We start from the raw sequence: 286481 nt of genomic DNA on the forward strand, positions 1-286481 counted from the left end.
CGATTGCCTTTTCATCATCTACTTATAATAATTTGTTTTATCCTCCTTTGATGTAACTTTTTAATGTCGATAGATTTCTTTTTTTATTTTATTGAAGTATAGTTGATTTACAATGTGTTAATTTCTGCTGTACGATGAAGTGATTCAGTTATACATACATATATATATATACACACACACACACACATTCTTTTTTAAATATTCTTTTCCATTATGGTTTATCACAGGATAGTGAATATAGTTCCCTGTGTTCTACAGTAGGACCTTGTTGTTTATCCATCCTGTACATAATGGTTTGCATCTACTAATCCCAAACTCTTAATCCATCCTTCCCCTCCCCCCCCCTTGGCAACCACAGGTCTGTTCTCTATGTCTGTGATAATTTCTTAATATCGATCATTCTTGAATTTCTGGAATACGTTGGTTGTAGGATTTATGTGGTGCACTTCTGCATCGTCTTTGTTAATTTTTGTGTCTTTATGAGGGGGATGGATCAGTTGTTTTCTGGTTTTATATTACCATGATCAGGTTTTGGTGCCAGGATTTGGGAACAGACTGCCTGGGTTTGGGCCCCATTGTCCCCACTCGCTGGCTGTGTGTCCATGGAATATTTATTCTTTCCCTTTTCGTGGCCTCATCTGTAAAGTGAGAATACAGGTAATACTTCTCTGGATTGCCATGAGGATTAAATGAGTTACTACACGTAAAACGCTTAGAAGAGGGTTGACATACACTGTGCTCTTAAATGTCAGGAAAAAGTTGTTCTGTCTTCTGTTTAAAAAAATTTATTGAGGTATAGTTGATTTATAATGTTGTGTTAATTTCTGCTGTACAGCGAAGTGACTCAGTTATACACATACATTCTTTTTCATGTTCTTTTCCGTTACGGTTTATCACAGGATGTTGAATATTGTTCCCTGTGTGCGCTGTCTTCTTAAAATGAAATGAGAATTCTTTATTATTTTCTCTAGTCTGGAATTATATAAGGAATTTGTCTACTGACTTCAACCTTGTACCTAAGGCCCTAAATGTCAAGCAGTCTTGAAATGATAAGGGTGCCTGATGTCGGAAGATCTGAACTGAAAGTGTTTTTAGAGAACATAGGTCATCAGTGTGGTCTTTGTGGTATCTGACCTTTTTGATGCAGATAGAAAAATCCCTCAAATACTGAAGTTTAGGAGGGGGGCACAATAAGTCTGTGTCCCCCTCACGGAAAAGGCCAGAAAGAAGGAACGGGAGGTGTCATCTCCTCGGTGCACAGCAGCACTGTCTCTGAAACGCTCAGCTTCTCTGCTAAAACGTTTGACACTCTCTCTCTCATCTCTTAAGAGCCCATGGTCAAGTTGGACCTCTGTCTTATAGGTCATTAAATAGCAATATATTCCAGGAAGATGGGAGTTTCTCTTTCTGCTTTATTTAAATAGAGTTATTCTCCAACTTGGGAGCAGATTTATGTTTCTAAAGCGAAGACTCACACTCACCCAACTTTAAATATCAGGTTGTGTGTCATAGGGGAGTGAGAAGTAGTGAGAGTTAAGTTCCTAGGTTAGTCCAGGAACGTCTTACTTTACCAGGTGGTAGAGTTATTTATTTTTATTTTTATTTTTTATATCTTTATTGGAGTATAATTGCTTTACAATGGTGTGTTAGTTTCTGCTTTATAACAAAGTGAATCAGTTATACATATACATATGTTCCCATATCTCTTCCCTCTTGTGTCTCCCTCCCACCCTCCATATCCCACCCCTCTAGGTGGTCACAGAGCACCGAGCTGATCTCCCTGTGCTATGCGGCTGCTTCCCGCTAGCGATCTATTTTACGTTTGGTAGTGTATATATGTCCATGCCGCTCTCTCACTTTGTCACAGCTTACCCTTCCCCCTCCCCATATCCTCAAGTCCGTTCTCCAGTAGGTCTGTGTCTTTAGTCCTGTCTTACCCCTAGGTTCTTCATGACATTTTTTTCCTTAAATTCCATATATATGTGTTAGCATACGGTATTTGTCTTTCTCTTTCTGACTGACTTCACTCTGTATGACAGACTCTAGGTCTATCCACCTCATTACAGATAGCTCAATTTCGTTTCTTTTTATGGATGAGTAATATTCCATTGTATTATTTTTGAAAGAGGGCAAACCATGGGACTTAGTCACTCCTGGTGACGTCTGATGTCTCCGAGAATAAAATATAAAGCCTTATCTTGATTCTTCAGTTTATCGGCAATGACTGTCCCCATCGCTCCAGGCACATCATTATTCCGTCTGTCCCATGAATACGTCACGCTCATGCCCTTCTTTTCCATCCCGTTTGCCTGAAAGGTTTTTACATGGCTGGCTCTGCACAAGTGCACCGCCTGACCACCGTTTCCCAGCCTTGTCACAGGTTCCATGTGAGTTCTTCTGTCTTCCTGAGGGCTCTATCCCTAGCGTCAGGACCATGGGGGATACATAAATAAACTCGCTCACAGGATGGCTAGCCTGTACCAGCCAGTGTTCTCCCTCCTGGGAGCGGCAGACCAGTCAGCTCACTGCAAAGTTTTGAAAACAATATTTTGTTGCACGGCATGAAATCACTGATAGTTTACCTGGTTTTTTGGTTGGTGGTAGTGTTGGCTGCACCGCACGGCATCTCAGCTCCGGACCGGGGGTCGAACCCACGGCCCCTGCATTGGAAGCGCGGAGTCCTAACCGCTGGACCGCCGGGGGAGTCCGACAGTTTCCCTTTTGACCTACAAAATGGCAGGTTCATATGATCAAGCCTAATGATTGGACACCTTTCGGGCTCTTCATTTAAATATTTCTCCCCAGTATCCTCGAACAGAACAAAAGTCTCCCTTCTTCCCCCCCAGATGTATTTTTCTCCCGAAGCTTTGCTCTATCTCCTCTCCAAATTTCAGACCATTTCTCGCCTCGTTCCCCAACCCCCCCCCCCCAAACTAAAATTTTCATTGTCAGTCTGGCTAATCTCAGCCAGCTATTAGATGGGAAGCAGTCAGAAACAATTTGCATTCAATGAGAAAGAGTTGATAGCTCTTTGCTCTTACTGGAAGTACTGACATTTAAAAAAAGATTGTTAGTAAACCGGGTGAATCTTCAACTGACGTAATTGAAGACACTTTAACAAAGTAAAATGAAACAGTTCAACATGGTGGTCGTCTTTGTCAGGGTTTTTTTGTCTTTCTTTCTTTCTATTGCACATGACAGAACATCTAAAAGTGGCTTCAAGAGTATTTATTTTCCTGTAATGAGAAGTCTCAACTTCTGCTTCTACCCCAAAGGGAGTGATAGAGACTGGATTTCCCTCCCTCCCCTCTACACAAACACCCAAAACAAGTGAAAAGTTGGGCAAAATAGATACAACAGTGGTTTTTAAGACTTGGAACTTCAAGCAGTGAAAAACAGTGAGCTCAGAGAGATGGAGAACATGTGAGATGAGCTCCTCAAATATACCAGAAGCAACTAGAGTGTGAGGGCGGAGCCCTGACACATCCAAGGCAGGGAGAGAACCACCCAGTTCTCTGAGAGAGAACAAGTGTCAGAGCACACGCAAGGCTGGGAAGAGTTCCTGTCCCACCAGCTTCTAGGAAAGGAAAGGAAAACTGCATAGTTTCTGGGCATGAGGTAACGTACTCAAAAGAATTTGCTTCAGAAATGGTACAAAGTTGGACTTAGACCTAAAAGCTGCTCTAATTTTGCCTAAAAACTTGAAATCGAGACCCAGAGGGGTTAAGTTTTTCCAGATAACTGAATACATCCCAGAACACAGCTTGAGAATATTTATAGGATACAAAAACATCGAACCATCAACAACGTAAAGTTTACAGTGCTTGGCGACCGATAAAAAACGACAAGACATGCCAAGAAGTGGGAGAAATGTGACCCGTAATAAGGAGAACATTGATCGCAATCCAGAAAATGACACAGACAGAATTTATAGAAAATGATGTGAAAATACTTATTGTAGCCACATTTCATTTGTTCACGATGGTATCTATACCTCATGCAATCATCCCAATAGAATCCTGGTGAGCGTTTGACAAAATCCAGTAGCCATTCCTGATTGAAACTGCCAGCCAACTGGTACTAGAAGGAAATTCCCTGGGCTGGGCACATATGCCTTGATCGTGTCAAGGTACGTTCTCTCTATATCCATGTTGAGAATTTTCTCATGAAAGGAAGCTGGATTTTGTCAAACATTTTTTGGCTACTGAGATCATCTACTGAGATGATCATATGCTCTTTATCATTCCTTTCGTTAATGTGGTGTATCACCTTGATTGATTTGTAGATGTTGAAACATCCTTGCATCCCTGGAATAAATCCCACTTGATCATCGTCCCTTGAAGGTACTGTTGAATTCGATTTGCTAACATTTTATTGAGGATCTTTGCGTCTGTGTTCATCAGGGATGTGGGCCTTATACAGTTGACCCTTGACCAACACAGGTTTGAACGGCACGGGTCCACTTATATGCAGAATTTTTTCTTTTTTTTTTTTTTTTTTTTTGCGGTACGCGGGCCTCTCACTGCCGTGGCCTCTCCTGTTGTGGAGCACAGGCTCCGGACGCGCAGGCTCAGCGGCCATGGCTCACGGGCCCAGCCGCTCCGCGGCACGTGGGATCTTCCCGGACCGGGGCACGAACCCGCGTCCCTTGCATCGGCAGGCGGACTCTCAACCACTGCGCCACCAGGGAAGCCCTTCCTTCCAGTTTTATTGAGATATAATTGACATACAGCACTCCATAAGTTTCAAGTGTACGGCAGAATGATTTGACGTACATACATCATGAAAAGATGATCACAGTAAGTTTGGTGAATCTCATATAGGTACACAATTAAAGAAACAGGAAAAACTTTTCCTTGTGATGAGAACTCTTAGGATTCACTCACTTTACTTTCATATAGGACGTACAGCAGCACTAATTACATTTATGGTGTTGCACATTACATCACTAGTACTTATTTACCTTATACCTGGGAGTCTGTACCTTTGACCACCTTCATCCAGGTCCCCCGCCTCCCACCCCTTGCCTCTGGTAACCACAAAACCGATCTCTTGTTCTCTGAGTTTTTTTATTTGTTGGTTTTTGAAGCATAATTGACCTACTACACTATGTCGTTTTCTGTTACACGCGTAGTAATTTGATATTTCTATGCCTTTCAAAATGATCACCATGATGTCTAGTTACAAATATGTTGCCGCACAAAGCTATTGCATAGCCGTTGACCACACTCTCCACACTGTACGTTGCATTCCTGTGACTCACTGTGCAGCTGGAAGTTGGTACCTCCTAATCTCCCCCGCCTATTTCTTCCCTCTCCCCATGCGCCCCCCCCGCCCGGCAAGCACCTGTTTGTTCTCTGTATCTATAACTGTTTGTTTTGCTATATTTGTTTATTTGGTTTGTTTTTTAGATTCCGCATGTAAGTAAAATCATAGAGCATTTGTCTTTCTCTGTCTGACTTGTGTCACTTGGCATAATGCCCTCTGGGTCTATCCATGTTGTCGCAAATGGCAAGATTTCATTCTTTTCTTTTTTGGCCATACCTTGCGGCTAGGGATTGAACCAGGGCCCTCAGCAGTGAAAGCGCAGAGTCCTAGCCACTGCACCGCCAGGGAATTCCCAAGATTTCATTCTTTTATGGCTGAGTAATATTCAATTATATTGCGTTGGCCGAAAGTTTCGTTCAGGTTTTCCATAAGATGGCACAGAAAAACCTGAATGAACTTTTTGGTCCAATATATATATATATCTATATATCTCCCACATCTTCTTTATCCATTCATCTGGTGATGGGCACTTAGGTTGCTTCCGTATTCTGACTCTTGTAAATAATGCTGCAGTGAATATATAGAGGTGCATATATCCTTTCTGATTAGTGCTTTTGTTTTCTTTGGCTATATATCCAGGAGTGGAATTGTGAAATCATATAGTAGTTCTGTGTTTAATTTTTTGAGGACTCTCCATTCTGTTCTGCATAGTTTATATTGCAGTTTACGGTCCCACCAACAGTGCCTGAGGCTTCCCTTTTCTCCGCACCCTTGCCAACACATCTTTCTTAGCTTTTAGAAAACAGCCATTCTGACGGGCATGAGGTGTTTTGCTTGGCGTGGCCGGCCCGTGGGCTGGTTGGTTGTCAGGCCCTGCCTTGTGTGGAGGCTGCAGACGCGGGGGGGTCCTGGGGCTAGCGCTAGCCCACGGATGGGCAGAGCCGAGCTCGGGTGTGGGTGCTTGCAGAGCTGGGGGCCCCAGATCTAGTGTCAGCCTGCTGGTGGGCAGGGATGCTTCCTGACGTGGCTGGCCGAGGGGTCCAAGGAGTCCCACAGCTCGTCTGGGCCTGCTGGGGGGCGGGGCCAGGGCCCAGGGTCTCTGGCTGCAGGGCACTGGGGTCCTGGAGTGGGTGTCGGCGGGCTGATGTGTGAGACCGGCCCTCGACACGGCTAGGGCGACAGGGTCCAGAGCTGATGGGGGGGGGCGTCTGGATCCCGAGGTGGCTGGCTGAGGGACCCGAGGGGTCCTGGGGCTGGTGCCCACCCACCGGGGGGCGAGGCCAGGTCTGGAGCTAGTGCTGGCCTGCTGGCGGGTGGTGCTGGGTCTTGACGGCTGGCTGTGGGACCCTGGGGTTCCCCCCGGGCTTGTGCCATTGACCTGGTGTGCTGTGCCGGGTCCTGGGCCCTCTGGTGGGCCGAGCTGGGTCTCAGTGTGGCTGTGAGCTCAAGGGGTCTTAAGGCAGCCAGCCAGCTGGTGGGGGAGGGGCTGTATCAGTGCCCAGTTAGATGCTTGGCCTGAGGCGTCCCAGTTCTGCTGCGGGTTAGGTCCTGGAGCTAAGGTAGGACGACTACCAATGCCACTCGCAGCACCACTGTCCGCTCAGTAGGGTGCGCATCCCCCCAGATGGCTGTGCCAGTGTCTGTGTCCCCAGGGGGAGCGCCCATGGCCTCCTGCCTTTCAGGGAGACCCTCTAAGATCAGCAGGTGGGGCTGACCCAGGCTCCTTTCAAACTCCCCCTTCTGCCCCGGGTCGTGGAATGAGTGAGGCTCTGTGTGTGCCCTTTAAGGGTGGGTCTCCTGAAGGAAAAAGCCCCGCTGGCCTTCACAGCCAGAGGCTCTGGGGGCTCGTCTTCTTCGTGCGGGAACCCAATGCGGAGCTCGGACCCCTTGTTCCTTGGGAAGACCCTCTGCAGTTGTAGTTATTTTCCCGTGTGTGGGGTGAGGGACGGGGGGATCGACTGCAGCGTGTCTCCACCCCTCGCCCCCGTCTGGCTGTGGTTCCTTCTCTCTGTGTCTTTAGTTGTAGCAGAGCTTTTCCGCTGCGATCCAGTCTAGCTTGTCGATAGCTGCTCTGTAATTTGTTGTGATGTCGGTGCCCGTGAGAGGCGTTGAGCGCAGGCTCTTTCCTACTCCACCATCCTGGCCAATCCCTCTCCGAATTTTTTTCAATAAATATATTGGAATTTTTTTTTGAGATTCGCGACAATTGGAGAAAACTTGCTGATAAACCCTGTAGCCTAGAAATATCAAAAAAAGAAAAACTCAGGCATGTCGTGAATGCATAAAACATATGTAGACGGTAGTCATCCTTACTTAAACTGAGTGGTGTCTGATATAAAATTACTAACGTGCTAGTTTCCTACTGCTTTAAGACTTTGCGTCTGCAGCACGACCTTCCCTCTCATAACTGGAGAAACTGCACGTCAGCCTATCATCTGGGTAAGAGGTTTTTGAAAAACATAACAATGTTTCTAGTACTGTGTTATGAATATGACTGTAAGGCTGTAGGCTGTAAAAATTTTATAATGACTCATTCGTTAGTGTGTAGGCGGGGCCACCATGAGGCAATCACGCTGATCTCCCTAGGTGACCATAAGGCACATGACAGCTTCTCCATTATCAAGGCCTGAACGGTTACATCTGTACATAAGTGTGGATTTCTTTTTCACGTTATCTTTCCACTTTTTTAAATACACTTTTAAAAAATTAATTAATTTATTTTTGGCCGTGTTGGGTCTTCATTGCTGCGCGCAGGCTTTCTCTACTTGCGGCGAGCGGGGGCTACTCTTCGTTGCGGTGCGCGGACTTCTCATTGCGGTGGCTTCTCTTGTTGCAGAGCACGGGCTCTAGGCGCGTGGGCTTCAGTAGTTGTGGCTCGCGGGCTCAGTAGTTGTGGCACACGGGCTTAGTTGCTCTGCAGCGTGTGGGATCTTCCCGGACCAGGATTCGAACCCAAGTCCCCTGCATTGCCAGGTGGATTCTTAACCACTGGACCACCAGGGAAGTCCTACCTTTTCACTTTTGATGTCAAGTGTTAGTAACACATAACATCTATAGTGTTTTGTATCATGTAAGGCAACATTGATGTAAGTACTGGCAGACAGATGGACATTCATCTCATAGATGATGTAAACTTACCATGTTAGCACAGTCAGTATTGTAAATGCATTTTCTCTTGCTTATGATTTTCTTAGTAGCATTTTCTTTTCTCTAGCTTATTTTAGGAATACAGTATATAATACACATAACATGCACAGTACATGTGAATCAACTTTGTGTTTTCAGTAAGGCTTCCACTCGACAGTAGGCCATTAGTAGCTAAGTTTCTGAGAAGTCAAACGTTATATGTGGATTTTCCACTGGACAGGGTGCAGGGGGTGGAGTTGGCAGCCCTGACGGGGGTCAGCTGTGACTTCTTTTCCTGTAACGTCCTTGTCTGGCTTTGATATCAGGGTAACGCTGGCCTTGTAAAATGAGTTCGGAAGTGTTCCCTCCTTTTCTATTTTTCAGAAGAGTTTGAGAAAAATGGGTGTTAATTCTTCTTTAAGTGGTTGTAGAATTCACCAGGGAAGCCCTCTGGTTCTGGGCTTTTCTTTGTTGGGAGGCTTTTGATTACCGATTCAGTTAAGAACCTTTGTCATGATTGGTGTGTTCAGATTTTCCATTTCTAAAACACCTGGGGTATAGTTGAATGTAGAAATTCCCAGACTCCACCCCATACTTAGTGAGTCAGAATCTTCAGAGGATGGGTCTGGGTATCTGTCCTTTTAAAAAGTCCACTAGGGCTACCCTGGCGGTGCAGTGGTTAAGAATCTGCCTGCCAATGCAGGGGACACGGGTTCGAGCCCTGGTCAGGGAAGATCCCACATGCCGCGGAGCAACTAAGCCCGTGCGCCACAGCTACTGAGCCTGTGCTCTAGAGCCCGCGAACCACAACTACTGAGCCCACGTGCCACAACTACTGAAGCCCACGTGCCTAGAGCCCGTGCTCTGCAACAAGAGAAGCCACCGCAATGAGAAGCCCGCGCATAGCAACAAAGAGTAGACCCCGCTCGCCGCAACTAGAGAAAGCCTGTGCACAGCAACAAAGACCCAACGCAGCCAAAAATAAATAAAATTTTTAAATGTCAGCTTAAAAAAAAAAGTCCCCTAGAATTACCTTACCATCAGTCAAGTTTGGAAAATCACTAAGATGGTTCTCTTCTATCCAGAGTGATGAAGTGCTTATGTCATCAGACAGTTTGCCAGTGGCTGTGTGCACCACCGGGCCTGTGCATGGTGTCCTCGTGTGATGAACGTGTGCAGGGCTGTAGCTCCGCCTCTTTCATAAGCAGATTCGATCCACCATGTCTCCCGAGGCCAAGAAACGAAATTCTGTTAAATAAAAGGAAAACCTTGCGAGTGATCTCTTTAAAGTTTAAAGGATCTATGTAAGTGCACTACGCAAAGCCCCCTGAGACTGAAACCCAGCCTTCCCGCGGTCAGCCCTGCAGGGACCCCGACTTGGCCGGTGCTATCCTCCTGGACTCTCTTCCTCTCCGGCCTGTTCCCTGGTCCTCAGATGCACCAGCCTCCTGGACCCCGGGGGCCTTTGCTCTGCTGCTTTTCTCTGCCTGGTCTATGTTTCCCTGTAATCTCTCTCTCTCTCTCTCTCTTTAGTGGCTTAAGATAACTTTAGTCTCTTACAGTTCCGGAGGTCAGAGTCAAAAGTCAAAGGGTTGGCAGGTCTGCAATCCTTCTGGAGGCTTCAGGAGGAAAGGTTTTCTTGCCTTTTTCAGCTTCAAGAGGTCCAACCCCTTGGTTTGTGGCTGCCCCCTCAAAGCCCTCCGACCTCTGCTTCTGTCCTCACATCTCTTACTCTGACCCTCCCCCTCCCTCTCACAAGGACCCTGTGATGACACTGGGGCACCAGGATGGTCCAGGACCCTCTCCCATCCCGAGCTCCTAGCTCAGCCACACCTGCACTGGCCTTTCACCCTGGTGAATTCCACAGGTTCCATTAGGATGAGAGCGCAGACCTCCTTAGGGGCACAGTGAGCACCTCCACGGCTTGTGTGGTACCCCGCTCCCGCAGGGAGCTTCCAGCCCCATAAGGGCTTCACGCTGGGCTCCTTCTCGGGATCCCAGTGTCAGACCATGCTGCATCTCAGAGGGGCGCCTCCGTGACTCTGGTCCCCTCTCCCCGGTCACCCTCTGCCGTAGCAGCTTTCACCGCGGTCCCTCCTGGTCTTGTATTTTCATGTATCCATTTAATGCCGTGTATTGAGCACCCGTGTCAGCCCCTGTTGCAGACACTCAGGACCATCGGCGAGCAAAGCAGAAGTGCCCGTCCTGGGGGCCTGGGCTGGACTGTCAGGCGTCCATCTACTTCTTCCAAGTACCTGGTGTCCCATCCCGCGGGTGCAGAGCCCTCTATCCTGTTCAGTTAGGAGACGCTCAGGCAGTTACTGGATGAATTCCCCTAAGAGCCACCAGGAGGCACTCACGCTCCACGCTTGTGGACACACACAGTGCGAATCTGTTCAACAAAACAAAACAAAACAAAACAAAACTGTCCACGATAATCACCCCTCCAGTTTACCGTCTGGAAAGGGGACATGAGTGAATCTCCTGTTCTGAGTGACCGCAAAACGGGTTTGTAAGCTATTAGGGAAAAGAGGCCACCCGGGTGTGTACCAGGGGACCAGTGCCTCTGGCTGCCTGGGCTGGACCAGAGGACCACGTGCCTTTTGGTGTCAGTTTCCTTAGCTCTTGCCTAGGTTGTTTGTTCACCCCTGGGACCATTGTCAGTGCTCCAGAGCACTGGGACTCGGGGCGGGCTGGGTGGGACAGGCTGATGTGTCTCCTGAAATGCCAGGCAGAGGCACGGGTGGCTAGAAATGCTTTACCCTGGGCTGCTTGAGCTGAGGACCTCCAGGGAGGGAGGGGGTGAAGCCCGGGGCTCGGCACGCAAGGCTGGAGCCGTACTCAAGCCAAGGCTGGTCCCCCGATGCTCACAGTCACACACACCACATTGCAGGGAGGTTTTTAGGGAGACGATCATGCACTTTGGACCTGCGTCCTGACGTCATTGAATGTTCTAAGCCTAAATGAGATTGTGTCTCTGGCAGACTAAGAGCTGAAAATAAAGTCAGTCCAGCGAGCCAGACTTTGCAGCAGGGCTTAGGGGAGCGCGTTAGCGGTCGAAGCACCGGGCGAATGTCTGAAGCTGGAAAGTCCTCGGAGGAGTCGGGTGCTTTGTAGCGCAGCACAGCTCTCTCTGCCAAAGGCTGCCGCTCTGGGGATTCCTAAGACCTTAGAGGTTGTTAGATTCTTGGAAAGAAGAAAGGGGCAGGATTTTAGCAGAGAGACTCGGAGAGAAAAGCTGTAGCTTCTTCCTTGCTTACGTGCGTTTTCTAAGGAGCGCGGGAGTCACCTGGGAGCCCGTCTAGCAGCAGCCTCTGACTCAGCAGGTCGGGGGGGGGGGGGGGGGGGCGTGGCCTGAGGGTCTGCGTTTCTGACCAGCTCCCGGCAGATTCTGAGTCTGTGTTTCTCGGACCACACTTAGCGTTGAGGTACAGCGAGGTGGGCATCCTGGGGAGATGACTTCTACAAGGACGTAGCCTGTCTCACACCACCTACCCTTTTCATCCGCTTCCATCATTCAAGAGCACTGAGCTCCCACCACATGTCCGAGTGGCTGGAGGGGAATGGCTAGTAAACTTGAACTTGACCCCTGTCCTGTTAGGGTTATTATTTTCGTTTGGGAGACACAAAATCACAGAGATGGGCGATTCCTAGCTTTCAGTGCCACAAGCGACGAAGCACGGCAGAGAGCCTCGGACACACGTAAGAGCCTGTGAGCTGTTTCAGAAGTCAGGATGGAGCCCGAGGGCTGTGGTCTGCGGGGCGAGGGGGGATCGGCTGGGGGTCTCTTAGGTGGTGGTGCTGGGGGAGCACAAGGGAGCCACGTGTGCAAGGCCCCGGGCAGGAGGGCCCCGGGTCTCTGTGAAGAGCTGGAAGGTCCACGTGGTTGGGACACAGTGAGAGGGGGATAGCTGGAGCCTCGGCTGGAGGGGACGGCAGGGACCTGGCGGGATGCTCTTCCTGCTGGAGCGCTGGGTGGTCCTGCCCAGGGGGTCAACGTAAGGCTACCGCGTACTAAGGGGAAGTGGGGTCTCAGGCGCCCAGCCTTTACAGTAAGTGCAGCCTGTCTCCATGGGACAGACTTATCTTTGCAAAATGTGAGTACGTCACGGGGCCCAGGGAGCCGGGAGGCGTGCAGGCATCTCCACGTGGGGGCAGCAGACCAGCGGGCTTGTGGCTCCCAGGACTGAAACTGTGTTGCCATCGAATCCTGACGCTGAGATTCCAGATACCTTGGCAGAAACCTTCGCAAACAGCCCACATACACTGTATCCCGCTTGTCTGGCTTCAGTCCTTGTCGGTTTCCAGGTGACAATGACAGACGGAGAGGGTGAAGGGCACCTGCCTGCCTCATCTCGCCTGTCTCATCCGGAGTGTGTGGCTGACACCTCCCAGCACTACTGTGGATGTTAATTCCCACCCGGATATGTTGCAGGGGTCCTGGCAGACACACAGACGCTTTGCCAGATGGTAAAAGTAATTAAATCCTGAATTAGATCTGAGGGAGAGCAGGAAGAAGCCGTCCACTGGAGCGCTGTGGGTGGTTTGGGGACAGGTGGCCAGAGAGGTTCCATCCCATCTCAGAGGCATCAGGCTGCCCATCCTTTCCACCTTCAGAGGAAGGAGCAGCTGGCAAACAGCCCTCCGGAGAGGAGGGAGGAAACGGCCTTCAGGTGGCGACTTTCCTGCCAGTGTCAAGGTCAGAGCTGTGAAGGGCTCTCTTTGAACCAGTGCGTGAGGATAGCTGTTTCCTGTCTTACATTTTCTTCTGTTTCTTTAGGTGGAGACAATGAGCTTCCGATCTCCCCATAATCTCAGGGCAGAGGGGCTCAGCCAGCTTCCGAAAGGGTGCGATCCTTCAGGGTGGACACCAGCGCGCGAGCATCCCTGCGGCTCCCCCTCCAGCACCGGAAAAAAAACTCGTCTATTTCCCTGCACTGAAATCAGAGCCGTCAGCTGGAGTCACGCGTCGCTCGTCCTGTCCTGGACTTGGCTCCGCGGGGTGGACAGGTGGCCTCGGATGTGCCGGTCCCGTCAGACACATGCTGCTCAGAGCAGGTGGTGGGAGAGTGGCTCATCCAGCCTGGGGGTCCGTGCGGGGGTCCCATCTTTCCTTTCTTGGTGGGCACCGGGTTGATGTCTTGGCTCCCGGGGCAGGTAGGTGTGGCTGGTGGAAGTGAGCAGACTGGATGCGACGCTTCCAGGCCTGACGTGGAAATCGTTCCACACTGGCAGCCGTTTCCTCGAGGTCCTGTCCACTGGCCTGAGGGAGGTCAGTGGGTCCCTGGGTCCCTGGTCACCTCACGGAGGGAAGCTGCCTGCTGAGGAGGACTGCCATTTGGGGTCTATGCCAGCAAGAAGTGAATACTGTGCGTGGGCACTGGTGATTTTGGACTTGCTTGTTCCCGGAGTTGGCACTGTCTTACCTCACAGAGAGCTAGGCTGTCTTTCGGATTCGGGGGCTGAGGGGGCATAAGGAGAACCAGCTGGTGGCGCGGGGATTCTCCAAACTGCCTCTGGACGCGTGTTGGTGACACCGTGGAACAAAACAGCGTCGAGGGTTCACCGAGGTTCCAGGGGTGCCGTCTTCAGGGGGAGGCGTGAGCTCCCCTGACCTTTCTCCTAGTGGAATCGGGTTCTATCGCTTAGGCTCAGAAATCACACACTGCTTGTGGAATTCAGCACCACCTTCACCGGCCCTTCTCTGCCAGTGTGCGCTTCATGGCCAAACAATGACCAGGCCTGGCCGTCGGGACTGTCGTAAATTCGCAAGACATGTTCCTGCAGACTTGCCAAGGGCGTGCCGCTTGGCCGTCGCATCCCATCTAGTTGTGGGGAGGAGGGGTGGCCGGCTTGACTGAGAACAGACTAAGTGTGTGTAAACATTTTTTCCCTGCTGATATCAAGCGTATTAGTCAGGGAACTTGGTTGCAAGCCACGGACCGACCCTGGCTGTCTTGTGCAAAAGGGAAAGTTTTGAAAGGATGTGGAGGGTTCAGAGCCGTCGTGGGGCTGGAGGGTCGGGCTTGGAAAATAGAACCAACAGAGGGGCCTTGGGAAGGCTGGGCTGTGGGAAGCACGGCGAGGTTGCAGCGTGAGCACGCATCGGCCACTGCTCCCTGGGACGCAGAGGCCCGGGTGGAGGACCACACTCGCAGATCCCAGGTCACGCACGGGCTTCCCTGACCCTGCCGAGGTGGGGAAATGGAGGGTCTTGTCCCCTTCATCCTCCAGGGTGGGGATAAATGTCGCCTCCTGCTGCACCCATGTACAATGGCAAATTCCTCCAAAACAATTAAGATGACAAAAATTTCTTTCTTTCCCATGGGAAAGTCTAGATACATGTTCCTCATTGGTGGTGCTCTGCCATGCAGATTCAGGGGTGCAGGCCCTTCCAACCTGGGCCTCAGTGCCCTCTGCCTTCAAGCAGAGAGATGGGGGAGCTGCCCCAAGTACCTCTTAAAGGCCTGACCTGCATGGGAACAGGGGAGACAGGTGACACGCGCCCCTTCTGCTCACATTCCCAGAACTGGTGACGAGACCAATGTCACTTCAAGGGATGCCGGGAAACAGAAGCAAAAGAATACAGGTGAACACTGTCACGCCCTGCTAGAGGGCGCTCTCAGGGAGAGGATGCCTGGCTCCGGCACAGATAAAAAGGAACCGGTATCAGCTCCTGGGGTTGGACGTGAGTGTGTGGCGTCCTGGGAATCTGAGGAGACAGGGTGGGTACCGGCATTTGTTGAGGGACTATTAGATGTTAGGCACTTGGCTAATATAATCTCATTTCATCCTCAGCACAACCCTTTGGAGTAAATGTCACTCTTGGCACTTTACGCGTGAGAACACTCACTTAACAGGCTGCAGAGGGGTTCCGTCAGCCGGCAAGAATCAGAGCTAGGACTCACACCCAGGTTGTCTACCCCAAAGCCCGGCTGCCTTTTTCCATCACGACCCAATTTAAGGATTGCTGGGCTCTGGCCTTCACTTGGAATATACTCTCCTTTTCATTGGGAGGGTTTGGAATGAAAGTCTAGATTTGAATCAAGATAAGCCATAGGTAGTAAAAAGAAGCAGCAGGGGTGAGAGGTTGGATTTCCCAGGGAGACACAATTTGGGGAAAAGCTGGAAGGGGTGGAGGGAGGAAGGGAAGAGGGAGAGCCTGGCTCAAGTGCGGGCGGTTATCATCAAATATTTCCCTAATTACCAGAAAAATGAAGGGCCCGAGGGACGCCAAGCAAATAAAGTACAAGTGTACTAGGCGTTGGCTCTCTTGGCCAAGAAAATTTGTCTGAGGTCACTTTCAACAGATATAAAAGGAATAGCCTCACACAATGTGATCACTTCAGCCTGGCTTTTATCTGTTTCTTCAGAAACGTTGCATCTGAAGGAAGCGCCTTAGCTGAAGACGGTGGATTTGTCTGTTGATTACTTTCTATTTGAAATCGAAGCAATGTTTAACTCCACGGGGCACGAGAAATGATCAAGAAAGCAAAACGTAGGGATGGTCTTTTTCGGAGTTGACGGTTCTGTTTTCCTAGAATCAATGTTTTAATGTTCACAGAACACCGTTTTGCATCACTCGGGGCGATTATGGGAGCAGAGATTAGGAAGCTCCAAGAATCTCGGGTGCTTGACAGGTCCTGGAAGAAGCATCCGAGGCTGGTCACTGCTTGGCAAGGTCGTGCTCATCGATACGCAGCTCTAAGAAAAAATATTTGATCCTGAGCCTGGAATGGGGGAGGGGAGATGTCACCATGCATCTCCTTGCATTTAAACGTCTGTGAGGGCCTTTGACCCAAGCGGTATTATTTTCTTTGTCAAATCCCTTTTTTAAATTGATCAGGGACTTCCCTGGTGGTGCAGTGGTTAAGAGTCCGCCTGCCAATGCAGGGGACATGGGTTGCAGCCCTGGTCCGGGAAGATCCCACATGCCACAGAGTAACTAAGCCCGTGCGCCACAACTACTGAGCCTGCGCTCTAGAGCCCGCGAGCCACAACTACTGAGCCCACGCGCCACAACTACTGAAGCCCGCGCACCTAGAGCCTGTGCTCCACAACAAGAGAAGCCACCACAGTGAGAAGCCACCACAGTGAGAAGCCCGCGCACCGCAACGAAGAGCAGCCCCCGCTCGCCACAACTAGAGAAAGCCTGTGCGCAGCAGCGAAGACCCAACGCAGCCAAAAATAAATAACTAAAAAATTTTAAAAAATTGGTCAGTATCCTCTTTTATGGAGACTGAAAACTGGTAGCCCTTGGGCCTATTGGGCCTGCATACATCTTTTCAGGATATTCGAATTAGTTGCCAATGTTGAAAAATCAAAGCGTTTTACACAAAATTTAGAATTTCCAGCTTCTCCAAAAACCCCACAGAAATCAGAAGGTCCTGAAACCTGAGCCCGCACGTCTACCTGGCAGGAACTACCGTGTCCCCAGGACCCCCAGGAAAAGCTGCGGAGCCTCCAGGGCAGGTGCTCATTGCTTCTGCTGCCCAGAAGCCAACCAGTGTCCTTTCCTCCCTCATTCTAGCAGACGCGGTCCGTCCTCGCCAGCGTCCCTTAGCTCATGCTCCCAGCAGTGTGCGAGAGTTCAGACTCCGCCACGACCTTGCCAACAGTTGGGGTAGCCCGTCTTTGTGATTTTCGCCGTGCTGGAGTGTGTACGGTGGGCGATCATGGTGGTCTCAGTTTGCATCTTCCTAATGTGGTTGAGCACCTATGTGTTCACGTGCTTATTGGCCCTTTGCATCTCTTCTTTTTTGAAGGGCCAGACGCGGCTCTCTACCCCGAGCTTTCCAGCTTCTCTCTGCCCTCCCAGGAGCACCTCGTCACGTGCTTGCAGGGACACCAGCCCCAGCTGGGCAGCCCCTCTGCGTGAAGGGTGGGCTCCAGCTCCTTGGGGACCCAACCGAAGCCAGATGCAGGACAGACACGCTCCGTTGCCACCATCTTTGCCGGTCTGCCACATTTCACACACAGCCCAGGGGAAAACACAGCGAGACTCGAAGCCTTAGTTTGCTTTTCCATCAGGTGACTCAAGCCTGTGTGTCTGGCCTGGAGGCAGAGTGACTTGGAGAGGTCGTGGCGCAGGTGGACAACCATGCGGGAGGTGGGGGAAGACGGGGGAACGGAGAGAACCCACCAACGAGTACCAGAAATGTTATCCTACCTAGTACTGGCGCCCGCTGACCCGGTGAAATCCTCTGCTGACCTCTCAACTGTCAGGCAGATGAGGTACCCTTTGCCTGCCACCACTGCCACCACGTCATCTTCCTCCCACAGAGGCTGCGTGCGAGTAGAGACGCCCTCACGTTACGGGGTCCAAGCTCGCTCTGCTGGCCGCAGGACAGGACAGGAAATCGGGAGATGAGGTGTTGAGGCAATGAACACGACTGTATTCGGAAAAGCTGGCAGACCGAGAAGATGGCAGACTAGTGTCTCCAGAAAACCACCTTCTGGGGTCTGGATGACAGTTTCTTTTATAGGATCAGAGAGGGAAGTAAAGTAAACAGGCAGAACAGAGAGGGAGAGGTGGGGGGGACGTAGAGTAAAAGGGCTCTCAGTCTTTCTTCTTTGTTGCAGCCATCCACTGGCGGGTGGGCTTCCCCGAGGCAGGCCACGATGTGTGATTATAAGAACAAAAGCAGGGCTTCCCTGGTGGCGCAGTGGTTGAGAGTCCGCTTGCCGATGCAGGGGACACGGGTTCGTACCCCGGTCCGGGAAGATCCCACATGCCGCGGAGCGGCTGGGCCCGTGAGCCATGGCCGCTGAGCCTGCGCGTCCGGAGCCTGCGCGTCCGGAGCCTGTGCTCCTGCGGAGGAGAGGCCACAACAGTGAGAGGCCCGCGTACCATAAAAAAAAAAAAAAAAAAAAGAACAAAAGCAACGAACAGCAAAAGCTAAAATCAAAGGAACAGATCCAACAAGAAGTCAAAATCGGCTCCTCCCTGTTACATTTAGGTTGACGGCTGCCCATCACACACCACTTCCGTGGTCCTTACTCTCGCTCGTGTGGGTCCACTTGGTCTTTCCAGCAGGACTGTGAATTCTTTGGGTCAGGAGTCATCTGTTGTATTAATCTGTGTTCCTTCCAGCACTCAACAATGAGCCACGTACCATCCTCGTTTCTGACAGATGGCTGATTCCAACACGTCCAACCAGGCAGTAGAAAGTAGGGACTGTGGTTTTCCAAACACAGACCAGTTTCTTCCTAAAGAAGGCGGACACTGCAACAGGGCCGCCGACGTTGCCCGAACGAACAGTTTGTCATCTGAAGACGCTTGAGCTGAATATAGAAGTAAATAGAGGTCAGAAGCTTTGATAACATAGGACATTCTTTATTTTCTGCTTCTGAGCGGAAGTAAGGGATACATTTAGTTTATGTGGTTTGGGGGGAGGGGCGTTCCTCTGCTGTTGACTGATCTCACTCAAGTTCTTGAACCTCCTATGGGTGAATTACACGTTATTTGCGAAAATAAAAGATGAGTGAAGAATTGAATCTATAATGAAAAACAGTGCAACAAGCTGGTTTTTAAAAAACGTATTTTATTGAAGTATAGTTGATTTACAGTGTTCTGTTTCTGGTGCACAGCAAAATGATTCAGTTACATATATGTGTATATGTATATATATGTATTTGTATACATATATATATATATTTTTTTTCATATTCTTTTCCATTACGGTTTATCACAGGTTAGTGAATACAGTTCCCTATGCTACACAGTAGGACCATTCTCTATATAATAGTTTGCATCTGCTAACCCCAAACTCCCAATCATTACCTTCCCCAGTACCCTCCCCCTTGGCAACCACAAGTCTGTTCTCTATATCTGAGTCTGTTTCTGTTTCATAGATAATTTCATGTTTGCCATATTTTAGATTCCACATATAAATGATATCATATGATACTTTGTCTTACTTCACTTAGTATGATCATCTCTATTTGCATGCATGTTGCTACAAATGGCATTATTTCGTTCTTTTTTGTGGCTGAGTAATATTCCATTGTATACATGTACCACAACTTCTTTATCCATTCCTCTGTCAGTGGACATTTAGGTTGCTTCCTTGTCCTGGCTATTGTGAACAGTGCTGCTATGAACACAGGGGTGCGTGTATCTGTTTGAATTAGAGTTTTGTCCAGATGTGTGCCCAGGAGTAGGATTGCTGGATCCTATGGCCACTCTATTTTTAGTTTTTTAAGGAGCCTCCAAACTGTTCTCCACAGTCAAGCTGGTTTCTTAAAATGAGAAGTCCTCCTGTATGCTCTAAACTTTCAGGAGACAGGATTTAGTCGTCATGTGCTGTAGCCATTCTTCTTGTGAAGACCTGAAATGTTCCATATAAGACTAGACCTCTTTGCCTGCTGGCCCCTCTCTCTGTTTCCAGAGGTACATTCTTCTCTGAGCTTGCTGCCTATGCTTCCAGAACTTTCCCTGTGCCTTTACACACATTTATATGTTCTGTGGGAGAAGAATGTCACCTGCCACTTCAGTAAACAAAGGATGTTGCAGCCATAAAGCGTCATCCACAGCAGCTTCCCTGAGGGGATTCAGGATGGAGAAAAGCAGGACACTGGCCCTAGACAGCTAAGGTGCACATCAAGGGAAGCATTTCGATGAGCCCAGACGCTCGCATCTTCCCATACATAGAAAAACACCCATATCATTAACTTGAGATGTCTGTTTTTTTGTGAGGCAGTAATATTTTTTTGATGATCGACTCCATGTGTTTTTCCAGCAAAACTCCTCTACATCCTGGCTCCTCCCCGACCTCTGTGGAGTGGTCCCTCCGAGCTCTCAGAGAGGCTGCCATCCCGGGCTATAGTAAGGCCACCAAACAAAACATGATTCTCAGCTTTTAGATGGTGCATTGTTTCTCAGTTGACAGGATCCAGAGAAAAATAATGGTATGTGTGTCTGTGCGTGTACTTTACATAAATGGTGTCCCTTATATCAGTGGTTCAGTAACTTGTTTCTTTCATGCAGTATTTCTTGGACATCTTACTACATTGGTACCTGTAGACCTTATTCATTCTTTTAGCAGCTACACAACACCACAAAACAAAACATGAACGTACATCTGTTTATTTAGCCATTTCTAAAGCATTTGGGGAATTCTGGGGCCTCTAAAATTCATATAATTTGACTTGCTTCCATTACCAGGGAATGCGTAACATTTTTTTTTCTTTTTTTTCTTTTTTGGCTGCATTGGGTCTTCGTTGCTGCACATGGGCTTTCTCTAGTTGTGGCGAGCGGGGGCTACTCTTTGTTGCGGTGCGCAGCCCTCTCATTACAGTGGCTTCTTTTGTTGTGGAGACACATGGACTTCAGCAGTTGCAGCACGCAGGCTCAGTAGTTGCAGTGTGCGGGCGCTTCAGTAGTTGTGGTGCACGGGCTTAGTTGCTCCGCGGCATGTGGGATCTTCCCGGACCAGGGATCGAACCCGTGTCCCCTGCATTGGCAGGTGGGTTCTTAACCACTGTGCCACCAGGGAAGTCTGCCTCGGATATTTTTAAGCTTCCTAAAATCCCAGTCATTTTGAGGTTTCCCCCTTAAGTATCGGCAGCAAGTCAGGGCTCATTTTTGGAAAAACGGGAGTGTTCTTATTTCTTAACCCAGGTTTGACTGCTTGCTGCTTGAAAGCCAATACTCGAGAGACAAGTGTTGGTTGGAAAGGAAAGTTTGCTTTATTCAGGAGGCCGGCAACCTGGGGAGAAGGCAGACAGGTGTCCAAGAAACCAACTCCAAAGATTCTGCTCGACCATGAAAGTTTTTAAAAGGAGAATCATCTGGGGAGGGGTCAGAGCCTTTGTTATCTTCTGCTGTGTGCAGACTTTCTTCTGATTGGTTGGTGGTGAGGTAACAGGGCGGAATCTTGCCCTCGGCCTGAAGTTGCCATTTTCCACGTGGGTGGGGGACTTGTTCTGCAGAAGAACGCAAAGATATTATTACATATATTCCTTGAGGGGGAGCCAGGATGCTGCCCCATCCTGTACTGTGGTGTCTTGACTGCTCCTCCTTTGTTTCTGCATCCCCTCCCTTCCCTGGTTAGCAGCTGTTTGAATCTCCCCTTTGGAACTTAGGGAAGGTCAAGGAGGCTGAAAGAAGCCTATTTCCTATAAACAAGAAATGGGGGACACAGAAAGGATTTGTTCCTTGGAGGGTCCCACAGGGTCCTGTTCCATTTCATTCTCTGCTGTGAGACCCCCTTGTCCTCCCGTATGCTCATTTGCCTAAATTAATTGGTCACTATGCCCTCTCCCATTTCTTGCTAACTGAGATTTCAACTGTCATGCTTTTTCTATGATTTTGGTCCGAAACTGGTCTGAAAACGTAATCACAGTGAGTCAGAGAGGGAACCCAGGCCTGGAGCTGCTAGCATCCTCCCACATCTCTTTACCACAAGGACAGGGTCTGGGAATACAGCTGACATTGGGAGGGCAAAGCTGCATGACAGGAGGTCATTCAAGCTCCTGGATTCGGCTGTGTCCGCAGCCAGAAAGCCCCACTGGCCTTTCCCTCCGGTGGACCAGTGGTACATTTTCCTTTTGCCTCTATCAGATGGGTTGGCAACAGATGCGACGCTCACTGGCAGAGGTTCCATGGCAGATTTTTTCCGCTCTCTTGCTACGTTTCTTTCTGGCTGCAGCACCCTCCAAGGCGCCCTTCCTTCACTATTTCTTTCAACCTTGCAAAAGACCAAAAAGGTCAACAGTCTGTATACAGCTTAGATCATGACTTATGTGACGGCACGATGGTCACTGTGGGTACTGCGTATTAGTTCATATTTGGCTTAGGTAACATGGCAAAAAATAACCAAGCCCTCCAAATCTAGCACGGATTCTTTTCTCTGCAACTATAGCATAACCTAGTTGGCAACACGTTTTACTGGGAAAGTGGCATATGGAGAAGATTTGCTGCCTCCTCGTTACAGCGATGTTTTCTTGTATTCATCATTCTTGAGATCCTGCCAAAAGTTTACATCTAATGGCCTATACATCCCATTTTCCCCCATCAAATAGAAAAAAACTGTGTGCCTTATGAATTGTTATAAACACTTTCACTGCACATTGATTCTGTTTTCTTATTCCACACGGACTCACAAATTTAAAATTCTTCCTAAGGTGCCTCAGACTTTATTTCAGGCAAAGCAAAGTGTGAGTGGTACTATTTTTTCCTTACTGAGAATATCGCTGGACATATTGGCCAGCTATTTCCATGCCTTATTATGGTGGCAAATGGGAAGGGACTATTGTTAAAAGGCTCAAGCAGAGATGGAATATGAAGGGTTTTTTTGTTTTTTTTTTTTTAATAGGAAAAGAAAGAAGCATTCTCTTGAGAGGTAGATGCTATGAGACTGGGAAGATTTCCATTTCCAAAGTCTTTGAATCGTTGCACATGAAACCAGTGTAAAAAACTTAATTCCTTCAGTGGCACGTGTGAATGTGAGACTGTGTGTATGTTTGAAAAAAAAACGAAATTGAGGCAACCATAAGTTGTGTGTGTGCTGGTGATAACTACGTATTTGTGCACTAATGGAATATAATATCAAGGTAGTAGTAACCTTGAAAAACGTACACTTCTGGGACTTCCCTTGTGGTACAGTGGTTAAGAATCCACTTGCCGATGCAGGGGACACGGGTTCGAGGCCTGGTCCAGGAAGATCCCGCATGCCGCGGAGCAACTAAGCCCGTGCGCCACAACTACTGAGCCCGTGCTCTAGAGCCGGCAAGACACAACAACTGAAGCCCACGCGCCTAGAGCCCGTGCTCCGCAACAAGAGAAGCCACCGCAATGAGAAGCCCGCGCACTGCAACGTCTTCACTGCAGTAGCCCCCGCTCGCTGCAACTAGAGAAAGCCTGCATGCAGCAACGAAGATCCAACGCAGCCATAAATAAATATGTAAATGAATTTATATATATCTATAAACGTACACTTCTTTCTTATGAAACATTTTTCTTTTGGAATATTTAGGACATAGAGAGGCTGTACAGTGTAGTGGTGAAGGATGTGGATCTAGAGCAAGACTCCCTGATCCTTATCTCCCTACTCAAAACTGTTTGATCTTAGGCATCTTACTTCACTTCTTTGGGCTTCAGTTTCCTCATCTGCAAAGCAGGGATTAAAAATAGTGTGTATCTCTAGCATCCCACTCCTGGGCTTATATCCAGAAAAGATGAAAACTCTAATTCAAAAAGATACATGCACCCCAATGTTCACTGCAGCACTATTTACAGTAGCCAGGACATGGAATCAACCTAAGTGTCCATCAACAGAGGAATGGATAAAGAAGATGTGGCACATATATACAATGGAGTATTACTCAGCCATAAAAAAGAATGAAATAATGCCATTTTTAGCAACATGGATAGACCTAGAGAATATTATACTTAGTAAAGTAAGTCAGACAAAAACAAATACTATAAGATACCACTTACATGTGGAATCTAAAAATACAAATGAATCGATATACAAAATAGAAAAAGACTCCCAGACATAGAAAACAAACTTATGGTTATTAAAGGGGAAATGGAGGGGAGGAAGAATAAATTAGGAGTATGGGATTAACAGTTGCAAACTACTATACATAAAATAGAAAAGCGACAAGAATTTACTATATAGCACAGGGAATTATATTTGATATCTTATAATAAACTATAATGGAAGATAATCTGGAAAAAAAAACACTGAATCTCTTTTCTGTACACCTGAAACTAACACAATATTGTAAATCAACTATACTTCAATTAAAAATATTAGCATATATCTCATTAGGGTTGTTGTAAGAATTCAATGAATTATCATAGGTAGGTACTTAGAGAACAAGGTCTGCACAGGGTTATTGCTCCATAGCTGTCTGCTCTGAGGATGATGATGAAGATGATGATGTTGTCTATGGTGATGAAGATGATGTCATCTACGGTGTTGAAGATTATGATGATGTCTATGGTGATGAAGGTGATGATGAGGATGATGATGTCGTCTATGGTGATGAGGATGACGTCGTCTACGGTGATGAGGATGATGATGTTGCCTACAATGGTGATGAGGATGATGGTATCTATGATGGTGATGAAGAAGATGATGATGTCTATGGTGATGAGGATGATGTCGTCTATGGTGATGAGGATGATGTCGTCTATGGTGATGAGGATGATGTTGTCTATGGTGATGAGGATGATGTCTATGGTGATGAGGATGATGTTGTTGCCTACAATGGTGATGAGGATGATGATGTCTATGATGATGATGAAGAAGAAGATGATGATCATGATGATGATGATGAAGATGGTGACAGAAAGGGGTGTGATCTAATCTACTTCTACCAAGACTTCGCAGTATCTAGTAGTTGGCCTGACTGAGGAGCTCCTCATGAGTGCAGAGACAAAATGTTAAAGAAAACTAAAAACATGCTTGTTAAAATCTCAGAAGGTCATGGTTTCAGATATATTTTCTCATTTTCCAAAGTGAATGAAAGCTTCACTGTGCCACTGCCTCTGCTTTGGCTCTTAAAGGTCTTAGATTCTGGACTCCTCTGGATGTCCAGTTCAGCAGTGGCACAGATTCAAGGAAAACAAGACTGGTTATAGAAACAGTCATGCTTTTGGAGCAGGGCTACATGCAAGGGTTTTTTTTCTCCCACTTATATAATGGCCATTCCTGTAGGTCTAAATAAGGTATGTGACAGTCTGCACAGTTAAGGTTAATCTGTCTTGCTGTTTTATAAGCAATGGTTTGTTCTTTTCCTACACAACGGCCTTCATGGTGCTTTGTACTCCTTGGAAGTACTTCATTCTGAACTTGCAAATGATTTTGAGAAGATTTTCCTGACATTGTCCGTGTACAGATTGGGAGCCTTTTGCCCTAGGACATACTCCAGTTTTCAAACAGATTTTGGCCAGTCCACCATCCCCCACTACAGGATATGATTTCGAACCTAAACCAACTGCTCTCAGAAGAACATACTGGGCTTCCCTGGTGGCGCAGTGGTTAAGAATCCTCCTGCCAATGCAGAGGACACGGGTTCGAGCCCTGGTCCGGGAAGATCCCACATGCCGCAGAGCAACTAAGCCCATGTGCCACAACTACTGAGCCTGTGCTCTAGAGCCCGCGAGCCACAACTACTGAGCCCATGTGCCTAGAGCCTGTGCTCCACAACAAGAGAAGCCACCACAATGAGAAGCCCACGCACCGCAATGAAGAGTAGACCCTGCTCACTGCAACTAGAGAGAGCCTGGGTGCAGCAACGAAGACCTAATGCAGCCAAAAATAAATAAATAAATAAATAAAAAGAATATACTGTTGAGTAGTTTAATATCATTAATCTAAATTGATTAAAAACAGTATTATTTTCTACATTTATAATTAGTATATGTCATGCTCTTTGTCTGATAAGCTCTGAGCACAAATACAAGGGAAATAAAGAAAAGGATCATTCCTGCCATTATAGGAATAATTTGATAGAGACAGAAGAGGAATGAGGTGCATAAATGATGCCCATGCAACCTGCATATTAACATTAATAACAGGAATTAACTAGTTTAAAGTAGCCTGTAAGAGATTAGGTTCAGGATTCAGGAAGTAGGATCTTTAATGACTGCAGAAAGAACATATTTTTCTTCAACGTTGTGGAACCATTTGCAATTGTTAAATGTGAGAGAAACAGATGAGCTTAGGGCATAAAAACTTTGTAATTTCAAAAATTCTTCACATTCTGAGACAATTTCTTAGGTGTGGTTTAGAGACATCCGAAATTTTGGGTCACGGAAATAAAATCATTCAGACTGAGACACATGAACTGTTTAGGTATCTGAGTTCCATGACCTGGATTACTCTGTGGCAAACGTGACAAAATCCAGCAATTAACATCAGTGATCACTGGACAGGTGTTTTCGACTGTCCCTGACCCCCTGAGGCTGGGGGTTGAACACTATTTCAAAAGGACAATTTGAGCATTGGCATACTTTTGTTGTCATTTTATTTTATTTATTGATTTTTAATCTTTATTTATTTTTGGCTGCGTTGGGTCTTCGTTGCTGCACGTGGGCTTTTCTCTAGTTGCGGCGAGCAGGGGCTACTCTTCGTTGCAGTGCACAGGCTTCTCATGGCGGTGGCTGCTCTTGTTGCAGAGCATGAGCCCTAGGCACATGGGCTTCAGTAGTTGTGGCATGCGGGCTCAGTAGTTGTGGCTCGTGGGCTCAGTAGTTGTGGCTCACGGGCTTAGTTGCTCTGTGGCATGTGGGATCTTCCTGGACCAGGACTCGAACCCGTGTCCCCTGCATTGGCAGGTGGACTCCCAACCACTGCGCCACCAGGGAAGTCCAGCATCGGCATACTTACACTCTTCTTCCCCCACCCATCTCCCCTGTACCCCAAATCTATAAATGCACTGTGGCTTTTGGTCCTCGAAACCATTCCCCCATCAGCAAAATCATTCCACTAACAGCATCTGTTTTTATTCCGTTTCTCATGAGAGAAGTGTCAGACCCCTATAAGCAGTCAATGGCAGTCATCACTTTACTTTAGAAACAGTGCTATGTGAGGCAACCTGTCTTCTCTGGAATTTTTAGTGGGTTGTAAGTCTTTACGGGAAATGAGGTTGACCAGGGATGAAACGGAACAGCTGGAAGTTTGTTCAACTCTTTCCTCGCAGGATTTATGAAAGATTTTAAGACCAGCGATATGTAGGGGTCTCTTAGCTATATTATCAACTAAATTCCAAGTGAATCTGTCTTTTTGCTTTTTAAAAGTGAAACTATATATTATCTTCTTTGGGACAAAGTGAGATTACAAAAAAACCCGAAGGCAAAGAAACATACAAACCAAAAAACCCAATGAACGAAAAACAAAACACTGATGAGATTTCTGTCAGCCAGAAAGGGAGAGTTTGAATAAGTTCGCTCCCCTCCCTGCTTTGACATACCTACTAGCCAAAATCACATCTAATCTATTGAATTCCAAGTGATTTCATTAAACGACAGAGGTTGGTTGGGGTTTGAGGACTCTGAGATTGACATTGGGTCTAATCGTGCTCTAGGGTCTCAGAAGAAAAGATCAAAGGAAGGGACCTTATATTCTGGAAAGATCTGTGATAGCGGAGAAGGAATAGAAACAGAGGGGGTGCTTTGTTCTTGTTTTTTCCAAAGTTACTTTTAAGGAATTGACTGTAGTGTCAGCTGCATCCTTTCCTGTTCTGTTCCAGCTCAGTTGGCAAGAGAGGTACATTCCACGGACACTTAGCAAAACACCACATTGAAAACAAATAAATATGGGTGAGCCCCCTAGAAGGATCCTAGGGAGAGGTCTATGGGGCCGTGAATGGCTCTTTTGTTAACAACTCCAGCCGCTGGGACCCAGGGATGGACACGGCGGGACCACTCCACTGAAGTGGAGATAAACACACTTCAGAAAGCAAACTGAGTAGCGGGTGTTTCCACCCCTTAAAATTACAAACCAAAAAGTCAAGAAGGACGTTTTTAGTTATGCAGGCGGTTTCTGAAGTGGTTCTTGTGGGCAATGTGTGAATTCTCAAGAGCTCCACCAGCCCATGCTGTGGAGTAGACCAAGGAGCTGTGATGTATGATACAACCTTGAGATGTGGGGACTCCAGGAGCCCTCAGGGGCCCCCGTGTCCCTTCTTCTGCCTCATAGCAGATCTGTACTTGGATCCCAAGTGGGAAGCTTTCACATTTTTTGATGTTCTCACAAGTCCCCTGAGTCTCCCAGTGTCCAGGCCACTCCTTGAGGGCCCCCAACACGGCAGCAGGGTGAGGATGTGCTCCAGCAATCTGCCTTCATGCCAGGACTCACAGCTCACACTGGTCACCATCTGAGGCCATGTGGGCCCTGGCAGAGGGGGTGGGGAATCCCTTGGAATCTGTTTAATTCTCTATTTCCAGTGGGTTCAGTACCTCCTCCCCCTGGATTCCAGTTTCCTGCTGCCACCAGCCAGTTCCTATTCAGCTCCTTTCTTCTTCTTAAATTGCAGAACCACTGATGCTGAGAATTTGGTCTCTGTGCACAGGTGCCGAGTCGGATCTCAGAGACAGAGTGAAGTAGAAAAAAACAGCTTTATCGCTTTGCCAGGCAAAGGGGAACACAGCCGGCTCATGGCCCTGAAAAATTGTGAGTCCCAAACTGGGAGGACTTACTGAGGAGTTTTACGGCAACGGTTCAAGGATGGGGTTGCTGATAAGGATTAGGGCCTGCATTCCTTTAATCTGGCCTCAGGAGATCTCCTGATGACCTTCTCCCTGGAATGAAGAATGCTTCATCAGGTAGTTAACATCTTCCATTTGTTGGGGGTTTAGTTCTTCAGAAGAGCTCAAAGATACTGTTCTGTGCATCCCTTGAGGCAGAACCAGGACCTGCCCCAAGGCTGCACTCTTGTCTCCTGACTGCCCCTCCCTTGTCTCTGCGTCCCCTCCCTCCCCTGATTAGCAACTGTTTGAACCTGCCCTTTGGATCTCAGGGGGGCTCATGGAGGCTGAAGCCTATTCCCTACAGATAAGAAATGGGGGGCACAGAAAGGCTTCCGTGCCCAGGAGCCCCACAGGGTCCTGCTCGGTTTCACCATCTACCTGGCTGCTCAAACCAATAGCCCAGGAGACAGTGTAGACTTGTCAGGGTCTCTCCTTGGCCTCATCCAATCCGTTATCAAGTCCCACCAGCTTTATTTCCAAAGTACCTCTTCATCCCCACAGCCACCACCCTGTCCAAGCCACCATTCCCTCCTGGTTTGATGTCCCCCAAAGTTTCTAAACTGGATTTCCTATCTATGGTGCCCAACCTCATGTAAACCAGATGTCCTGCATGCAGTGGTGCCCTGCCCTCCAATGATCTACTCTCTATCCATACGGCCACTGGAGCAGTCTTTTAAAAATATCAAGTAGCTCACGTTCTCTCCTCTTCAAAACCTTCCAGTGGTTGCCCATTCTACGTTGAATCCATGGTCTGCAGAGCTGTTCACGGTCTGGTCCCTGCATCCTCCACCTTCTTTTTGGACCTCTCTGCCTTTGCTTACTGTGTTCTAGCCACATCAGCTTTTCGAATTCTTGCAGACACCGGGCTCACTTTTGCCTTAGGAAATTTAATCTTTCTGTATCTGGCATGGTCCTTCCTCAGTTTTGCATGTTTGGTTCCATTAAATCACTCAGGACTCAGCTCAAGTATCACCTGTTCAGCAAGGAAGGCCCTCCCAGACCATCACCTAGAGTCACACTTCCATTCTCTCCGTCCAGTCACGAACACCAGTGTTTTATTTTATTTAAAACACTTATCACAATTCTCAGTTTTTTTGTTTACTCATGTCTTGTGTGTTTCTCTTACAGAAATATACATTCCTGGAGGGCAGACAGCTGTTTTCCCTGTTCACTGCTCCATTCCCAGAAGAAGAATAGCTGGTATGGAAGAGTAGCTGGTATGTAGTAGATGCTCAATAAATGTTTAATAATAAACAAATCCTCTGAAAAGAGAGTGGCAGCGGGACTGCAGACAGTGAGGTGTTTTGTCCAGGGTCTTCTAAGATGATGGTTTATGGGCGTACGTGAAGCTTATCCACAGATCACTTCCAGCTGAAGCTTCCGTGACGGTGTGGATGCGTTAAAAACAGTATTTTGGGGGGAAGGTAGTAGTGGGTGCAAGAAAAAAGGCCACAGCTGGGCACTATTTCGTGACTTCTTAGCTTCCATAATCATATGAGACAATTTCTTGTAGTAGATTAATCTCTCTCTCCATACCTCGGTGTCTCTATACATCTATCTATCTATCTATATATTTATATTTATTTACTTGATATATATTTACTTGTTCAGTTTATCTGGAGAGCCCTGACCAATACATCTTCCCTCCCTCCCTCCATCCCACAAATTTGTATTAAGCCTGAATTCAATTTAATAGAAAGTCGATATGACCTGGCCTTTGTGCTCTAGGAATTAATATTCTAATAAGAGAGTTAAGGACACAAAAACTCAGAATTCAAGGCAGGATTTAATAGGGGACACAAGTTAGGTGTAGACATGATATTTTGAGGGTCCAGAGGAGGGAGGCAGACCTTAAAGTGGTTGGGAGGGTTAATTCAGGAGCCAGGCTGTCTGAGTTCAATTACCTGTTCCCCTTTTTATTACCTGTGTGATCTTTGGCAAGTTATTTAATGGTCTGTGCCTCACTTTCTTTACTTATAAAATATAGCAAAGATTACTATCTACCTCATAGAATTATCAGAAATACTAGGCAAAATAATGCATATTAAGACACTTAAGACAGCACCTTGATATTAAGTCTTCAATATGCTGGACTGAGGACGGAGACACTTTATCCTGATATTGGGTAGGATTTAAACTTGATGTGGAAATGGGCAAGGAAGTTCCAAGTGGAGTCATGTGAACAAAAGGGGCAGGAAGGGGTGAATGACGGTAGTTGAAATATCCAGTTTCGTTGGAAAACTGGAAGGGGAAGATGATGATATTGGGTAATCGTGTGGCACCGTAACAGAGAGGGACATATTAGTAGCCAGTCTCTTCTTGGTGAGTAATTATATATCACTGAAGATTTCTAAGCTGAGAAATTGTCTAGATGCCTTAATTTCTGCAACAATCTACTGGCTCAGAAATCTTTGGTGACCCATAATGTCTTAGCAAACACTTCTTTCCTTCTGTTTGATTTGAGTTTATTTTACTCTTTCTGTTCTAGTCTTAACATGAAACCTTAGTTTATTGATTTGGGATCTTCTCTTCTTTTAATACACTCATTCCATGCTATAAATTTCCCTTTAAGCACTAGGCTAGCTGTCATCCATAAATTTTTATATGCTGCCTTTTCCTTTCCGCTGCATTAAAATTTTTTTCTAATTTCCCTTGAGTGTTCCTTGTTTACCTACGGATTAGTTGGGAGTCTGCTGTTTAATTTCCAAGTGATTGGAAATTTACCTGTTCCTTTTCTGTTATTGATTTCTAGTTCAATTTCATTATGTCCGGAGAGCATACTTTGTATGATTTCACTTGTGTAAATTGGTTAAGATTTGTTTTATGGCCTAGGATTTGGTCCATCTTGGTGAATCTTCATGTGTAGCTGTGTGTTCTGCTGTTGTTGGGTGGAGTGTTCCATAAATGCCAATTAGATCCAGATGGTTGATCATTTCTTCTGAATCCCTTCTAACTTTCTGTCTCCTAGTTCTATCTGTTACTGAGAGAGGAGTATTGAAGTCTCCGAATCTTTTTTTTTTTTCCGGTACGTGGGCCTCTCCCGTTGCAGAGCACAGGCTCCGGACGCGCAGGCCTGGTGGCCATGGCTCACGGACCCAGCCGCTCTGTGGTATGTGGGATCCTCCCGGACCGGGGCACGAACCCGTGTCCCCTGCATCGGCAGGCGGACTCTCAACCACTGTGCCACCAGGGAAGCCCCAAAAGTCTCCAAATCTTATTGTGGGTTTGTCTCTTTCTCCTCTCAATTCTGTCATTTTTTTTTTCATGCGTTTTGAAGCTCTGTAGTTAGGTGCATACACGTTTAGTATTGGTATACTTTCTTGATGAGTTGACTTTTTTATATGTGTTATTCCTCTTTATCTTCAGTATTTCTCTTTGTTCTGAAGTCTATATTGTCTGATATGAATATAACCAGTTCAGCTTTTTTTGGGAGGGGGTTAGTATTTGCATAGTATATCTTTTTCCATTCTCTTGCTTTTAACTTATCTATATCACTATGTGTGAGTGAGTTTCTTGTGGCCAGCATATATACTTAGGTCATCATATAAAATCTAATCTGACAGTTTCTGTCTTAAAATTGGTGTGTTGTAATATAATTTACCATTTTATTATTTTTTGGTTAGTTTTTTATTTCTCTATTTCCTCTTTCCTGATTTCTTTTGGTTTATTGGACTGTATCTAAGCATTTTATTTTATTTATTATTTTCATTTTGACTCTGTCTCTCTGCGTAAGTTTTTAGTGGTTTCTCTAGAGATTACAAAAATGCATTCTCGACTTTTCACAGCCTATTTGGAATATTACTACTTCAGTCTGAACATAGGTATCCTGTCCCTCTATAGTTTCCTTTACCCCCTTCTCTTTGTGCGTGGTCGTCTTACATATTACATTCACATACATTAATGACTCCATTGGTCAATGTTGTTGTTATTATTATTATAATATGATTTTGCTTTCAGCTGTCAACATGTTTAAAAGAACTTTGGGGGGGGGAAGTGTAGTATATTATACTTAACCATATATCCACTCTTCCTGTTATTCTTTCTCCATTCCTAGAGAATTGAGGCAACGGAAAGTAAGTAGAGACTGACAAAGAGAGAAAAACTAAATTTCTGATGACCTTGACTGTGTTCCGAATATGGCTGTATTATCCTCTGGACTTTTTGTAACTTTTTCCCCTTTTGTTTAAGCCTGTTTTGAGTTTAATTTTCTGTCCTTTCCAACGGAAAGCACCCTGGTTGACACAGTCTTAAAGGAGGCGATTTTGGGGAAGGGTACTATCATCATTTTTTGTTATGGTTTAAGTTATAATAGGCTAATAAATGACAAAAGTGTGGCGAAATTCAACTGGATTTCAAGTCCAGATATCTTTTAAAAAATTTCTAGTTTAATTCCATCTGTAGGGTCGTTATGGAAGTCAGGATAGAATATTTGTTGATGTGGAGGCACTCCTGGAATCAAGCCCTTGAAACGCAGCTCTGTCTTTGAAGGTTTTTAATGGAGCTTGACATTGTTATTCACTGAGACAGACAGTAAAGTATTAGCTAATTACTAGCTTTGCTGCAGTGGTCCAGCATGATTTTCTAAGAGGGGCACGAGGAGTGTCTTTTCCTCTGCAGCTGATTTCACTTCTAAATGGCAAGCCCAATTGTTTGCTGGAGGGTATGTTAATTGCTTATATGATGATGGTGGTGATAATGACACACGATGATTATTTAGTCCCTCACTGGCGCTGCTCCCATTTCTTAATATCTTAATATCTAGAGTTGTTTATTTCTCCGTTGCAGGCAGATGAAAATGAACACGGACTTGTAGGTAGGTACCCATGACTGCTTAAGTGGCCGAGTTCAGACACAAAGTGGACTGAGAAATCGCCTAAGATGAGTAATCATGAGGATGTCCAAATCAGCGTGGCATCCTGTATCAGCTGGAGATTATTTTTGAGTACACTTAACTGAAACTAGCCTCCAGTGGCTTCGCTAAATAGAGGGACAGGTATGGTAGTTCCATGACGTCATTAAAGACCCAAAGCTCCTTCTCACCGTTGGCTCTGCCATTATTAGCATACATGACTTCGGGGGCAGGTTTATATATATAATTCATATGTACAGAAAAATCACCCTTTTAGAGTCTAGTTCTATGAGTTTTGACAAACACATAGAGTCGTGTAACCACCACCATACCAAGATATAGAACAAACTCAACACCTCCCTAACTTTCCCTTGTGCCCCTTTATAACTAACATCTCCTTTCACCCCCACGCAGACAACCACTGCTCTCTTTCCTGTCTCCACTGTTTTGTCTGTATAAGAAGTAACTCATAGGAATGAACTCCCTCTTTCACTTGGGATAAGGAATGTGAGACTTATGCTGCTGTGTGTATCAATATTTCTCCTTTTTAGAAAAACTGAGAAGCACTCTTCTGCGGATATCCCTTTTATGGGTACGGTTTGTCGATCCATTCACTGGTTGGAGGACATTTGGGTTGCTTCTAGTCTTTGGAGATTATGAGTAAACCTGCTAGGAACATCTGCATCTAGGCTTTTGTGTGGACATGTTTCATTTCTCTTCAGTACGCACCTAGTAGTGGGATTGTGGGGTCATCTGATGGGGATACGTTCAGGTTTACACAGAACTGCACACTTGTATTTCAAATGGCTGGACCATGGCTGGACCATTCTTAACAGTAATGTCTGAGAGTTCCAGCCGATTTGTCTCCTCACCAGCACTTGGTCTTATAGTTTCTTCTCAGTCTAATACGGGTGTAATCCTCATGGTTTTAATGTGCATTGGCATCATGGCCAGAGCTGTTGGACATCTTTACATGTGCTAATTTTCCATCAATATATCTTCTTTGGTGAACTGTCTCCTCAAGATCCTTATCCATTTTGTACTGAGTTGTTTGTTTTGAGATTTGAGCGTCTTTTATCAAGATACACATTTTGCAGATATTTTCTTCCAGTCTATTGTCTTCATTTTCTAACTACTGTCTTTCCAAGAGCTTAGGTTTAAAATTTTGTTTAACTGGATGAAGTCCAATTCCTCACTTTTTCTTTCATGGTTTGTACTTTTTGTGTCTTTTCAAATAAGTCTTTGCCCTACTCAAGGTCACAAGTATTCCCCCCCCACATGTTTTCTTCTAGAAGTTTTATAGTTTTAGATTTTATGTTTAGAACTATGATTCAAGTTGAGTTAATTTTTGCTGTGTGGTGAGGTATGGGTTGAGAGTCCTACTTTTTAGCTTGTGACTGTCCAATAGTTCCGGCCCCATATACTGAAAAAAACTTACCCTTTCTCCGTTGTGTTCCCTCTGTTGAAAATCAATTAACAGTATAGGTTAAGTTTACTTCTGCCTTCTCTTTTTTATTTCATCCGCATGAATGTGTAACATTTTGCTAATACCACACTCTATTGACGACTGCAGCTTTATAGTAAGTCCTGAAACCAGGTATTAAAGTTCTCCAACTTCATACATATTTTCCAAAATAGTTTTGGCTATTCCAGTTTCATTACACATTCATTTTAGAATCAGCATGTTGATTTCTACCAAAAAACCCTGGCGGGATTTTGATTGGGGTTGTAGAATTGAGATTTGAGTGGGATCATCTGGGGCAGAATATGGACATTTTGACAGTATTCAATTATCTACTCCATTTATTTAGGTGCTCTTTGTACATATTTAGATTTATACCTATTTCATTTTGGGGCACTATTATAAATGACGTTTAGATTTTGATTTCTAATTATTCATTGCTAGCATATAAAAATACAGTAAATTTTTTTATGTTGACTTTGTTTCATGTGACTGTGATAAACTCACTTGGTAGTTCTGGTCATTTATGTACTATAAAGTTCATTCATTTAAAGTGTACAATATTTTTAGTGTATTGACAGAGTCATGTAAGCATCACCGTAATCTAATTTTAGAACATTTTAATCACCTCAAATACAGATACCTTTCTTTCATTTGGATTTCTAGTCTAATTCCATTGATTAGAGAACATACCTTACATGATTTCAATATTTTATATTTGTTGAGGTTTTTTTTATGATCATCCTTGGTTAATGTTTTATGTGTACTTGAATGTGATCTATTTTGGTTACTGTTTTATGTGCACTTAAAAGGATATCATTTCTCAGTTGTCGAGTGGAGTGTTTTATAAATGTCATTATACATGTCAGCAATGTGCGTTGCTAGTGTTGGTCAGCTCTGTATCCTTAGTGATTTTCTGCCTACTTATTTTATTGATTCCTGAGGGAGAAGTCTCTAGATATAACTGTAGGTCTGCCTATTTCTCCTTTCACTTATACCAGTTTTTGTATCATGTACTTTGTGGTTCTTTTGTCCGTTGCACACATGTTTAGGACTGTTACGTGTTGTTGCTGAATTCATCCCTTTGTAATGTAATGACTCTCTTTATCCCTGATAATATCTCCTGTTCTGAAGTCTACTTTGTCTGATAACATAGCCGCTTCCGTGTTCTTTTGTTTAGTGTTTGCAAGATATACCTCTTCTGGTCTACTTTAAGGTTTAACCTTGCTGTGTATTTATATTTAAAAAGTGTTTCTTGTAGACAGTATACGGTTTGGTCTTTTCTATTTTATCCAGTCTGGGAGTCTCTGTCTTTTATTTGATGTGTTCAGATCATCTAGATTCAATGCAATGACTGAGTAAATCTATTCTCCTTGCTAGTTATTTTCTTTACTTTTTTTTTTGCCAGTTATTTTCTATTTCTTCCGTTGGTCCTTCCTTCTCCCCTTAGCCCTTGTTTTTGGTCTGCTTTTGGATTAATTCAGAATTTGCTATGATTCCATTTTATGTATTATTATTAGCTTACTATTTATACCTCTATAACATTTTTTTCCAGTGGCTGTCCTAAGGTGTACTATACTTTTCTCCAGTGGTTATCTTAAGATATCTTTCTTTAATAGGTCACATGCTACCTTCCAATCATATTACACCTCTAAGTGTAGTGCAGACCCCTCACAGCTGTGTGCTCCCACTTTTCCCCTCCCTTCTTCTGTGGTATTTTTCATACATTATACTTTCACATATGCTATCAACCTACAGCATATTCTACTCCTTTTCTGGACAATTTAGTTTTTATAGCAATTAAAAATAAGGGGCTTCCCTGGTGGCGCAGTGGTTGAGAGTCCGCCTGCCGATGCAGGGGACACGGGTTCGTGCCCTGGTCCGGGAGGATCCCACGTGCCGCGGAGCGGCTGGGCCCGTGAGCCGTGGCCGCTGGGCCTGCGCGTCCGGAGCCTGTGCTCCGCAACGGGAGAGGCCACAGCAGTGAGAGGCCTGCGTACCGCAAAAACAAAAAACAAAAAAAACCTCAATTGTAACCATTTCTGGAGAGATTCATTTCCTTGTGTAGATCCCGTTTCTGTCTAGTGGCATACTGTTCTGTTACATTCCTAGCAGTGCTTGTCTGCTGGCAATGAAATCTTCCAATTCGTGTTTGTCTGAAAAAGTGTTTATTTCTCTTTCATTTTTAAAACTGAAGTATAGCTGACTTACAATATCATTAGTTTCAGGTGTACAACATGGTGATTTGGTATTTGTATAGATTATACTCCACATAAGGATATTTTAAAATACTGGCTACATTCACTGTGCTGTACATTACATCCTTGTATCTTATTTATTTTATACACAGTAGCTTATACCTCTTGATCCCCTTCCTCCGCTGCCATCCCCACTTGTAATCACTAGTTTGTTTTCTGTATTTATGAGTCTGTTTCTGTTTTGTTATGTTTGCTCATTTGTTTTATTTTTTAGATTCCACATATAAGTAAAAAAATACAGTATTTGTCTTTCTCTGTCTGACATTTCACTGAGCACAACACCCTCTAGGTCCCTCCAACTCACTTTTTTAAAGTGCAAAATTCAGTGGCTTTTAGTGTATTCGCAAGGTTGCGCAACCCCCTGCTGTCTAATTTCAGGACATTTTCATCGTCGTCCCCCGCCCCAAAGAAACTCTATACCCAGGACCAGTCTCTCCTCACTCCCCTATTCTCAGCCTTTTCTTTCATTTTGAAAAATACCATTTACTAGATGTAGAGTTCTGGGTTGCAGGATTCCTCCTCCCCCACCCCAAATGCCAGACATTTCACTACATTGTCTTTTGACTTCCATAGTTTCTGATAGGAAGTGCACCGCGATTCTTGTCTTTGCTCCTCTGTATGTAACGTGGATTTTCCTCGTGCTGCCTTTGTGATTTCTCTTTTGATGTCATGTGTCTAGGGGTGCGCAGTGTGTTTATGTGGTGTGTGCGGTGTGTGTGTGCGTGTGGTGTTTGTGTGTATGTGCATGTGTGGTGTGTGTGCATGTGTGTGTATGTATGATGTGATGCGTATGCACATGTTTGTGGTGTGTGTACACCTGTGTGGTGTGTTTGGGATTTATCTTTCTTAGGATTTTCTGAGCTTATTGGGTCTGTGGTTGAATGTGTTCCATTATTTTCAAATATTCTTGGCCGTTAGCTCTTCAAACATGTTTTTCTGCCTCATTTTCTCACTTCTACTTCTGGGATTTCCACCATACATGTGTTAGAATAGACACATATCAGAATATTGGGACACTGCTCCTTCATGCTCTGGTTTTTAAAAAAAGTTCCTTTTTTTCACTTTGTGCTTCAGCTTGGATAATTTTAATCGACCTATCACAGGGTTCCCTGATTTCTTCCCTGCCTGTGTGGAGTCTACTGACGAGCTCGTGGCAGGAGTGCTTGGTGTGTCATATGTTTTACTGACGAGCTCGTGGCAGGAGTGTTTGGTGTGTCATATGTGTTACTGACGAGCTCGTGGCAGGAGTGCTTGGTGTGTTATATGTTTTACTTTTAGCAGCAGCGTTTCCATTTGACTACTTCATATAATTTCCATCTTTCTGCAGAACTTTCCCTTTGTCCATATATGCTGTCACACTTTCCCACTAAAGCATTTAACATATTAGTCAGGGTTATTATTTGTAACTTTCTGACATAGTTTTGATTGTTTTGTCTCTAGGCAGTGTGTTGCTTTTTCTTGCTATTTTTGTGTGTCATACTTTTAGAATAAATGCTGGGCATCAGGTGTAAAACAGTAGAGACTGAGGTCAACAGTATTCGTGCCAGGAAAGGGGTACAGCTCTTTTCTGCTAGGCCATTAGTGTGTGTGTGTGTGTGTGTGTGTGTGTGTGCGCGCGCACTAGTGCACACGTGTGCTTGTGCATGTGTGGAAAGGCATGTATGTGCAAGTATGCATGTGTGCATGCATGTATAAACATGTATTTCAATGCACGAGTATGCACTGTGTCTATGCATGTTATGCGTGTGTGCATATGCCTTGTGTGCATGTGAGCACGTTTGCTTGTGCATGTGTGTGCGCGCGTGAATGCACACCTGTGCATGCATGTGTGCACATGCGCATGTATGCATTGCACACGTGTGTGAATGCACACACGTGTGCATTGTGTGCACGTGTACGCCTTGTGTGTGCATGGGTGAGCATATGCTTGCTCGTGCCTGTGCATGTGTGTGAATGCACGTGCATGCACGTGTATGTGCGCATGTGTGCAATACACGTGTGTATATGTACATGTGTGTGTATGCAAGTATGTGTATGCCTGTGTGCATGTGTATGCATGTTCAGTCAGTCTGGTTGGGAGTAGAGCTGGCTTGGGTTCTGTCGCCATGGTTACCATCAGTGCTGCACAGGCCTCAGACTCCGCTGGCATAGCCCTGCACTTGCGGTGGGGTTGGCTCGGCAGAGGGAGCCCCTCAGTGTTCTGGCCCCACTTTCAGCTCCAGGCCTTTCTCGTCAGCCAGAACAGCTCCCCATGCTCTCGCCTCTCCCGTTACCAGGGTGCCGAGTGCTGCCAGCCTGGAAGTGGGACGGTGGGAATTCTGTTTCCCTGGTTGGCCTCAGGCTCAGGTGGCCTGAGTTCCTGCATCTCGGGTGGATGTCCCCAGTGGCTCTGCCGCTCTCCCAGTACAAAGGGATCTCTCTGCCCCTCTCTGGGGACAGAGGGTGGAGTCTCCCCTTCCTCTAGCTGCACAGGTTCTCCCCAGTGCCCTGGGGTGCAGTGTTGGCTGTCCTTCTACAGCAACTTCAGGACTTTGGTGCCTGGGGGAGAAGGTCCAGGCAGGCGTCATGCCTTCTCAGTGGTGGCCACTCACTTCCCTGGTGAGCCCTGTTGAGAGGTTGCCTCCAGGCTCCCACCTGCCACCCTCTTCCTCTGAGTACCTGCTGGGTCATGGAGAAGGGCCTGGGATGGGGTGTGAACTCCCCTGTGTCTGCAGTGGCCGAGGGCTGTGTGCTCTCACCTAGCCCACATTGGCCTTTCCAAATTCATTGCAATTCTTTTGCTGAACTCTCCTTACTGGCTTGGCCCCATTTCCCCCATGCCCTGCCCCGTGTGAGCCAACACTCACGCCCTCCTCTCCTTAGAGGGGTCTGTCTTTTCAGACCACATTTCAGGCTGGGTAGTTTCCCTGACCTCTGTTTGCTAGTGGACTCACGAAAAGTCATGATGTTGTAGACGGAGGCTGCTCTTGCTGTGAAGGGGGTAATGCTCTTTCCAGCCTTCCATGTCCTCAGAGAAAAAGCTTGGGTTTCCAGTCCCACGACTGCAGGAGAGCTGCTCCACTTGTTCTTATCACTTCTATGCTCCAGCCAGATAAAAGGTCAAGGTCAGCAGGCTTCCGGAAGAGCAGAGATCAAAAGCGTTTTCTGGGAAGCCTGTGCCACCGACGTCTGCCTCGATCTCGCTGTGTGTAGCGCCCTGGCCACCCCAGCTGAAAAGGAAGCGGCCGTTTTTAACTGAGATTACGGGCGCGCAAATGCGCCCGGGATACTGCCTGGGGAGAAGGGGGAGCGAGCCGCGTCTGCCAGGCACAGTCTTCCTCAAACCTCCCTCCGCAGCTCAGCGGCTTCTTAAGCTTTTGCCTTCACTCCTCTTCGGAGGTCGAGGAAAGCTATGGATACTCTCCGCGCAGAAGTTCACGTGTGTGTGTTCAAAAGAGCTGTGCATGCGACTGCAGGGCACTCCGTGACTCCATGGAGCTTGCCTGAATGCCGGGACCCATGGAACCGTCACCCGCGATGGTCGGTCTTAGCCTTGGTTCTCCAGAAGCAGAGCCTGGGGTTGACGTGTGTGTAGTTTTCTTGGGAGCCGATTCTAGGGGCAGCAGTGTTTACAGGGGGGAGTACAACAGGCAGGTGGGAGAGTCAGTTCAAGGAGCTGTCACTCCGCTGCTGCTCCTGGAGTGGCGGAGGAGGAAGGGTGTTTAGCCACTGAGTTCCGAGCCTCGCTGGTCAGGGCTGCTCCCTGTCAGCGAGGCCCCTGTTTCTGGGTGCTGGTGCATGCGGCTGCTGCATGGGGCCCCCAGGCATCCCACCTGCCTCCGAGTGCGAGAGGCCCCAGGCAGAGACACACCGTGGGGAGGGAAGCGCGGAGGCTGGTGTGGGGCCGAGCATCCCAGCGCGTCCGGGATGAGAAGCGAGGCTGCCCGACGCCGGGCAGTGGTGACGGGAGGGTCTGGTACACACCGGCCAAGCGCCGCCTCTCTCTGCCTGTGCTGCCTCCTGTGCCTACACAGGCGCTGAATGACAAACGACTGCAGCTTCTCAAATTCATCCCATTCACCAGACCTCCGATGGCAAGGGACAGAAACTAAAATCAGACTCACTCCGGGGAAACAGGAGTTGATTGATGGGTGCCTCTCCGCGAAAACTGCCGCTGTATCTCAGGTCCGGGAGCTCAGCAGACACCATCGAATCTCTTAGCTCAATTGTCCGCTCTTTCTACTCTTTGTAGAGGCAAAGTGGCCATGAGCAGCCTTAAGTTAAGGTCCTTGGGGGTCAGCAGCGCCATGGGGGGAGGGGAGCCTCCTCTCTTCCAGGGCGGGTATATTAGCCCCGGGAAGACGCTGACTGGAGCCGAGGAGGACGCATGACCTCTCTGGTCAATTGCAGGCCCGGGGCGCGCCGAGGTGCTGCAGGGGTCCCGCCCGCCCCGTGACCATCTGCCCACCGGACGGAAGCACGTGGCTGGTGTAGGAAACACCCTGCAGAGGAAACCCCCACGCTTGTGTCCACAGCAGGGGCAAGCGGGGGTCTGCGCCGATGGTTGGTTGAGGGATGTGTGGCACCTGGGGAGGTGTAGCTCTGGGCGAGATGAGAATCGGGCGCTAAGAACTCAGCGTCCTCACAGCCTGGCCGGCGCTCCGAGCACCTGGGAGGCTCTACCGCGCTCTTCCTGAGGTCCAGGCTGTCCTGCTCGGCCGCAGGACACGTATCCAGTTGCGGGTGAATAATCCACTTATGCCCCCGTCTTCAGCTGGCTTCACACTTTGCTTCATCCCTGTAAAACTTTATTGAATAGAGCCTAATTGGAATTTAAGGGTCCTTTTATTTTTATTTTTTTCAGCTTTATCACGGTATAACTGACAAAATTGTAATATATTTAAGGTGTGCGACGTGATGATTTGATATACACATATGTACACTGTGAAAGGATTCCCACAGCAGAGCTAATTAACACATCCGTCACCTCTCACCTCACATATTTATCTTTTTTTTTTTTTTTGGTGAGAACACAAATTCAACTCTGTTACTCTGTTGAAATTGCGAATTTCAAGTACACAGTGCAGTATTACCCATTATAGTCACTATGTTATACATAGATCCTCGGACCTGTTCATCTTTTCACTTCATTTTATTTATTTTTTGTTTTTTAAAAAAGATTTATTTTTATTTATTTATTTAGGCTACACTGGGTCTTAGTTGCAGCACATGGGATTTTCGTCACGGCATGCATGTGGGATCTAGTTGCCCGACCAGGGATCGAACCCAGGCCCCCTGCCTTGGGAGCATGGAGTCTTACCAACTGGACCACCAAGGAAGTCTCTTCATCTTTTTTTTTTTTAATTTATTTATTTGGTTGCCCTGGGTCTTAGTTGCAGCAGGCGGGCTCCTTAGTTGTAGCATGCGAAGTCTTAGTTGCGGCATGCATGTGGGATTTAGTTCCCTGACTAGGGATCAGACCCAGGCCTCCTACATTGGGAGCATGGAGTCTTATCCACTGTACCACCAGGGAAGTCCCCCCTTCATCTTTTGAAAAAAAAATTTTTAATTATAGTTGATTGGGCTTCCCTGGTGGCGCAGTGGTTGAGAGTCCGCCTGCCGATGCAGGGGACGCGGGTTCGTGCCCCGGTCCGGGAAGATCCCACATGCCGCGGAGCGGCTGGGCCCGTGAGCCATGGCCACTGAGCCTGCGCGTCCGGAGCCTGTGCTCCGCAACGGGAGAGGCCACAACTGTGAGAGGCCCGCGTACCAAAAAAAAAAAAAAAAAAAAAAAAATTATAGTTGATTTACAATGTTGTATTAGTTTCTGCTGTACAACAAAGTGAATCACTTATACATACACATATATCCACTCTTTTTAGATTCTTTTCCCATGTAGGCCGTTTCAGGGTATTGAGTAGGGTTTCCTGTGCTGTACAGTAGGTCCTTATTAGTTGTCTATTTTATACATAGTAGTGTGTATGTGTCAATCCCAATCCCCCAGTTTATCCCTCCCCACTTCCCCCTTGGTAATCATGTTTGTTTCTTCCATCTGTGGTTCTGGCTCAGTTTTGTAAATAAGCTCATTTGTGCCATTTGTTTAGATTCCGCACATAAGTGGTATCATGTGGCATTCGTCCTTCTCAGACCTACTCATCTTATAACTGAAAGTCTGCACCCTTTTATCAGCCTCTCCCCATTTCCCCCTCCCCCTCCCCCTGGCAACCACCATTCTACTCTCTGAGTACGAGAGTATTTTTATTTTTTTTAGATTCCACATATAAGTGATATTAAGGTCCCATTTAAAATACTTAATTAACATCTACCTCAGTACAAACCTGATACACTTTTACCAAACCATAACATTTTTTTGCATCCCTTGTTAAACACACATACACTCATTAAAATAATTGTTGGATAATTGAATACTGAATATCTACTAAGTACTAAGCCCTGTTCCAGGAGGTGAGGATGCAGAGAGAACAAGACAGAAAACTTTACGTGCTCTTATGGGGCTTACGTTTTGGTGGGGAGAGATCGATGAATGAAATAAATATTTAAGATGCAGGGGGTGTCAGATAGTGGTAAATGACATTGAGAAAAACATAACAGGAAAGAAAGGGCTTTAGGAAGGGGACGTTTCAGTGTCAAGCTGGTATTCGGGATGGCCTGAAGGAGGTGATGAGAGGAGGCCCGCAGAGGGATCCACAGCAATGGGTTCCCAGACCCACACCCCATCAGCACCATTTCCAAAACGTCCCCACGGTGGGAAAGGCTGCCTTACACGGAGGTGGGCTCATCTCAACACCTGAACGGGATGTGAGAAAGGTAAATGACGTGAGTCAGCACAGACCTGCCGCCTGGCATGGAGAGCAAAAGTAAGTCCATGGTGAGTGAGGGCAGGTTCTGCTGAATTTGATGTCTATCCCTTTGTTTTTCTTAAAATCTTTATTTATTTATTTTATATATTTGGTTGCACCGGGTCTTAGTTGCAGCACGTGGCCTCCTTAGTTGCAGCATGCGGGCTCCTTAGTAATGGCACGTGAACTCTTGGTTGTGGAATGCATCTAGTTCCCTGACCAGGGATCGAACCCGGGCCCCCTGCACTGGGAGCGCTGAGTCTTACCCATTGCGCTACCAGGGAAGTCCCTCTGCCCACTTTTTATTACTGTTATTGTATTGGGATGCCTCCCGTTATCTGATGGTGATTTTTTAAAAAAATTTTTATTGGCTTATAGTTGATTTACAATGTTGTGTTAGCTTCTGCTGTCCAGCAAAGTGAATCAGTTATGCATATACATCTATCAGCTCTTTTTTAGATTCTTTTCCCATATAGGCCATTACAGAGTACCGAGTAGAGTTCCCTGTGCTGTGCAGTAGGTCCCTATTAGTTATCTATGTTATATGTAGTAGTGTGTGTGTGTCAGTCCCAATCTCTCAATCTATCCCTCCCCCCCACCTTTCCCCCCGGTAACCATGACTGTTTCTGTTTTGTAAATAAGTTCATTTATACCCTCTTTTTAGATTCTGCATATAAGCGAGATCATATATTTGTGTCTCTCTGTCTGACTTACTTCACTCAGTATGACAATCTCTAGGTTGATGGTGACTTTTATGGCTAAAAAAGGAACAAACCAGCGTGGTTCGGTCTCGGTGATGGGAGAGGTCCATTTAATTAGCAATCTGTCTAATTCTCGGTAAATTAAGACCTGGACTAAGAAAAATCTGCGTCTGCTGTCCCTCCTCATGCATCTTTTTCCTCTGGAGGCAGGCAACAGGAGGGACAGAAAACTGGTGAAATGCAGTGATAAAAGTTGTAAATTACTTTTCCCCTTAGGCGATCAGCCCAGGCGGCAGGATAAAGGTGGCAATTACCACAGTGGAATTCACCATTTTTTCAAGTGCAAAGAGATAGAGAAACGTGCACATGAATTTCTGGAGCCCTGCTGAAGCTGTGCAGCCTGGTTCAGCCTATCAGATCATCTGGGAGGCTGTGGGCTGCAGGCACAAACTAAAAGTAATCACTTCACGGTTTTGACATCACATTTTTTTCTCCCCCATGGGGACTGGAGGGCATTTTCTTATCCTCTTTAGGAAGTACTTGGACTCAGGGCTCTGTTCCCACTTAGCGTCAGGACAAAGGAGCTAGTAATATAAGCTAACATTTAGTGGGTGTTATTTTCTACTTTATAATAATAATAATCACAGCTAACATTTATTGAGTGACATTTTTTCTTTGCAAAAAATAGCTAGCATTTATGGAGTGCTACGTATTTTCCAAGCACTGCTTTGAGAGCCCTGTATGTATCATCTCATTTCTTGTTACAACTCTATGGAGCGGAAACTATTACCTCCATTTCACAGATGAGGAATATGAAACAGAGAGGTTCAGTAACTTGCCTAAGAGCACACAGCCAGTAAGCACCGGAGATGGTACAGTGAGGTAAGTGTTATCTAAATCACATAGCACATTATAGCAGTGATTATAATCGTGCGTGCATGTGTGTGTGTGTGTGTGTGTGTGTGTGTGTGTGGACATGTATGCAGTATAAAGTTTTGGTCTCTAGTAAAGTGGGCTGAGGCTGGCTAAGGGCCTGACACTTTGCTATCACCTTGGGCAGCGGTCCCCAACCTTTTTGGCGCCAGGGACCGGTTTCGTGGAAGACAATTTTTCCACAGACCGGGGGAGGTGGGATGGGGGGCTAGGGGTGAGGTGGAGAGGGTGGGGGGAATGTTCAGGCGATAATGCGAGCCATGGGGGGCGGCAGATGAAGCCTCGCTCGCCCGCCGCTCCCCTCCTGCTGTGCGGCCTGGCTCCTAACAGGCCACGGACCAGGACCCATCCACGGCCCGGGAGCTGGGGACCCGTGACCTTGAGAACACTACCCTGGATGCTGTGGTGGGCTGTGGGGAATGGTGTGATCGCTCAGGGCACCTTGTAAATAGTTTCATCCGTCTCTGAAAGGGTTAAAGAGAAAACGTGGCCGGCATCTCTCGGAGGGCACGAGGGTGCGGTGTATTTTCTTCTTCCATCCCTAAATCACCTTCCTTCTCTCTCTGGGCAAGCGAGGCTCCGCTCTAAACCGAGTTTACGGTGTGTTGTACGTCTTGTACTTATGCATATTTACGCTGCCTCTGAGGCGCTGGCGGAAGGTAGCTGACGTATGTATGTGCCCCGTGCCTGTCTGCTCTGCTTCTGAACCTCAGATCCTGAAGGCAATTCCCAGTGGTGCATAACAGGCTGGTGTTAGGACCCAGGAAGGACGCAGCAGCCGCGGGACATAAATAGAGAAGCCGAACAGAACAAAGTTTGAGGAGAGAGCCTTACATCCCTCACTCTCTCCACCCCAAGCGCTGGGGGACAGACAGACGGACGAGGTGCAAGCCTGAGTCACACCAGAAGGAGTTGGGCAGCAACGCACCAGCCCAGGAGCCTGAGGGAGCTCCAGACACAATTCCTCCCACTTCCAGGAAAAAGAAAGTTCCAACTCCGAACCTGGGTGGATACCACTGGAGACTCTTGACAGAAACAGAAAACCGCGAGGGACCCACGATCACCCCCGAGCCTCGGCACTGCAGCCGCAGCCCTGGGTTGCTGCTCGGGAGCTGTGATCGGAAGCTGCCTGTCTCCTGCCTGCGTCCCCCAGCCGGTCTGATCGTTCCCGTGTGTTTATTGATCACCGAAGACCCTTGAGTCCGGAGACGAAGACGAAACACCCGTTAACTCTCACGACCCTCTGCCTTAACTCTCTGCAGTTCACAAACTCGAGGGAAACAGAAGGTTTTCTTCTTTCTGGAACCTGTGAAAATGTCCCTTTCCCAAGGGAGCGAAAGTTAAACGCGCCACTTTGTCCCAGACGCTCAGGAACTCTGCTTGGCTCACGTTTTTGCCTCCGCAAAAAACATGAGGAAACTGCTGCCTCTCTGCTGCTGGCATTCCTGCCTGCTGTTATCTTACTGTGATTTTCAGGTAATGTCCCCAGGTGCTGCTCGCCGAGACGGGACTCGCGGGAGGTTCCCTACATGTCTTACAATGCGGTGTTTTGTGTGCAGGTGCACGGAGCCGACACCAGGTCACAAGCCCATCCAGGTAAGTGAGGCAGCTTCCCTCCTGGTCTGCTCACTACCTGCTCTCCCTGCCCAGCCCGGGGTCTGGAAGCAGTTCGCTTGTTTGTCTCTGAGGCTGTGGGCGAGAGGCCCTCTTGGGCTCCTCTGGCCCCACCAGCTGTCCTGGCACCTTGTCCCGTGGGTCACTCGTCATCCTGCACCTCCCTCTCGGGGAAGCAGGTCTCTCCGCGCCGGGATGCTTCTGGTTCTGAGGCATTCAGGACACGGGGGTGTTCACCGGTGAAGCACCTTCTGTCTCTTACTTACATCATGTTTCTCCAGCACAGATTCACTTGAGCTGACTTAGAGCATCCCCCCCTTCCCCACACCACCCCGTCCTGTCCCCATCCCTCCGATGGGAGCTTGATTCCTCCATTTCCTCTGAGGAAACCCCTCGCCCATCCGTCTGGGTCCGCTTTTCCTTTGCCCCCCTGAGTCCTCAGTCTGGAAGCACCACCCTGAGGCTTTCCTCGGGGAGGATAGAGGAGACATGAAAACTTCCCTTGCCCCTTCGCAGAGGGGGCGGCCTGCGTGACAGTGACGGGAATTCGCTTTGCCGGCCCTTGTTCCCGTTTGCTGCCTGGTTGGCATGCGCGTGGTAGAGGGGACCCTACACTAACGTCCCCAAGTCCTTGCTTGGGAGCCCGGAGGACAACGCCGGCCTGGGGGTGAGCATGCCTCCGGCCACGATTATCGTCACGGGCAGCCCTGCCAACTCCATGACCCACCGGAGATGGCGGGTGCAGCATCCCCGACCCCACCCAGGTGGGAAGCCAGTTCCCAGGAGAAGGCTCCGGTCTCGTGGGAGCACCAGAGCCGTGCGGGGTGAAGGTAGACGAGGGGTGGGACTCTGCCCCCTTTGGAGTGACGCGGCCGTCGCGGTGGGTGCTGGAGCACCCCGCCGTCACTGCCACCTCCGCTGCCGTCTCAGTGGTACAGGGGCTGCCGTGTCTTTTTCATCCTCATGTTTGAGTTCAATCTTTTGTTGAAAAGGGTGTGAGGGCGGTGAATTTCCACAGGCTCCCCTTTCCTTAGCCAAAACGCTGAAAGAAGGATTTGGGGATAAATAGGTCATCTAACATCGCACCAAACGGAGGCTGTTCGTGCCCTGTCGCTAACTCACAGCCCAGCTCACGCTGGTTTCCCAGGAGAGACGTGTGTGTGGCCAGGAAGGCGACAAGGCAGCCCTAGGACCCCGGCCGCAGTCAGGGTGGGAAGGGAAGCTGTAGGGTGTTTGCCGTGTGGTCCCTTGGCCACATTGCGGCCCCCCGGTTCCACCCACGTCCACTGGCATCCTTGACCCTTAGCTTCAAGGAGTGGCTTGAACTCAGTCTTGGTTCCATAGAGAAAGTGCTGCTCTTACATCCTACTTTAGGGTAGAAAAAACATTTCTTGGTCAACTAACTACTCAGAGAAATGATAATAAAACTGACGATCATAGAAATGTTACTACAAAGGAGCGATGTGCCCCGAGGCCTGGGCGGACAGCTGGAGTGCAGGGAGTTTGGGGTCTTAAGCTGCCTTGTCAGCAGCGCTCCGTAGCTGCGAGAGATTCCTCCGCTTCGAAGCCGCCCGTCTCTAGCAATCTCTCTTTCTTCTTGTTCTCCCCACCCCACTTTTTAATTTTATTTTACTTAAAACAATGTTTACTACTTTTTATTGGAATCGAGGTGCTTTGCAACGTTGTGTTAGTTTCTCCGGCGCAGCAAAGTGAATCAGCTCTACTGTACCCATAGCCCCTCCGTTTTGGATCTCCTTCCCATGTAGGTCCCCGCAGAGCACTGAGTAGCGTTCCCTGTGCTCTACAGTAGGTGCTCATTAGTTACCTATTTTATACATCGTATCAGTAGTGTGTATATGTCAATCCCCATCTCCCAGTTCATCCCACCCCCCTCCCCCCTTGGTCACCCCACATTTTTAAACCTTTATTTCCTTTTCTTCCTCCCGCCTTCCTTCCTTCTAAGAATAAAAATGAAGGCTGATATTTATTGAACATCTAGGTGTTTTTCTGTATTTTTTTATACCCTATGGACGAAACCCTATTGCTTCCTCTCCTTCCCCCCTCCCTCCTTCCTTCCTGTTTCCCGCCTTCCCTCCCTCTCTCTCCTTTTCTTTCCTGTCATCCTTTCTCCCTTATTTTCTTCTGACCCCTGAAGCCTGCGGCATCCTGAGGGGGGCCCCAGTGGAGGAAACCTGATTCCCAGGACTTCCACCCAAGGGCATCCGCCTAGGCACACAGTGAACATGCAGAGACCCTGTTCCCAATGGGAAGAAATTTGGAAACACCCTGCATACCCATCCGTGTGGGAAAGGCTACATCAATTGTAGCCTTGTATTCTAAGGAGCAGATGGCGGTAAATAAAAACGCCAGCATGATGGCGTACCGGGTGCTTTTGCGTAGCGCCCATGCAGTCCCCCCTGTGCCCTGAGGCGGCTTTGCCAGCCTCCAGGTGAGGAAGCGTTTCTGCCCAAGAGTAAGTGCTCTGCCCGAGGTCCCAGCGCTAATAAGACATAGTGGTAACGAAGGTCACAAATTTGGAGGGAGCTGGGGGTGGTCAGACTCATACAGAGGTTGTTGAAGATGAGAACAGCGTGGTCAGCCCAGTGGGGGAGGTATGCCCGGGATGCTCGGTGAGCCAGGGTCCCCAGTAGAGGCTGGACCCCGAGTGTCCTGAAGGGCAACCACACCAAAGCTTCCTTTCTAAGGTTCTAGGAGGACTAGTAAGCGTTTCCTGTTTTCTCGGTATGGTACCCAGCCCTGTGCCTTACAGATACTAGGTGCTCGGTGAATACCTGTTGGCTGGATGACGCACTGTCCGTTGAAGGTGTGCTGGTTGTCTGGTGAGCTGAGTCCCTGATGACAGCCTGTGTGATTTTAACACCCAGCTGGGGTTTTGGCTTCATTTTCTGCCTTGCCTCTCTATACTAGCCCAGGGAACTCGATATTTTCCTGGTCTTTATCTCTACCGCATAGATAGGTATTTAGTTTCATCAGTAATTGAAAAAGAACTTCGAATCATTTCAAGCATTCGTGTGTTTTGTGACTGTGACTGTCATTTTGTGCCAAGCTATAGCATGCTGTTGGAAGGACCACCAGGGGCTATTCTAGCCCACCTCCCCATTCGAGAGTTGATGGAGGTGAGGCCCAGAGAGGGGAAACTGGGGACTCCATCCCACACCTGGATCCTTTTCTCTGGCCCCAGGCTGCCCGATTTCTTGCTCTGGCCCCGAGGACAGCGCTAGGAAGCTGTGATGGTGGATAAATCGAAATCCATAAATGGCAAAGGCCAAGAAATTGCACATCACTTGAAAAAAGTTTATAAACCTGCCTTTTACAGATAACTTTTGTAATGAGGGGACTTAATAAACCATGTCATTATCCAGAAGTTTCCTGGCCCTGGGGTACACAGAGCGGCTGGTTCTATTTCCAGGAGATGGGGGCAGCTCACCTCACTGGCCCCATTTAGATGGCAAGGAGGCTAACACAGGTGATTATAGTAATTATAATTCCCGTAGTTATGTAGTGGGTTTTTTCCCTGTGTGAATCAATTGTTTGTTCCCTTTATTTATTTTTATTTTTTAATTAAGATATAACTGGCATGTAAACTTAATAATGAGTTTCAGGTGTACAACATCATGATTTGGTATTTGTATATATCGTGCAACGTTCAGCACAGTAAGTGTAGTTAACATCCGTCACCAACATCGTGTTGTATCGTCTATAAAGGGCCCTCAGAGTCACTAGGTCATGGTAGGAACTTCATTCTTCATCGTCCTAGTGCAAACACAAAAGTGTTTATGATATAATTTTTAAAAATAATGTTTATACACTATTGAACAAATGGAAATTTGGCATTTAGAAATTGGGGGGCATCAGAATTACATAGTCTTTCTAGGTTTATTCTTTTATTTATTCATTATTGCAATTTCATCATTCATTCCACCTATATAGTTTTTTTAAGAATTAATTGCTAACATTAAAATTTGGGGGAGAGTTCAAATGCAAAAACCTAGATTTCTGACACACACATACACATGTGCATGCACACACACGCACATGCACACACGCACATGCACACACACACACACACACCAGGCTGTGTTTTAGACACGGGGCTAAGGTGCAAATAGAACAAATTCTCCGCACTCAAGTCGCTAAGAGTCTGGTATAGGAGACAGACAACAAACAAATATACTAACAAGCAAAACCTTTCAAATTATAGTGTAAGCCCTACGGGAAGACAAAACAAAGCACTGGGAGAAAGAGTGGTTGGTGGTGGTGATGAGGGGTGATCAGGGCAGGCCTCTTGGAGGGGGTGTCCTGAGGGCAGAGGCTTGAATGACAGAGTTGGTTATGCACAGCGAGGGAAGAGCAGGGGGGACAGCAGGCGAGTCCCACTGTGGAATGAACTTGGTGTGTCATGGGCCAGACAGGAGGGGTCCGAGATCTGCCCAAATTGGCAGGGACCAATTTTCCTCTGTGTGGTGTAGATTTCCATTGAATAAAATCGGTGGACACGTATTGCCCTACACAGATTCAAGGGGTGAGGGCTTCCCTTTACTGACACACAGAGTAAGTGACAGGGAAGGGATGGAATGGGGAAATCTGGAATAAAAGCTGAAAAGGAAAAATTAAAGGTTTTATTAGCTTTTCTTTTTGAATATTGATACCCCTCCCTCCCTCCCCCTCTCTCTCACCAAACTGGATCAACAAAACATTAAGTATGGATGAGAAATTCTTGCTGAAGAACTGATTTTGAAAAAAATTATTTTATTGAAGTAGAGTTGATTTACAGTGTGTGTTAGTTTCTGCTGTACAGCAAAGTGATTCAGTTATACATATATAATCTTTTACATATTCTTTTCTATTACGGTTTATCACAGGATATTGAATAGAGTTCTCTGTGCCGTACAATAGGACCTTGTTGTTTATCCATTCTATGTATAATAGTTTGCATCTGCTAATCCCAAACTCCCAATCCATCCCTCCCCCACTCCCCCTCCCCCTTGGCAACTACAAGTCTGTTCTCTCTGTCTGTGATTCTGTTTGTGTTTCATAGATAAGTTCATTTGTGTCATTTTTTTAGATTCCACATATAAGTAATATCGTACAATATTTGTCTTTCTCTTTCTGACTTACTTCACTTAGTAGGATAATCTCTAGGTCCATCCATGTTGCTGCAAATGACATTATTTCATTCTTTTTTAGGGCTGAGTAGTATTCCATTGTGTGTGTGTGTGTGTGTGTGTGTGTGTGTGTGTGTGTGTGTGTGTGTGTATCACATCTTCTTTATCCATTCATCTGTTGATGGACACCCAGGTTGCTTCCATGTCCTGGCCATTGTAAATAGTCCTGCAATGAACATTGGGGTGCATGTATGTTTTCAAATTACAGTTTTCTCCAGATATATGGCCAGGAGTGGGATCGCTGGATCATTTGGTAAATCTATTTTTAGATTTTTAAGGAACCTCCATACTGTTCTCCATAGTAGCTGCACCAATTTACATTCCCACCAGCAGTGTAGACGGTTCCCTTTTCTCCACACCCTCTCCAGCATTTATTTTTTGTAGGCTTTTTGATGATGGCCATTCTGACCGGTACAAGGTGGTACCTCATTGTAGTTTTGATTGACATTTCTCTAATAATTAGCAAAGTTGAGCATCTTCAGTAGATATTTTTATGATTTTGGGGTTTTTAAAATCAAGAATAGGTTAAGTCCTTCATTTCTTCAAGGGTTCTTTTATATCCGTTAGCATGATTTTATTGTTTTCTTCATGAGAATGTTGTATAGTTCTTATTCTTTTGTTCTTAAATGTCTTGGCTGCATTTATAAATGAGAACCTTTCTTCTGTTTGTTAGAGTTATTATTTGAATACAGGAGAGCTATTGACATTTGCATATTTAATTTATATCAGCCTCCTTACTAAATTCTTTTATTGTTTGAAACAGGTTTTCACTTACCAAATTCTTTTCTTATTTGTAATAGTTTTTCATTTTCACTATCAGGCATATATCATTTGAAAATAATGATTATATTATCTCCTCTTAAAAAACATCTTTGGGCTTCCCTGGTGGCGCAGTGGTTGAGAGTCCGCCTGCCAATGCAGGGGACGCGGGTTCGTGCCCCGGTCCGGGAAGATCCCACATGCCGCGGAGCGGCTGGGCCCGTGAGCCATGGCCGCTGAGCCTGCGCGTCCGGAGCCTGTGCTCCGCGACGGGAGAGGCCACAACGGTGAGAGACCCGCATACCGCAAAAAAAAAAAAAAAAAAAACAAAACACGTCTTTTACAATGAACAACACAAAGATTACTTTATTAATTTTATCTTTTTGGTAATCTGGCAGACATTCAAGGCAGTTGATTATTATTTAGTCATCTGGGCCATTATTTCCACTTCTGGGAACTGTTCACAGAGAAATAATCCAAAAGAAGATTCAAGTTAGCGGAACAATTCAGTGTGTGATGGTGCAGCCTCTCCAGGGACCATTACCCAAACTCGATTATGAGAGTTAGAGAGAAAAAAATAAATCAGATAATCTGTATGGTATTAAGTGAGAAGAGCAGAATAAAAAAGAACATATCTGCATAAAATGATGTCTACGCAAAGTACAAGGAACATAAAGGTAATTTTGGAAGGATTCATTTTTGGTATGGTGGAAGCAGAGGGATACTAGAAAGATCAGGACCAATGCAGGAGACGTGTATGGAGGACACCAGTCGGCTGGGTGACTCCTGAGGGGGCATTTTATTCCTTGTCGTAACAGATAGGCTAAGAGTACAGTTATCTTATAGATTATCATTAGAATGAAATGAGGAAGTATTTGTAAAGAACCTTACACAACGTCTGCACAATATCGGTGTTGGTTTCCTCCTCTTTTTCAACCTCATTTTTTTTTTTTTGCGGTACACAGGCCCCTCACCGCTGTGGCCTCTCCCGTTGCGGAGCACAGGCTCCGGACGCGCAGGCTCAGCGGCCATGGCTCACGGGCCCAGCCGCTCCGCGGCATGTGGGATCTTCCCGGACCGGGGCACGAACCCGCGTCCCCTGCATCGGCAGGCGGACTCTTAACCACTGCGCCACCAGGGAAGCCCTTCAACCTCATCTTTTTCTCTTGTCTGACTGTATCAGCTATGTCTTCTAAAACGCAGGAAATAATACTGGGGTAATGGACATTCTTGTCTTTTTTTCTGACACGCATGGGTGTGCTTCTTGTGTTGCACCATTAGGCATGGTGGCTTTTATTTTCTTTGGTTAAAAGGTATCTCTCTATTCCTATTTATTACGTTTTATTCTGTAAAAACACTCATTTAATTACTGAGTGTTTTGAACACTGGACGTGTGTATTGAATCTATTCAAATGCCTTTTGAATACGTCCCACAGTCACTCTGACACTTTTATCCTTTCCCCAGTTCCTGATGGAGGTGGTAAGTGGTTCCGTATGTCCAGCTCTTTCTTTCCTAATGGTGATGTAACATTTTTATTCTTTTCTCCCCCAAGGGTTTGACGTCTTGGCTTCTGCTTCCCATTACTGGCCGTTGGAAAGTGTGGATGGGATCCACGAACTTCAGGAGACAACTGGAGGTAGACGGGGTGGGGACAGTAACCAGGGCCCCAGGAATGCACTTCCCCTAGGGAATCAGGGGCCGTTGGGAGGGACAAGGGAACAAACAGCATCCTCTCTGAAGTCAGCCTCGATGACGGAGATGAATAAACATTTGTGTAGCTTCTCCCTAATCATTGTTATGGCAAAGGATTTTACTAGGACTTTTATATGTTTTTATGGTGGAAGGACAGAATTTATGCTTCAAAACATTAAGATGTGCATTTCGTCCAACAACCTTTAAACAAATGCAGTTGTTTTCAGCTTTAAGCGGTATATGGTGGATCAGTCTCTGGACAAGTCCTGATGTACGTTTTCTAGGTAGGCACAAACGGGGTAATCTACATGCCTGCCAGGGCGGGGGCCCATTGGAACCTAGGGCCAAACGTCATGCCAATGAAGACTGACCCCCTTGTTTGCGGGGTCATGACTTCACTTAGCAAAGGTACCCCCCCTGACCTACCTGTCAGCTCCTCTACACGTCACTGGAAGCCCTCCTGTGAAAAGATCCAACATCCCCTAAGGTGCTTCCAAGGGTCCCCAGTTCCATGGAAGATAAAGTTTCTATCTGAAGCAATTCAGACATTCTGAGAAGGAGAAACCCCAGGCAGCCCTGAGCACTTTTTGCATTCCAATAATAAGCTTTTTTGCAGTCTGAGTTTTGAGTGATTTGGGATGCTTTGACATTTTAATTTTTATTTCCTTATTCCACTTGATCATGTCCAACGACTGATGTGTATAACGGGAGAGCTATGTACGGCCATCCTGGCACGCGCTCAGATTGTCTATACGGGTTCTTTGTAATGGATTAAACGCCCCCCCGCCCCATTGCTGATTACTGTGCTTTCCACACCAGCACACTGGTGTTTTCCTTATTCCTGGGACTTCATGTGCTGCCGTAAATTGCCAACTCAGATTCTAAAACCTTTTTTTTTTTTTTTTTAAATTTGCAAATTGAGAAGCATTACAGCTGAAGTCTGCTGGCATCCTTAGAGGAGCTCAGTCAAGGAGCAGGGCCCCTGAATGGTGCTGTCCTCCTGTGTAGGGCCACCGGAGGCCCTGCCTTATTCTGCGTTGCCTCTTGCTTGTCTGCGTATCAGGCAGCAGTGGCGGCCACAGGAAAACCTGGACGGGGCCACTGGGGCTCCATATTTTCTCGAAATAGTCTGTACCATAGGGATGGAAGGTCCCTCTGATAGTTATTTTATGACTACCTCAGGTTAAAAGACATGGTTTCCCCTTGTTATAATCTAATTTTCTTTTCTCAGGGCCTTTACTTTAAAGCCTTTGAAATGAGATCATTCCAAGTGGAAATTGCATTGTCAAAAGAGCTCCTTGTTTAGGACCCAGGCGCTATTTTAGGAATTACTTCAAACAGAGCTCCAATAAAGATCCGTATGTCTCTCCTCACCCCCTCATTTCATCGCCATAGATTATCAGATAGAATTACACCGTGGTTGAAGTTTGTTCACCCAAAGTGTTATTTTCCCGTAAGTCTCGAGCTCTATGGGTGTTTGTCCCGAGACACTTTTAAGATGCAGGTTTCACTGCACTGCTCTGTTGGGTCCATTCTTCACGGGACCGTGCTTTACCGGCATATTTCAATTTTACTCCCGGGGGCAGTCGAATGGTGTTGGGAGTCATTGCATGGACACACTGCTTTGTCATTTGTCGCTGAATTCTCTGTTGTTTTGTCCATTCGTCATAATAACATGCAGGTGTTTTCATGCCGTGTTGCTGTTTCATCAGTTCTTGTGACATCACAACCGTTCATCCTTTCGTTAAGGCTATTTTGTGGCCGAGTTCAATTTCATATCTCTCAACTAAGGATCTGGATGGGAACGGGAGCCAGCAAACCGCAACCGAACACAGCGGCGATCACGCCCTAGGTTTGGGACTGAACGGGGCCGCTGGAGTTGCCCTGATGTCCCCTGAAAACATAAGAGGGAGGTGGGCTCGGAAGAGAAAATCCAAGCCGTTTGCGGGATGAAAGGCGCACTTGTCGATGCGTGTTGAGTTGAGAGATATGTCGGTTCCATCTGTTTTTTGTGTCACTCACTCATTGTGCTTTTCTCTTTTGTTGTTTCACCCAGCATTACGAACCCACAACCTCACTGTGCTTCCTCCCCATAATTCTACCTTTGTATATACCAATGACTCTGCCTACTCAAATTTCTCTGCAACCGTAGGTGAGCACACGTTTCTTCTGTGTTCTGTCGAGTTTGGATCTGCAATGAATTGAAAGGCCATTCCAAGTTGGTTCTATATGAGTTCGCTATATCTTGACTAGCAAACAAGCGAATAACCAGAAAAAGGGCCAAAGATCCAGGGTATTGAACATAACAACTTCGAATTAGGTCTAAAGGAGTTACCACGGATTGCAGTATATTAGGGGGTGTCTATGCGCTTTCAAGCGACCAGGGTCTTCCAGACCAGCTGCTTGTTTTCAGAACAATACAGACGTAAGATGAGTAGTTTCTACAAATAGAACTTGTTTGGATTTTTAAATGGATTCTTTGGAGGAGAAAAAACATGCCCTTTGAATGGAAAATTAAAGTCGATTTTAAAATACCTCATCAAAAATTTGATCTCTTACAAACATGAAAATCGGCATTTCTTCTGTAGCTGGAATTTTTTTTTTTTAATCATGAGACGCTGTTTTCTAAGACGCACCCACAAGAGTCATGGCTAAATGACTATCTTATTTAATACCCTCCAGCGCCCGTATGTTTCAGATTTTGCTTATGCAGCACAGAGCAGAATGGATAGTAGCAATTGGGCAGCTCTCTGGTCAGTGGGGAGGGTCAGCTCAGGTAATTTAGGTCTCACTCCTGATCTTTTTACAATATATCACCTGATTGCTCTTTCAACTATGGGGTGTTTCGCTTCCAAAATTAATTTTGCCAAGCAAACAGTCTTGTTAGGGGTTTATACAGCCTCATTCAATCATGAACTGTGAGTTGCCCATGTAACTTTGTAATATGTAGATCGTCTCCAGCAATAAACGAGATAGATTAAAAAAAAATAAGTTTAGGGCTTCCCTGGTGGCGCAGTGGTGGAGAGTCCACCTGCGGATGCAGGGGACGCGGGTTCGTGCCCCGGTCCGGGAGGATCCCACGTGCCGCGGAGCGGCTGGGCCCGTGAGCCATGGCCGCTGAGCCTGCGCGTCCGGAGCCTGTGCTCCGCAACGGGAGAGGCCACAACAGTGAGAGGCCCGCGTACCGCAAAAAAAAAAAAAAAAAAAAAAAGTTTAAACACGATAAGGAAAAACTTGAAGCCCTTTGAGTTGGTATCCACATGCCAATGGTTGTCAGAAAATCTGAGCTGGGGTAGCAGTCGGTCAAAGAGCCTCCAGTGCTATGTACGTCTCCATCTGGCTCAACGGCTCCAAAGGCAGAGGGTGTGCCACAGGGCAGAGGGTCATCTGGGCGACTCTGACCCCAGTCAACAATACGTGACTCATCACCCTTGGCTTCAATTCTGTAAACCACTGACATCGCACTGACACCATCAGAGAGGTTTGCTGTGGGAATGGGACAAACAAAAAGAAGGCGGAGCTGGCGTCTCTGCCAGGACCGCTGGCCCTGCGATCTTGTCGTTGGCGGGCTCTTCTGGGACGACTCGAAGTGTAGCTCTGCACGTCCTTCCTAGAGTTTGAAAATGAATTCTCTGAAAATCATGGGCTCCCATGTCTAGGATTGGGGGCTCTCAATGAGAACTCAAAAGGAGAGCGAGTTCACATGTAGTTTTACGTTCAAACTTGAATCTCAGTGTTTCACTTGGAAAGTCTAGTGTGAAGGTGGCAGTGAGAACTCATGAAGAGGTGGATGGAATGAAAGTTTAGGACAGTAGGAGAGTCTAATCACATGGCTTCTGGTAACTCAACTGTCGGCCGACGTAGCAATTATAATAGTGTTATATTACAGTATATAGTATACACTTGGATGATATTAATGTGATACAATATTAATAGGATAGAATACTTAATATTGACACGAATGTATATTATTTGTGATTTATTTCTTAATTATGAAACGTTAACTACTGTTGATATTATATAATAATATATAATGTTCAAAATATTTAATTATAAATATAAATTAACACAGTCTACTTAGATGTAAGTTGTTTGTAAGCCTGACACATCTCTGGATGTTGCATCTCACGCGATCATTAACCTACAGTGTTGCCATTCTTCTCACTTAGATATTGTAGAAGGAAAGGTCAACAAAGGCATTTACCTCAAGGAGGAAAAAGGAGTCACATTTCTCTATTACGGAAGGTACAAAACTTCTTGCATCAGTAATCCAGCACAGTGCGGCCCTGAGGGTGAGTGACGAGCTCCATTCTTTTTCTTTTTCTTCTTCTTCTTTTTTTTTAAGTTCATTTCATTGCCAGGTACCATCTGTTGCTCTGGGCCATGGCAGATGTGAAGGCGAAGTTCAGCGGCAGGATGCGTGCAAATGTCACATACGGCTTTGAGGGGAGGGGAGGGGAGGGATAGGGAAGCAGACACCTAGAATTCTAATGAGAGACTGGTCCTGGAGATGGAATCAAAACACCGTCCCGTGTCTCATGAAGGCGTGAGAGCAAAATATTTAATCTTGTAAAGCAAAATCAAACACACAACAACAACCAAAAAACCCAAGAAACAAACAAAAAAGAACCCTCCATAAAAAGCAGGCACCGTGACGTCACACTGGAGTGTGGATGGGGCTGTGGAGTTTGCGGGAAGTAAATTGATGGTGTGGTCACAGAACGTTATTTCTGGCTCCAGGATGTTGGCGATGGATCTGGGCGGGGCGAGCCTTTTAAGGCTTGTCCCATGGGTTTGCTCCTTTTATATCCATCAAGATTGGAGGGGGCAGTGGAGAGAGATGTCCCAGCAAGAGGTTGCAGGTCTGTGGTTAAAATAATGCACATGGACGAAACACATAGATGCAAAAGAGAAGTTAGGAACCTATTCCTTCTTTTTTTTTTTTTTTTTCTTCTATGAAAAGTCAACTGCTCTCCAGCGTCTGAGCTTCAGACAATGGACGTCTGAGCCACATTTCAAAACTTTCTGGGAAATTGTTCTCTGCCATCCAAATCAGCTCCCAGTTTCCAAGTTCCATTATCCTAAGGAAATAAAACATTTTCTTTCTAGGAAAGAAGAAAGTTTAATGCAAGCCAATTTGAAAGCCCTAAGGCTTTTTGGACATCGATGGCCTTATCAAAACCGCCCTGTGATGAATTCATTGTTCTTGACTCTGGGCCATAATGGGTTACATTCCAGTAAAAGTAAACAAAAGCTTAACAAGGTGATAACATGTGGAAGGAAACATTTTGGACTTCGCAGAACCCAGAGTTTTGAGAAAGGGTTTCGAGGTCCCAAACCATGCCAGGTTTACAAATCCACAGTTCAAGTTGTTCCTGAATTCAAAGAACCCCATAAACACAGCAGCCTTGTTTATTCCTCTAAATTTAAAACAGCCCCGCCTCAGCTACAAGGGCTCAGAGAAGCAAGAAGGCAGGCGCGCCTGCCTCAGCCCTGCCCTGCCTCGGTCAGGAAGGCGGCGAGCGGGGGGTCTCTGCCTGGTCTCTCTCTGGGTCTGTAGGGAACGGCCTCTCCCGGAGGACAGGTGTCTCTACAGCCTCCGCTACCAACTGGAATTGACCCGTGTGGGATGGAAGGTCCCGGGAATTCCAGTGGCTGGGACGATCACAGATGACCAGCCTTTGAAGGGTGACTATGATGGGACCAGCGGGGCAGCCCAGCTATTGCAAATCAGAACTATTGGGAGGTTTCACCTGAACGCTGCGGTCATAAATTAAGAGGCTTCCGAGCTGACGCTGGCCTGTGGCTGCATTTCGTTTTGCAAAATCACGGAGTTAGAAACTTTTAATTAGTTGCCCATGTTGAAAAATAGGAAGATTTCACATAAAAATATGAATTTCCAATTTCTCTTGAGAAATCCAGCCCTCCCAGCCGCCGGCCCATTCTGACTGGGTGGGGCTGAATGGAACGGCCCCCTTTGTGATGGACATTGCCCTTTGGTTCATCACAGACGTCTGACCCTTTGATCATTGGGCCGGTTGGGCACAGAGCACGGTAACGGCATGGGCTCTGAGGCCAGGTGGCCTGGGTTCCAGTTCCTGTTCTAATGCTTTCTGCGGTGACCTTGGGTAACCATCTAACCTCTCAGTCCAAGTTCCTTATCTGTAAAACGGGTCAATCAAAGTACCTTGCTCATGGGGTTGCTCTGAAGACTGGCACGTGGTTGGTCCAGCATTGAGAGGCCCTTGGGGTCAGGTTTGGGTGGCTCCAAACTTCCCTCCTGTCACCAGGATCTTGGAACTCACCCAATCTGCTCGCTGGTATGTGACCCTATGACAAGGGCTGACATGGCTGGACTGACCATAACAGTGACCCACAATTGCTAATCATTTACGTCGTGCCAGTCAGTGTTCTAATCCCATTACATGTATTAGTTCATTTCATCCTCAAAAAAAAAACGAGACAGACGAGAGCTCAGGTGGTAGAGAGAGCTGTGAACTTTGGCTTCACCTCCCACCCTGTAGACAACTTTTCCTGTGTCATGTTAACTGGAGCCTTTTAAGGTGTTTTTCGGGTGGCCACTTTCTCTAGAGGATGGCAGATATCCAGGGAAGCCAGGGAGCCTCAAGTCAGCCTCGGCCCCCAGAGACCGTGCTGCTGGGGGGCTTAATGTGAATGCAGAGGGAGGTTGGGTGTTCCTCCATCCACCTCCCTTGGTGTGGTCTTCAGACAGGGCCACCGAGCATGGGTACCATCCTAAGGACCACTGCATGCATCTCCATCTCCCCATTTTACTGAGCATATCCTTTGCTCTGGTGGGTTTCCCTGGGGCCTCAAATAGCTTGTATTTCTGGGTTTAAGGAGAACAGCGAAGGTCTGTCCAGCATTTTCCAAATCAAAGTCCACGTAGCATGTGAAGTAGGTGAGATGATTTCAGGGGCACTTGGAGCGATTAAACAATTAATGGTTATGTTTTTATTTTAAGATAGCTCGTCAGAAGCTTAAGATAGCTTTCATAGATATTCTTTAGGATGAGACTTCAGTAAGTAGTAAGCTTTGAGTGGGTTGACTTCAAGAACAGTGTTTGATAATAATAATCTAGGTGCTGTTCAGATAAGATGAAAATGTGAGTGATTAAAACGTAGGCAACATTAGATCAGCCTTTTCAGATACATTGATCTAGCGTCCTCCACATGTTTTTTTGGAGGTGATGGTGGGCACAAATATATGTCCCATTATTCTTATAACGAAACTTGTATATAGATAAGGTTGTTATAATAATAATGGGTTTTATATATATATATATATATATATATATATATATATATATATATATATATATATATATTGGCCTCACTGCACAGCTGTGGGGTCTTAGTTCCCTGACCAGGGATCGAACCCGGGCCCCAGCAGCCAAAGTGCCGAGTCATAACCACTGGACCGCCAGAGAATTCCCCCAACATTTAAATAAAGAGAGAAACGTTCCCCATGCCCAGTCCAGCAGGTCAACTGTTTTCATATTTGTGATTTCCCAAATCTCTTGTGGCCTCTGTTCATAGTTTTGGCTGACTTTTTTTAAAGAATGTTTTAGGAGACAGGATTGAGGTTTAGAGCTTTTCAAAAAAGGATAAAACATCTGAGCAGTTTAGCCGTCCCTCTCCAAGTTCTCAGGTAGAACGTGAATCGTCTTCCTCTGCCAGGCTGCTCACTCCAAGCTCTTGAACCCACACCCTGCTCACCCTAGGGCTTCTCTCCACCCGCTCAGCCAGCTTCCCTTGTTTCTCTGCGCTGAACGTGAGGCCTGCCTTTTGGCAAATGGTGTCTCCTGGGCAAGTTTTCTCATGGGTGCTGGGTGCAAATGCAGGAGGAACTTTTAAGAGAAAAAGGCTATTTGAACATTAACCGAAGGAAACACAGTCTATGTTCCTTAAATACCGAGGTGTCTCACTGCCAGCTCCCACGAACGGCAAACACACAAGCGGGGAAACTCAACGTGGGAAGGGACTCTTCCTGAAATGTTCCAGCATCTTGTTTCATTCCCCTGTAGACCCTGAGAGCTCGGCTCGAGTGTTACTTTTGCAGGGATGCGTCCCAGACCAGCTGCGCTCCTCCGTCTGCGTTCTCACATCTCCCTGAATGTTTTCCCTCCAGCCCGTGCACCGGTGGGGATGACCTGCTCCTTGTCTGTCCTCCTTCTTTGGCCTTTAGCTCTGTGAAGGCAGGGGCTCTATCTCAGTCACTGCTGTGTTTTCAGGGATGAGTATCAACGTCGTAGATGTTTGATCCATGTTGCTTGAACAGATACGTCTAGTCTAACTGTCTTTTTGGTGTTAAATTCCTTTGAATGCTTCCCCAGCAAATGTCTGATGGGCTGTCATTTGAATATCACCCTCGATGGGTCCTTCTCCATTCCTGAAGGGGCCTGTCCCATTTTTGCACTCCTTGGACCTTTAGAAACTTATTTCTGTTATTGGATTAAATTCCATCTTGAGTAATTATCTCTAATTTGAGTTCAACTCTAAATCACCTTGGAAAGACATTCTCTCTGCTTTGCTCATTAGCTCTACCTTTCCTCCCTCTGGAAATGCGCCCTTTGCTTTTCCTCTTGTGCATTAGCGCTTCCCCTGCTTATAAACACCAGGAAGCCTGCTACAGCTCCGCAGCAGCAGCTGGGAAATCTCACCATCCACATTCCCTTCTTCTCAACTTCGATAGGACGTTTTTGCCCTTTGCATTAGGTTACTAAATTTAAAAAGCTGTCAACAAAATGCTAAAATATTTGCAGAATTGAGTTTCAGGACGGTAATTTCCAGAATGGTCTGCTGGATACAGGCTGGGCATGGATCCAACTTCTGTCTCCCTCAGATGACTGGGGCTTATGGGGCTGTTGGAAAGCCTGATGGAGCCTCAGAGAGAAGTATTCATTCAGTATGCCCATTTCACAGAGGGGGAAACCGAGGCCCAGAGGGGGCACAAGAGGGGGCACATGGCGATTTAGTGCAGAGTATCTCAAAGTGTTGTTTCCAGACCATCAGCAGAAGAGTCTATTGCAGAGATCGTTAAAAATGGAAGTTCTCAGGCTCCAGCCCAGAACCCACTGAATCCAAATCTCCTTGGATGAGGCCTGGGAATCTGTATTCTTAGCCAGGACCTCCAGGCGATTCTCATGGACCGAATCACAGAACTGGCCAAGGCTGACTCCGTCCCACAGATGTGTTTTGTTTGCTGGCGTTATGTCGATTCTCACATATTTTATATTTTAATCAGCTTTCTAAATTGTTCTCGACAGGATGGGTGGGTCCAAATAGCCTGGCTCACTGTTTGCAGAAACAGAGCCTCTCTCACGGTGCTTTAAATGTTTTTTTTTTAAAAATTAATATCTAATTCCTATATAAGAGAAAATTTCATTAAAAAATCTATACTTCTGACTTCTCTTAAAAAAATCAGAAAATCCGACAGTGTTCCCTGCCCACCGGGCAGTGGTTGGTTACTGACTGTTTCCTTTGGAATGGCCCAGTGGTCTCCAGATTTCCTGAGTCCCCAGCGTTCTCAGTTCCCTGCTTGCTGAGACTGAAGGGCAGCTGCCACTCACCTGTTGGTCTCATAATAATGAGAAGAGAAATGGTTAGTGTGGAAGAGAGTCCTACAGCACCAGGCATTTCTAGAAGAAATTAAACAGAGCCTTCTTGGGGGGCAAGAAGGGTAGACATGAGTAGTATTTGATATGCAGTGTTTGATCTGAGAAAGTGTGTCTGCATGTTGAAAGATACAGTCTGAGCTGCCTTCGAGAAACACGCTGGCTGTCTTACAGAGTCAATCCTCCTGGCAAGATGGGCTTTTGAGTTTACGGCCTCTGTTGTGTACACTAAAGTCTGAGAAACACTGCCCCTTTGGGTCTCTATCATCTTATCTCTGCATTTCGTATCTCACATGTTCTCCTACCACTGCAAACTCAACTATGGCCGAAGATGGAACTCCTTATCTTTCACCCGGTGTCTCTTCTGTTATCCAGATTCCCCGCCACTATGACCTTCAGCTCTTTTTCTCTCAAAAGTTTGCTCTTTGCTGTATCATTTCTCCCACCTTATTTGATTGTTACTTCCTTATCTTGTAATCATGGAGTTGGGAAAAAAAATCTAAGGATACAGTGTGGAAGCTTCACCATCGTCACAGCTTCTCTTTGTCAAGTAAAACTCAGATATTATTAGGGAAGACAACACTGGTCCATGGAGTTGATACCTTGTAATGTTTCTACTTTAAGAGTAAGGTCTCTTGTGTTCACTGGACCATATATAGCCTCACACTTGGCTCCTCAATTGTTCTGTGTGTCTAGGATGAATAAGAGAATCTTGTGAGCCATTCTCTTTGTGTTTTTTGCCAGCTGGGTCTCCACAATATTGAGAATGGATGAGAGTAGATCCCTTGAAATTTGTACCGAGGAAACTTACACAGCCAGATGTAACTCTATTCTCATGGTCCTAAAGTGGACCAAAAAAAATGGCATGTCATCCCCTTAACTCAACTTTTGTAACGTCGACCATGCAGGCAGTGAGGCAGGATGTGTTTATGCCAAAGAAGAAGGCCAAGAGCGCGTTATTTACTTTAGTAGGTTGAGGTTGAATGATGTAATTATCTAAATTTCCAGTCATGCTAGAATGTTTTTAAGACTAGTGATTCTTAAATTTCATTCACTTTTAAATTGTTTTCATGATTTTTTTAAGCCATATACACATAGCACCTGAACTATAATACTTACACCTTTTCTTTAAATTTTACTTACTTTGATTCAATTGAAAAGGAAACTTTATATCACCCTCAAGAACTGAAAACCAACCTTGGTTCCCATAAGTAGAAGACACCTATACTGTTGAATTCTACATAGGTACCATGGCCCACCAGAGGCTCTAAATCTGAGATGTGGCATTTCTGTGTTAAAATGGGGATTAGCAATTGTTACTTACATACGAATGGACTTTCTCCTTGTCACAATCAGAAGAACTGGAAGACCATCGAGAAGGGACTCACGTGATTCATGTTATGTTAAAGCATGCCTATATGCTAAGATTTTCTTGGAGAAAGTGTCCGACACCAGAGGGGGTGGAATTGTCAACTCTTAGAAAGATGTAGGTGAAAATCCTCATATCAACCTGTACTCTGCTGAAATGCAGAGGTAGGGATCACAGCTTAGGGTCTTACAAAATCAGAGTTAGGCATCTACGGCAGGAACTGCTGGTGGACCGCTACCTAGGTGTCTGGGTCTTTTCTCAGCTTAGCCAGGAAGCCCAATCTCCCCATCCCTCTCTCCCAGCCTGTGCTCTTTTGGAAGCACTCGGCAGGTGGTCACTCCGTAGAGATGCTCTGCCACCAGAACCCTGCACACTTGCTTCTTTCCTCCTCTTTCTTGGCCACACCGCACAGAAAATGCACTTAGAATCCTACAGTTGGTAGATTCCCTTGACGTCCTCTATTCTTTATAAAGAAACCACAGCCCCAGTTCTGGAGCCTCTACTGACCAAAACCTGGGAGAACATCCAACTTCCATGCCTGAGATACGCTGTAATAAAATTGGATGTTGAACCAGCCAGATCAGATTAAAGGCCTTCCCAACCGAGCAGAATCGCTTTTCTTTTCTTTTTTTTTATTTTTATGAAATCCTTTTTATTTTGAGATAATTGTCAATGAACACGCAGTCAGTTGTAAAAAATAATACAAAGCGACCCAACGTACCCTTAACCCATTTAGCAGTGGGTGAAGCTGAGTGATTACGTCCAGCAACTTGAGGTGGGGGATGTCCTGATCTCCTCTGTGGGCCCAGAGTCATCACAGGCGTCCTTACAAAGGGAAGGGGCAGAGGGGCAGAGTCAAAGAGAGATGTGAGGATGGCTTTGAAGTTGGGGGAGGGGCCAGGAGCCCAGGAACGTGGGCGCCTCTAGAAGCTGGAAGAGGGCGGGAGCAGATTCTCCTCCGCAGCTTCCCAAGGGGACGCAGCCCTGCTCACCTGATTTTAGCTCAAGTGGGACTTCTACCTCCAGAGCCCTGGGAGTGAATCGTGTTGTTATCAGGCATAGAACTGTGCGGTGATTTGTAGGAAACTAACACAGAGGTACCGTCTCAGATTTCCCTCCTAACCGCAGCTCTCAGACCCAAGTCTCTCCTGGCCACATCTGCCTCACCAGCCTCACCTGCTTCCCTCTTACCCTCCTGGCCACATCTTGTCGCAAGACTGATATGAGGTCTCTGCTCCTTAAACGTTCCACGGTCTTTCGTCCTGTGCCTTCCCTTGTCCGAGTCACACCCGTTCCCTTCAGACCTTCAGGAAGCCTCTCCCAGCCTCCAGGGTAGATGGCGCCCTGCCCCGATGCCTGTCGTTCTTGTCTCTCCTCCCTGAGCTCATCACACCCGTCACTGGGGGGACTGCCGCGTGACTATTCACGTCGGTCTCTCCCTGCCCACACGGTAGTAAGTCCAGGAGCCCAGGGACCCCGGCGTCTGCTCATTTTTCTGCCTCCAGACCCTCCCTCATAGTGTCTGATGTATATCAGCCACTGATTAAATGTTCGTTGAATGAATGAGGGTGCTGTTATGAACTGAATGTGTGCTCCCCAAATGCATGCGTTGAAATCTTATCCCTATGATAGTATTTGGAGGTGGGCCTCTGGGAGGTGGTTAGGATTCAATGAGGTCACGAGGGTGAGGGGTTAAGGCCCTTATAAGCAGAGGAGGAAACACGGGCTCTCTCTGTGTGCACGTACCAAGGGAGGCCACGTAAGGATAAAATCAGCAGGAGGGCTTTGCTGGCAACATGATCACAGCCTTCTGGCTTCCAGAAATGTCAGAAATAGCTGTCGTTTAAGCCGCCCAGTCTGTGAGGTTCCGTTACAGCATCCCGAGCTTACCGCGTCAGGTGTTATCTAAGGTGAAACCACAGCCCGAGAGGGAAATTGATGGCCTTGTTTTTTTTTTTTTAAGTTTTATTGGCTTTAATATCAAAAAATTTTTGATTGAAGTATAGTTGGTTTACAATGTTGTGCTAATTTCTGCTGTACAGCAAAGTGATTCAGGTATACATATGTGTACCTTCTTTTTGGTATTCTTTTCCATGATGGTTTATCACAGGATATTGAATATAGCTCCCTGTGCCATACAGTAGGACCTTGTTGTTTATCCATCCTATATATAACAGTTTGCATCTGCTAATCCCAAACTCCCACTACATCCCTCCGCCACCCACCCTTCCCTTTGGCGACCACACGTCTGTTCTCTAGGTCTGTGAGTCTGTTTCTGTTTCATAGATAGGTTCATTTGTGTCATAGTTTAGATTCCACATATAAGTGGTATCATATGGTCTTTCTCTTTCTGACTTCCTTCACTTAGTATGATAATCTCTAGTTGCATCCATATTGCTGCAAATGGCATTATTTCATTCTTTTTTATGGCTGAGTAATATTCCATTGTGTACATGTGCCACATCTTCTTTATCCATTCATCTGTTGATGGACATTTAGGTTGTTTCCATATCTTGGCTATTGTAAATAATGCTGCTATGAACATTGGGGTACATGTATCTTTTTTTAAAATTTATTTTATTTTATTTATTTTTGGTTGCGTTAGGTCTTTGTCGCTGCCCGCGGGCTTTCTCTAGTTGTGGTGAGAGACTCTTCGTGTGGTGCGCAGGCTTCTCATTGCGGTGGCTTCTCTTGTTGCAGAGCACGGGCTCTAGGCACGTGGGCTTCAGTAGTTGTGGCTCGCGGGCTCTAGAACGCAGGCTCAGTAGTTGTGGTGCACGGGCTTAGTTGCTCCGCAGCATGTGGGATCTTCCCGGACCTGGGCTGGAACCCGTGTCCCCTGCATTGGCAGGCGGATTCTTAACCACTGCACCACCAGGGAAGCCCACATGTATCTTTTTGAATTAGAGTTTTCTCTGGATATATGCCCAGGAGTGGGATGGCTGGGTCGTATGACACTAGTTTTTAGTTTTTTGAGGGACCTCCATACTGTTCTCCACAATGACTGCACCAATTTACATTCCCACCAACAGTGTGGGAGGGTTCCCTTCTCGCCACACTCTCTCCAGCATTTGTTATTTGTAGACTTTTTAATGGTGGCCATTCTGACCAGTGTGAGGTGATACCTCATTGGTAGTTTTGATTTGCATTTCTCTGATGATTAGCGATGTTGAGCATCTTTTCATGTGCCTGTTGGGATGGCGTTGGTTTTGATGCTCTCAGCATCACTCCACCACTCCAGAACATTCTTGAGCCTGCTCTGCTGGCTCTGGGCGGTTCTCATGGAAACTTGCTTTCAGCTGGTTGTCACAGTCGACATGTGTGGATAAGCTCATGTCCTCTCATGCCGTTGCACTGTAGGTGGACGTGTGTCTCACACAGGCCTGGGGCCGCCTCTGTCTTGAACCAAGTCCTCTTGGAAACGGGAAAGGATGGAGAGTCGCCTTGCTCCCCCTCTCACCCTGCAGCCGCTTCTCCAGCACCCTCCCCCAAATCAGCCACCCACAGTAGTGTCAGGAAGGAAGGAGGGAGCCATGTGCACATCCTTGCGGTGGCCTTTGGTGGGACTTTGGGGTCGGGAAGGGGACTCCTCTGTGGATCGTCAAACGTCAGCTGAAATGTTGTAAGCAACAGAAAAGCAACTCAGCTAGGCTTCGGGGGTTTATTGAGTGGATCCAGGTAAAGCCCGTGTTCTGGTTATCGACTGCTGCGTAACAAGCACTCCCAGACTTAGCACGTGCAACACAATTGAGCATCCCCTCTCATGGTTCTGGGGGTTGCCAGGGCTCTCCCGCAGCTGCAGCCGTGGCGGCCAGGACTGGGTCCTCTGAAAGTGCCCCTGAGGTGGATAGCCAAGACCACTTTCTTTTTTTTTTTTTCCAAGACCACTTTCTTCACTCACATCTCTGGCACCTCCAGCTCCTCTATGTGGTTTCTTTCTCCACCAGCAGAGTCTGGACTTGTTCCATGTTGGCTTTGAGCTCCAAGGGCAGAAAGCTGAAGCTCCCAGGCAGTTAACAGCTGCACCTGGAACTTGGCCATGGCCACTTCCGTTGACTCCGCTTGGTCAAATCAGCCAGAGGGCAGGTGGAGAAATTGGCCTGAGTCTTGGTGGAGAGCGGGAAGGTCACATGGCATGAAAGCAGATGGGATGGGAGACGGTGTGGCTTCTTTGGGAGATGGAGCATGCCACAAGCTGGGTCCAGGTGCTTAGATAACATCACCAAAAGTTTGTGTTCCTTCATCGCTCTGGCTCTGTTCCAAGAAGGCTTTCCAGGTGTGATAGCAATGTCCGCCCAGAGTCTCCAGGACTCCCTTTTATTGGCTGAAGCCTGTCCATCTCTGAGCCAGTGCCTGTGATTCCGACTGGTCCAGCCCATGGGAACCTGGGGCTGTGTGGTCAGCCCCACCTGATCTAGAGGAAGTAGGAGTGGGGAGGATGGTCCCCCCACCAAGAACGTGGAGGTGCTGTGCTGGGCGAGGGAGGATGGATGCCGGGCTGCTGCATCACCTGCGGGACACCTTGCCCTCCCTGCTCCCTGCTGCTTTGGTCCACTTTGAGTTACCAACATGCAGGGCACGGTGCTGAGTTCATGGGTCTGGGAAGAGCTGCTCCTCTACCTGGAGAGATTCCCTACCCACCCCTGCCTGCCGCCTCTGCCCCGCCCACAGCAGACACCGAGAGGATAGCGCGCAAGAAGACTTCCTCGCCTAGCCCAGGTCTGTAGTGTGCATTTTTCTCCTCCATGGAATGCCTTCGAATCTTTTTGTCTAATTCAGTGAGTGAGTTCTCTCCCAAACAACACTGTCTCTAAGGGAAGACAGAGAGATGACAGGTGCAGACTCCAGAGCCAGACTGCTTGGTTGAAATCCTGACTCTGTCGCTGGCTGTGTGGCCTTAGACAAGTAACTTTACCTCTCTTGGCTTCAATCCTCTCACTTGTAAAATGGGGACCGTACTAACACCTAGCTCATAACCCTAACTGTAACCCTAACCCTAACCCTGGTCAGGAGGAATAAAAGAATTAATACATGAAAATTCTTGAGATATCCTGTCTTGCTCAAAGTAAGTTCTCTTTAAGCAGTAGTGATCCTACTTTTCTTTATAAAGTGTTCTTTGTATAGTAAGGAAATTCATTTCTTGTTTGTTCAGTGTTTTACAAATAATTTTTTCCTGGGTTGTCATTTGTCTTTTGACTTTGTCATGGTAAATATTTTGCCTTGCAAAATCTTATAGTATTTATGCACTCAAACGTATCCACCTTTTCTTGGGACAGCTGGAGTTTTTTTCTTTTCTTTTTTTTTTTTTTTGGTCTTATTGAGAAAGAACTTTCCTCACGTTATTTTTTTCGGACGGTTGAGGATTCAATGCTCATAAGAAGAAAAGTATTGAGTCAATTTGTCAATATTGCACTTCTGTTTTTTCAGATTTTTTCTCCTTTGTATTGACAGTTCCAAGTGCAAGAAACAAAGTTCCTGAAAGTGCTAATATCCGAGGGCTCCTTGTGAATCTTTTAAGACTCTGTGAAGACGTAAATTGATATTTAAACACAAGCTGTCCCTCAGATAGAATTGCTTATTTTGTAGGCTGAATGAACAAAAATGAAAAGCTTGGCTGATAGTAACCATTGTTTGCTTCAATCTTCCCTTACCTAATGCCAAATTGAATGTTTTATTTTTATTTTTCTTCCTGGACAGAAAGATATTTGGCCAAGACAGGAGTGAAAGGAATTTTTAAATGCAGCTAAGTGTTTGGAAAAAATGGACTTTTGTGAATCCCGCTGGGACTTCGTTTCATAACAAAAGTTTCACAATGTGCCGTGTTCGTGTCCATGTGAAGTTGGTTGTTTCTGAGTGGAGAGGCATGGCAGGAAGGCTTGGGGCTTTGTTTCTGGACTCTGCGCCACTGCAGTGCAAGGCAGACAGAAGTACTGGGATGCCCCGGGCCTGGGAGTCCCCTCCACCTGCTGAGTGGGGCAGTGTCTGGGGCAGCCCAGCCGCCCTCTGAGCAAACTGCCCAAGTCCCATCCTTTCGTTGGCGTGACCTGTGTCCCAGGGCACTTTTGGGGACTTTCCTTTTTCCTCAATAGCCCTGAGAACATGCTGCTTATGACTCTGAGCTCTACCCTGGAGTCTATCTGAGCCTCATCTGTTATTTTGAGGTTCCGCTTTACATTAAAAAAAAAATTAGAGAAATTCCAAACCAGGGAATTATATATTGATTATATATTATTATGGATTACATATATAATTATAATATATAATTATATATTAATAATTAAATATTCCCATGATTATTATATAATCATGCCATGTTTTACATGTTTATATTCATCGTATTAAGGCTTTCGACCTACAAAGGTATAATGTAATGTAATTGTCACAATTATATTGTCACAAGACATTTGAACAACTTGTGACAAATATGTTGATTCATAAAGCATTACAGCCAGGATGGGTGGTGATGCGACAGAAGCTTATACTTGATGACAAATGTCTTCTTGTAATTCAGACTCTCTTGGACTGTGCCCATCATCTCACTTGAAGATAAGATACAAAGTCTAAAATTGGTACCATTTATATAAATAAGGCCCAGGGCCAATGGCCACCCCCGCTCCCCTCCCAGCCCCATCCTGGGCCTGTTTTGATCAAGTCTGGGCACCTCCTCTCTCAGCATCAATGAAGCCTTCCCACCACAGAGCCTGGGCCAGCTTGGGAGGGCTGAGGCCGCCTGAGTTATTTCCGGCTTTCACCACCGAGTCCAGGCAGGCTGCATGCATTCTCACACACACACACACACACACACACACACACACACACACACACACACACACACGTTTACTTATGGGCAAAGAAAGGGTAAATGTTGCTGGATTCAGAGAAGCAGAGTGGAGGTAATCAGGGATCCAAAGGGCCATTCCAGGAGCCTCCGGCCAGGAGTGGCCACTGTCGCCCCTCGCCCGGGAGCCTGCCCCTGGACTGCACAGTGATCGCGGGTCAGGGTCTTCACCATCAAGGGCTGACCTTGTTCCTTACACTCCCCCTGCTTCCAGTGATGGAGACACACCCACCAATGGGCCAGCTTGTTCATACCATTTAGTCCACGTGGAGCCTGGGGACCGGGCTCAGGACTTAGGAGTCTGCGGACTGGCCGTCTCGGCTGCCAGGGCCTTCGTGTGCCCCACTTTGATGGGAATGAACAGTTGTAGGTTTCAAAACCTTTCAAAGTGGCTTCCTCTTTGACTAGAAATGCCCTACTGGGAATTTATCCTAAAGGCATCTAATCTGAGAGGTGCAGAAAGGTTTAGCTTCCAGTTCTGTTTGGGAAATTAAAAGTCGAAGGAGACTTTAAGACCCAGCCATGGGGGAAGGGGTTTGCTGTTTTTTTTTTTCTTTAAAAAAAATTACAGTTCCTGTTTATTTTATTTTTTGGCCATGCCACGCGGCTTTCGGGATCTTAATTCCCCGACCAGGGATTGAACCCGTGCCCTCGGTGGTGAGCGCACAGAGTCCTAACCACTGGACCGCCAGGGAATTCCCTAGAGTTCCTGTTTAGAATGTCATGAGGTGCAGATACAAACAATGATGGCATAGAGGTGTATTTATGGCCATTGGAGGGGGTCTATGATGTAGTAAGTTCTCAAAACATGTGGCTTATAAACCGGTCTGTGTGAGTTGGTTCCTTTCTCTGTAAAATATGTTTACGGAGACGCTTTGGAAGGAGCTACCTTAACTGCCGACGTCTGTAGGTCAGACTGAGTTTGGGTCTAATCTGAGTCAGTCTCTAGTTCAGGGACCTTGGGCAAACCGGACTCAAGTTTCTTCATCTGCCTGACGGGGTGAGCCGATGAATGATAATCAGGTTTTGTCGTATTTATGAGGAGAGGATTCATTTAAAACCCTTAGTGAAGTGTCTGGTACTTAGTGAGCTGCCTGTTTTTGTGGTTTGTATTTTCTGGATTGAGCGTACACTGTCTCTGGAATGAGAAAAAAGAAAACTGCCTTTTAAATGAAAAACAAAGAGCAGCGAGAACGACCTGCTTCGGTGAGGTTAAGTCCCGTCCGTTTTTCATTAAAAATAACCCCACGCCTTTTCTGTCCTCAGGGGTCACGTTCTCTTTTTTCTGGAAGACGCAAGCAGAACATTCCAGAACAACCCCTTTCGCGTTCGGGGGACAGGTCATTTCCAACGGGTTCAAAGTCTGCTCCAGCGGTGGCAAGGGCTCCGTGGAGCTGTACACGCGTGAGAACTCCATGACGTGGGAGGCCACCTTCAGCCCCCCAGGTAAGGGCGCCGCTGGCCCGGAGGGATGCTCAGGGAGGCGTATGGAGGCCAGACGCTCCGATGTCGGTCCCCTGGCCTGCGGGCGGTTGAGCCCCGCCCTCTCAGGGGCTGCTTGGGAGGACTTGCTGGAAAGGGTGAGATGACATCCTCCGCGGAGATGTCTGCACGGCGGATGAGGGGCGGGGTCCTTCGGGCGGACGCCTGTGCTCCCCCTGACCACGGGATGACTGGGTCACCGCACCATGTTACTTAGTGCCCCGAGCCTCAGTTTCCCTAGTGAAGGCATTGATGATACTTACCTCACAGCTTGGGGGAAATTAAACGGAATATTGCATGTGGAGTGCTCAGCACAGTGGTTATTGTTTCTCCTTCTTTTCCTGTCCTTCCCCTTCCTCCTTCTACCCCTCCTTCTTTTTAGTGCTGTAGACTTGCAGATGTTTAGACTTTGCCGTGAAAAAGGTTTTGGAAAAGAGGGGCTGACAATTAGGGGAAAGAAAGCTGGCGGAGGGGAGGCGTGTGGGCACCAGGCCAGCGAGGGCCTGGGATTCAGGAGGGATGGTCTGGGCCAGTGTGGGGACTGGGTGTGTGCAGATGTGGCTGAGTGCGTAGGTGGGTGTCGGGAGGCCACGTGGTCCAGTCCTCTCTGACGAGTCCTGTTTCCTCCGGGGCTCAGTGTGATCCGTCGCTGGCCGGGCATGAGGTCAGAGGTGTGGGCCAGGAAGCTGGGGGAGGCCGGAGGTCTGGAGTGGGAACTGAGATGGGGAGAGGTGATGCGGGACTCAGAATGTCTCGAGGTAGCGTGGACGGGCTGCCCAGTCCAGACTGGAGACTAAGAAGGGAATCGCGGAGGGGGAGGGCAAAGTGAGAGTCTAGAACGATCTCCTTCAGGAGGAAATGACATCTCTGACACAGGCAAGGAGAATTCATTTTCGGACCATTTAAAGGAGGCTGCGTGTCTCAGTTGTTAAAAATCCATGGACCCTGGAGCCACGCAGCCTGGGTCAATCCCGCTCTGCACCCCTCTCGGGCAGAGAGGGCGCCTTACCCGCCTGCTCTGTGCCTCAGTGCGGTCGTCGGTAACGTGAGCACAACAGCAGTATTGGGTCATAGGGTGACTGTGAGAGGAGTGAGCTCACACACAAGGAGCCCACGGGAGAGGGGCCCCGTGGGCACCGGGTGCATCTGCTTGACTCTGCCGCTGCTGTGAGCCGGGACCAAGCTCATACCTCCACCCCCGGAAAAGGGGCGGATTCGGTGCACACGGAGTTAGAGAGAATCTTGCGTGTTTGCCCTCTCCGATCCCCGAGGCCAGAGCTTGTCTCTGCGTCCTCTACCTGTTCAGACCTGCCTGTCCTGCCCCTGTTCATGGCTCTTATCACCTTCCACCTGCTATCAGTCTCTTCCGTAAGAGCCTGGTCTCCGTGCCCCTTGGGGCTGACACAGTATCAGGCACCCAGTCGTTTTTCTTGAACATGTTTTAAGGTCAGATCTGCTGAATCCTGACTGTTTCCCCACCCAGAGGAATGGGGAGAAGTGCAAACATTTCCGCCCGGCAGTGTGCTCTTTATTTGTTCATTGAAGGGGTTTTCACACTCCAGGGCAGGGATACTTCGGCCCTGTCTCAGATCCAAGAGCTCTCTGGAGACTCGGGGTTAGAAAGTCGCACAACCCCGAGCGAGAACCCCGGGGTAACTGCTGGGTGATTTAAGATGACGGCCCAGCTCGGGTCATAGGCTCCCTATCAGGGGCGTCTTCCAGCAGCAAGTCCCTGAGGGCGTCCGAGCACACACCTGCACACGAGGTGTGGCCCTTTGTGGGGCAAGCTACCATCAGAGTCCAGTGAACTTTCTTCCTGTTGGTGACCGTGGTTCTCATGACAGAGAGACGAGTCATCACCAAGGCTCCTGATAGAGGATCCTGACGGAGCCGGGAGTGGTCTGTTCTCCCTCGGTGCTGCCATATTGGTTGCTATCACGGGCTTGAGGTCAGGGCAGAGGTGGGTATCAGTGGCCTTTGGGCTGAATCAGGTCCTCAGATAGGTCTCATTGACCTGCCCTGTGCTGGCCTAGGCTGGATTAACAAATATTTTTGAACAAGTTATGACCATTAGTTATTACTTCACTTAATTTAAAATGGCAAAGGGTCCCTTTGAACGGCGTCTGGGGTTTGTGGGGGGGTACCTTCTTTGCTGTGCTCCTAAGGACTCAGGGAAGTGAGATGTGGATTATGACCTATATGAGGACTCAGCCAGCGGTAGCACTGACCCATCATCACAAGAAAGAGAAATGTGCTTAAAGCTAGAATGACCACTGCATGGAGAGCTCGACCCACACCGTGAGAAAGTTGTCTCTGCTCTCTCCCAGGCCCCTACTGGACTCACGTCCTATTTACATGGAAGTCCAAGGAGGGCCTCAAAGTCTACGTCAACGGGACGCTGACCACCTCAGACCCAAGTGGAAAAGTGTCTCATGCCTACGGGGAGCCCAATGTCAACCTCGTGATAGGGTCTGACGAGCGCCAGCCCAAGCGCTACGAGAACGGCGCTTTTGACGAGTTCATCATCTGGGAACGGGCCCTGACGCCGGACGAGATCGCCATGTACTTCACAGCTGCCATTGGTCAGTGAGAGGGGAGGGGCTGCGGGCCGGCTGTGACGTCAGCTCCCGGGGAGGGGGCGGGCTTCGGAGCCACCTCCCCTTCCCAGCGTTTTTCTTCTCCTCCCTCTCCTGATGCGGCCGTCAGCGCTGCAGGCTGAGATGTGTCCTGATCGGCCTCACAAATACGGTGGGTTTTCTAGAGCCCCTGCTCTCTGAGATGGAGGAATCCACAATTTACCAGAAACACGCGGAGATGAATGTCTCCTGCCGTCACCAGGGAGTTTTCCAGGTGTTTGTGACAGATGCTTATGGAAAGCTTTGGGAATCAAGTGTTCCAGGTCCATTAGTGCATTTGATCCACAAATGTTTACCACGTGCCTCCCGCGTGCCAGACTCACCCACCACGGGCCCTCGGAGCGCCCCCAGGACGCCCCCTTCCTGCTTAGCACAGAGCGGTGGTTCAGATCAGGAACCCGGGGGACAGTTGGACCTGGTCCTCAGTCAACCACGATGAACTGTGGGACTTGGAAAGTCACTAATTTAAAAAATGGAGGTAAAATTCATAAAACTTGAATGTCACCATTTTACAGTGTACAGTTCAGTGGTACTTACTATGTCCACATGTTGTGCAACCATCACCCCCAAAGGAACCCAGCACCAGTGCGCAGTCAGTCCCCCGTCCTCCTTCCCCGGCTCCCGGCAGCCACTGATCTACTTTCTGTCTCTATAGATTTACCTATTCTGGACGTCCCGTATAAATGGAACCATATGTGACCTTTCGTGTCTCATATGACGTCACTAGGAATCTCTGTTTTGGACTCTGCCTTCCTTTGCATAAAGATCTGTCTGCACAGGAAGCCATGAGCTAGGGCTGCAGGTACCCAAAGGGGGCGTTTCCCTGGGTGACCTGTCTGGAGGGGCCCCTCCTCTAACCTGTTAGCTAGAGCCGTACCATCTCCTGGTGGGTCGGTCCAGCCGAGGTGGCCTCTTCTCTTCCAACTCACACAAAGGCAGGGTGTTGATCAGCTCTCGCCTGCTCAGGTGTCCCCCCAGCCCTGCGATGGTTGGCCGTTCCTTCTGTAGAGAAGCCAAGGAAGCAGAAGGCTTTGTTCAGAGTCCCACGGTTTGAAAGTGTGTTTCTTTGACACTAGAAACACACTCTGCACAATCAGATGCTCTTATAACAAGAGCCAGGTGGGAACCGAGACTGACTTAGGACGCGGCCGACTCTCGTTTCTCATCCTAGTCTCACGGGGTCATCAGTTATGAGGATGGACAGGGCCGCTGGGATGAGTTTTATCGTCCTTCACTTTCTCTTATGGCCTCACATGAGTTAAATGTGAATTTGATGGGACTCCTTGGTATCCAAGGAGTGGATGTCACTCCGACTTGGAGAACAGAGTGTTTGGGGCTCTGATCCCCAGAGCAGGGTCACACCTTACCCTCTCGCCAGCTACCCACCTCCACCCACGGGGTCATTTACTCCTGGAACCAGGGATGGGTGATGAGCTTATTCCCTCAGGCCACCCAAAGCAACTTGAGGGATTTCCAGAAATGAAGTAGAGTATCTAGTGAAGTCTGTGTTTTCATTGGGGAATACTAAAATTAGAAGGAGTTGGATGTCTTCATTATTATAATCATTCATAATGGACCAAAAGGGGTCTTGAATAGAATCCTCGGGATGGGAGGGGCTCAGGAAGATGGTCTCCCCACCACTTGATGGGGTCCACGCCAGTGTCACCTCACTGGGAGGGGAGGTGGCGAGGCCTCTGTTTGTCCCAGCCCAGTGATTCACAACCCTCTGTGTTTTATCTCTAAGTAGTCCAGATGCAATGGAAATCCATTTCTTTTGCGTCTTTATGTATTTGAAATCAGTAAAAGCATGTATAAAGTCATCTTTTTATATGATGACTTGCCTAAAGACGATTCCCAAGCAATTTAGACTATAAATGGAAAAATAATTTGACCTGGGAAAATCCATACAATCTACCCATTTGGCTGATTTATTAGGCCTTTATCTTTCCAGCGACACTGCTACTCAAAACATTCTCAGACTCTTCTTAGTTTGTCCCTGAAGCTGGGAGAGTTTTGAATAAGGACAGGCCTTCCTGAGGGTGAACGTGGTGACCATGGCTTAGCCCTTAATGAAGCATGATTGATTTTTTTCCAGGAAAGCATGTTTTGTTGTCCTCAACGCCACCCAGCTTCCTCACGACAGCCACAGCAAACACCATGGTGAGCAGATGCATTTAATGTTGTCCCCACCTCCCCATCTTGGTGATGTCTTTTTGCTTGGACTATATGCCAGGAGAGCGGGAATCCCATTTCACAGTCTGGTCCTGTCTTACTGGCAGTATATGAATGTCTGGGAGGAAATAATAAATGTAGGGGAAGCCAACACTGGCACTAAATCTCAACGCTCGGAGTGACTAAATGGAAGACCTGCTTCCTGTGTGGCCTGTAGCCTCCGGTGCCTACACGGAGTCACCAAGACTTCCCAGGGACCCCCCCCACCCCGACCCGGGACTGTTTTCTGGTGCACTTGGCACCATGAGCTGAGAACAGAGAGGAGCCGGCCTTGACACCTGGCTTCTCTCTGCGCCATTTTCTTCTGATGTTTGAGGAAAGGATCGATACGTTTAGAAAGTGTTCCCCTCTGGAATTAATTAGTGATCAATCAGCTTCCCTTCCATGGGAACTTTAATGTAATAGCGAGTGAACAGACTCTAGAACCATCTGCTTGGGTTCAAATCCCAGTTCTCGTACTTATTTCTGCATAAGCCTCTCCACGCTTAGTATCATCTATCAAATGTGTGCGTATTTCATGAGGCCAATGAAAGGATAAAATGTTAATGCTATTCGTGAAGTAGTCACAGGAGTGCCTGCCTGGTAGCTAGTAGGTGCTACTACCATGATTACTATGGTGTGAGAAGCATGAGGCCCGGAGGACACGCTGAACTTCTGTACAAATCTTGGCTTTAGTTCTTAAAGGAACTCACGTCGCTGATTTCTTTTAGGTGCCCATTGACGCCTACCATCCCATCATAACCAACTTGACAGAGGAGAGAAGAAACTTCCAGAGTCCTGGAATTGTTCTGAATTACCTTCAGAATATGTCCCTCAGCTTACCCAATAAATCCCTCTCAGAGGAAACAGCATTAAATCTCACCAAGGTAAAGCTATTTGATTTTTGTGGGCCAGACCACGGCCCACAGCTGTGCCTTGTTTGACCTACGCAGGGCTGAAAAAATCAGAAACTTTACTATAAAAGTCTGGATTTCAACCAGGCGGCATGGCTACTCCAGCCAGCTCTGCACAGCTCAGTGGAGTCTCCTGAAGATGAGACTCGACTCTTCGTCTTGTTTTCCCAGTGCCCAGCCAGCCTGGCCCCTCCCTCCACCCACCTGGCCCCTGTAGGCATGTGGGTTTGCAACTCCCGTTCTAAACTCTGCCACCTCCCTTGGCAACACGTAGAAGGTGGAGTTGGGTCTTTGGCAGGTTTAACCGTGGGGCCATAGTGTGACCCCAACACTGTGACTTGTATCTCAGTGGGAATTCCCAAAGTTACGTAAAGCACTTAGGGAATGCACCACGTATGGCATTGGAACCAAGGTGTTTTCTCTTTTCATTCTCAAAATCTTTCTAGGTCAAGGTAGGGGAGGATGCTGGGCTCTTGGGGGCTTGATAACTTCGATCTCAGCACAGGACTCCTGGTTGCTGTGCAGACAGAAGGGATGCTTGAGACCGTTTCACTTCAAAAGTGCAGCATAAGTGTTAAGAGCAGGATGTATACGGTCTGACTGCTGGGTTGAATGTCTGCCGGTTACTTACCGTGCACTCTTGGTCGCGTTATGTAACATCTCTCTGCCTCACTTTGCTCGTCTGAGATATGGGGAGATAACAGGACTCACCTCACTGGGGACTAAAAGGGTTCCTATTGCATAGTATGTGTCTGGCACTTGGCGAGTGCTTTTTAAGAGTTCTTAATTCTTACTGGTTTCCTTGCTGAAGACAGATCCAGAGAAGTACCTGAAAGCATGTGTTCTGTAAACAAAGACATCCTGAAACGCAGGGTGGGTCCTGAACGCCATAGCCTTCCTGCCCAGGCGACAGAAGCAAGAGTTAGACGTCTCAGGTTTCGTTCATTCATTCATAGAACATGCTAGGTTCTGAGGATCTGGGACGACCAAGAACCTCTTCCTGCTTCCGAGAGGCTCAGGGCTGAGAGGGTGAAGATGCACCATGGAGTCTGGAAAGTGCTGTGAGGGGATGTCCCGAGCTGCAGGAGCGCAGGGACACTGGAGTCAGGCCAGCCTGGGCTTGACCCCCAGCTCTATGTCCTTGGGCAACTTTTTAACTTCTTCAAGCCTCAGTTTCCCAGTCTGTGTTATGGGGATAATTTGATGACCCAAGTCTCTCTCCTAGAATGGTTCTGGCTGCAAATAAACAGTCATATTACTATTTTAAAAACAATAGGGGCATCTAATTGCTTCACTCCAGGTTTGACTACTTCAGTCTTCATTCACAGCAGGGATGTGGGTAGCAGCAGGACAATTCTCTTGGCGTTCTGCTCTATTTCCAAGGGGCTGGAACGGCTCCAAACACCACACCTCACTTAACAACCACCAGCAGGGAAAGCAAGGTCAGGGGGCTCCTCCTTCTTTATAGGGGACGAAATTCTTTCCCATGGTTCCCCCTGCAAAGATCCATCACATGACTGCACCTAGGCCAATCACTAGCCGAGGGGAGCAGGCCTGGCTTGGTAGCTCAGCCAATCATATGGCAGTATGGGCGGGGCCAAGGCAGCACTCTGAGCACTTCCGGGCTCCCCGCAGGAAGCACTTCCGGGCTCTGCACGTGAGCTCTAGGGGTGGGGGTGAGAATACCCAGAGGGAGCAGACTGCCCAGAGCGGTGAACGGGAGGGTCCGGGCACTCCATAGTCTCGAAGAGATGTCTACGTGGGAACAGAATTCAAGGCAGGTCTACATAGCAAACAGTTTCTTTTGAAGTTTGGTGGGTTCCTCTTTCCTTTCGACTCCCCTTTTCCCCTCAGATATACTGGACACTGTCAGAGGTCCCAAACTCAAATGCATGCAGGGGCCAGACAAATAAAGTAAATGGATGATTGGGTCAGATAGACGATAGGGAGGAGTAGAGACCGTGGCAAACTGGAAGGTGCCCACCCACAGGGAGTGGCATCGAGCTGCTCGAGTCCCCTGACTTTCACCTTGAGGGTAACCTCTTCTGATTTTGCAAGCAAAACTCCGTACCTGATTTTGAAGTGGAAAATCATCCAATTAAAAAAAAAAAGTGGACAGCTAACTGAAATTTAAAAGCAATTGTGTACGAACCAAATAAAAGACATTCATGAGGCAGATTCAGCCTGTGGGCCATCAGCTTGAGACCTCTGATGGGGGCCCGTGTTGAGATACCTGACTCTGGGTGTCCTGGAGAGGAATCCTGGAGATTTACCCCACACTCCACCCATCTCTGATTGGATGAGAAATAAACATCTTTGGCATCCGTGTCCAATTTTCCATAATGCCCTGGCTTCTCACCACGAACAGTTGAACGGGAAAGCGACAAGAAGTCAGTTCTTGTGCTGGGTAATAAGGAGACCATTAGCCACACATGGCCCTTGAGCAGTTGAACTGTGATCAGCTCAAATCAAGATCTAAAATACACACTGATCTCTAAAATTTAGTATAACAGAAGAATGTAAATTATCAAATTGATGATTTTTATATTGATTGCATGTTGAAGTGATATTTTAGGTATATTGGGCTAAGTCAAATGTATTATTAAAAAGTAATTTCACCTGTTTTCTTTTCACTTTTTAAAATATGGGTATTAGAAATTTTAAAATAAAAAATTTTAAAATAAAATACAATAAAAAATTTTAAAATAAAATTTTAAAATAAAATTATAAAATTTTAAAATAAAATTATAAAATAAAACTGGATTGCATTATATTTCTTTTCAGCTGAACTGCTCTAGATCAGGACTCAGCAAACTATAGCCCTTGGGCCAAATCTAGCCCACTGCCTGTTTTTGTAAATAAAGTTTTATTGTAACACACTCGTTTAGTTATGGATTGTCTGTCACTAATTTTGCACTACCGGGGCAGAACTGAGTGTTTGTGACAGAACTGTATGGCGTGTAAAGCCTAAAATTTTTACTAGGTGATCCTCTTAAAGAAAAGTGCTGACCCCTGCTCTAGATTATAAACTCTGCCCCCTAGGCCTCAAGCCCAACGAGGGCAGGCATCATGATTGTGTTTTTCATGTTTAGTTTTTAAATTTCATCTTTAAATTTTAAGGCATTGCACTTTAGGGTCTTATAAGTATTTATCAAATAAAGATAAATGAAAGATGAGGAGTTTTGATGATGTGTTCTCTAAATATTTAGCGTCTAAAAGTGTGAGGAAGGATGTGGCATTTTGGAGAAGGCAGTTTTGTGGAAATATAGGAGGTTTAGATCAGGCTCTAAGTTTGCTTCTGGTGTCTGTAGTAGGAGACGCACTGTTAAGAACCTACATGAGTAATGTAAATGAGTGAAACAGATTAGGTGGAAGGCAATAGGGAGTGGTGAGGACTGGGGTGAGCTGGAGAATGCACAACTACCTAAGGGGTCAGCTGCTGTTCTGTTTTGGTCAATGGTGGCCATGTGGGACTATGGGATAAGAATTGTCCAAGCTTCTGCTTTTTTCACAAGAAGGAGGAAATTCACATAGTTTCATTTAAATCTCCCGACTTGAAGATGTTACAAGCTACTTTCATTTTTTTAGAACAATAGTGAGACAAACCAAACATGGTTTTGAGGTGATTTGTCCAAGGGACCCCGAGTAACTTCTGCTTATGGAGGGGTCATTTCCAATTAAACAAGTGGGTTTTTATGTCAGCTTGGCTTCTCATGCCAAGAAAAACACACGGAGCAGGCCATGATTTGTTCATTCATTCATTCGTTTGTTCAACAGGCTTTTACCGAGGGCCGGTTATATCTTCCAGGTACTGTACTTAGGGCTGCTGCCGTAACTAAGCTGTGAACACACATCTAACATCTAAATGTTTGTCACTGACTAAAGGATTGTCACCAGGAGCAAATAAGATAACATCTATAACATCTATAAAAGGGCTTTGTACAACGTAACCAGATCCACTAACGGGAGGTATTTTGGTTTACTACTGTGTACATGCAAAACCCAGCCCGTGGTTGACAGAGATGGGAAAATCAAAGGCCTTATAATTTTGAGGCTTAAGGATACATGCTGAGCAGTGTCATCTTGTCTTCCTTTAGACCTTCTTAAAGACCGTGGGAGAGGTTCTCTTTTTGCCCAGTTGGACTGCTGTGTCAGAGGTAAGAGAAAAGAACATTGAGATCTTCAAAAGGGGCACCTTTTTGTCTTTCTGGAAGTGGCATAAGTATGGCCCAGTTCACATCTGTAAGAGAAATGACGCATCTCTGGGATATTAGAGCTAATTTTGACTGGATATACGACTGATTTGCAATGCTCTGCCTTCTCTGTGGATCAGTTCTATGAGCATCAGTACCACGGTCCTGTTGTCAACACTGAACAGGAAAACAGTTGGATTTCTGCATGCTTGTTTATCATTTTAAAAACCTATTTTTTACCATCACACTGTTCTTGTATGATAATAAAACACGTTTGATGTTTAAAGATCACTAGATTAAATGAAAAAAGTAGACCATGTGACAATATACTCTTCACGATTATAAGAGTAAATATCACAGCAGCCTCTCCTTTCCTCTGTACACTAAAGAACTAGGAGAATGGAAGACCTTTTCTTTTCTTTTTGAAAGTAGCTTTCTTGATTTTACTTATTTAAGAAATTAAACAAGTGAATATGTTGTAGAGAGTTAGAAAATGCAGATCATAAAGATATATATAAAATAAGAATCACCTGAAATCCTCAGGCTGAGAGAGAATGATTAACACTCTTGTATATATCCCTTCAGATCTAGTTTTCAATTCTCTTATGTGCATATATAGTCTACACATATGCTATATATCTGAATTTACCTGTTTTTCTTTAATTATGGCAAGGACATTTCCCAATAATATTAAGTATCTTCTGCGATGCTCTATCAGTCAGGCTAGGCTAGGCTATGCTGCAGTAACAAATAGGCCCTACATCTCAGTGGCTCAGCACAGTGGACATTTACTTCTCACTCATGTCAAGTCTGACGTGGGTCAGCTCTTCTCCACCCAGTGACCTGGGGATCCTGGCTCTGTCCATTTTCTGATGCTGCTGTCTGAAAAATGTGACCTCCAGGTTGCCCGGCAGGGGTGGAGAAGGGGGAGGAAGGCTCCTAACTGCCTTGCCTGGAAGGGCTGGGGCCACACTGTTACTTAAAGCGCTCCCTCTCCTGAACGCCTGTAAAGTTTAAAACATGTTTGCCAGTTTGAAGCAGAACGACATCACCTTCTCTCGTTATGAATGAGGTGGCTCCAGGGTTTACATTTGATGAACTTTTTATCTGAACAGTTTCAGATGGAACGAGATCGGGCTTCCCATTGGCAAAGGGAGAGAAAGACGGTCATGAACTTAAGACTGACATAGTCTTACCTAGAAACACATTCTGTTTTAAAAGGCACAGCACTCCAGAGCTCATGATTTCCCGGGGGACGATGTGTGCAGGGCTGCTGCCTGGGAAACACCCAGAGGATGGCCAGTGGAGGGCCTGAGCAGATGTATTTTCTGCATCATCTTAAATGAGCCTTTTCTTAGTTTTCATAGTTTCTGCCACAAACTATGAATAATCATGAAACTATTCAGACTCAGGCCGGCTCTACTGTGCATTAAAGGGAAGGTAGGAATCAGCCACTACCCAAGAGCTCTACATGCCAGAAACACAGATTTTCATGTGCTTAACTGTGCTTGGCCGATTGAAATCAGGCCACAGGCCTGAAAGAAAATGTCTAAAATTGGCCTCAGTGTTCTATTTCCAGCTCGTTAGACGCTCATGGAGCATGTGTTTTTGAGAGAACGCCTGGGACGCTTAGCAACAGACGGATGCTTTTTCAGAAAGGCGGGAAGGAGAGAAGGGGTGTGATGGCAGGGAGTCACACACCGCGTTCCCAGGGAACTGAGACGCCCCTGCCCTGCTAGACGTGTGTCTGAGGATGAGAGATAGTCAGCCTGATCCGAGCTGGCTGCAGAGATATGGGGCCACCACCAGGGACTCTTGCCTTCTTGGGGATCCACTGGGGTCATCTCTGCCCTGGGGACTCAGAGTGGAGAGAGAGGCCCTTGGAGGGGAAGGAACACCCCAGGCACGTCGGAGAGGCCAGGGCCGGCTTGAGGTGCTGGCATCTCCGAAGCCTCCTCCCCTTCACAGAGACTAGGACACAAGAGCTGGTGTCTTCATCCTGGAGGGTACTTGGGAGCAGTGACCCCCCTCCTCGTGAAACAGAAGGGGATGGAGTTGGTGGTCAGAGACCTGTCAAGGGCCCCAGTGAGTTCAGAGTGGAGCGGGGACCAGGTCTGGTCAGTCTGTGTCTGAGCGTGGAAGCCTTGGAGCTGACGGTCTGGGTGACCAGGGTCAACCTCAGCTGGTGTCCACATTCTGCGAGCTCAGCTGGGCGGGGTGACCTCAGTGGTCCCCTCCGCGCCTGTGAAACGGAGTAGCGGCATGACTGTCTCTCCTCTCTGTCTGGTCATTGTGAGGGCAGAGCCTGGCCCGCCATGTTGCTCAGCAGACGCTGGGCGACCTCCTTTGCAGGAATGTTGACGGTGAGCATGAACTTGATCTTGCGTGTTGGTGCATTTGCTGCCTCCGTCGCGTGCACGTGCTGAGCGAGCCCCGTATTGACGTCTCCTTCCTTTGTGTCGTGCTGTTTGCAGGACGATGCCGTGGTGCTGGGCTTGATCGACACCGTGGACACCGTCATGGGCCACATATCCTTCAACCTGCAGGCCAGCGAGCCCCCGGTTGCCATCACGGGTTCCTCATCCGTGGCAGGTAGCTCGGCAGCGTGGGTGCGGGTGGGGACCGGCTGTGCGGCGGGAGGGGAGCGGGGTGCAGGGGATGCCACCCGCCTGTTGAATTCCACTCCACTCCTGTGTTTTCTTGCACGCGCCCAGGGACGCATAAACCTCACACACCATCACTGGAGATTCACCTCTCCGCTGTCCTGAACTACGCTGTCTGATGCACAATGATATGTTGGGGGAAGACAGAGTTAGGTCGGGGCGGCCGTGCTCAGCTGGGATGTGCACACGGGACCACGGGAGCCTTGCATGCTGACTTGGGGGCCAGATTCATCTCGGGTGACAACTGTCTCAGTTCAGAACAGGAGGCGAGCAGCGGCAGCCCCTGGAGTGTCCGTGGGGTAGCAGGTTTCCCGGGGCCAGCTGGAGGCTTTTCCAAGACAACAGGCACGGGGTCCCTTACAGGCCGATGTCGCAACCCTTCTGTTTTCAGGGTCTGTGTCTAGGGAGCGTGGTGCCCTAATACTTTACCGCCAGAGCCACTCTCTGGAAAGTAAGCTTAATTCACCCACTTGGGTTCGTTTTAATGGGAGTTTGTCGGCCAAGACAGGTCCCTGCATGGGATGATGAGGTTGCCTCATGTAGATTAGTGTCTCATTTTCCTGCGTCTCGCGGGGTCCCCGGCGTGGAGGAGGGGCCCTCAGCACAGGCGTCTCCCTGCAGGACGGGACGCAGTCAGTACCCGAGGCGTCGTGAGCTGAGGGGCTGCACTGAGGGCACAGGGGTCACCGCAGGCTGGGAGAAGCCCCACCAGCGGTGGTAGCTGGGTGGGTCGGCCACGTGGCCGCAGTTACTGCCCTGGACACTCTTGTTTTTTAGGTTCTTGTTTCCTAAAGGTAATTACACTCCCCAAGGGAGCTCGTTCTGTTAAAAAACAAAACAAAACAACAGAAGGTGGGTTTTACGCCCAGTTTCCTGCCCTGGAGTTGACTGACTGCAGCTTCCTCTCTCTGGCTTGTTCTAGACTTTTCCATGGCCAAACTGCTCCCCAAGACCATGAATTCCTCCCACTACCGCTTCCCGGCCCAGGGGCAGAACTACATCGAGATCCCCCATGAGGCTTTCCACAGCCAAGGTGAGCACAGCTGGGGGGACCTGCACCCCAGCACCCTCAGGGAGGGACTCAGCCCTGTGGCTGTCAGCTGGCAGAGGGGCTGCCCCAGGCCTCCTCTGTGTGCCTGTGGGAACACAGTGTGTCATCAGACGCTCTTGAGATGTTGTCACAGCGCCGACTCGACTCCGGGTCTGCTGCAGCCTGATGCACTGGGAGGGGGAGGAGGGGCTGGGAATCTGCATTCCACTGATGCACTGGGAGGGGGAGGAGGGGCTGGGAATCTGCATTCCACACGGACTCGCTAGGCGATTCTCAGCGGAATGTGAACTGATGTGGCCACCTCCCCTTCCTGCTGGGGGGCCCGGTGCCCTCCCCCTGGGTGGGTCCAGGTCAAGGCCCGTGAGGAACCAGCCCCGAGGGGACCCTGATTACTCTCTCTGGCCCTGGAGCACCGTCGGCGGCCCGGGTGGCTCTGTCCATTTTTGCTGCCATGACTGTGCCGTCTGCCCCTTGAAAAGGGACTGTGCCTCTGTAGGCGCGTCCCTCCGTCCCAGGGGCCTCGGGCGGTCTGGGGAGTCGTGGATTCTCAGTTCCTGACAATCTGGCCGGAGGCCATGCACTTCCCGGGTTCTGGCTACAGGACTGGGGGCCGAGCTGCGGGGTGCAGGGCCATGGTGTCCCGTCCCCAGCACGGGGTCCTCACTTCCCAGCCCTTGGGAGCCAACCTCTGCTCCCTGTACCCTCTAGTTTTCCTGTGTGAAAGGTGCTCAGGGATGTTGGGGTGTCCTGCTCTCAGGGGACTGTCCCCCCGCACTCAGGGTGAACTACAGAAATTGGGGGGTCCAGGGACAATGCCAAGGCCAACCGACTGCACGTGGGATCTTTTCATCTCACACGGCCGCACGATCTGTTAGAAATCCTCAGTGTCTCAGAGTTGGCAGGACCGCAGCCTCACGGTCTGTACGTCCGGAAGCTTCTCACACTTGGCGGTACAGCTTGTTCATCACAAGCACCGACTCTGTGGATGGAACTCCTGGGCTTGAATCCTGGGTCAGCCACCTACTTACTGGGCAAGTTATTGAACCTGCCCGGCCTCAGTTCCCTCATCTGTGATAGGGGACAGTCTTAGTGCCTCCCGCAGTATGTTGTGGTGAGAATTGAAAGAGTAAACCTTATACCAGTACCTGGCACACGGTAAGCGTTGCGTGAATTACTAGCCACGCCGCTGAAATCTTGGCGCACTCAACCAACATCCCGAAGAGCTCGGAGGTCGGCTTGCAGCTGCCCCTCCTGGCCTCCTGTTAAGCTCGTGCCCGGAGGTAACAGAATGGATGATTCTTGTTTCCAAGTTGGAATATCACAGAGGGGGGGGACCCAGCCGAAGGCCTGACAGACGTCTGGGTGACTGTAAATCCTGCCTCTCTCGAGCGCTGGCGTTGCTGCAAATACTCCAGACGCAGACAGCCGCTGAGATGCGCTCACGAGTGCAGCACTGTCGCCCGGCGCTGCCGTCCACAGCTCGATGGGGGCTCTGCCTTCAGAAGCTCATGGTGTCTGGCTCCCCGGGAGCTGCAGCGTCCGTGTGTCCAGAGCTGAGTCCCCCGGGCAGCGTAGGGAGCGATTGCTGTGGTTGGATTCACAGTTGAAGAGTGGAGGGGAGTCTCTCCTCAAATTCTGTCCTTGTGGCCAGTTCTGCCCCTGAGTGTCCCTCCCCTCGCCCCCCGAGGAGCTGCCGGGTTCCTGGGTGTGAGGTCTGCGCTGTGTGTTGCTGGGCGAGTGGGCTTGGCGGGGAGCTCTGTGTCTCTCCTGCTTGTCACCTGGGATGCTGACAGGTGTCTGGCCATCTGCTCTTTCCCCAGCCTGGACCACCGTCGTGGGCCTGCTCTACCGCTCGGTGCACTATTACCTGAGCAACATCCAGCCGGCCAGCACCAAGTGAGTCTCTGGGGGCCACACAGCACGGAGCGGGAAAGGGGGTGCTTGTTTGCTGGGTGGCTGGCGGCTGTGACACCCGCACCTCCTCACCATCACCAACACACGCAGTATTGTATCAGAGGACTTGTGGCGCTAATTCCTGGTGCTTCACTGTTAGGGCAAAGGAGGAAGACGCAGGGACTCCTACAGTGGGGGTTCAGCAAGCCCTGGGGTCTAGGCTGACAGTGCAGCGGTCAGGAGCATAGGCTGAGTGACCATATCGGTTCCACCGGGAACTGTGTGACCTTGGACAAGTCAAGTGACCTCTCAGCCTCAGTTTCCATTTCTGTAGAATGGGAAGCCCGTAGCACATGCCTGTATCCGTCAAGACTGTGTTGGATACGTCAGCTTAGGCAGAAGGTCAGGGAACTGAGGGCTCAAGCGACTAAGAAGGGCAGGAGTCAGTCGGGTTTAGGCACGGCTGGACCCAGGGACCCAGAGTTTGCTTCTTTGACCTTGTCTCTGTGTCTCCTGCCTCTGCTCTCCTCCGCGTCAGCTCATTTCCAGGCAGACTCCTCCACAGAGGCATGGCTGGCTCCGGGTAGCTTCAGGCCCACGTGGGTTGGGGTCCTGAGGTCTCAAGAAGGAAAGCGAGTGTCTTTCAGCAATGAAAAGTCCGTTTCATTCAAAATCCAGAGAGGGCTGTGATTGGCCCACTTGGGTCACATGACCATCCGGGCCCCCAGCCCCTGCCCTCTCGTTGGCCAGGTCTGCTCACATGACCCACTGGGGCTTGGGAGGGTGGGTCAGCCCTACTCCGACCACGGGGAGGGGCTGGTTCCCTTAGGAGGGGTTAGGGCCGGGGTCCACTCCTGCCTTTCATGGGGTCCCTGGGAGCGGGCAGGGAGGCGGAGCCCAGGACCGGTGCCGAGAGAGGGCCAACGGGGTATGAGCCCAAGGGGCCCCGCCCTGCAGTTAGTGTTTGGAAGGTGAAGCCAGTGTTGCTGGGCACAGATCCGGCCCAGACAGGGGCTCGCGGAGGACAGCAGGCAGGGGCTGGTCCATCTCTGTTCCCGCACGTCTGGCGCGGTGCCGGGCCCGAGCGGGGGAGCGGGGGGCTCTGAAAAGGTGCTGGAGAGAGAGCCGTGCATCTCAGAGGGAGCCGCACAGGGCCTTCACCCCTGGCCCCGGGGCCCCGCTGCCCTCCCCCGCCGGGACAGAGCCTGGGAAAGCTGATGGTATGAGGACAGGCATTCCTGCAAGTTCGCTGTCTCTGCTGATGGGAAGGCGTTGCGGGGGCAGGTTTCAGACACTGGCTCTGCTGCCGGGTGTTTGGAGGCGTGTGTGATGGAAAAGTAGGCAGTTATTTTTACCGCCTACAGATAAACAAGAAATGATAAATACCTTCTAATGATGCAGATACCTGAGCCCTGATATCATGTGTCTCTCAGACAGGCTCCTCTCCCGCCTGATGTGAGGGACCAGCTCATTGTACAAAACCCTGGAGGAGGGCGGGGGAGGGGGGCAAACAGTCGTGGTTTAGCTGCAGACCTGGAAGAAAGCCCGGTTCTGGGCCTGGTTGCCTGGGGGAGCCTTCTAACTACAGAAAGGGGACCTGGGCCTCCGGGTGTGCTTTCCAGAGTTCTTCAGGAAAGTCACAAGGGAAGATGCCACACACTTTCCTCGGAAACAGGCCTTCTTGAATATTTGGGGGAAATTTCCCCAAACCTGAGATTATGAGTGAATAGCGGATCCATCCTTGGCCCCAATTTATCAACACTTATTTACAGCTCTCACTGCTGGAGGTTCCGACTGAAACGGACTTTTCAGTGAAATCCATGAACGTGTATTTCTGGGGATGGCTGAGCCCTGCCGCGGGCCGGAGTAGGGGCGTGGGGAGGACGGCGTCTGTACCACGTTCTCGGTACCCCTCATCCTCAGGAAAGGGAAGGAAGGCAGGATCGAGGGTTGCAGACGGCAGCAGGCACTTTGATTAATGTGACCGGAACCATCGCCCTATCTGGCTGTTGGCAAGCTTTTGCATAAAGGGCCAGGTGGTTAATATTTTCGGCTTTACCTGCCCTAGTGTCTCTGTTGCAGCAGAGCTGTGGGAAGGCAGCCCCAGACAATACATAAAGACATGGAGTGGTGTGTGCTGATAAAACTTTATTTATAAGACTAGGCAGTGCCTGTGGTTTGCACAGCCCCGGTGGACAGTTGCATCAGTGCTGGCAGCAGTGGACGGGGCTGGGGCTGACTTTGAGCTGCTGTGGAGAGTCGAAGTGTGAGCTTGAAGCTTGGCCGCTGGCTGTGGTTCCCTCCGTCCTAAGGGCTCCAGCCTTCCCTGCCCTCCACCGTCCTCACTGCCCAGGGGTACCCAGCAGGACTCCTGGGAACCTCAGGACCCGGGGCGCTGTGATCAACTCTTATACCCCCTGCAAATCGTGGGCTTGGAGACCCGCACAGGCAGAGAATGCCCCCTCCGCGCAGCCCTCCACCCATTGGCCTTAACACCACTGGCCTCTGAGCTCTGGCAGCAGAGACTGTAAGTGCCCATTTCCCTCAAGTCAGAGACAGAATGATTTTGCAGTGATGACGGTGTATTTCTCAGGTGTTGAACCTTTAGCTCTAAAGCCGACACTTGATGCAAAGATGTCTTACTGTCAACATTAACCTCAAAGAAAAAAAAATCACCCCAGAAGCTCTCCAAGTGTGGTCTCTGTTGTGCTTGTTCCCGTAGCGCACGGCAGCACAGACGTGACGCTGAACAGTCGTGCTGTGGTTCACTCTTGGATTTGGGAGCCAGGCTCCCGGCTCTCTTCTTGCCGCCGGCTGCCCTCACCAGCTGGTGGTCTCTTTGCTCTCATGCTCCTTTCTAAGAGGGAGGCCGGCCATCCCGATTTCTGAGGGTCTCCGTGGCACTGAGTTAATGGTTTAAGTAAAGCCCTGGAACATGACGTGTAAGCACTTCCCTTATCACTTCATGAGGTGGTTGGATGTTCTCCCATTCTCCGCCTCTGAGATGATTATCAAATTCCACACAGGATTGGAGGCAGATTTGTGCAATGGCGCTGTTAGCGTTCTAGTGTCCCCACTCGCCCGCATGGCTGACTTCGTTCCGTTGTCGCGCTGTTAGCGTTCCAGTGTCCCCGCTCGCCCGCGCGGCTGACTTCATTCCGTTGTCGCACCGTTAGCGTTCCGGTGTCCCTACTCGCCCGCACGGCCGACTTCATTCCGTTTTAGTTTTGTGCATCATCATCTACAACATGTACGGTTTTCTGTGAGATCGAAAGGATGCAGTGGAATCCTAATGTCCTTTAAACCCCCTGGGGAGTGGAGTCAGCACGTGAGTTTAAAGCACGAGGAGGGGGTCGGGGCAGGATGGGCTCTCCATCCCCCCCGCCCTGGGTAGACCGCTCGGGCCCATGTGCTGGCTGCCCAAGGCAACGCCTAACCGTCCACAGGTCCTGGGTGGGGGCTTTGCTGGCCTCTGCAGGCGCCGGACTCGGGGGCTCCTCCGTGGCCCACGGCCCCTGGCCCTGTAGTGATGAGGAGTGTTGGGTTCCTGCTGATTCTCAGCTGCCAGGCCAGCAGCTGGGACCGCCGTTTCCTTCCAAAGAGCCGTCGGAGCTGAGCAGGGAGCAGAGTCACCTGCTTCTCCTCCACAGACAGAGCCGGGACCCAGAGGGTACGGCGCTCCACGGCTGCAGCAGCAGCGGCAGGGCTGGGACTCGTGCCTCTGGGTTTCAGCATCTCAGTGGTGGACTCACACGTGCTTCAGAAGGACACGTTCTATGGGGCTTGACTTGGCTTAAATGTCTGCACTTCTCCTTTGTAGAGTAACGCGGAGCAATCCAGGCAGAAGGACCGGCAGGGTCACGATCGCCATGTGGCAGCCCTCGGTGTAGCCATCGATCGGGCAAACCTCCTCGGGGCAGACACCAGCGGGTGAAGGGTTGTGAGGGCCCAGGGTTATTCCCCGTCACCCCTCAGGGGACCCGTTAATCACCTCGTGAGGAGGTCCCCAAGAGCGGAGACACTGTCAGCACCACTTCAGCCAACGGGTCACGCTCGGTGTCACCGACATCGGGACAGGCTGACGTCCTGCGTCCCCTGATGTGAGGCAGTGGGAAGGGTCATCCTGCCCCCAGACGCTTGGTCCGACGCTCCCCACGAGGAAAGTCAAGGGACATTTTGCAAAACTTTGGTCTGGACTGTGAAACATGCATGCAGTAAAAGCAGTAACAAGAGCGGGGACTGTTCCGGATCAGAGGGGACTGAGGGGATATGGTGACTAAATGGATGCCGTCCTTTCCTTGACGGGAAAGACGCCTCACTCTGAAGGACACCGTGGGGACGCTGGGGACATTGGACAGTGGACCAGGCCCCAGGGGATGATTGAAGCCATGTCAGATTTCTGATCGTGATGATGGGATGGTGATGATGTAGGAGGCGGTCTTTGTTTTTAGAAGGTCCCTGTTAAAGAATTTGGAGGTGGAGTGTCGTGATGTACTTTCCGATGGTTCAGCAACAAGGCGTGTGTGTGTGTGTGTTTGTGTGTGTCTAGAGTGTGAGATGCCCGTTAAAGCAAACGTGGCAGAACGGTAGGAGGTGGAATCTAGGTGCACTGTTTCTAGCAATTTCCTGTGGGCGTGACCCTTGCAATGCGGAGTTTGGAGAGGAGGGTCCCGGTTTAGGGAAATTCCGGTTCTTGCCGTTCTCTCTTGAGAGACCCCGCTGAACTACTTCTGGACACGGAGAACTCGGCTACTCAGCTACCTGAGTACCACGGAGCTCACGTCCACCACCCTGGTGGGCGCTCTCCTCTTTGGTTGTCCGTTGGCCAGAGGCCTCACGTCCACTCGAGAATTCTCCCAAGTCCCTCCGGCGCTCTCACCCCTGTCACCAAGGGCAGCATCTTTCATGAGGTTCAGGTTTCCTTTGCTTGGTGTTTTCAGTGTCTCATTGCTGCTCCCCTGATGGTCAGCGAGGACACAGCTCTGACGGGATGGATGAGGATAGACCCCAGAGCGAGCAGGGCACCGTATTTGAGTGGGAACTCATTAGAAAAGTAGTTCATTTACTAGGGAATATTTGCAGTTAAAGTTTTTTGTTTTAATTTCCCTATACAACTTGGTTTAACTGTGGGCCCCTTGTACTCGGAGTGGTTCTTCCTGAGGCCCCTTTTCTTCTCCCATGTGTGCTAACTTCTCTTGCTTGAGGACCAGAGCTCATCTCTCCACACGCTTGGGTGTTTTGCTTGAAGATTTCAGAGTTCCCAGATCTGCCCCTGAGATCCTGGAATCTTCCATCCTCTCTAGGCTTAATTGAAGGCAGAGATGACCCACAGAAGGGTTGTGGCTCAAATGTGCCGAAATAGGTGAGGCTGCAGGGCTGGACTTTGGGCTGTGTCAGTTGGGTCCCCCATAGGGGCCAGATGTGTGACTTGGGGGAAGTTAAATGGAGGGGCCGTTTGCAAGGCCATGGTCGGGGTGGGCTCCCCACTAAAAAGGATAGAGTACAGTAACAGGAAAGTTCTCGGAACAAGGAGATGGGGCGTGCTGCTACGGCCCTGGGCTGAAGGCGGCAGGAGAACACGGTTCCCTGTGCAAAGATGGAGGGGTGCGTGCGGGGACCAGACGGGTACCGGGCCCTTCGGTGGGCTGGGGCCGAGTTGGGGTGGCCCCACGGGGACAGCCCTGTGTGGGCCTCACTCTCCTCTCTGACACCTCTGACTTCCTACTGGTGGTCCCGTTGGTTGAACGCACCCAAAGCAGAGGGCATGGGGCCTGGATGAGGCAGCGTGGGGCAGGGCTCTGTGCAGAGGAGGGAATGGCCGTAACGCTGCGGCCTCCGCCCCCTGGCTGTCTCCTTTGCCCCGTTCCCTCCTTGCATCTAGAATGAGCTGGTTTTCCAACCAGGAAAGACCCCCAAGCCCTGGTATGATCAGCTCCAAAGTGACAGATAACCCAGCCTCCAAGCATTACTGCTCCCTGGAAAATAGGTTAAAAACAAAAAAATCAAACCTGGGTCAGATTTATGAAACCAAAGCAAAACTCTTAGTACAGTTGGAGGTACCAGAGAGATTAAATGAAGTGGTTAAAAAACAAAAACAAGAACAACCCTCTTTTTATTATGAACAATTTTGAACATCTGTAAAAACAGAGAGACGGTCATCACCGGGTTATGACCAGGACAGCCCACGGCCGTTTGGGCTTCCTCCGTCCACCCGGCCTCACCAGTTATTTGGAGGCAATCTCTGACATCATGTAGTTTCATCTGTAAATATTTAGTCTCTATTTTTAAAAGATAAAGACTCTTTAAAAACTACAGAGTAAACTCCCGCCGTTATCGCATCTCAAAAGTAAACAGTAATTTCTTAGTTCTTCTGGTGTCTCGTCATTGTCGACTTGGGTGGGTCGTGTTGAAGCGGTGGGCTCCTCCTGGCCCGGCGACCCCGGACCCCCAGCGGGGCCTCTCCACAGGGCGAACCCAGCCAGGAGGCAGGGCCTCCCTGGCTGCATGAGAAGTGACTCACTGGAGAGCATCCGTGTAAACCCGTCCATATTGGGAAATCGCACTTTTCCGGATGAAAAATGCTCCTGAGGCTGCAGTGTAGACCGTCAGCCTTCCCGTGACTTGGTGAGTCTGGTATCAATTCCTGCCCTCAAAGGCGGTGTTTCCCAGACTACATCTGGCTGAGTCCACGTGTTCCCGGGGTGGAATCCAGGAATCCGCTCTGGATTTGCGTTCTGTCTGTCGAGAGAAGGTTCTCCATGTGTTTCATATTTTTTCCAATATGTTCCATATTGTCTGCCTGTGAGAAGATTCATTCATTCAACACATGTTAATTGAAAACGTACCGTGTGCCAGGCATGGTTCTGGGAGCTGGGAGAGCAATGAACAGAATGGGCAAGAATGCGGCCCCGAGGGACCCTACCTCCCAGTGGGAGAGGACAGCTGACTGGATGAACTATTAGAAAACGTACACGGAGGGGGAGGAGGGGTGTGTGACAAATGATGCTGTACTTTTAGAGTTTTATGCCCAGGGTTGTGATTTTATTGTTGGCTAATATTGGAGTCCTAATTTTTGCTAGAAGAATGACTTCTAGCTTGCTTGCTGGAATTACGTACGTGATGAGTGCACGGAGTCCTGCGGAGGGAAGCGTGGGCTGTGAGATCTTGGCAAGGGTGAGCGCAGAACATCTCAGCTCCCCGGAATCATGGGCAGAGAGGTCGTCCACCTGGGCAGCCCCATCGTTCTGCGAGCGAGCTGGCCTCTATGTCACCGGGGACCACATCCTTCTGTCTTTGGGTCTGGTTTGGTCCCTGGTGACATCAAGCCAGTCTTAGGTTTCCACGGCAGGGGCTGAACCCCATGCATTTTCAGTGGGGGTGATATCACCTCTGTGGGGTGAAGATTGGTTTTGGGGACAAGGAGTCTGAGCTATGACAGTGGTTGTGACTCTGCAGAGTTGTATAGAGCGTGTTTTATGTACGTAAGCAGATTTACTGTATCTCTGTGGCACTAAAATCTCACGGGATGGGCGGGGTGTTGGTGGGTTAATGGCAGGGTGTTAGGAAAAAAATGTCTAATAAGACTCTTGAGGGGGTGATGAGGAAAACAGTGGTTGAGAAACGCTGAAGTAGCGTGCTCCTTTCTTTTCAGTGTCTTTTGTGTTTTTTTTTAATGTGTGTGACTTATTCTGTGTGTGTCTTCTCGTCCTGGGCTTGCACCAGTGACATTTTCCCAGAGAAGAGCAGTCAGACAGAAAATCAGCCATGTTCTCTGAGCCTCCAGCAGCCGCGCCAGATTCCAACCTCGGTGATATTCAGACACGAGGAAACCATGCCTCTGCTTTGCTACAGACCCGGGTCCTTGGTGACCTTCTGTTGGAAAGACCCTCTTGCAGGGTCTTTCCATGAAGACAGGGCTGGGGCTTTAAATCTTTACAGCGATATTTCTTTAAACATCTCGTATTGACAATTCCAGGAACAGTTCTGTGTGCTCCCGGGGACCTGCTCTTTTTTAGGGGCACGTATAAGGACCCTGTGTGCAGAGCCGGGTGCGGTGTGTGAAGGGGGGCGGTTGCAGGAGCTGCGTGGGTCCCGCGGGCTGCAGTCCAGGTCAACAGCTCTGAGGCTAGTTAGCAGGCGCAAGCAGCTGAGGGAGGAGGAGGAGGACGGCGCCCCGGCTCCCAGGGCTCGGCTCGATGTTCCGAAGACAGTCCTGTGGGCAGAAACGCGCATGCGGGCAGAATCCCCGGTCGAGCTTTGGAGACTGAACAGGAGACACGCAGAGTCCAGGTTGGGCAAGAGACCCGCGGGCGGCTGGGTGGCCCGAGCGCGGGCCGGGTGACTCCACGCCCAAAGCATCCTAGTGTCGCTGAGTCTGAAATTCAGATTCAGGCAACAGACATCTGCTGGTCACCTACCACACGCCGGGCGGGGCGAGGGCTCGAGCAGACACCGAGGACACAACATCAGGTCGGTGTGCGTTCTGGGAGTCATTCAGGCACTGCAAGGGGCAGGCCCTGAACGTGAACACCTTCTTAGATCTTGCACCCCAGGTTCCTTGCTTGCCTAGCCCTAGTGCTGGCCCTGAATATCATTTCAGCCCCATAACTCCATGAGACAAGTACTGTGTATACCAGTCAGGATTCTTTTGACTGGGTTGTAAGTGACAGAAACCCCAGCATTAGCTGTATTTTTTAATTTTCTTTTTAATTTATTTATTTTATTATTTTATTTTATTTATTTAGTGTGTCTGGCTGCGTTGGGTCTCTGTTGTTGCGCATGGGCTTTCTCTAGTTGCGGCCAACGGGGGTTCTCTTTGTTGCGGTGCGCGGGCTTCTCATTGCGGTGGCTTCTCTTGTTGTGGAGCACGGGCTCTAGGCATGCAGGCTTCGGTAGTTGTGGCATGCGGGCTCAGTAGTTGTGGCTCGTGGGCTCTAGAGCACAGGCTCAGTAGTTGTGGCGCACGGGCTTAGTTGCTCCGCGGCATGTGGGATCTTCCCGGACCAGGGCTCGAACCCGTGTCCCCTGCGTTGGCAGGCGGATTCTTAACCACTGCGCCACCAGGGAAGCCCCGTAAACTGTTTTAAGCAAAAGAGGAGTTCGTTGGATCACATGAGCTGAAAGGTGCACGGCTGCTCGATCCAGCATCCAGTCGATGTCACTCAACTCCATCTCTCAGCTCTCAGGGGGTGGATCCCCTTCCCAGTCAGTCTCTCTGCTCGTGATTGTAAGCCACTTCTGGGACCTCATGCTTCAGGGCTAATGTCCAGCAGAGAGAAGTGAGAATCCAGCATTTCCTTCTGCATCTTGTTACTTCTCCTCGGATCTTCTTGGACCATGTGCTCACGTCTGAACAGTCAGCATGGTCTGAGGAATGCAGTGCACTGGTGCATTCAGGTCAGGATGGCAGGCTTTACTCTTAGTCAAGGATGGAGTTCCCTCCAAAGCATGTGGGCTGCAAGTGGGGAAGGGGTATCACCTGGAGGGAAGCTCAGGTGCCTTTATCAGGACAAGGGTGAAGGGCTACTGGGTGACGAGACAACAGCTATCTATCACACTACTACTTACCACACGGGTTTATAGTGAGGGCAAACAGAGTTCCAATAGGTAAGTCACTCGTCCAAGGTCAAGTAATGGATGGCTGGGATTCAGGCTCATTGTTTTGACCCTTCTGTTCTTCCCCACATCCTGGGCCAACCCCCTTCTTCTACTAGATTATAGACTCTGTGAGGTCAAGGGCTCCCTCTCACCTTTCGGCACCAGCATCAAGCCCTAGAGAGAGCAGCTCTTTGATAGAAATCAAAGCTCCCTCCAAAAACGATTTCAAAAAATCTCAGACTTAACATTAAATTTTAAACCCAAGGGTTTTTTTCTTTTTCTGTGTGTTTTGTAATGATTTTTCATTTCTTTCCAAGGATTGCTGAGGCAGCAAATTACAAGCACTGCTTGCTGTCTGTGAGCAGCTACCTGATTTCCCTGGAGGTCTTCCCGACGCCAAAGCTCTCCCAGAATTTATCGGGCTCCCCTCTCATCACCGTCCACCTCTGGCACCATTTGGTGAGTTCGAGTGAATTGGTCCTCATTTCTGTTCTTTGATTTTGTTTTGCAGCGAGGACTATTCGTGTGTATGATTGTATAAAGAATCTTAGATGGATTGGTGCTGGCCAGGACTAGCATCTCCCTCTTCCTAGCATTCGTTTTCTTGGGATTGTTTGTGAACAGCGGTGGAAAATCCCCCGGATGGCACTGGGGTTGGACACACAGTATTGACTTTGGGTAAAAAGGCTTCTAAGAGCAGATGTCACCTTCGTAGATGTGTGCGCGACAATCATGGGTATTTCTGATTTACAATAAGTGTCGTTTTTGGAGGAGGGGGATATACGGACTGATTCTCCCTTATCTTGATAATAGCCATTAGTAAGTTGGAGAGCTTGGTTCTCTCTGGGAAACAGTTTAGTGTTTTGAAGAGACTTTTCTTATGCTTTCGGTTTTGAGTGATGAGCTGTTCGTTTTGCCCCATTGTAACCGTAATTCTCTCTGCCTTCAGTTTATCTTTGTCGGTGATAAGAGCGACAAATGTACTGGGGACACAGATGTGCACCTGTCCTTTAAAAAGTACGATTTTCCCTGTGTCAGGATCGTGTGCTGTGATACAGTGTTGATTCGACACTTGACGGTGTGATTTTTCAAGGAGTTTATTAGAAAATGCAATATCTATATCTATATCTATATCTATATATATAATTTAGTTTATTGAAGTGTAGTTGATTTACAATGTTTTGTTAATTTCTGCTGTGATTCAGCTGTACATATAAAATATGTATAGGTATAGATACACACATTCTTTTTCGTATTCTTTTCCATGATGGTTTATCATGGGCTACTGAATGTAGTTCCCTGTGCTCTACGGTAGGACCTTGTTTATCCATTCTGTATGTACAGTAATAAGAACTAAATATATGTTTGATTGCTTGAAGTCACACAAAGACGTTTCCTGCCAGGATTTTCTATTTTGTTCCGTTTTATACTGTTCCATCCCATTCCACCAACATTACCTGAAGCCCTACTATGTGCCAGCCTCCGGGTCTGTCCACCTGTGTTTTCGTCCCCTTCTCAGTGAGACGGCCATCGAGGGAAGCCAGTGAGTCAGGACATAGTCGCTCTCACTGCAGCTCCCGTCTCACCCTGCCCCCCGACCCTCATTCCCCACGAAGGTCAGGCCCCGTCTTGGTTCCCTCAGAACCCAGCTCCGCCCAGCCGTCCACACTTTCTGGCCAGTGTTCGTCTGTATTTGTGCTCTCGCAGGCTGATGGCATCACCCGACAGCCGTTGCTCTGTTCTCTCTTTCATCCTGACGGTTTCGCCGGTTTCTCACGTCCCTCTGGTCATCATTCCCTCCTTCCTCAGGGAAGGACGTTTTCCTTCTCTTGCTCGGGAACCTTCCCTCCCTTCCTCCGCCCCCGCTGTCTGCCTGCTCCATCCCTCTCTCTCGCGCCCTTTCCATCCACAGGCGAACTGTCCTGACCTGAGAATGCCCCTCTCACCCTGCCTACCTCTCTCCCTCTCTTTCTCAAGATCACAAAACACTTTAAACTGTGGCAAAATACACATAACACAAAGTTGACCTTCTGAGCCGTTTTCAATCCTGCAGTTCAGCGACGGGAGTAAAGTACGTTTCACGTTGTTGTGCAGCCGTCACCACCCTCCATCTCCAGGACTCTCTTGATCTCGAAAAACTGAAACTCTGTCCCCATTAAACACGAGCTCCCGCTCCCGTCTTCAGCCCCGCGCCCCCGGCACCCCCCCTTCTCCCTTCTGTCTTTATGACTTTGGCTACTCCGGGAGCCTCGTGTAAATAGAGTCATAGAGGGTTTGTCCTTTTGTGTCTGGTTTGTTCCACTGAGCATGAAGCCCTCAAGGTCCATCCGTGTTGTAGCAAATGTCAGAAAGTCCTCCTTTTTTGTGGGGGGGGTGGGCAGTGCCATGCGGCATGTGGGATCTTAGTTCCCCGACTACGGACTGAACCTGCGCACCCTGCAGAGGAAGCGCAGAGTCTCAACCACTGGACCGCCTGGGAAGTCCCAGAATGTCCTCCTTTTTAAGGCTGAATCATATTCTCTGGTGTGGATGGACGACATACATTTTGTTTATCCAGGCATCCGTCAATGGGCACTTGGGTTGCTCCCACCTTTAGGCTATTGTGAATAATGCTGCCATGAATGTGGGTGTGCAAGCGTCTCTCCAAGACCCTGCTTTTGGTCCTTTTAGGTGTGTGCGTGCAGAAGTGGCATCGCTGGTTCCCAAGTTCCAGAGATCTTATGTGACGTCCACCTCCCTTCCCTTCTTCAAACTATTTAAAGTCGATTTTTACTATCTCCACTTTCCATACACATTTTCGAACTGCAAAAATGGTCTCACACGTCTCCAGAGACCCCTGCTCACCTGGGCTCCGTCAAGGCCCGTGCCCCGCCGCAGCCCCTGACGCCCCAGCCCCGGGCTGGCAGTCCATGCCCTGCAGGTGCCGCCCTTTCCCTGGTGTCAGCCCCACCTCTGCGGCACCACCTGCTGTAACTCCCTAACACAGGTGTTCCTTCAGCCCCTCTGCATGAACGTGTACTTCTCTGAATTCACGGGGATGCCGTGATTTCAGCCATCACCTCCGGGCAGGTGTTCCCGATGACACAAAACCCACCTCTTCCCTCGGCCTCGTTCCTGTTTCCGGGCAGGTTTCTCGGCTCCAGGTGTGCAGGTGGGCACGTTACCCCCGAGCCCGCACGTCCTCTGTGTCTGTCCTCTGTCACCACATCGCCTTCTCTCCGCTCTGAGCCTGGCACCCTGGCGCCCTCCTGGGTCCTGGTCCCTGCTCAGGACCAGCTGTGACCCTATTTTCAGAGCATCCCTCGCACCTGCTCTGCCCCGCCATCCCTCCCCTGGTTCTGCCTGAGCTAGAAGCTTCCTGACTGTTCTCCCTGCTTCATTCTCCCCGAGTTCCAGGCTTATCTTCCAGAAACACATGCCAGATGGCCTTACTCACCTATTTAAAATCTTTCGGTGACTAAGGTTTCCCTGAAGACACATTTCAACTCCAGGCCTCACGGTCGGTCTCTAGCAGACCTTTCCAGTCTGACTTTCTGCTTGAGTGTCTGTCTGGAGGAATGGAAACGCTCGCTCTCCCCTGAAGTCCAGGCCTGGTGGGCCTCCACCCTTGCATGTGCCCCTCCCTTTGTCTGGAAGGCCTTCTTTCCACGTCTCTGAGGTCAGTCCCACCTCCGCCATGAAGCCCTCTCTGATGTCCCCAGGGAAGGGCCACGTTTCCCTCCAGGCCGTCTTTGCACTGCGTCCGTACCACCTCCGAGGACCGTATGTTATTGTTTATGCAAATCGATCACCTCTTAAGCCAGCCTGTGCGTTTCTGGAGGAGCTGCCCTGGACCCTGTTTGGGGTCGCTGGTTCCTTCGCCACGATGCCCGGCACCGAGCGTTGGCTCACGGCAGCGGCTCAGTAGACGGCTGCTGAGGAAGTGCCGAGCTCAGAGGCCGCGGCACCGTGGAGCAGCCTCGTCAGGCGCTGTGCTGTTACTCGCGTATGTTTGTGTGGCTCCCCTTTCTGTGGAGAGATGCTCGTCCCCGGGCAGGGGCCCTTCCCTTGCTGCCATGGCGCGGACGCAGCTAACTCGGCAGGAGTGAGCTCGGCGGGCTCAGCCTGTGTTGGAAATTTGGTCCTGGCGGGAAGCAGCGGCATTTTAGTGCTTCCAGTGTTGGGGGTTTTATAACGTGGCATCGAGATGTGCAAGTCTGTAACCCAAGTGTGTAGAAGCAGAGAAGCCTTGCTCTGGACGACTCCGGAAGCGATGTGTGCTTGAGGCTGAAGTGGCCCTGGGGAAGGGGGCTGTGAGTCACGGTGGTCGCTGGGGACCAGGCTGTGCTGCGGCTGTGGGCTGTGCTGGGGGAGCGGGGGGCTTGGGACCAGGGCCTGCAGCTGAGGCGCGAGGCTGAGCGGGCAGCGGAGGGAGGGGCGCGTGGCCTGAGTGCAGGGCTTCCCGGCGTCCAGACCCTCAGTGAGTTCACAGGGCAGGGACGTGTCCGTGCACGCACACACACACACCCAGGAGGACATGCGCTGACACACAAATACACACACATGCAGACCTAGCACACACACAGACACACACACACCCAGGACACACACACTCAGGACATGCACTGACACACAAATACACGCACACATGCAGACCTAGCACACACACAGACACACACACCCAGGACACACATAGACACGACACACACACACAGACACACACAGACACACACCCAGGACACACATAGACCCGGCACACACACACAGACACACAGACACACACACCCAGGACACGCATAGACCCGACACACACACACAGCCACACACATGCCCACACCCGCCCTCCTTGCTGGATCAGGCTGGTGTGAACCTGGAGCTTGAAGAGCAGGGCTGATTTTGTTTTGTTTATCGGGGTTCCCTCCCTCCCCCCAAGCCCCTTTCTGAGTAGGGCCGTCTCCAGGGGCCCCTACCCTCAGGACCTCACCACCAGCCAATGTCTTCTGGGATGTTCTGCCATAAAGATCCTTACATTAAAAAAAATGTTCTCAGTATTTTCTTAGGAAACCAACGGGCCGGTTACTGGTACAATGAAATAAACAAGCCAGAGCCCACTGCCCTGATCTCCAGGGGCTTTGCTTTGAGTCCCTGGCGCTCATTACGGCTCTGTGCTGTCTGTGGGTGGGACCCGGCTGACAGACGGTGCTGGCCCGTGTAGCCGGGGCTTCTGCTCCATGTCGTCTCCGGAATCTCTGTGTCGGGCATGCCTGGGGCCCAGCGTGTGTGTCCTCAGAGCCTGTGTTCAAACCCATCACAGTGTTTTGCTTCGTTTATGTCCCTTGCTTCCCAAACCATCAGACTGTCCAGATTCCGACCCTGTCCTTTGGCTGCGCCCAGTCGTGCTGACTTGCAGGTGGTCTCTGCTGCTCTGCTGAGCGTCCTGGCCGGCGCGGGGAGCCTGCTGGGCTGCAGCCTTTCCCAGCTCAGGGCCCTTGGCCGGGCAGCTGGCAGTGATGTAGAGGCTGTTGCAATAGACCGTCCAGCTGAGATGGATGGAAACGGGGAGCAGATGCACAGCCCCCTCTAGAAGTTACTCAGGGCACAACGCTGCCGTGGTTAACTGGTCCCTGTAGCAAGTGACAAAGTCCCCTGCCTAAAAGATGGGTCAGAAATGGCCGTGTTCTGGCCAGTTAGAATGCTCACAGCCTCTAATCAGAACCTTGATTTGTAAATCAAGATTGAATGGTCACCTTTCCCTGGTCAACGAAGATGAGACCTTTCTACCCCCAGAAGGAAGCAAAGCCTGAGAGAAGCAGATTCTTCGGAAACTCTGAGAATTAGAAAACCAAAAGCCAGTCTCTTGAAGAGCTAAGTCCAGTTTCAATGGCTATTGTCTAAAAATTACTCATCAATCAGGCTTCAGTGCTCTCTGTCAGTCCCAAAGACAGGCCGTCCATCCATCAGATTGTCATAAAGTTCGGAAGGGATTGAGTCCAATGACAGTGATGTCCTAGCATCAGTGATGTTTGGCCCGGGAAGTGGCCAAAATGGAAGGTCCGCCCCTCTGCGCGTCTGACACCCCCTCCCGGAGGACCAGCGATGGGGCTGTGGTCAGAGCACAGGCCGTGCTGCCTGCCCAGCTCTGACCCGTGACGGCCGTGCACCTCTCGCGGTGAGTCCGTGGGAGGCTCGGCGGCCGCCACACAGGAGGAAGCCCAGGCAGGCTGCGGATCACGGTGACCAGCTCAGAGGCTGGGGCAGCCTGGCTGCCATAGCCGTTCACAGTGTGAGCCTCGTGGGGAGGGGTGGAATCGCCCGTCTGGAGTCGTTTCATAGTGAGAGAGGCGAGTAACCTAGAGGGTAGTAAGAAAGTCTGCGTCACGAAACACTCACAAGTGACACGAGGGCATCATTTGTCCTCCGAGATGTTTATTCATTGGCTCATACGTTGACTCAACAAAAGCCAGCTGTGATCTCGAGTGGGGTGTTAGCCTCCCTGCCTCCATTTTGTCATTCGTAAGCCGGGACGGGGGTTAGTTAGCGCTTGTTCAGTTCATAGTCGGCGGTGCAGGAACAGACTCCAGCCTCGGAGGAGCTGTAGCAAAGAGGGTGTTTTCCAGGACATCTTGCAGCTCACAGGGCTGGAGGGAGCTCCACCCAGGGGTGGTCAGGGCCAGACAGGGGCCCTGCGCTGGTGCTGGGTGAGGGCCACCTCTGTGTCTGTGCGTGTGTCCCCTCCTCACAATTCAAAGCCCCAGGAGGGAGCAGGAGGGAGGATGCCTGTTGGTGTGTCAGGGTTGTATGCCCGTCACGGGCCAGAGGGTGGCGGGGAAGTGGGTGTCGTCCTCCCAGTATCACCTGTGTGGGGTTCGTGCACCTTGACAGCTGTAGCATCTAGATGCTGGGGTGGGCCGTGTGCACAGAAGTCCTGACGAGTTCCAGCCCCAGGACTTCCCTCTGAGTCTCGAGACGCACACGTGCTTGGGGACAAGCTCTGAGGGAAGCCCTGGGCTCTCCCTGGGGGGGGCTGGGCCCTGTGCCCTCAGGGTTGTACCTTCTCAGGCCATCTGGATGCGGGGAGCGGCGTCAGGACACAGGGGGCTTTGGTCCTGCAGGTGGGGCGGGCGACGTGGCTTGCTCAGAGGTAGCGCCACAACTTCTGATTTTTGAAGGGAAGCCACACGCCTGGATTTGAAATTGTATCTCTGGAGTTGTATTGTTGGCGGCGAATTCAAATTCGCTGTTAACATTTTCAACCAAAACTCATCTGTGGGTTGAGTTGGGCTAGTCGGTCACCAGTTTACAACCTCTATGGTTTTTTTAAGATTTTTATTTGAAATGATTTTAAACTTAAGGAAAAACTGCAAAATAGGACAGAGTTCCCATACCCCCAGCTCACCCTAATGTTAATAGTTTAAAGTACAGTTCTTGAAACCAGGAAATTCACAGTGATATTAACTAGTCAACAGACGTGCTTTGGAGCTTGTCAGTTTTCCTGCTTAGGGCTTTTCCATACAGGACCTCACCTGTCCCCTCACCTCCCAGCCTGTCCTGGTTCTTCAGCTCCTTGGTCTTGCAGCACCTCAACGCTTGAATTGTCCAGGACGCTCGCTTCGGAGAACATCTCTCAGTGTGGGATTATCTGACGTTTTCTCACGACGAGGTTGAGCTTATGCATCTTTGACAAGAGCACCACAGAAGTGAAATTGTGCCTTTCTTATCGGATCACACCGGACTGTGTGAGTTTCCTGTGGCTACTGGAACAAAATAACACAGACGAGGGGGTTAGACAACAGACCTTTATGGTCTCGCATCCTGGAGGCTGGAAGGTGGAGATGAAGGTGTCGTCAGGGTTGGTTCCTCCTAACGCCTCTTACCTTGGTGTGTAGACCCTGCCTTCTCGCTGTGTCCTCATGTGACCTCTGTCCTCTTCTTATAAGGACACCAGTCATATGGGATTAGGGAACAACCCTATGGCCTTATTTACCTTAATTACCCCTTAAAGGCCCCGTTTCCACACACAGTCACATCCTGAGGTCCTGGGGACTAGGTCTCCAACAGATGGATTTGGGGACACAATTCAGACCAGATGCAGGCAGTAAAGGATGGCATTTATCATCATCAGTGATGCCCACTTTGCTTGCTTGGTTGAGGGGGTGTTTTCCAGCGTTATCCATTGTAAAGTTATCGTTTTTCCCTTTGCAAATTATAATCTCTTGTGAGGGAGATGCCATGAAACCACACAGCTGTCATACCTCTCATGATACTTTCTCCAAAAATTTTAGTGTCTATCAATGGTTATTACCTGCAAAAATTATTACTGTAGTGTTTGCCTAATGTTGATTTTCTATTTCCATCATTCTTCCTACATTTGTTAGTTGGAACTTTAATATAAGGACAAATTACTCATTTATTCATATCAATATGATTCTTGGACATTTTGTTCTGTAGGCTTTCATCCAATACTGTCATTATTTATTTTGTTGTTCACGTTGTCCCAGCTTTGACCATTGGGAGCTTTTTCCCAGTGGGCTTCTGTGTCCTTTCGATAAGCTTTCCTCGTTTTTGAGTCTTTCCTTACTTTCTAGCATTAAAGATATTCTAGGCTCATGGACTCCACCATTTCTCCAAGGAGCCCTGGTTCATTTTATTGGCTAGTGGTGTTTAGAAACCAGGATCTGGGTGCAAAGCGTGCTCACTTCTACTGGGGTGTCATTGCTTCTGAAATGTATGTATGTACTTAAACAAGCAAACACATGCATTTATATATTTATCTTTATTTATCCATCTGTACGTATATGTTAAAAAGTGTAAGTTCATTCTGATAATGCTTTGCAATCAAAGACCACAGGATACATTCGAGGCTTTTTTTTTTGTGTGTGTGGTACGCGGACCTCTCACTGTTGTGGCCTCTCCCGTAGCGGAGCACAGGCTCCGGACGCGCAGGCTCAGCGGCCATGGCTCACGGGCCCAGCCGCTCCGCAGCATGTGGGATCTTCCCGGACCGGGGCACGAACCTGTGTCCCCTGCATCGGCAGGCGGACTCTCAACCACTGCGCCACCAGGGAAGCCCCGAGGCTTTTTTTATATCTTTCCTTCTCCAAAGCTGGCTCTCATGATTCTCAGTATTTTTACTTATTGGTAAAATAAAATATATTACACGTACAGAGTCGTTCAGGATTGCTAACCCATACCCCCGTGGGAAACAAATGTACTAACTAGAGGACAGTATTTGTTCACGTTCTCTTTGCCATTAGCTTACACTATACAGTGGAAATTCTGTTTCACAAAGTTACCTGGGTTGGTTCCTTTCTTCTCCCTTCCCTTCAGAGCGGGTTAATCATTTGTGATACAGTTAGATTCGTCTGTGGTTGTGTGTATTCAGTGACGGCTGTGCCCCGTTCTGGCCAATTTTAGTTATTGATGTATTTGGGGTGGGGGTATGTGAAATGTAACCACAGTCCTAAGGGTCAGATCTACACAAGCAGGTGCACTCAGAGGCGTGGCACCCCACCCTGTCCTGCTCCGTCCTCTGTTCTTTGCACTCCATCCCCAGCCATGCCCTCTAGGTAAGCAGTTCTCTTAGTTTCTGGTTTATCCTTTCTGTGTTTTGTTTGCATTGAACAAATAGGTGCATGTACATTTTCTTATATCTCCTTTCTTCCATGAAGGGTAGAGTGCTATAAAACCCCTTTTGTGGGCTTCCCTGGTAGTGCAGGAGTCCTGAGAGTCTGCCTGCCGATGCAGGGGACGCAGGTTCGTGCCCCGGTCCGGGAAGATCCCACATGCCGCGGAGCGGCTGGGCCCGTGAGCCATGGCCACTGAGCCTGCGCGTCCGGAGCCTGTGCTCCGCAGCGGGAGAGGCCACAACAGTGAGAGGCCCGCGTACCGCAAAAAAACCCAAAAAAACTCCACCCTTTTGAACTTTGCAGTTGTTCACTCCACAGTCTTCCCTGGAAATCACTCTAAAGCAGTTCATAGAGATCGTCCACATCCTTTCTTTCTTTTACAGCTGCATAGCACTCTGCTGTGCGGATTTATTCAACCGTCATGTGGTTGTCAACTCCCCTCCTGCATATGGGCACTTGAGTTGGTTCCAGTATTTTGCCAGCAATTTGTTGGAGTGAATGACATTGTTTGCCTGTATTTTCCCGTTGTGAGAGGTGTAGCCTCTCTTCTATGCTCTTGGAAAAGTGTGTGTCTACTTGCAAATGGACCCCTCTCCCCAGGCTGCTCTCTCGCGCCTCTAGCGGTTCAGGGAGGAATGGAGTGACAAATAGCAGAGAGAACAGGAAGAGCTCCGTCTCTGCACATGAGGTCACTGTGCGAATGGGTGCCGCCAGCCAGATTCCTTCCCCTCTGCTGCTCTTGTGAGCTGTGTGTGTGTGGTTAATTAATTTCTGAAGATGCAGCATTATGAGCTGTCAACCACAGACGATAATAATCGTCCAGATGACCCAGAAGAATAGCAGCAGTACATGGGGAGAAGCATTCCCGGAACCCGCTGCCCCCAGTGACAGTGTGTTCTTGGGCCCCAGCACAGGGGCCCGGGAAGGCGTGGGCAGGAAGCAGGTGCAGACGTCTCCTCCTGAGCTGTGCTATGTGACCTGGGTCACGGCTGGAGGGAGGCGGGGGATGGCTTCGAGTGCTGTTGAAAGCCACTGGGCTTCAGGGGTGGCTGGAGAAGCAGCAGCAGATGAAACTGCGCGTTGCTATGCGTTTTGAAAACACAGTTCTTTTTTCTTTAAGCACACCACCCTTCCAGACTCCAACAGCGAAGGAGGGATGTTAGGATAAGCATCCCTTTGTTCTGGAAGGCTCTGGGCAGGGGCTCCCTGGGGCACTGTCTTTCACTGGTCCTTGACACCTTCTTGTCACTGGAGTAGTTCAGAAGATGGTGTGGGCTAGGGGTGGGGGGTGGTGGGAGTGGGGCGGGGGCGGCAGGGGGGTCAGTCCTTCGCAAATCCTTCTCACTTTCCTGCTGTAGCTTGAATTCCGGCTTGGGCTGGCCTCGAGGCAGCTGCTGGACGTTTTGTAGAAGTTTACATTTTTTCCTTCTCTGAAGTCAGGAAGGTGCCAGTTTGGAAACCAGAGAAAAAGAAAGGGTGGATTAGAATGCAATCTCTGTTCTAATGGTGGGTTACTGTAGTTATTTTTAAAAAAGAAAGTCTTTGAGTGAAGGCTTGTCGCCCTGAGGAGAGGCGGAGAGGAAATTTTATCAAACCAACCGAGGACAGTAATTGCGGCTTGTCTCAGCCGGGCGTTCTCTAGGGTTTTGGGGGTTTTTCTTCTGAAGGTTGCTTTTGCATTTCTGAGGACGTTTTTGGAGGCATGCTCTTTTGAGTTAAAATGATTTGTGCGATGGGAAACTGTTTTTGCGGAAGCCCGCGCCGGTGGGCGGGGGCGGGGCGAGAGGGGCTCAGAGGACACGTGGGGATGGTCCCGTCATCGTCGAGGGATGCGTGGCTTGGAGCCGCTGCGCTCTAGCCCGGCAGCGGGGCCCGGGCTGACGTGGCGTCTTTTCCTGGCACAGAGTGGGGACTCCCTGGGGTTTCTGAGGGACAGTGGCCACACGCCGGTCCCCAGGCCTGTCCTGGGGGTCCTGGGGGGACACTTAGTTAAACCCAAGCATGAGGGTGGCCCACCAGAGGCGCTGGGCTTGCGTTTCTGGGACACCACGTGGTCATGTCATCAGTCCATTTCCGAGGACATCGGGTCCCATCAGTTAGTCCAGACGGTCAGGCTGCAGAGGGCAAGTTGGATCTGGACTTTCGTGAGCCCAGCCTGTCCTCTGACCCTGGGCACCGTGAGATGACAGAGGGGGCCATGCTGAGGGGCCCGGGGTGGATGGGGGGACCCGTCTGGGGCCCAGTCACACCCTGGGGCCTGTCCCCATCCCCCCTGCCCCCAAGCTTCCCTGAGCTTTGCCTTCCGAGCCGGACAGATTTCTTCTCCCAAAAAGCCTGTTTAATGTCTCGGGGGCACCTTGGTCCCTGAGTCAGCACGCACGTTTCACCAGCCAAGGTGTTTGAATAGAGAACCGTCGGGGTGGACTCCAGGTGGCTCCTGAGTGACCCCGAGCCTCTGGCCTTAACGTCCCCACTGGACAGAACTGCGGCTCAGACACATGCGGGCACTCGGCCTTTGAAGTTTCTTTTCCTTTGGGCACTTGACCTCCCGACTGAGATGCTCCCGGCTTCCTCTGCTCCACGTTACCTCGAGGAGATTCATCTCGGGCAGGGCTTCTTACCTGCAGCACTATTTATATGCTTGTTGACCATCCTGCTATGCCTTTTCGCGTACGCTACTCGGGTCTTTTGCCTACATTTGTATTGGGATGTCTGCTTTCTTTTTCTCACGGATTGTTTTAGGGGTACTTTATATAGTTTGGGTATGAGTCACTTGTTGGATATATGCATTGCAAATGTCCTTCAGATGGGGTCTTGCCTGTTTACTCTTGGGCTGCCTCCTGGAGTTTTAAGTTTCAGCGTGGTGGACTTCGTCAAGCTGCCCGTCTATGCTTCGGGCCTTTGTGTCCTGGTCCAGGAATGCTGCCTCACCCAAGCCCATGGAGCTAGTCCCCCGAGCTCCCTGAAAGCTTTGTTGTCTTCTCCCTCACCTTTGGGTCGAGTCCTTCTATAATTCTTTCTGTGTGTGCTATGAGGGGAGGTCAAGATTCATTTATTTTTCCCAGGTGAATAGCTAATTTACCTCGCTCTGTTTGTTGAAAAGATAACATCCCCTCCCCCTCCCTTTACACTGCAGTGTCACTTTTGTCATAAATCAGTTCACTGTTTACATGCGATTCTGTTTCTGGACTCTGCTCCTATCTGTTTATTCTGGTGCCAATTCCTGGCTCTCCAAACTGCTGCAGATCTCTAATAGGTCCTGAGAGGGGCTCAGACCCCCCCAGCTTGGTTCTCCCAGGCTGCCTTGGCTACTTTGGGTGAGATACACATTTTAACGTTTGATACACATTGACACACACTTTGATACGCATAGTGCCCTTCAGAAAGCTTGTACGAGTTTACATTGTCCCCAAGTGGCCCCGATTTCCCCACATCCTTGCAAACTCTGGTGGCAAGACGTCTCCTGGTAATGTTGTTGTTGTGCTTTTATTTGCATTTCTTTGATTATGAGTGAGGCTAGACACTTTTTCCTATTGAATTGGCCATTTGCATTTTTATTGCTTATATCCTTTGACTTCTAAGGGCCATGTGCCTGTCACAGCATTAACTCATTGTCTGTTATGTTTCATTTTGACCGTTTTGGGCATGTGCAAGTTGAATGTTTTTATATTATCCAACGTAGCCACCTTCTCTCCAGAAGAAGGTTGTGTTAGCTTCCTGTCGCTGTTGTAACAAATCACCACAAACGGGATGGTTTAAAGCGACACGGCTTCATCATCTTCATGCTCTGGAGGCCACGTCTCCAGCCTCCGTCTCCCTGGGCAGGAGTCAAGGTGCCAGCGGCTCTGCATTCCTTCTGGAGGCTCCAAGGAGCTCTGTGTCCTTGCATCTTCCAAAGACCCTGCCACTCCTTGGCTTTTCTGTCCCGCTGCCTGCATGGCCTCTTCACACCTCTCTCTCTGGCCTCTGCTTCTGAGGTCACCTCTCCTCTGCCTCTGCCCCTCCTGCCTCCCTCTCACAAGAACTCTGGTTGGTCACACTGGGTCCTTGCGGAACAGCCAGGATAATCTCCCCATCTTGGGAGCTTTAACTTAACCCCACCTGCAAAGCCCCTTTCCCTCGTAAAGTAACACTCACAGGTTCCGGGGATTGGGATGGGATCTCTCTGGGCGAGGGGGTGTCGTTTTGTCTACCGCAGAGGGTAGCGTAGGAGTCTATAGGAAGCCCCTTCCAGGTCAGTAGGGCTACTGAGACCCTCGGGGAGGGTGGCCAGGTTTCTGAGTGAGACAGCCACCACTGCGGGGTGGCAGATTTCCCCTCTAAGGCGTGAGATTTCTGTGCCCAGACCTTTCTCTCTGACTGATGTGATGGAACACGGAGGCAGATACATGGTTGCTGCGCCCCATCGCCCCTCCACAGAGGAGCCTGCTCGGCTGTGTGTCAGGGCCGGCGTGGAGGACGTCAGCCTGAATCCTAGAAACAGTGGTCTTTCCGCTTCCGGGGAACAGCGAAAGTGCTCTCCACCGCTTTTATAGCCAAACATGGATGCCGGATAATTCAGTGCGTAGCAACTGCCGTCTTTCCCAAGTACACTGAAAAGAAACAGGAGACCAGTAATCTGATACTTGTGTAAAAGCCCGTCACTTAACTAGCCAGTTTGCCAAACACAGAGCACCTACTGTGTGCAAGGGAAGCCTGTCCAGCCGACATGTGGTCCTGGGCGTGACTGTGGGTACCAGGTGCCTCTCGTCACTCAGCATGTCTTAACACACAGCATCCTCCCGTGGGGCATTCCAGGTGCACCCGGGCAAGGAGATACCGCTTCTCATCCTCCCGTGGGGCGTTCCAGGTGCACCTGGGCAGAGGAGATACCGCTTCTCATCCTCCCGTGGGGTGTTCCAGGTGCACCCGGGCAGAGGAGATACCGCTTCTCACTCTGTGTTTTTGAAATCGCCACGCGGACACCGTGGGAATGAGGGTCGGGCAAAGCCTTGGTCCCATCGTCTGTAGCTCCAGTTAAACGCGGATGGAGAGGGCCCCAGGCTGCCCAGACGGCCTGCTTGAACTCCCCACCTTAGCTTACGGCTGCTCCTGGAGATCACTGCTGAGGTGCAGTGTCTCGGGCTGGTTTGTGTCTTTCCAGCCCTCTCTCCTGGGCCGGCCCACGTCCCTTCCTGAAGACGCGCTGGGCTGAGGACCCTGAGAGCGGAACCAGCTCTGGTGGTGGAGGCGAGAGGGCAGCTGATGGCCCGGCTCAGCTGAGACTCTGGGCTGTCCTCCTGTTCCCTCCCTTCAGGCCTGGCTGACTTTCTTCCAGGATCTGAGTCTATGGGTCCTGGTGGATTTTGTGGGATTGATGGAAACTCTGGGACTTAGCTGGACTGTACCTACCTTTTGACCCATTATTGGGATGACTAGGTCCACACCTCGAGACCCCATATGGTCACCTCACACATCTGTGCTTTTCACTTAATCACCCCACCCCGTCCGCGCCCGCGACACCAGCTTCCATGCTGCCAGTGCACAGATTCATTCTCGTGCTTATCTTTTCCAAAAGGTTGGGTCTTAGCAAACACTAGCCCTCCACCCTTAATTCAGTCCCTGTCTTAAATGAGGTCATTGGTTTCAGGGGACCCATTTCCTTTCTCTGCCATTGGCCTTTACTGGACCACCCAGGTCCGCCACACAGAGCTCCGAGACTCTGCAGCTCGTGATGGGGTGCACGGGTGCCAGCCACCTGTCTCCCCAGAGACCTCGGGCTCCTTAGGCAAGATGACCTACCTTCCCTCCGGGGACCAGCTCCGCGTGCCAAACACTGGGTGGCTTTTGTTGCAGCTCAAAAACACCCCCAAGATGCCGTCAGCCCCACCTCCCAAATCTGGGGTGTCTACCTGCTGTTCAAGTGACTCCTCTGTGAATTGCCACTTGGGTAGCATGCCTTTGAAATGACTCCAGGCTGGCCTCCTTCCTCATGCAGATTCCTACCCGCCCCATTTTCTTTTGGCCGCGCTGTGGCACGCGGGCTCTTAGCTCCCCGACCAGGGATCGAACCCGCACCCCCTGCATTGGGAGCGCGGAGTCTTAACCCACTGGACCGGCAGGGGAGTCCCATGATTCCGACCCCTTTGACCCTCAGAGAGAAGAGGTGATGTTTCCATGCAGACGCGGCCCTTAGCCCTGCAGACACAAGCCACGAGAGCTTTCCCCGAGGAGTCAGCACAGGCTCACAGCCTCTTGCCCGAAGGGTGCGTATCAGCCCCAGCCTTGCCCCTGCCCCTGGGCTGCTTCTCCTGTACTGGCTGGAGCAGCCCTTCTGCCTGGGGTCCCCTACTGGCTGGAGCAGCCCTTCCGCCTGGGGTCCTGGTCGAGCTCACGAGCTGCCTCTCTGCAAAGACAATCTCGCACATCCACCCTTTATTGTTCAGCTTGTAGCTCCTCTTACTCTCCCCATGGATGAGTCACCTAATGGATTCTGACACTGAAAATTCAGCTCTGTGGTAGGTTTCACAACTCAGTTTGGTTTCCTGAAAGTATATGCGTTGTGTCGGTTGAAGCCTCCAGTCATCATTCTGTGACCTTTGTGATGAAGAGTGGCGGCGGGCAGCTTATTAGGGGCGCGTGGGAGGTCCGACCGTGCATCTGCCGGTGCCCCTGGAAGGTGGCAGCCAGCAGAGTGGTGACCCTGCAGCTCCAGTCACAGCTTGTCGGGTGTCCACTAGTGAGCTCCCTCCTTCGTCCCCCTGTCCCAAGAGGGTTCTGTTTATCGGAGAAACGCTGAGACTGTCCCAGCAGCCACTCCGTTAGTCTGGTTCCTCTTCTCCCCCGTGGAATAAAACTGTCATTAACACCCGTTCCCGAAGCTCTTGATGATTCTGTGGTTTGCGCAGAGCTGCCTGCATTTTCCACTCTCGGCCACGCAGCAGCCGAGCTGGCGATGCCAAGTTTTCTGTTTTGTGCGAGCGGGCTGTTGGGTGGGGCCCCTGTGAGCCCATCCAGATGGGGCTGGGCTGTGGTTTCGAGCAGCGCCGAGGCAGGGGTTGGGGGGCAGGGTGGCGGGGAGGAGTCTGAGGAGGCAGAGGTCTCCCAAGCTGGCCATGGCCAGGGCTGCTTTCATCCTGGTAGGGAATCCTGCAAACGGTGACGCAGACCTTCATTCATTCATCCGGCAGACATTGATTCAGCCCCACGCCCGTGCTCTGCACCGTTGTGGACTCTGGGGACGCCGATGAGCAGGACAGACTTGTCCGCACGTGGCGTTCTCTCCCCCGCTGGGAGGGTGGGCGTGCAGTATTGGTTTATCGATCCCTTCTCCTCTGAGGTCAGCCCGGATGCGTGCACTTGTTATTTGCGGCTGGGCTAGGCTGGGAGAGTGTGTGCGTCGATGAGGGCGTCTAGACAGGCACCTCTTTGATGGGAAAGTGAGCGTTCACCCGTCTGGTCTAGCTAGCGGGAGTTGAGGTGATGGAGGCTTGGGCTGCCTCTCTGCCTGCTGGAGGGAGGACAGCCTGTGGGGTGTGGGTGACCGCGGGAGGGGGAAGGGGCGTGGTCCTAGCCAGGAGCTGGCCCAGCCGCATGGTGCCCTGTGACTGCTTCCACGGCCGCTGCATCTGCTGGGGGCGGGAACGGCTGAGTCATGCTGGGGCCTCGGTGAGGTGGGTGAGGACTGGGGACACACACGGTGTCACATGATGCTGAAGAAGATTCTGGGCATGTTGATGACCTGGGGCATTAGCGGCAGAGCACTTGCGTCGTGCACTTGGCAGGACGGAACCTGCCCTCTGCTGCCCCCTGCTGGCCCCGATGGCACCCAGCAGGAGAAAACGAGACCAGCCTGCTGGCTGGGTTCCCAGCTCCCGTCCCCAATCATTCCTGCCCCGTCTCCACTCACCGTCCTTGCCCAAGACTGTCATCGCCCCTCTGAGCCACCGTGATGGTCTCTCACCTGTTCTGCCGCTGCCAGGCTTGCCCCGCTACACACAGCGTCCAGAGGAATACAGTCAGCCCTCTGCACCCACGGGTTCCACCAATCTCAGATCAAAAACATTAGAAAAACAAATTCCAGAAAGTTCCCAAAGGCAAAACCTGAGTTTGTTGCGTGCTGGCAACAGTTTGCACAGCATTTACATTGAATTTACAATTACATAGCATTTATATTGTATTAGGTATTATAAGTAATCTAAACATGATTTAAGGTATATGGGAGCGTGTGCGTAGCTTACATGCAAATACTACACCATTTTGTGTAAGTGCCTTGAGCGTCTTCAGATTTTGGTGTCCGAGGGGGGTCCTAGAGCCAATCCCTCTCAGATACCGAGGGGTGACTATTCGAAATGTCCATTGAATTGTGCGACTCTCGTGCTTAAAACCCTCGACAGCCTTCTGTGCATTTCGAGTACCATCTAAGTCTACAAAGCCTTGTCTTTTTTTCAGCCTTGTTCTGTGCCACCCTCCTGTTCCCTCTCTGCCTCAGCCACAGGACCTTTGCACGTGCCGCATCTGCCTGCAGCTTAGATCAGCTGTGTTGCCACTCTCTGAGGGGCCTTCCCTGACCCACCTGGACACTACTGTGTCCCATTCCCTGGTGGTACTTACACTCATCACGTGGTCATTGGATGAATGCTTGTCTTTTCCCCTAAACTGTACCTTTCCTGCATTTTTGCCTATCGTGTTGTGTATAGCATGTGGTGCATAGTGGGGTTTTCTGATGATGAGGATGCTGACCTTGGAAAAGTGAAACGACCTCCTCCACATTTCCTGGTTGGGGAGCGCTGGCTGCAGGTACTGAGTCCAGGTCTGCGAACCACCAAAGCTGTGCCTTAAAATGCAGCCTGTCCTCCCTGGGAAATAAATGCAGACTTCAGTCAGCGCCTTCGAACTTGTTCTATGCTTTATGCTGCGAACAAGAAACATACGCTGCTCAGGGTTTAGCTCTTGTGCATTTAGTTGTTGCTGTGATGTTGATAGCCGGTCCCCAAACATGATGTTGAGTTGATTGCTTTAAGATTTGAAAACAGAAACACTGCAATGGTCCATCACTTAACAGGTGTGATACTGTTATTATTTTTTTAAGGAACCAGATCATAACAGTGTTAATGGAAGTCAAAATAAAAGAAGAAAAATGCGCCTATCTTCCTAGATGTAGACCTATTAATGCCTTACGCTCATGCATGCATTTTATACAGCGGGAATCAGTTTAATAATAAAGAGTTTTTATTCTCTCAGTTAATTGTTTTCAATACATCCATAAAAGACAAGATGATTGCTTGGAGATTCATCCACATCAAAACCAATAGAGAGAAAAATTATGCCACTAGTAAGTGCTCTTATTCTTCTCCTTGTTTATCTACTTAAACCAACAAATAAGCAAAGCTCTAAAAACAAACCAGTGTCGGGGAAGCATGAACCTGCTCCAGTCTCCAGCCTGCTCACGTGGGTGCTTGTTTGCACGCGCTCACCATCCGTACGTACGTTCCCGCGGCCGCTGAGGGCTCAGTGACCCGGCACCTGGGCCGACCCTCCCTCCCCGCAGGCCACGCAGGTCGGGGGCTCAGCCCAGGCAGCATCTTTGCTGTTTTGTTTGGTATCTCAGAGTGGGGGCTGTGCTTGATGGAGAGAGAGGGCATCAAACACAACCCCCCCTGCATTTTCTAAACTAGACTTGACCAAGCTTCCAGTTTCTTAAGAGAATCTAGAGTTTTTAATATGAAAATTTCCAAAAATTTGGAGCACCGTTCAGGGCACATAAAATACGCCTGGAGACAGGGATGGGCCAGCTGCACGACTGCAGTCCCCTCGTGTTGCTCCCAGATGGTTTGCTCTGGAACCATGGAAACACAGCCAGGAGGGGGCTTTCGGGCGAACATGGGAGATGGGGCTCCGTGGGCTCGGACCTCGTCGGGGATGTAGACAAGGAGGTCCTGAGCAGGTGAGGAACCGGGGTGGGGGGGGGTGCTCTGCAGGGGCGGTGACTCCTTTCTGTCCTGAGGGGGATTGAAGGATGCTCAGATGACAGTGAGTCAGATGGAGGTGGAAGGGGAACAGGTCAGCTCAGGCCCCGCCAGGGGTGAGCCTGGTTTCCCAGGACGGTGGACGTCACCTCTGTGTAGCCCCCGTGTGCCCGCCCTCTCCACTGTGATGATGGTGCAAACAGCAGCTCCCATCTCCTGAGCATTGCCCGGCCTGGCGCTGGCTGGAGCACCTCCCTGACGGCGTGAGCCCACCCAGGCTGTCCAGCTGGGAGCACATCCTCTCTCCTCCCCTACTGAGGCCAGACAACGGGGGGCTGGTACTAGAATCTGGGGGCAGGTGTGACAAACTAACGCCCCGGGGAGCCATCCCGGAAGCAGCCCAGGGGTGAGACCCCTGTCCACTCATCCTCTCCCACCCGTGGGACCTGCTCCTGCCTGCTTAGGGTCAGAGGGGACGGAGGGGCCCACTTTCCTCTAACTCTGTGACAAGAGCGTGGCCCCGGCAACAGTGCCTGGGACTGACCCTTGACCTCGGAGTCAGGAGAAACCTGGACGTGAGTGGGGACCCCTCACCCCACTGATGGGGCCGCGGGAGGGGATGCACATCCTGTCTCCCTGGCCTACTGCATTTTCTCAGAGAAGTGGCTTTTGCAAGAAATCTGACTTTTCACGACGTACAACGCTCAAGAAGAAAGAACAGGTGTGGGCTGAGCGTGCGAGGCAGGTGGGCGCGCCTCTGGCCCTCTTGGGGAGGAAGGGCAGGGAGAACCCCAGTCCTCTGGCAGCAGGCGTTGCTGACTTCTCCTCAAAAGGGTGCACGAGTGAGGAAGAGGTGTCCTTCAGAGCTTGTGTCTGGGGCTGGACAGAACAGGTTTCCCCGGGGGGGCCCCAAGGAGGGGCTGCTGGCCGGGAATCCCCTGCCTTCTCCTTTGCCGGGACAGAGGGCAGAGGTGGCGGCGGTCGGTGGAAGACTCAGCTCTTCCGGGGCCTTGCCTCAGCCCCCATCCCAGCAGGATCCTCACAGCAAACACAACTGCTCTGCTCCAGGGCCAGGGAAATGGGGGGAGGGGGGACCCAGCCCAGCCTGAGCTGGGGTTTCCATAAAGACAGGTGTCCCGGTGGGGACTGTGTGGGCGTCATCTGGAAGGACTGCGACACGCACTGCTCGGGGCCCATGGTGGCCGTTTGGAGACAATGGAAAAGAAAGGAAGCGGGGAGGAGACAAAGCAGTGTTGGCCCTGCAGAGATGCCCGGGAGGGACGGCTGGGCACGTCGGCCTCGGGAGGCTGACTTTGTGTCTATCAGGAGGGCGTCGCTTTCCTCCCCAGGCACGTCCCCACTTAGAACAAGGTGGCAACACACACCTTGTGAGGGGAAGAGCGTCACCTGGCGAAGGTCAGCTCTGCCCGGGGCCTGGGGAGGGCCTCCTGCTTTAAAACAGTGCATTGGCTGCAAACACCTTAAGGCTGGGAGATTTCCCAGGAAAATCTGCATTTTTGTCCGTTTTCTCCCTTGGAAAATAAAGGATCAGAGATGGGGGCCCCAATGCACATCTGGGCCACCGTCCCCTGGACTCTGGGTCCCCGCAGAGGCCCATCCCCTGCCGGCGGGACAGGGCTGCTATGGCTCCAGGGGTGCGTCACCCCCTGGGCGGGCCGGGCAGGAACGCTTGTGTGCGACCAGTGGAGTGGCTCTTCCTCCCCAGGGGGGTCTCTTGTAGCTCCGTTGCTTTCCCAGGCTCTGGAAGAGATGAACGGGATTTGTTGTGAGGCGTTTGTCACGAGACGTGTGCAGCCAGTGTGGAGAAGCGCCTTGTCACTTCCTGGGCCTCCCCTCCCCCTCCCCCCCCTCTCATTCAGAAGAAACTGAACACACTCATTAAAAGCAACATGCTTGTGAATCACGGTCTTGATGTGTGGTTCTATATTTTTATACTCAGTAAAATAAATTTATATTACTTCTTAAGAGGAGGGTAAAGTCTTAAGCAATAACACACATAACCTTTTTAAAATAAACTTATTTATTTGTATTTATTTATTTATTTGGCTGCATCGGGTCTTCGTTGCGGCGTGTGGGATCTTCGTTGCAGCGTGCGGGCTTCTCTCTGGTTGTGGTGCACTGGCTCTCTAGTTGTGGCACGCGGGCTCCAGAGCACACAGGCTTAGTTGACCCGTGGCGTGTGGGATCTTAGTTCCCCGACCAGGGATAGAACCTGCGTCCTCGCCATTAGAAGGCACATTCTTAACCACTGGACCACCAGGGAAGTCCCCATAACATCTGTGTTTGGCGTACGTTTTTCAAATATACCTGCAAAGAGATGCATCACTATTAAGTAGAAAGTGCTTCTATTTCTCTTCCTTGTGGACCTAAACTCGTCTTGCAGCACCCGTGGTAGACTGCTGGCCCCTCAAGAAACTCTGAGCTAACAGGGGGCTTGGGGTCACACAGCTCTGGACAAGCCCCGGATGTATCGCCGCATTTTGGGTAGACTGTGATTTGGGGTAAGCTGTCCACCTGCCGAGGCTTGTCCGTAATGCAGGGATCACAGTAGTAACGTCTGCTGCAGCCTTGCGGGGCAGTGGGGAGGACCGATCACAGGTGAACGTCATCACAAAGCTGCAAAGTCCTGTTCGCCCTTGGCTCTGAGCTTGCACAGTGGCCCTCGTACCACCTTCAGCCCACGGATGACCTGGGCCGTGTTTCAAACAGTTTTGAAACCATTGCCGATGTTCGAAATCAGGGGATTTTTAACCTTAGCATCTTAACTTCCAGCTCCTCTCCAGAAACCCGAGCAGGTCCTGCTCTGTGGCGGGATGGTTGGGGCTGAGTGGTGGCTGTGCCCTGTGCCCCCCGGGAGGGGCCGTCGTCCCGCTGGCCTTCCCTGCCGTCACCTGAGGTGTGACCTCCGTCAGTGGGGTGCCCGTTTCCTGGGTGCATCCTGGGGTGGGAGGGGGAGTGAGGACTTCACGGACCACAGGAGGTCGGGGGCGCTGGCCCCTGGGAAGTGAGTTTGAGAATGAGGCCTTGGGGTGAATTAAGGGCCCGTCTGTCCTCCTTCACGTGTGAGGGCCTCGGGGGGCCCGGCCTTCATACGGAGCTGGCCTGGTGCCTTGGCGCTCCACCTCCAAGGCATCAGAGAGGCGTCAAGCATCGCCGCACGTCCTCGTTCTGGTCCTTGGGTCCTACCCCAGCCCTGTCTTGCTCAGGTGAGACCAAACCAGGGCTGGGAAGGAGGCCGGAAGGATGCCCGCCTTGTTCCTGGATGTCCCATCAGTCCGGATTCTGGAAACATCTCTTTCCCTTGGGGCTGGCCGTAGTCCTGAACCTCAGGATATGAGCTGAGGATTGAAGTCAAGGATGGAAAGGGAGGTGAAGACACACCAGCTCGGGCGGGAGGCTGAGGAAGCTGTAGGAGTGGGGATGGGAGTGCTGAGGGCCGCCCAGCAGACAGACGGCTTCCAGGTCCGTGTTGGGGACCAGGCCCCCAAACGGGCGTGGGGTGACAAACGGCAGCCTCAGTGTCGGGGAGACCAGGCGACGTGGCCTGGAGGACGCGGCCCGTTAAACAGGCCTCTCGCCTCCTGGCTGGGGTGGGGCCAGAGCCGCCGGGACCTCTAAGCTTTGCAAAGGGGCTTCGAGCCAGCGGCTCCTGTTCAATCACCTTATTCCAAACACTGGCCGCTAACCCTCATCCTCCCGCCCTCTGATTCCCATGTTCCATTTTTCTCCATAACACCTACCGGGGGCTAAATATCACGTATTCTGTACGTTCGTCTTGCTTACTGTCTGTCTCCCTGCACTAGAAAAGCAATCCCGTGGAGGTGGGAAATAGCCGTTTCGCTCACTGCTGTATTCTGGGCTCACAGCAGACATCTAATAAACGTTTGTTGAATGAATGATGTGTAGGTTAAAGAAAAACATCCAACATAGTGTGTGACTTAATATGTTCTCCATTCAGAAAAAACAGTTAAGATTAATCGCTTTCCAAACTGAAGACGTTTTGTTTTGAAGGAAATACCCCCCGCGTATCAGGGGACGTCCCCCCGTCTTGTGGTGTCTGCAGGGCCCCCGGTGGGACGGCTCGCTGTTTGTGGGGTGACCCAGGCGAGCGGGGGGAAGGGATGTGGATAAACAGCGTCCTGAGCACGTGCGATTCTGCGGCACAAACTCTGGAGTTTGCATTTCTTCCGAGGGAGCTTGGAGCAGGATTCAGGCCAGAGTCTGACACGGTGGCTTCCGGTCAGATGGATAATTTGATTTAGCTGGTGACAATTAAAAGCTGATAAATTCCAGTCGTGGGGCCTTTTGGAGAACACTCAGAGTTCAGGGGCGCCTTCCTTGGTGATGACGATTGAGCTGAGTGGCCGCCAGCTCCTTACCTGGGCGGGGGTCTCCTCTCACTGGCCCACCTGTGCCTCTGTCCCCTTGTCCGGCCCCGCCCATCCCCGTGGGAAGGTGGGTTTGTTATTCCTGCTCTCAGCTGGGGGCCTCCAGACCTCCTGAGTCAACTCAAAGCCAAGCAAAGGGTGGAGTTGGGGGAGGGGTGAGGTGGGAGCGAGGGGCACAGACCCAACCAAGGCGGAAACGCACTGAGGCCTTAGCGTCCCCAGAAGCAGGCGGGCTCAGGGTGATACCAGTTCTTTGCTTTTATACAAACCACTCCCACCCGTTCTCATGCACTTCCCGCCACAGCTCGGGGATGCAGAGGAGGGAGTGGGTTTGCTGAGATGGGTGGGTCAGGGCCTGTGTCTGAGAACAGGCAGAACGGGAGGAAGACCAGGCTTGGACCCCATGGAGGAGGGATGGTGGAATGAGCCCACTGCGGGGCGTGTGCTGCTCCACGATCCATGTGGAAATGGCACAGCTGTGGGCGTGTAACTGCACAGTCACCTTGGGGCCAGCATGTTGCCTCTGCAGTCCGGTGTGTGAATAGCACTAGGGTTACAGGCGACACTCCTGGGTGAGACCCACGTGGGTGTCAGTCACGTGCGCTCGCTACCGGGGAGGCGGCAGCACAGCAGGCAACCCACGGGGCTGCACCCGGGAGCAAAGTAAACACCCGGGGGCCTTGGCGGGGACAGGCTTATGGTCCAAGAGGGTGGGTGACCCTTGGTTCCGTGGGAGGATGAGGACGGGATTGGCTGGTTTGATGGCCCTGCAGCCCTGGGTGCTGCCAGCTTCTGTTCCCACGTGCTCCCTGGGGGGCGAAAGATGGAGACCCATGGCCAGGAGGCGCTGGCGGTTCCCATGACTCCCCCACTGCCCAGGTCCCGCACCCTGGATGTCGGGTGATGGGGTGCTCCAGGGACCCTCTGCACCCCTGGCCTGGCCGCCGGGATGGAAGCTCCGGTCACCGGGCGGTCTGGCCTGTGGCCCTGAGCAGAGGAGTGGCAGAGGCAGAGGGCACGTGGTCTGTGGGATGTGGAAGTGGCCAGCACCGCCTTCATGTCATCACCAGATGCTTCCTTCTGCCGAGTTGGGGGCAGGAATTCTTGTCTGAGCTGCAGCCTTTCCAGAGAGAAGTTGGTGTAGCAGGAGGGGCATTACCTCCATGTGCTGGTGAGGCCGTAAGTGCCCCACCTCGGCGCATCGTAGAAGGCGACGCGTCAGTGGCAGGAGGTTCGGCTTCCCGTAAAACGGCGTCATCATCTTCAGTCCTCACCCCCCAGCCCCCATGACAGCAGCTTGAACAGCGGGCTGTTTCTCTGGGGGTGAATAGTCCCGAGCCTTGCAGTGCGGGGCCCTGGGGACCAGCCCGTCAGGATCTGGACCCTGTCCTCCAAGCCCAAGATGGCGCCCTGCTTGTCCCCTGCTGTGTCACGCATCTTGGGGCTGGGCCTCCGTCAGCTCCTCTGCGGGAGGCTCCTGACACCTCCACGCAGTGCGTCCACCTATCAGAATTTAGTCACGTGGCAACTCCAGCTTCATGGGTGGGAAGCGTGGTCTCTGTAGGGTCAGTCAGAGGCTCTTTTCTCTGCACGATGGAGAACAGATGTCCGTCTGTCGCGGCTCCCCACCTGGGTGCTCGGGGCTGTGCATCCTGTTTGCTGAGGGGGAGGCAGCAGACGCAGGGTCAGTCCAGGGCCAGCAGCCTTTCTGAAACTGAATGGGGCTGTGGACAGCCCTGGGTGGGGCGCCCCATCATCTCTGAGTCTCCACCTCCCTGGGGAGGACGTTTCCCTTCAGCCGTCCTGCAGCTGGCCGGAAGGCGCGGCCACCCATCTTCTGGGCTCGGAGGTCCCGCTGCCGATCTGGTGCAGCCCAGATGCGCCCAGGGCTCTCCCGACCTTCCCGGGTTTGAACCCCCACCCCTGGGAAGCAGTGAGATGGGATGGGAGAGTGCTTGGCGTGTAGCCCTGCAGGGAGTTTCTGGTGATCTGGGCTCCTTGGACTTGCAGGGTGGAGGGCATTCCAGGCGTGTCCCAGCTGATGCTTGGATCAGTGATTCATTCCACGATGATAGCAGGTTGCTGATCCAGGAACTTTTTATAGTTCGCATCAAAGACTCTTGTCCTCATTTGCGGGCAGGACGCGATCACTCTCAGATGTCAGCATGGCCCTCCTGCCTGGCACGGGACAGACCCGCATTCAGGGGCCCGTCCTGCTGGCTCTGGGCAACAGGACCTGCCTCCTCTCCTCCTGGAGGCCGTGAGGGGACCTGGGCCTTCTCCTCCATAAGCCCCCTCTCCTGTGCTTCATCCTGCTGACAGTCCCGGCGCTCAGAGTGCAGCAGGGAGGCCGGCTGCCTCGTCAGCCTCTGGGTCCTCCCTGGGGCTAAGCCAGGCCACTGCTTTCCCCACAGGCAGAGTGCAGGCTCTGGAGCTAACTCCCTGGGTTCAAGACCCAGCTGTGACCTTGGGCTAGTTCCTGGAGGTCTCTGTTCTCAGCTTCCTTCCGTGACCAGTGGGGCCTGTGATGCTGTCTGCAGACGGCATCACCATCATCACCATCACCATCATCACCATCATCACCTTCACCATCACCATCACCATCATCACCATCATCACCATCATCACCATCACCACCATCACCATCATCACCATCATCACCTTCACCATCACCATCATCATCATCACCATCACCATCATCACCATCATCACCATCATCATCATCACCACCATCACCATCACCATCATCACCATCATCACCTTCACCATCACCATCATCATCATCACCAGCATCACCATCACCATCATCATCATCACCATCATCACCATCACCATCATCACCATCATCATCATCATCACCAGCATCACCAGCATCACCATCATCACCATCATCACCTTCATCATCACCATCACCACCACCACCATCACCATCATCATCAATGCAGTTCTCAGGACACGCTGGCCACATCCATGGCAGGAAGTGCTGTGAGTCAGGTGGGCCAGCTGTTCTGGAGTTGCTCCAACTACAAGTTGACTTGTATTTTTCTCTAGTCCAGATTTCCAGAGGCCATGAACCTCTCCCGTGGTTGCCCCACTTCCGACGTTCACCGCCTGTGTTTATCTGGCGGGATGAGGATACGGTCCTCTTGGTCATGCTGTACCGTGTAAGGGTTAGGATTCTGCTGATACGCCTCAAGAAACAAGAATTCCTTGTCTCTTTCGATGGATGTCAACAAAGGCCACTGGCATATTCATTTCATTGTCTTTTCCATTTGATTTGAAACAGAACTTGGGTGTTTGTATTTAAATGGGAACTTTCCATCAAGATTCCTCTCTTTAAACGGATTGGGAAATCTCAGTAAGAACACATACTTGCCTGGAGCATAAGATCTCTGGGACAGCAGTGGACATCTGACTTCCTAAATCTTTCTTAACATTTCTCCACCAATAGGGAGCTACTTAAAGGGAGAGAGGGGGTTCTCTTTTCCAGGGTGTCTGGGACAATGAAATGACACTCACCCAAGGAGGGGTTCAGGCTTGTTTTAAAGGATGTTTCCAAGCTCATGTCTCACCCCACCTTTTTAAATTAAATGGTTTATGTTGAGGTCTTCTCCTCCACATGCTACAGAAATCACAACTTTCTTAGCCCTTCCCAGTGAGCTCTGATCTGAGAACCTCCAGACGACTCCGGGGGTCTGTCGGCAGGTATCAGGAGAGGAGGGGTTCCCAAGAGCAGAGCCAAGGGAGGCCGCTGCCCACGCCACACCCTGGAAGAGCTTTGCCCGTAAGTGCTGCACTGCAGTGGTGGCCCCTGCCCCAGGCGCTCACCCTCCATCTCTGGCAGCTCTGAGCTTCCATCATAGCCGCTGGCTCAGGGGCTGGAGGAGGACGGGCTGGGGCTGCGGCCGCAGGAGGGCCTGAGACTGCACAGAGCTCAGCCCCCGCAGGGCCAGGGCCCTGAGCCGTCCTGGGGGCTCCTGCCCGGCCTCCAGCCGCTCCACCAACGGCCGTGGCCACCCCTCATTCACGTCTCTGAGCCGACTCGTCTGCGCCTGGACTCAGCGCACCTTCCGTTGGGGCAGGAGCCCTGCTCTCCCTGCGGGCGGAGTGACCGCCCCTGTTCATGGCCATCGAGGAGCCACAGGAGCTTCCAGGGCTTTCCTGGGGGTGATGGAGAGTGTTCACCCCCTCCCTCCTCCAGGGTCCGACGGGCTTCTCTTTCAGTGAATAGTCAGGGAGCGAAAATGCACCGGTTAGCTTAGACCCAGCTCACGCGGAGCTGCTGAGAGGGGGGGCGGACAGACCCACCGGAGTGAAATCAGGTGAGACTGAGGTTCGCGGGAAGAGGCTCCGAGTGGCCAAAATGGTGCAGGTTGAGGGCACCGCCTTCCTTGGCGGCTTTACGCACTTAAGTCAGGAAGATGGTTTCATGAGCTCTGAAGTGGTCATAGGAGCTCTGAAGGGGCAAGGACCCAGGGGAAGGACGTCAGCAGCCAGACCGGCCAGCGGTCTGCTGATCCTGCCAGAATGCTGTCAGCGCAGTGCATCCGAGAGCCGGTGCCCAGGCCCCTCGGCCCCTGTCTACAGCATAGAACGCATCTGGGGGACTCAGCTGGCCACAGGGTCCCCTCACGTGCACAGAGCCTGGGGCTGTTCGCTCTCGGATCCGGGCACTGAAACCCCACCCCCCATCATGTGCTCGTTTTCCAAAGCGTCATTTCCAGTCTTTCCTGTATTTTCTTTCCTGACGACCTTCATGGGACCGGCACTGTCACGGCGGAACCAAGGATGTCACCGAGCGGTCACCGTGCTCGCGGCAGTGTGTCAGCTCCTCCTCTGTCCTTGTCCTGTGCTCTCACATTTGCATCCTCCTTTTGGCCATATTTACACCATGACGTATGATGAGTGTTTTGTTTTTTTTCTTGGAAGCACTTCTGTGTTCAATGCTGCTAAATTCTGCTGGTCTGCTCTGCCAGTTCAGGAAGATATATATCTTTAAGTAGAAGCTTTTCCATAGAAGCAAACCTAGTGGTTTGGAAAAAAACCTCACATGGTTTTTGTACCCTGAGAATGACAGGTGTTCATTTCACAAGTAATTGGCCACGTTCGTATCTCAGGACCTTTGGGACCTGGCTTACAAAATCATCTTCTATGAACTGTTCACACTGAGATCTGTGATTCTGTCCATTGAAATGCAGATGTTGTCTGGCAGAGATGGGGAGTCAGTGGAATGATTATTTCCCTGTGGATATCAACCAGTTTTGCCAGTTTTGTATCTGTTAAGCAGGTTCACTTCAGCATTCCCGGTGGCCTCCTAGATGTCTGATTCTTTGCATTTTCCTTTGAAGAGATACTAACATCTTAGCGGTTGCTTCAGTCATTAATGAGTTAGATAATATAGTTAATAGGTGTTCATTTTATATCTGGGTAGTCTTTTAATATGTGAGAAGAGAATTTCAAGGGAAAAGCTTTATATATTCTCTGTCGCCTTAAGAAAAGGATTTTTTTTTTTTGCATGTGTGAGTTTAAGGCCTGGGGAAATTTGGGTTAAACTATCTTGTATATGAGCTAATAAAATAGAGTAACAAGAGGAAAACGGGAAGCAAAGATGACTCACGGGAACACGTATCACAGAACACTCTGGGGAGGGCTCACTGAGCACATCTTTCATTAGACTGTTCTAGAATGCAGGTCGTGGGCTTCTAAATTCCTACTTTCTTTTCTAAGAACAATTGCTCATCATTCACGGAAAATAATATCATTTTTAATGTGGTTTGTAAGAGGGTTCAGGACCACAAACAGGATTTATTATTATTAGCGGCCACAGAACCAGGCTGTAAAGCAGATCAGAATTTTATAACCTTTAAACCCATCTCATTATTTGCATAGAAATAAAAGTATTCGACTCCCTGGGACCTTCCGATGTGACTCCCAGGGGTATACCTCTAATTGAAATTTCCTGATTATCTGCAAATCCTAAAAATTTATTTCGAGGGTTCTGCTTTATAGTTTGTTATGAAAATACTATTTTTTCCCTCCCACCTGAGGATACTGATATACATGGGGAAGGTTTTTTTTTTTAATTTAATTAATTAATTAATTAATTTTTAGCTGCGTTGGGTCTTCGTTGCTGTGCGCGGGCTTTCTCTAATTGCGGCAAGCAGGGGCTACTCTTCATTGCGGTGCATGGGCTTCTCATTGCGGTGGCTTCTCTTGTTGTGGAGCACAGGCTCTAGGCACACGGGCTTCAGTAGTTGTGACTCACGGGCTCTAGAGCACAGGCTCAGTAGTTGTGGCGCACGGGCTCAGTAGTTGTGGCTCGCGGGCTCTAGAGCGCAGGCTCAGTAGTTGTGGGGCATGGGCTTAGTTGCTCCGCGGCATGTGGGATCTTCCCGGACCAGGGCTCGAACCTGTGTCCCCTGCATTGGCAGGCGGATTCGTAAGCACTGAGCCACCAGGGAAGTCCAGCATTTACCTGTTTTGATCGCAGACTCTTTTCAGAGATACATTCAAAGTTATAGTTGAGTTTATAATCCCAGAATTTTCGGGCTGTAGGTGACATTGGAAGTAAGAGCCAGTGTGGACGATTGATTTAGGGATCACTGCCCTTCCTTTTCCCTTCGTGGAGAACATCTTCAGGGCGGGAAAGAAAGGCAGTGAGTTCATTTGGGGACGATCAAACCGATCAATATTGAAGCCATATTTTAAGTCTAGCTTCTTTTTTTCCCCCTTTCTTATATCACAGTTCAGATAACATTAAAGTCTGTGAAACGTCTTTGAAAAATTCAAACAAGGTGTCCAGGGTAAAAATTTATAACACAAATATTCCACGAGTAAGAGGCATCTGGGAAGAGAAATATTCCAGAAGGAGACCTGAAGGGAAAAGCTGACCGCTTTTTTTTTTTTAGATTCTATATATGTGTGTTAGCATACGGCATTTGCTTTTCCCTTTCTGACTTACTTCGCTCTGTATAACAGACTCTAGGTCCATCCACCTCACTACAAATAACTCAATTTCGTTTCCTTTTATGGCTGAGTAATATTCCATTGTATATATGTGCCACATCTTCTTTATCCATTCATCCGATGATGGGCACTTAGGTTGTTTCCATCTCCGGGCTATTGTAAATAGAGCTGCAGTGAACATTGTGGTACATGACTCGTTTTGAATTATGGTTTTCTCAGGGTATATGCCCAGGAGTGGGATTGCTGGGTCGTATGATAGTTCTTTTTGTAGTTTTTTAAGGAACCTCCATACTGTTCTCCATAGTGGCTGTACCAATTTACATTCCCACCAACAGTGCAAGCGGGTTCCCTTTTCTCCACACCCTCTTCAGCATTTATTGTTTTTAGCTTTTTTGATGATGGCCATTCTGACTGGTGTGAGGTGATACCTCACTGTAGTTTTGATTTGCATTTCTCTAATGATTAATGATGTTGAGCATTCTTTCATGTATTTGTTGGCGATCTGCATAGGTTCTGAAGAACCTAGTGGCAGGACAGCAATAAAGACACAGACGCAGAGAATGGACTTGAGGACATGGGGAGGGGGAAGGGTAAGCTGTGACAAAGTGAGAGAGTGGCATGGACATATATACACACCAAACGTAAAATAGATAGCTAGTGGGAAGCAGCCGCATAGCACAGGGAGATCAGCTCGGTGCTCTGTGACCACCTAGAGGGGTGGGATAGGGAGGGTGGGAGGGAGAGAGATGCAAGAGGGAAGAGATATGGGGACATATGCATATGTATAACTGATTCACTTTGTTATAAAGCAGAAACTAACACACCATTGTAAAGCAATTACTCCAATAAAGATGTTAAAAAAAAACAGCTGACCACTTTGCTGTGTGTGGGGCTGGACTCTGATGGGAGCCGGAAGGCTGTGGATGGACCCTGTGTGGAGCGATCGTTTCCCATGCTTCTGGCCCAGACCACACAAGAGATACTTGTGCTTTAAGTGGGAACAACACACACACCTCAGGATCCAAAAGGGATGTTAATACAGCAACCAGGGCCCCAGGCGGCAGGAGGAGGTCCTGGGAGGAAGTGAGGGGGCCTACACCCGGGTCTGCCGTGCACCTCGATGTGCTGGGTTTGCCTGGGACTCACGTGTGGTGACAAATAGTTGAGATCCGAGGCGCCAGGGAGGAGGAGAGGATAATTATGAGTTATGGTTGTATTGTCCCTGACGATGAGACCTGTGGTCCCCTTAACTGGCTTACCACCTAATTCCATGTTCCTGTGCAGAATTCAGCTAATCAAAATGAAACTCAGATATTAAAATCCCTGACTTAATGGTTGGGGACGTTTTATCTCCTGCCCAAGTTGTGTTTCCTCCAGCTAGAAAGCTTGGTTTGTTGATCGTTCATCTGATGCTGGTTTAACTCTCTAAAAAATTTTTATTTTGGAATAATGATAGATTCACAAGAACATCACTGAAATCAAGATACAGAACCACCTTTCCACCCAAAACATCTTTGGTTGCACTTCCATCCGTAACTCCTGGCAACCAACGATGTTTTCCATCCTTATGATTTTGTCATGTTGAAAAGGGTATATATAATAGGATCATACAGACCTTGCCTTTTGAAATTGGCTTTTTTCATTCAACCTAATGCCCGTGAGATCCGTACAAGCTGTCACGTGTGTCGCTAGTTCAAACCTTTTTTGCTGAGTAGTCGTCCAGGGTCTGGATAAATTGCGGTGTGTTTAGCCGGTCACCCACTGAGGGGTGTTTTGGTTGTTTCCAGTTTTTGACAATTACAAGTAAAGCTGTTATGAAGAATGTGTACAGGTTTTTGTGTGGAAATAGTTTCTCCTTCTCTGGGGTAAATGCCCAGGAGTGCAATTGCAGGGTCATGGGATAAGTATTTTCAATATTTCTTAAAACTTCCAAACGCTTTTGCAGAGTGGCTGTGCCGTTTCATGTTCCCACCAGCAATGTACGAGGGATTTAGTTTCTCTGCATCTTTGCCAGTGTTTGGTTCAGTCGTCTTTTATTTTAGTTGTTCTCGTTGTGGTCTGAATTTGAATTTCCCTGAGGGTTAGTGATGTTGAAGACCTTGTCTTCTGCTTCTTTGCCGTCTGTGTATCCTCTTCAGTGAAATGTCTCTTCACGTCCTTTCCCCTTTTTCTAACGGGATTCTTTGTTTTATTTTTACAGTTGAGTTTTGAGAATCCTTTTTATGTTCTGGATATGACTCCTCTGTCAGATACGTGGTTTGTAAATGTTTTCTCCTAATCTGTGGCTCATCTTTTTATCCTCTTAATAGGGTCTTTCACAGAGTGTGAGGTTTTTAGTTTTTATGAAGCCCAATTTATTTATTTTTCAATTTTACGGAATGTATTTCCTACACTGGCGTCATAGCTGAGTACTCTTCAATGGACTGTAGGTCCTGAAGATTTTTTTTCTATGTTATCATCTAAAAGTTTTACAGTCTTATGTTTAACATTCACTGTAGGATCTATTTTCAGTGAATTTTTTGTAAGGTGTGAGATTTAGGTTGGCTTATTGATTGATGGTCCTATGGATGTCCAGTGGCTCTGGCATGATTTGGTGAAAGAACCATCCTTCCTTCATTAAATTATTTTTGATTCTTTGTCAAACGTCAGTTGACTGGACTTGTGTGGGCTGTCTCTGGGTCTCTACTCTGTTCCACTGATCTATTTGCTGGCGGTCAGGATGTGTCTTTGTAACTCATTTTCTTTCTGAAAATTCACCCCGTATTAGGACAATGTTGTTATCTTAGACTTGCGGGCATGTACAGAATGTATTTTATGAGTCACTATAACAAAAGTAATGACACTTATATTTTTATCGAGCATGTTTTCTCATGGGAGGAGATGATTCCAGGAAAATGAGGATCTTATGTTTTCCCTAGAAAAGACATTTTTGCTAGTTTAATGAATTTGTCCTAATTCAGACAAATCCCAAGGTGTCCTCCACCCTCCCCTCTTGGATTAGGAAGGAGAGGGCATTGAGGGTCTCCTTTGGGAGTTAAACCCTCCAGGGTCAAGGTGCCCCTCTTAGGTACAGCCGGCCTGGCACTGGGGTCTGTGGGCCGTTGTTCCCTGGAGGACTTTCTGGGGACACCTGATGTCTCTGTGGTTATCTTGAGCGGGGAATCAGGGGGCAAGGGCTGAAGTGGGATTAAACGTTAGGAATCTGAGGCCAGGACGGGTGCCCTGGTCCTGTTTGAAGCAAACTGGAAGCAAATCTGTGTGGCGACCCCAGACTCATGAGAGAGCTGTAAATAGACAAGACGTCTGGCATCAAACAGCCCCATGTGTGTGGCTCAACACGAGATTTTCCAGGTTTTTTTTTTTTTTTTTTTTTTTTTTTGCGGTACACAGGCCTCTCACTGTTGTGGCCTCTCCCGTTGCGGAGCACAAGCTCCGGACGCGCAGGCTCAGCGGCCATGGCTCACGGGCCCAGCCGCTCCGCGGCATGTGGGATCTTCCCGGACCGGGGCACGAACCTGTGTCCCCTGCATCAGCAGGCGGCCTCCCAACCACTGCGCCACCAGGGAAGCCCAAGATTTTCCTTTTTTAAAAAACAAGAATCTGTGCAGCCCATTCCTGTGAAATGGGGAAGGAGCTTATGGAAAGAGCCCCGACCTGCGGGCTGACAGGCGCTCACGGCCGCCCTCGTCCTCACGCATTCCTGCCTCTTTCTGCTTCTGTTTTCTGCTCCCCGCTCCCCCTTCCCTGGGACCCACCTCTCTGCTCTGAGACGCCGCCACGGGGACGATTTGAAAACACTTTCTGTTCAGTTCTGCGGCCGGCTGTTCTAATTCCAGATCCCCATGTAAGTTCACAGGTGTTTTTTCTTTGCTTTTTGCTGGAAGCATCGGAGCAATTTCCTCTCTGCGTGTTTCCCTCACCCGCCGGGCAGGTTTACACACCGAATATAAACCGTGAGCGTAAAAGTCAGGAGTCTGCAGGCCCCGTTCCTCTCAAACTGGAGCCGTGAGGTTTAACAGAGGAGAGAGGGCCTGGGGAACCACGGGCCATCACAGTTAGAATTGAATTCCCTTCTGGCACCGGACCCACCCCTGCGCCCAGCACCCCGCAGGGACAGGGAAGGCGGGGAAACCCGACTTCCCCGCACGTGTGGACCCCGCGTTCCCCGGCTCTGGACGGGTCCTCGGTGGGCGTCTCTGCCCCGGACCCGGTGGCCGTGCCGCTGTATCCCGTGCAGATGGTGCTGGGGTGGTGAGGGCATGGAGCCGCAAAGCCCCCGGGAGCCCCTGCTCTGTGAGGTCAAAGGTCTCAGCGTCTCACCCTGTCTGACCTTTCACCCTCAGCACTTGGGCCAGCTCAGCCCAGCAGGCTGCCCGGGTCTCCCTTTCCAGAGGTGAATCTCAGGTGTCTCCTTCATGGGGCCCTGCCCTGCCCCCGTCCTGCCAGAGGCTAAGATGCTGGAGTCTGTCTTAGCATCTTCAGGAGGGACTGCCTGTGATTCTGTGGGAGAGAGAAGCGCCCCAAGATGCCAGAGGAGGCTGAGGCTGGATGAACGGTGTCCCCCGTCAGCCCCACTCCACATTACCTCTGTGACTCTTGCCTCCCCTAAAGGTGGGACATTTCATCATGCAGAGTCCTGGCCCCAGGCTTGTGAGGTGAGCCTGGCTGGAGAGGAGGGTGCCGACAGCCGTGCGCACCTGCCCACAGCTATGAGGGGGGCACTTGGACGCTTCCATTGCTTTACTAAGGGTCAGAATTAAGGGCTGTGGAGACATCTGTGTTTTGCTTGGGACAGAGATAGGCAAGTACCTTTCTGGCCCATGTATAAGTTAAACTATATACAGTCAGCCCTCCGTATCTGAGGGTTGCACATCCACAGATTCAACTAACCTCGGATGGAAAATATTCAGAAAAAAATTCCAGAAATTTCCAAAAAGCAAAATATCAATTTACCATGCACTGACAACTGTTTACATAGTATTTGCATTGTGTTAGGTATTATACGTAATCTAGAGATGATTTAGCGTATACAGGAGGATGTGTGTAGGTTATATGCACAAGCTACACCACTTTGGTACAGCACCTCAGCATCTGTGGGCTTTGGTATCCTCGGGGCTCCTGGAACGAATCCCCCATGGCTACCGAGGGACGATTATACTGGCCTAAAAAGCAAGCACATTTCTAAACAAGGAACATTCACAGGCTGTTGTCGGGTAGATTTTCTCCTCTCCTGATGTGTGTCTCTCAGAAGCAGACCCCTTGCTGTACTGGCAGCAGACAGTGAATCCTCGATTAGTCCCATTTGCTTCTCCCCAGATGGGAGGACCTTATGGCTGTTGGCAGAAGTCTCAGATCCCGTAGGAGAGATTCCGCAGGGCCCGTGTAGCCCTTCCCCATGAGATGTGCTTAGGTGGACACGTCTGGTGAAGAGTCAGGGCTTCCCTGTGGACCACAGGGCTCCACAGGGTCCTTGGCCTCAGGACCCAGGAGGAGTTCAAGGGGGATGCTACTCGCCCACCCCACCCTGATGGGGCACCCCCCCCTCCTGGGCCCCGGGGTGACTGGCTGGGATGTCGCCCATGCACTCGGGAGGCTGATGGGCGGACGGCGCCTCCCACACCTCTGGGAAAGTGGGCCGTGACCTGGAAGCCTCGCCCTCCTTTCTCTGGCAGCACCGTGGTGGGTGTGTTCACACCATCCAGTGGTGTTCCTGGGAACCGTCTAGGTCTCCCTCCCTGGAGACGTGCTGAGAGCCTTTGTTCCATTTCAGCTGCAAACTTCAAACACAGAAGGAGGTGCTTTTTCCATCACAGGCGCGGAGCCGGGAGGAACCCAGACAGAGGCAAGAGTTTCTCATCTTGGGTGTGATCCTGGCCCCAGACCCCGGTCTGCCCTCCACCCTGCCGACCACACAGGCACTTGGCTCGTGGGTCGTGCCTGAGTTTCAAACTCCCCTTGAAGAGTGATTTAGATCCAGAGTCAGGGGGTCAGGACTTCGGCCTCTGTGCCGCTCCCATGTGGAAGTGCTTCCCTGCGCTCAGAGCAGGGCTGGCGATGAGAGGAGGGGTGACCCTTCTTCCTGGGGGAGCTTCCGGGCCTCTGATGACGCGGGTGCCTGGCTGCTGCCCCCTTCTAGTGCCGCTGCCGTCACATTTCATTACTTTGCACAAGCGTCACACGTAGTTTAAACAAATGGGACCTAGTTAAACTGAAAAGCTTTTGCACAGCAAAGGAAGCCGTGACAAAACGAAAAGACAGCCTACTGAATGGGAAAAGATACTTGCAAATGATACGACCGATAAGGGGTTAATATCCAACATATATTACAGAAGCAGCTCGTTCAAACAAACAACCTGATTTAAAAATGGGCAGAAAAACTGAATAGACATTTTTCCAAAGAGCAGATGCAGATGGCAGCAGGCACGTGAAAAGATGCTCAACATCACGAATCATCAGGAAAATGCAGATCAGAACCACAGTGAGATGTCACCTCACACCCGTCAGAATGGCTGTCATCAAAAAGAACACAGATAACAAATGAGCGTGTGGAGAAAAGGGAACCCTCCTACACTGTTGGCGGGAATGGAAACTGATACAGCCACTGTGGAGAACAGTATGGAGATTCCTTTAAAAACTAAAAATAGAACTACCATATGACCCAGCAATTCCACTCCTGGGTCTACAGCTGGAAAAAAACCAAAAATAAAAACACTAATTTGAAAAGATACACACACCCCAATGTTCATAGCAGCACTATTTATGATCGTCAAGGTATGGAAGTACCTAAGCGTCCATCAAAAGATGAATGGATAAGGAAGATGTGTTCCATATATACAATGGAATACTACTCAGCCATAAAAAAGAATGACATTTTGCCATTTGCAATAACATGGATGGACTTGGAGGGCATTGTGCTAAGTGAAATAAGTCAGACAGAGAAAGACACATACTGTCTGACGTCACTTATATATGGAATCTAAAAAATACAACAAACTAGTGAATACAACAAAGAAGAAACAGAGTCACAGATACAGAGAACAAACGAGCGGTTACCAGTGGGGAGAGGGAAACAGGGAGGGGCAATATAGGGGTAGAGGGAGAAAAGAAGGGGAAAAAACGGCACATAGCAGTGTCCTGGAGGGTCTGGTCCTGCCCGGGGCCAAGGAAGCCTCGCTGAGACTGGGCAGGGGTCACCAGCAGCTTCTTATGTGTATTTTCGATTTCGTGGGGTTTGCACATCGCACACTGCAGTTCCCCTGCTAATGACCTTCTGTGGCTCTGAATGGCTGCAGCCACAGGGCTGTCTGGGACTGAGCAGGCTGAGACATGAGGAGGGGGCAGAATAGGCAGCCTCTGTCCAGCTTCTAGTGGTACTCAGGTTCAGGTGCATCACCTGAAGGGCTTGTGAAAATCCAGAGGCCGTCCTCACCCCCAGAGTTTCTGATTCTGTGCTGGGGCCTGGGGGTGGGCTGGGGTGATGCTGAGGCTGCTGTGAGGACCACTCTTTGAAAACCGTCCTCAGCATCGAACGTGGGATGGGGTGCCAGCTGGGGTGGCCCAGGTGGCCTGTGGATGAGGTCAGGCGTCTCGGACACAGCCTAAAAACAGGGTGAGGAAAAGGGAGGCTGAACCTTTTTAGGGTTTCTCCCGTGGACTTTCTTGAGCCTTTGGTTGTGTTGCTCCCTGAGTTTCCTTAGAGGGTTTGAGGCTCAGGTAAGCTCAGCTCCCTGAGTACCAGGCCCCTGTCTCCTGAACCAGTGGGTGCTCAGCGAGAGGATGCCCCTATCAGTTTCCGACCCACACGTTCTCCTGCAGCCCAGTCCGGTGGTTGCGTGTCCGGGGACATCAGATAAGAGGTTCTTGAACTATTGATTGGGAGTCGATTAGATACCATTGATCCCAGTCTCCTGTGGTGCCGCTGGCTTCCCAAGCTCCCTGGCAAGATTCCTGGACAAGTCTCTGCATCTCATTGAGGGCAGAGCAGCTGCTGCCAGGTGCCCTGAGCTGGCATCCCGGAAAAGCCCAGGGACGAGCGAGAATCCTAGGAACAGGGTCACTGATGGAACTGTTCACTTATTCGTTCTTTTGTCCATTGGTTCAATAAATACTTAGTAAGCGCCTGCTGCGTGCCAGACACTAGGGTAGGCACCAGGGATACAGCAGTAAACGAGATAGCTCACTGTGTGCATGCTCTAGAGAGGAAGACAGCCCACAAATAAATACGTAAATACATAATGTGCTGCATGGAGATCGGTGCTATGAAGAAACGCGGTAAGAGGAATGGGCAGGTTGGTATTGTTTTGAGTGAGCCGGCAGGGTCTCCTGAGGAGAAGGCCGGGAGGTGGGAGCCGCGGCGTTGTCTTGGGGGAGAGCTTTCTAGAGGGAGGACACAGCAAGTGCAAAGGCCCTGAGGCGGCAGCCCTGGCAAAGGAGAGCCGGGAGAGAGATGGGGCCGGGGGACCCGCCCTCTCCGACCACAAGGGTTGCGACGGGAGGTCAAGGGCTTTGTGTGTTGCCGGCCCCGTGGGGTCCTGTGGGCTGTGAGGGTGCGGCTCTCACAGCAGTGTTGGCAGCTCGGCTTCTCCGGCTGGATCATGAGGCGTGTCCATCCTCTGTCATTTCAGACTCAAAGGCAGTACATCGAGGCTACCAATGAGAGCAACCGGATCTTCCTGTATTGCGCCTTCCTGGACTTCAGGTACTATCTGCGTGGGAGGGTCCCGGGGCGAGAAGGGAGCAGAGGAGGGGCGGGAGGGGCGGGAGGGGGCCCAGGGTGTCCATGCTCGGTCACACGCCTGTCCAGGTTATGATCTACTTTTATTTTGTTGCTTCTTATACTCTCTTTTTCTTACTCCAGTTGGATTTTTGTGTGTATTTTTTTTTAACATCTTTACTGGAGTATAATTGCTTTGCAATGGTGTGTTAGTTTCTGCTGTGTAACAAAGTGAACCAGCTATACATATACACATATCCCCATATCTCCTTCCCATTGCGTCTCCCGCCCACCCTCCCTATCCCACCCCCCTAGTGTGTATTTGTGTGTATTTTTGGTACCATTTTATCTCTCCTATTGACCTCTGGTGTATACTTCCTTTTAATTTTTTGTAGTGGTTGCCCTGGGGCTTAGAGTATATATCTTTAATTCATCCGTGTCTACCTTCCAATAATATTTTATACCACCACACATGTATTCTGAGACCTTACAACAATCTTTTCACAATTCTTCTTGCCCATCCTTTGCACTATTCTTGTTGTACATTTTACCTTTACAGATGCCAGAAACGCACAATACATTGCTAGGATTTTTGCTTTAGAAAGTTAGTTATCCTCTAAAGCAATTCAAATCAAGAAAATAATAACTGCATATTTCCCTTCATTTTTTTCCATCTCCAGCTATTTCATTTCTTTGCGTAGATCACAGTTTCCGTCTGGTATATTCCTGTAACTTTTCTTGTAGTGTGAGTCTGCTGGCAGGAAGTTCAGCGGACTTTTATTTTTGAAAGATATTCTCACTGAGCTTAGAATTCTGGGTCGCTTTTTTTCCCTAGACTTACACTCTAACAAATGATAGAGGCAATATATCAAAACATTATTCTTTTAAAAAAGAAAGCATTATAAGAAGAGCATATGTCCCGTTGGACCTTTAGATCTTACCCTGATCTCTCCTCTTGCCTGTAGTAGCCACAGTGGGGAGATTTTTGTGTGTATTTTTTGATAATTTATGCATGTTTTATATTTATGTTCTTGGGAAATATATGGTGTTGTTTAGTTCCATGTTTCTTGCATCATTCCACCATCCTTATTTCGTGTTCTGCCCACATCTCTTTTCACCGATATGTAGTATTTTTTTCACATTTATATACACACATTCCATTTCTGCACGTGAAAGACCAGTGTTCTGCTCAGATGCCAGCTTCCTAGGTCACGGGGTAAGACGCATATTTTCCTGTTATTTGCTGTCTCTTGACCGGCTGCCATGGCAGATTTATTTACTCACAAGTCGGGGAACCAGGCTTCTTGTTTCCACGGGTTCCCTGGGCTGTGGATCTCTACACGCACACAGAGGTGATGCCACGCGGGGCTCAGCTCCCCTGGTTAATGAAGACATCGTCACGGCTTCGTGGCTCCATTTGGGAAAATGTGACTTTCACGGTTTTTAACTCGCAGTCACTCTTGGCGCCAGCAGAGGGGACACGTTCCGTCCTAGGACCACGCTCCCTGAATGCGTGCCCGCTACTTCTCAGGTCACCCTCTAATTCAAGTGTGGCCTTCATACATTCCATGGACAAAGGTCACATACAGCCCAGCAGCTGGTGTCGCTGGTTCTCGAGGGCCGGGGACAGGTTAGCCCTAACAGGTGGCAGGGTGGGGCAGGACGTGCCCATCTTTAAGGCCCTTTGATCCTGATGTTACTGGGGGGTTGCTCCTGAAAACTGGTAGGTTCGAGTGGTGCTGGTTGTGCTCTCTGGTCTCTGCTAAATGCTCCCCACCTCACTCATCACAAATGCTGCCTCTGGGGCTTCCCTGGTGGCGCAGTGGTTGAGAGTCCGCCTGCCGATGCAGGGGACACGGGTTCGTGCCCCGGTCCGGGAAGATCCCACATGCCGCGGAGTGGCTGGGCCCATGAGCCATGGCCTCTGAGCCTGTGCGTCCGGAGCCTGTGCTCCGCAACGGGAGAGGCCACAACAGTGAGAGGCCCGCGTACCGCAAAAAAAAAACCAAAACAAACAAAAAAAAACACTCAAAACAAATGCTGCCTCTGAAGCCGCTGTCCCGGAGCCTCGGCCCTCAGGCTCAGTGCCACCCCTCAGCCTCCTCCAGACGACCCTTCCCACCTCTCCCTCGGGTTCCACGCTGCCCAAGCTCACTGAGAGCTACAATCGCACAGCATCCTCACAGGGACACCCTCTGCCTCAGGGATGAAAATAAAGATGCCGCTAGTGTGTGCTTTGTTCACAGAACACCGCAGGAGCGCGGCAGGACTGTGTTTATCCATCATCCCTCTGGGACGGCCACCTTTCTCATCCACGGCTGATATTGCCGTGAAAACGGAATGTACAGCAAAGAGAAACTAGAGCCTTTAAATTTCTCCAGCTTTATAAAAGCTTTCCCCAGGGGCCCCTGCCTTTGGCCGAAGCAAAGATTTGTCTTTGCTGATCACTCAAAGTTGCAGTTTCTGGGAAGAACCATTTAAGCGTCCTTTTTGTGAATTTGAAACTATAGAGAGATACAGGGAAGAAAATTGTAGTCGCTCATATTCTCACCACAAGAGTGAACCACAGTTAACATCTGTGCATTTTTGCTTCATGTCATTTTTGTCTAGGTTTATACTTTAAGAAATAAAGCAAGTAGTACGTCAAAACATTATCCTTTAAAAAATTATAAAAAAGTAAATATGTAAAAGACTTTTACATCTTATCCTGGTCTCTTGCCCTCTCTGTGGGGAGTTTTGTCAATAATTTATCTATAATTTATGGTTATATTCATAGAAAATATACGATCTTCTTTCGTGTCATGCCCTTGCATTATTGCATTAACATTGTATATTAAGTTTCTGTGTTTTATCCGTATGGATACATGCTGCTTTTGACTGATGTATACACTCTACCAAATTTTATCCAGGTCCCCGAGGTGGACATCAGGTAACTTTAAAATGTTCTCTAGTGTCACACATCATTCAGTAAATACCCCAGATGCATCCCTGTGCACAGAGCTCAGAACTCTCTAGAAGTGGGATTGCTGGGTTGCAGGACCCGCACACTTCACGCTTTCTAGATTTTATTGAAGTACAGTTGATTTACAATGTTGTGTTAATTTCTTCTGTACAGCAAAGTGATTCAGTTATAGATATATATATATTCTTTTTCATATTCTTTTCTGTTATGTTTTGTCACAAGATACTGAATATAGTTCCCTGTGCTATACAGTAGGGCCTTGTTCTTTATCCATTCTATATATAATAGCTTGCATCTACTAATCCCAAACTCCCAATCCATCCTTCCCCCAACCCCCCTCCCCCTTGGCAACCACAAGTCTGTCTTCCAGGTCTGTGAGTCTGTTTCTGTTTCATAGATATGTTCATTTGTGTTGTATTTTAGATTCCACATATAAGTGATATATGGTATTGGTCTCTATCTTTCTGACTTAACTTCGCTTATTATGACAATCTCTAGTTGCATCCATGTTGCTGCAAATGGCATTATTTCATTTTTTGTGGCTGAGTAATACTCCATTGTATATACGTGCCACATCTTCCTTATCCATTCCTCTGTTGATGGACACTTAGGTTGCTTCCATGTCTTGGCTGTTGTGAACGGTGCTGCTGTGAACATTGGGGTGCATGGATCTTTCTGAATTATAGTTTTGTCTGGGTATATGCCAGCAAAGGAAACCATCAACAAAATGAAAAGACAACCTACGGAATGGGAGAGAACATTTGCAAATGATGCAACTGATGAGGGCTTAATTTCCAAAACATACAAAGGGCCATACAACTCGATAACAACAACAACAATCAAAAAATGGTCAGAAAACCTAAATAGACGTTTCTCCAAAGAAGACATACAGATGGCCGGTAGACACTCCCTGGTTATCGGCTGCTGGACCCGCTGTTTTGCAAAGCGATGGGGCCAGAGTGGTTACGCCGCTTTCCCCTCCTGGGAGGAAAGGGGGGCTGTTTCGTGGGGCCTGACCAACGCCAGAAACACCCTGGCCTCCTCAGCCTGGTGGTGAGGACGCTGTCTCAGCCCACGGGCCGAGGGTGGGCTTTGCTTCCCGCTGACGGTTCCTCCTGTGTCCTCAGCTCCGGAGAAGGCATCTGGTCGAACCAGGGCTGCGCTCTCGCCGAGGGGAACCTCAGCTACTCTGTCTGCCGCTGCACACACCTCACCAACTTCGCCATCCTGATGCAGGTGGTCCCGCTGGAGGTAAGCGCCAGGCGGGGAGGGGCTCTTGGACTGCGAAGAGGTGCCCCCTCTCCGTCAGCCTGCAGTGGGGGCCGGGTGGCAGGTCTTTGTCGTCAGCGCCGGGGGCTTCAGCCGCAGCAGGGCAGACGGGAGCCTGCACAGGTAGGGAGGCCCGGTGGTTGGGGACCCCCACGAGGCTCTGCTTCTTTGCAGAAGCTCCTGTGCTCCAGGTTTCCTCAGCCAGCACCTGAGCAGACCCTGGGTCCCTCTCGAGGATGCACGTGCCGCCCAGGAGGTGGTCATGGCCGCGTTTCCTGTCTTTGGTCACTGGGCTGTGAGACCCTCCTTGTGCCATGGGCGTGTCCAGCAGAGCGAGGTCCTCGGCTATAAGCAGTGTGCCTGGATGTCCAGAGAAAGTGTCACCAGCGGTGGCAAACAGCTGCATCTATGTCCAGGGTGGCCACACCGTGTCCTCGGAGCATTTCTGCTGTGAGACAGGAGACCCTGGGCTGCAGATGGGGCCCTGGACCTGTTTCTGAGGGACCTGACTTCCAGCCCCAGCGGGAGTGAGCCCTGAGGTGGGGGAGGGGATTTCCGACCACCCCCTGCGTCCTTCTCTCCAAACGGGGCCAGGACGTCTATCCTCAGGTTAAGGATGGAAGGGGCCCCTCCTGGTTGGGTTTCTCTGCTTCAGAATATTTAATCTTTATTGCCTACTAGGCTTGGTCAGCACTAAGAGCTAGAGATTAACTTCTGTGGTTCAAGGGAGGCCTAGCTTGTAAGAGAAGACAGAGTGATCTTTAAAAATGTAGATGTGGGGCTTCCCTGGTGGCGCAGTGGTTAAGAACCCACCTGCCAATGCAGGGGACACGGGTTCGAGCCCTGGTCCAGGAAGATCCCATGTGCCGCAGAGCTACTGAGCCCGCAAGCCACAACTACTGAGGCCTGCGCTCTAGAGCCCACGAGCCACAACTACTGAGCCCATGCAGCACAACTCCTGAAGCCTGAGTGCCTAGAGCCCGTGCTCCTCAATAAGAGAAGCCACCGCAATGAGAAACCCACGCACCTCAACGAAGAGTAGCCCCCCCGCTCGCCACAACTAGAGGAAGCCCGCGTGCAGCAACGAACACCCAATGCGGCCAAAAATAAATAAATAACTTACAAAAATGCAGATGCCCCGTGGTAGGGTCCTCTGAGCCATGCTCAGCCCCTGACACCTGAGCGTGGCGACTTCCTTGGCTTCTGAGGCCCACGGAGAAAACTGAATCTCCTGGCGGGGGTGGGAGAGCAGGGAGTCGACGGGGCTTCTCCTAGGATCTCCTAAGACGCAGGGCGGCTCGGGCCCCTGGAGACACCTTTGGCTTCATCCCACACTGGTTTTGGAGGTTGAAGGTATTTTACGACTGTGAATCTCTGCTGCTCTTGAAGATCTGTGGTGATGCTGGGCCAGAGCTCTCACCTGAAGCAGTGGGGCTGCAGCTGGGCAGGGCCTTTCTCCTCCTGTGTCAGTGGAGCTGAGTCCTCCAGCCGCTCGGTACGCCGGCCACTTGTCAGGAGGATGCTCTGACCTCCCCACTCCCGTGTGCCTGAGGGAAGGGAGGTGGCGGCTGACGGGCAATAAGATGCCCCGGGCCGGCTGAGTCTCCGTTGCTGTATGACCTGCTCTGGCAAACCCGCCACCCGTCACGCGGCCCCGCCCTCTCAGGGTACATCCACTCGCAGGGTCTGTCTGTTTATGAACGGACTCTGTTCTCCTGAGTGTTGTAGCCTAGGCACTGCACACACTGGGCGTCAGGAAGTATTTGATGAGCCCCGTGATTGCATCGGTTTTGTTAGGGAAGGTGTGGTTCTTATAGCAACACCCAGACTGCAAGCAGTATTTACCTAAGGGTTGGTTCCTTATCCACCATCATTCGACAGATACCTATCGGGTGTATCGCCAGGCCCAGAGGTTCATTTGTAAACAAGAAAAACCATGCGTTTCTGCTTTGGAGTAGTTTATATTCGAGTGGGAAAGACAGAGCATAAACAAATGAGGGGTAAATCAGTACGTTCAAAGAGCAGTAAGGGTAGGAAGAACCTTGGAGGGAGCGATGGAGGAGAGGCAGGTGGGGAGGGGGACGCCTTCGGGGAGTGTGATCTGGGGGGTTGTCTCCGAGGAAGTGACATTTGAATGGCCGGCAGAGTCTTGTCTCTAGAAGGCCTGGGAGAGGAGTATTCCAGGCTGAGAAGAGCGAGTGCAGAGGGCAGGAGGGCTGATGAGGTTGGCGTATTGCGGGTGGAAGGTGGTGAGCAGGGCGCTCTTTCCGTTGCAAAGCGTATCATGGATTTTACAAGCAGACTGTGGGTTACTTACGGAGACTCCGGAGAGGAGTTCCTGGCGATCCCTAGGAGGACATGGGGGCTGGTCCGCCCCCCATCCCGCGAACTCCCCGCATGGACACACGCAACACTGTCGATCTGAACAGATGACGCCCTCTGCTCTGCTCGTGAGGAAGCTTCAGGCGAGGGTGGGGTGAGCAGACTTCGCAGCAACGCCATCAGACGGAGTCGCCAGGAGTTGCTAGGTTACTTCTGGGAAAACTGACGACGCATGAAATGAAGCCCAGCTTTTAGTTTCAGAGCAGGCAGTTCTGTCGTAGACTTGAGGGGTGCAAGCCCACCTGTCCGCCCAGCGCACCTGTTGTCCAGGCAGGTGTGACCCCCCACAGACAGTCCCGGTGGGAGCGTTTTCTTGAAGGTGTGACCTTTCGGGGGCAGTTGAGTGACTGCCACCTCCTCCCTTTTCGTTTCCCTCCCTCACATGTGCTCGGTCAAAGCCCTTTCTCGGGGCTTCCCTGGCGGATCGCCTTCCAATGCAGGGGATGCGGGCTCCCTCCCCGGTCAGGGAACTAAGATCCCACCTGCCAGGGAGCCACAACTACTGATCTTGCGCACCTCAGCAAAAGACACCGCGTGCTGCAAACTACAGAGCCCATGCACTCTGGAGCCCGCGCGCCACAACTAGAGAGAGAAAACCCACACGGCACAACTAGAGAGAAGCCCGTGCGCTGCAACGAAAGATCCTGCATGCCGAAACTAAGACCCGACGCAGCCAAAAAAACAGAAAAAAACACCTTTCTCTCGTTGACCTGCAGCTCTTTGATCCTAAGTCGGGGCGCACGCTGGGTTGTGAACCGTTGGTAGCCGGGGAGATCAGTGCGGTGGGCCGTTGCTAGTGATTTAAAGAAAAATGAAATAAGAGGACAACATAGCAGAGTGCATTGAAGGCGGGAGAGTAAGCCCCTGTTCGTGAGGCCTGAGCATCGGCTCCCCTGACTGCACGAGGCGTCCGCTCTGCTGGCCCGTCCACTCAGTTGCTTCCTCTGCCGCCCTTGCTTATCCTAGTCCACGGGTCCTGACACCACTCATATCTCCTGGCACATCAGGCCCTGGCAGATGAGAAGCACGGCCTCTGTGAGGCTCACCCTCCGCCTCCGTCCTCCACCCGGGCCCCCTTCTCCTCCCTCCTGCCCGGGCCTCTGCCCTTGTGGCTCAGTCTGCAACCTTCTGGTGTCACGGGAGAGTCCAGCCACTCACATTAGCCCCCGGCAAAGGCACCGCCCTGCCGCCACGCAGAGCCTGTGTCAGTAGCGCCCGGAGGTCTGAGTGGTCCTGTGACCAAGCCCCCTCCTTGTCCTGTGACAAGTGGAGAAAATGAAGCCCAGAGGGCGAGGTGGCCCAGCCTGTGGTCTCTCGTCCATTCATCAGTGAATTGTTGAGTTCCAGGTGACCCCTAGGCTTTCTAGGCGTTATTCTGGGAAAATGCAGTGCTCGAGGTCTTGAGTGCGGACGGAGACGCGGCCTGTGAGGGCAAACGTGGGAGGGGCAGGCCGGAAGACAGAGGTGGCCCCGCAGCGCCTCCTGGGCGGGGGGCGATGGGTAGAGACCCCGGGGGGTGCGGGGGAGCCATGCAGACGCAGATGGAAGGGCGTCCGGGCAGAGGGGCCGTGGGTGTGAGGCCTGAGCACGAACGGCAAAGAGACTGGTGCAGCTCCCAGGACACGTGCCAGGGAGCTTCAGACCCAAATGCCCGGGGCGCCGAGAGGCCGCCGGAGTGACAGGGGTGGAGGCCATCGCGGAGGGTGTGGGTGTGGTGAACTGAGAGCCCCTGCCCTGCTGACGGGGCAGCCGCTGCGCATGCGGACTGGAGCTGCCTCCTCTTTGATTGAGAAAAGCTGGAGATGGGTTTTGTGCAAAACCTCTTGATTTTTAGGTGTGTCATCAGTTATCCCTTCTAGGCCACGTGTGAGAGGTGTATCCGTGGCCTGGGCCAGTCCGATGTCCGCAGCCCAGCAGCCTGAGCCCCACGTGCTCAGGGACCGTCGGGTCTTGTGAAAACGCTGATCTAGGTTCCTCAGGTCTGGGTGGTTCCCTGCTCACAGGGCCCAGGCGGTGCCCAGGCACTGCTGGCCCCAGACCTCTCTCTGAATAGACCCTAGAGTCAGGCACTTTGTCTGTCAAAGTCCCGTGAAAGTGGCTGGGCCGGTGGTTACAGATTTGAAGGGCGAGTTAGGGTTAGTCTGATTCCAGACGTGTGCTCTGTAGCAGGTGATGGGACCTCGGCTGGGGGTCTGAAGGGGGGAGTGGGACAGATGGCCCTCCAGGAAGTAAGATGCAGAGGACACTGGTGAGACTGCGTCTTGGGAGAGCAGTTCCAGGGACGCAGGAAACAAGACTTGTTCTACAGTGAGCTGCAGGCAGACCGAGAGCCAGAAGAAGGGCAGGTGCTCTGTCTGCAGGCCTGGCAGCTCTGGGGTCACTGGAGGTGGGCTGTGGTCCTGGGGGTCACAGAGCAGAGTGCCTGCTGGTGACAGTGAACACAGGAAAGGCACCGTTTTGGGGTCTCTTCCCTCCTTCTGGCCTCGCCATGTGGGCCTCGCAGATAAGGGTTGGGGGACTTCCCCAAGGTCACCTGGGGGCAGAGTCCAGACTTGAGCTCTGCCCTCCTGTGCAAAGCTCAGGCTGGTGGTCACGCCCCGGGTTGGACCCTTTACCCACCGAGGACTAAACCCAGTTTCCTCTGTGACGTGGGTGGGCCTGTTGGGCAGTGGGAGTGGGCAGAGGGGCAAACGCTCAGCAGGAAGCTGTGCTTGTGCCTGTCGGTGGGAGAGGGGGCAGGAGAGGCGGCTCGGTCTAGGAAGCTGGACGACTGGGGTCACAGAGCATCTGTGATTACAGATCTGCCACCACTCAGTGGCAACACCAGATTTAGACACAGTCAGTGGGTGTGTTCATGGAAGCAAATCATATCTACTCATCGCCAGGAAAGGTCGATTTGAAAATGGTTTAAAATTAGCTGTGCTAAAAATGAACATTTTCATGAACGTTAAAAAAAGCAACAAGGTGGTTATCACAGGTAGATGCCAGATCTGTGGGGCGTTTGGAGAATTAATGCAAACGGCACGAACGCCTTTACCTCCCTGATGGTGTGTCGAGCCCGCGCCTTCCTGGGCTCCCGGGCAGGCGCTCTCCTCCGAGCCCGCGTTGCTTCTCCCTGCCTGTCTCTCCTGGCTCCCCTCCCACCCAGCTTCCGCCTCGGGGGTCTGCCCTTGGACCCCCGCCTCCCCGAGTGAGTCAAACAAGGGTGGGGAGAGACTGGACCGAGCCCCCCGCCTGTGTGTTACGCCCCTGGTGATGCATTTGTGTGGAATGGCCTCAGATGAGAGAAGAATACAATTCGCAGCTTGGGGAGGCCGTTGCTGGGGTCTGAGAGCACACTGCTCATGGCTCCTTCCCGGTGCCCAGTGTCTGGCGTACGGCAGCGGCCGGCTGAACAAGTGTGTGCATGAGGTAGTCGGTTCCACACGGGAAAGCAGCTTGGAGAAATGCAGGAGCGCTCCCCCTGGATGCCCGAAAGCCCAGTGCATGCGGATTTAGTCGGTAACCCTGACTCCCAGGCACAGGGACCAAAGGTGCACAAGAGGAGGCCGGCGGGCGCTAGAACCTCGCTCATCTCTGAGGACCGACCAGCAGCGGCCGCCGGGGACCGAGGAACAGAGGCTCCCACTGCCCGGATGCTCTGGTGGGCTCCGCTCCAGGCAGGATCCGGGGCAGGGGGCAGGCGGGTATCACCCCGGGTTTCTTGTTGAAGCAGCAGTAACCGCAGTGGCTGCCTTATGAGTGGAGTTTATAGGTAGGAAGGGAAGTCAGAGCAGGCAGGATCAGGGGCTGCCCCCTGGCTCCCTCAAGGGCTCCTTGACAGCAGCCTGGGCCTGGACGACTGTCCTGGGAGGCGGCAGGAGCAGTGTGCCAGGACAGGTGCACCTGGGAAGGCTGGACCACAGGGGCCCCTTCACCTTCCCATCAGTCAGGGAGCCTGGGGCCGGGGGCCTGGCAGCCACAGGGAAGGAACTGTTTCCCGAGACAGAGTCACAGCCTGTGGTCTGCAGGCTGACTTTGGCCGGTGGACGTGTTTCAGTTAGCCCTTTAGTCAATATTTAATTTTTTTAAATTTATTTTATTGGACAAAATAACATTTTACAACATTGTGTTAATTTCTGCTATACAGCAAAGTGATTCACATTCTTTTTCATATTCTTTTCCATTACGGTTTATCACAGGATATTAAATATAGTTCCCTGTGCTCTACAGTAGGACCTTGTTGTTTATCCATTCGAGATATAATAGTTTGCATCCACTAATCCCAACCTCCCACTCCATCCCTCCCCCACCCCCTTCCCCTTGGCAACCACAAGTCTGTTCTCTAGGTCTCTGTTTCTGTTTCATAGACAAGTTCATTTGTATAATATTTTAGATTCCACATATGAGTGATATCACATGGTATTTGTCTTTCTCTGTTTGACTTGTCCTGGCCATTATAAACAGTGCTGCAGTGAACACTGGGGTGCACGTATCTTTTCAAATCATAATCTTCTCCAGATATATGCCCAGTAGTGGGATTGCTGGGTCGTATGGTAGTTCTATTTTTAGTTTTTTCAGGACCCTCCATACTGTTCTCCATAGTGGCTGTATCAATTTCCATTCCTACCAACAGTGTACGAGGGTTCCTTTTTCTCCACACCCTCTCTAGCATTTGTTGTTTGTAGACTTTTTAAAATGATGGCCATTTTGCCATTTGTCAACATTTCAAAACTCAGAGATATTATCTAAAATTTTGGATTTCTGGTTTTCTTAAAAAGAAGACCTGGCCACACAGAGCTTCCACTCCTGGCGGAGCAGCCCTGCTCCCTGCAGGTGGGGGTGTGCACTGCAGTTCTCCACAGTCCCCACCACTCCCTATCACCTCCCTCACCCTCACCCATTCATCATCATGTTCTCATTATTCTGCTTTTAGGAAGACAGTAAAATGCTTCTTGTTCTTTTCTCCGCTGGGAAAGTGACATACACACTAAGAGGAGCTGTTGGAAAAGGAAGGGAGATAAAGATGCCTCTTTCTGGAAGGATAGTTTCACTTGTCCAGCATGTATGCACACTCCCGGCTGGCCTCCTGGATTTATATAAGCTGCCTCTCTGGAGGCACTGGCGTTTGTGGTCTCTGACTCAGAGGAGTCCGTGTCCTGAAGCAAACTCCAGGCTCTTCTGGGCATTTCTAAATCTAGCCGCTGGTGGGAAAGGAAGGGCACGGCTGGGGCACACCACGCCTTCCTGAGGCTGCAGCTGCAGTGCGGGGCTGGGAAGGGGGTGGTGTCCCGCCTTCATAGGAGCCCCTCCTCCATTTCTCAGGGCCCATGTCCAGTCTGGCTGATGGTTAGAGGACCCACCGGTGGCTGCCACACCCTCAGACTCTAGCTGCCAGGGAGGGGCGCAGGAGCCTAATTACAAGGCGGCCCTGGGGCTGGTGAAATGCCCCCGCTCTGAGCTGTATTTGTGGTCCTGGTGGGCGTATCGCAGACAAGCCAGGCCAGCATTTAGTCCGGTGCTGGCGAGGGCGTGATTCACCATCGGGAAGCAGGTTCTTTCCTCCAGGATCTCCAAGCGTGCATGTCACTTAGGCAGCTTCTGATGAGCACCTCCTGTGTGTGGCTGTGTCCGCATCCCTGGGGTGTGGCCAGCAGCGGCCCCACTCTGCTTCCCGGTCAGCTAGGCACTCGGTCCCTCCCCCAACACACCGCATGACCTTGAGCAAGGGCCCGCTCTGAGCGTTGACTTCCCTGCCTGTGACGTGGGTGAGGACCCCCCTCCTCATGGAGCTGGGGGGGGGTCAGACACCTCCCAGCCCAAGTACTGAGCTCGGAGCACCCAGCCCCAGGCACCCGGCCTGACCGAGGCCGCGGTGATGTGAGCACCAGCAGCCGCCTGGGATGTCCTGGCAGCGAGGAGCCTCATCAGAGAGGAGTAGGGAGAGGACTGGCATGGAGCGGGGCTGAGCCTGGGGACCACAGGCCTCCCGCAGGCAGCAGCAGAGCTCCGGCGGTGTCTCTCCTGCTTCTTTCATTCTTCCGGAGGACGGCAGGGCCCTGAGCCTCTAGGTGCGGAGTCAGGACTACTGTCTCCTTGTTGACGGGGGTCCTGCGGGAGGAGGGAGCTGAAAAGTCCCCTGTTTTGCCTTTATTCCCCCCAACCCAGGATGTAATGCCTGACCTTGTGCATCTGCACACGGAGGGGCCGGTCCTGAATGCCTTCCTCTTGCAGACCCAGAAAGGCCCTCGCATCACGCCTGTTACCTGGTCCCTGCAGTTATGTAGGAAAGGGTAGCAGACAGGCTCCCGCTGGGTCCTGGACGGTCCTCTGGGCTCTGCCTTGCACACCCGCTCTCTCCCTTCTGCTGATTCACCAGCCAAACCCTTCCAGCCTGTGTTCGGACCAGGAACTTCCTCTTCCCACCCACCACCATCCATGTCCACGGAGTGAATCTCACCAGCCTCTCCGGAGAGCCTGGGACGGTGCTGAGCGGGGCACTGGAGAGGTGCAGAGAGTGCCTCCCTTCTCCCCTCCTACCTCCCCTGCCCCTCCCATCTCTCTCTCTCCCCTGCCTCCTCCCATCTCTCTCCCTCCTGCCTCCCCCTCCCCTGCCCCTCCCATCTCTCTCCCTCCTGTCTCCCTCCAGGGCTTCCTAGGGCCCTTTCCCTGAGTCCTTGCCTTGCTGCCTCTCTGGGGTGGGCATGTTGGCTGAGCTCTGGGGCTGGGCCACTGCCTGCCATCCCCTGTCTCCCACCTAGAGCCCCAGGCACGCAGGCATGCGACCACCTGGGACTGGTGGAAACAGGCTGAGGAGGTAGGAGCAGACATTAGGGTGCAGGAGACAGCAGCCTAGTGCTGTGGGGATATCAGCTTGGCCATGGGCCTGGCCCTGCTGTCCTGGGAACGGTGCCTCTCTGTGGGGTCAGGACTCCCCGCTGCCCCCCGCTGGCAAATTTCATTATCTCCCAGAGTCCTCCCCCGAGACCCAGGCTGCTGCTTCAGGGGAAAAGCAGCCACTGCTTCATTTCTCCTAGAATCTTCTGAGAAGCATCTGCTCTGGAGCTGTGATGGGGCTTGAGCTGCAGGGGAAGCTGACAGCGGGGTCCCCGAGGGGTCCTGTCTCAGGGCTGCCTTCAGGCTCGAGAGCTCCCTCCGTGGGGTTGGGGTGTGAGCATGGTGGCCAGGAGCGAGGATGCCGGGAATGAGCCAGGGTGGAGCTGGGGCGTTTCCATCCCGAGGATCCAAAGAGTGATGTGCAGCCCCCCCGAGGCGGGGAGACAGGAGAGAGAGAGAGAGGCGAGGGCAGGGGGGCCAAGGGCTCCCCAGTGCTTCGCGGTGGTCAGCTCCGGGCTGGAGGACTGAGTTGGGGATTGAAGTGTGTTATGACCCAGATCGGGTGGATTCCACATTGTTTGTCCTAAGCATTATGGATCTCCGCATGGTGGTGGAAAAAGGGGCAAAGGGGAACCATCTTTGATAAGCTGCCGCCCCCGTGTCAGGGGCTGGGGAGCCCCACGGGAGCCCAAGGGCTCCTTGCCGGCCTGAGGTGAAGCCAGGGTCAGTTCCTTGGGGTGTGTTTGCTGTGAAGATGCTACAGCACGTGGGAAAAGTGCAGCGACACACAAGGCAGGGTTGAGCACGCCGGCCCCCCCCCCCATCCCGGGTCTCCCAGGGCCCCGCCCGGAGCGGCGGCGGCGGTGTCACCGCAGGCAGTCTCCGTGTCACCCGCTCTTCCTTCGGCACAGGGCTGCGTGCGGTAAAGACTGTGGTGCGCTTTTGAAAGACGTATCGGTGCGTGCTGGTGACCGTCCCGTCTCTGTCTCCGCGGACCTACCGCATTCATTTTCACCACTGCGCACCTCGCCCCGCCCACCCCGTGACTTCTCTGCGGATCGACGTCAGGTGGCGACAGTCTGGCTGCTGCAGACAATAAGTATCTGTGTGCAGACGCCCTTCCCTCCACTGTGACAGGGGACGTGCTGGGCCAGGCAGCGCGCGAGGCTTTAACTTTTCACAGACGCTCGAAGCCACCGTTTATGGGGAGGGGTCTGCTCCAGCCCCGCCTCCGTGCAGAGAGCGTTGGGCTGACTGGTGTCTCCCCCAACAGAGGCTGTACGCGCTTTGCAGTCTCAGTGTGGAGTTACCGCCGTCCCACCCCCGTGTATAAAGCTGGAGGTCACACAGCTTCCAGTTAGTGTCTTGGGGGCTGGGCTGCCCAGGGCTGGACGCAGGAGAGATCCGTTCCCCAGGACCCCAGTCTTGTCCAGGTCCCGGGCCTTTGCTCTCAGACGCACCCCTTCCCCCGCTGGGCTCTGCGTCGCAGGGCTGACGGCTGCTGGCTGGCTTCCCAGGTCACTGCCCCTTGGGGCTCTGGTAGGAGATGGGAGGGGAAGGCGGTGAGGCCCCGCGCCCACCCTCTCTCGCGAGCCTCAGGCGGCTTTCCTGGCCTTGTCTTGGCAGCCCCCCTCTGGGCAGCTCCTGCAGCCCGTGGCCCTGGCTTCCCCAGGTGACCAGGGGCCAGAGCAGGTGGCTTCCTGCTGTGATTAATGAATGCCTGGGTCGCGCCATCATCCCTGTGGCATCTCTGTTCCCCTCTCCCCTTCGTGAACACTGCCCTGAATTAAATTTCCAAATCTTTGAGAGGCTAAAGCGGCTACTGTTTTCCTCGCCGGCCCCAGACCGGTACACAAGCTGTGTGGCTGAGGGGAGGTGGGGAGGCATCCCCAGGAGCCTGGTCTGGGTAACAAGGGGTGAAGGGGCTCCGTCCTCACCCCCGCTGACTCCCTTGATGAGGTAACTAGTCTGAGGAAGGCAAGTCACTGACATCTTTTGAAAGACATAGGAGCCAAGTCCTCATGCATCCCGTGGGGAGAGATCCCACCCGACGAAAGACATAGGAGCCAAGTCCTCATGCATCCCACGGGGAGAGATCCCACCCGATGCACCGCTGCAGGGCTGTGGGACGGTCTGGTACAGATGAACTTTGGACAGAAGCTCGTCTCTGCCTGTCCTTGGGGCTGTGGGCTTATTTCCACCACTGGAATGTGAGATTCACCTGCAGTCTGGACTCAGCGCAGCGGGTGTGGCCGGCAGAACCTGCAGCTTGTTAAGCCCAGGGACTGTCACCACACCCCTGGCTGCCCAGGGGCTGCACCCCCTCCTGTCCAGGGCTGAAGGAAGGCGCTGTGGCTCAGCCGCCCCGGGGGGAGGGCAGCTCCACCTGGATCCCAGCAGGAGCGGAGACCAGAGGCAGGACGGAGCCGGCCTGGTGAAGAGCTGGGGTTGGGTGGCAGAAGCAGAGGAGATGGAACACAGGGTCCCGGGGCAGCGAGGGGCTGAGAGCATCCGCACCCGGCTGATCCAGCGAGTGGGCTGCGCTCTCAGATGTGTCCCCACTTGTCCTTCACTCTGCTCGGCCGCAGGTTCCCCTGACAACTGCTTTCCTGCCGAGCCCAGCCAATGAGAGCCAGGCACGAAGTGCTACACCTCTGCTCTCGCTCACATGCTCCTGTCGCTTCCTGTGTCACCTCCGTGGCCCCTGCTGCTGCCGTGCCCCCTCCGCCGCCGACCTCAGCTCCTGGGACAGGCCTGCTGTGTTTCCAGCTCTGCCAGTGGCCCCAGCTCCGCTCACATCACCCCTTCCCATTGTCCCTCCCACCTTACAAGGGCAGAGGCTCTTGCTGTGGCTGTTCTCTGGGGACCCTCACCATCATCTCCTTTTTCAGGGTTTCCCACACTTTTACACCTACTTCCTATGTTCAGTCGCCTCTGCTGAATCTTTCCAGAGGCGTGGACCCTCCTGACGGAGTGACTGAGGTGGTGGAGGCGGAGGTGCAGGCGAGGCTGATCCCTCGGGGGCCTTGGAGACCCTGGGAACGATGTGGATTTCATTCTGGGTGCAGGGGTGCCCAGGAGGTGGGTCAGCTGGGAACCATGTGTGCTCAGTGGTGACTGGCTGAAGTGGGGAGCACTGGGGGGTCCAGGGGGTAGAGGAGGTTAAGGCAGGGGCTCTGGAAACTGGGGAGAAAGAGGGATGTGTGGCCACTTGTCAGCTGAGGGACCGACAGGACTGGGTGAGCGTGGGCTCTGAGGGGAGAGGGGGGACCCAGGATGACTCTCAGGTCTGGGCCCCCTCCCCATCCCCCACCGATCACCTCCACCACGGCCTCTGTGTCCATCACAGCCTGGTCAGTCTCAGAACTGGCATCCTTATTTCTTCCCTCTTGTGTTTATCCGTTTATGCCTTTGCGCATGACCTGCTTTCCCCACAGTGCAAGCCCCAGGCTTGGCACACAGTGGGCGCTTAATACATGCTTGATGCAGATGGGGGTGCAGGCCTTCTGGGGTCAGCACTGTCTTGCCAGCTGTGCGGTGTCGGCAGTCACGTTTCCTCATCGTGATAACCAGGATGCCCACAGGCTGCTCTGCGGGTTCAGCGCCTGCATGCAGCAGGTGCCCAATAAAGGCAGCTCCGTTCTTCCCCTCGTAACCATCCACTCCTCTGTGGGTGCTCCACTACCCCAGACAGGCATTCCGATCTTTGGTTCATCTCTAGAGCATCTGGAGTTTGCCAGTCCTCTGTTAGATGCCGGGGACCCCGACACTAGCAGGACCGTCAACTCTTGTCTCCGTGGACCTCACCACTTAGAGAGCGTGCTGCTTCCAGCCCAGGAGACCCTCTCCTGTCCTCTCTGTGCACTTCCTGCCGTGTGTCGGGGCCTGTGTGAAGCCCACACCCCGTCCCGTCCAACTTCACAAGGCACAGGCTGTTTGCAGGTTACAGTGGAGCCGCGTTTAACACAGGATGCGAGTTCACTTAATACACTGACAACCCAATGGGCTGAACGTGTGTTAAAGTTATAAAGCTCTTATATAAAAAGAGAGGGAAGTAAACCCTTCAGGCAACCAGGGTCTCTGAGATTGTCCCCCACCAACACACACACCATTCTGCTCTGCGGATTTGGCAGGTGTTTGAAACCAGAAAGGTCCGAAGACCCCGACGTCTGCAGGCAAGTTTCTCCTGGTCCCTCCTTCGGTCTGCCTCAGTGCTATTCACACCACTGCACAGAAGAAGGATATATGAGGTTCTGCACGGACTGCGGGTGCTCCGGATTATGGGGGGTCTTAGGGTTCTCAAGGGTCCTTTTGATCCCCTGTCATTTTTACCTTATGGCCTCACTTTATAATTCAGGTGCCACAGAAAATGCGACCTTCCAGTCTCCTCGCCTTATGTTCTGTGTAACCATTGCAAGATGGGCTGGCCAGGATGTTAGCAAGCGGGGGCCATGTCTCACTTTTTACGTGTTCCTTGTCGTGCCTGGCTTGAGGCTGGCTTTGGTTGGGTTTGGTGAAAGTTGTGATGAAGAGTTGGTTGATTGGTGGGGTTGGTTGATGGTGAGATTGGTTGATGGTTGAACTGGTTGATGGCGAGATGGGTTGATGGTTGAACTGGTTGATAATAGGGTTGGTTGATGGTTGAATTGGTTGATAATAGGGTTGGTTGATGGTTGAATTGGTTGATAATAGGGTTGGTTGATGGTTGAACTGGTTGATAATAGGGTTGGTTGATGGTTGAATTGGTTGATAACAGGGTTGGTTGATGGTGGAGTTGACTGATGGTGGGGTTGGAAGGCATATGGTACAGGGTTGAGTAGGTGGGTCTGAGGCTAGGGCTGGACTCCCATTTATCAGAAGCTCTAGGCCGAGTGTGTGTGCAGAAAACAGGGAAAGATTTCAGCTAGTGTGGCTGGCCAGGTACAGCCCTCACGCATGGAAGCTTCTACATTGTGCAGTGAACTCTCACGTGAGCCTACTGGAAGCTCCCTACAGCTCTGTGAGTGGAGGGGGTAAACCTTATTATCTCTCTAAGAGGTATGCGAGCAGTGGTGTCGATTAAATTCATCTTTTATGGTGAATCAGTGGGGGAGTCAGGGGAGTAGACTTGAGGGCTGTTTCTACCCTAAACCCTTCAGCAAATACCTGTGGAAAACCATCGTTCTCAGTAGTACCGTGCTGTTCTCAGAGCCGTGGTTGATGAGACGGTGGAAGTTTCAGGAACGTGATCTCTGTCCTTAAAGAGCTCACCGTCTCTCTGGGAGTAAGAAGTGTCAGAGTGGGACGCGTACCACTGGGGGGCTGTGGGATGTTTGGGCAGTACAGCGATGAACAGGGACGGGTAGAGCTGAGACTTCGGGGTGCGAGGACTCATGCGGAGAACTTGGGCTCAGGGCCAGACTAGGACCGGGACGTCCCAGTGGCAATGGGGTGAAGGTGTCAGGGGGCCAGGCTAGCTCTTGGATACTGACGTGTTGCTATCCTTCATTTGCTCTCGTTTCCACTGATGATTAAGTTAATTTCAGTTAGGTGAGTGCTGCAGAGTGGACCGTGGTTTCTAAGAACAGTTGATGGTCTGTGATGCCCGTAAACTCTGGTAACTGATACTTCCCTACACCTCTAGGCAGAGATCATTGCGATGGTGGGACAGGACTTTTCAGCTGTCTCATGAGACAGCAGAGAAAGGTGGCATAGTTGGTGTAATGTTAGTGATTCCTCACCTGGCTTTAGTTCTGCGTTTCTGAAAAGTATCGCTTGAAGTAACGGCACTGCCGAAGAGGTACTGTCTTCTCCTCCCCGCAAAGAGTTTGAGAAATGCCAAGTTTGACGTAGCTCTCTCTATCTATATATTCACCAGAAGTCTTGTATTCACCAGAAGTCTTTAAAGGCAGATAGAGAGTGCAGCTTTCCCGAAACTTATCTAAAACCAGAAACATCATTTCACAGAAGAGCAGTGACAGCATCGCTCAGGAATTAGTGTGAAGCAACACAGTGCAGGAAAGCGGCTCTAGGAGTATATTTCCATTTGCCTTTCTCAGATACGTGATGGCTCAGAACACCGCTCGGCCTTTCTGTCTGCAGATGGAGAACTTTAGGGTCCAGATCCTGGGATGTTGCCGAGAAGCCTGCTGCAGGAACGCACTGGTGGCCCCTCCTGTCTAGGAAGCTTGTTTTCCTGCACAGACAGGGGTTACCCATGAGGGCCCTCCCGCCCCCCTGTCCAGGGCTGCTGGGTCCAGGCTTCTGCCTCCCATGCCAGGGATTCAGCCAGGGACTGAAAGTGTTTCTTGACCCCTCATTACGTTATCAGTTCTCGGAAACCGACCGGTTGGCTCCCAGATTGTTCCCTGTGACCCACTTACGTTTCCTGGTGGGGCCTCCTGGGCCCCGCGTCCTGGACGACAGCCCTTTTCCGAACCTCAGAGTTGCCTCCTTTTGTTCCCAGTTAAGTCCCGGGGAACAGGGAAGAAGGCAGTTTACTGGAGGCCGAGGTCCCCGGCGTCCTGGCCAAGGCTGCAGGGACCCTGAGGTCTGGCGCCGGCGCCAGTGCAGAGCGAGCTCCAGGCTGGGTCTTCGATGCTGCGGGGGAGCAGGAACCGGCAGCGACCCCTGGGGGAAGCTGCGCTCCTAGGCGTGTGGCTTAGGGAGCCTGGGGTCTCTTGGATCCCAGGGTCAGATGTACGTGACCTCAGAGGCCACAGCTCCTGGAGTCCTGGGTTGTGCTGTTAGGTGAGCTGTGGTTTCTGTCACCGTCCTTTGTGGCTTTGCATCCACTGGACTTACCGCGTATGTTTATGCTCTACTGGGCATCAGGGATACCAGCAAAACCCTTACATTGCGCTGAGCACTTCACATATGACAATTCACTCCTAGGTCGTCAGCTGGGACTCGCACCGGGGCCTGTGGGTCAGGCTCTTAAGAGAACCCTGCATGCGGGGCGCAGAGGCACGGGGCAGGCGGGCGGCCTGCGCGGGGAGCAGTGGGGGAAGGGAGGCGATGCGGTAGCAGCGCAGGGGCTGGAGGGATGTGAGTGATGGGTGGAGCCATTTGGAGCGTCTGAAAAGCGCAGAACCAAGGGCCAACACCAAAGGACTGGCCCTCTGGGTGGCAACACCAGGGCGTCAGGGGGAGAGGCAGGCACTGGCGGTCACCACCAAGCCCGGACGGTCTAGTGGCTGCCTCGTGCTCAGCTTTGCATTAGCCCTGGGACCCCTTCCAGCCTGAAACCCCGCGATCAGGCTCGGGCCACATTAACCACAGGACCAGTCCCCGTCTAGGGCCCGGACCCGGCGGCGGCTGACTGCCTCCGCTCTGCTTCCCGCACAGCTCACGCGCGGACACCAGGTGGCGCTCTCGTCCGTCAGCTACATCGGCTGCTCGCTGTCCGTGCTCTGCCTGACCATCACGCTCGTCACCTTCGCCGTGCTATCGTGAGTCACCTTCTGCTGTCCCCCGGGTCTCCCAAGAGGTTGGGCCGCTTTGTGCAAATGTCAGTGCCACCCCTGCCCACTTCGATTTCCCTTCTGGCACTTGGACTCGGGAGGCGGCAAATGCCGGGCCCTATGTAGAGTCCGCACACGGTGTGTGACAGCTGGACGGCTGGTCCTGGATTACCTTTTGTTTTGAAATCTGGGGCGCAGGGAGGGGGCTCTGGGCGCTGGGAAAGAGAGAGGGGAGAGGAGGTGCCGTGGAATTGGAGGGCACCCGGCTTCAGCTAACCTGGAAGGCTCTGGAAAGGTCCCCAGCCCACAAGGCTTTCTGTCCTCTGGCCAGGGGAGAGCCAGAACTGCGGACCCCCCCAATGATATCAAAACAGCCGGCTTTGTGGGGCTGGGCTGCAGGAGGCCCCGGGGTGGGAACAGGGCTCCCTGCCGGCTGAAGCCACGTCTGGTCAGAGATTGAGGGCACCCTGCAGCCCCCCAAGTGGAGGCCGGCAGCTCAGTCCATCCGTGGCCCTTTCTGAACTGGGACAGAAAACTAAGGTGAGAGCCGTGAGTCTGGGCGGACAGCTGACTGAGCGCTGCTCGCACACTCCCCTGCGAGCTGCTGGGCCTCAGAGGAGGGCGTTCTCCCCACACCTGGATGGGCCCGCTCTCCGGGGACGCGCGGGAGTTTATCTGCCCCTCTTCCTCCACTCCTGGGGTTCCTCCTGGGGGTTCCCAGGTTTGGTTGGCCGGGCGCTGAGGCTGTCAGCTTCCCCGGCTCCCCCATCCCCGCTGCTGCCCACCTGGGACCCGGGTGCCCTGGGGGGTGGGGGCAAGGGTACACCCTGGACACAGGAGCTTCTGGAGGGATCCGAGCCAGGTGAGAGGAGACCGGCGCGGGTTTGGAGGGACCCCAGCCTACGCTCAGGACGTTCCTCGCTCCCCAGCTATTTGCTCGGCGGGCCAGCCCCACCCACGCGTAGTCAGCTCTGAGGACGCAGCTGCGCCCGAGACAGATGAACACACACCTGGCTGCGGGGGTGCGGGGCAGACAGCGAGTGAGGACGCACAGGCTGGAGACACGTCTTCACAGCCGTGCGAGCCCTGAGAGCAGTTCAGAGAGGAAGCGGGGCTCCTTCAGGCTTGGGACGTTCTCTCTAACGGGAGACCTGGGAAGGGACTTCACTGCAGAGGAACGGCTGGTGCAAAGGCCCCGAGGCGGGAGCGGGCTGGGGGTCTTGGAGAGCCTCCAGGAAAAGGGGGTCTGTGAGCAGGGGAAGGGACGAGCTGAGTCAGGCAAGGATCAGGCCCTGCAGGACCTGTGGAAGGAGCTGCGTCGTTTCCAAGGGTAACAGGGAGCCATCGAGGGTTCACAGCCGGGAGTGGCAGCATCTGGGCTTATCAAGCCCTCCCCGGTGGCCTCACCCCTGCCTCTCTGCCCCCAGCTCGGTCAGCACCATCCGGAACCAGCGCTACCACATCCACGCCAACCTGTCCTGTGCCATCCTGGTGGCCCAGGTCGTGTTGCTCATCAGCTTCCACTTCGAGCCGGGCACGGTGAGTGGCCCCCTTGGTCCTGCTGGGTCCACAGCCGGCCTCCCTCCCATCCCCTCCTCCCCCGAACGTCGCCAGGGGTGGCACCTTCTCCTGCTGGCTTCAGTTCAGAATTCAGACCACCGGACAGCCAGGCTCTGTTTCCTCTGGGAGAGACAGGGAAGATGACAGGTACGAGTGGCTTCCCCACTCAGCATCAGTCTCGGTAATGCCCACACTTACGGCCCTGACTGTGCGCTGGGCGCCGTGCTGAGGGCTTACGTAGATCCGCTCCGTCAATCCTCGTCACAAGCCCACGAGGTGATGCCGTGGTAACCCGCCTGCTAGAGATGCCAGGCTGAGGCACGAGGGAGTTACAGCCACTCACCCAGGGTGGCCTGGTGAGCACTGACCGGGTGCTGACCTCGTGCGGTCTTCCTGCCGACACCGCCCTCTATCGCTGCTCTGACCATACACACAGCTGCACCCCCTCTGCCTGCCAAGGGCCGGCGCTCTCTGCAAAGGGTCTGTGAAGACCCAGACCCACCTTTTCTCTGCCCTTTGTATCAGGCTGGGGGTTCTCCGGGGGCCTAGGAAGTCTTAGATCTCACAGAAAGTGAAATGCTGAGACCAGATTGACCCAGGCTTGGGTGACGTGGGTTATAAACCTGGTTGAAGGGAAGAAGAAGCAGAGATGTGCTCGCGCTACACCAGGAAGGAAGGGGAACCAAGCAGTGTAAGTCAGTGGTCCTGGGGCGCGATCACAATTGGCTAATGGAAGATGAATTCTTTATCCCATGAAGTGAGGGTCAGCAGGGCACCTTGTCCTCCCTGCCCAGCAGGGTCCTCAGCCCACCTGCCCGTCCTGGGGCTGCTGCCTAAGGAGAGATCCGCCCTCCTCTGCTCACAGGTTTGGGGGTTCAGCGAAGCATCTAAGAAGTTCCTGGCTGTGCCGTGGACAGATGAGGCCTCTGCGCCAGCCTCATTCTCTCCTACTGGATGCTTTTCATGCTCCACTGTGGATCATCACACGGGGTTTTCTTAAAATACAGATTTGGGTTCAGCTGGAATTCCTGTTTCCATCAGGTTTTCAGGTGATGCTGAGGCTGCCTGTCCAAGCCACACCGTGAGGAGTGAGCCCCCGCTGTGTGATGGCAGCAGGAGGGGAAGCGGTCCAGGCGCCCATCATGCAGATGGCGACCCCAGGGACCGGGGGAATCTCCTGTGTGTCTAAAATCCCAGGCAGGGCTCTCAGTGATCCGTCCATTGGATCACCTCTGTGGCAGACAGGACAGGTGACTGTGGTGGCCAGTCTCTGTGTGGGGAGGGGCCGCTCCCCACATGAAAGGGGCAGCTGGTCCTAGAAGACGCAGGGCCACCGGTGCTGGGACTACAGAAATAACAGACGTGTCCCATATTTGTATCTAACTTTAACAGAGCCTAATGACCAGAAGCGCGGCATTTCAGTAACCTGTTCCTTTTTGTTCTTTCCTGAGAATCCACTGATCAGGGGGCCTGGGGAGGACAGGACATGGGGCCCCCATAGAGATGGTTGTTCTTGGTTTTCATGTTTGTTTTCTCCCCAGGCTCCTGGTTCCCTGGCCCTTGTATCCGAGCTTAGGGATGGGTGGCCGGGGACTCACAGAGAGCACGGGTGGGGGGATCTCTGATTGAGGCTCCGGGGGAATCTTAGCCCACATGGCTGAGCTTGGAGTTGTGGCCAAGACACTAGGAGCAAAAAGGGGGACCAGCAGACAGCTGCCGCCCTGGATAGGGGAGGAGGAGCGCGCAGTGCTGAGCAGGCCCTGCCCCTGCCTGCTTGTCACACACAAGGCAGGGGGGCCTTCTGGGTGTCAGTGCCCCGAGCAGCCAGAGGGAACAGACATTACAGGTAGTTTGTGCACCCCCGTTCATTACACCTGCTGAGAGTAAAGCCCAGTGAAGCGGCCGTGTCGCCCAGGCCTTTCGGCTCCAGGTAGGTAACCAACACCTTGAAACGGAGAACTGAAAATTCCTGAGTCTAGAGGTTGCAGCCACGTCACAGGCTGCTCTCTCTCTGCCCCTCAACTCCCTTCCCCTCACGCGCTCCACTCTGCACGCCTCGCCTCCGGGCCGGGGTGGCTTCCACAGCTCCGGGCTCCCGTCCTTGGGTCCTTGCGTCCAAAGGAAGGAGGGAAACCTGCTCACCGGCGCCTCCGCCCACCCCAGGACCCACGCGCGGCAACCCGGCCGGTCACGTGCCCACCCCTGAGCCAATCCTGCTGCAGGGATGGGGATGTTTACGCTGATTGGCCGGGCCGAGTCCCTGCCCTCTCATGAACCAACACTGTACCTGGGAGGGGGTGTGGTGCAGTGATTGGCTACTGCCCGAGTCACGTGCCCCACTCGTATCACTCAGCTGGGAAAGGCAAGACGCGACTCCCCAGGAAGGAAGTGAGGCCACGTGTTTAGAAGGCGGCCCCCAGAAAATGGGTGCAGGGACGTTGGGACAACAGCACCCACCCACTGCTCACACCCGAGAGAGCTTACCCTCCCTGCCGTTGCTTTGGTCCTAGGCCCCGTGCCAGGTGCTGGCCGTGCTCCTGCACTACCTCTTCCTGAGCGTCTTTGCGTGGATGCTGGTGGAAGGGCTGCATCTCTACAGCATGGTGATCAAGGTCTTTGGATCAGAGGACAGCAAACACCGCTACTACTATGGGATAGGATGGGGTAGGTGGGGACGGGATGGGGCAGCTGGGGCAGAGGTGGGTTGTGATTTCGTCTTCATGTGAAACGCCTCTAGGAGGCCAGGTGCTCTTCGGGTTGAACTTCCCCTCACTCTTTTTCAGAAAAGTCAGTTTCCGTGGGGAGTGCTTTGGATTTCTCTGTTCTAATGGTCGGCTTCCCTCCTCCCTGGGAAGAATCCCAGAGGCACTGCTCTGGAGCCGGTGCGGGGACAGTGGCCTGCTTCTCTCGGATTGACACCCCGGCTTTAATGCAGGGCATCAGGCACGGAGGTGGCCTCTAGTCTCACAGTGTATGGGTGCCCTGGAGCGAGGGCAGCAGGGCCCTGTATTCTCAGCCAGCCACGCCTGGGAGGGACCCTGTACACTAGGGCTTGTGGTTGGAGGGAGGAAAGGAATTCTGATCTCTGGTCGCTCTTGCCTGGAATAGAGTTCCTGCCCCGTGGTGCTGGGGAGAATGAGAAGTGCAGGCAGCCTGCCCCCGGGAGATATTGTGGCGCTCGGCGGGGTCCCGGGGGAGGGAGCCTGTCTTGTTGGCCACAGCTGCCTGGAGCGGAGCAGGTTGTAGCCCAGGTGTCCCAGCGTGTCAGGTTTACCCAGACTTAGTAGGTCTTCTGAATAAATTTTTCTTAATTTGCCGCATGCCCTTAAGAAGATGTATAGAGACCCTAAGTGGTTGTGTTGTTTTAAAGCTAACTTGCACGAGTTACGGTGGTCTTTCAATCTGGGAGTCACCTCCCCAGTGGCTTGACTTTGTTTAACTTCCTTCTTGCCCATCGTGAGGAGCCCCAGGGCACAGGAGACCCTGCTTCCCGCCAGAGTAATTGACGCCTGGCATTCTTGCATCTGCCGTAAAGCATTAATGCAGCATAAGGGACCTGCCACTCCTTTCTAGTTTTCTTGCGATAGATTTAATTTTCACGGTCCTCATGGCGCAGGGAACAGACAAACATTTTACCTTGTGCTTTGAGCTTCTAGCGTGGTTCATTTGGGGGGTCGTAGTGGAGGTAAGTTATGTGCCCCTCCTGGCGTTCCCGGGGGCCTGGAGAGGCTCACTGGGGCCCACGTGGAGAGAGGAGACACAGCAGCCGCCTCCCAACTGGTGTGGCCTCGCAGGGAACTCCCGGTGCTTGCCGGTGACGCCCTGCGGGACCAGTGACGCCCTGCGTCCTGCCTGTGGGCAGACTGGCCGTCCCTGCCGCGCGTCTCCGCACCTGGACGCCTGCGCTCTGGCTGGGCTCCTCGCAGCAGCAGGAATGTCCTCTCCTCTCCGGTTCCTTCCTGGTGAGCCCAACTCAGGCATGACCTTCTCCTTCCGTCCTGCCACGACTGCTTGACAGAGGAGGGTCGCTCCTGCCTCCGGCTTCTGACTTCATTGAGTGAAAGGTTTACAGGACAAGTGACCAACCACCTGTTACGGCTGGTTTCTTTACGGGAACGGTCAAATAGCTTAGAGATATGTGCGCGCGCACACACGCACACACCCCGTAGCCACAGCAGGGACAGTTGAAATGAATGAAAAGTGTGGAGTTGGTCTCTGCTGTGACAGGAGTCGGGTATGTTGGTTCAAGATGGAGGTGTGGGTCATAATCCAATCCAGCCCTGAAGGATCGCTTCTTTGGTCTGCACAGCATTGGAGGAAAAAAATGAATGATTTGCCAACACTTAAAAATGGAGAGATTTTGCATAAAATTATAGAGTTCTTTTAAAAGGTGAGGTGATCTGGGAACCCTGAGCTTCCGTTCCTACTTGACAGCATTGGCTGCGACTGTATGGTTTCTGATACCAGCGCCTCCCCTGTGGGTGTCTGAGTGTGCAGCCTCTGTCAGACGCTCCCTGCACATGGAGCGCCGGGCTGGGTTCCAGCAGGGCTCTGTCTCCACGTGAGCGTCCCCTTAACTGATTTCCTCACGGCTCTGAACTGCGTCCTTCCTTCTCATTGGGTTCGACTTGGCTGTGGGCCTAAGTACAGACAGTCTGCAGGGGGCTGGCCTCTCTCTACCTGCAGTTATGAATTAAGAGGGAGCTGGAGGCTGACCCAGGGCCCGGTGGGGGGGGTGGTCACCCTGCAGGGAGGGTCTCCCAGAGAGAGGCCACTTCCCTGGAGATTTTCACCGTGCTCTTACCCTGACCTTCAAACGGTATCATGTTTTGAAACTCAAGGACTGTGTTTTTGGCTGAGTTGGGATTGGAGGTGTCAGATTTAACAACATGCCTGCAGTTTAGCTGTACGTCAGGTCCTATGCTTGAACTTGAAAGGTGAGTGTAACGTAATCTCTGTCCTCAAGGGGTCCATGTGGGAACGGCGAGAGCAGGTGAGTGAGAAAACAGTTGAGCCTTTACACGTCGGTGCAGTAGACTGGAATCTCTGACCACAAACAGCAGACGCGACTCTCTGACCACAAACTCAGAAGCGAAGGAAATACAGCTTGCTTTATCTTTCTCTGTTACGACTTCATTTCTTTTGTGAGCGCCCACTCATCTGAGGGTGAAAACGTCATCAGAGCTCATTCTGGACTCCGCCTTTCTCTGAAGTTGCGCTGGTGTCCCAGGGAGGTGACAGAGTGCCGAGACCCTGGGACGTGCGTCAGTCAGGGCAGGCTAGGTTATGCTGCTATGACAAGCAGCCGCCAGCTCACGTGGGGTGGAAACAGTAGCATTTATCTCCTGATCACACTGTGTGTCCTCAGCGGGCCGGTGGCAGTGGGAGGGGCTGTGCTCGGGACAGTCCCTCAGGAGCCCGGGGTGATGGAGAAGTTGCTGCCTGGAGCCACTGCTGGATGCTGTGAGAGAGAAGACGACCTGGGTAGATGTCACCCGGGAAATCAGTACTTAGCCGAGAGAGGCATGGGTCAATTCTGTTCACAGCTCACTGCCCAGAAGGAGCCGACAGCTCAACAGCCCCAGGGTGCAGACATACCAGCCGCCGCGTGCCCAGAACGAGGCATCCGGATGTGGCACGGTGACTCCTACCGGAGGCCGGGCCACTTGTCTCCCAGCGTTGTCATCTCTCCACCCCTTCTCTGTCGAGGCATCCGTGCCCCTGGGTTAATATTTCACAGCAATGCTCCTTATGGCTGCCCCTCACATCGCGCCTCCCTCCTTCCCTGGATCTTAGGGGCGGCAGCCAGGGAGGCGCCAGTGTGGTCCCTCTGCAAGGTCACCACGTTCCAAAGAGAGCACTTCTTGAGCGCCACAGAGTCACCGTCCGTAGGACAGGACCAGAGGACCCCAGACTGCGGAAGCACGTCAAGCGTCTGCATGGGTTATGGGGTGTGAATTTCAGATGATAGCAACAGTGGAAGAGGCATCAGAGCTAGTTAATAAGAGTGGAGATCATTATACAGAGACAGGCTTCATACATCAGCGCATCCTTCATCACATCCGTGGCTGCAGCGCGTGTGATCCTCACCACAGCCTGATGGGACGTGCTGTCATCTCCGTTTCCAGAGTGAGAATGTGGCGGCCCAGAGAGGCTCAGCTGTTTCCCTGAGGCTGCACAGCTCTTCTGGGGGATCCTGGGAATAGAACGCGGTGCTGTGGCTCCTGCAGCGCGTTTCAGAGAAAGCAGAGGGTAGGGCCCACCTTCTTCTCAGAGCCTTCCAGTCACTGCTCTGTGGCCTGTCCTCTGAGTGTCAGTGTTGCTTTGGGGATCGTAGGAGAAATGTGTCAGTTGTGCAGGCAGAAAAAGAATCTTCACCTCCTCCGTTTAACTTTGGGCAGCAAAGGGATGCTAGCCCCTGACTTGGGCCCCTGCCGTGGCCACGATCCGGGGAGGGAGATGTGGTGTTGACTCAAAGTGAAGCCTCAACCACTGAGTTTGAAAATCCGTCCTTCCAGGCACCTCGGGTTCTTACTGCACCTTCCACGACACCCCCGGACGGGGCCCTGGGGACTCTGCAGGGTCCCGTGTGCACCTGCTGGGCTGTCCTGTGGACCCAGAGCTCACACAGTGCCCACTCCTCCCACACCCCAAGGCTTGAGCTTCCTTGGGAAGATGGGGCGGGGGGGAGTCTTGGTGCGCAATGTCCCCAGGGCCCCTCGCCATCTCAGGGCCCACGTGATCCTCCCAAGAGAGCCAGGCAGCGGGGTTCCCTGCAACGTCTGAGGAAACCGAGGCCCCAAGCGAGTGGGCGGCAGGTGCGGGCCGGATCCTCGGCGTCCCCCTTGTCTCCTGTGACTCTGAGTCCATCAGGGCAGGAGGCCGCAGCCAGAGGCTCCGACATCGAGAAACGCTCTGGCTTCCATGAGGTCGTGCACGTGGGTAGAAAACCCGAGTGTGACGACGGGTCAGCAGCGAGAGGTGCGTCCCCTCCTGGCCCCTGGCCTGTCCACCTCTCCCCAGAGGCGGCTCGCTGGTCTCCTTTGAGGGCCCGGCGACTGTCTTGTCCAGATGTCCTGTGATGTGGTCAGACTATTTTACATCAAGACAAAGTGTTTCAGAGACAGGACCGCTCTCCAGAGACTCCTTTTCAAGGAGATCATTTAACGCTGATCCTCAGAGGGCCGGCGTGGGAGCTGACCCAGCCACCAGAGGTCGCAGGAGGGCTGAGGCCTTGAGGCGCCCAGGCCTGGAGCCGGGAGCAGGCTTCCCTCTGGGTCCTGGAGCGGATCTCCCACGGGCTGGGCAGGCTCGGCCAGAGGGGCACAGGAGCCGCCTGTTCTAATGTATCTTCCCCTGCCCCCTTTTATCCTAGCAATCTGCAAAATGCAGGGTCCTGGTCAGGAGCCCTTTCTCCTGACCACCCTCTGGAGGGGAGGGTCAGTGGGTGGAAGGGACCCTTTGCTGTCTCTTCTCCCCCCTTCCTTCCTTGCAGGGGAGCAGAGGCAGGTGCTGTGCTCAGGGCGCTGATCGGACAGAGGCCTGGGCATGCCGCTTCCCCAGCAGCTGGGAGGGCGTTGTTTTCAGATACAGAATCAGATTCATAACAGATCTGCCCTAAAATGCGTGTGTGTGTGTGTGTGTGTGTGTGTGTGTGTGTGTGTGTGCGCGCGCGCGTGCGTGTTACTTATCTCTTTGTTTAGACTCTAAATTCCTGGAGCCTAGGGGCTGTTCTGTGTCCTCAACACTTAGCGCACGTTTCTTTGTACGCGTCAGGTATAAATGAATAAGTGAATGAACGTGTCAGAGGAGACTGGAGCAAAGCTAATAAAACTTCCTGCTCTCACTTTCTGCAGGTTTTCCTCTTCTGATCTGTATCATTTCAATAGTCTTTGCCATGGACAGTTACGGAACAAGTAAGAAGTAAGTGAAGGGGTGATCCCTGTGTGGGCAGGATTCCCGTGGGGAGGGGCACGGTGCGGGTCCCCATGGCTCCTTGTCTTGCTGTGTTCTTCTCGGGAGGGGTCTGTCCAAGGCTGGTATCCTCCAGCCCTGGCAGTAAAAAAGGCCTGATAGAGTGAGAAACACCCCCGGCGGTGCTCTGGGCTTCGTCCCACCTTGGAACTAGCATCGAGGGGGTCAGAGTGCCTCCTGCACTGGGTGGTCCCGATAAGTCTCTGATGGGAGCTTTTCATCCACGTGGCTGTCCTGGACGCACAGCCTGGTCGCCTGTGGAGCCCTGTTTTGTGCTGACCCTTTCTTGGGGTGGTCAGCAAGTACCTCGTACATAAGAAGTCCCATTAAATTACAGCCGAGTGAATACGGGACTGTGTGAATAAGTGTAGTCTGATGTGCACCCGCAAGGGGGCGCTCTCATCGCTGGGGCAGCAGCAGACGGGACTGTGTACGTGCCAGACCTCGTGCCGCTATTTTGAAACTGCAGCTGGTGGGTCCCTAGTTGAATCAGGAAGAGGCTGGGTTGGGACTGTGCAACCAGGTCAGGTGTTCACCTTCCAGAAATTTGAATTCCTTTCCTCCCAAAGAGAAAAAGGCTTTAGCTCACCTGTCTTCAGGGAGCTGCCCCTCTCGTCAGCCAAGCTGAAGACCACTGAGTGGCGAGGCCACGGAGAGCTTCTAAGAGGAGAGAGAGGGAGCTCAGCACTGTCCCGGCTTCAGCTGAGATAGATAGTTTCTCAGCGGAGCTGCTAAACTGGGAGGAATCTGGCTTTTTCTGCTTCAGGGCAACAATTTCCTGAAGATGAAGCACTTAAGGAAAGCGCTCTCTGAGTCCATACTGAAGTAAGAACGATTAAACATCCATTGTTCTGGCCCGTTCCTTGCAAGCCTGCGTGTATCCGAAGCCAAGGCACTAATTAAAAGAAGAAACATCTCCTCAGACACATCTCAGTGGCACTTGTTCCGTGTCTTTCCATCTGGGAGCGCAGATGCTGGGCCGCCCACCGTGCGTCTCAGCTCCGCGGCCTGTTTGTGATGTCAGCCTCTCACCCGCTCATGTGCCCGAGAGCGAGGCAGCCCCAGCAAAGGTCCCGAGGCTCACTGAGTGTCTGGGGAGGGCCGGGCATCTGAAGGTCCTCACCCACTTAACCTTCTGCACGAAAATGGTGGAAAGCACAGGCTTCCTCTTGCAGAATCCCCACCCTCCCAGGGAGCCTGGGTTGGAGCTGCCCCTTTGCAGAGGGACCACCAGACTCGACATGTGCTTCCATGTTAAGTGCCGCGTCCTCAGGTGGGAGGCTCTTTTCTCCAGGCTCTGGGTTCCAGACGGGAACGGGCCTCTTACAGGCGCTGTCACCTGTCTGGGGCATTTCGTGTCTCCTGGTCCAGGAGGTCTCGGGGGAGGACGCGGGCAGCAAGGCAGGGTGCAGGCGTGGACTGGGGTCCCCGAACGTCCCTGGGCCTCAGCTTCCTCCTCTGCAGGGTGGGGTCATCACAGCGCCTGCCTCGGGGGCGCCGTGGGGTCACAGGGGGCGGTGCTGTGCTGTCAGGGGGCTGCGCTGGGTGAGCAGGTGTGAGTGAGTGACCAGGCGGCCCTGCAGGGACGTCCACGTCCTGCGTCCGTGAGGATGCGCCGTGCGCCTCACCGGATCCTGGCGGGTGTGCCAGGCCCCCGGGGCTGCCCCCAGATCCAGGGAGGTGACGTGTCTCAGGGACCCCGGGCTCTTGGCGGTTCTGATGCTCTGGAGAGGAAGATGGTAGTCCCGCCTGAGTCCTGGAATCCTGTCTCGTAAGCCAGGAGAAATTTCATATCCTCATACTGGACCCTACTTCTCTGGAAATCAGAGCCGTGGCTGGGATCCACGGGGACCTTTCGTCTCGGTTGTGGAGCGAGGTCGGGGGATGGCACTGCCGGGCGATGGAACTGACCGACAGCTGATGAGAAGATGAAGATGGTCCACGCTGCGTCACGTGATGCCTCCTCACTCCTTGAATCCCTGCAGAAGACACTAGTGAAGGCAGTGTTTGAAATGCTCTGGAAGGAAGCCGGCCCCTGGCAAGAGCCCATTTATTTATTTCTCGTAATAAAATTCAAACCTCCTTTGGATTTTGGCTAGACTCTTCAGAGATTGCGAATTCTTCCACTAACGAGGTGACCTGGAAAAGCCTTCTTTTCCCCGAGCCAGTCCACAGACCTGGAACATTCTTCCCAAGAGCGGGGGGCGTGAGGTCATAGACAGGATACAGACACGTTTGTGGGGATTAACAGTGTCATTGTGACTGCGCCCCACGGTGTCCCTGTACTGTCCTGGATGCAGGGCCCCTGGGACGTGGGATGATGCCCTGGAGTAACCCTCTGCCCCTTCCACAGCTGCTGGCTGTCGCTCGGGAATGGTGCCGTCTGGGCCTTCGTAGCTCCTGCGCTGTTCATCATCGTGGTATGTCCTCTGCCGTGCGGGCGCGGAGCTGGGCTGGGGAGGGGCCGGAGTGGAGGAAGCCCTGGGCTTTGTGGAGGTGCAGCTGGGCCCCCTGAGAGCACGTCCTAAGCTGGGGCAGCATGGGTCCTGTTACAGCCCCTCATGGGGGTGTGACCCAGAGCCTCCTTTCCCCGAATGATACTCAGGAAGGTTGGGCAGGTTTTCAGGTTTAATGCAGATCTGTTTAAGGCCCTCGGTGCTTTTCATGCTGAAGCAGCAGGTGTGGGTGTGTGTCCAGGAGGGGCAGTGCAGACCCAACTGGTTCTTTTCTTTCCCGATGCTCTTCCATGATTTCCTCACGTGCACATCTCCGTGGTCAAGGAGATGCAGGATCCAGGGCTCTGTTAGGGAGTTTTCAGTCAGAGCCTCCCAAGAACCACACAAAACAGAATTCCTGTGATAATGAGGGACCTACTCAGAGAGGGTGACAGAAATGGGGATCTCTAAGCTCACAGTCAGGAACGTTTGCCGTGGCTGTGCGTCTGGGGTTCAGACGAGGCCGTCTCCACGTGGTTCTGGCGCCCCACCTCTCAGCTCTGTTTTCCTGTCAGTTGGCTCCATTCTTAGGTAGGTTGCCCCAGATGCTGCTAAGAAACTCTAGGACCACACAGAATTACAATAACTGCCATGGGAAAAAACCCTCCTTTGTTGTTCTCGTTATGGTTCTACCGACGCGTCCCACCAAATCCTGGGATCGGTTTTCATCATTTCTGATGGACCTGCCTTGGAACTCTGCCCACCATGGGCCCCTCGCTGAGGCCAGAGGAGCAGAATGCTCTGATTGGCCAGAGGAACGGAATGTTCTGATTGGCCAGCCTTCACTGAAGCCAGTGGAAGCAGAATGTTCTGATTGGCCAGCCCTCACTGTGGCCAGAAGAATGAAATGCTCTGATTGGCCAAAGGACTGGACCACAGCTGTAACCCTGGGTCCTTATACTTGGTTTCCCATGAAGTTATTTAACGTTAATAATAAAGCTCAGGGCTTCCCTGGTGGCACAGTGGTTGAGAGTCCACCTGCCGATGCAGGGGACACAGGTTCGTGCCCCGGTCCGGGAAGATCCCACATGCCGCAGAGCGGCTGGGTCCGTGAGCCATGGCCGCTGAGCCTTCGCGTCCAGAGCCTGTGCTCCGCAACGGGAGAGGCCACAACAGTGAGAGGCCCGCGTACCGCAAAAAAACAAAAACAAAAACAAAAATAAAGCTCAAATTTATAGAGCATTTTTTTTTTTTTTTTTAAGATCTGAATGTGTTTTTACATTAAATTTCTCTCTTACTTGCCCCTAAATTAGCTGCTTGGAGAGATGGTAATTTCTGTTATTACAGAGGGGCAAATTAAGGTGCAGGGAATAAGTAGAATGATAAAATTCTGGCCCGTGATGGTAGCTGTACTAGTTTAGGTGTCCCCTTCCTCTCCTCCCCCACATCCTTCCACTGGCCCTCTTCCTTTTGTTCTCTCTCCTCCCCCTTCTCCCCAGGTGCTAGTAAACCAGCTTGAGTGCCCTTGAGTAGAAAAGGCTCAGTCCTGGGAAACAGGGGAATCAGGCATGGCTGGCTCCAGGCACTCAGTGATGTCCACAGGTATCTCCTGCTCACCCCGTGGTCCCATTGCCTCCTTGCTGGCTCCATCTCAGGCAGGCTTTCCTGGGGGGGACATGATGGAGCTGGTACCCTGACACATCCTCCAGCTCTGCAGTTCAGGGTAAGGAGGGAGGCACTGTTCCCAGCAGTCCCAGCAGAAGTCCCAGGGCAGATTCTGATTGGCTCCCATGGGTCAGGTGTCTGTTCCAGAGCCAATCACTGAGGCTTGGGGGGAGGCAGATGATTGGCCAGGCCCAAGGGGCAGGGTTTATTATTTTATCCCCCTGAACTCTTGGGGCTAGAGGTGGGGATCCCCAAGAAGCCCTAGGAAAAGGGCCTGGGAGAGGGGGCTGCCGGTACCTGGGTGCTGAGCCTGGCTGGGGTCTGGTCAGAGGTGAGGCATCGCCATGCTGTCCCAGTCTGGGCATCTCTCCCCACAGGTGTTGGGGGCTGACATCAGGGCACCCCCCATCCCTCCTGCCCACCTTGTGCAAATCCGCAAAACACACTCGCCACACCCTTGGCTGGGACCCCAGAACATGCTCTCCACGCACCCCCAGGGTGGGAGCCAGGCCATGCTCACTGCCTCTGAGGGTGCTGCCTTTGAAGGGTGTTGAGCCCCCAGGTGAGCCCGGTACAGAAGGTGAGGGAAGGGACTCCAGCCAGAGACATGTGAGCCTTTGGTGTCCTCATCCGTCGCCTCCCCCGTCGGGTGTCCCTGCTGTGGTGGCCCATGGACTGTCCTGATCCTAAGGACAGACCCGATGTTCTGTGTCACCAGGGAGGGCTGCCGGAGGATGGGCTCATTGGAGAGGGCCTGTGGGTGGCACTGAAGCCTGCCACTCGCATCCCCTCCTAAACACTGTGCAGCCAGCCCTCCTTTCGCGCCCCCCGCTCCCTTCCGCAGCGGCTGATTTGGAAGCTGCTTTTGACTTTGTTCCAAATGCGGTGGCACTGACTGAGGCCGTGGGCCCTGGTGGTTAATTAAAAACGTATCCAAGGGAAGACGCCTAAAGATGTGGCTTCTTCCTCCTTAATTAAAATTCCACTCAGACATCCTCGGGCCACACAGAGGGGCAGCAGCATCTTCTTAGTAGAGGGTTTCCAGAAGGGCAGAGTGGGGGGCGTCACCGTGGTGTCGTCGTCTGTTCGGGACATGAGGGGGGGCGGGGGCGCCAGCCCCACACACGCCCCCCCGTTCAGGCTGCATTGACTCCACTCCCCTCCACGCTGGTCCCCTGCCAGGTGACGTGTGCTCAGGGGCGTCCACGGCCACGGGGACAAGCGGGAGACGGGGGCGTTCCCTCCCTGACGTGCTGGCTCTGCGAGCCTCCTGGGTCCCCGTGGCCCCAGCCCCCGGGCCTCTGTGCCAGAGGAGAGGCGGGGCTGTGCTCCCAGCTCTGCAGGGCTCGTGGGCCCCCGGGCTCTCTGTAGGGTCCGCGCAGGGCCCTGGTGGGAGGGGTGGGCGACAGGGAGACGGGGGTCTTACGTGCGTCAGCTGGGTGCCCCTCCCATGCCACTCCCCTCCTGTTCTCAGTGTCCCCGGGGGGCCGGTCCGGATGGACACGGACCAGGCTCAGAGGGAGGGAGGAGACGGGGGCCAGGAGTGCACCCCCCGATCCCTCGCGCAGGGCAGTGGGTGCACGGTGCTCCGTCCCCCACAGGCCACACTCCTGTCGGCAGCGCTGGCCGCAGGGTCTCTGAGGCTGTCCCTCCGCCCTCAGCCCTTCCGTGTCACAGGAGCTGGTGTCCCCAGCACCCCGTGAGCCCTGGCCGTCTCCCCGGCGGCTGGCTCCCTTGTGGTGCTTGGGACGTTTCCTTCTCTGTCCGTCACAGGCAGTTAGAATCACACTGCTGTGTCACCTCTGCGCGGGAAGGGGGACTGCAGTCCGTGCCAGCCCAGGGCGATGGCACAGCGGCTCTGTAAAGGAGGCCTCCTCCAGGAAGGGCTGCCGGGTCGGGAAAGGGACGGGACTGTGGTCTCAGGGCGTCCGTCCTTGGCGTTAACCCCGAGCTCTGAGTACAGGCCTGGGTCCTTCCATCAGTTGCTTTCAGCTGCGGGAGGTGGTGCGTTGTCGCGGTGACACGTCCCTGAGCTCTCCCTCCAGGCTGTGCCCTGTCCCAGGGCTGCGTGAGGGCCACTGCAGTCACTTTCCCACCCGGCCTTTCACAGGGTGACAGAGGCTCCCGTGGGCGACCCCGGGGCGCCCTCCCTTCCTGCCCCTGGGGTCCGGGAGGACCACTCGCCTCGTCACCCAGAGGCTCGGGCTCAGACCCGACTCCAGTCCCCCCGCCAGTTCAACCCTCCTGGTCAGAGCGCGGCCAGTGGCAGGGGTGGAAGGGGAGTGAGTGAGTGTGGAAGGCCTCGCCCTGCTCTCTCTCTGGCTGACTTAACCCCCCAGGTCTGCAGGGCCCGGCAGCATCGCCCGCTCCCAGACTCCCCGGCTGAGCTGCTTCCTCTGACTTTGGTCAGTGACGGCGGGGGAGGGATCCGAGGCGGCCCTGCCTGGATCCTTCCCTGCCACCCACCACAGCGAGGGGTCCAGCAGCAGGGTCCCCGCATCCCATGTCCTCCAGGCTCGCTGGAGCCCTGCTGTCCTTCCAGAGGGGGCGTCACCTCCGCCCCGCCCCAGCCCCTCTCCTTGACATCAGCCGTGCGCCTACGAGGACTGTGGTTCTCACTCTTGTTAGTAATGGAATCCCTGGGGAGCTTGGGAACGGTTCCTGCCTGAGCCCCACCCAGGAGGTTCTGGGTTTCCTGGACCTTTCAGAGCTCCCGGTGTGGAGCTGGCTTGCAGTCCGAGGTGGGCTGTGGGAAGTTGGAGAGCCCTGGGCTGGGGGGAGGGGATGTCCGCTGAAAACGGTCAAGTGCAGGGTCCGCTGGCTGCGGCTCATGTGGTAAATCCCGCGCAGGTGCCGGGCACTTACTTACAAACTGCGGCGGCTGTCACGCTGCAGCCGTTGAGCTTAGCTGTTACAGTAGAGACTGGGAGGCCTGAAAAGCCAAAGATGTTTGCTCCCTGGACCTTGAGAGAAAAAGCATGCAGACCCCAGGCCAGGGGATGCAGCAGAGGGGTCCTGGGACCCAGCCTCTCCGACTGTCAGGGCTCAGGCTGGCCAGGGGTGGAAGTGTCCCGTGTTTCTCATTTCCTCTGAGGACCCTGGGTTGTGCCACGTTGAGTCGTGCCCCGTTGTTCCCAGAGGTGCTCCGCAGACAGCAGGTTTCAGCGTCACATGTAGGGCCTGGCCCCATTGTGTAGCTTGTGCAAAGCTCTGTTCGGGTGCGTGTTCACGTGAGCACGTCCGTGGGAAAGAAATGTCTGGGTGGATGCACAGGGGATGGCGTTCCTCAGAGAGGGGTCTGCGTCCGGGGGGTACTTGCTTGCACATCCCATCCATTTAAAAACACCCACACGGCACGAGCATCACTTTAAACTAAAACACTTTGGGAAGGTGCGTGTTCGTGTTGGGGTGTGCGGTTTCGCTGTGTCCCGGTGAGGTTGGTCCTGGAGGGACAGGAACCTGTGGGACGGGATTGTCACCGTGGCGCCTGGTGGGCCCAGTGCTGGGAGGGAAAGGGCAGAACCGAGCCCCTTCCGGTTCACAGCTTACCTGTCACCCCACTGCCAAATGTGCACCCCCCACCTGTCCCTTCACAGACTGTTCTCCCCGATTATGAAGGGACATGGGTGCCATTTCCTGGGCGACTCCAGTGAGGCTGAGTGCAAAAGTGCCCCCGGGGCAGGCAGGTCTTACAGAAGCAGGGACGCCATGGGCCACAGGGGCCACCTTAGCCTGAGCCCCCCCAGGGGGCTTGTTCCGTGCTGGCAACACCCGGGAAAAAGACCTCCAAGTCTGGGAAGAGAAAATCTAGAGTTTTAAAATCCTCCTCTCACCTGGGGAGAAGCCAAGCTAGTTGTGTGACTACAAATACAGGTACATAAATAAAGACACATAGATACAGATCCAGTTACCAGTTCCTGAGAACAGATATGGACGTGGGAACAATTACAGCGATAGTTACAGACATAAAGATACAGCACCATAAACACCTGTATGGACATAGAAACAGGTATAGATACACATGACGCGTTTACTCTGTCTTTGTGTGTGTCTGCATGTATAACCTTTCACTGTGAGATCGTGGTGCACATCCCAATGATTTTTCACAAATACCTAAGTGGCCCTGAGTCTGGTCAAGAAACAGAGCGTGGTCCCAACCCCAGAGCCCTGCCCAGCTGTTCCCTCCCCCCAGCAAAAATCCCCGTGGTCCTGAGTGTGTCCTCCCTCCACCCCCCGCTCCATTTTTTTTTTTTTTTTTGCTGAAATGCGGCCTGTGAATTACTGGTTTGACATCTGTCATAAGTAGCTTGTTGGCTGTTCTAACGCGGAGATACTTAGTTGATGAAATACCCCACGTTCACGTTATAAACGCCTCACCCCAGGGCCTTTCCCAGTTTGCACCAGGCGCAAGCCAGGGCGAGTGAAATGGAGTGAGGGGGCCAGGCCCGCTTCTGGTTTGTATTTTCATGAAACGCCAGATTTGTTTCACCCTCAGCTGCTGTCTCCCACTTAATTGCACATTAATGTAGGCTCGGAGGTTAGCCTGCACCTTCTCTCATGCTGCCGTGGCCAACGTGATTGTCTTACCAACGCGGGGGGAAGCGTGCACGCCAAATGAAATCAGACAGGCCCCCGGCTGAAAGAGGGAGAGGGGAAATAAATAAATCCCAGCAAAAGCTTCGGAGACTTGGGCGTGATGATGAATTGTAACAGCCAATCACGTGGGCAGCTTAAACATTATTGAAACGCTTCCTTCCGGGTCTTAAATACAGAGGCCAAGAAATAACAGAAGACCTGAAATCGAGTTAATCACTTGTAGCATTTCTGTGTCTGTGAACAGTTTGCCGTAATCTGATCATCCATTCAGCGGCCACGGCACAGCGTCTGGGAACAGCAGTGTGAACCGCCTGGCGTCACACCTGAGAGGTCTAGGGCGGGATCCCGGGTCAGCCCCCGGCCAGCAAAGGCAGAGGTGGCTGTGGTGACACCTCTGGGGTCACGCGGGGTGTTCAGGCTCCTCCCCAGAGGCTGCCTGGCATCCGTCTCCCGGGTCCCAGGCTCTGTGGCTTCTCCATCCCCTTCCCTGAATCATTGGGACACTTCACAGTTAAGCCTGTTTTCCTCCTGAGCCCAAGGTCATAACTGGGACGTGCACAGGAAAAAGGATTGATGTTATTTCCCTTTATAGTGTAATTAAGCAATTTGATGTTTGAACATTAACACACATGGCTAAAAATTTGAAAGCAAAGCTTAGTAATGTATATATTTGAGCAGTCTCTGCCCACGTCTCTCTCTTAAGTCCCTGGTTTCCACCCGCCCCCCAAACAGACAACCCCTGATGCTAACTTCTTGTGTATCCTAGGGGTGCTCTGAAGATGTAGGCAGATATAAATATATATTCACCTCATTCTGTGCCTTTTCCGCACACACAGTGTGTGCTGGACCTCTGGCTTTATCCGCACAGGAGGAGCCGCCTTGGTCCGTGATGCACCCACAGAGTAGGCTGCCCACAGTAGCCCCCAAACCTGGTCCCTGTCGGGAACAATTCAAGTGCTTCCAGTCTTTTCTGGTTACAAACAAGGCTTCCGCTTTGGCCAGCGGGTGAGGAACCCAGGATATAAATTCCCAAAGCGAAAGAGGCAGGACTTACAGGATGGTACACGGAGGACCTCAGTAAATGTTCTCCCCCTAGAATACAAAGAAGCTACTGGAAGAATTACACGTGGAAAAAACCCAGACATTTCAGAACTCTAGAAATCAACCACAGGCTGAAAAGCCTTTAATCACGAAAAATCGCTGAATCTTGGTGAGAGCAGCAGGGACTGTGGCTTCTGATTGGCCACTCGGGCCCCGCGTCCCAGCTCCGTGACGCAGCTATTGTCACTGGAGGTGAGGACGGGCTTACGGGCGCGTGGGTGCAGCACCTGTGTGACCTCAGAGCAAGCTATTCGCAGACTTCACTGGGCCTCGGCGTCTGGAATAGACATCCCCATGCTTAAAGCGCCAACCAGTTAGTCCCCTGGCTTCGGTCACCGAGCCGCTTGAGTGGCAAAGTCCCTGCGTGGTCACACCAATAGCCTGGCGTCCGTGCTGGCCCGCCCCTTTCTTGTCTGCGGAGTGAGGCCTTCCTGTGGCGCTAACCCGGTCAGCCAGTGCGGGCCGGGGAGGCCTGGAGGGCACTGGTGTTCCCATCTGCTGGCTTCTCCTGTGTGCCCTGACCTCGGAAGACCTCCAGCGTCATCCTCACTTTACAGGCGAGAAAACGGGGGCGAGTGAGGCAGCCTGTCAGAAGCCAAGCTGCCGGGTGCGGAGACGGTCAGCGAAGACAGGGGCCCCACTGACAGCATCTGTTCTGTGTTTGCTCTAAAGACTAATGATGAAAGCTTTACTCACTTATAGTGATGGTATAAGCAAGGGGCTAAACGGGCAGGGGTGCCAGCTTCCCAGTACCCCCTCCCGCAGAGCCGCGCGGGCAGGGATGCCTCGCTGCTGAGCGCGTTCTGAGGGAGAGGCTGCTGCTGAGCCTTGGACCTGGGAGGTGGACACTGAGGCAGCTCGCGGAGAAGTGTCTGCAAGGCCCCTGAGATAAGGGGTATCAGCAGAGACGCTTTGGAAAGGCCTCAGGCTGGGCCCCCAGGAGGAGGCCTCTAACGGGGGCGTTCAGGCCAGGAACGCAGATATGTGTGCGGCGTGGCCGGCCGGGGCAGGAGGGGCCTGAGTCCCCTTCAGAGCGGGGGATGCTCTGCTGTGGCCCAGGTGTTGTGTGGGGAGGGCCACTTTCCCTGTGTGGCCTGCCAGGAACGCCTTTGTCCTTGCCTGTGCTCAGGCCTGAAGGTTCACACGTGGCCGGGAGCGGGACTCCTCACCGACTCTGTAAATGACCTCAGAAGTTTTCAGATACAAGGGAGAGGTCCCGTCGCAGCACAGCCCCGAATCCAGCTGTGGACCCTGTAGCGGAAGGGCGTGGCGGGGCCTCGCTTCCCCTGCTGTCACCTGCCTGGTCAGGCTCCTGTTCAGGACCCTGGAGAGCTGCCCACGGGAGGGGACACTCTGTGCCAGAGCCTCTGCCAGAGACCCTCACAGCCCGGGCCTGGCCCCCAGCCCCCAAGGGGAGCCTTCCAGCCCCCAGCCCCCAAGGGGAGCCTCCCAGCCCCCAGACCCCCAAGGGGAGCCTTCCAGCCCCCAGACCCCCAAGGGGAGTCTCCCAGCCCCCAGACCCCCAAGGGGAGTCTCCCAGCCCCCAGACCCCCAAGGGGAGCTTTCCTAGCAAGGAGGAAGCATTGGGCAGAAGATGAAGAATCCTCTGCTGTGGTTTCCGGGGATCCCATGCTGTGGGCTCTGTGGACGCACAGCCGTGGGCCTGGGGTGTGGGCAGGAGGTGAGAGCCAGGCTGTGCTCCGGCGCTCAGGTTGCACCGTGGGCGGTCCTACTCTGTCTCATTAAGTGGAAAAACTGAGGTTCGGAGGACTTCAGTACGTTACCCAGGGCCACACCCAGGGAGCACATGGTGAAAGGAGGCTGGAAGCAGCTCTGTCTGGTTCTGAGGTTCACAGCCTCCTTGCCCTGGTGGCGAGCAGAGGAATGCTTTCTTCGGTGTGCTCCTGGGGACTCGGCCTGGGGTGTTTGGCTGTCTTTTCTCGGGAGCACAGGTGTGGGCTCCCAGAAGGCGGTCTCGCAGGTGACCTGTGCAGGTAAAAGTTCAGGGACGCGGCTTCGATTTCTCCCAGAGACGCCGCCTGTTTGCCTGGGAAGCCTGGCTGGGGAGTGGGCCCGGTGGACTCGGATGCCCTGCAGGTGTGGCTCCGGCCCTCACCTTGCCTCCCGTCCTCCTCACGCAGGTCAACATGGGCATCCTCATCGCGGTGACCAGGGTCATTTCACAGATCAGCGCCGACAACTACAAGATACACGGAGATCCCAGCGCCTTCAAGTAAGCGGCACCCTGGGCTGTCAGCCATGCCCCCTGCCCGCAGAGGCTGCTCGCGGGTGGCAGGAGGGCGGGTCACACCCTTGGGCTTGCCCGGTGTCCTCATGACGGGCGTCCTCATGGGTCTCTGTGACCAGCATCAGCTCGCTGCCCCCATTTATGAAAGAAGGGGGTCCGTTAGATGTTCTCCCAGAGACTGCTTCACCCCTGGGGTGAGAGGAGCTGGCGGTGGGATCCAGAGGAGGGTTCTGGAGCCCGACCGCCCTGCCTGGGTCAGTCCTGCCTCAGCCCTACCATCTGCTGGGACCTTGTGAGCTATTCAACCCCTCAACGCCCTGATTTCCCCGTCTGCGCGGCGAGGGTGATGGCGGCCGTCTTACAGGTTGTCCTGAGGAGGGTTGGGGCTTCCTGGCCTGCTCTGGGGCTGGTCCATCCTCCGAAGGAGCAGGTGTCTCTGAATGGGGGCCGTTCCGCCCTCACACTCACTGCCTTCTGGGGTTTCTCCACCGCATTGTCGGGGCTCTGCCAATTGCAAGTGACAGAAAACCCAGCACAAGCTGGCTAAAGCACAAGACGCACCCGCCGACACAGGCAACCATAAGCCCAGGAATGAGTCTGGAACGGCTTGGCCCAGCGCATCAAATAATACCACCAGGGCCCAGCTCCTGCCGCACTTCTCAGCTCCACGCCGTCTGTCGGCTTCACTCTGAGACGGACTCTGCCTCCTGGTGACCAGATGGCTGCAACAGGAGGTTCAAGTCCATGGGAAAGTGTGTCCCTTTCTCCAGTAATCAGAGGTCCTGAGCCTGGAGACCGAGACTCAGACCAGACCGCATGCCCATCCACAAATCAATCCCAGTGGATGGAAATCACCAGTTAACCCTGGCCTGAGTCACACGGTCCATCCTGGCTCTGGGGTGCAGTGAGCACCCCCGAACCACCCGGCCAGGAAGTGGGGGCAGGGAATTTAGGGACTGCTGTAGAGACAGGGTGCAGTTCCTAGGCAGCTGGCACTCTGTAAGTTACTTTATCTACTTGATCTACACTATATCTCTTCCGATCTGAACGGGAAAACAGTAAACATGTCAGCAGCAAATCGATAAGACAATCATTCTGTAACGAATTCCAGACACCGTAAATTAACCTGACAAGTGGCTCCGGCCCCCTCAGGCTTTTTCAGCCCCTGGAAACCTTCGAGATGCTCCTAGGTCAGGGTCAGTTCCCTTCCTCGTCCATCAGCGAGAACAGGCAGTGCTGCCCTGTGAGGCCACCAGTCCCCCGGCCCCGGGGGCCTGGCTGGGGAGGAACCTGACCCTCCCTCACCCCAACTTCAGCCCCCAGGCCCTCCCCTCGGTGCGCAGGGCCCCGTCTGACCCGGCACCCGCAGGACCGCTGGCCTCGCGGCACCCAGAGCAGCCCGGATCTCACTCCACACCCGCGCCCCCGTCTCTGCCCCCGGCCCCTCTTCACGCACCACAGCCCTGAAAGGCAGCTGAGCCCACGACCCATCTGCCCTCCGTGGGGACCTGGTCCCCAAGTGGAGGCTGACACGGGGGAGGTAGGGGCCGTGCATCGCGAGGGCGTTTCCGCGTCTCTGCAGAAGCAGGGCCGGGGCGCTGCCGCTGTGCCCTCCTGTGTCCTGCACGTGACCCGGCGCCCAGGACCGACCTCCTGGAGAGTCCGGCCCGTGCCTCTGGACAGACCCCCGACTCTCCCCGCCCAGCACGCCCCCTGCCCCGCCTCTTCCTCACGTGGCCGAGCGGGACCCTGGGTCACTGCCTCACTCCCTTCCTAGCGTCCCCTCCCTGGGCTGGTGAAGCAGGAGCCCCGGGAGCCGGGCAGGAAGACGCAGCACAGCCTCCTCGGAACACTTGTGGCTCCCCCTCTCCTGGTTTCAATCTAGTCCTTTCCTTCCTGCCCAGCAGCTCAGCGCTCAGTGACTTAACGCGATGAGATGCTTCCTCAGGAGGCTTAACAGGGCTGCCTTCCACCTGCTTTCTCACCTCTGTTTATTGGTCATGATTCCAGACTCCCCAGAAAGCAGAGAACATTCAGTTTTCCCAAGTGAGATCCCGGTCCTGGGGGCGGGAGGGAGGTGGATGCCGGCCCCCGGGGAGCAGGGGGACGGGCATCGGGGAGTCTTATGCGTCCGGACTGCGTCCCCCACCTGCCCAGGCCTCCTCTCCTGCAGGGACCCCGCTCCTTCTGCCTTTGACAAGGGGACCTGGCTGCTCTGGCTGTGTTAACAAGTCCTCAGAGAGCCTCAACTAGAGGAGTTTCCTCCCAGATTTTATCATTTATTGCTTCATTTTTGAAGTAAAAATGAACCATCCCTTTAAAAGTAACACATTGATATCGACTTCTCAGCAGCTGCTCCTTTCAATGATGGATTTTCCAGGATCTGAAGATGGAATCTAAATCATTCATGATATTTTGTTCCCCAGATTCAGGTGTCTGATTTTAACTGTACTGACTTTATGAAAACACGCAGCTGCAGCTTCCCTGACAGATGCCGTGTGGGAGCACATCTTTGGTTTTCTAGGGCTTTGCTGCTAGGAGCTGTCCATGCCGGGCCCTTGGGCTTCTGACCAGGGAGCTCCTTAGGGCCATTACGCCTCCTCCTGGGGGGCTGGATCCCTGAGCGGCACCGTTGGCTCGCCCTTCATCCATTCCGTGGCCTCTTCCTCATCTTGCCCGCTGGTCCTGGTGCTGTGCTGGCTTTAGGGCTGCAGAGATGCAGAGCCCAGCCTTCAGAGGACTCACCTTCTAGTGAGGGAGACCGTGCGGGTTGCAGCGCCAAGGGACGAGGGCCTTGGAGGTTGCTTAGCTGGGCAGCGTGGCACCCATCCGTCTCTGGACTTCCCTCTCATGCTTACGTGCAGAAGCCGCCCTGTGGAGAGCTGAGCTGGCTGAGTCAGGGTAGGCCGGGCCCCAGTTAGCGTACGATGATTTGCAGCATGTATCAGAGGCGGCCAGGACTCAGACAGCCCCTGGGGCATTGCCTCCACACCAGCTCTGTTCTGGGCTCTGCGGACACTGGGGGACCCAGATCCTTCTTCTCTCGGAACCCACATTCCACGGGAGAGCCTCAAGGCTGACGCTGCAGGTGCCCCGGCGCTGGGTGTCTCCCCTACCCCTGGACTCCTCGGCTGTGCTCTGCTCCATGGGCACCTGGCATCAGCAGTTCCCTCAGCATCACCACCAGTTGGATGGGGGTGGTCAGCCTGAGTTTGCCCAGAGGATGCGCGGGCTCCCGGAAGCCCAGTGCCAGCTGCAGTCCAGCGGAAGCAGAGCTGTCTGCTTGGCCCAGAGCTGGCCTTGCAGGGACCCTGTCTTGTGCGTCCGGGTAGGCAGCTCCTGACCCCAGGCCTCCTGCAGGAGGAACCAGGTCTCAATCGCAGCAGGGCCTTTTCTGCTCCCGCTGGAAGCATCGCGTCTGGACCCGCCCTGCCTGCCCACCCTCCCTGTTCCTCTTGCAGGTTGACAGCGAAAGCTGTGGCCGTGCTGCTGCCCATCCTAGGCACCTCGTGGGTCTTTGGCGTGCTCGCCGTCAACAACCAGGCTGTGGTCTTTCAGTACATGTTTGCTGTACTCAACTCCTTACAGGTGAGGGCCCGATGGGACTAGCGGCTTTGTGATTGGACGTGCGGAGCAGGGTGCCTCTGAGGCAGGAGAGAGACCCTGTGCTCCGTCCCCTCCACACGCACGCACCTCGTGGCCCCTAGCGCAGAGGGTCCCCAAGGCCTGAGGACACAGGCATGGATGGGGCGTGCACCAGGGTCTCTGAGCAAATGGGCTATGCAGGACCCCATTCACAGCAGGGCTGCCTCGTCCTCCTGGACAGTGTCTGTGGAGGGGCACCCAGGCCTGAAAGGAATACGGTCAGCACGTGGGCAGCTCCTGCAAGGGAGCCAGGCGTGGAGAGGTGGTGATGGGGATACCTTGGGTTCTGAGTTCTCATCTGCTCTCTGCATGGAAGGACAGCAAGGGTAACAGCCTGGAAACCCGAGACTTGGGAGCCCAGAGTCTGAGTCCCCAGAGCCACAAGCCCCCAGAGGAAGGGTGGAGGCGGGCGCCCGTGGCCACACACGGCCTACGCCACCGAGCCGAAGGCTCAGTCCACCCCGGCCCTCACCGTGGTGTCCTTGCTGCTTCTGGGGCTTCACAGCCGGTGACGGTGTCAGGCTTCTAATCTGTAAGAAGCCCCCGTGCATAGCTTCCTTCTGGCTGTTGATAACGAGAGGGGGTCGGCTGTCCTGGCCGCAGCCCCACACACCCCAGGTCCTGGGATCCTCACTTATCCTCTGTGTCCCATAAAGCTTCCCCTTCCGGAACGTGGGAACAAGGACAGGACCACTTTGCGGGGGCTGCTTGTGAGCACTGAGTGAGATGACTCACGTGAAGTGTTCGTCTAGTGCGGACACAGGGGCAGAGTCTCTAGACGTCTGCGGATATCCTCAGCTTGTGTCTGTTCTCACTGTGACCGTCATCCTCAGTTTGCAGGTGAGGACACCAGGGCTCGCGCTAGGTGACGCGCTCGTGCCCTCCCATTTGTCCGCCCCAGCGTGTTTGCTCCTCTCTGAGGTTAAGCCTGTCTGGGCGTCCACCTGTCTTTGTATCTTGGCCATGGCGGCTGCCTGCGTTTAGGTTAGATCACAGGATGCCCTTCCACGCTTACGGACTGCAGACCGTAGGGTCCAGCATCACAGTGCACTCCCACATGCTCCCCAACACCAAGCCGTGCCAATGCCACTCTCAGAGCCCATAGGTGGCATTGGAAAGAACCCCCAGAAAGTGTTTGTGACAAAATGCAAGTGGCTCTAATTCTGTGTTTTCCTCCCCTTCCTCCCCAGGGATTTTTCATCTTCCTTTTTCATTGTCTCCTGAATTCAGAGGTATGTCTGCTCCACTTCGTGACAGTATGAAGCTGGTTTTTCATTTCTGAAAGGGCACAGAGAGCAGGAACAGTGTTGCCGCATCAGGCTGGCATCCGGGAATGGAACCCTGAATAAGCCTTGGTGTTGGTGACAGGTTGTGTGCAGGGAGGCTGCTTTCCGTCCCTCATCCCGGTTGCTAAGCAACATACGCACATCCTCCTTCACTGATGTCACACGGGCCCTGCTGGCTGTGTGGAGGACCAGGGGAGGTGGTGACAGGGTGGAATAGCCGAGCTGCAGGTTCAGGACCGTGCTTGGCATCTGGCGTATTAGGGAGAGTGAGATGCAGATGTGCTCCCAGCAGATCCCCCCAGAGGCATTCAGGAAGCTGGCCTGGGGTGTAAGGAGGACTCCTGACTGCAGGGCTTAGAGAGGGGGCTTTCATGATGTGGCCTCCAAGGGCACTGGGGTACCTGGCGTGGGCCCGTTCCTCTTGGTGCACTTGGCCGTGGGGATGGTGGAAGGTGCCCTAGATCCTGTCGCTCGGGACCCATAGTCCGTGGGAGAAGCTTTACCTGTAGATTGTGGGGGTGGCATCGTGTTCCTTGGCATTTGAGTCCCTTCCAGGCTGTGGTCCTGGGGAAATGCCTCTGGAATGGTGACTGAGAACAGGGCAGAAGCACCACCCGCCTCTGTGCTTTGCCAGGAGAGTCCATCCATTTGCACGAGGATAGGTCAGGCGGGGAGGGAGGAGATGGGGGAGGGGCAGGCAGGGTCAGTCGCCCAGGACGATGGCGGCCAGCGGAGGAGAGGTCACGTGTTTGCAAAGACCAGGTAGCAGCCCAAGCAGGGCCTGAGACTGATCCACGTGGCAGAGGGGGCAGGAGGGGGCGGCAGCCTCAGCACCACACGCGGCCCCGCCCCACGCGTGCGCTTCGTCATTTGCTGCCTTGTGTGGTTTCTGTGCCGGTCACACGCTCGGCCCCCAGGCTGTTCACCGTCGAGTGTGTCCCGTCTCCTCACCCAGCACTGTGAGGTCGGCAAAGGGCAGGCCAGGTCCAGCTTTCTCCCCGTGCAGGGCTGGGAACGGCGCGGGGACACAGCCTGTATCTGTCACACGAACCAGTGACACGTCCGTAGCGCAGCTCCGGAACCACTGACTGTTCGGATCTGATGCCTCCCAGTCCTGTCCTCACCCTGCAGCACAAGTTCCTCGGGACCTTTTAGAATGACCTCTTGTTGCTTTTGCAACTTCTGAAATTGCTTCTAACGAGCCTTCCATTCTGCCTTTGAAGGTGAGAGCTGCTTTCAAGCATAAAACCAAGGTCTGGTCCCTCACGAGCAGCTCCACCCGCCAGGCCAACGTGAAGCCCTTCAACTCGGACATCGTGAGTGCGTGTGGTGTCTCGTGTACGCCCCTGCTGCGCTGGCCGACCCTGCTCTGGGTGCCTTCCGTCCTCAGCCCACACTGACCCAGGCCTCTTGTTCTCGGTCCTCGTCAGCCGGGGCTTGCCTTCCAGCTTCGCTGAGCTGCGCGCAGCCTCTGCCTTACAGAGGACCACGTGGTCCTGAGGCTGCGTCTCTGGCAGCCCGAGCCCCAGGCCCTCCGCTCACTCCTTCCCCGAGCTCCGTCGTCTGCACCATCAGTGTCGGCGGACGGCTGCCCAGGTCGTGACGGAGGCTCGGCTCGGGGGCTGGGCTCTTCACACCTGACATAGGCCTGCAGGCGGCGCGAGCTGATGTCACACCCACAACAGGGTCCCCCTCCTCACGAAATCACCTGGCCCTCTCTCCTGCCCCGTTTCCCAGGGCCAGTACTTCTGATGTTGACTTAGTGGGATGGAAGGATCAGTTGACCAGGGGGCAGACACTGGACATGCTGAGGGTGTCCTATAAGAGGCACAAAAGTCACTGGACACAGCCCGGCCTCTGCATCAGGTCTCCTCCCCCTACAGGTGCCTGAGAAACTGGGTCTGGATGGTCAGGGGTCTGAACAAGCCGCTCACCTCCCAGCGCTGGGCTTGGTTCACCTTCCTCCTGTGGGAAGTGGTCCCTCATCCCCCCGCCACGCAGACCCCCAGGAGGGCCCCCGGGCAGCCTGGAGCAGGCGATATCCTGGGTTCTCAGTGCACTGCAGCCTCCCACCTGTCAGCTAGGCCCTCGCTCAGGGGTCCCATCCTCAGGAAGTCCCTCCTGGACGGCACTGAACAAAGGGGCTCCCACCGCACCCCAGCGTCCTGTGCCTGCGACCCCTGGCGGTTGTTTGGTTTATTCATTTGCTTCATGGCCGTTGTCTGCCTCCCCCATTGGACCGCGAGCTCCCCGGGGGCAAGGGTCTGGTCGCCTTTGTTCACTGGTGTGACCCCATAGCCTAGAACAGGCCCCGGCGCCCAGCCTGCTCGATAAGTCAGTGTCGAAGGAATAAGTGAATAAACGGATGAATAGAGGCGTGGATGAGTGAATGAATGAATGAGTGAACGACAGATTGATGAATGAGGGACTGCCTGGGTGAGTGCACCCCAGAACCTGGGAGCCATGAGGCCGGGGAACCTGTGCAGAGAAGGTGGAGAGAACTGCGCCCTCTGGGTCCTCATTTTTCTGGGGAGCGGTGGGGCCGCCCCCAGGAGGATCCCCAGGCAACTTTCTGGCACAAGGCTTTGCTCTCAGCACTCCTGTGGGGCTTGGGTTTCTCGTCTCAGAGCAATCTCCATTTCTCCATCCTCTGTGTGGTCTGCAGATGAACGGGACTCGGCCTGGTACAGGCTCCACCAAGCTCACCCCTTGGGACAAGAGCAGCCACTCCGGGCACCGCGTGGACCTGTCCGCCGTGTGAGCAGAGAGGCCGTGGACCCGGCAGCCTGCCTCTCAGAACCCCCGGACCCGCTGCAGACAACACGCAAGCATCGCTCTGCCTTTGCAACTGGGACCCTTTCCTCGTCGCTCTCTGGACCTGGGGCTCACGGCCCTCCCCCCCCGCCCCCCGTGACAGCATCCTCTCCTGCGACCCGCACCTGTGACAGAGCCCACCGCTGAGCCCGCAGCCTGATACACGGCGACGGACGGGCCCCCCGGAGCACACAGCGGTCCCTCCCCTTTGTCACTGCAAGTGCGCAGAGCCCCAGACCCTCCACACTGTGCGCTCAGGAGGCCCATGGCGCCAGGAGGGAAGTTTAGCCTCGGTGGGCGCCACGATGGGGACTTGGGACCAGAGAGGTGGGGTCCCGCAGGGGAGGTTGGGCGGAGGCCCCTGGGGGCACGTGGGGAAGTGCCCGAGGATGTTTTCCACCTGCTGACTCCACCCAAAGCAGGGCCCCGATGCCAGGCACCTGCTGACGCCCAGGTGCCCCGCCCCTGTCTGTGCGCCGGAGCCGCGCGTAGGCGGAGAGCCTGGGTGGGAGGGGTTCTGCTCCGACAGCTTCTCCCCTCTCCCTCGTGAGTGCTGGCTCTTCCGACTCCAAGTCAACCTTCAGATCGCCCCCTTTCCTGGCACCTGAGCCTCTTGTGTGTTCACCACGGTGGCCCATCAGAGCCACCGTCTCCCAAGGCATAACGTCCCGCAGAGAGTTTCTTACTCATCACTTATAAATGCTTTTCCGTGTTTCTAGCGAGCGGATCACAGCGGAGGGGAGCGCAGTACGTGATTTCATGTCGCCACAGGGGCAGACCTTGACCCACAGAGCCACTCGGCGGGCTGCTCCGGGGGAGGACCCTGGCCCTGACCGAGCCGGGGTGGGAAGGGTGGCAATAGCTGTAGCTTCTGAGTTGATGTTAATTTATGGACCCGGACTCAGCCCCCTAGGAAATGGGATGATCCTTAGGGCTCCGTGTGTGGGCGGGACCCCGTGGAACGCTAGGGTTCGATCATAGACGTGAACCGAAACGCCATCGAGAAAAGCTGGGAAACAGGCTGTGAAAGGTCACCCTGTGATGACGGCGCCAAGGGTGCTTGTGAGATGTGTGGGTCCGGAATTCCAACCTGTTTTCGGTACTGGAAAATCTTCCCTGGAAACTGTGACGGCGACAGCATTAAAGGCCTCCCCACCGCGTCGCCCCGCCCCTCCCAACACGTCTGCTTTGTTTCCGAGTGGGACTTTACATCGCCTTGCAGACCTTCTCCATCTTCCTCCGGCACCTTCGTGAAGTAACTCACGCCCTGACGATGATGAGTGTGACACCATCTTCAGGCATCTCCCCCGGTGGGGGGTGGGGGGACCGGGAGGGGGGTGGGACACCGAGCGGCGTGTTGACGCAGGGTTAACCTCTGTCCTTCCGTCCGGGTGGGTCCCAGATGTCACGTTGTGACAATGCCGAGGGCATTCCCCATGGGTGTGCCGTAGGGGTGAACCTGGCAGATGGAGGCAGAGACCCCGTGTCTGGCGAAAAGTGCGCCCAGGTCTGCTCCAGGCTCTCTTCGTGATTCCAGAAACCAGATCGCTTGTAACTTGCCGTTAGATCCTTGTCAGGCCCAAGAGCACCGAGAAGTGAGAACACTGTATTCCTAAGACTTACACTTGGATTCTTTCTTCTTGTTTAGTTTCTGGTGAAGCAAATCAAGTAGGGAACTGGTTTATTTTAGATGGGATTCTTGGTTTTGTTGTTCTTTAACTCTGCATATTCACCCTACGTAGCTAATATATCAGGAGAAGTAATGAGCGAACTCTCTATTTCTCAAGAATGAAAGTAGTGCACTTTATTTATAGGCTACATATTTGGCTTCTGCAGTATTTTATTATCTACACATAATTTGGCCAAAGAGAAGCAGTTGGAGACAAGAGTGTGTTTAATGTAGTTTATAGCACAGGAAAGACGATGAATGCCACTACATAGTGAAAATATGTTGTGATTTTTATGAAATAAAATCTTAATGTCCTTGAAGTGTGGTCTTTAGCATCTTTTGCTAGTGGGAGGTGAGCAGGACAGCGGATCTCACGACAAACATCTGAAGAGAAACACACGTGGGTATAATCCAGCCCTGGGATTCACTCAGCAGACACTTATTCAGTGCTTTCTCTGTGCCCAGCACATTCCAGCTCTCGGGACACTGTGATGGGCAAAGCCCTGGCCTCTCAGGGGCCTCCCTGGGTGGGGCGGGTAGAGGATTTGTGCAGCCCTGTGTCTCCCCAGGTTGATGTACTGGACAGAATGCGGGCGCTTCTTTTTTTTTAAAAATTTAACAATATATTTTACTTAAGCTAATGTGTCAAAAATATTTCAACACGTAACATTAAAACTTATTGAGCTATTTTACATTCTTTTTTCTATACTAAGTCTTTAAATCTGGTTTATTATTTTTTAAAGTCTTTAAAAAATGTTGACCTCTGTGACTCTATTCCTGTTTTGTAAAGAAGTTCATTTGTACGATTACCTTGGATTCCATGAGAAATAGTGTCACAGATGTAGAAAACACACTTAATGGTTACCACAGGGCAAAAGGTGGGGAGGGGGGAGGATAAACTGGGAGATTGGGGTTGACATATCCACACTATTATATACAAAATAGATAAGGACCTACTGCACAGCACAGGGAACTCTGCTCAACACTCTGTAATATGGGAAAAGAATCTTAAAAAGAGTGGGTCTATGTATATGTATAAGTGATTCACTTTGCTGTACAGCAGAAACTAACACAACATTGTAAATCAACTCTACTCCAATAAAAAGAAAAGAAATGCTTATGAAACTAAAAAATAATTTTTTTAAAGTTTATACTCCATATATAGTTAGTGCAAAATATTGGCTCTATTCCCCATGGTGTGCAGCACACCCTTGAGTCTATCTTACACCCAATAGTTTGTACCTCCCCCTCCGCTGCATTGCTTCCCCCTCCACTGGTAACCACTAGTGTGTTCTCTATTAAAACAGGGAGTGGGTTGGTGGTGACAGAGGTTGGGGGTTGGGTGGTGGGCAAGATGGATGAAGGGGATCAAAAGGTACAAACTTCTAGTTATAAAATAAGTCCTGGGGCTATAATGTACAACGTGGCAACTACAGTTGATAACACTGTCTTGCCTATTTGAAAGTTGCGAAGAGAGAAGATCTTAGAAGTTCTCAGCACGAGAAGAAAACACTTCTGTAGCTGTGCCGTCCATCCCATCATGTATGGCGATGGATGTCAACTAGACTTACTGTGGTGATTGTTCTGCAGTGTATACTGCAGGTATCAAGTCATTATGGCGCACACCTAAGTATACTACGATGCTTGGTTTTTGTTTTGTTTTCTTTGCCTTTTGGTATCCCTTACAATTTTCTTTCTTGTTATTAAAAGCTAAACATATCTGTATTGGGTGTTAGAAACTGAGGTAACTAGGACTTTAGTGTGAGGATTTACGTTCATCTGACCAGGAGCTGGGCTCTGTAGACTGTTCGCTGCAGCTGTAGGTGCCGGAGGCTCCAACTTCCTGTTCTTCTTTCTCTACCCTTGACTTTGGACTTTCCCTGTGGACTGTACTCCTCATAGAGTCTGCAGCTTGCAGCCCTTTCAGCCTAATCTGTTAATATACCAGCTCCTTTTCTGCTGTGGTGTTAACATGTGTGGTGGGAGAAGTGTTCTGTAACATTATGGTAAATCTGCATCTTTTAGTGGGTCTGTGTCTAGGGTGGTGACCCTCAGAAGTGTTTCTCTAGTGATAAAGCACTTTCCCCCTCTTTGGGGAGACAGGAAGCCCAGAGGGGGCTGGGAAGTCAGGAATGCCCTTCCCCCAGATGGAACACGGCTTTGATAAAGCACATCCCGGGCAAAGCAGGGCAGCTGTTGATAATAGGATGGGAGCGAGCTGTGGCTGCCAGCTCTCTCCTGTCGCTTCACCGAGGTGCGCTGTGGCTACAATGAAAGTGATTTCTCCCCTCCAGTCCCTTGACCTCTTTAGACTCAGAAGACCGAGGAGGGAGAAGCCAGCGGGCAGGTTCTCAGGTGCAGTTCCCAGGGCTCTGATCCTCCCTCCTGGATACTTTGGTGCTACATATGCCCCCGGACATGGACTCATCTCTGGAGAAAAGGTGGAAAGGGGGTGCGGAATCCCCAAATCATCCAAGGTTAAGTTGCCGCCCTGGCAGGATGGAATCTGAAACAGAAGGGGTCGGTTTCTTCATGTCAGTGTGAATTTTGAGTCCCTTCCACTTCTGTCGGAGGTTTTATTCCGTAAAACAAGTAAAACCTGAAGTTGCAGTAGCTCTAATTCCGTTCTCCGAACAGCAGAGGGGAGCAGGGGCAGTAGACATGGGGTCTCCGTCCAAGACCCCACCTTGTTCCTTGTTGAGAGAACACTGAATCTCCTGGATGACTCAGGGAAGGGTGACCCAACACCAGTGCAGGGGCAAACCCTGACTGGTCTAGAATGGCCTTCATGGTCCCATTCTCCTTCCCGGGGAGGCACCTCAGCCATGATGTGTAAGGGAACACCGGTGTCTGCTCAGGAAGTGTGGCACCACGGCGTGACACGGGGGAGCCAGGCCACAGCTACCCCCCAAGGATAGCTGTGGGGAGGATGGAGACAGCTGGGACCCCTGGTTGTGGACAGAGCAGCTTTGTGGACGGCCCTGGAGGTGCAGCTGGGAGAGAAGCCAGCAGAGCTCCCTGTTGCTCACAGCTGGGCCCCCGGATGTCCCCGAGCAGCAGGAAGGGCCTTGTGTGCTTCTTGCTTGGGGCTGAGGGAGGTTGCAATCCGGGGGCACACCACCCAGATGCTGCCTTGGCATCTCCCCAAGCCCATGTGGGACTATTGCTTCACCTCTGACAGGCATCCTTGGAGGAGATTTAATCAAGAAGAGTAATGGACCTAATGGAGTCTGTCCAGATGAATGTGCTAATGGCCTGGCTGCTGCGTCCTGTGTAGCTTGTTCACATAAATGGCTACTCGGAACCTCCTCTGCTTCAAGCTGTGTTTGTCGGTTAAACAGCAAACAGTCCTGGCCCAGGTTCTGTCTCTGGTTTTACAGATTTCCCGAGTTTTGAGAGATTTTTCTTCACTAAGTGTATTGACTTTCTCCCTTCTCTCCCTGCTGGGTCCTGTAGGTGGACGCTGCACAGACTCTTTCCACGTGGCGTGGGGAGCATTGGGGCACACAGAATGCTCACACCTGGCCCTGGTGGGAGAATCTCTCTGACTTGCCCAGCACTCATCCCAGGACACAGGCTGTGGCTGCCGTGGCTCTGTGTGAAGCTTGTCCCCAAGCTTGGAGGTAACTAGAGAAGTTCGAGAGAGTAGAGTCAGATAAGGACAGTGGCCTGCCTGTCTCAGGCAGCTGGAATGTAGATGTGGGGGCTGGAGCTCAAGCAGTCATTTTGGAACATGAGGAAGAATCCAATATCGAGGAGTTCCTAGAAGCAAGAGAGAGGAGCGATCTTCCCTTATGACTGTGAATGATGATGCCAGCCCTGGACCACACTTCTCCACACTTGGGTTTTGTGCGAGAGAGTAGCTTGTCTCACGTGAGCTCCTGTGGACTGAGGTCTGCAGCCGCTCACAGCAGACTTGCCCCACCCGATGCAGCCACAATGGGTGCATTTCTGCCCCCTGTGCTGTGCTGACTGGACAGAGCAGCTGCCCTCCGGCTCCTCAGAGGACGACGTGCTCACGAGTCCCCTGGGGCTGCTTGCACTGCAGATATGCTGATTCCTGGGCCGGGGCTGGAGCCTGGGATTCTGCATTCCCCACATCTCAGGGGATGCCAGGCTGCAGCTCCCTGACCACCCCTGGGGCCTAGAACTCATCTGCCTCATGGGTCTCGGCCTGGGTGCTCTCACCTGCCCCATGCAGGGCAGCTCCTGTCCAGCTCTGCCCACAACAGCAGCTGCTGCAGAAGAGCGGTCAGCAGAGAGGATTTGCGTGTGATGGGCCCGGGGGGAGCAGGGCCTCTGCAGTGATGTGGGTCGTAGAGGAAACACGTCCCCTCCCCTCCCCTGCAACCTTCCTTCCACAGCAGGAAGCTGGGGCATGGTTGTGATATCAGAGGCCCAGGAAGGGTCCAGAGGACGAGTTAACAGTTTCATGCTTTTCTTAATCCTCGAAGCAGGTTTTCTGAGCCATTTGCTGGGTTTTCAGAGTTGTTCCCTTTCTGTCTTCCGAAGGTTGGTTAGAAATCAGGGGCTGCAGCCCAGGAGCCCCGATTACGTCACTCACACCTGAGGACGCTCAACGCCCTTCCCGACCGTGGGTCTGCCTGGACTCACAGGGACACTCTCCCTCCAGCCCCGCCCGTCCTCCCTGGGGTTCCTGCACAGACTCACTGAAAACAATGCTGGGGAAGGTGCGGGGTCTGGACGGGAGGGCAGGGCCGCTGGGACTGTGACCGCGACCTTGCGCTGGGGGCCCACAGTCCTCAGCGCCATCTCTCGTTATCCCACTGCCCCTCATGGACGCAGCCTGGGCTTCCCTGGCTCCCGTGATGAATCCCCAGCCCTCCCACGCGCACTTGTGCAGTCTTCCGCGCCGGCTGAACGATTTCTGCTCCTTTGTGTGTGAAGCGTCTCCACACCATTTTTTTCGGAACAACGAATCAAGTTTTAGGGAGCTCATCTATTTATTTAAGTGTGCATTTATGAATTTTTAAAGAGCAGTTTCTGGAGCAAGAATTTTCAAGATTAGGGATGATGGGGAAAAATTAGCCAGTGAATAGTAGACTCCAGGTACCCAAATGTATTTAAATTAATTTCCAGTTCACATCGATTTCCATCGCTGTAAGCAGTGCTAAAATTGTTCGTTCGGGTTCCGTGGTATCATCATCTTGTGTATCCATCCCCCAGCATCCAAGTGCTAACAACTCTGGATGACAAGAAGCATTTAAAAAATGTTAACCTTTTTTACTGCAAAAATGCATAATTATTGTAGAAAATGTGTTAATTATTGATGAGCAAAAGGCAGGAAAAGAATCAACAGTGAGAGAACAGTGATAAATATTCTATGGCTTTTCAGGTGTGTGTATGTGAGTTTGAGTGTGTACACACACCTGAGTGTGGATCTATCTTCATGAAAATGGGTTCTGATCGCACACACTTTATTGTAACGGTTTCTTTCTTAACAATTAAATGCATGAATAGAGTGTAATTATTTTTAGTGGCATCAATCATTCTTCTCCAGCAGGAATTGTCTTCTGGCTAATGGAGTCCCCTGAAGAGACTTTAAAAGTACCGCGACCCCCAGGCTCTCCCAGGGGGCTCTGGTGGTGCTGATGCCTCTGCTGGTGGTGGTGATGGTGATGCCTCTGGTGGCGGTGATGCCTCTGCTGTCTTACCTTATGGATGCCCGTGTTCTTGTATTTAATCAATTCCAGGTTGTTGGATTCTTGGGATATTTTTGCCATTATAAGTCTGTAAGGGGTAGCATTGCCATTATGAAATATCTGTAGGTAGACCTTTGCAGATATCAGCTATCGTGGATAAATCCTGGAAATTGGATTACTGGGTCAAAAGTGTCCACCCTCTATCGTGTACTGAATTGTCAGTCACACTTTGAAGAGAAGAGACCAGGGAACACTGCACAGCAGGAAGGGTTATGTCCTCTGCCCACGGCTTAGCCATCGCTGGGAAAGATGAGAGACTCTGGCGGGAACGGCTCCCAGAAGTAAGGTCTAAGACGGGGCCACAACAGCCCGTGTGTCCAGATGAGGTGCGCACACTCCCGTGGTGGCAGCCTGTCCTCAGGTGGAGACAGCGCCCAGACGGGCTGCTCTGCGGTCTGCTCTCGGTGCTGCTGGGGAGAATTCACATCCGCAGTTAAAGAACAGGAACCGCCAGAGGCAAAGGCTGAGACCCACACGGCGCTCAGACCCCCACCCGCCTCCAGGAACGTCTGAGGCTCAGCCTTTCACGCCCTCCTCTTCATGGGCGAGGCCGCCTCTCCTGAGCCCCTGGGAAGCCCTCCCAGACCCCAGTCTGCCCGTGATGCTCCTCCCTTTGAGCCTCCACGGCACAGGGTGGAGCCCCATTAGAGAGCTCGTCTCACCCACCTGGAGTAATGGGATTGCTGGATGGAGGTCATGCTCACTTCTATCCCAGGGCGTCTGGCGTCCTTGTGGAGCTCCTCCCCACTCTGACATGGTGACTGACTGCAGCAGCCTGGGTCCTGGGGCAACTGTGGTGAGCAGAGCACCCCTGTCAGTCCATGATCGTCACCAGGCATGGGTGACAAACGGATTGTTCTTTTTGGTCCCTGAGCTGTGGGGTTTGCTGTGACGGCTGCAAACCTTTGTGTGCATCAGGAAAAGCAGCGTTGTTCTTAGGCCACACCAGGCACATTCAGGATCTTAGTTCCCCAGCCAGGGATCGAACCCGGGCCCCCTGCATTCGGAGCGCGGAGTCTTAAGCGCTGGACCACCAGGGTTAGTAGTTTTGATAATAGACTAAAGCGTGTTGGGCACCAGACAGAGCTTCGCTCGCAACCACACTTAGCTAATCTATTGCACAGCCTTACCTATTGTCTCGTTATCTCGCATTCCAGGGCTCGGAGCCGAAACCCACATTTCCTAGAACATCCTCTCCTGTAAGGATTAGGGTTTAGTTATTATTTGCCTCTGGTACATCTATTTTATTAGTTCTAATGTGCTTAATCTTATTTAAAGTTTTATTTATATTTTATTTTGCTTCAACGTCTCCTGCTCATGCCATAGAATTAGAATCTCACTGTGGCTTTAATCTCACCCCTGGGCTCACAAATGGTTTTTCCAAAGCTAAAAAACATGGTTCAGAGAGTTTTTAGTGTTCTCACTTCTGAATGGAGCGCTCACTGTTTATAAACAAGGGACCTGAGCCTCAGAGAGTGTGTTCTGAATCACCATCACGCTTGCAACTAGGTCAGTAAGACCGGAGGGAGGGATACACAAATATCTGATTAAGTTAAACGCTCCAAAAGTAAGTATTAAAACATTTGCTGGCACTGTGTAAACCTAAGAGAGGACTCGCATGTTTAAAGACATACATGGTAGTGATAAATTTAGGAGAGATGAAATAAAACAAACGTTCAGAATCACATTGGGATTTACACAGAACCACTCCACGCCTACCACTGGCTGGCCAGTGACCAGGTTTGTAAATTAACACAAGGGGCTTCCATTGGTCATGGGGACGGTGCGCAGTCCGTGCCTGGAGCAGTCACATGAAGGCCACCCTGCAGACCCTGGGAGCAGTCTGGAGGTGGATGTGTGGGAACACCCATCACTGGTGAGAGCCGGCTGGGTGGCAGGAGTACCAGGTCCTCACCCTCGCAGACGAGACAAGTGTGACTCCATCCCCCCCCTACGTGAGGAAGCTGAGTCCAAGCTGACTGGATTTCATGGCAGAGATAGGACAGGCCTGTGCCGACACATCACAAGGGCACTGTCGTCAGTGTGGAACGTGCAGAATTGGAGGCGAGGGGACAGCGTGGTGCTCAGCGGGTGTGACGCAGCCCTGCCTAGGGATGTGGGCTGTGCTACAGCCTCAGGACCTTGTTGAAGACGAAGCCTTATTCACCATCCAGCCCATGTTCATTGAGTACCTGCCACATGGTAGGGAAAGTTCTAGAAATTGTGGAGGAGACACTGGACAGGTCAGACAAGGCTCCTGTCCTCCTGGAGATGATGTCCTAGCGGATGAGGCCAATGGTGATCCAGTAACTGAGCCACGGACACGGTGACACCAGCTGGTGACGTGCATTCTGAGGACGACGAGACGATGATGCAGGGCGACGTGATAGACTGTGTGTGCGTGTGTGCGTGCGTGTGCATGTGTGCGCGCGCGCGTGTGCCGTGTAGGAGTGTGTATGTGCAAACATGTAGAGTCTGTGTGGATGTGTAAGTGGGTAGGTGTATGTGTGGTTGTGAGTGGGTATGTTGGTGTGAGTGTGTAGGGGTGCGTATGTATCTGTATGTGTGAAGGTGTGCATATATGCATAAGTGTGTAGGCATAGTACACAGCAGGGGTGTGTGTTTATATGTGTGAATGTGTGTATGCATGCTAATTGTAATTTAGAACAGCGGTCAGGGAAAGCCTCTCTGAGGGTTGACGGTGAAGCTGAAGCCTTGGGGAAAATAATGGAAGAAGGAGCGGCAAGATGAAAGGAGCTGGGCAGGAGTGGGTGCAGCGCAGGGAGAGCGGAGCAGTCTCATGGGACAAGACGTGGGCGACGAGGGGGATGGGGCCAGGTCACGTACGGAGCTGGGGGCGCATCAGCTAAGACATATGCTTGAGGTCGACCCTCTAGGACTTATGAGATGCTAGATGTGGGATGTGAGGCAAAGGGGGAAATCGTGGACGGTGCCCAAACCTTTGCCCTGAGCACGAAGGCAGCCTTGCTCTAGAGATGTGGATTAGACGAAAGAGAAACGTTCCAGGACTGGGGACGTCGGTAGAATGTTGCTGGTCACACTGTCTGGATGCTTCCTCAGCAGCTCCAGGAAAAAGGGCTGTGAATAGTTCTAGAATTTCAGCAGCCCCCAACTCCAGGTCCCCAGTGGGTCTTTTCAAGTCTGCCTTAGACCTTTAGAGCAGGGGTCCCCAAACCCCGGTACCGGTCCGTGGCCCGTTAGGAACCGGGCCGCACAGCAGGAGGTGAGTGGCGAGCGAGCACAGCTTCATCTGCCGCTGCCCGTGGCTCCCCGTCGCTCGCATGACCGCCTGAACCATCCACCCCCGCCCCTCCGGTCCGTGCAAAAATTGTCTTCCGCGAAACCGGTCCCTGGTGCCAGAAAGGTTGGGGGCCGCTGCCGTAGAGCATTCCTCGTTTTGTCGTCTATCAGCAGTGGATTATTCAAGCAGCTTCCAAGGAGCACTGTTAATTTCTGTGTAAAATGTCCAGACACTCCCAGCAATCGTTTCACCAGTGGCCTCACTTTCAGCCACACGTGACGTTATCAAGGTTCCTCTTAAGAATTAAGTTCCCGGGGCTTCCCTGGTGGCGCAGTGGTAGAGAGTCCGCCTGCCGATGCAGGGGACGCGGGTTCGTGCCCCGGTCCGGGAGGATCCCACGTGCCGCGGAGCGGCTGGGCCCGTGAGCCATGGCCGCTGAGCCTGCGCGTCCGGAGCCTGTGCTCCGCAACGGGAGAGGCTGCAACAGTGAGAGGCTCGCGTACTGCAAAAAAAAAAAAAAAAAAAAAAAAAAAAAAAAAAAGAATTAAGTTCCCATGCTTGGTCTCCACGGGATGGTGACTTCATCGCAGCGTTTAGTTGACTTTGTCGCAATGCTTTATGAGGTAGCAGATTGTGTGCCTCTAACCAGCAGACAGGTTTTCACACCTGGGAATTGTCCAAGGCATTTCCCTGGGAACGTGAACCTTTTCTCTCCAAGTGCACACCACAGGAAACAGGGACCGGGGAGGGGACATTCCACTGCTGGGAAATACTGGGGCTGAGGGTGTGAACACAGTAGGGGCTGAGGACTGTTCTGGGGCGGTGGGACGTCGGAGGAGGGGCTGGGGCAGCAGGTGAGGCTAAGAGGGGGTGGAGAGAGCCTCTGAGGGGTGTGACGTGAGTGGGAGACACCAGATCTGATCTTAGAGATGTCCCTCTGAAGGCCCGGGAGGGAGGCGCTGGGCGGGTTTGTCACATAAGAGCTTCCCCAGGGAGGAGACTGTAAACTGCAGGAACACAGGCTGGGCGACCTCCAGGCGCTCAACCTGGTCAGTGCTGAAACAATGTCAATTAGCGGCCAGTGCTTAAAGATTGAGATGTTTTGCCTAAAATTCCGATTTCCTGACATTCTCGAGCAGTCAGGGCTCAGGCAGCTCTGAGACCCGTGCCACGTGGCAGCCGCGGCTGGGGCCGAGCGGAGGACACCCCCTCGTGGGGCACAGTCTCACCAGCGCCCCAGGCCCTCCTGGTCCGTAGTTTCCTGTCACCTCCTGCCCGTGGGTGTCCTGAGGATTCACCTTTGCATCAGTTCATATTCACTGAACGGACCTTTGGAAATCTGAGACCCTTCTTGACCTTGAGGAGGTTTGACCCTCAAGTCAGAGGACAGGGACAGAGAAGCAGTTCATCAAATCACAGCACAGCATCGCATCAGGGAAACGGAGGGGGAGAACCTTGATTCAAGTCCGTGATGGCGTGGCCGGGAGAATAAAGGCCCCAAAGGCGTCCACACCCTGATCCCCAGGACCTGTGACTGTGTCACCTTACCTGGGAGACGGGGGCTTGAGGGTGCAATTAGGTGAGGGGACGGCATCCTGGATTACTCAGGTGGGCCCAATCTAATTACATGAGTCCTTAAAATAGGGTAATCCTTCCCATCCTGTCAGAGTGAGAAATAAAATACTGCTAGCCATATCAGTAAACAAAGATGTCTCAGCCATCAGCGATGGCAGCCCCCGGGCAGCCCCCGGACCCCCGACAGTGAGCCCTGAGGGAACTCGGGAAGGAGAGAAGAATGCCTGCCATCTAGCAGCCACCAGACGGCAGCCACCCCCAAGGGCGCACCTTCAGGGAACTCAGGATGTGAAAACACAGGATACTGCCCCCAACCCCATAGCTGACGTGCATGTCGAAGGAATGACTTCAGCGAGCCCAGACTCTTGCATCTTCCAATACATAGAAAAGCATAAATTCCTTCACTTGAAATATCTGGTTTTCTTTAATAACAATAACCTTTTGAAGTTCAGACTACCTGCCCTTTGTTGCAAAAACCTCTATATATCCTGGCTCCCCCCTCACCTCCTAGGAGTGAGGCAGGAGATAGTTGGACTCCAGGCTAGACATTTACAACTGTTCACACTCCCTGGGGGGAGAAGAAGATGGGCTCCAGGCTGGACATTCCTTACCAGCCCCCTGTTTACATTTCCTGAGGCAAGAGACAAACGGGATCCAGGACTACATATTTATGACCGGACTCCTGTCTATATATATATTTTTTTTCGGTATGCGGGCCTCTCACTATTGTGGCCCCTCCCGCTGCGGAGCACAAGCTCCGGACGCGCAGGCTCAGCGGCCATGGCTCATGGGCCCAGCCGCTCCGCGGCACGTGGGATCCTCCCGGACCGGGGCACGAACCCGTGTCCCCTGCATCGGCAGGCGGACTCTCAACCACTGCGCCACCAGGGAAGCCCCTGTCTATATTTTGAGATCTGCACTTTGATATAAGAAACAGCAATAGAAATAGGGTAAATAACCAGACATGGACATTTTTGTGGCAGGGACGGAGTGGGACTAAACCCTGTTCAAAGATCAACAGGTCATACGTTTCCCATCCTTGGGGCAAGGGAGACACTGCACATGCACAAAAGCCTTCAAGGGGTCAGCAAGCCAGGGGTGCCAGACCATAATAAGTCTTGCTACCTTCCTCCCAGTCGCCTTTGTGATGAAATCCATCTCGACTGAGGGGTGTGTACACACCCAGGGGAGGGGCCAGAGACAAATTAGGGGTCCAAACAGTACGATTGACCAAGAAGAAGACAAAGACCCGGAAGACTGCCCCCTGAAAAGTGATTTAAATTTCCCAAAGGCGCAACAACTCTTCATGACTCTCTCTCTCTGGGTTCGCCCGTGCGTCTTTCCGCAAATGCTCTGCTTCTCTGATAAACTTTTCCCTTTTCTCTTTACCTTCTGCCTCCTTGCCTGAATTCATCCTTGACGGGACATCGAGAACTAGGGACCCAGGCCCTCGCTGCTGGCCCCTGTGGTCCAGTGGTTAGGGCTCCCGGTCCAGGAGCTGAGATCTTGCTTCCAGCTACTGCTCGCTGCTGCTTCCTGCAAGCTGCCACCTACTGCTGCCTGCGTCCCAGATCAGGAGCAGTTCTCTCGGGGTTACCTGAGATGCTGCCTCCTGGACTTGAAGTCCTAAGAATGTCCACCAAATAAAACATGACCCTCAACTTTTCAGTTGTGCGTTTTTTTTAGTCAACGAGAGAGACAAGATAGAAGGAAAAGGATAGATTCAAAGCATGAGAGGGACTCAACTGCTACTGCTGGCTCTGAAGATGGCGCGAGGGGCTGTGAACCAAGGCACATACGTGGCCCCCAGCAGGTGGAAAGACCCTCATGCGACAGTCAGAAGGAAACGGGGATCTCAGTCCTACAACCACAAGGAACTGACTTCTACCAACAACCCAGATGAGCAAGAAAGCAGGTCCTCCCCTAGAGCCTCCAGGAAGAAACAGCCTGCAGACACCCTGATTTTAGCCCAGTGAGACCCACGTCAGTCTTCTGATCTGCAGAACTGTGAGAGGACAAATTTGTGTTGTCTAACCCATTAAGTTTGTGGTAATTGGTTAGGTCAGCAAGAGGAAACTATACAGATGGTTGTGTTTCTGGAAGAAACAGCTGATCTTCAGCCTGCACAGACTGGAAGGCCGCTCCACCTGAGGACAGGTGCGTGTGCAAGGTGTTGGAGTGGAGCTTGGTTGGTGAATAGAAATAACGTGGTGGGAAGGGTGGGTCCAGCTGTCCAGGAGGGAACATTGAAGGCGTCGCAAGTGTCCTGAAGGGTGGGAAAGGCTGAGTTAGCCCCAAACCACCACCATGAACTAGAATCCCCCAAGTTAATGACCCCCTTACCTGAGCGTGGATGCTGCCTTTGCTTAGCAAAGGAACACAGACCGACACCCTAGAAGTGATCTTGGAAAAGAAAACTATAAGGTTATAAAACTAAAAATCTCAATCTTGCCTCAAATCCCTTAGGAAGGGTGCGGCCCTGCTTGTGAGGCACGTACCCCCCACCCCATGGGTTGTTTTCCTTGAAAAAAGGGGGTCAAGCTCGTTCCTAAATTGTTTTATTTTTGTCTTTGGCTAAAAGGGATGTTGCAATTATTACCCAGTCTCAGACAATTTCCAGAGAATTTTGCAAAGTTGTGTCACACATGTGTCACTGTTTTCATGCCTGTGTGCTGAGCAGCTGGTGACACCAGCATCTTACGATGGGAACATCTAGGTGGCGGGACAGTAAACAACACAGTAATTTTCCTCACGTTGTCACATTAGCTGGAGCGTTAACAGCCTTGTCGCAGTCACAGCTCTCGTTAGGGAGTTCGGTGTCCTTCCTGCAAGAAGACTTCAGAGTCAGAGCAGAACAGGATCCCTGGTGGAGGCGCGTGTGCTCCCTCTGTTATAAATCACCAGGCCCGACAGCGCGCCCACGCTGGGACTGCCAAACACAGACGTGCTGGTGGGAGACCTCGAGCTTCAGTCGGGCTCCTGTAAACTCGGAGGACACAGAGAAGGTCACCCCAGAAACCTGGCACACAAATCCACGTGGGCAAATGATGGGGGAGGTGGGGGGAGGAGGGAGCGCCCTTCCTGGGGCTGGTGAGGGAAAGGGCAGCACAGAGCGGGAAGCCAGCTCCCCAGGCTGACGGCGGGGCACACGGTTGGTCCCAGACCCAGGGACGTCGAGGCCCTGCATCCTGAGCGAGAATCCCTGCAGGACGCCCATCCAACCCGAGTTGCTGGGAAGCCTCTTCCACCCGAGCCCGGTTCTCCCACCAAGACTGAGCCCGTGCTTAGCAGCCTGGTCGGCAGGTGTCATCTGCTCCCGTGACTGTCCCAGACAGGCGTCCACTCACCGGGTGAAAAGGCCAAAGACAATCACATCGGGTCACTGAGCCACTGGACCCGTGTTCTCCTTCCCAGACCCAGATTTTGGAGACAGACTCAAAGGCAGGTCTCCTGGGTCAGTCCAGGACCCTTTCCTGCAGCTGTGAACCCATTTCAGACAAAACCTCTCACATCAGTGGAAGACAGCAGCACACGCCACCCCGAGTGTGCCCCTTGGTACACACGCCACCCTGAGTGTGCCCCTTGGTACACACGCCACCCCGAGTGTGCCCCTTGGTACACACGCCACCCCGAGTGTGCCCCTTGGTACACACGCCACCCCGAGTGTGCCCCTTGGTACACACGCCACCCCGAGTGTGCCCCTTGGTACACACGCCACCCCGAGTGTGCCCCTTGGTACACACGCCACCCCGAGTGTGCCCCTTGGTACACACGCCACCCCGAGTGTGCCCCTTGGTACACACGCCACCCCGAGTGTGCCCCTTGGTACACACGCCACCCCGAGTGTGCCCCTTGGTACACACGCCACCCCGAGTGTGCCCCTTGGTACACACGCCACCCCGAGTGTGCCCCTTGGTACACACGCCACCCCGAGTGTGCCCCTTGGTACACACGCCACCCCGAGTGTGCCCCTTGGTACACACGCCACCCCGAGTGTGCCCCTTGGTACACACGCCACCCCGAGTGTGCCCCTTGGTACACACGCCACCCCGAGTGTGCCCCTTGGTACACTGATTACTGGAGCTGTCGGCACTGGAGGAACAGCAAAGGCAGGAGAGACTTTCTCTGAACTCCCTTGTCTGCCTAGAGTCAGATCCTCCCAGGACCTCAGCTGTCACAGATCCCCTCCTGGAAGGCTCACCAACAGGGAAGGTTGGCTCTTGCCACGGGAGAGGAGACACCGCATTCTGACAAAGCCTGTCACAAACTACCCTCCCATTTATTCTTCCAGGGGCCCTGTCATCTTTCCTAAGACTCCTTCGCTCCCCCCTACGAGGTCTACATCCCCCTCCCCTTTCCCTATCCAGGTGGCTTTTAGTCTGGATTCGAGGTCAGCTCGGGGAGTCACTCATTTTCCCGGGTGTCTACTGTGTGTACTCGAGGCACATGTGTTAATAAGCGTCTGTTTGATTTTCCCTCGTTAATCTGTCTTCCATTATAGAGTCCCAGCCAAGGAGAGCACAGGCGGGTAGAGGGAGCATATTTGTCCTCCCTACACCAGCGCGCCTAACAAGCGAGCCCTGCCTCACAGGAGCGCTCCTGTCTGGCGCTGACTCTTCTGTTCTCAGCTAGGTTTACTGATTAAGGGCGAGGCTGCCTTCTCTGACGGTTGTCAAACAGTAATCAGTATCCAGGCAGCAAAGAACAAAGAGCTTTATTTGGGGTCTTAAGAAGGGCAATTCAGGAGATACAGATTCAGGTGAAACCAGAGGGTTAACAGGAAAGAGAAAAAGTCAAGAGCTCATCAAAGCAGGGGGCTCCCCTGGCGGCGCAGTGGTTGAGAGTCCGCCTGCCGATGCGGGGGACGCGGGTTCGTGCCCCGGTCCGGGAGGATCCCACGTGCCGCGGAGCGGCTGGGCCCGTGAGCCATGGCCGCTGAGCCTGTGCGTCCGGAGCCTGTGCTCCGCAACGGGAGAGGCCACAGCAGTGAGAGGCCCGCGTACCGCAAAAAAAAAAAAAGAGCTCCTAAAAGCAAATGCCACGAGGTTGTTCAAAACATATGATGCACTGTGATTCAAGAAAGGGAATGTGTGTTCCCCAAGGGATGGGATGTCATGAGTTATTTTAGGGTAAAGCGTCTGATAAATATCTTGAGTTTCTGGAACATCAGGCAGGTATTGTGGATGCTGCATTAAGATAGTAACTGGTCAAAAAGTGAGATTCCATCCAGGCTAAGACTTGCATACGTCATCCTTCCTCAGTGGTCTCCCAGCTCCATGTCAGAGAGCTCTCTTAGCAATACCGACTCCATTTTGATTTTCCTCTCACGTTTCCCCCTTTGGGTAGAGATCCTCTTTGGAAAAAGCACCGATGAGCAACCATTTGGTTATCTGGCATCAGCATCGACTTCCTCAGCACCGGGAAGTCTCACTCCCAGAAAGTCTTGTCCCACAGAGGAGGGAAAGAGGTGGTTACGTGAGAGGTATCGTTTTAGAGAGTTTACGGCCACATTTGGGCAACAAGGATGCATCTCGGAAGTGAGTTGTAACTGGCGTTCAAAATAGGAGTTCATTAGGAGAAATCTTATGGGGCTGGTTAATCATCTCCAAACATCAAGCTATCATTATCCCCGTGGAGGGTGTCACAGCACAACAGTGAGAGATACAAAATATCAACAACTTATAGAACACACACACTTATTAATATTGCAGCAATCAGTAGTGATGTCATAAGCAAAGATCTTAGCCTACTTTCACCTGAGCCTAACCAACCTTTTCGTGTTTCTACAAAACTGGGCATTGGGTCATTCATGGCATTCATTTGTATTTTCACATGACTCATTAAGTTGGTGACATTAGAAGATTCACCTGGTGTTAAAACACAACATTCTGCTTGCCTTATAGCACAGGTACCAATGTAAGAGGCTGTTATAATGTCAAGATCCAGCCAGTTTTGTAAGACTGCCTTTCTTATGAAAGATGTTTCAGAACTGTAAAGGTTTACAGCTTGTTGGGGAAATCTGGTTAAAGCTTCTATATGAGCAATGGCGTCTTCAAGTCCCAGTGAGGGAACAAAGCTGGATGCGGATGACTAAGCTAGCCCACCTTGCTTTCTACAAGGGATAATTTTCAGGCGCTGTGTTGAGAGTTGTGTGAATATGCCCTTGAGTCCAGGGAAATCCTAAGGTACAACATCCTATCCATCTGGGAGGGACCCAAGGCCAGAAGTTAGTTTCACAAAGCCATTGGGTTCCATTTCGGATTACCCAGTAAATACTGTGCCATGTGTTCCAATCAGTTCCAAACCAACCAATAGCTTTTTGTGTGTGTGTGTGTGTGCAGTACGTGGGCCTCTCACTGTTGTGGCCTCTCCCGTTGCGGAGCACAGGCTCCGGACGCGCAGGCTCAGCGGCCATGGCTCATGGGCCCAGCCGCTCCGCGGCATGTGGGATCCTCCCAGACTGGGGCACGAACCCGTGTCCCCTGCATTAGCGGGCAGACTCTCAACCACTGCACCACCAGGGAAGCCCCAACCACTAGCTTTTTAAAAAATATTTATTTATTTGGTTGTCTCGGGTGTTAGCTGGGGCACATGGGATCTTCATTTTAGCACGTGGGTTTCTCTCTAGTTGTGGTGCATGGGCTTCTCTCTAGTTGTGGCATGCGGCTTCTCTCTAGTTGTGCCATGTGGGCTCCAGAGCATGTGGGCTCAGTAGCTGCGGCGTGTGGGCTCTGTAGTTGCGGTGTGCAGACTCTCTAGTTGTGGCATGCAGGCTCCAGAGCACATGCGTTCAGTAGTTTCAGAGTGTAGGTTCAGTAGTTGTGGTGCACGGGTTCTCTAGTTGTGGTGTGTGGGCTCTAGAGCACATGAGCTCAGTAGTTGCAGAGTGTAGGTTCAGTAGTTGTGGTGCACGGGTTCTCTAGTTGTGGCGTGTGGGCTCCAGAGCACATGGGCTCAGTAGTTGCAGAGTGTAGGTTCAGTAGTTGCGGTGCACGGGCTCTCTAGTTGTGGCGTGTGGGCTCTAGAGCATGCAGGCTCAGTAGTTGCGGCACATGGGCTTAGTTGCCTCGTGCATGTGGGATCTTAGTTCCCTGACCGGGGCTTGAACCCGCATCCCCTGCATTGGAAGGCGGATTCTTAACCACAGGACCACCAGGGAAGTCCTCAACCACTAGCTCTTTCTTTTTTTTTTTTTTTTAACATGTTTATTGTAGTATAATTGCTTTACAATGTTGTGTTAGTTTCAGCTAACCAACCAGTAGCTTTTAAAGTGGCAGCTGTGGCACAAGAATCATGTGCCCATCCAAGATGTCAGGTATTATTAGGTAAGTTCACCTTTGTAAGGTTAACTGTTTCCAGCACAATGGTACTTAGATGTCCTTAACACAGTGTTAACCACATAAATCTGTCCTGTAACTGGGGAACACCCTAAAAGACAAGAGGTACCATTCTTCAGTTCTGACATCCTAATTCTTCCCTGAGATTGGGTCGTGGTAGCACTAAGAGAAAACAAATACTGACGCACAGAGTTATTTAAGGTTTGGTTGACGGGCCATTCATGTGGGTTCCAATGAATGATATCCATGATTTCTAAAGTAATACAAGCATTTCTTTCTTCTAAAATGAACTTTCTTAAAGCCAACCAGTCAAACCCTTATAATGGAGATATTCACCAAGGTAACTCAGAAGTGCTAGACAAGGGCAGTTGTCCACAAATCCAACAATGGGATTCGTAGGAGACAAATGTTTGAATCAAAAGCATTGATATATGGGAGAAGGCAAATGAAAAGGAAGATTATACAGACCTGGTCCCAAATCATGGGAAAGCTCTCCACAGCAGATGTGTTTGCTTCGTCATCCTGGCTTTTGTCTGGTTAATTTGAGTTTCAGGTCTCTAGATGGTTGTGAAGTCCAGGCAGGAGGTGTTGCCTTCTTTGAATGAGAAACATGAATCCCTGAGTCAATGCCTTTAAATTTAGTGGCACAAGTTAACAGTACCTGGTAAAGTCCCTTCCAACGAGGTTGCAGGGTGACTTTGGGAAGATGCTGGTCCCGGCAGACATGCTTGCCGGGTCATGAGGTTGTAGGTCTTCGTCTCCCAGGAGCATGCGTGAAAAGTTTGCTCTACAACATTTGCATTAATTTTAAGGGCTTTCGTTAATTCTTGGAAGAAGGTGAGGAGATCTCCTTTCGTCATAGCAGACTCATATATTCTTTCACCCAGTTGCATGTGACTGCCAGTAACAATTTAAAATGGTGACAGTGTATTTTTCCTGAGGGAGTGATTCTGAGGTTAAGCAAAACCAAAGGCAGTGCTTCAGGCCGAGGCAGCGTAAAAGGTTCAACTAATTTTAAAACTAATAGTTTAAATGATTCCATTCGTGCATGTACGACCAGTTCAGAGGACTGAGGATGGTAGGTGCAGTGAAAAGGTTGCATAAGTGGCCAAATATTACAGACAGACTCTAAAATGTGTCCTACAAAGTGGAAGCCTCTGTCACCATGTAGTTCAGAGAGATTTCAAGTTGGGATAATTTTTTCTAATAGCGCTTCGCTAATTACTGTGACTCTGGGACAAGGAAATGCTTCTACCCAGTGAGAAAAGCATGCAGATCATTCCCGGAACATAATTATACCCTCGAGAGGGAGGCAATGGGATGAAGTCTATTCGCTGTATCTCCTGAGAGGAGAGGAGAATGTCCCATAGACGTATAAACAGGTTTTTCTGGGTCATATTTAGGACAGATTTGACGTCTCTGATAAACTCGGGAGGCCGTCTTTGGGGATAACTTCCAATTGCATTGCTTTCCTCATTTTATCAGTATTCCAATGAGTTAATTCATATATGTCATTCAAGATTTGTTTTTATGTTAAAGAACTGATACATTAGAATGGAATTGACAATGAAAATTGGTTATCTCTGTGACACACGTAATTTTAAGATAATAAGTAGAATTATGACTGATAACATTATACTAGGACATATCCAAATTTCAGGAATTTCATATAATCTCTAGCACATTTATGTTAGTAACATTTACCCATACAATACAACCCAGGAAGATTTCTCAGCCTTTATTTGACAATGCTTCCGTGTAATTTAGCCTACCAAATAAGGTAATTAGTTTAATGTCTCTCTTTTATAGAGAGAGAAAATAAATCTTTTGAGGTATTCCAGGGGACCTTCTGGAAAACCTCAAAGTTATTTCCTGGTCAATAAGACTTCATTTAGAATGTGATTTGTGGGAAGCTTATTAAAAAATATCAAAAGCTTTAAAAACACTTGGTGAAATAGGATCATAGGTGACTGTGAAACATTATTTATTCATTTAATCAAAGTGACAAAGACTTCACAGGCAAATACAGAAAGCTGAATAGTTGTAAAAAGTCTTACCTACAAATTATAGCATCCTTGTTTTTCTATACAGATTATATTAAAGGTAAATACAATCTTTGCTTACAATTTCTCACTAAGACTAGACCAATAATCTAAAAAACCGTTCTTTTAACAGAGAGAAAAACAAATTTTAACTTGGACTAGCTTACTTTTGATATAAAAACTCGTTTACTTAATTAAATTCATTCCAATCTTATCCATTCCTGACCACATATAAAATCCTTTTCCAAAGATTTCTTTTTCATAAATCTTCTTGTACCTCTCTCTCTCGCTTTAATCACATACATTAAAAATTTCAAACCCTTAGAAACCCTTCTGGGGAAAACTAAAAAGGAAGCAATTATGCACTTTCTTTTACATTAGCATTCTATAGATTGGCAAACTTACACTTTTTATAATTTCTAGAAACACACCTCCTCATAGAACATTTCTGTGTGGCAGCAAACATGTTTACTAATCGTCCCAAATATCTTTAGTTTCTCTGCAAAAGGAAGCCTATGTTCAGTAATTAATGTTTCAGTATCTTATTTGGGAATGAGCTACATACTTAATGAATTTAACTTAACTCATTTAACTTAATTTAGCAACATTCTAAGGGTATAAGTTACCAAAGAATTTTGGGAAGCTATTTTTTAAGTTGACATATCATAAAACGTAATTATTCTTAAAGAGTTCACCTAAAACTATGATTCCATTTACATTTATTTAGTTTACCTATGAAAACACCATACCAAGTTATTTTTCTTGCTGACAAATTTTGTAACAGAGATAATATGAACTTATTTGACTTTTAGTTAACCTAAGTGCAATAAAAGTAGTTTTCTTAGTGTTGTTAACTCTGAAGACATGTCTATATTAATTAAACCAACAGGCTTAAACTAGCTATAATACTGAATATTTTCCCAGATCACGTAAATCTGAAACTAATTTGGGTTGGTTTCTACCATATTTCTGAGAAGTTTATGCAAACGCTTGTTTGTTAAACAATTAAATAGAGCTCTTTTACAAATTAATTTTGGCAATACCATTTGGAGGTAAGAAAATACCATTTCTATAACATACATACATAGATATACACACATACAGATACACAGAGAGGTTCCATAGTTTTCATTTTAAAACATTATTCATGAACAGGTACAATACAAAACCCACTAGTTTATTAATAACAGTTGGAATAAATAAGTCTATCCATTTAGATGGCTAACGTCTTTCGTTATTTGTGGAGAAGACTTTTAAGATGTTTATTTGCTCTTGACAAGCAATTTTAAGGAGGCTGTTTGGGCAAGAGAGTCCTTTTAGCAGTTTGTATATTAAGAGGCCCCGTTCCCTCTTTCTTTCCTCAGTCTTGGGAGTTGGAGGTGGTCTAGATAAGAGTTCCCAAAGAGGTTAGAAGCATTTTGAGATAAATAGGGGAGGTTTGGAGATCGATGAAAAAAAAAAAATGAATGGGTTTTAACTGCCTCTAGAGATGCATGTCCAGTTTTACAAAGATTTGTAAGATGTTAACACATGTGACTTTTCGATGTTGAATAATGAAATATGCCAGCATTAGGAGAATTTGCATCACTCAGTGAACCAATATTTTCTGAGTGATCAAAAAATCATGTGTGGGTACAGTATCCATTCCAAGTACCAACTGGACAAGTGATTTTATCCATCCTAACAGAGCACGAAATCTTCACTGGATAAGGTTTCATATTCCACACTCGGCAGACCTCTAAGAAACTACCATTTGGTGAGTTCCAGTATGAAGTCAAAGAAAAATACCCATAATTATCTAATAAGGCAATTAATACACTCCTTCCTCTTTCCAGCTACACATCTGTGTGATGCTAGATTTTCAACCAAAACAACAGATCAGGGGCTTCCCTGGTGGCTCAGTGGTTAAGAATCCACCTGCCAATGCAGGGGACACGGGTTTGAGCCCTGGTCCAGGAAGATCTCATATGCTGCGGAGCAACTAAGCCCACGTGCCACAACTACCAAGCCCGCGTGCTGCAACTACTGAAGCCCGTGTGCCTAGAGCCCATGCTCCACAACAAGAGAAGTCACCTCAATGAGAAGCCTGCGCACCGCGACGAAGAGTAACCCCAGCTCACGGCAACTAGAGAAAGCCCGTGCACAGCAACGCAGCCAAAAATAAAATAAGTAAAATAAATAAATAAAAATAAATTAATTAATTAATTTTAAAAATAAAATAAGTAAACTAAATAAATTTAAAAAAAACAAAAACAAATCACAGTAGCCTGACTGAAGGAGCAGATATGAGAACTCAGCAGGCTTCTATGAAGTCAGACATTAAAAAGTTTTTGCAAAATTGTGAAACAGCGCTGCTCTTCTCCCTCAAATCTTTTTGTTTAGGAAAATACAGTTATTTTTATTAACTTAAATGACATCATAGGTTGATCCACCCATTCAACTACATTATACCTGATTTTAAACGGGGCTGTCGTTACAGGGCGGTGGGCAGTAAGGCCAGCCTTCTGCAAAATGAAGGTCAGAGAGAGATGAATAGCAAGGAGGACAGCCTTGTGGGGACATCCAGACAGACAGGAAGAAGCAGAGGGAGCCAGAGAGAGCGCTCTCAGAAACCTCAGAGGATGTTTCCAACTGGGAAATCCTTCGCGATAATTCTGAGTTAGTTTCTTTGAGGGAAGAAATAGTGGATTCATTTGGGGGCATCAGATATCAGTTGCAATATGCTTCCCATACTTGTCTTATCCTATAGATTTTTTCCCAATTGAGCATGAAAATAGACTCATTTAGAAATCTCAAATGAGCTCCAAGCGGACCAAGAGAGTTTCAAGTCATGGCAGGTAATTTTAGTCCAACATCTGAGAAATTTACAAGAGGAAGTTTTGAAATGAGTTGGAATTCTGGATGGCAGCCGCCCATCAGCAGTGCCCTTAGAAATTGAACTCCCCATAACAGAGTACTCACAAGATGAAGGATTCCCTTCCCAGATAAAGTCAACACCAGAAGAAACCCAAACAACTCAGAATCTTGACCAAAATGGGAGGACTTACACCCATGACCTAGGGCTGCCAAGGAGATGACTGAGTACAAGGGACTCTTGTAGGTAGCTTACTCATGTCCATGGCACTGTTGGAAGTAGAGGTGAGTCACTTTGGATCCCACTTTTGACACCATGTAATGTTGAACAATAAATGGCATCAAGGCTGCAAAGAATAATAAGATTTGTAATTCAGGAGACACAAATTTGGATAAACCAAGAGTGTTCCAGAGAAAAGAAAGAGTCAGGGGCATATAAAGGCAAAAAACACCATGTTGTTCAAGAATTCTAATCTTTAAAAATTTTACCGGTGTTTTAATCTCACATTTCATCTTCATTTACATGAAAAATTGGCATTGCTGAGACAGAATATTTTAAAATACACAGATGCTGCCAATAAAACATTGCATGGCTGTCCAACGGAAACATCAAGCCACTGAAATATATTAATTTGTCAGTACACGTAAATGTGGCGAAGCAAAAATTTGGGAGAAGAACAAATAAAGAATTATGATTGATTCTAATGCAATAAAGGAAAAATTTGTCCTGAAAGAATGTGCTGTGCAAGTTACTTAAGGGAAAGTGTCTGATAAGTAGGTAAACATCAAGAGTTATTTTAGGGTAAGGGCCTGATAAGTATCTTGAGTTTCTGGAACACTGGGCAGAGGTTCTGGACGCCTGCATTAAGACCACAGCGGTCAAAACGTCAGATTCCGCCCAGGCTGAGATGTCCGTAAATCACACTTCCTCAATGGCCCCTCGGCTATATTTTAGAGTTCTCTCAGCAACACCAGCTCCATTTTCACTTCCTTTCACATGATGGAGTCTGTGGGAGAAGACACAGCTCCTTTTCCTAGAACCTGGAGAATGGATCCCTTTTCTCCATGAAGGAACTTCAGTGCCCATGGCCAGATGAACTCCAGACACTAAACCCAAATTGCAGAGGAGTAACTTAGGGTCAGTGGTCACAGTGAGGGGCCTGACCAAGTTCAGACACACCCCGCCCTGGTCCTGAGGGGAGGACCCCCCAGGGGAGAACCCAGAAGAGCTTCCCAGGGGTCTGAGCCCCAGGACTTGAGGGCTGCCGCAACCCTGGGCCACGGGGCCAGCGGACAGGTTGAGGGGGCCCTGCACCCACCCTCAGACCTTTGCTCTGCCTGAGGGACGGAGCTGACGTGTCTCCAGAGAATGGAGTTTGGACCTGCTCCGGCACAGCAGTCAGAGGACCCCCGGATCCCCGCAGCGCCCTGTCCTCCGTTCCTTCTGGGGCGCTCAGGGCCGGCTGCGGGGCAGGAAGCAGGTTTCATCCATGTTCACACCTGCACGCGTCACCAGGTGAGAGGCTTTGCAGGAAAGGCAGCCCTGAGGGCGGGTCTGAGCCTCCCAGGGGCCCTTCAAACCCCGCTCTGTGTGTCACCCGAGCTGAGCCCAGGGATGCAGGTGGTGTGTTTCCTGCTCTGTGGCTGTAACAGGTCTGAGCTACAGAAGGAGGGGCTGAGCCCCAGGTGGGAACAGTGGAGCTCCTCTGTGGAGGGAGGCTCAGAGGCCTCCGGAGCGCAGAGCGGGCCTCCTGTCTCCAGTCCCACCAGGCTGCAGGCGCTAGGTGATCAGCTCCCTGAACCCAGTGCCTGTGGGCTGCACATCGAGGGACAGCAGAGCCCAGCCTGCAGGTGAGGACTCGACCCCTCCCTGCAGCACAGGCCTGCACAGCAGCTGGGGGCTCAGAGCACGCGGAGCACACGCAGACCCCAGCGTCTGCCAGAGGCGTCGTCCCCTCTAACGGTCCCACCCGAGCCGTCAAAGCGGCCCCGACGCCTGATCTGAGGGGTGATGGGGGGGTTGGCTCTGCCCCCCTAGGCTGTAGGAGGGAAGTGGGGGGAGGTCTGCGGGGAGAGGCGGCAGCTGGAGCCGGAGCCCTGGGACACGTACCTGCTCTGGGGCCAGGGTGTGCAGGGGCTCTGCCGGGGGACAGGCCTCAGGACAGGCAGGAGCCCTGCGGGAGGAGGATGGGGCAGCGCCATCTGCAGAGCTGGGCTGGGTGAGGGCTGAGGACGGCTGTCCTGGGCCCGCAGGGAAGGAGTTTCTCACAATCCCATGTAAGGGTTGCTTCACAGGTGGTGAGCTCCGCATCACTGGGAGGGTTCACGAGAGGTGGGGTGATTGATCTGCAGCTCAGTCCTTGGGGAGAAGTTGCACCTTCCTCTCCATCAGGTTCCCTGATGATAAATGTTGGAAATGGCGTCTGGGAAGCTTTAGCATGTCCGGGCTTCGGCTTCTCCCTGCAGAATGTGACTCAGGGTCTGGGGTGGGGCCCAAGGATACCCTTGCCTCTGCAGCTGCTCCCGGATCTGAGGGTCCTGATTCCTGGGGTCTGAGAGCCCAGACCTGGGATTGACCTCGGACCCTGCTCCACGCAGACAGGGCTCCAGGAGGGCAGGGGTCTCCATCCCAGTGCCCGGAACAGCTCCAGCTCCAGGCAGATGCTCAAACAGGGAGGTCAGTGCCCCTTCCCCTCTCCCGGCCCCTGGGCTATGAGACAAGGGCCCTAGCCCTGGGGGTCTTGAGCATCCAGACTCTGGAGATGAGTCCTGGACAGTGACACCCCAGCAGGAAGCCCCAGGAGGAGGCGGCGCTCGGAGAAGTCTGTCCCCAGCCCATGGCATCGTCCTGCAGGACGGGGTCTTCCCACTGTGACAACTGAGCACGCACTGAGTGAGTCACCCCCCCTCGAGCAGTCGGCAGATGGTCTTGCTTTGAAAGCAAACTCAAGTGGGGAGCAGGGTCCACATCGGGTGCTGTGATATGTGTGGACTGACCGTCAGGACCCAAGTCAACCCCGAGTCCCCAGTCCCTCTGTGCACACATGGGGGGCAGAGGATGAGGCGCAGGGAGCTGAGTCCACGCAGCAGACCCTCAGCATCGCCCTCCTTCAGGACGGGACCTGGGGGCGGCGTCTGGATGAGCAGGCGGCAGGTGGCAGCAGGCTCTGTGCTCCCAGTGGGCAGAGATGCCCAGGTGGCCGGACATGCCCAGTCCTAGGAGGGGCCCCCAGCACGGCTCTGCAACCCCTGTCAGGAGCAGATCCTCCACCTGGGGGAAACTGCTGGATCCCCAGATTCCCACAGGACGTGACTCCGGAACCCACTCTCTGCTGGTCGCAGTGATGTCAGCACAGGTCCCAGAAGGTGGGAGGAGCTATGGGCTCAGATGGCCAGGCCAGGTTTTCTCCTGCCTGTGCTTAGTCCCATCAGGGGTGGAGAGCGGGCCTCGGGGAGCCTGGGGGAGGGGCTCTGTCTCAGGTGAGGTGCCCAGAACACCCAGGGGCACCTGATGGAGCCCCAGGCAGCGGTGACCTGGACCCTCAAGGGGCTCTGGGCCTTGATGCCCCCGGAACTCGCTCTCCAGGGCCTGCAAAGCATTTCCCACCTGCATTCTGCCCGGCGCTGCCCGTGACAGCCTCTGCCTCGGGGAGCGGGCTGACCTGCAGGTTGCAGACAAGACCCAAGTGCCCGAGTAATCTTACTTTAAATAATTCAGTAGGAAGCATGGAAATCAAGCTGGAGCTATTTCGGCTTAAGGACAACACGTTTAAAGACGTATGGATTATTTATTCCTTTAATTTGCCCTCCAATGCAGCCATAAATTTAGACTATTAGATTTTTAATGAATATTAGTTTCTAAAAGTAAACTTGTGGTGGCCCCGGTTTTCCAGTGAAAGGGGAGGGAGGGAAGGAGACTGAGTTTCTCAGGCTCTGAGGGCCCCAACTTCTGGGGCAGGTCCTGGATGCTCAGGTGCCCGGGACAGGAGGACCAGGGTCGGTGTCTGTGGGGGCATCAGACAAAGGGCAGCCGTGCCCTGACCCGGCGAGGAACAGGAGGCAGGCGGACGTGAGGGCGGCAAGACGCCCCGGTGTCAAGCCTGGTTTCAGGCAGCCAGTTGGCAGAGAGTCTGGCCCTGAGACATTTAGGGTCTAGGAGGGTCAGGCAGGGGTGCAGCAGGCCGGGTGCAGGAGGAGGGAGGGCGGAGCTACCCCATGCCCTCTGCCCTGGACTCTGCATTCTCCCCTCCACTCACCTCCCCACACCCCCTGCCCTGCGCTGGCTGAGGGGCTGACCTCCGACCTCCATGGACAGCATCCCCGGGCTCCCTGCCCGCTGGCCTCTGCGGGGTTTGGACATCAGGGCTGCCAGCAGGAGGACGGAGGGAACGAGGAGGGGAGGTGGGCGTTTATCCCGGCCCCTCCCTGCTCAGGGCTCTGCATTAGGTAGGTCACCCCCCCGCCACACACACACACAGACGCGTACCTGCCGCCCCCCTGGGCCAGGCTCTGCTGACGCAAAGTCCAGGAGCTGGCAGAACTAGGAAGCCAGACGTGCTCCATAGAAAATGCAGGGTGAGGAGGGGTGACCGGGAGGTGGCCGAGGGTCAGGGAGTCTCTCTTAGGAGGGGACATTGGTGGCGAGAACCCGAGTGTTGGGAAAGAGAAGTCCATGCTGACGTCCAGAAAGTGCGGGACTGAGCACGGCCAGCCTGAGGGCCAGTGCGAGGCGTGAGCAGGTGCGCAGCAGGGAGACAGGGGCTCAGGATACAACAAGGGGAGCAGCTCAGCTGCATCCTCCACCAGCTGGGCGCGGAAACAGTCTCCCTCCTAAGTCACAGCGGTAATTCCCCGGCTCCGGAGCACAGAAGCTCCTGGACACATCTTCTCCTGCCGCCTGGCTATTTAATCTGGAGGGCAGGGATGTCATTCCTGAAACCAAGTCCCCCTAAAACTGAGCTCCCCTGCCGAGTTTATGATTTACTTCTCTACCCAATACTTAATTCCCTTTCTTATCCCACCCCCTGTTCCCCTCAGGATTGAGGAGTATCAGAGAAAAGGGGGGACTGAAACAAAGCAGGACACTGTGGAGCCCTCCTGAGTACAGAAGCCTCACTGTGTCCCCTGTTTCTTGTTTGTAGAAAAGGCTCCAGCCTCCTAGGCCTCCCTTGAGTTCCAAAGAACAGACTCAAGCAGTTAATAATTAGGGAAGTGAGGGAACAAGAAACAAAGGGGGAGCAGTCAGGCAAGAAAAGTAATGATGCCTTAAACAATAGTTCAGTGATACAGCAGAGTCCTAGTTCCTCCTGAAGGAATATAACAATCTGACGGATATCTCTGAGTTGTTCTGCAGAAACTAAGACCCCCTACCCAGGTGGAGGATGGTGACTACATGCCGACACAAGCATGGGGACCCCAGACTGGTTGGAACCAGAAGGTTGAAGATTAAGATTCCCCAAACATCACCCCGTCACCTCACCACCCACCAATCAGAGGAGAGTCATACATCCTGCAGCTCTTACCTCAAATGTTGCCTTTAAAAAGGCTTCCCTGAAAGCCATCAGGGAGTTCGGGTCTCTTGAGCATAAGTTGCCATTCACCTCGCTCAGTGCCCTGCAAGTGAACCCTGCACTTCCCTCACCGCAACCTAGTGTCGCTAGATGGGCTCTGCTGTGGGGCTGGTGAGTGGACCCAAGTCTGGCTCGGTGACATTCCCTTAATTATTAGTGTCTCAGAGACGAGGACCAGGCCGTAAACGTGTGTCTGCCCCCCATGGCAGGAGTCTCCTTGCCCGGACCCACCGCCGCGAGCTCCCCTTCTTCTCAGCGTCTGCAGAGTACTGCCTCATTCCCGATACCAGTTTCTGCTTTTTGAGGCAACAGAGTGCTAATCGTTTCAGAGGCGTTAGATATACTCGCTCTGCTCACAAAGGGTGTTTATCAGCCTGGAGGGAGGGCGGTCCTGAGCAACCCCAGCTCAGTGTGGGCAGCGCAGTTCACCAAGGGGAAGGAGCTGCTGGTGCAAATGCCTGTGATCATGAGCGATTCAGACAATGGGTCCATGACGGGTTAACTTTGGGTGAATCGGTAGCCAAGTGTAACTGTGTCGTGCTGACCCGAACTGACGGGCAGCATGAAAGACTCAGTTCTGACTTGAGGTTGTCTGACTGGAGGGGAGAATTCTGTGACCCTGTCAGTAGCCTGAGGTCTGAATTTCTGATGGCCCGTTGCATAAGTTAACGGCATGCCCCGTGGAATTGCAACGGTGAATGGACTTCTCCATAAAGGGCACCCCCTGGCAAAATTTGGAGGGTGACCATTGGAAAGGGTGTGTCTGGGGACCTGGAGATACAGACACTAAGGGGTGGAGCTGCTGCCACATGCGCACAGTCCGACCTCACCCTCCAGGGCACAGCTGAACCGCCTTTAGGAGCACATGGCATGAGGCAGTCTAGCCAGAGCCCTTTCTTTTCCTGAGCATCTGGGTGTCTTCTTTGCAAAGATGTTTGTTCAGTTCCCCTGGCTGGTTTTAAACTGGGGTGGTTTTTTGCTATTGTGTTGTATGATTTCTTTATACATCTGGTATATTAACCCCTTGCCAGATGTGTGATTTGTAAATACTCTCTCACATGCTACGTTTTGCCTTTTCATTTTGTTGGTTTTTTATTTTGCTCTTCTGAAGCGTTTTAGTTTGATTTAGTTCCAGTGATTAATTTTGCTTTTGTTGCTTGTGAGTTTGGTGTAATATCCTGAACATTGTTGCCAAGACCAATGTCAAGGAACTTCTTCCCTATGTCTTCTTCTAGGAGTTTTATACCTTCAGGTACTATGTTAAGTCTTTAATCGATTTCAATCTACGTTTGTGAGTGGTGTAAGATAGGGGTCTAATTTCATTCTTCCGCATGTAGTTACTCAGTTTCCCCAACACTGTTTATTGAAGAGACTATCCTCACCCCATCGAGTAATCTTGGCTCCCTTGCCAAAGATCAGTTTTATGCAAGGGTTTGTTTCTGAGCTCTCAACTTTGCCTCATTGATGTGTTTAATTTTATGCCAGTACCATGATGTCTTGATAATTATAGCTTTGTATTATAGGTTTGAAATAGGAAGTGTGATGCCTGTAGCGTTGTTCTCTTCTTTGGATTGCTTTAGCTATTCAGGAATTTTCATAGTTCCATACAAATTTTAGGATTTTTCTATTTCTGTGAATTTTGATAGGGATTGAATTAAATCTGTAGATGATGTATGATCGGAATTTTGATAGGAATTGAATTAAATTTAGCTGGAATTTTCATAGGGATTGAATTAAATCTGTAGATGATGTATGATCCTTTTAACGGTATGACGGACATTTTAACAATATTAATTCTTCCAATCCATGAACACAGGATTTTTTCCATCTGTATGTCTTGTTCAATTTCCTTCATCAAAGTCTTGTCGTTTTTATTGTGCAATACTTTCACTTCCTTGCTGGATTCCTTCAGTATTTTATTATTTCTGATGGTATTGTGAATGAGATAATTTGCTTTTTAAGATATTTCATTTTTAGTGTAGAGAAACACAATTGACTTCTGTGTATTGATTGGGTATCCTGCAACTTTGCTGAATTCATTGATTAGTTCTAAACGTTTTTTGGTGGAGTCTTTCAGATTTTCTATACATAACATCATATCATCTGCAAACAGAAAATTGTACTTCTTCTTCTATGATTTCGATGCCTTTATTTCTTTTTCTTACCTGATTGCTCTGGTTAGGATTTTCAGTAATATGTTGAATAAGAGTGGTGAGAGTGTTCACCCTTACCTTATTCTTGATCTTAGAGGAAAAGCTTTTAACCTTTCACCATTGAGTATGATATTAGCTGTGGGCTTGTCATATATCACCTCTGTTGTGTTGAGGTACAGTCTATATCCAGTTCATTGAGTTTATTTTTTTTATCAAGAAGAGATATTGTATTTTGCCAAATGTGTTTCCTACATATATTGAGATGATCATATGAATTTCATCTTTCATCCTGTTAATGTGATGTATCACATTTACTGATTTTTTTGTATGGTGAACCATCCTTGCATTCTAGGGATGAATCACTGTTGATCATGATGTACAATCCTTTTAATCGTGCCATTGAATTCAATTTGCTACTATTTTGATGAAAATTTTACATCTAAATCCATCAGGGATCCTGGTCTAGAGTTTTCTTGTAGTGTCCTTATCTGGCTTTAATATCACGGTAATGCTGGCCTTGTAAAAAGAGTTTGGGAATGTTTCTCCCTCTTCTATTTTTTGGATGAGTTTGAGAAAGATTGTCACTAATTATTCTTTACATGTTTGATAGAATTCACCAGGGAAGCCATCTGTTTCTAGGCTTTTTTTTGTATTGGGAGGTTTTTGATTACTGACTGAATCTTCTTACCTGTTATTGGCCTGTTCAGATCTTCTTATTCTTCCTGATTCAATCTTAGTAGGTTGTGTATTTCTAGGAATTTATTCATTTTTTCTAGGTTATCCAATTTGTTGGCCTTTGATTATTCATGTGATCCTTTGTATTTCTTTGGTGTCTGTTGTAATCGCTCCTCTTTCACTTCTGATTTTATTTATTTGAGATGTCTTTTTTTCTTCCTTAGTCTAACTAGTTTCGTCAATTTTATCTTTGTTAATTTTTATTGTTGAGGGGAGACAAAACAGAGGGACATCTTAGGCCATTGTGTTGTGGGCATCACCCTCCAGCTCATTTCTGTTTAACACTGAATAATATTCCATTTTCTGTATTTATCACAGTTATTTATCCATTCACCTAATGAAGAACATATTCATTGCTTCCAAGGTTTGGCAATTATTAAGAAAGCTGCTATAAACATCTTTGTTCAGACTTTTGTGTGGACACAGCTTTTCAACCCCTTTGGATAAATACTAAGGAGCTTAAGTGGTTGAGCATGTGATAAGAATATGTTTAGTTTTGTAAGAAACCACCAAATTGTCTTCCGAGGTGATTGTATAGTTTTGCATTCCCACCAGCAATGTATGAGAGTTCCTGTTGCTCCACATCCTTTCTGGTATTTTCACTGTTCTGGACTTTGACCATTCTAATGGGCATGTAGTGATACCTCATTGTTTGAACTTGCATTTATCTGATGACATACGATGTGGATCATTTTTATATGCTTATTTTCCACCTGTATGTCTTGTCTTTGGTGGGATATATGTTTAGGTCTCTGGCCCATTTTGAATAGTTTATTTTCTTATTTTTGCGTTTTAGTAGTTCTTTGTATATTTTGGGTAACAGTCTTGTATCAGATGTGGCTTGTCTTTAAAATCATTTGATAATATCTTTCACAGAAGTTTTAAATTTTAATCAAATCCAGTTTATCAATTATTTCCTCCATGAACCATGCCTTTGATATCATATCTAAAAAGTCATCACCACACCCAAGTTTATCTAGGCTTTTTCCTAAGCTATCTTCTAGGAGTTTTATAGCTTTGCATTTTATATTTTGGCTTAAGATCCATTCTGAGTACATTTTTGTGAAACGTATAAGATCTGTATCTAGATTCAGTTTGTTTTTCATCTGGATGCCCAGCTGTTCCAGCACAATTTGTTGAGAAGACTATCTTTGCTCCATTGTATTGCCTTTGCTCCTTGTCAGAGATCGGTGGACTCTATTTACGTGGAGCTGTTTCTGGGCTCTCCATTTTGTTCCGCTGATCCATTTGTCTATTCCTTTACCAGCATCACACTGTCCTAATACTGTAGTTTATATTAAGCCTTGAAGTTGGGTAGCATCAGCCCTCCAACTCTGCTCTCCTTCAATATGGTGGAGGTTCTTCGGGGTCTTTTGCTTCTCCGTATAAACCTTAGAATCAGTTTGTCGATAGTGATGAAATAACTTGCTTGAATTTTCAATGAGATTGAATTGAATCTAAAGATCAATTTGGGAAAAAACTAACATCGTGACAATGTTGAATCTCCTTATTTATGAGCGTGGAGTATTTTTCCATTTATTTAGTTTTTTGATATCATTCATCAGAGATTTTTAATTTTCCTCATATAGATCTTCTTATATTTTGTTAGATTTATACCTAAGTATTCCATTTTGGGAGGTGCTAGTGTGAATGGTACCCTGTATCAAATTCCACGTGTTAAAAGTGGGTCATTTTATAGAAAGTAAAAAAGTGTTAGCAAAGGCGGTCATACAGGTATGGTATGCAAAGTGTGAGGGTTGGTCTGACTTTGAGGATGATGCAGATATGTGATCTTCTTATCCCAAATCCCAGCGCCTTGTCAAGTTCACTGGACGCATCCATGTTGTCACACACCCCTAATCAGCTCATCACCTCACTAACCTGCCCCTCCACTTGACTGTGTCACTCTCAGGCTCTTCCCCCCAGCAGGAGCCCCAATCCCCACTGTGCAGGCTGTGGATCCCTCCCTGCGTCCTCCCTCCTTCTCCCTGGTACCTTCTTCCTCCTCTCTTCCCCTCTTCCTTCTCCTCCTTCCCTTTCCTTCCTCCTTTTCCCTGCTACCCCAGGCTCTCTTTACCATGCCACACGGCTTTTGTCTCTCCCTCTGGAGGCTTTTCCCCTTTGCCTTTCCCATGGGATGTCATCCAGTGGCACAGGTAAAAGGCACCACCAACCAAAGGACAGGCAAGTGAGGGAGGGGGACAGAGGGGAGGGAGGGAGACAGGGATGGGGGTGAGGGAGAGAAATGCAGGGGGAGAGAGGGATTCTTAAAGCTTCTGGTCGAAGTGACACACACTGTCCCTCCCACATTGATTTGGCCAAGGCACTAGAGCACTCCTGAGTTGAGCAGGTGGGGATACGTGGTCCTCTCCCGGGGATGAGAAGCTAATAAAGACAATGGAACCTATCACAACCTCTTTCTTAAAATAGATGTCCTTGATTATCTCAGGGAATGGCTTATTTTTCTCTTTAGTGAAATATAATTACAAATCACAAGTGCACAGCCCAGTAGATTTCCACAGAGTGAGCACACCTGGGTGACCTGCCCTCAGCTCAGGAAGCAACCCTGAGCAGAAGACCCCTCCTGCCCCTCCCACTCAAGGCAAGCTTTGCTCTGAAATCCAGCAGATGGCAACTGTAATCAGAGAGACCACTCTTCAATATGTCAGGAAAATATAATTAAAAGCAATAGGTTAGAAATGTTGAAGGGCCAGCATTGATAGAACTGAAGTTCTGGAGTAGAGGGGTCTCCGGGATCTGTGCCTGAGATGGGTTGGTTCTAATTACAAATCCCACTGGACTCTGTTTGCATTTGCCCTTCCATCGTCTATGATTTTGGCTCTGTTTACATTGCTTCATGTCCACCCTTTATTCACCAGAAGGAGTCAATCCACCAGAAAAACCAATTTAAAACCCAAAGAGATTAAAGGCATTTACCGTTACCATGTGAATATTTCAATAGCATTGGGAATAAACAGCTTAAAAACTACTCACATTAAAATGAGACAGATACTTTACATTCAGCATTCATTTCCTTGGTCAGATTTTGTGTCGTTTCTATGGAGACATGCAGCCCTTATGCGAAATGCAGCATGCTTCATGGCTTATGTACTTTATGCCCAGCTCTGGATACTCCCACTAACAGCCGAGTACTTCTTCAGTAAGGTTTGTCTCTGATGTGTGGCACGCGTTGTCTAGTGCAGCATCATTTTCAGGCACGTTTCATGGTAGGTAAACAGAAGTTGTGTCTCAGGGACATCTGCCCAGAATTTTGGGGGGAACAGAACAGTGTGTCCCAGATCCCTTCTGGTGCATGGTTTTGTGTCTTTGCAGTAAATAGGAACAGACGTTTCAATGGCCCGCCTCCAGGGGAATTCAGCATCTGTCCCAGTTCTCATTCAACCAGCAAGAACGGCCCTGAATTCCAATGGACAGTGGTGAACTCAGACAGCTTGTGATCAGAGATTGGAGAGAAAAATCCAAACCATGAGCTCCATTTTTGAACCAAGTGAGTGTGTTCAAATAATACCTCTGAATATACTTTGCACACTGTTGCCTCAAAAAGTAGAAACTGGTATCGGGAATGGGACAGTACTCAGTAGACTTTATGAGAACGGGGGCGACCAGCTGTGGGGTCCTGGTGGGAAGGCAGCCCTGAGCCTCCCCAGGTCACCCCAGGGAAGGAGCTGGTGATAGTGACACCTGTGATCATGAGAGGTTCAGACAGTGGCTCCGCCATAAGGAAGCTTTGGGGACTTAGTAGCAAAGTATGTGAGGTGCAGACGTGAACCTGCTCATCCTGGGTCAGCGTCAGGTCCTGTGAGTCGCTCAGCGTGGATACTTTGCCATGCGTGCTTGTAGCACATGCAGACCCATGTCTTTCATACAACGTGGCTCTTAAACGCAAGCTGTCTCCCTTATCTGATGCTCAGCTACAGAAACAGGGATCTGGTCCATCACTGCCGGAAAACTGTGAGAGGCACTGAGAGGTGCTGTGTCCTCACACTGCAGTTCAGGGACTATCTAAGGTATAACGTCAAGGGCAACTTTGATTCTTCACGATTTCATCCCATGTACTGACTTTAGAACTTTCTTCTGAAAAAGACGTAACTCACCTATTCCATTAAAAAAGGGTACAGTTTTTCTAAAGGGATCTACTGCCTGAGGCATCCCTCTATAGTTCTGGGGTCAGGCCAAGTAATTTGGAACAGGAAGAACTTGTTGGCAGAAATGATCGACACATTCGTAAAGGAGACTTCTATTAACTCCGTGTTTGAGGGACGAAAATGTATAGTTATAACTAACACAGGGCACATTCTATGTGTCAGCACTGTTCAAATTACATGCACACAGAAGCCTGTGCTGCAGATAAAGAAATGGGGACACAGAGAGATTAAGCAACTTTCTGCTGCCCCACAGCTTGTAGACAACAGAGCGGGTGTAGAACCCAGCGTCTGGCTCCAGGATCCGTGGCCTTGACCACTACACATCGGCCTATAGGAGCAGAGCCCCAGGTTATTAATCTACAGTGTGAAGCACAGCTGCTGATCAAACCAGCTGGTCACCTTGGCCTGACAAGATAGACTCCTCTCCCTAAGGATTCAGAGTGGAGGGTTATGGGATTCTAGGGGTCTCAGTGGAGGTGGCTTTCTAGGAAGCAGCCTCCTTAGCCAGGCCCCCTCTCCCTCCATTGCCCCCTGAGGCCCCCTTGGCTGCCACTGGAGGTGCAGGGACCCCTCTCACAGCCCTGCCCCTGTCGGGTGAGTGGCGCCCCCCAGAGGCGCTCTGGGCACTGTGCCCACGTCTGCCTCGGCTTCAGACCCCCAGCTCACTCGTTGGTCACAGCCAAGGAGGCGTCTGAGCCCAGGGTGGGTCCCCGTGCTTCTCGTTCCTGTCTTGGCCTGGGGATCCCTGCCCACCCTCTCATCTGCCACGTTCCTGCCTCTCACTCAGAACAGAAGGATGGCGCCTAAGTTACCCCCACGAGTTCAGTTTTCATGGTCAGTAACAATCCAGCCCCTTGTGGTGGACGCTGGAGGTTCTGCTGTCTTGTTGGTCTGTTGCCCGGCATCCACTGGACAGATGGATGGTCATAGGGAAGTAGGACTGGGAAAATGAGCATTTTGCATTAATCTAAACTGATTCATTAGCCCTGAAGACATCAGGAGTTGATCACATTAAAACAAAGAGTTTAGCAAGTGACAGGAAACCAGGAATACCTGTATGGACATTCCTACGGGCTGATATCCAGGCATCTATGCAAAATTTTCTTAAAACTTCCTCTTATATTAACGTTTGGACCTGTGATTGAATTTGCTCCCACATTTGGCCAAGGTGGGCCATAGGATAGATCATCTAGTCCACCCTCCAACGTGAGTTTTCAGCTTTGGGTTCTGGTAAAGGAAGTTGTGCTGAAACCAGCGCCAGAGAAATGGCCTGGGCACATTATAAGAACAGAAATGACTCAGGTGTTGCCTGCTATTTAATCTGTGCATGAAACGACTTCTGTGAGAGCCCTGTGTCATTTTCATTATATCCAACCTTTACGCTAGTGGCAACTGGAAAGGTGAACACAGCTTGCCCAGCAGGGGTACCAGCACCCGACCCAGGGCCTGGATTCAAAGAGTCTCAGAGAAGGGAATGGAGACATGGAGATAGAGCTCCACATGTGTGATAGCTCCTATAAAGGAACAGAGATGGGAGTCTGGGCCTGGATGGTGTGGATTCCAATCCCAGCCCCACTGCAATAAAAAATAGCTGTCTTTCTTTGGAAATTGCAGAACTTGAACATGCTGTTGGAAATTTTATCCTCAGAGTGGCATGTAATAGAACAGTTCACCAGGACCCTTCCCACCATCCAGAGAGAGCCGATGGTACATTCGAGGGCGTTAACTAAGAGGTGCTTGTCAGCCCCCGGGGAGGAACCCCTCAAGGCTTTCTCAGAGGCTTCTGGGCCTTTACTGAGAGATTGTATGATGAAGCGGCAAATGTTTCCAGAAATTAAGTTAAGAAAAGACTGCATATGTAGAGTAGGATATGTTATTGGTCAGGATGAAAAGTGATTTATATTCCAATGTATTTAAAAGTAGTGGCTTAGCTGAGTTCACAGGCTCTGTATTCATTCATTCATTCTCTCTCCCCTTCCCTGTCAGTCCTGGAAAAGCAGCTTGTCTCCCTGTAGCCACAAAACCACCCTGCGGTGGAGCCCAAGGGGCACACTTCCTCCTGCCTGGACCAGCTCACAGCCCAGAGGAAAGCACCGTGGGGAACGCAGTCCCGGTATCTGTGGCTTCGAGACCATTGCCAGGTTACTGCATCTTCACGAGGAGACACCTAGCACTCAGCAGCTCTTGGAATCAGTCCTGAGCCGAGCTCAGCTTTGAGTTCTGTGATGAGCTCAAACCACCTTATTTAATGCGCAAAAGTGGGGCGTGCCAGGTGGGTTCTCACTGACATCTGCTGGAGCTCAGTCACGTTTGCTCCTCTGCAGAAGCCCCCTCCCTGACACAGAGCGTGGGTTAGAGGCTATTGCTGACCTTGTACGGGGGTGTGTGAGACTGGGTCACAGGCTGTCCAAGCTGGGAGAACTTTCCACAGCAAACACAATCACTGTTAGGGGAATTGCCTGGGAGGATGGGACCGGGATCTTTCAGACACGTTGACGAGCTGAGACTCAACTGGAGAACGATCAATACTGCCTTGGTGACAGAACTGTGAACTCCCCGGAGAATCAGGGTCACCTGTTCACAGACTCTTGGCATTTCTCCCAGATTTCACCCTGAAGCTGCATGGATCGGTCTGTCCGTTTCCAGCTCCCCAGCGCTGCTTCCCCAGCAGCACAGGCACCAAGGCTGGCAGCATTAGGAACAGCTGACCTGTCTTCAGGGGGGTAGGTTTGTCCACCATCCAAGTAGGGGTCTGATGTCTGGGACCTGAGGTCGGCTCACACTTAGAGATCCAGTCTGGTTAGTGATGAGGCGGGACCATGGAATGAAGTGTCACTGAGTCAGGATGCTCCCGGGGAGAGCTGGGAGCTACGTGGGTGACCCGCTGCCCTTCTGAGGTCACAGCGGGGTGGTCATTCTGTAGGAGGGGCACATCGCTTCCCAAGGACATGGGGAAGTCACTCGTTCCCTTTTATCCTTTCATTTAAACTACTAGTTGAATGACGCTGAGAGACCGGTACCCTGCTTGGCAGTAGTCTCCATAAAAGACAGGCTCTATGACGGCTTCCCCAGCCTCTTTCTAACTCTATTGCAGCCAAACTTGGAAGAGATCAAAATGTGCTTTTTTTCACCTAAGGACTCGTGATGCAACCAGGCCAAAGGTTATCAGTCTTCCGGTAGCATCTGTAAGGATGCTGTAGCCCTGCCTTAGACTTTGCTGTCCATCCAACCAGCCATTCATTAAATGTTGAGCACCTACTGTATACCAGGACCTGAGCTAGGCATGGTCCTTGAGAAGATTATAGTCCAACAGGGACACAGTCATGGAAACAGACTGAATTGGCAGAACTCCTAGTTTCAGGCAACAGAAACACAGTTCTAAACGCCAGTGGGGCATGTGTTGGTCAAGGACAGTGAGAAGGGGTTCTGAGCTAATCGCTCTCTGTGTCCCCAGGCAGTTCCCGGTGCTTAGTGGGTGCTCAATAAATGTCTAATGAATGAATAAATGAGTGAATGAATGAATGAATTATGGAGAGAAAAACTTGGTGACGGAAAAAGGGCTTCTATTCCAGGTGCACAGAGGCTTCATATAATGGATCATACGTGAATTGAGTCTTCTAAGTAAAGGTTATCCGTACAGAATAATGGAGTGAGAAAAGGGGAGGGAACAGGATGAATGTGGTTAAATTTTGCTGCAGAATGAAGGGATTTGGTAGCCAAGCTAGAAAGTCAAGTTCTCAAGGACGTAGAAGCCACACGTAAGAGGGACTGATGCGGGAGGACTTCCCCCTGCAGGGAGAGAAGGGGAAGGCAGTGAAGGATCACTGTGGCCTCTGTTAATGCTCTTGGGTGATGTATCCAAGAGCAGAAATTGAGCACCGCGGGGAGAGTGATGGGACTCAGGGACAAGCCCCCCGACAAGGTCAGGCCAGCATCCTCACAGCCCTGAGGCTAAGAGCAGGGACCCCAGAGCCTGCCTACCTGGGTCACTCCAGGCTCTGACACTTATTAGAGTTAAGACCCTGGGTGAGTCGCTTGGGCGCAGAGAAGAAGACGCTGGGGATGGATGCAGTGGTGCTGAGCGCTCCCCACTCCAGCCTCCCTGGAGTCCACAGACGATGCTTCGGGGGTCAACTGGCTGCTGCTTCGCCAGGTACCCAAGGGACATTGTGAGGTGCACCCCAGTCCAGCTGGACCTTCTCCCTGGGAAGGGGAGGTTCCTGGAATGGGGTATGGGTGCTCCTGTCCTGGACCCCTGAGGGCCTGAGAGGCAATGGACCCGGAATCTCCCCTCCCCGACTGAGTGACCTGAGGGGAGTCTGCACCACGGAGACCTGACTGCCCGGGCAGAGCCCTGAGTTCTTTAAACAGGGCACAGGGCAGTTGAGCCATGCTGGCCTGGAGGACGGGGCCAGGGGCCCAGGAGGAGCTGATAGCAGAGCAGGCTCCTCACGTGGCGTCAGGTGGGGACCTCCCTGAATGTGCTCCTGGGTCACCTGCTTGCCCTGCGTAAGGTCCAGGGGCCCCGGAACGCACGCCCTCATAGAGGCGGTACCACAAGCTCCAGTCTTCCTTACAGAGAGACAAAGTGTCCTTTGATGACACCATCCATGTCAAACATTTGGTTCAGAGCCTCAACTTGAAGGAGAGTCTGACGGGAAAGCACGTGCTGTATTAGGAAGCCCAAGAGAAACGAGTTCTATGATAAGTCGATGTCGTAGGACCTGCCCACAGGGACATGCCCCTACATCTGCCCTGTAGGAAACTCCGTGCTTCTGTCAGGAATGGCTGCAGAACCACAGGCCACCCCATGACTCACTGGGGCCTGGAGCTCCGACTTCTGTGGAAACAACAGCTGGCATACGACGGGTCCAGAGCCAGGGGACGAGAACTGGTCTGCAGCCTTCTAGCACCCTCCTTGCTGCAGAGATGTGCAAACCACCACCTGAGCTGATCTGCCCCAGCCTGGGGGTCCTTGGACCCGCTCGGGGCCTCTCTGGAGGCCTGCGCCCCAGAAAGCTCAGTGGGTCCAGTCTGAAGTACCTCCATCCTAGACCCGGAAGCCGGAGCTCCTGGATCCCCGAGTGTTGTCAGCGTTGACGTGAGGGTCACCTTGACGCCGCTGCTTCTCTGTCTTCTCACCTTTCCGAAGAAAGGACCAGAGGTTACTGACTCTCGGGCTGCAATTTCTCTCCTTATTTTAAGTGAAAGAGCGATATACGACTTTCTCGGCATTCCTGAAATGCACAATTAGAAGTGTATCTGGGTGTCTACTCTCTAGATCATCATCCCAGATTTGGACACAAGTGTCTGCGTACCTGCGCTTCCTGGGGCCTTTCAGGAGCTGCCTCTCAAGGACAGACTTAGATGCCGACAGCAAAAACGTCGACGCTCGTTCAGAAAGATGACGTAGATGCCTGAGTGTGACAGCACACTCTTGCGCTCCTGGACTATACAGTTGAGACGATTTTATCTGACGCCCAGGTGGACCATTGTTCCTAGAAGTGAAAGGCTAGAGGCCGCTGTGCCTGTAACTCACCGTAAATAGAGAGCTGACCTTCCACTAGTCAGCACTGACTTGAGTGTGCAGATACGGGGAACGCTCAGTTTTAAATGTCTCAGCAGGACAAGCGTCGGACTAGCTCTGCATCCCAATGCTCCTTTCCGATGGCAACTTCCCTGCATGAAGTCTGGGTCTGGTGCACGGTGAGAAGAGGCGTCCCATGTCTGGGTGATTACATCTGCATGAGTATCTGGACACAGCATCCTGTCGCCCCACGATAAGCTTCAGCAGGTGGTGTCAGAGATCGTGGAAGCATGGAAGGGAAGGGCCGTTTGAGGGAACGGTGTGTTTGGACTTAATATTGAGAGGGAGGACAGTTGAGGACAGCTTGTCTTTGTGACAAATAATAAAAGCAATGACTGTTAAGGAGAGTCCAGCAGCACAAGAGCTACTTAAAATATCATCAAACATTCCTTGTGGGCTCTCCTGGCTGCTGTGGCATAAATGTTTTAAAAAGCAATTTGCATCTCCCTTCTATGTGGAACTGCCTGTCTTCTTTTTGTTTTTAAATTTTAAATTTGTATCATCCAATTACTTATGGATCTCACGGACCTAAAATTCTCTTTGTTCGAAATCATCTGTCTGAGTTCTCTTCCTAACCTTATCGGTAATCACCTGTACCCAGCCGAACTCACTCTCTCAGATTCTGCCTCATTCATCTATCTCTTTAGCTATGCCATTTATTGTATTTTATTAATTAATTTATTATTTATTTTATTAAAGTTTATTTATTGAAGTATAATTGATTTACAATAGTATATGTTTCAGGTATACAGTATAGTGATTCATAATTTTTAAAGATTATACTCCATTTACAGTTATAAAATATTCCCTGTGCCGTTCAATATATCCTTCTAGCTTATTTATTTCATACATAGTCGTTTGTACCTCTTAACCCCCTATCCCTATCTGGCCCGCACCCTTCCCTCCTGGTAACCATTAATTTGTTCTCTAAATTTGCTTCAATCTTTTGGAGTCCACATATAAGTGATAACATACAATATCTGTCATTCTCTGCCTGACATTTCACTAACCTTAATACTCTCCAAGTCCATCCATGTTGTTGCAAAAGGCAAAATTTCATTCTTTTTCATGGCTGAGTATTGTTCCCTTGTATGTATGTATGTACATATATATACCTATATGTATGTACAGTGTGTGTGTGTGTGTGTGTGTGTGTGTGTGTGTGTGTGTGTGTGTGTATTCCACATCTTCTTTATCCATGCACGTGGTGCTGGACACTTAGGTTGCTTCCATATCTTGGCTACTGTAAACAGTGCCACTAATGAACCTGGGGGTTCCTGTATCTTTTGGAATTAATGTTTTCATTTTCTTTGGATATATACCCAGGAGCGGAATTGCTGGATGATATGGTAGTTCTATCTTTAGTTTTCTAACGGCCCTCCATAATGTTTGCCACAGTGGCTATACCAATTTACATTCCCACCAACAGTGTACAAGTGTTCCCTTTTCTCCACATCCTAGTCAACATTCGTTATTTGTGTTATTTTTTCTTTTTTTTTTTTTTTTTTGCGGTACGCGGGCCTCTCACTGCTGTGGCCTCTCCCGTTGCGGAGCACAGGCTCCGGACGTGCAGGCTCAGCGGCCATGGCTCACGGGCCCAGCCGCTCCGCGGCACGTGGGATCCTCCCGGACCGGGGCACGAACCCGTGTCCCCTGCATCGGCAGGTGGACTCCCAACCACTGCGCCACCAGGGAAGCCCGATTTGTGTTACTTTTTGATGACAGCCATTCTGACAGATGTGAGGTGATATTTCATTGTGGCTTTGATTTGCATTTCTCTGAGGAGAAATTGAGTTTTGATCTTGAGTTGTATGAACTGTTTCTATCTTTTGGCTATTAACCCCTTATTGGTTGTATCATGTGCAAATATTTTCTCCCATTTAGTAGGCAGTCTTTTCATTTCATTGATGGTTTCCTTTGCTTTTAAGTTTAATTAGGTCTCATTTGTTTATTTTTGCTTTTGTTTCCTTTGCCATAGGAGACAGATCTGAAAAAATATTGCTATACTTTATGTCAAAGAGTGTTCTGCCCATGTTTTCTTCTAGGAGCTTAATGATTTCCAGTCTTACATTTAGGTCTTTAAGCCTTTTTTTTTTTTTTTTTTTTTTTTTTTTTGCGGTACGCGGGCCTCTCACTGTTGTGGCCTCTCCCTTTGTGGAGCACAGGCTCCGGACGCGCAGGCTCAGTGGCCATGTCTCACGGGCTCAGCCGCTCCGCGGCATGTGGGATCTTCCCGGACCGGGGCACGAACCCGTGTCCTCTGCATCGGCAGGCGGACTCTCAACCACTGCACTACCGGAGAAGCCCTTTAATCCATTTTGAGTTTATTTTTGTATATGGTATTAGAGAACGTTCTAATTTCATTCTTTTACATGTAGCTGTCCAGTTTTCCCAGCACTACTTGTTGAAGAGACTATTTCTCCACTGTGTATTCTTGCCTGATTTGTCATAGATTAATTGACTGTGTGTGGGTTTTTTTCTGGGTTCTCTGTTCTGTTCCATTCATCTATGCATCTGTTTTTTGTACCAGTACCATACTTTTTTGATTACTGTAACTTTGTAGTATAGTCTGAAGTCAGGGGGCATGATTCCTCCAGCTCTGTTCTTCGTCCCCAAGATTGTTTTGGCTCTTAGGGGTCTTTTTGTGTTTCCATACAAATTTAAAAATTATTTTTCTAGTTCTATGAAAAATGCCCTTGGTATTTTGTTAGGGATTGCATTGAATCTATAGATTTTCTTGGGTAGTGTGATCATTTTAACACTATTAATTGTTCCAATCCAAGAGCATGGGCTATCTTTCCATCTGTTTATGTTGTCTTCAGTTTCTTTCATCAGTGTTTTATAGTTGTTCAAGTACAGGTCTTTCACCTCTTTAGGTAGATTTATTCCTATGCACTTTATTCTTTTTGATGAGATGGTGAATGAGATTGTTTTCTTAATTTCTCTTTCCAATAGTTCATTGTTAGTGTATAGAAGGGCAACATATTTCCATAAATTAATTTTGTGTCCTGCAACTTTACCAACCTCATTGCTGATCTCTAGTAGCTTTTTGGTGGTGTCTTTAGGATTTTCTAAGTATAGTAGCCCGTCATCTTCAAACAGTGACAGTTTTACTTCATCCTTTCCAACTTGGATTCCTTTTATTTCTTTTTCTTGTTTTATTGCTCTGGCTAGGACTGTCAAGACTATGTTGAACAAAAGTGGTGAGAGCAGGCCTTCTTGTTCCTGATGTTAGAGGGAATGCTTTCAGCTTTTTACCATTAAGTGATATTAGATGTGGGCTTATCATGTCTCACCTTTATTATGTTGAGGTAGGTTCCCTCTATACCCACTTCCTGGAGAGTTTTTATCATAACTCGATGTTGAATTTTGTCAAAAGCTTTTGCTGCATCTGTTGAGATGATCATATGGTTTTTATTCTTCAATTCTCATTGGTGGTTGTTCTGTAAATAGTTGCAATTCTGGTGTACCCATGAGAGGTGAGCTCAGAGTTCTTCTACTATACCAGCTTGGCCAATCTCCTTGAATGATTTAATTACAAATGGAAAGGGCCCATGTGGCTTGGAAACATCCTCTGGGCCCACCCCTGGGGCAGTGACTCTGCTCCCCACAGTCCATTTCTCTTCTTTGTGCTGTAGCTAAGAACACCCAAGGTTTAGCTGGGCACACGGTCTCCCAGAATAAAGAGTACAATTCCCAGTGAGACATGGCCACATGATCAAGTTCTGGCCAATGGGGTGAGAAAGGAAATAAGTTCTACTTCCAGCTTCTCTCTAAATTCTCTCCTCCCTTCCTCTCTTGTTTCCCAGATGGGAGTGGATGAGTATATGCCATCCTGGATCATGAGGATGGAGGAACAGCAGGTCTCTGACAGCTGGTCTGAGTGGCTAAGACACTGCGATGGCCCTACACCCCTTGGGCAGTGTGTGGGGACACTGGCTACAGGGCCCTGACCATCTCAGGCTCACCCCCTCCAGCTGCCCAGGGCAGAGAGAGGGGGCCAGGACAAGGTTTAGCATCCACCTGGGGCCCACCTCCTTCTGCTACTTTCTCTTCATCCTCCACACCCCACTCTGCTGCCCTGGGAAAGAAGGAAGAGCCCCCTAACCCCACCTCCAGGCTTCCCAGCCAAGGAGTTAAAGAGAACCTAGGACAGACCTCATGGATGGATTAGAAATCCAGAAATGAGTCCCTGCCACACTGATGGGAAATTCTGCCAACTGCGAAATCTCAGGGGCTGAGGGGATAAGCCTGAACCAACAAGAGATGCCCTTGTGTCCATGGCGTCTATAGGCATTTCCTCCAGAGTAAGGGGGCAGGGGACCCTGTAGGGTCTGCTAAGTGAGGGAGGATGTACCCCTGGTGTCCCAACAAACCTGCCCTCGGCCTCCACAGGGACCAGAGCAACCCTCTCTGGGGTTCTTCCTCTTCACTCAAGTTCATGGTCTCCCACTGGGCAGTGACCCTGCAGCCTTTCAAGAGCTGGAACCCGCAGCTGCTCCAGATTCACGAAAGGGCAGTTATGTTCCTGCAGCTTCCGCATGGGCTCTGTGTCCAGGAGGCTGGGATGGGCTCTTGTCCAGGGAGCTGGGGTTCTGAGCTAGACGCGCTCTGTCACAATGCCTGGCTCAGGATAAAAGCACATTAAGTGGGGATCCCTACAAACCTCTGAGATCAGCCTTGAAACCCAATACCCAACAGCTTTGCAAAACGCGTACAGAATAGATGCAAATGTATTCAGAATGCAAAATGCGTACTGAAATGAACAGCGTATCATAAACAGTACATGTGTACATTTCATTTTACAGCTCAATTTGATTTCTCTCTTTTTTTTCTGGCAAAATGCATATATTTGAATTCTTAGGAATTAAACGTGGATTTGGTGAGAATGTAGTGGTTCAGTCTCAGAAGGGCCAGCAGAGAACAGGCTCCACTTCACACGGCGCAGACTCAACCCCAGCAGGTGCTCATCTCACATCAGGCATGGGAACCGGTGATGCTGTCACCTGGCCCGGAGGAAGCCTGTTTGCTGGGTTCAGAGATCAGAGCAGAGTCTGCCAAGTGCCTCCCACCTTCTCCCAGCCGAGGTGAATGATTTGACAAAAATGAGTGTTAAATCCCTGTCCGCCAGCCCCTGTTGGCTCCATCTCTTATCCTAAAGGCACTAAACTCTGCATAAACAAATGCATTCATTCTGCTTCATCTCAAGTGTTTCTCAAAAAAAAAGAAATCACAGAATACCGTTTTCATGCAACAGGTGTTAATATCTGCAGAATGAGTGCTTGCCAAAGACGCTATGAAAAAGGGAGGTCTGTGAAATGAAGCCCAACCTCTCAGCCGGGCCTCAAGGTCTCTAAAGTTTGACTCCCATTACGAGAGCCAACGCTGACATGGCGACTGCATTTGCAGCACAGTGTACTTCAAACATGGCCTGTGTTACTCTATCTGAGGTGGGGATTAGTGTTAGTATCACCATCCCCATCACCATCATCTGTTGCCGTTTATCTTAGGACAGGGCCGAAAGCAACCTCATCCCACGAGATGAATCGTGCGGACGCACAGCAGAGGGCTGACACTCGCTCAGGCAAAACAGCGCCGTCTGTCCTGCTGTGGTAGCTTTTATTTACGCATTATCTATGTTTACATCTTAAGACTTGTTTTCTTAACATTCCAGAAATGCCGCAGCAGCAACATATGCGTCTATTGATTATACAGGCAACAATGGGCTTCCCTGAAGACATGCCGCGATCTGTCCTTGAGCTCAGAAGCAGCACGAGGACATCTCCTCGTGTGCCCATCATTCTGATTATACCAAAGTAGCACAAGGATGTTTCCTTGTGTTCGGATTATACTGAGGTCATTTCATGGATCGGTGCCCAAAGTATCCAGGACTGCCTGCAGTCCTGGCTTATTCGCCCGCCCTCGGTTTGCCGAGGGGTACCAGCCCCTTGCCTTGCAGAGGGGTTCTGGCCCATGGGTCACGCCTCCTTTCCATGTCCTCAGTGATTCCACTACAGTCATCCTCATCATTATTCTCACTTTACAGATGAGGACAGTAAGACAGACAGAGTTTATAAGACACACTGAGCTAGGGGTCCCAGGTCTGTGATCCCTGTAGTAGTTAGCCTCTGCGGTTGCAACAAGCATCTCCAAAGTTTCAGCAGCATCACGTGACCTGAGTTAGTTTCTCGCTCACATGGACACAGCAGGGGGAGGCTCAGCTCCAAGCCACCCAGGGTCCCAGATGGACAGAGTCTCCAACCGTCATAACCGCAGTCTCAGGAGTCCGTGACCCCCTTGGTCATGGCAGCAGGAAAGATGCAGGGGGAGGGATACAGCCTGGCTCTTCTCTACCTCATCCCAGGTATCATTGCAGCGCCCCTGCCCTCAGCCTATTGGCCAGAACTAGTCACATGGCCCTGCCCATCAGCAAAGAGGTGGGACACGTGGGGGCAGACGGAGGTGGGGGGCACCCTGACCTCTGCCTCCATTCTGCTCAGACTTGGAGGGAGGGGACTTAGCGTAAAGGGCAGGGGACTCAGTGGTCCTCCCTTTTATGTTCTTGCTTCTCTGAACTAGCTTCCAAAGCCCAGAGAAAAGAGTGCACCTTGTTACTGTTCTCCTCACTTGACTTAATTTGTAGCGCACCCAAGCAGTGGGCAAAGCAGGCACTACACACCTGGCAAAGTCCCACTGAGAACACAGCCCTCAAAATCCCCGAGTGAAGGGCTTCCCTGGTGGCGCTGTGGTTGGGGGTCCGCCTGCCGAGGCAGGGGACGCGGGTTCGTGCCCCGGTCCGGGAGGATCCCACGTGCCGCGGAGCGGCTGGGCCCGTGAGCCATGGCCGCTGAGCCTGCGCGTCCGGAGCCTGTGCTCCACAGCGGGAGAGGCCGCGGCAGTGAGAGGCCCGCGGACCGCAAAAAATAAATAAATCCGCGAGTGAAGCTCAGAGCATGTCCTTTGAATACCAGCCAACATGGACACAGAAAAGGCTTTGCTGAAGGCACGGCAAATTTTCTCCGTCTCTAAATTTGTTAAATACAAAACAAAATGAACAACAACAAAAAATGGGGGGCTTTGGGTTGCTCGCGGTGCTTCGCGGCCCCGGAGAGAAGGAAGCTGCCCGAGCCGGGGAGCAGAACGAGTGGAAGAAATCCCTGTTGGTCGGGTCTTGCTGTGTAACGACCAATCGCGAAGCTCAGTGGCACAGATGACAAGGACTTATTCCCCCGGGGTCTGCAGGTAGGCTGGGGCCGCTTAGCTCAGCTCGGTGGGGCTCCTTCAAGGATCCGAGGGTTGGTTTTATGCTGGCTAATCTCGAGGAAGCTCAGCTGGGCAGCTTGTACGTCAGCCTGCCCGTCTGTGGTCAGCTCTGCTCCGGCTGTGGTCAGCTCTGCTCCGTGCGTCTCCCATCCTTCTGGATCAGCCGGCTGTTCTCATGGTGACTGCAGAGGCACAGGGAGCTGGTCTGATTGTACAAAAGCCCTTCCAAGCCTGTGGGGGCATCTTTCCACTAATACTTCATTGGCCAGACACCTTAGATGACCAAGCCCAGAGTTCAAGGGCATGGATATTCCATCCACGGAGGCGAAAGCAGAAGGGAAACAATATTTCTGAAAAGCCATCTAATCTCCTCCGGATGCAGCAGCGTGGGACCCCAGGGCTGCCCTCTGCACAGCTGACAGCCCAGACCTGCTGTGTCCTCCGCTGGACTCGGACATCACGGTCCCTACTGCCCACCCTGGGGGCAGACGTGGCGATTCCTGATCCATTGGGTCTTATCTCTGCCTCCTATGGGGCCCAAAATAAGCTTAAAGCATTTTTGTTAGTTCCCCACAATGTGCCCCAGACTCCGCCACCCCAGGGAGCCCACACCTCCGAGTTCGGGGCTGCTTGTGCTGATTAGAAATCTGTTCCCGGGAATGGGCTTCCTCCTCACACTTCTGATGAGCTGCCAGCATGATCAGACCATCCCACTGAGGACTGTTTTACAGATGTGTCTGTGCTCTGAATATAAAACTTAGCACAATCTGATCATTCCTTGTGAGGAAGTGCATCGCAAATTACTGTTCAGGAGGAGCCTGTGGAGGGACAATCTTTCTTTCTTAGAATCCTCTAATCAGAAATATATTTCCTCAGTCATAAAACATCCATAAGCAGTAATTCTGTGTTTGTTATACATGGGCTGTAAATTACCTGTTAAGTGTATACAAGCGCGTCAGCCCACAGAAGCCTGGCATCTTCAGAGAATGCAGTAGAGGACAGTCCCCTCTTACTGCTTTCAGGATTCCCGGCACAGTGCGGAGCTGGGGACTCATAAGCTGGAAGACCTAGTGGTCACCATCATTCCTTCCTCATTCAACTGGCCAGAGCTTAAACCCAAAGTCAAGGTCAAAGGGTGGACACCCCACAGGGAGGGGTAAGGAACTGGGGCCATAGCTCAGTCATCTTGCACGTGGGGAAGCAATGTGCAGAGCTAACCCTGGGCGCACAGGTGAGGAAGCTGGCATGGACAGGTATGAATCTAGCAAGCCTCTCGGGAGGACCACTCTCTAACTAGGGCCGGCCACACTCTTCTGTAAAAGGTCCAAGCAAAAGTAGAGAAATGGGCTTCCCTGGTGGTGCAGTGGTTGAGAGTCCGCCTGCCGATGCAGGGGACACGGGTTCGTGCCCCGGTCCGGGAAGATCCCACATGCCGCAGAGCGGCTGGGCCCGTGAGCCATGGCCGCTGAGCCTGCGCGTCCGGAGCCTGTGCTCCGCACCGGGAGAGGCTACACAGTAAGAGGCCCGCGTACCGCAAAAAAAAAAAAAAGATAACTGAACCCTTGTCCATGACCAAATGGGCTCAGATCACGTCACAACCATCCCAACTCCCTGAGGCTTTCTGCAGGCTACTGGCAGTCCCTCCCCCCCTCAGGGCAGCAGGAAGCCGTAGGAGGGGCTGGAGATGTGCTGCTCCCTGAGGCAGTGGCTGTTTAGATTCCTGAAGAGGGTTCTGGATGGGGAAGGTGGTGGAGGATTTAGTCTGAAACGAGATTGCGCTTAACCATCGACAGCTTATGAGACAGGATTCCAGGAACTCAGGCAGGACTACCATCTTCCTCTCCAGAGCATCAGAACCGCCAAGAACCCGGGGTCCCTGAGACACGTCACCTCCCTGGATCTGGGGGCAGCCCCGGGGGCCTGGCACACCCGCCAGGATCCGGTGAGGCGCACGGCGCATCCTCACAGACGCAGGACGTGGACGTCCCTGCAGGGCCGCCTGGTCACTCACTCACACCTGCTCACCCAGCACAGCCCCCTGACAGCACAGCACCGCCCCCCGTAACCCCACGGCGCCCCTGAGGCAGGCGCTGTGATGACCCCACCCTGCAGAGGAGGAAGCTGAGGCCCAGGGACGTTCGGGGACCCCAGTCCACACCTGCACCCTGCCTTGCTGCCCCCGTCCTCCCCCGAGACCTCCTGGACCAGGAGACACGAAATGCCCCAGACAGGTGACAGCGCCTGTAAGAGGCTCGTTCCCATCTGGAACCCAGAGCCTGGAGAAAAGAGCCTCCCGTCTGAGGACGCGGCACTTAACATGGAAACACACGGCGAGTCTGGCGGTCCCTCTGCAAAGGGGCAGCTCCAACCCAGGCTCCCTGGGAGGGTGGGGATTCTGCAAGAGGAAGCCTGTGCTTTCCACCATTTTCGTGCAGAAGGTTAAGTGGGTGAGGACCTGCAGATCCCCTGTCCTCCCCAGACACTCAGTGAGCCTCGGGACCTTTGCTGGGTCAGACACAGACACAGACCCCAGAGTCCAGACACCACGCGCTTGTGCACGGGCCGGAGGCCACAAGCTCCCTAAGGGATAAAATGGAACAAATGCCATTGAGATGTGTCTAAGGAGAACATTCTTCTTTTAATTAGCACCTCAACTTAGGAAACATTCCAGGACTGCAAGGAATGGGCGAGAACAATGGTTGTTTAATCCTTCTTGTTTCAGTTTGCACTCGGCGCCTTCTGTAAGTGCTTCACCTCCAGAGCATTGTGGTCCTCAAGTAGAAAAGGCCAGATTTCTCCCATTTTAGCAATTCAGCCGAAAAATTCTCTCATCCTGAAGCTGTAACAACTGTTCAATTCCCTTTCTCTTCTTAAGCGCTCTTGATGTTTTCTTTTAACATTTCCGCTCAGTGCCTCCTCAGCCTGGCTGACGTGAGGGAGTAGCTTCCTAAAGGCATTTGAAGTAAAACGGGTTTTAGTTTCTTGTAAGGAAGGGAAATAATCTCTTTGGAACTTAGGAACCTAACTTGGGCTCTTAACCCAAACCCATCCCCGTTCTGATTCAACTGTGGATTCACACAAGCTGTAATATCCAAGTGGCAGCAAGGGATCTCGGACCACAAAAATCTCTACCTTCTTGTAAAAAACAACGGGAATGGTAAGCCTCCCCTACCTTACTGTACACCAGCTCTGTGCCAACCACCCCAAATCAGCGACAGGGTCACACAATTGTGTGTGACCAGATGTGTGTGTCTGAGCTGGACTTGCCTCCCAGTCCTCCTGGCCCTTCCTGCCCAGGACTTGCAAAGAAACACAAGCCAAAACAAAGGAAAAAGCAGCCTTAAATACCCCGCAGCCATCCCCACATGGAACGATGCTCTGGACCAAGACAGTGGACATCCAGACCCGAGGTGACCTCGCCCACGGAGGTCACGATAGTCCGCAGGGTCAGGCAGCACACGGGTCCTCCTGCCTGACTTCACACCCTCTCTGCAGCTGTCCCAGGCCGACGACGGGGACGTGCTACAGACCAAGACACGAGAACCTGCAAAACGTCAGAGCAGGAAAGCATGTTGGCCGACTCAGGCTCCCTTCCAGTCCTCCTTCCGTCCATTCCTGAAGCACGACCTTGACACTCGACAGATGCAGACATGATGTGCTAAGAGCTGGGGTCACAGAGCAGACGTGAGATGAGACACAACCCTTCCGAGAGCCCAGAGTCTAACCACACAGACACCACGCGCACACCCCAGGAGCCGTGTCAGCGTGGATGGCCCGGGACAGCGGGACCTGCAGGGGGGAGGTGGGGGCAGGAAGCAGGCCAGCCGGTAGGAGGCCTGGGGAGGAAGGAAGGGGCAACGACGGGCTGGACTTGAAGGGCAACGGCCACCTGCTGGTGCTGCTGGGTCTACACCAAGTCCTCCTCCTTCTAGAAGCCGAACCTGCGTTCTCCTCGGTGAACCATCACCCGCATCATTCCGTGCGGTCAGGGGGCTGGATCCCCTCCTGATCTAAGACAGCGACGTGACCCAAGCCCGGATAACTGCCTCATCAGCTCCCCCTGCCAGAGATCTCCCCAGGGGTAGGCATGTAGCAGTGGGTGGACCAATGAGACACAGTTCTGGAGTTTTCATTGAAACTGTTGAGAAAGAAAAATGCTGAGCTTCTGAGAAGACGCAGGTGCTAGTGAGACTCAGACCCAGGCAGCTATCTTGGTACCATATGCAAAGCAGCAAAGCACAAATGGAGAAATCTCTGTGAGACAGCAAAAAGAAGACAAAATCTTGAGAACGTCACTTGAGCCCCCAGATACGCTGTGCAGCTCAGAGGCTTTTATGAGCTAATGTGAATCTCAGACAGGGAGGCTGAGAGGCAGCGGTTCCCGCCCCAGCTGTCGGGGGACTTTGTTCTGGAGAGCACACATCGGAAGCTCACCTCCATCCCCACCCCTTCCACACGCACACGTGGGTTCTGAGGACCTCGACTGAGAATCTGGCTTATTTTTGAAAACAACACTTGCAGCTGCTCAGAAAGCAGTGGCGCCTGCCCAGGGCCTCTGTCTGATCAGCGCCCTGAGCACAGTCCCTCCCTCTGCTCCCCTGCAGGGAAGTGGGGGGGGAGAAGAGACAGCAAAGGTCCCTTTCCACCCACTGACCCTCCCCTCCAGAGGGTGGTCAGGAGAAAGGGCTCCTGACCAGGGCACTGCCTCTCTCAGATCCCTGGAAAAAGGAGGGAGACAAAAGAAACCCCCTGAGTCAGTACTTGGGACTATTTGTGCCTCAGCGGCCAAGGCTCCCATCTACCCGAGGATGTGCCTGGGGAATCTCAGCTGGTCCCTCCAGGCTAAGGGAGGAGGAGGAGGAGGAGGGGGAGGAGGAGGGGGAGGGGGAGGGGAGGGGAGGGGAGGGGAGGGGAGGGGAGGGGAGGGGAGGGGAGGGGAAGGGGAGGGGGAGGGGAGGGGGAGGGGAGGGACAGGAGGAGGGGGAGGGGAGGGGAGGGGAGGGGAGGGGAGGGGAGGGGGAGGGGAGGGGAGGGGAAGGGGAGGGGGAGGGGAGGGGGAGGGGAGGGGGAGGGGAGGGGGAGGGGAGGGACAGGAGGAGGGGGAGGGGAGGGGAGGGGGAGGGGAGGGAGGGGGAGGGGGAGGGGAGGGGGAGGGGGAGGGGAGGAAGGAAGGAAGCTCCTGGCTCCAGGGGCCCTGGTGGCACAGTCAGCTCCACAGGCCCTCCTGACTGCCAGCTTTAATTAACCACCTTCCTGGAGAGCTGGCCTGACTCTGCAAGGCTCCTGCTATACATGTAGGACAGGGCAGCTCATTACAGGAAGTCTGGGGAAGTCAGGAGAAAGGTGTCCAAAATACCAGCAGCACAGCACAATAAAATGTCATTTTGTCTGTTGCCTCTCAGTACTTCTTTAAAAAATTAATTTTTTAAAAATTTATTTTGGCCGCGCTGGGTCTTTGTTGCTGTGTGCGGGCTTTCTCTAGTTGTGGCGAGCAGGGGCTACTCTTTGTTGCGGTGCACAGGCTTCTCATTGCAGTGGCTTCTCTTGTTGTGGAGCACAGGCTCTAGGTGCACGGGCTCCAGTAGTAGTGGCTCACAGGCTCTAGAGTGCAGGCTCAGTAGTTGTGGTGCACAGGCTTAGTTACTCTGCGGCATGTGGGATCTTCCCGGACCAGGGCTCGAACCCGTGTCCCCTGCACTGGCAAGCGAATTCCTAACCACTGCACCACCAGGGACGTTCCGACAAACACAGTTTTCTGGAACAGAGTGAACTGCTAATGTGTCCAAGCTCGCTTGGTCCCTCAGCAGCAACCCCTCCCTCTGCTCGTCCGTGGCTCAGTTTCCGTGGGATTCTGGAACCAGCCTCCAGTGCACCTGATGCGTTGACTTCAGGGATGTGCCCCCAGGATGAAGGATTTGGGAGGCTTTCCCCAATCTCCCTCTGGACAGATTGCTGGCACGGCAACAAGGACTGGAGGCGGATGGGGAGGCTGACTCTGGTCTGCGTCAGCAGGGTCCCTCACCTCTTGTCTGGCTGCCACTGCTCAGAAGTCAGACCTTGGGAGGGGCCCAGGGAGGCCCCACAGAGCCAGACCCACCTCCTTGAGGGCTCTGGCAGGCCCAGATGATGCTTGAGCTGTGTGCATGGGCCCTTCATTCTAAGGGACAGGACACCATTGGAGATCAGAGTTGCAATGTGCCCAGCTATGGAACTGCATTTCCCAGAACCCCCTGGACACATGCTGGTCATGTGACAGAACTCTGACCAACGAAATGCAGACAGGGGAAGAGGATTCCTTTACGGGGTGGACTCAGCTGGCTGATCCCTTCTGTCATCTACCCTCCCAGTTCTTCTCGCCAGGAATGCAGCTGTGATGTGGGAGGTAGGGCAGCCCTCTTGTAACCACAAGACAGCACAGTGGTGCCCAAAACACACACCACAGCAGGTCCTGAGGGCATCGAGAACTGTCACACCGGCCCTGAACCGCCTTCCTTGGATGTCTGACGAGGAGGAAAGTAAATCCCCATCGGGTCAGGCTCTCGGTTGTCTCTTCCGTTTCTTGCAGCTGAGCACGATCCTTAATAAGAAGAGAAAACACAGAGTTTTCACCCTCCTAGTGATTACCAGGATCATTAAAAGGGAAAGAGAATGTCAGGCTCTGACAGAACTTAAAGCTATGTATTAGGTCATTCCCTAATCAGGACGCTAACAAGATGCCTTCTCCAGAGACCTGCACCCAGGGAAGGAATGCTTGTGGAGAGCACCGTGGGCCGGCACAGCCTGCAAGGGCGGCTCTGAACACGGCACACACCCTGACTCACCATCGCCCTGGCCTGGCAGGGAGGGGGTCCCATCACCCTGTTCATGGAGGACGCTGGCCAGAAGCTGAGCGCGTGCCCTGGGTGCCCAGAAGGGTCTGGCAGTTTCCCTCCAAGGGGCATTTTCCCAGGAGCCATTCTGGAGCTCCTGGCTGCGAGAAGCCCGTGTCCCAGGAGATGCCTGTGCACCTGAGCTGAGGCGGGAGGGGGAGTTGGAGAGTACTACTGGGTTCAGAGGTCAAATCACAGCCCCAAACTGCACCACGGTCTCTACTTGGGTGACCAGAGTGGAAGCACCCAGCAGGCTGGAGCTGGGGCCCAGACAAGCCCCACCCCCTCCACCAAGCGTCTCTTTGTGCCTTCAGGAGGTGATTAGGTCATGGGGTGGAGCCCTCATGGGTGGGGTTAGTGCCCTCATTAAAGAGGCCCCAGAGAGCTCCCTCGCCCCTTCTGCCATGTGAGGGCCCAGCCAGAAGCTGGCAGCCTGCAGCCCAGAAGACAGTCCTCCCTGGAACCTGGCCAGGCTTCAGCCTCCAGGACCCTGAGAAGTAAATGTCTGCTGTTGTAGACAAGCAGTCTGTGGGACTTTGTTACAGCGGCCCAGGGGAATAAGACACCGCCCATGATTCCTTTGATCCACGAGGCAGCTCCGAGGCATCCAGTCCATTCCCAGGGCCGAGAGAGAAGCTCCCTGCACACGCCGCAGCCGGTGAGGGGCGGGCTCAGCATGGAGAGCACGGCCAGCTCAGGGCAGTTGCCTCGACTTCAGAACCACTCACGTTCGGGTGTCACGGGTTGGCCTCTCCTGGTTTTATCCAGCTCCCCTGACAGCTGGGGGGGCCCTGTCTCACTCGGGCGTTCTCCCTCCTGCGTTCACACCCAGCCACGCTGGCTCCCACCCGGACTCGCGCGACACCCCTCAAACCTTATGTTCGGCCTTCTGTCCCCCAGGCTGGCAGCAGCATCCCCTCCCGTTGGCTTCCAAGGCGCGTGCTCTGGTTTTACTGTGGAACAGACACCAGGCTGCGATCTGAGCGGGGACCCAGGACACAGTCATTTCACCCAGGGCCCATCCAGGGCCTCCGAGGTCCAGGGGTAGATTCTACTCTCCACCCGCATCAAAAGCGTCCCGGAACTGTTGACTCTGGACCTCCTTCTCGATTGTTCCTCCAGGTGCCTCTTGCCCGTGGAATAAATCACTCATCCCAGACGCCGTGGGTTGAATTTCTCCAAGGCCTTCTGCAGGCCGCATGTCAACATGTTATTCATTCTTCACATGAGAAGAAAGGAGCTGAGCTCGACCTTTTCACACCTCCACCTCGCTCTCTCACTCCTGACTTGTTGGAGAGAAGCCGGGACTCCAGGGAGAGCAGCTGGCTTTAGGACGGTGTCCTTTATGACGCTGAAGGGTGAGCCACGCCCCTGGCCCTGGCAGTTCTCATGGGTCTTGTGTCCAGGGGTCCTTCTCAGGAGACACAGGTTTTCCATAATTAGAAAAAACCTCCTTTCTAAGTGACTTAACTGCTTTACAGCGTATGTCCAACCAAAAGAGTTTATAATCAATACAGGTAATCTCTCCCTGTCTGTCTCTCAACTGGTCTTCAACTGGGAAAAATATTGTTTTCAATAACACACACTACAATGCAGACCTCCGAACACACCTCCTTGGATGGAGGATTTGCAGACAATGGTTCTCAGCCGGAGGTGCGGCCCCCAAGGGGATCACATCGCACCCCCCAGGGAGATGCTGCTTTCATTTCTGTGTGGTTTTGTTTCTGCCAGGAGGCAGCGGAGTTTAAGATGCTGTGAAATGCTGATCTGCCTCACGCCTGGTCCGAGGGCTGAGAACGATAACAAGCGCGTTTGTGCTCTAACACTTCTCACCGTTTTCCTCAAAGATGCTCAGTCCCACTCAGAGTGGAAAGGGGGGTTTGGGGAGCCCACCCTCTGTATCCCAGGCTGCCTGGGAAGGTCGTGATGCCTGAACCGCTGTGACCCTCACCAGTATGTACCAGCTCACATTTCTGTCCTCTCCCTTGTTCCACTCTGTTGGAGAAGCTCACAAATAAAAACCGAGCCCACCTCCCTGGCCTTGGTCGCGGGAAGATCTCGAGGCTCAGCACCCACTGACCTGCCTCCTGGTTCACTGGGCCCTGATCTTCCTGGAGACGCGCCGCCCCGTCACGTGGGTCTCAGCCAACCACGCAGCGGGCTCCTGCCATGGGGATGGCCGGGCCAGCAGTGACACCATCAGGGCAGATAAGTGGCAGTGAGACCTGGGAAGGCTGGGACAGGCCCTGTGTCTCCTGCTTGGTGTGAACGAGGTAGGCCTCGGCCTGGTGACTGCTGGAGGCCACGCTGTCTGAGCACAGAGTCAGCGCGGCGACACAGAGCTGAGCGGAGATCCGACTGCGGCATGTCAGCCCTGATCCAACCTGCCCCTAGCAGGTCACAGGGGCCTGTGCGTTCCTCTGTGGATACTGCAGGTTGGGTCAGGTTTGCTTCAGAAAGTCCTTACGGATGCAGATGAAAGAGAAGGGGAGGGGAGACCCCAGCTCTCTCACCCGTATCCTTAGGAAGGGAGTGTGTCACCGCTGGGATCTTCAAAGCCATCACCCCCAGGAAAGCCCTGGAAGCTCCTGTGTCTCCTCGATGGCCATGAACCGGGGTGGTCACTCCGCCCGCAGGGAGAGCAGCGCTCCTGCCCCAACGGAAGGTGCGCTGAGTCCAGGCGCAGACGAGACGGCTCAGAGACGTGAATGAGGGGTGACCACGGCCGTCGGTGGAGCGGCTGGAGGCCTGGCAGGAGCCCCCAGGACGGCTCAGGGCCCTGGCCCTGCGGGGGCTGAGCTCTGTGTAGTCTCAGGCCCTCCTGCGGCCGCAGCCCCAGCCCATCCTCCTCCAGCCCCTGAGCCAGCGGCTGTGACACGGGGGCCTGTCGTGAAGACACGGGCCTCCGTGGAGAGGGCGGGGCAGGGTTCACAGGGCCATTTGAATCCATCGGCAAGGGCGTGGCGACTTGTCCACACGTTTCAACAGGTGGAATAAAAATCACGGAAGAAAGGAGTCAAACCGCCAACTGATGGAGTTAAGGAGACCCTCAGTTGTGAAAATGCACCCACAGCTCCGAGAACCTGATGCAGGTGAGACGGGCACAAGCCCAGATCACACTCGCCCCACTGACTTCCGTGTGTGTTTGTTTGTTTTTAACATCTTTATTGGGGTATAATTGCTTTACAATGGTGTGTTAGTTTCTGCTTTATAACAAAGTGAATCAGTTACACATATACATATGTTCCCATATCTCTGACTTCCGTGTTTTTAGAGCACAAGTATTAAAAAAAAAAATCAGACAAATAAGGAGGCGGTGGGTACACTTTAATGATACAACTTAATCTGCGGGGGATGTGATCTGGTGACTCTCCATGCGATAACCCTGCCTTTCACAATTATAATTAACTGTGAGAATAAAAAGCTTGTCTACATTGTAATTACTGCTTCTTAAAATGTATGTATACTTGTAACAACTAAATGGTTCAGTGTCTCGAAAAATAAATATCTTTTTCCATGTTTTATTGTGAATTGCAGCGGTCCCTCAGTATCCACAGGGATTGGTTCCAGGACCCCCCCAAGGACACCGAAATCCACAGGTGCTCAGGTCCTTTATAGACACTGGCATAGCATTTGCGTATAACTATGCCCCTCCTTCCATGCTTTAAATCATCTCCAGATCTCATAAAACCTAAAATGAGGTACAAGCCGTGTACACAACTGTAGATACATTTTAAATGCTATGTAAATAGTTGCCTTGCAGCAAATTCAGGTTTTGCCTTTGGGAACTTTCTGGAATGTTTTCCCCGGTATTTTCGATCTGAGGTGGGTTGAATCCATGGACAGAACTCACAGACATGGAGGGCCAGCTACATGTTAATCCTGTTGTACACATTTTCCTTAGTAGACAATAACAGACGATTTAAGTGACTGACCTTCGCACTAGATTTATCTTCAAATCTCTTAAAACAGTAGCTGAACCAGACTGTCTGATGGACGGACGTCTGTGCTCATTAAATTACCAGCTCAGCAGCGCACTGCAGTTCCTGCCCGGGGCGTGAACACAAACACGGGGCAGATGCAGATGAAGCCCAGCCTCGCCCTCGGAGGAGACACAGAGCAGCACCCTGGGCTCTGGCGTCTCACACCGGGACTCGGGTCCTGCAGCCACCGCAGCCGCACTGTGTCAGCAGCCTTTTCTAACCTCTGATTTCCATTTACAAAGGACTATTACCTGTAGTTCATTTTATACTGTAGATATTCGTTGAGTCCCTATTGTATGCCGTGTGCTGTGCATTCCATGATGAACCCAAACCATGAGCTGACAGTCTAGCAGAAAAGAGCAACAGGAAGTGAGTGGCCACAGGAGGCGTGTAAGTGCCAACAAGGAACGGGGGACAGCGCAGCAGCGTCCCCTGGCCCAGGAGGGTATGACCACAAGGAACGGGGGACAGCGCAGGGGCGCCCCCTGGCCCAGGAGGGTATGACCACAAGGAACGGAGGACAGCGCAGGGGCGCCTCCTGGCCCAGGAGGGTATGATCACAAGGAACGGGGGACAGCGCAGGGGCGCCCCCTGGCCCAGGAGGGTATGACCACAAGGAACGGGGGACAGCGCAGGGGCGCCCCCTGGCCCAGGAGGGTATGCCAACAGAGCTGAGGCACGGGGCAGCCAGCAGTGACCAGAGAGGGAGGAGAGGGCTTTGGGCTGGGTGAACAGCGTGTGCAAAGGCCCAGCGGCTGAGGCAGAGACAGAAGAGGAGAGTGGTACAGGAGGAAGCTGAGGGGACAGTGCCGGGCCCTGGGCCACGGGGGCGGGTTTGCCTTCACCCCGAGTGTGACAGGAGCTGGGGAGGAACCACAGCAGGGGAGGCAGACGACCAGACTTGTTTCTTCAAAAAAGCACTCGCTCTGCCACAGGGAGTGCAGAGGGCAGGAGTCCAGCTAGGAGGCTGCGCGGGCACCAGGCAAGAAATGGCACTGGGTGCACTTGGGGGTGGAGGCCGTGGAGACGAGGAAACTGGGTGGATTTCAGGGAATTTTGGACATGAAATCAACAGTTAGCAGTGAGCTGGACATAAGGAGAGTAAGGGAAAGGGAACACAAGGAATGGGTTCTCTTGATTCGTCCAGGTCAATGGACTGTGGTTCAGTTTAGCAAAGTGGAAACGCTGAGCGAGGTCTGAAGTGAGGGACCGGAGATGACTTTGGCCTGTGGACGCTGCACTGCCCACGAGACATCCAGATGCAGACATCAAGGAAACAACCGGACCCATGAATCTAGAGCTAAGAGGTAGGAATATTCTAGAGACGTAACTTTGGGATCCATCAACGTACGGGCAGTTTCGAAGGCCTGGGGAATGATAAGGTTAACTACAGAAAGAAATACAGTGAGGAGAGAAGAGACCCAGGATGCACCTCTGTGGAACGCTTAACTTGCAGTGGGGAGGCTGAGCCTGAAAAGGAGACCGAGAAAGAAGGGCCGGTAAGGTGGGAGGTAAGCGGGCAGCAGCGCGCTGTGACGAGTAAAGGGTGCGGGAGGCGAGACGGGCCGCACAACGTGCTCCGCCTGCCTTCTGTCTGTGGAGGAACTTCAGCCAGAGAATAAGTTTAATCAGAGAAGTGAGAAAATGCAGAAGCAAAGGAAAACAGTCAAGCAACACCAAGTATTAAGTGCGGCCACTAAACAGAGTCAAGGCCCTTTAGTCCCTCCTCAAGGGCTGTAGGTCATATTCTGGGCCACTGTAGGCGGCTCTTGTCAGGGACATGGAAGATGGTTTTGCTCAAAAACTCTATTACCTTTTTTTAAGGAAAGCTGAGAACCCTGCTTTTCTCACTGACTTTCAATAGAAAAGCACGTCTGCAGTGGGGCCCCAGTGTGTAGCACCTGCCACGGGGCCTGTGGTAACAAGGAGGGGTGGCACCCCGCTCCAGTGTGAGCCGAGGGAGGCAGGGCCCTCCCGTCCCTCTAGATGCTCACGTCCCACACTGGCACGTGCTTCTCCCAAGAGCACGGAATACTGCTTCTCTGAATCATTAATGACACGTATTAAATGTTAAGTGTCTTGACAGATCAAGAAGCCTCATTAACAATGAGCAGACGCTTCCCCCACATGCGCCAGCAGGTCCTGAAGACTTTCACCAACGCCGCGGCGCTTCTGCCTCTGGACCATGGGGAACCTGCCAGGACGAGGAAGCACTCTGCCCCAACTCACGCTTTCCCATGAGAATGCATCGTCCTCCAGACACAGGAAATGTGTCCTCATGACACCAAGGCCCCCCCCGAAATCCTGGAGGGCAAAATCATTGCGAATCACCGATGAACCAAGACCTGTCAGGTAAGTGCCTGAGGAGCAGATCTCTCCCGCGAGGGCACAGCGCCAATCACGGCGTTTCAAATCCCTGCAGGACAAGTCACGGCCTATCCGTGGGCCCCACCTCACGTGTTTTTCCAAAGGTGGTGACGCAACAGCCCAGAAGGCACATGCCTGGATCAGTGAATGCGCTCCACTCCCCTTAAACAAATTCAAATGGATTTTGATTTGCAGACTTGGGCGCGCTGCTTGCCGCTGAGCTGGATGGTCTGAAATGAGGAGACATGAAGAAAAGACCCGCCTTTATCTTCTCTGTCTGATGAAACTGCAAGTTTGCATGTCACCCTTGGTGGAAAGACCAGACTCGTGGCTAATTATCCAAATGTAACGCGCCAGTGTTGGCTGCCTAGCCCCTTGTGTCAATATGCTACTGAGGCTGGTGGGTTGGAGTACGTTTCTGAAGCTGATGTCTGGAACCTCCTACTTTAATGAGGAAAGACAGAAGAAATTTTCTGCTGTTAAAAAAGGTCTCTTCTCGGGCTTCCCTGGTGGCGCAGTGGTTGAGAGTCCGCCTGGTAATGCAGGGGACATGGGTTCGAGCCCTGGTCCGGGAAGATCCCACATGCCGCGGAGCAACTAGGCCCGTGAGCCACAACTACTGAGCCTGTGCGTCTGGAGCCTCTGCTCCGCAACAAGAGAGGCTGCGATAGTGAGAGGCCCGCGCACCGCGATGAAGAGTGGCCCCTGCTCGCTGCAACTAGAGAAAGCCCTCGCACAGAAACGAAGACCCAACACAGCCAAAAAAAATAAATAAATAAATTTAAATCATGTGGGCTTCTAAGAAGACCTCTGCTTAAAAAAAAAAATAAGTGGACGGTTCACATACACATTAGCAGTAACTTGGGTACTTTCATCCATTGAAAAATAAATTCAATGTAGAAAAAAAGTAAAGTTAAGATGCATCAGGGCAAACTTAATGGTGTGTTCTAAGCTCTCAAGTGTGTTTCTCTCAGGCAGAAGGCATTCCTTCACTTGCCATTGGCTGTTACACAAGACCACTGAGAACTGGCCAATTTATCCCCACTCCCCCAAATCACATCTCCCTCCCCCTAAAACACATTATTTCTATTCATAGAAACATTCCTAGTTGCTATAGCACAGTGTGAAATCTTCAGTTTGGCCTCAGATGCCTTTTACCTGTTAAAACCCTGAGATCAACCCTCATTGCCACCGGAGGAGCTTTTCTGCTACAGATCAAGAAAAGGAAGGGGCTCTTGGGGCAGCAGAGTGCCAAGTCAGGCCACCACACTACTGAAGACGCTTTCTATGAGCATGTGGACAAACAACCGTCCTAAATGCTAAACCAAATCAAAGAAGAGCACCTCACCTGTTTGTGCATGAGACGGATGACGTGAAGAGAAGCGCCTAACACTCCCTGGGAGAGCCAGGGGTAGTGATTCCTCCAGGGAAATATGGTAACTGGCTGCAGGCCTCACGGAGTCTTTGAAATTCACTGCTTCAGCGATCCTTGGAAATAAAAGGGACATTATTACAAAACGGTAAAGGAAGGCATTCAGCTAGAAGATGGGTTTGAAATTTAATATTAAACTTCAAATTATTGAGACAGTGATTTTTTTTGGAAGAATTTTTTTTTTTTTTTTTTTTTTTTTTTTTGCAGTACGCGGGCCTCTCACTGCTGAGGCCTCTCTCATTGCAGAGCACAGGCTCCGGACGCGCAGGCCCAGCGGCCATGGCTCACGGGCCCAGCCGCTCCGCAGCATGTGGGATCTTCCCAGACCGGGGCACGAACTCTGGACTCCCAACCACTGCGCCACCAGGGAAGCCCCTAGAAGAATTTTTCAATTCTGTTACTGAACACTACTCTATTTAAGACTTTATTCTGCCACCTGTAGGGACTACCAAGATAGCTGCAGTGTAATCTTGGACCACAAATAACAACCTAGTTGAGGCCCAGGAAGCTGTCAAATAACAAAGACTCAAAACGACTGGGCATAGACTCTCCCCAATCCCACTTAATCGCTGTGTAGCCTTGGGGAGATCACTTACATTGCCTGAACTTCAGTTTCCCTAATTATAAAATGGTGCGATAAACAGTAGCATGGTGGATGAGAGGAAGAAACAAGTTGTTTTCCTCCACACATCTTAGCTTCCTCGGCTGGAGCCCTGGACGTCAGACTGACTAGACAGACTAACAGAAGAAAAACCAACAGAAGTTTATTAACACGTGCGTCAGAGTACTCGGCGATGACCAACCCAAAAGAGCCGTTAGTACCTGGGTTAGCACCTAGCCTCTTAACTGAAGGAATGATGAACTTTCGGAGAAGTGACAGGGCTTTGAGTTTCTAGGGCGGCAAACTGTGGAAGGCAGGCCCATGGGGGGACTGATGGAAGAGGAAGAATAGTCAGTGAGTTTTGTTACGTAGATTCCTCCTGGGATATCGCTAGGTGATAAGGGTCTAGGTTTGTCTCTGGTTCTTCCTAGTTAGAAAGGGGAGCGGAAGACAACTTTATAAGTGTATGCCCCGCTTTTAGGAAACAGGTGGAGTCCAGAAAGCTTTTTTGGTGTCTGTTTCTTCAAGTCTGCCTTCAGGATAAAAAACAAAACAAAAAACACGCCCCCCCCCAAAAAAAAAAACCAAATAGAAACAAAACAAAAAACCAACCAAACGAAAAACACCAACCAAACAGAAAAAGACTGCCTTCAGCTCAAAATGATCCTTATGACCAAGTGGCATACTTTGAGGTGGCGTACTTTACTCCACTTCAGTGGACATCTGCTGTTTCGCCTCTCAGCAGCCCTTCATTCTCCTGTAAAAGTCTCCTCAACTTCCCTCCAGGTGACCGTCTCCTTCCCCACTGGCAGCCCATGTAATTTGAAGTTGACTCCATCCTGGGCTTAAAGGTAAACCCTACTGGACTTCCCTGGTGGTGCAGTGGATAAGAATCCGCCTGCCAATGCAGGAGACACGGGTTCGAGCCCTGGTCTGGGAAGATCCCACATGCCACGGAGCAACTAAGCCCGTGCACCACAACTATTGAGCCTGTGTTCTAGAGCCCGCGAGCCACAACTACTGAGCCCTCATGCCTAGAGCCTGTGCTCCCCAATGAGAAGCCCGCACACCGCAATGAAGAGTAGCCCCCGCTTGCTGCAACTAGAGAAAGCCTGCGTGCAGCAACGAAGACCCAACGCAGCCAAAAATAAAATTAATTAATTAATTAAAAAAAAGTAAGCCCTGTTATTCAGGCCCAAATGAATCAGTGCACTGTGTTCCTCAAGGCCATGGTTATTGATCAGGGCTGAGCACACCATCCAGTAAGATCCAGAAAGGTGCAACACGATGAGGTAGAGACGCTGGTTCAAAGATTCTCACTTCTCTTCACTAGATGTCAGCCCGGAAAGATGAGGTCCTGGGAGCGACTTTCACACATGAGGAGAGAGAGTGACTGAGAAGGGAGCCCACCTTGCGAAGAGAGCAGAGAGATTTTGCCAAGGGACATCAGCTGGACCCTGGATGAAGCTGTTCCTGAAGCTCATGTATCCATGGACCTTCCAAAGCACACGTGCCAGGGAAAATACACTTTTGATGAAAACACTTTAGGTGGAGTTTTTTGTCATTTATAAGCCAAAATACCCTACCTGGCACATAGAGTACTTGTCTCATGGAGGTCTGATGCAGACCTGAGGCGGTATTGACTTGGTGTCCAGTAGGTGTCAGGCGTGGGGCGTCCGGGGGGCGGGCCTGGGCAGGCGAGGGGCGTCCGGTGGGCGGGCGAGGGCAGGCGTGGGGCGTGCGGTGGGCGGGACTGGGCAGGCGTGGGGCGGGCGGTGGGCGGGCCTGGGCAGGCATGGGTCGTCCGGGGGGGCGGGCCTGGGCAGGCGTGGGGCGTCCGGGGGGCGGGCCTGGGCAGGCGTGGGTCGGGCGGTGGGCGGGCCTGGGCAGGCGTGGGGCGGGCGGTGGGCAGGCCTGGGCAGTCGTGGGGCGAGCGGTGGGCGGGCATGGGCAGGCGTGGGGCGTGCAAGGGGCGGGCCTGGGCAGGCGTGGGGCGTGCGCTGGGCGGGCCTGGGCAGGCGAGGGGCGTCCGGTGGGCGGGCCTGGGCAGGCGTGGGGCGTCTGGGGGGCGGGCCTGGGCAGGCGTGGGGAGTCCGGTGGGCGGGCCTGGGCAGGCGTGGGGCGTCCAGTGGGCGGGCCTGGGCAGGCGTGGGGCGTCCGGGGGGCGGGCCTGGGCAGGCGTGGGGCGTCCGGGGGGCGGGCCTGGGCAGGCGTGGGGCGGGCGGTGGGCCCCTTCCACTTCCACTTTGTATGAGGGTTATTTCAGAAACAGCTCTCTCGTGTAAGGCTACTGAAGAAATAGTATCAATAATAGGGTCTCTTTTCACTATGTATATCCCACACTCAGTTGAGTCTCTCCTAAGCTCTCACCACACTCAGCTGACTAGCTTCTCATGAAGTATTGTTGCTTTCTGCACTGAATACTCCCTTGGTTCCAGGCAACAACCCTAACCTTGCAACTTTGCTTCCAGCACTACAGGAAGGAAACAACCACGGCTACGTTTTGTTAACAGATTATTTTCTTGCTTCCAGGAATGACTAACAGGAAGCCCCTGTTGATAAGGCTGGTGGGATTTAATTTACAGATGGGTCCTACGTAAAGGATGGACAAGGACGTTATTGAGCTGGATATACGGTAACACCCACAGTGGACATCATTGAAAACTTTTATTTATCAGAAACAAAGTCAGCATAACTGGCCAAATTAATTGCTTTAACTCTAGCTTGTCAACTAGCTAAAGGCCAGGATAACAAATATCTATACTGACAGTCGCTACACTTTTGAAGTGGCACGCAACTTTGGAACGCTGTAAAAACAATGATGTTTTTAACCTCCTCAGCACAACTTATAAATTTAAAAACAAAACAAAACAGGTTACAGATATACAGCGGCCAGAACAGTTAGCAATTATTAAAACAATAGGGCATTCCAAATCTGACACCATGGAAGCTAAAAGAAATCAGCTCGCTGATGCTGTGGCCGAACAGGCAGCCTTAAATATGCTTCCTGTCCAGTCTTGAGACTGTCCACTGCTCTCCATTAACCTTGCTAACCCTATAAGAGATTTCTTTCTACAGGTTCAAGAGGTCCCCACTAAAAAAGAGACACAGATACGGCAACAAAAGGGGGAATTTTGATCCAACCGCACAAATATGGCTTAGACCTGATAAAACAAAACTTAGAGTGTCTGTTGAAGCCCAATTGCCATGACTCCAGCGGGTACATTCTTTAACACACTGGGCATCTAAGAAAATGGTTTTATGAGGAAAAGAATATTTTGGAAATTTGCACCCATTTTGGTTCGAAGGAAATCTATTACGTTATTGACAGGGTCTTGTTGAGACACTTCAAAAAAAATGGTGACTACTTTTACAGTGAGCTCCCAGGAGATGAAAAGGATGATGGATTACAACCTAGAGATTTTGTTTATTGGAAGGGACACAAATAAAAGATTATTTACACACATGATGGAGAGAAACTTATCAGGTATTACTTACTAATTTATGTGCAGCTGAACCGAAAGACATCAGTTCATGGATTCACATGGCTCATTTGAAAAAGGGTCCTCCACCTGAATGGCCTTTGACCCCTGTTTCTAGCACCCAGCTTCAGCTAGGCCAAGCGTCTCCAAGCTGGGAGAAGCAGATGACAACAGTAACGGACAGCTGACCCACGAGCCCCCAGGATGTGTGAATGTTATAGAGCCCTCCGCAGTCGAGCAAAGAATCAATGACACCTTTCCCAAGCGTGGAGGGTGAGGTGAATTTGCACCCATGTGATTCAGGCCCTCCCCCGGTGGGTGCCTCTCTGCTCAGAGGTAGCCGCCTCCCTGGGGATCCAATTCAGCTCATTGTGAAAGTTTCTGGGGAACAGAATTGCCAGAGAGAGTCAGAGAAGAAAAGTTCTCCAAATATCTCAGCTGCTTTTAAGAATTCTTGTCACGCCATTCAAGATGACATTCTGTCTGGGCCAAATAGCTTGCTGTCCTCGAAGAAAAATTAAATTTTAAACATGAACGGTGGAGTTAAGTGATGATGCAGGGCGAGTAATGAAATCCACAAGGAGAGGAGAGCAGAGCTCACGTCGCCTTCAGCCCAAACTGCAGAATAATTGCTTCTGTTGGAGCAATGGCTTCGATCTCACCATCAGCTCAGCTCCGCCCCGCGCCCTGGAAGGAACTCAGAATCAGCTCTGGGATTGGAATTTTGAGAAACTTTGCTCCCCTCACTTTAGGGAGCCTTAGTATTGATACAAAGAAGACAACAGATCTGATAGAAGGAGAAATAAGTGCCGTCTTCAGAACTTACTTCGATTTTAAAAACTTGTATTAAGTGTTTAATTGAAGTTCACCCAAAACCAAAGTGAGAGAGGTTTTTTTTTCCTCTGCGCATCAGAAACATCGAGAAGTCACAGAAGAAAATGTTGGTACGGTTGAGTCCCAAGAGCCTTTTTGCCAGAGCCGACTTGAGTTGGGGCTTTGTCCTGGCAGAGCGGGCAGTGGCCTTCCACCATCAGGAGAAGGTGAGTCCTCGCAGCGCCAAGGCGCCCACACCACACGGTGGTCTCCTTGCTTCCGCCCCCTCCCCCATTTTGTGATTTCCAGAAGAGTGAGACCTCAGGAACGAGAAAGCAAATTTCCAGCACCACTGACGCGAATACAAAACCCCTTAGCTCCGACAACAGCTCTCACTTCTCTTTGCCCCTCTCCCACCCCAATGGGATTGTTGAAGGCTCAAAGGCACAAAACAACAACAAAATCACCGTAATCTCCAGGGTTGGTGTTTTAATGTTTTCTGTTATTTTCTTAGCGCTTTACATACCTAAGATTTTCCACCTTTTTCCATAAGGATTTTACCCCAGATTTCCAGACAGAAGCATGCAAAGTGGTAGGTCTTTTCTGCTGGAAGTGACACTGTTGGAAATACTATCAAGTTCCCTTCCCTCTGGGTCAAGGTCTGACTCAGAAGGACATCTGTGTGTCTGATGACAGCGCCCAGATGGACACACTGACACTGTTGTGTGACCCAAGGACGCGGCCCTGAAGCTGGGCCTTTGCGCCCTCATTTACCAATTGCAACTGTTCACCAACTTTTAAAAACTGTTTTCCCCTCGGCAAATTATTCCATCATCTTCTCTCAAATGTGGTGTTACATCCCAGTTTCACCCTGGGGTATAGCACTCCTGGGTTCTGTAATCGCAGTGGGGTCTTTAGGACACATTTGGGTCAGAGGGTGCCTGAGCCTGGCTCACTCTATGGAGTTAAGAAGAGGTTATTTGTACCAAATCTGCTGACAATGACTGGTGCCCTGTCTTGGGTCTTTACTGTTTTGAACTTCCTTTACATTTGTTTTCTTTAAGACATGTCAGTGGGTCAGTTGCACGAAGATTAGCTGTCCCCTGAGAGTCTTTCCAATGCTAAGAATCTGTGATACTATTTACTATTAAACAGGCTTGTGGGCAACCGTGGTGAATGGGGAGGTGTTCTATGAAACATAAAAATACAAATGGAGGTGGGAGATGAACAATTCAACCATCATTGGGCCTTGTCCCTTCAGGTAGCGTGGAAGTTCCTCAGGGAACATCACTTGTGGCATTAGGTCACATTTTCCAATGTACGTTCAGTACAGGAACCGTCGAATCTTACTTTTCACACCCTGGCCAGTCAATGTGGGCATCCAAGGATCGCACCAGGTTGGAGATGGTCTTCAAGGGATCTCCAACTGTTTGCAGAAGCATCTTCTTCTTCCCCATCCACATTGTATCTTTCCTTCCTCACCCACGTGGTTCATGTTACCCACCTTCGAGTTCTGTTCTCTGTGTGTGTGTGTGTGTGTGTGTGTGTGTGTGTGTGTGTGTGTGTGGTGCTGCAGAGTCCAGGAATGGCGAACGGTGAATCACGTCGTGTTACAGCATCTGTGCCAGGCAGTATGGAGGGTACCACGAACTCCCCAACCATCAGGTCTTTAAGTTTTTTGAGGGGAGGGGCTGACTGTCGTTTATGCTGCCTGGACTACCAGGTTATTATGCTTTCTCTCAATACCAGTAGCTTGTTTTGTTGATGTTTGTTACTTTTCCATTTAGCAAAAGTCTCTGTAGGATAATTTGTTATGGCGTTTTCATATGCCCAGATGTCCTGACGTTTTTGTTTTCCTATAAAATTCACTGGGTGAAAACTATCAAGGGAGAAAGAATCTATTAGATACATTCAGCAAAGATCATTAAATTAGATGAACACGATTTCGAAGGTTCTCAATTAGTAGCATTGCGGTCCTAATGCAGATTTTCCCCTGAATTCATGTCTGAGATGGGTTATTTCTAATTAAAAGACCATTGGGATGGGGGGATTTTATTTCCCTTCAGTGGCATAGGATATAGGTTTTGTTTTAATTGTTTCACAGAGATTCAGTTAAAGGGACAAATGACACAGAAATAAAAACAGATTAGAGACATTTGTTTTTGCCATGTGACCATTTTAAGCAGTGCTGGGAATAAACAGTTTTAAATCTACTTAATTTAGAATTAAACACATACCTTATATTTAATGTTTATTGCCTCATTGTAATTTCTGTGTTGTTTCTAAGAAACCATACGTAATTTATGATGAAATGCAACGCTGTGTGTGATTTATTTTTTAAGCCTACTTTTGAGTATTTCCTCATGTACCCAAATACTTCCTCACTACTATTTTGTATTTGGTGTAGAGAAGGTGTTGGTTAATGCAGAAACAATATTAGGGCAATTTCCATGGTAGGTAGTGCAGGTGTTTTCCTTTAGGAACGTCTGCATTTAAAAGTTTTGGATGGGGAATTTCTTGGTGGTCCAGTGGTTAAGACTCCACGCTTCCAGTGCAGGGGGCCCGGGTTTGATCCCTGGTCGGGGAACTGGATCCCACAAGCTGCGTGGCGTGGCCAAACAAACAAACAAAAATCAGAAGTTTTGGATGAACTGAGCAGGGGTCCCCAGGTTCTGGCACGTGGATTGGGGGGCTTTGCCATGAATGGAAACACATATTTCAATGACTGGCCTCCAAGGGGAAGTCAGAACTGTCACAGTCTCATTCAACCTGCAAAAAGTGTCCCCATTGCCAAGGGACAAGGTGGAGATTACATGGTCTGTGATCACAAAGACCCAGCAGGAAGATGCCCGCAGCCAGTGTCCTTTCTGAGGAGGGTTAGCACAGCTAATTAATACATCATCTGAAGCCTAATAATTGTCCTGTTGCCTCGAAAAGCAGCAGCTGACGTCAGGGGTGAGGGCAGGTGAGACAGGCCGCGAGGTCCTGGCAGGAGGGCGGTCCCGAGCCTCCACGCTCGGTGTGGGCAGCGCCGGTCTCCCGCCAGGAGGGGTGGGTGGGGAGCCAGTTATGCAGGTACCTCTGATGACGAAGGACTCCGACTTGGGGCCCGTCAGGCGGCGGCTCTGGCGACTCGGCTGCAGGGACTTGCGTGTGGGCCTGAAGGCGCTGTGGTCACGCGAACAGCACTAGGAAGGAAATGGCTCTGTCTCCCCTTGACTGACGGGCAGGGCATGAGGCATAAAAAGACAATTGTGTAATGTTGCTGATGGAGGTCCTTTCTGTCAGGATCCGTGAGCGGTGAACTTCTGATGGTCAGTTTCAGAAATTAACCCTGTGCCTTGTGGGACCACAGTGAGAAATGAATGTCCCGGCTGTTTCTAAGGCTTGAAGACACCCGTGGACAATGCTGGGATCTGGTCCATCGGAACGGGGTGGCCGTAAGGAGGACTCTGCTCGCTCTGAGTTGTCTCGGATGCCCAGGGTCTAGAACAGGACCCCTGTCTCCAGGGCACAGCCAAGAACACAGGGCTCCCAGCCCCCAGTCCCCCCAGCCTGCAGACTGTGGACTTGCTTCCCAGGAGGAGCGGCCTTCAGACTTCTCATCCCGCCCCCCAGCTACCTGTTTCAGAGGCTAAGCCCCTGCTTGTAGAACCGAGGCTCCCCTTGGGGGCGCCACCATGAGGATCCCGGGGCCCTGATCGCCTCCCCCCCACTGTGAGGTGGTGTCTTCACAGCAGCAGGGCAAGCCCCGGGGGCTGCAGCCACTCCCTCCACATTCCACGTGTGCTCCCCTGCTAAGGCAGGGCCGCCGCGCAGAGGAGAGCTTGCCATGGTCCCAGCGTCCAGCTCCAGAGCTGAGACTCAGAGATGATGCCCAGGAGAGGGTACGGGGGCTCCAAATCTCTTCTGAAAGGAACGGACTCATTTGCAACAGAGCACGGGGGAGGGGAGGCCCGAGGATGCTCTCAAGAACAGGTGGCAGCCAAAGGTGATTCTGTAGAGGTTGGTAGCTGCGTGGAGACAAGCTGTAGGCGGTGCTTCACTGGGCCGGTTCTCAGCACAGGAGCATCAGGGTGGGCTGGAAAGACGCCCCGAGAGGCCTGCTCCAGGGGGAAGCAGCCTGCACACCGTCCACTGGAGTGCGTCTGCGAAAGGGCAGCACGGGGCCTGGCGCCCAGGTGTGTACCGTGAGGATGTGAGCTCAGGAAGGACGGAGGGAACCTCCTGGCTGGGAAGCAATGAAGATGCCATTGCTTCAGCTTCACTCGTTAGACAATAATTCTGGGTTTCAGTTCCTGTGACCAGCCAAAGTCTTGGTGTCCTGAGCTGTCTGGGTGTTGGGGTCTAAATGAGCTGCTGTTACGGCAGGTCTAGGTGTGTGAGGCCCAGCAGAACGGAGACCCAGAGTCTGTTTGCTCCTCCCACGGTCTGGGGCAGGGACGTGCGGTGGCCCAAGGGGTGGATAAGGGCTCTTCTGTATCCCAGTCAGGAGGCCTTTGCAGTCCAGGCCCAGGGGTATGTGGGGTGAAGCCCAGCTTGCATTCAGCCCCCTGGCCGTGGGCTCTGACCAGGGCTGCACCCACAGAGGGTCCTTTGTGCTAATTCATCAGCCCAGCAGGGGCCGCCTGCTACTTCTGCCCCAGATGGGCCCAGGTGGGTGGAGGTGGCCCTGGCTCTGCTGTCCTGCCTCTGTCCCCCTCTGCATCGCTACATGACCCCCATATTGCATTTCTGCACACGACTCTTACATGTCCCTCCGCTGTGCCCACCCAGTGGTCTGCCAGCACTAGAGGACCCCGGAGCCCATGTTCCTGAGCAAGACAGGGGGAACCTGGGGTACTGTCAGGACCCCGGGCCATCCTGTGAGGTGGGATCCCCGCCGGGATGGAATGGGGTCGGGGTCCAGCCACTTCCCTCCCCCCCACTCCGACTCCCCCCTGTCAGCGTCTTGAATTATGATACTGTCCCAAATTAACTCACTTTGCCAGAGGTGCTTCTCTGAAAAGCCAATCTCTCTAACTGCTCATTTGGGGATCTGATCTGATACTCCACCAACAGGGGCCTGCGGCTAAGGTGTTGGCAGAAATTAAAATGTCTACATCTCTAGATCCTATCCACACACACTCAGACACACACACACCAAGTGTCTATGCTCCTGCTGCCTGGCCAGTAGTTCCCATTTCCTGTTAGTTTCCTGCTGTCAGAATCCTTTCAGGTTTTCCTCTCCCTGCCTGGGTTCAGTGGAGCCACGCCAGTCTGAGGAATAACATTCTCCTTACATTCAGGGCCACGTGGCGGATCCACGTTGTGCTAATGACACAGAGGCCGCGTGCCACAGGGCAGGTGTGTGGCAGCCCCCAGCGGGGCTGGAGGTGGGTGGCTGCCACAGCCCCCGGGTGATGATGGCTCTGTGGGATATGGGTCCAGCGTTGCTAGATGTCTCAGCATGTCGAGGGCCCCCAGGAAGCCACGCCGTCAGTGAGGCTCCCTGGCTCACACTGGGCTCTGCACTGGTGTTTCTCTGCCTGATTATGGGGAGAGAGCAGTGAGTGGCAGCTTGAAGTGAGATCTTAGTTCCCTGAATGGGGATCAAACCCTGGTTGTCCTGGTGAGACCTAACCACTAGACCACGAGGACCAGTGACTAGGGTCTGGGCCCCAGCTCTCGTGTGCTTTGAAAAAGAAGGAACTTGACAAAGAGACGGAAGGTAGAGAGGAAAGTGAGGTGTTCATTAGAGAAGCAGAGTACTTGCGGACAGACGCATGGGTGAGCTCAGAGAGCGTCGCGCCTTTGGGAAGTTTAATCATTTACAAGGGGGCAGTCTTCCGCGTCTTTGTTTTCCTCTGGCCAGTCGTCTTGCTTTCACCCCACAGCTGATTGGTCTCAGGGCCCTACCCTATGCGCGTGTGCATCCTTTAGCCAAGATGGATTTCAGCGCGAGGGGCTTTGGGAAGATAGCAAGACTGATTACGGTCTGGCGTCCCCTCCCTCTATGATCCCCAGGGAACCTTTCTGTGCATGTGAAGTCAAGGTCTCCCTGACCCCAAGGATGAGAAACATGTCACCTCTTAATCTATTACCCAGGCAGGGTTTAGCCCCTCTCTGGCCTGGCCATAACTGTTATCTGAGTGTCTGCTGGAGACAAAGCCCAGCTCTTACCCTGTTGTAATTTCCATCTTGAAGTATAGACAGGAGGCTGGCTGTAAATGTCTAACCTGGAGCCCCTCTATCTCCTGCCTCACACGCGCCACCCTCCACCCCTCTCTGACCTCTGCCCAGAGGCTGCTAGGGCGGCTGCAGTGACAGTAAGTGCCTGATAGGGGTCAGACGTGCATGTGCTGCCGACCGATGACCCAAAGCTGTGAGTGTGACTGAGGCCCCTCGGGAGGGACCAGGCAGGGAAGAGGAGGCAGGCCCTGGGCCCTGGGGACAAGGGCATGGCTCTGCCCAGCTCGCCCCCCAGGCCTGAGCCTGCAGGTGCTCCAGGCATACAACCAACACGGCCTCTGCCCAGCGATGTCCCACACTCACGCACACGAAGGGGACAGCTGGCTTTGCTGCTCCTGCAGGCGAAGGAGCCGTGGACACCTGAGTGCCACCTGAATACCACCCAAGCGAGGCCAGTTAGACACGTCTGCGCTGCCCGGAATGTGCAGCCACGTGGAGCCTTCCTGAGGCCTGTCTCTGACCTCACTGCTCCTGGGTGCTGTCTCTGAGGTCCTTGTCACTTCAGGGTGGGCACGGGCCAAGAACAATATCACCAGGAAGGTTCTGCAGAACCTCGGGCCCCTAGACCTGCTGGATCAGAACATGCATTTTGAAAACATCCCGGTGATTCCCACAAAAAGTAAAGCCAGAGTTAGCGCCACCCTAGCTGTCGCCAGGAGCCCCGTCCCCTCCTGAGACCTCAGCGCGGCCTTGAGCGTCTCCAGCTCCGAGTCTCTCAGGATGCAGTGGGAACACCTGGCTGGGGGCACAGACTGATGCCACCCGCTGGTCCTCCGGAGCACCCACTGAGGAGGTAGTAACGGGACACGGAACAGGTGTTAACCCAGCAGGCAGGGCAAGGAGAGGTCATAACGGGAAGCTCCCGGGAAATGGTACCTGACCATCAGCTCCATGGAACCCACCCTGGGGAGGTGGGAGCGCTCTTCCTGCCCTTAGAATCTGGCCGGGCCACGAAGAAAGCCCCACGGGCTCTGGCATCAGGGATTTCCCTAGAAAATGCTCCAACGAGGCCCAAAGGCCACACACGACAGCACACAGCTTCCCGCGAGCTTTTCCCTCCTGCGGTTGGACATACGAGCCCAACAGACAGAGAAAAATGTGCAACATGGAAGTGGAGACTAAAAATAAATAAATGGGAGGGAAGCGTGGTGTTTATGGAGAGAGAAGACAATTTCAAACCCACAACTAGCAACCAACATCCGCGGGGAGGTAGAAGACACTACACCCATTTAAAAAGAAAGGGATTTTATTAAAAAGAGCGTTAAAGATGTGATTGAAAAGGCAAAAGTCGTAAAAATACTGGACTACGAAGTAAAGGAAATGTTCCTGGGAAAGAACAGAAAAGACAAGATGGGGGCAGGAGAGGAGGACCAGTGCAGAGTGTCTCCAACCACCCCTGACCACAAAGCCCAGGCTGAGCCTCTCGCCCGCCCTCGGCGTCACCCACGTGCCCGCCCCTCCTCCGGTGTGTGGTGGGCCTCTCAGGACGTGGGTTAGGCTTGGACGCACTGGTTACCTCGGGGAGCCCCGCTCACTGCTGAGCCAGGACACAGAAGGCGATAACTTTCTAGTTTCTGAGTATTTCATTTATCCTCAAGTTGGAAACCATCTTGTTTATTCATTTCCTTTATTATCAGAAATTAAACCCCACGTTCTCCAGCAGTTGACCAAAGCTCACCTCCAGACATCCCAGCCCCCGCTACTCTGTGCTCTCACTTCCCGAGGGGCTCCCACGGATCCTCTGTGCTGTCCCGTCTGGGCTGAGTACCCTCTGTGCCCACAGCCCATTTGCCCTCCAGGCTGCCCCTGCCCCACCACTCTGGCCAGGTCCTTCCTCTCTGTCCCTTGACGGACCTTCCACGTAGATCACGGTGTCCCTGGAGCCCCAGGGCCTCAGGACACCCTTTTCCATCTCCCTGGGGACTCCCCTCACCCTGCTGGACCTTTTGCTCCTGGAACACCTCCCTCCCACATCAGAACTGCTGACACCCCAGGGCCCACGGGGTCTGCGTCTCAGGGACACACTGAGACTCTGGACCCTCTACAGGTCCACTCCTTTGGGACAAGGAAGCGCAGCTGCCCTTGTTCTGCCTGCCTGGGCCCAGAGTGCTGAACCCATCCTCCAGCAGTCCCAGGTCTGGGAGCCAGGGACGATTTGGTGTGGAAAGCGGAGTGTCTTCCGCTGGCCTCTCTGAGTCTCCTGGGAGACGCTGCCCAGTGAAATCCTGTGGCCGGTGCCGTGGCCTGAGCCTGCGGGCTGAGCCAGGGGAGGGAACGCGGCTGTTTCGTGATTTCTGTGTGGCAAATAAGTACAGGAAAAGTCCCTTAGCATAATTTAGTGGGAGAACTCCAAGTCAGCCACTGGATTTCAGTAAGGTTCCCCTAACTGATAGGAAATGCCTTCCAGCTCTTATTCTCAAAGCTGTCCTCAGAGGGGGGATCCACTGGGCTTCAAATCCAGCAACAGGGGGGGGAGAGAGAGAGAGAGAGAGAGAGAGAGAGAGAGAGGGAGGTGTTTTCTGCTTCTCTCCTCCTTCCACACCTTCCGGATTCACCCTGATCTTACCTTACACATTAGCCTTCTCCTCACCCATCAAATGAGCAAACCCACCGACGATCAAGGTTTTAATGAAAATTGTTCTTTCCTGGAGCATCTCTGGTGGGCAAATGAATGGAGCCAATAAAAATCTCCTTCTTCCTGGTAGTGACTGATTACTTCCTCCGGCCCCCAGCGCCTGGAGAGAACGGCACGCTGACTGCACCCGCTCTCGCTCTGAAGCTCCTCGTTAAGAGAAGCTGTTTATCACCGAGGAGTTGGCCCGGCCCCCGGCGGGTCTTCTCATGAGCATCAGTGGTGCGCGAGGACGGTGAGGGGGGAGGTGCGGCTCCCCAGAATGGGCCCTCGGGTCCCTCTATCCACCCGGAATAATGAAATGTTGACTCAAACCTGCATCGTGTGCGGGGTCTGTCCTCCTGATCTACCAGTTTCCCAATAGCTGGGAACCAGAATGTACTACATCCTTGCACTATCCAGTGGGTCCATGGCTGGAATCCTGAGCTGTTCGTTTCCGGAGGACACACAGCCCCACCCAAGGCCCCGTGGGTGCTGAACCTGTCTCGGGACCAATAACCGAGACTCCCAGTGACCAACCTGCGCAAAGCAAACTCGAGTTCCGTCCCATCTCCTCTTAGCCTTCCCCATCAGGGAAGCGGGTCCGACATCCACTCTGCTGCTCCGGGCGTCCCCGGGACTCCAGTCCAGTTGGGCATCCTGCCTTCCCCACGCCCGGAACGTGGCCTCCTTCAGCACACGGTCCTGGCCTCTCGTTCACTGCGGCTCCTCCACGCCTAGTGCGGGACCTGCACAGAGCAGGTGCTCAGTGAGTGTTTCCGGATGAATGAATGAACCCTCTGCTTACCAACCACCCGGCTCCTCTCTGGAATCCCGTAGGGAGGGCCTGTGGGTCAGTGTTGCTGGAGTTTCACAAGCAGGCTTCGGGTGCCCAGCTTGTCCTGTGCGCCCCTCACGCCGGTGTCCTTTTCCCCCAATGCCTCCGACTTGCTGGGAGGCAGATGTCTGGCTGCTATGAATATTCGATGGGCCCGGCTGTGCAGGAGAAACTCTAAAAGCCATCCATAATTAACCCCGAGCACGGCAGCCTCTGGCGCTCAGAGCAGCCGCCTGCGCAGTCAGCAGCCTCTCGAGGGTGGAGAGGCCACGGGGGCTCATGCTGCGTCACACGTGCAGGGGCCAGTGGCCCGAAAAGCCTTTCAGCTGTGCTGTCGGTGAGGCCTCGGCAGCCTCTGGCGGCCCCCGGGTTCTCAGACGCTGTCACTCTCAGACCACCTGCTCTGCCCTGCTGGCATCACCGCCTGGTCCAACCCTCAGACTCCCTCACACTCCCTCAGGTGGCCCTTGGATTCCCCGTTTCCCGTGGGGCCCACACTGACACCCCGTCTTCCCACTGGAGCATGGATACCGCGAGCACCAGCCTGGTTACCCCAGTCACTATGTCCCCGGCACGGATGAATGAGATGGAGGAAGGAAGGAAGGAAGGAAGGGAGGAAGGAAGGAAGGAAGGAAGGGAGGAAGGAAGGGAGGAAGGGAAGAAGCACGTCTCCTGCATGGCCCCACAGCTCTTCCTACAGCACTGGTCCTCACACGTTAGAGACACGTGAACAACTGGGGAGCTTGTTAAAATGCGAGTGCCTGGGTCTCTCCCCCCATATTCTGATCCAGGAGCCTGGGCTGGGGCCCAGGAATGTGCACTATTCACAAGGCCTTTAGGAAGCTTCTATTCTCAGGTGCGGTCCCCACAAACGTAGCCTCTGGAGGCAGACGGTCTTCCCAGAGACCAGCGTGGGCAAAGCAGAAGAGCGTCGTCCCTCCGGCTCCTCCAGGGCTGAGCTCCTGGGCACCCATAGGAGCTGCTCTCCACTCTCCCCACCCTCTGCTCAGGATGATGCTGGAGAGCAGGTAAGTGCAAACTTCTCCCAGACAGAGGCTCTCGTGATTTCCCGCCAGGAAGGAGATGCCCATTGGCGAGGCTGTTTCCTCAGCAGCAGGGGGGTCGGCAGGGCTGGACCTGAACCTGAGCCTCGGACGCAAGCAGGTGGCACCTTGGACTCTTACCTCCCTTTGCTCTGGGTTCATTTAGTGCCGGTGTCCCTGCTCTACTGCCTGGTGCCCAGGGCGGAGGTGGGAGGAGCTGGCGTGAGAGCCCAAGCTCAGTGCCAGGCGAGCTCGTGGGCGGGGCCAGAGTGGGTGGAAGAGAGAACAGGGTGCTCGCTGACCGCAGGGGTGGCCAGGGCCGACTCTGCACCTCAGACACAGACCAGCACGCGTGCGCACACACACACACATGCACATACACACATGCACACACAGGGGCATACACACGCACACATATATACATGTATACACACAGGTGCACAAACAAACCTGTACACAAAACCACGCACACACATATACCACATGCATACACACCACATGCACACACACACATGCCCAGGCACAATATATACACATGCACACGCAGGTACACAAGCACACCTGTACACACACTGACATGCACACATACGTGCATACACAGGCACACATATATACAAGTGCACACACAGGTACACAAGCACACCTGTACACACACTGACATGCACACACACATGTGCATACACAGGCACACATATATACACGTGCCCACGCAGGTACACAAACACACCTGTACACACATTGACATGCACACACGCGCACATGCCCATACACAGGCACACATATATACACGTGCACACGCAGGTACACAAGCACACCTGTACACACACTGACATGCACACACATATACCACATGCACACACACACATGCCCATACACAGGCACAATATATACACGTGCACACGCAGGTACACAAGCACACCTGTACACACACTGACATGCACGCACACACATGCCCATACACAGGCACACATATATACACGTGCACACGCAGGTACACAAGCACACCTGTACACACACTAACACGCACACACGCACACACAGTGCGGGAAGCACCACCACCACCTCTCCATCTGCTTCATGCACTTGAAAAGGACTTTCCGTCCCCGAGTTGGTCCCCATCTGCCTCGTTCTGCAAACCTCGCAGATCCAGGACCCGCCGGGCCGGGACCGGCTCTGCTCCTCCAGAAGCAGCTGCCGCCGAACCTCCGGAGCCTCGGAGGTCACCGTCCCTAGAGCCTCCGGGGTCCTGCGCGGGGGGAGGGCTCCCGGGACCCTAGAGCCCAGGACGTCACACCTTTAAGACATTCCGGAGCCAGCTTCCCCCCAGATGGGAAGGTCTGCAGCCACAGGACATGTCCCCCATCGTGTCAGGAGACTGAGGGCTCAGGGGCATGTTCCAGAACCTTCTGGAGGAGCACGTGGGAGCTGCTGATGCTGGTGATGGAGCTGGACAGGCCTGAGAGGGACACGATGACCTAGAGGAGCTCTGGGGACACGCCGGCAGGTGGACAGCATGTCCCGATCTGCTGTCCTTGAAGGCCTGGCCTGCTCAGAGCAATCATCGCTAGGCCGCCCGTCCGCCCGCCGATCCATGGGTCCATCGATAGGCGATCGTGCGCGCGAGCACCGCCAGCCTGCGCGGCCGGGAAGCGGGGAGGGCGGCCCTCCTGCGACCCTGCGCACCGCGCCTGCCTCCAGGGCCCGGTGTGCGGGGGTCCTGGGAGGAGGGCAGGAAAGGGGCCCCTCCCGGGGCGCTGAGACCACCGCGGGCTGTCATGGGCACCCGCAGGGTCGGCCTGAAACGGAAACCTCCGGAGCTGGACGCCCTGGAGGAAGGGCAGCGGCACGCGCAGGACACTGCTCGAGGGCCGCCGTCCTGCCCTGTTTCTCGCCTTCCCTTTTCTCCTCCCTGTAGGTTAGCAGCTGACAGACCCTGCGCCCCCGACAGGCCCTCACCTGGGAGGGGCCCGGGGGTAGGAGGGGCTGCTGGATAGCTGCGGGACCCCTGGGCGCTGGGCTCATCCTTGGGCCCGCTCACCCCGCCCCGTCTGTTCTGCCTCCTGGCCTGGCGCTGGGGAAGGGACCCCAGGTCCTTGTGAGGCGGGGCTGCGGCTGCGGGAGGCGCGATGTGGAAAGGCCCTCCGGGAGCCACACAAGGCGGCCGTGTTTGGGACCAGCCTCCCGGGCGCCGATCTCCTCCCTCCTGAGCAGGCAGGCGGCCTGGCCACGGTGGCCGGACGGCCCGCACCGTGTGGGGTCGCTGTCGGGCTATTTCTAGCTCGGGTCTCTAGCCTCGCAGACACAGGGGCATTGAGTGGAGCTATTTGTAGCTTGGAACATCCGGCCCCAGGGCCCTCCCAGCAGCTGTGAGCTCACCAAGGGCAGAGGTGACAGATCTCAGGGCGGAGGGGTCAGAGGGCCCAGCTGCGTGGAAGGATGTGGATAAAGCCTCCACAGTGGCCAGAGGCCCCCCGGGGATTCTGGGGCAGCCTGACCTTCCTCTACGCCCTTCCCTGGCTCCCCATTGCTCTGGGGCGAGTCCAGGCCCCTCCTTACCCAGGCACGCCTGTCATGACCACCCGCAGGGGTTCACCCGCCTCCCTCCCGTCTCTGGGTGGAGACCAGGAGCCTCCCCAGGGCAGGGTCAGGGGAGCTGCCTAACCTCAGTGCCCAGAAGGAGACTCAGCAAAGACCACAGTCAGCAGACGGGCCCAGGCGGTGCCCAGGCTGAGATGACGGTGACCCCTGCCCGGGCACGTGGTGAGCACTGGTGCCAACCCGCCTGAGGTCCTGGTGGTGCCTGGACCAGGGGAAGCGGGGGGCAGTGGCCAGCCCTGAATGGTCAGCTCAGGGTGGAGCCACGAGGTGACTCGGCCTCCGATGACCTGAGTCAAACCCCCTCCAGGTACCAGCTGGAGAGCCAGCGGGGCCACTCAGCCTCTCTGAGCCTCGGTCTCCTCATCTGTAAAATGGGAGTGAAAGTCACAGCAGGGGAGCCTCGCGGGGCTGTCTTGAGGGTAAGTGAGTGAACAGGTGGGAATCCTTCAGCCCCCGCCTGGCAGGATGAGCACCATGGTGTTCAGAACCCTCACTCCAGGTCAGTGATAAGCACACAGACAGTCCCCTCCCTCCTCCCAGTGAGCAAATGGTCTCTGGGACATAAAGGGAAAGAGAGGGCAGGCCTGCTCCTGCGAAAACGTCCCCCGAAAATCTACAGCCCAATTTATGGGTGACAAAATAACAGGCCTCCAGGGTGTCTCTCCTCATCTTTTGTAACGAGGAGGAAGCCCCGTGACTCAGCCTGGGAACCAGGAGCATCTCTGAGGCTCCAGTGCCTGGACTGTCCTTGCTGGGAAAGCCCTCTGGCATCAGTGCCCCAGGAGGAGGCCGAGGGGCACAGAGCGCCCCCTGCGCTCACTCGGGGCCCCAGGAAGGAGCAGCAGCTGTTGGAGGCATCACAGCTCTGCCCTCATGTGCCTCCCTGCTGCTCCTGGGGCGACTTCCTGCGGCTACACGGGAGTCCACCCGGGCTGAGAGGAAGGAGGGGCCGGTGGGTGCCTGGGGTCTCTGCACCCCTGCAGACCCTGGCGGAGATGCCCCCATCCCTGAGACCCGTGTAGCGACCATGATCCCAGCTGCTGCTGCCTCCGTCAGGTCAGGGTGGGGACGAAGCTCCCAGTGACGTTAGGTCAGAGAGGGGTTAATGCGGGGAGCTGGGTGCTCACAAGGCTGGTAGGTGGCTGAAGGAGCCAGTGCAGGGGAGCCCCCATGGTGACTTGGGGTCCCTGCAGACCCGCCCCCCAGGGAGCCACCTCCCCTGATGGCTGGATGTAGACGCAGACCCTCTAGACCAGTGGGGTGCGCTCCAGCCTTCTCTGTTCCATCTCCACCTGCCACCTGTTCTGAGTGGCTGTGTCCTGATTCTCCTCCTGTGAGGAGGCCCCTGAGACAGACCCTGACGGGGACACCTCTGGGTCCAGCAGAGATGCCAGGGGTGGCAGGGCTGCTCCTCACAGGGCGTCTCCTCCCCTCCCAGCCCCCCACAGCAGACCCTGAGCTGCAGGACGCCCTGAGGACAAACTGGTGGGGCGTGTCCTTGGGGGAGGTGACCAGTGGTGAGGGGGCCCTTGGCTCAAAGCAGCAGGGGGAGGGGCAGGGACATCCCTGGGGCTCAAACCCCAGCACAATGTTGGGGACTGAGTGACAACCTGCAGGGGGCAAGGCAGAGCCAGCTCAGAGCATCAGGGCTGAATGAGTGAGTCATGAGAAATACTGCAGAGGCTCCCAGAGATGGTTTTGGGGACCAGCCCCTGACGGGTAGCGTGTCCTGATGTCTCACAGGTGGGCTTATGAGCCAGGAATGAGAAAACACCCAAACAGACCCAGGCATAAGACAAGTGTACTGAAAAGCTCAGGATGCAGGATGCCTGAAGGAGCGGCTTCAGGCACAGTCTGATCCAGCAGCTCAAACACTGACTCAGGGCCTGACCCCTCTTTATCCTGTGGCTCAGGTTTCCTGTGTCCATGTCCCTTCCAGGCCAGCATCTCCCCAGGATTATGTTCACTGAAACAAATTCTCTTCTCCAAGCAGGCCCATCCTACTGCCCACCCTGAATCAACCGTCCAGGCCACGGGGATGGGATGTTCTAGTCTGCATAGGCCTGAGTCACGTGACCTCCCTTGGGCCTGGGGGGTGGAGTCCGCCTCACACAGACCACATGCGCAGAGTGCGGGGTGGGACCCTGGGGAGCCAGAAGAAGGAAGGAGCCCAGTTCTCCCCGCTGTCTCTCCAGGGTTCCCGTGGCGCTGTCACCCTGGGCTTTAGAAACTCCTCCTGCGGAAGTGGTGGCCGCCATCTCCCAGCACCCAAGATGCCCATCAGGCTTTCTCTCCTCATGAGTCTGCGGGTCCCAAGGAAGCAATGCCTGAAACAGGCAAACAGGATGGACCCCTCAGAGGCCACACGGGGAGGAGAGCTGGCCGCCTTAGCCTCACGTCACCCACGCTGCCCCACCGCACCCTGGGCTGTCTCCCCGTCTTCATCACACGTCACCCTGGGCTGTTTTCTCAGGGGCTGCTCCTCTCGCCACCAGCCAGGAGGAGAGACACAGCCCCGAGGACACTTGCTAATTAATGAGACAGTGCAATGGGCTGTTTAAAGGCAAACCCATAAGGCTGCTGATGGGATTTCTAATTTGGCAGGAGGAAGAGGGTTAAATTGCGTTGAGAGCAATGAAAGTTTTGGAATCCAAGATGATTTCTGGTTCTGTGTTTCATCCTGGTAATTAATTGGATGGAAGTTGTTAAACTTTACGAGGAAACCAGAGATAATGCAGGTTCACCAACTCTCTGGAAGATTAAGTTCATTCATCTCCTCCAAAACGGCCAGGAGCTCCAGTGTCAGCGCTGTTTCCAGAGAGAGGAGCAGAGCGGGTCCCACGGTATCTGCTCATTTTCCTCTAACTCCATCAGTGCGGGAGGGCATCTGCTCTGAGCGGGGCTCTGGGCTCAGCCTGGCGGAGCCGGGGCTCAGACACTGGCGTGTGGCCTGGGCAGGTCTGAGCCTCGGCTTCCCGGTCAGGAGAATGGGGCTGAGGACAGGCCTGCGCTGTAGGGTCCCTGTGGGGATTGCCGTAGAGATGCCCTCAGAGCAGCTGGCAGGAGGCCGGGCACATCCAATTAATTGATTGGATGGAAGATGCAGGTGGAAGCCCTCTGTGGGGCACAGAGGGGGCACAGGCAGAGTCCTGGGAGAATAGACGAGAGGGACCCTGCAGTGCACACCTGGTCCTGTGGCCCCAGGCGCAAGTAGAGAGGAGGTTAGGGGCCCTGGATGTCCCCAGGAGGGGGGATCAGGGGACAGAGGTGAGACAGAGGCTCACATCCCACGGGCATCCTGCACCACTGACACTGATGCTGTTTGCTGCCCTCCACAGACACACAACAGATGTAAGTCATTGGATGCCCGGGTAGCATGGTGATGGTGCCGTAGCAACCCCCACCTGTGGTCTCCACACTAGTGCAGGTGGCATGATGAGTTTAGGTTAATTTAGTAACGTAATCGCCCTGGGGAGTCAGGTCTAAAGCCACTTTGAACGCTGGGCCCTGACCATCCAGGACCCGCCATGAGAGGACAGAGGAGAGACGAGGTCACAGGTGGGACCAGGAAGGAACCGCACCTGAGCTCCACGCCTCCCGTCTGCCATCACTGCCGCCTCCGTGGTCATGGGCAGGACAGGAGGAAGGGGTGACCTGAGCTGAGGGTGAAGAGACCCCTGAGAGTCTTGTGAGCTCACCTTGGACGTCTCCGCCCTTCACTCCTAAGGACTCAGCCCCTGGGACCTCTTTCTGGTCCTGGATCACAGTGGGGCCTTTGCACATGCTGTTCCCTCTGCCAGGACACCCTTCCACCCAGCCCTGCACGTGCGGGCTTCTCCTCAACATGAGGCTCTCAGCTGAAAAGTCAGCTCTTCAGAGGACCCGTCCCCGTCATCCTAGAGATAGAACCTGTGTCTCTCCATCACACCGTCACCTCCTGTATTCCAGAAATACAGTTTGAATTGAGAAGTGTCGTCACACCTTGTATAAAATGGCTTGTCCCACAAGCCACAGCTGGGCAGTCCAATGACCTCTGAGAACCTGCAGATCAAAACACGCTGCTCCAGAATGAAGCCGGCCCGGGACAGCATCTCCTGAGCTCTGTTCTGCTTCAGTCTCCTCCCCAGGAGCCAGGGCCCCTCCCCCCGTTCCCAAGAGGGCCGGTGGGTTGGAGGGGAGACTGAGAATGGGTGACTCGTCTGTATCTGAGCTCATTGCAGGATGTTCTTTACAAGGTGGGCTTTTCCCGTTTCCCTCACGCGTGTAATCCCACTGCTCAGAGCAGCGTGGGCGCGGTCTGTGCTCAGTAAACATGCACGACGTGGCTGGACTAACTAACGGGTCTCTCGCCTGGGAGGTGGGGCCCGGCTGGGGTGGGGCGCCAGGGCCTGACTCTGGGTTGGCCAGACAGAGGTTGTGGAGGAAAGTCTTCAGCTCCGTTCTAGAAGAGCTGAGGATGCAGACAGGAGAAGTTGGTGCTGAGATGAGCCCAAAGGAGGGGCGCCCAGGCGGCGTGGGGCTCGAGGTGAGACGGGGAGCGAGCGCCCCCTGATGGAGGCTGTGCTGTCTGTGCCGCTTTAGCGGGGTTGTCCGTCTACTCCTCACGACTCAGTGACGTCAACACGATGCCTGTCCCCATTTCACAGACGGGCAAGCTGAGAGTCGGAGCGGTGACGTCATTGCCCACGGCACGCGGCTGCGAGCTGCATTCTAGCTCAGCTCTGCCCGACCTCTCAGCCTGTGCTCTTCACGTCCTCCTGCCCCAGACGCAGGTGTCCTGCCAGTGGGTCCCGGAACCCCCGGCACATGGAGGCCACGGGGCCTCCTCTCCCGAATCCCAGGCTCTTCCCCACCGGCTCCAGCTGAGAGTCCGGCTTTTCTTTCCTCTGCCCCCAGAGCACAGGCACAGGCCCAGGCAGCATTAATGACGGGGGCAGAGCCGCCTTGGGTGGTGCCTGGTCAGGACCTTTCTCACTCGGCCTCTGCACGGTCTGAACCACGAGCAGGAAAACAGCTTCGGCGTGAATCCTGGGGCAGTGAACTGCAGCGAGCACACTGCCAGGAGGTAAGGGCGCGTCTACAGCTCTGGGGATGCGGCCCCCGAGCGGCGGGTCAGACGCGGCTTTACCGGGAGCCCAGCATCCCGAGTCATCGCTCCACCCCCAAGTCCTCATGGACTGAAGATTCAGTCACTCAGGTGGGACATAGGCAGGGCTTTCAGCCTTTTCTCCACGGGGTGGGGCGCATGAGGGATGCTCTTCGAATGCGCAACAGACACTCTCCCGGGGCTCATCTAGAGCCTGACAGACCCAGAGAAGCTGTGCAGGGAGGGGGTGAGTGGAAGCAGCAGCTCCTGAGCCCCAGACGAAGGATGACTCTTCAGGGCTGAGAGGGACAGAAAGAGCATCTCTGCCCATCTGCACCGAAATCGGCCCCCGGGGTACTCGGAGGTTCCTGATGAAGATCCTGTTGTCTGTGTGGACTCCTGGATGGGAGTGAGCTGGAGGTGAGAGGTGAGCAGGGGCGGGGGGCGGGGCTGTTCTGGCTGGTCCCCGACCTCGCCGCTTCCCTGCGCTCCGTGTTCTTCTCTACTGTGATGAACGAGCCACCTTGGTCTTTGCATCTCTGCTTCCAGAACCCAGTCTCAGCCGTAGACGGAGAGAAATCAGTGAGAAAGCCAAAGAGCAGGTCCGTCCGTGTCAGGATGTGTTAAGTCTTTCTCCAAAGAGAGCCGGGACAGGGCAGCCATTCCTGCCTGGGAAGCGCGGGCTGCGGGAGCAGGGTGCCTCCCCCAAGATTCCAGCACTCTGGGCGGGCAGGGCTTGGGGCCTGGGCCACCAGGTCAGGCTGACATCAGGGATGGCGTAGCAACGCCTGTAATCACCGAGCCCTCAGTGCCCGCAGCACCCAGAGGGCTCAACAGCCCGGCTGGGTCCCAGGTTTGCTCCCAAACCTCAGTTTCCTCCTCTGTGAAATGGGAACGCCGACCATAGTTCTCCGCCAGTCAGGGTAATGCTGTGGGAGCACTTCCTGCGATTTCAGCGTCTTCAGAATAAAAGTGTTTCTCGCTCTCGGGACGCCCAGTGCAGATGCGTCTGCCGGGCCGGTGGCCTAGTCCACCCTCAGAAGGGCCCTGCGTGGGGTTTAATGCTCTGTGGATGTCATCTTGAAACCTGTCACAATTTTATATTTGACTCTGTCCACTACCATCCGGCCTGACTGTCCCCTGCCTCCTGGGTGCTGGGGCCCTGGGGCCCTCGGTCCCGTCCAGCCGCGCCCACTGCCCTGTGACGGCCACCCTCCGCTGGTGCAGTGACCAGGTCTCTTGAGTGAGGGCCACGCTCCACCCTCCGTTCCCAGGAGGGGTCTGGGTGTGGGCACGGGGGCGGGGCTGGGTTGGGCGTGCCCCCCGCAGCCTCAGAGCGGGCAGCTCTAACAGTAGACATTTACAGTCCCAGGTCCCGGAGGCTGGAAGTCCAAGAGCAAGGTGTCGCGGGGCTGGTTCCCTCTGAGGCCTCTCCCCTTGGTGTGTAGACAGCCGTCTCCCCCGCCGTCCTCGCATAGTCGTCCCCGTGTGCGTGTCTGTGTCCCAATCGCCTGCTCTTCTAAGGACACCAGTCCCGTGGGATTCGGCCCTACCCTATTGACCTTGTTCTACCTCAGTCACCCATTTAAAGGCCCCGTCTCCACACACAGTCACATCCTGAGGTCCCGGGGGTCAGGGGTTCAGCATGTGAATTTTGGGGGACACAATTCATCCCATAACAGCCTTTAACCGCACCCCATGCCGTGGGACCTGGGGCTCGTCCTGCGCCTCTCAGAAGCCCTCCCCCCCACCACCCCCCCAGTTATTCCTGCTTGCTGGGCACCGGCACTGGGCCTGCTCTGCCTGTTACTGGTCCAGTCATCACCCCCTCCAGTGTGACGCGGCTGCCGCCACCCGGCACATGGGCGACGGAGGCCCAGTCCCGGGTTCCTCTGACCCTGGGTCTGTGCACTGAGCACCCCGACTCGCTCTGACCCCAGGAGCTCCTGCCGTTCCCTCAGTGACAGGAGCCCCAGGCCCTGAGGGGCCCTGCTTCCTGGGACCCCCCGAAAGCCGCCCCTCCCAGGCCCTCCCCGCCCCACGTGTCGGGGGCACAGACGGCCGTAGGAGCGCTGTGCCGGGGCCCAGCCGAAATACAGCCAAGCGGACACATCGACCCTGTGTAATTCCGTCCCTGGAGGGGTTCTGGGGCTAGAAGAGGACATTAGGGAAAAACGAGGGAAGGTGAGCAAAGTAAGGGCTTGGTTAGTAATAATGTATCAGTACTGGTTCCTTAATGGGGACAAATGCACTGCGGTCCCATGAGAGGTGAGCAGGGGGGGAAACTGGGGGGCCGTGAGAGGCTCTGTGTAATTGCCCCAAGTTTTCAGTCGATCTGGAGCTGCTCTAAAATTGAAAGCGTCTTTAAAGTATGGAATGTGGTTGGTGTCGGGGTGTGTAGCTGGAGGCGAGGAGCTGTGGTCCCCTGAAACTCCTCCCCGCATGGAGGTGAGCTGGACACGGAGGGGCCCCCGGGCCGAGCTGAGCGTTTCCTGCCTCAGCTCAGAAGCCGTTCCCCCATCCTAAGATGGTTGCGTATTCAATTGTCATCTTTTTCTTTCTCTTATCTCTCAAGTAAAATGCGCCCGTGGGTGAAAAGGTGTAGAGTATAAAATGGGATCCAGTGGGGAGAAAAAACGTTTCTTCTTTGTTACTTTGACCATAAGTCTCCTGTTGGCCTCACCGAAAGCAGGGGCTGTCACCCTGTTTCTGAGAATCTTTCCAGAGACAGTACGAACGTGAACAAGGGCACACATGTACATGTACACATATACACACAGGTACACATGCACACACACATATGCACAGACATACATAAACACACACGATACACAGGGATACATCCACAAACACATTACACACACACATGTGTACACATACACATGCATAAGCACACACATTACACGCGTATACACATATACATACATAAACACACACACACACACATACACTTATACACATGTACACACACATGCATATACGCACACCCCGGCATGTGCATATACATTTTTTTATATTATACAATTCCTCAAATAAGTACATTCACAGCACTCATTATTTTTCATGGTTTCAGAATGTCCTTTAGTATAGATGCCCCGTAATTTATTTAAGCAATTCTCTATCAACAGACATTTATCTCTGTCTTTACCACAAATAGCAACATAATGAATGCCTTTGTTCAGATATTCTGATGCACATTACAGCATTATTTTCATCTGCGTGGAATGCTGTTAGGATAATGTACAATAATTTATATAATGCATCCCCGATTTTAAACATTTAGATTCTCTCCAGTATTTCCACCATTATAAACAGCATTGTTATGCTCATTAATCTTGGCATACAATCATGGGATGAATTTCTAGAAGGAAGTGCTGGGCAAACACGTTTTAACCCTCAAGCTTTCAAGCCCATTTCCCTAGGCCTGAATCAGGGCTGCCCCGCCTGGTGGTGCAGGTTGCACACTGCTCAGAGGTCCCAGAAGGGGCAGGAAGGGGCTGAGGAGGAGCCTGTGGTCCACTCCGCAGGTACCCAGGTGCCCCCTGGAGCAGGTAACTTTTTCGAGTCTGCACAGAGGCACAGAAAGTGCTAGCAGAGCCCTGGCTGAATTGTCAAAGAGTCTGAGGTCAGTGGAGTCCCCTGACTGAAACCACCCACAAGGGGCCCCAGGGGGTGGGATCGGGGCCAGCGACTGTCCAGTCTCATCCAGGTGACCCTGAGCATTGCCCAGGGTGAGGTGCAGAGCCCTCTCCCTTCTGCCCACAGCCCCTGGGCCTGTCCGTCCACAGCAGGCACGGATTCCCCCACCGGTCACCAGCTGAGTGATGCCCGTCTGCGTCCTGAGGGTTTGCCTAACCCCACAAGTCACCCCACGTGGACCAGACATGCCCCGTGGGCCTGCGAGCCTGTGGATTCCAGAACGGAGGATGGGGCCTGGGCAGCAGCCGGGATGCTGGTGGGGACCGTGAGGAAGTTCCTGCCCCCGACGAGGGGGGTCAGATGGACTGAGCTGGGCTCTCCCTCTGAGCCCAGTGCCTGGGCCCCCCGCCATGCCCAGCACAGGGAGGGGTGCTGGCGTCTGGACAGAGAGCTGTGCGAGGGGAGACGCGGCCTGAGGGAGCCGTCCCAGCCGAGGGAGCTCACAGCCCCGCGGGGGCCCTGCAGATGGACGCCGTCCCTGTGAAGACCCCAGTCCCCAGGCTCGGGAGCCAGCTCTGTCCCCAGGGGCCGGCCTGGGGCTGCGCAAAGAGGGTCTCTCCTCCTGGGCCACCCAGCGCCTCCGCCGCGGGGGTGGGTGTCCCAGCTGAAATCTCTCAAGGTTTTCACAATTACACTTTATGGGGAAATCCCGGCAGAGCGCCCGCCTCCGTCCACACTAGTGGCAGCGGTCACCTCGGAGCGATAGCGCGATCTTAGTGGGTGAAAACACACTTAGAGTAACCCCTACGACAACCTTCCAGGCAGAGCTTTGCCCGTCTGAACGGAAACGGCCCCTCGAGGGGACCTGCGATGGGAGAGTCAGGACCATCTTCACCGCAGAGGCAGCCGGGGGGTCTGGGAGCTCCAGCCACTTTGATTGCGGACTTAATGCACTGACCTTGTGCAACTTCAAGACCCCGTTTGGGTGCAGAAGTGGCTCTTTTGAGATGATGGGCTTTTAATGATCACCTTTGACCCTGTCAGCTCAGTGACTGAATCTACAGGAGAGACAGAGACAGGGAGGCAGAGAGATGGAGAGAGAGAGAGAGAGACAAAGACAGATAGAGACAGAGAGATAGAGAGACAGAGACAGGGAGACAAAGAGAGATAGAGACAGACAGAGACAGATAGAGACAGAGAGACAGGGAGACAGAGAGATGGAGAGAGAGAGACAAAGACAGATAGAGACAGAGAGATAGAGAGACAGAGACAGACAGAGACAGACAGAGAGACAGAGACAGAGAGACAGAGAGACAGGGAGACAGAGAGATGGAGAGAGAGAGACAAAGACAGATAGAGACAGAGAGATAGAGAGACAGAGACAGGGAGACAAAGAGAGACAGGGAGACAAAGAGAGACAGAGACAGGGAGACAGAGACAGATAGAGAGACAGAGACAGAAAGAGAGACAGAGACAGAGAGGAAACGGCATTAGGAGTGTCTTCTGGGGGGTGCAGGGCGGCCCTGCCGGGACCCTACTCCCCAGTCCTGTGAGGTAGGGTCTGGGCAGGGCGGTGATTTGGGGTTTTCCTCTTTCCTTCCTCTGCAAAGAGACGTGGAACCAGAGCCAGAGGATGGGGGAGAGAGAGGAGGAGAAGCACCACGTGTCTGCTCCAGAGACAGGAAGCGCTGATCCCAACGGGCACGTCCGTGGGTCCACGTGATGGTTTCAGACCTGCTCAGGGAGAGGCCAGAGCAGCAGGGGGCACTCGGGACTGTTAGCCGCCGCCACCTCCCCTCCCTCCCCACCCTGTGGCTTTGAGCTCATGGGGCCCTAACAACTGTTAGGGTTGAAATACGTGAATGTGTCTAAGCCTGTGAACAGGCACTGCCCATCCACCTGTGCTGGTTAGTTCTGTGTCCACTTGACCAGGCACCCAGACGGCTGGGCAGCGTGTCCTGGCGTGTCTGAGAGGGTGTTGTGGGTGAACTCGCATGTGGAACCAAGGATGTAGTAAAGCAGGTGGCCTCCCATGGTGGCGGGCCCCGTCCCGGCCCCGAGGCCTGAATGGAACAGGAGGGCCGAGCAGGACGAATTCGTGGAGCCAGGACGCCAGCAGCCTTGGCCTCAGACTGCAGCTGGGTCTCCAGCTGGCCGACTGCAGGTCCTGGGGCTGCTGGGCTCTGTGACCAAGGGAGCGGAATACTTATAATAAATCTCTTTCCACCAAGAGTCCAGATGTGACACGTCCCGGGTCGGTGTTGTCAGAGGTGAATGGGGAAGGTCTCTGTGTGGAAGGTCTTACCCTCAAATCCATGGCGTCCAGTTTGCGAACCTTTCCAGGGCTTCTGGGTCCCTTGAAACAGCCTCTTTGCCTTCAGGGACCCTGGGGATGAGACTCTGGACGGCCTGGGCGGGGGCGGGGGGAGCCCCACAGAGATGCTCACACGGCACCCAGCCTCTTGGCCATCGGGAGGCTAGAATCCGATGGCGTGGGCCAGCCTGAGTGACCCAGAGACAAGGCTGGGGGACACACGCCTACCTCCCGCCCGCACTTCCTGGGCTCAGGACACACCTTTGCAGGCTGTCTGCATGCGCTAATTAACTCCCCTCAGCAGACCGGGACAGCAGCCAGCAGCCCTGTGGCCCCGATTCCAGGTCCTCCTGGGAATGGAGCTGCATTTCCTCCGAGCGTTGCCCACATCCGATGTTCCCAACCCAGTGCCCCCTCCCACATCCGGGTCCGACTGACAGGCGCGTCTCGCCTTCACAGATGACACCTGCCAACCCTGCAGGACGGCGGTCCCCCCCGAACGGCTCTGCCCCAGGGACCCCCAGGTTGTGGACAGTTGGAAATGCGGCTCAGAGTCCGACTTCCAAGGGGCCTCCAGGCTGGGTGTCTCCTCGTGCTGGGTCATTTCCAGCAGATAAAGGGGCAGAACACCTCCCCACAGCGTCTCCTAATGGTCTAAATGCTCAGCTCCGCAGGCGGGAAAAAGAACAGATGTGCCCTCCTGGCAGGTGGGAGGGGAGAAGCTTCGCCCTCCAGCAGCCCTGCCTTGGGGGATCCCATTCCCTGGGGAAGCGCATTCCTAAAACGGCACCCTTCTCCCAGCCAGGCCGCCTGGCGGCAGGTGCTCTCGGGCTTTTCTGGGGTCTGAGAAGCGCTGAGCCCCCCAGGGCCCCTCTGCCGGGGCTCATTACTTAAACATGATTCTGCTGGTTCAGTCACATTGCAAACATTCAAGGCAGGCGTTGCAGCCTGGTGGCCTGGGGTACTTTAATTGGTCTGCATGAGCCAACTTTGAACACTCAGGGCATTTAAAGTTAAAATGCCAGTTTCCAGCCTCTTAGCTTCTCTTTAAACTCAGAAGGTCAGGCCCCTCGGGGCAGGTGTCCCTCTGGGCAGGGGCCTCCTCTCTGTGGGCGGGAGCTCACAGCCCCCAGGCCTCTACCTCCTGGTCTCCTCATATATCATGGCCTGGATAGCACTGTGGATCAGAGGGAAGGAAGTCTAGGCCCTTCAGGAGTTGCCTGTTTGGAGAAGGCTGCACAGTGTCAGGCGGGGCTCAGGAAAGAGAAGATTCGGTGCTCATGGACCACTGGCATTGCAGAGGGAGGGGCAGGTCACATCACATGTGTCTGAAGCTTCAGAGGGCCCCCCTGACCTCACTCTTCGTCTGACAATTCAGTCAGGGCTCTGCTAGCACTTTCTGTGCCTCTGTGCAGACTCGAAAAAGTTACCTGCTCCAGGGGGCACCTGGGTATCTGCGGAGTGGACCACAGGCTCCTCCTCAGCCCCTTCCTGCCCCTTCTGGGACCTCTGAGCAGTGTGCAACCTGCACCACCAGGCGGGGCAGCCCTTGACACAGGCCTAGGGAAATGGGCTTGAAAGCTTGAGGGTTAAAACGTGTTTGCCCAGCACTTCCTTCTAGAAATTCATCCCAGGGAAGCATTCAGGAGTGTGTGTCAGGATTTATGATCATAGCAGTATTGTTTATAATGATGGAGAAATTGGAAACTATCTAAATATTTTAAAACAGGCACCCATTAAATAAATTATTGTGCAGTATTCTCACAGCTCTCCAAGCAGCAGTAAAAATAGTGCTGTGATGCGCATGAGACCATCTGTGCGAGGATGTTCACTGCAGGCTTGTCTGGTGTAACAAAAGACTGAGATAAACGTCTACAGATAGGGAACCACTTCAGTGAATTGTGGGCGTCTGTACAATGGCCGCTCTGCAGCCTTTGACCGTAATGACAGCAAGGTCATTCCAGCAATGTGGAAGAATCTTTGAGATTTCTGTTCATTGTGAAGAGGAAGGTTGTATAATATAAAGACGTATACGTGTGCTACCATTTGTGGAATATACAGAAATGTATATACATGTACACGTTTATCCCATTCGTGCTTATTCTTCTACATTCTTGTTCTTGGTTGGAGCATCTCTGGAAAGACCTTGAAAACACGATGACGATGGCTGCGTTTGGTGAGGCCGACAGGGAGACTTTGTGGTCAAAGTCACAAGGAAGAAGCTCCTTTTCTCTCCACTGTCTCCTGTTTTATACTCTACAGTTTTAACCATAGGCATGTCTTATTTGGGGAGATAAAGGCAAGAGAAATGTCCACAGACCCCTTCCCTGGGGTAACGGCGTCTGGGCAGTCGTGGATATGATCAGCCCAGCTCAGCTGCCTGCACTGTGTTCAATCATCTCCCTGGGGGGAACAGTTTCAGGGGATCACAGCCCCTCATCTCTGATTGGCAGCCCAAACTCTCACCCAGTATTTATGTACATTTTTAAAGAAACCTTTTATTCCAGAATAGTGTTCGTTTTACTGAAAAGCTGTGAAGATGGTGCAGTGTTCTCCTGTACCTCACCGATGGCTTTCCCATCACTAACATCCCACAGGCTGTGGCGCACTTGTTAGAGTTCGTGAATTAATATTGATATTATTGTTAACTAAAGTCCACACTTTATCCATTCCTCGTTAGTTTTTACCCAATGTTTCAAGGAGTGTCTAGGGACACTGTCAACGAAAATAATCAATCAATAATAAGAATAGAAAAAGAGTTCTATTTGAGCCAAACTGAGGACTAGCGTAGAAGCCTACTTCCCAGATGACTCCGAGAAAGAGTTCTGAAGAAGCAGGGCTCTCAGCACAGTTTTGTGTCTTGTCAGAAAAAAAAGAACATTAAACAAGTCAGGGTTAAAGGGCTTCAAAGTTAAAAAAAAAAAAAGACCAGACCAGCAGGAATGCAGCGAGTCAGCGTGGCCTTGGCACCTGGGAGGGAGTCTTATCATCAAAGAGGGGCCAGCGCTGGTGTCCCAGGAAGAGGGCCATTTAATCTTTATAGATGTTCTTTACTCCTGGTCAATGTGCCCCTTCCTTTACGAATTAAAGCAGACGTACACTGTATGTTTGACAGGCCACAAACAGGCTATTTTAGTTAACATCAAATCCAAGTGAACTGATGTATCAGCCACAGTGTCTTCCCTGTACCTCAATATGTGAACATTTCTTTTAGCAACACCAAAGACCACAGGGGAGATGGGCTCTTCCACTTTGGCCACGGGAGCTCTTTCAGGTGGGCCATGTGTCCTGTCCCATCACCGTATGCATGTGTGTGCATGTGTGTTCACACTTCCTTAATCTCTGGCACCACCAGGGGCTCCCCCATCGCCTGTGTGTTTCCTGCTCCCTTGTCCTCATAGACGGATGGACCCACAATGTCCAGTT

General features: G+C 51.9%; 1 protein-coding gene across 1 annotated transcript; it reads left to right on the plus strand.

Annotated features, from left to right (window-relative positions):
• Positions 1 to 47052: 47052 nt before the first annotated feature.
• ADGRD1 (adhesion G protein-coupled receptor D1) lies at positions 47053 to 189160 on the plus strand (the record flags this gene model as incomplete). Its single annotated transcript, XM_082853303.1, has 26 exons — positions 47053 to 47118; positions 47202 to 47238; positions 54755 to 54838; positions 56951 to 57046; positions 59064 to 59186; positions 74005 to 74184; positions 76548 to 76802; positions 78952 to 79016; positions 79799 to 79954; positions 84079 to 84138; positions 86649 to 86766; positions 87760 to 87870; positions 89709 to 89784; positions 99696 to 99837; positions 138930 to 139003; positions 143108 to 143231; positions 159774 to 159877; positions 161317 to 161428; positions 163960 to 164113; positions 169306 to 169372; positions 171777 to 171843; positions 181362 to 181453; positions 184930 to 185056; positions 186304 to 186345; positions 187623 to 187715; positions 189065 to 189160. The coding sequence occupies 26 exons, from the start codon at positions 47053 to 47055 to the stop codon at positions 189158 to 189160; spliced, it is 2721 nt and encodes a 906-aa protein (XP_082709429.1).
• Between the last annotated feature and the right edge of the window lie 97321 nt (positions 189161 to 286481).

Source organism: Leucopleurus acutus (genome assembly GCF_964270905.1).
Source record: "Leucopleurus acutus genome assembly, chromosome: 13".
Taxonomy (NCBI): Eukaryota; Metazoa; Chordata; class Mammalia; order Artiodactyla; family Delphinidae; genus Leucopleurus; species Leucopleurus acutus.